General features: G+C 40.6%; 1 protein-coding gene across 8 annotated transcripts; it reads right to left on the bottom strand.

Annotated features, from left to right (window-relative positions):
- Nucleotides 1-5,987: 5,987 nt before the first annotated feature.
- Nucleotides 5,988-166,943, bottom strand: NTNG1 (netrin G1). 8 transcript variants are annotated; one of them, XM_054165168.1, is made up of 10 exons: nt 166,453-166,943; nt 159,763-160,473; nt 98,206-98,846; nt 66,208-66,380; nt 55,402-55,428; nt 45,208-45,273; nt 43,263-43,322; nt 37,905-38,072; nt 32,277-32,414; nt 5,988-6,311 (listed from the first exon to the last, which is right to left on the bottom strand). In XM_054165168.1, exons 2-10 carry the CDS (start codon nt 160,006-160,008, stop codon nt 6,085-6,087), a joined length of 1,746 nt encoding a protein of 581 aa, XP_054021143.1. In that variant the 5' UTR covers nt 160,009-160,473; nt 166,453-166,943; the 3' UTR covers nt 5,988-6,084. The 8 variants fall into 8 exon arrangements, with proteins under 8 accessions (XP_054021143.1, XP_054021140.1, XP_054021136.1 ...); XM_054165165.1 differs by lacking the exons at nt 32,277-32,414; nt 37,905-38,072 and having other exon boundaries at nt 166,453-166,940; XM_054165161.1 differs by lacking the exons at nt 43,263-43,322; nt 45,208-45,273 and having other exon boundaries at nt 166,453-166,940.
- Nucleotides 166,944-243,793: the final 76,850 nt, after the last annotated feature.

Genomic DNA, 243,793 nt, shown 5'->3' with positions numbered 1-243,793 from the left:
GCTTTTTTTTAAAATAACCTAGAATTTGAAGAATATTACACTTGAGATTTCTACCATAAACTTTGCATAACTCGTCTATGTATTAAAGACTGCACTGATTTAATAGATTATCATATATGTTGCTTTACAAATTGAAGTTTGATGCAGAGAGAATTTAATTTCCTGTCCTACTAAAACAGAGAAGAGTCCTTTTCACTGTATATTTGTTGTAATAACAGTAAGGGACAGCCCCTGTGAGCTGTGAACATAGAGTACTTGTGAAATTCAGCGTTTTCTATTTAGGATGTTAAGACATCTCAGTATAGAGAATTTTGGCTTTTGTGTCAGAATGATGTCTGTGTGTATAGATACAGACGTAATTTTTTACATTTCTGTGTAGGACCTCTCAAGTCCCTTTCACCCTTATCAACACCTCTAATATTTCTTCTCTCCAAAGAGCACTCTGTCTCAAGCCTATCTTGCAGTCTTGAGCTGTAAAGGTTGAACTGATGTAATTTTTTTTCTGAAGAGGTCTTATTCAGGTGTATAAATGTCAGAATTAACTTCACAGTAATTTATTTCTCAGGTGTCACAAAGATCAGCACAGTACACTTGGGTGAAAATTACGCTATATGAGTAACAGGAAATGCTCATCCAAAACTAGGCTTGTGTTTGTAAGCAAGCAGTAACTGCAAACCTCTTTTCCCAGAACTCACTGTTACTACTCCAATTCCTCTACAGTGGTTCACTTCTTGTGCAAAAACTGTATTTCCAGTGATGGTAGTACACTTGAACATGCATACAGCAGCTCCATTTGGCAGCAGCATGGCAGTGGCAGGTTCCTTAAGCACTGCAGTTAGAATGTGCACATCTGTAAATATCCATGCCAAAGTTCTGATAGGGCAATGATGCCTGGGTATGTGCCAAGGTGAGACATAGCTGCCCCTGCTGACAGATGCAGGACTAAGACTGTCTTGCTGTGTTTTCTGCAACTGCTGTGAAACTCTGTTCTGTGCACTTCCACAATGTGACTTTTATCCTGGTCCTTCTTAGAGATGAGTGATGAGATTGGTGAGGGGACTGGAGGGAAAGTCATATGAGGAAAGGCTGAGGGAGCTGGGGTTATTCAGTCTGGAGAGGAGGAGACTTACAGAGGACCTTATCACTCTCTACAACTACTTAAAAGGAAGTTATAGTCAGGGAGGGGTCAGGCTCTTCTCCCAGGCAGCTAGTGACAGGACTAGAAGGCGTGGTATGAAGCTGTGCCAGGGGAGGTTTAGGTTAGATATTAGGAAGCAATTCCTCACAGAAAGGCTATAATATTTCCAGAGCAATATTTCATTATGTATGTGTTTGGGTCTCCATAGGTAATGATGGCTAGAAAACCAAGGAAGGGAAACATATGCTTTGTACTGGTATTTTAGCTGTTGCATATTGTGGCAGAAATGATGTCTTGGTGAACATACTGTACTGCTGATGAACTTTCATTTTGTTAAATGAAATGCACCATATGGTGCAAAATGCTGCTGTTCTGCCTTTTTTTTTTTTTTTTTTAATACATGGGAAAGGTATTAAGTTGGTTAACATGAAATATCTGATTTATAATTCCAGATCTGCATTTTGGTGGATAAACGTTTGCATTCATAAATAATTAAACGTAGCAGTTTTTCTTAGGAATGAATTGATTATGTCTTAATATTTACATCTGTAACTTTGCATTTGCAAGGACAAGCATGAAGCCTGGGTTGCAGGTTGGCTGGAAATCTGCTCTTGCATATTCTATGAAAGATATTGCTCAAATTTCTCACAGGTGAATAAACCTCATGCATGGATGAATCTAGTTAATTCAATGGTTTAATAAACCTAGAATCCCAATGAGGCTATAACAAATCCCCCTGGCGTCTTGGAGTTATGAGAAAGATGTATAAAATGATATGCAAGCAGAAGAGCTCTTTCCAAATTTGAGGAGTCCTTTGCACATTATTTTTTGTTCTGTTCACTACATGAAATAGCTTCTTATCTGTTGTCTCAGTCATAATAAAATACTAGATCAATTATCATCTGAAGGCAATATCTGGGGTCAACTTGCATCTGACTAGATTTTATTTTTATTTTTTTACCTTTGGATAGTGTGGTTTTGATCAGTCATGGAGCACTAAAACAGATGCCTCTCTGTTAATGTCCCTTTGAGAAAGATGCCTAACTTGAAGTGGAAATTTCTGCGGCTCCCTTCTTGTGGAGCAGCACCTTGTCATAAGCTGACCCATTTTCAGATGTTACTCACAGCCATGTTAGATAAGAACCAATTTTCCAGTTAGAAACATAGGAACACCAAGCATACCAGGATTCTCAGGGCAGACCTTGCTGTCTACAACTACCTAAAAAGGAGGTTGTAGCCAGGTGGGGGTTGGTCTCGTCTCTCAGGCAACCACCAACAGAACAAGAGGACACAGTCTCAAGCTGCGCCAGGGGAGGTTTAGGCTGGATGTTAGGAAGAAGTTCTTCCCAGAAAGAGAGATTGGCCATTGGAACGTGCTGCCCAGGGAGGTGGTGGAGTCACTGGAGGTGTTTAGGAAGAGACTTGATGAGGTGCTTGGTGCCATGGTTTAGTTGATTAGATGTTGTTGGTTGATAGGTTGGACTCGATGATCTCGAAGGTCTTTTCCAACCTGGTTAATTCTATTCTATTCTATTCTATTCTAATAAAACAACTGGAACTAACACAGCTGCATAAACTTGATTGAGTGCTAGGTTTAAGGTCATTGTATTCTGAACTGTGATCTGGACAACTAAGCAATGTGAAGCCTGGTCAGTTTTAGATGCTTAACCTTCCAGGAAAGAAATATCATCCAGGAATTAATTCTGCATAGGTTTCCATTTGCTGCACTTTGACACTGAACCAAAATCATAGGTTAGTGATCATGTTGCTCCCGTTATTTTTTCAGTACCATGTACGTGTTTGCTAATTTACAAACATTCACAGGGAGAGGATACTTGCTTTAAGAAATCTAAAGTATGTTGGAAGAAGTATATCTTTTCAGGTGAATACCAAAGAAGATACTGTAACTACATGTCTTCATGGGAAGACATAACTGTATCTTTCAGAAGAGGAATCTGTTTACTGCCTCTGAAATGGAGAATAGGTTTTGCCTTAATTTTTACCAAATTAAATAACATCAGGCAAAGCAATGTTGTGTGGTGCACATCTCCTCCTCTCTCAAAGATTCACACATCATTTTAGAAATATACTTGGAGCACTGTAGCAGAAAGTTATATTCAAAAATTTAAATTGGTGAAGTTTTGTGGAGTTCAGAGAAAAAAAAACAACGAACCTGAAGAAAAGGATGATTGATAAGAAAACTTACTGCTGAATGTACTCCTGTATAAAACTGTAATTGTATTAATAGGTGAAGGAGGAGAAAATGCATGCAACAGTAGCTAAATACATGGAAAGCCATATACTCTGCTCTGGTTTAGAGGATTATAAGTATATGAAATTGGAATGCAGCTGAATTGATTGTGATCTGATATTGATTGTAGCTCAGCACTGCTGGCAGAATCTCTTCTAACCAAATATGCATAACATGCTTGCTTAGCACTTCCACAAAGCATCTAGTTTATGATGACAGTTAAAGTGCACCTTTTCTAATAATTACACAGTCTGAATGTGGTCTGTGCTAATAAGCTTTAAGAAAACTTAAATTCCACGGTTTAATGTCAAAAATCCACTTAATTGTAGGTAATCTCCAGCTCTGCATGCCTACCTGTATTAGCATTTACGTTTCTCATTGAGTCTGCAATATAATTTTCTGTTTGTTGTCGTGAACATCCTTCTAAGACATATCTGCAATCTCTTGTAGGCCATGGCTGGCAACTACCCAAAGTCTTAATTTATCTTTGCCTTATCTTACTTAGGCCACCAAACGAGAGAGTGGCAGTGTGCATAGCGAATATTTTATGTGAAAGGCCCTGGTGACAGCCTGAACAAGCACCAGCTTGTTGTTTTTGTTGTTGTCATCACCACAGGATTCTTCTAGAAATTAAGATCTCATTTGCCTACCTGTTTCTGGGTACTGGCCTGCAAAACTTGCTTCCTCAGCTGAAAGAGCTTATCCAAGAAGGCAGCGCCCTAAATTCTGTTCTGTTCCCCTTTTGGAAGAGGCAGCCAGAGTAGAATTTCTTTCTCTCAGGAATTATTCTTTTGCTGATTGTTTTCCACACTAGGCTATTATGTTGGTAAAATATTTACAGCTATTATGATGAAAATTGCCAGGAAATGAATTCAGAGTCTTGCTGACTTTTGATTCCCGCCCCCCCCCCCCCCCCCCCCCCCCCGACCTTTGAAATGCTGCTGTGGTTTTGGCTTGCCTCTCTATTCTTGCTATCCTTTTCTGTCACACTTAGTAATTGGCCTAATAAAAGGTAGAAACAAGAATTTATTACACCTTGGGCAATACTTAAAACAAACTTTATTTGCTGGAGCAGCACTTTTTATCTACTTGCTGCTGTATATTTTGACATTCCTTCTAAATATTAAACTTGACTTTATTAAAAGTTAAATCTTGGTGCTTTTTTGGATGATTGCTGCTGTTTTTGCAGTTTCTTAGGCAGACTGTAGTACCTACATAACCGTATCATTTTAATGAAGCTTTTGCAGAAACAATATAAGCTGTGGCTATATGTACTTCATGACTGCCAGAATCCATAAAAATGGTATCAATTAAAAACTATATTCTATAATACTAAATTAGTGTTGGGATCATTTTTATGATTAACTGAAAGAACAAAGACGAGAACTATTCATCTTTCCATACCTTCTCTGAGCTAGGGATTTGATGAAATCCTTCTCAAGCAGGTGATGTCCTTTATGTTTAAAATTGTCTGCAAAAATAATGACAGTAGTAAAAATAAAACCAAGCTAGATTTTTATGATGTAATTTCCAGTGCTGAAACTTTTTCTTGCATGTACTACTAGGTGGTAAAATGATAATAATTTTTTTTTGCTGCTGTTTTCTAAAAAAGGCCTTAAGAAATAGCAATACATCATGCTGAAACTGTTTATGCAGGAATTTTTATTCTTTGAAATCTTCTGGTGTTAAAGCAACAAGAAAACATTTAGAATGTCCTTTGGTGGAATCTTATTACACTCGTTATATATGTAAACTGATATTCTTTGATGCCAGCACGTTGCCCATACAGAGAAATCTCTGCACAATTAAATGAAAGGAAAAAAAAAAAAAGAAAAGAAGAAAAAAGAAAAGGACTAAATAAAAAGTAATATTTTTCCTCTTATCTGATTAGAATTAAATACATTAACAAATTGTCTGGTAACACAAATAGGCAATAATACAAAAAATCTACATTGTACATTATTTCAAGAAAAATAACTTCATTTGAATACAAAAGGATAAATACACTTTTTGTCCTATAGCCACTCTTGTACAGTAGGTGAACACAGCATCTTACCGATGCGGTGCTGCTAAGGTATACAAGGATATGACTGGCTTGAGTTTTATTGAGGGGGGCTGTTACACATGTGCATCACTAACATCAGACAAAGAAATCTTTCAACCAACAAGGGTTACAGAGCAACGTTCACTAAAGCACAGGTTGGAAAGGATTCGGGGACTGAAGCAGGCCAATATGGCAGCTTTTACAGATTTCCTTATACCCACAATGCACTGACAGCAAAGAATGCCTTTATTTGGTCGGTCCACGCTCCGGGCGGAGGTACAGTAGCGCACCATATAGGAGTAGCAAACGTTTTGTAAATTCTCTCCCCATTCTGGGAGCTGTCAAAGCTGTTTCAGTCCTGTGTGAGCTTTGCAGCTAGCACTGATTTGACAGAATAGGCAGCTGCCATCTTGTCTCGAGTCAGAGGTGAACAGTCTTGACTCAGAGCCCTGTCCGTAACTGATTAATATGGCTTAGTTCAGTTAGGCCTTCTAGTTTGTATGTAGTTATTTTTTCCTCTCTTTTCTTCTTATTTTTTTTTTTTTTAATTTTAAATTTCAGTAGCCAATGCTTGGATTTTGTTTTGTTTTATTTTCATGTGGCGCATTCATTTGAAGCAGTCTGGATGTGATGCCATCAACCATACGGAGTCTAGCATATGCAGAGTCCAATTGCTCCTAGTAGAGCAGTCAGTATTAGCAGAGGCCTCTGTGATATTGCCCCCTGGCCGGAGTTTTGACTGCAGCCTCCTGGATCCCTTTCACACTTCAACTTCTCACACAAAATGCCAGTGTAGGCTGGAGGGCACTGGCATCGCACGTTGTTGATGCACGTTCCTCCATTCTGGCAGTGCAGGAGTTCATTGTCACACACGTTTGCTGCAAGATAGCAAGGGAGAGAGGGAAAGACAAGCAGAATAAATGCAAGTTCTTCTACACGAGAAGCTCTACACTAAACCCAGAATTACAGCATTACCTCCCCCCTCTTCCTGAGATGTAAACAGGAGATGTGTGTTTTAAAACAGTTCAAGTTTGATTCTTTTGTTCTGTTTGATATTTTGCTTATTTATTTGTTTATTCTTTGCTCTAGGCTTGGAGAACCATATCATTCACTTCAGTTCACTGACTATGATAATATTAGTTAATGAATTAATAATGAGTTAACATGAATATCACTACCTGTCCTGTGCCACGTTGGTGTCTTTATAGTTACTACTGGACCAGAACTGTAGGTGAGTGTGGTGTTATCTGAAAGGTGAAATGTATCTACAACTTTTTTTGGAAAGCATGAACGGTGGTTAAAAATGTAACATGGCTTTGCTGAAGTAAAGAGGTCTGTAGGATAAAGCAGAGTTTTATAATCAAGGACTGTGTATGTGAATGATCTGGAAGAAATTACACCACCCCCACACCCCACCCCCACCCCCCCAAAAAAAGATAAGGCAAGCAGAGGCAGGAATTTCAGCATGCTATTGGATGGGGATTATATGGTATATACACATGGAAATAAAAGATAATGTTATTTCCATTACAGATCAAATATTTTTTCTTAATTAGGTTTACTACTTTGCTACAAGAGCAACTGATGTCTTAAAACTATCGTAGTTAGATACTGTAGCCTGATACAGCAACTTCAGAAGTCATACTTGACACAGGAGTTAAAATAACACAGGCAAAAGTCTTAAAGCTGTATTTGGAAAATTGGCAGTTTTGCTTTGTATTGCTTATTATAAATGGAAAAATGTCACCAGGCAAGTATGTTGAAATATGAGGAAAAAACTGCTTGAACATGTCAATCTCTGTTTTATTCTGGATGATACCACTAGTGGAATATGTGCTAGATTAGAGCTCTCTCTTCCATAGGAGAGTAAATATCTTGCACCTATTGTCCAGGCAAAATGTAGCAGTAAAAATTTCCACTCGGAGAATCAGGGAAAATAATATTTGTGTTAGTCATAGGCTTAAGACACTATGCTGTTTATGCATACCTGAGTCTGGAAATAACCCTAAATAATTTAGAATGGGGAAAATGTTAATTTTACTGTAGACATTACTAGTTATTGCTGCAAAAAAGTAGAGTTTAATGAATGTTGATTTACTTATTTTTAAAAGCAACCCAAATATTATGAGAACTAAAACTGAATCAGTCCAAGTTCTTAAGCACTACAATTCTGTACAATTTTGTGCACCAGCAGCTGTACTGGAAATCTTATCTGTCCTGCCTTGCTTTCAGAAAAATTATTTTCTCACTCTAGAGAACTCTCTGACAACTGCTTAACTGCTTTCTAATGTTCTGCATCCAAGTGGGCCAAACAATAACACAGTGTCTTAGAAACTCAGAGATGCAATTAAGAGAGAAAAGTTAATTTCTTTTTTTCTTTTTTTTTTGATTCCTTTAGTAATTAAAGTTTTTTTACTAAGAGCTATGGATTTAACATTATTGTCTGGTTTCTGCATCGTGATGTCAAAATTTGAATATTGAAGTACAAACCCCACATACTGATGACTGCCATTTGTCTGAGTTTTAACCTTCTATACATACATTACAGAAAACAGTGTTTAGACTGTGTACAAGCAACAGTAAAACACCACCAAGTAAATGTGATGAGATTAACTACTCAGAAAAATAAAACAGGCTGAAAAAAAAGGAACTATATTTAAAAATCAGTATTTTAGCTACATCTTTTATAACTGAGGCTATGTATTGTTAAAGCTGACTTTATCATTAATATTGTGTATGTTTAGTGCTATCAAGATGCAAAATAAAAATACTTTATCTGATGGTGCAGCTACTGAGTGTGCCTGTTCTAGAACACTCATTGCTGGGATGCTTCCTGCAGTTCAGGCAATGAAAATGGTGAAATACCTGTCCAATCTATACTGACCATTGTTTGCCTTGAAGTACTGAGTGGAATTCAATAGTTAAATGTTGCTTCTTAAACAGCACATGAGGCACTTCACTCTGTGGTTGGCACAGAATATATTATCCAAATTTTCCCAAGTATTCAGTAAACCAAATTTATTTTTCAATAGCTTTCCTATTTTTAAACTTATTTTGAACCTGATATTTCAAGACGCCATTAGCCCAGAATCCGACCTGTAGTTACATATTGCTGGAGGTGTGTGGCTGAAGTGGGTTTTGCTAGATGCTGGCTGTTGTGCCTTTCACACTGATGCAGGCTACTGTCAAATGCCTCTAATCACAGCATCTTAGAGGTTGGAAGGGACCTCCAGAGATCATTGAATCCAGTGGCCCGTACCAAAAGCAGAATCACCTAGGGCAGGCTACAGAGGAATGCATCCAGGTGGGTTTTGAAAGTCTCCGGAGAAGGAGAGTCCACAACTCCCCCAGGCAGCCGGCTCCAGTGCTCTGTCACCCTCACCTCAGGTTGAGGTGAAACCTTCTATGTTCAAGTTTGTATCCATTAGACCTTATTACTGTGTGCCATTGATGTCTACAGAATTCTGGATCCAACATTAGAGACGCTGATTTTTAAATCAGAACATTTGTTTCTCATTAGAAAACTAAAAAAATGTACTTAAAGAAGGGACAGATCAAAAGCTTCTCCTTCATTGTTCTGGTATGCTTTTGAAAGTTTGTCCACAGGGACACACTAGGGTAAGAACAGATAGATGTTCATGTTCTCACCACACTATTACACAGCTGAAAATTCTCAGTTTGTTAATCTTGTATTGTCTCTGCTTTCTTTTCCCCAGTTTCAGCCCTGTGCCTCTTTCTCTTGCACACACACATGTGCACACACATAGGTACAATGTAGATAGCAGTTGTGATATGGAAGAGAAATGAAATGGTCCTGAAAATGTTACGAAATCCTTCCCCGCCTGCCAGTGTTCTTGTCATTTTTTTCTCAAATACCATTTGTACCACCCGGAAAGCATGGTCAGGATTAGTCTTAAAGCTTGTATATTAAGTAATTATGTTTATTCAGTTTAAGAACTTGATTAGTAATAGCTAATGAGTGCAGCATAGCAGCAGCATGAGAAAAATACTTTCACTGGAGCACATTCACTGGAATTGAAAACAAAACTTGTGCCTTGCAAGTAATTGACATGCTGCCAAGACCAAAGCAAGGCAAGTATATTAATTGCTTTTAAGAAAATTAACAGTGTTTCTAATGTTAACACAGTATTTTTTTTCATGATAGGCTTTAGAACACCTTTTATTTCAGAAGAGGTTTTACTTAGAGAAGGCAGTAAGTGACCTGGGAGCTGCTGAACAGGGCAGGAATGGCAGGAACTTACAAACCCGTTGCTGTGCTGAAGCTCAAGGAGAACTGCTGCACCTGGTGCTGGTGGGTGCAGGTAAGGCTGCAGGAGGCCCAGTACGTGCTTGGCCCTTGGCTTTTTCATTTCTCAAAGCATCAGGAGCTGTGAGCCTGGCAGTACAGAACTTTCCTGCCTGTTGTACCCTCTCCTACCTTCTCCCACCTGCCACACCCTTAACATTTGTACAGCTTGCCTACAGTACCATCTTAATCAGGTGGGTCAGCCACAGGAGTATGAGAAAGAAACAGGGTTATTGACTTTAAAATAACTGAATGTATTCAAAAGGATAGGTGGTATTCATGTTCTTCATGAAAATCTGCTTTTTATGACATTTTCATTTGTTTGTGGGAACAAGATAAAGACCATTAATGAAATCACAGAAAGAAAACTTTTTCTCAGAGATCCTTGCTTCCTTCCTTGAATTCTGGTCTGTAATTTCAAGCAATGTTTTATACCATCTCTCTCATCATAGTTTTCTTCAGTGTGCTCTGTTTCTGATATAATTTGTTACAGCCATTTCCCTCCATCTCTGTCTTTTAAAAATAATCTCTTCACTTTTCTCCTTTTTTTGTCTCTCAGATCATAGTGTTACAGTTCCTGGACAGATAGGGGGCTTGACAGCTCTGGATATAATGCACAGCATTTTGTCTATGCTAAAGTACTGATGCAAGCTTTGACCCTAGTTCTGCTGCAGTGCATTTTTTTTGTACTGTTTGTCAGTGGTTTGTGTGAGTGGCACAACTGAAATAATGAGATTTTTTTGACCTTGGATTCCACCCATTGTTCAAAACTTTGAAAGCATGCATATCTAGTGCCTGAAGAAATTATTCTTAGCTGTTTATGTCTCTAATGCATCTGTTTCCTTGGTACTTCTTATCTAGTAATAAGACTATTACTTGAATTAATTTATGTGGAAATTTTCAGTACACATGTTAATAGAATATCCCATCTTGGCATAAGTGAGTAAAAACCCAAGCATAGTGAAAGCCATGTTTGCAGTAATGATGTTTATAGGTAGCTTCAATATATGTAGTGTGTGTCTACATACAGAGAGCTGTGAGCAGCACATTGAAATGCCATGAAAAATTTACTGAACATAAAGTAAATTGAGGCCGAGCACAGGCAATTTCTTGTCAAGTACAGAATTAATTGCTACGAATAAAGATTCTGTAACCAACATGCACTATTCTCTCAAAATGTGATAACTTCATAAATGGTAAAAAAAATTACAGAATGTAAAAGAAATTGCAACAAATGAGGAGGATGTGTGTATGCCTAATAAGAATGTAGATATCTATACATACATATAGCAAAGATGCACAAGAAAAACTCTGCTGTTGTGAGGGCTTAGTAATGGTTTTCTAAGAATTTGTCAAACAGTTATTAATGAAATTGGGGAATGCAAAACACTTAAGTCTCATTTAAATGCAAAGTTTCAAACTTGTTTCCAGTTGTTTCAGAACATAAATGGTCAGAATAAAGTATTTTCGAATTGCCTAAAAATGCAAAAATCCTAAAAATGCAATCTCTACATGTCATGTTAAAGATCTCTATGCTCAAGATTTCATCTGTAGACAGTAGTATGAGGACATAAGGGCATGGGGAAAATAAGTAGTCAGGCTTCTTCTGAAAGGTTACAACTATTGCTGCTACAATTAGTTTTGCACAGCACATGACAAAAACCTCATCTTTTTATAATTTAAGGATTGTATTCATTTGAATAACCAGTGGCCAATAACTGGGAGGTCTTGTCATTTTTCTCTCCCTCTGTCTTCCAGGTGTACTATTCTATTACTGTAAGGATTTAATGTATTATTTCGCTACCACAAATACACATCAGTGTTCTTCAGACTTCTCCAGTGGTTTTACACCACAGACATACCTGATATGAAAAACATCTGTTGCTCTTTTAAATGAGATATGTGTAACGGTTTGTGGGTGGTGGTTTTTATTTTTTAAGTGACACTAGCTCAGCATTTACTGTAGTGGGTTCAGTGAAACAATCTTAGGAAACTGTCACATCAAGACAAAGCTGATGCTTTGCCTGAAAATACAACAGTTTTTTTCTTTTCTACCAAGACATATTCTGAAGTTAAGACAAATCAGTGTAGACAAGCACAAGCGTAAAGCATATCTTAATGTGTAAAAATCAGTCACAAAATGAAAAACATTAATGCAAAGATCTCTGTTGCAAAGTTGAAACAATGTTGGTATTAATTGTATTGCCAACGACACAAGGAAATACACACTGACCAAGTGAGAGTAGCTTCTAAAGGCAGACATCTATCTTAACTTGCCTTAGAAATATCTATCCTAGGCACAATCAAAATGACACTTGACTTTTTTTATCAAAGCAGTTTTATTAAGTTTTCAGAAAGCAAGTAGCTAATGGAGGTACTGCGTTTGAAAACTTCTGGTAGAATTTATAGTTTGTTTGCCTACGTGTAATTTCTGCACAATTCACGCATCAAAGCTAAGCCAGTTTTAATCAAATTGCAGGAAAAGTCTTCAGAGTTTCTACAAGAAGACACAGCTACTATTGAGTTCTACTGAGTGCACAGCCACAGAATGGATGGTGATCTCTCTCTTGCAAACAGGTACTAATTTATCCTAGCATCCACATGGGTAAACTTGGTTGATCATGCTTCACTGCTGAAAGCACAAAATCCTCTACAGAACAAATTTTATTTTAATGATGGTATAAAGATAGCACAGGTAGAAAGTTAATCTATTTCACAAGTTGTCTGAAATTTCTCATGTTCTGTCTCTGTTCTTAATCTAAAATCTTTGGATTTAATTAATAAACAATAATGAGAAGAAATACATCAGCAGGACAAGTGGAAAACTCAATTTGGCAAACAATACTCTTACATGATAGAAAAGCCACTGTAGCTTTGGCAGAAACAAGATTGCTTGTTAAAATGGTTGAAAATTATTAATCTAGATTTAGTTAGCTAAGAATTATGATTGAGATAATACCTTTTAATATTCCTCAGTTTCAGGAAATGATTGATGAACCTTGCAGTCTTCTGACTAGGATGGTCCCAATTTCATACTTCAAAAGAGGATGATTCCCAAATTAGGGAAAAAGTTTTTCCGTTATTGCTTTGCTTCTGGAGGAGCACCACTGAATTGCTCTGACCCTTATCATATTTTGGAATAATCTCAGGAGAGCAATAAGGTAGATCCCAGCTTTACTTGCTCAAAACGGACTACATATCCCTATCACTCATATTCCACTTACAAAGCTGTAAGCTGCAGCACCATTATTTCTGTCTTCCTGGAGATAAATGAGCATTCTTACATCATCTGTCTTCTCTTTCCTTAACTAGGAAGAAAAGCAATTGAAATTACAGGGTTTTTCTAGTCTAGTGCCCACCAGCAAGGTCAAGATTTGGATGTAACCATCATCAATAAAGACTAGCTAAGCACAAAACCTCCTCAGATACAGAAGATCAAGTGGTCATCAAACAGCCCTGTGGAAGGTGGGATTTGGTTACCTAAATGCAAGTAGCTACTGCTGTTATAGGTGCCAGAAAGCATGTCAGACATTTGCAAGGAGCTGGAAGACCTATGAGACATTTAGGTTTGTAAGAGTGGTGGCAGGATGTCTGCCAGGGGAATGCCAGCCTGTTGGGGCCCTGGGTGTGCAGGCAGGCTCTGACTGCTGTGGGCAGCCTGCTGCTCTCCTGCAGGCTCTCCACTGTCCACCTTTGACATCTGCTCTGATCCAGTGCAGCTGTGCAACGTGGACATGGCTCTCTAGAAACCCCCAGGTTGTGACCAAGAGCTATGAAAAGCTTCATCTGAGGTCTCCATTCAAGCACCCTCTGCCTACAGGCCTGGAAGTGTATTTTAACTCATGCCCTTGCCTTGGTCCTTGCTGGAGTGACCTGGTGGGTTTTGGCCCTACAAAAGAACACAAATAATTTCTCTGTGTTTGCAAAGACAGAAGTTTCTCTTTCTACTGTTCTTCCCAATGAATGTTGCAAACCCCATGAAATAGTCCTCCACACTTACTACTTTATTTGGCAGCAGAACCAGAGAACATAATCACAACTGAAAATATTTTCCCTGTTTTATTTTTTTAAGGAAGAGGAGAGATAGAGAGAATGTGTTGATGGCTGCTGTTAGTGATGGTATTCCACAATGAGGACAAATACTGGATATATTGCTATTCCACAAAACACCCACATGGCCCTGGATCATGAAATTCTTTGTAGACAAAATTATTGGAGAACTAGAGTGAGAAATTTAAAATTAATTGGTAATCTTATGTTCTTTAATGACAGTATTTAGAACATTTATCCTCTCCTGAGTTTTTGCTCCCCAAATAAATGGTATAGTTGTGCATGTGTGTATGTATTCCCTGACAAGTTGAGCAGAAGTGTTCATGATGATGTTTGATGAAGGAGACTAATGTGCCACTTAAGTTTTTATTGCCCAAAGAACCATAGTTGTAGCTCAGTAATGTATGTCCTGGTTTTAGTGTTAAGAAAGAGCTGAAGTTTTAATAGTTGGTTTAGTATCACTCAGAGTAAGGTTGGTTCTTCAAATTTTGTTTGCTGTGCTGAGCAAACATAGGGTAGAAAAATTCTTTGAATTCAAAGTAATAGTTTATCATTGTAATGGCTAGTTTTTAAAAGCAGACTTAGTTGTATTTATTTTTTTTTTTCCACAGAAGATGCTATATTCATGTCAAGTCAAACTTTGAATATTGCTATTCTAAAGTTGTTTGTGATCAAAACCAATTTGAATGTTGCAAACCTTTTTTCTCGCTACTTTTGCTTAGGGCTAATTGCATGGGATGTTTGGAAAAATTAGTAACAAACTGTACTGGAAATAGACTTTATGACTGACTTCTACACACTGTTTGTAACACAATCAGTAATCTTTAATTACACTATCTTCAATATCAAAGATATTAAATGTAATTAGTATGTAATAAAAAAAGTCACACTTGAGTAAATGTGACTTATCAGATATGTTGCAGTGTCAAGAAGTAAAGGCAAAGCTACGTTTATATTTATATTACATATTCCTCTTTCATTTTTCAAAACAGAGATATTTAAGATACCAGATAATAGTCTACTATAGGAGACCAAAACAGCAATGTGCAATGTAAATGGTGCAGAATCTCAGGAGATGAACATTAAGGACATCAGTTACAATGTAAAGGTAAAGCTCAAACATTTACATAGTTCCTATGAAACATGAGGGATATATTTTTCTTTGAGGAAAAATGCTGAGAGTTAGGAGATCTTTCTGAATAGACACTGATTTATTGTTTTGAATGTGGCTGAAATGCTTCAGAGTCCTTTTGTGGAGCTAGCTCTAGAACAGAGATAAAACCACCACCCTGTAGGTCTCTCAAAGCTCTTCAGAGTAGGAGTTTTGCCTATGAGCAATAGAGAAGCTGATGCCTGGGAAAGTCAAATGATTTGCCTATACTAGGAAAAGAAGGGAATGAACACAGGTCCACTGGATTGCTGTTCTATTTACTGAACTGCACTGATTACTAGATGCACTGAATACTGTCTCCAAGGGATTTGGGGGGCACTCTTGTAAAGGCTTATAAACTACGAAGTTCAGCAAAGGAATATGCAGCCTTGTCATATGCAGTTGTATGAGAGAAATATTTTGACCGTTTGAAATACCAATGTCCTGTATGAACCTCCAGTCTCACCAGTCAGAATTTTAGCAGCTTCATATTCATGTATCAGGAACATGACAAATATTTGCAAAGGATTTTTATCCCCTCTGCTTTATCTTGGCCTTTAAAAATATCATCTGTTATTGTTTATTTTTAGTTATTACAGTAAAATTAAAAAAGTGACACTCAACAGGCAGTCTTATATCATAATTCTGTTCTGAGATATACTGGATCATAGGTTGTCCTGCAAGTAGAAGTTTATTTAGTGCAATGCTTTACTTTCCTACTCTTTTCATTGGAATAGCAATAAAATGACTCAAACTGCTGGCATGTAGCACTCAGCAAAACTGAGGGCTCATAAATTAATGTATCAAATAATTAATGTTATTAGTTGCTCTCCAACAGTTTTTAACACCAATATTTATTGCTACCTACAGACTTGCTCTAGGTATCATTGTGCATTTAGCTTTGTGGCAGAACAGCCGTTAGATGGGAGAACCAAGACAAGAGATGCTTGCTTTCAGGCGCACTAGCTTTCTGCGCTGTGCCAAGCAGGTGTAAGCACTGACAGGCTTAGCCAGTGTTTCAGAATCATAGAATTGTTAGGGCTGGAAGGGACCTCCAGGATCATCTAGTTCCAACCCCCCAGGGACACCTCACACTAGATCAGGTTGCTCAGTCACATCCAGCCTGGCCTTAAAAACCTCCAGGGATGAGGCTTCCACCACCTCTCTAGGCAACCTGATCCAGTGTCTCGCCACCCTGAATCAACCCATTTCTATTCTTTTTCCAGTCCCCCTAGTTCTATAATTACCTGACACCCTAAAACATCTCTCTCCAGCTTTCCTGTAGGCCCTCTTACTGGAAGGCCGCCATAGGTCTCAGAGCCTTCTCTTCTCCAGACTGAATAGTCCCGTCTCTCTCAGACTGTTTTCATAGAAGAGGTGCTCCAGCCCTCTAATCATCCTCATGGCGCTTCTCTGGACATGCTCCAGCAGGTCCATATCCTTCCTTTTAGCTGAAAACACTGTAAACTGACTTGTAATATCATGCCATTCGGCAAAAATGCCCAAAAGATGCTCACACCAAAACACAAAACAATTGTCTCTGTTAATCTAATGATATTACCTGGTAACAACATTTCAATGGCTCTGATTATTTGTCTTTTCACAAGTGATGTTTTGATAAGTATGCAGTTAGAGTTCGTAATTCATTATTACACACTGACCCATGTGGATGAAGAATGCATACAGACAATCTACATATTTTTCACAACATGCTAGCTACTACTACTAAAGTGACTGCAGTACTGATAAAAGTGCACCTGTCTCATTTGGTCAACTCTACAATTTTGCTGCACTGTGGAAAACCTCTGAATAACAATAGACCTGTCTTAGAAAGAGAACACTTAGCATGTGTTCATTGGGGTTAATGTCTGTGTGTGCCTATAAACTAAAGATAATTCACCTAAACATGGATGGGGATTGTTTACTATGAGAAAATGTTAAGAAAATGAAAGATATTTGGAAGTCCATAGTGAAAAGATTCTCTTCAGTAACAATGGTTTCCTTCTGTGCTTTCTAAGGTTCTTGTATTAGTTTTGACAAGTCGATTATCAGACATATTTGTGTTTATCAATCCTGATGCATGAAGGTGTTAAAATTTAATTATTAATGAAGACTGAAATAACCTAAGATCCCCAAGGAACTGATGACTGCAAAATATCATTTCACTTCAAAATACTTGCATCACTTTAAATGAAGTTGTTTTCTCCAACCTTTATTTTCAGGTTATGTCAGAGCTGCAAAATAACAAAGATAGCTCCATTAATCTAGTCAAAATAAATTACTCTACAATCACCATGTTCTATATTTCTAAAGACACATTGTACCAATACTTGTAAACTTCATGATGAGAATTACAGAATGTGACAGATTGGAAAGGATCTTGAAAGATCATAGACTCCAACCCCCCTGCCACAACAGGATCACCCAGGGCAGGTCACACAGGAATGCATCCAGGTGGGTTTCAAATGTGTCCAGAGAAGGAGAGTCCACAACCTCTCTGGGCAGCCTGCTCCAGGGCTCTGTGACCCTCACAGTGACAAAGTCCTGTCATTTGACCTCACTAAGCAGAGCCTGGCTTTGTCCTCCTGACACTGCCCTTCACAACTTTATAAACACGAATGAGGTCGCCCCACAGGCTCCTCTTCTCCAGGCTAAAAAGACCCAGCTCCCTCAGCCTTTCCTCATAGGGAGAAGAAATAATTCTTAGTCTTCCACTTGTACTTAGGACTGAAAAGCTAAAACTGTGGTAATTTAGTCATGCTCCTGAGAAGTGGTTAAAAACTTAAATACTCACCTTGGGTTTAGAGAAGGAAGGATCACCTAAGAAATGCTCAACTTTATGAAAATATGCTTCTGGAATGTTATATATTCTTTAAAAACCTAATGTCAGAGTGTATTTTAAAATATAAGGTCTGAATGTATTTGTTTGTAGAACTCTCAGAGGAAATGGAAGCACATTTCTGGTAAACAGAATTTGGCTGATGAAGCTGTATTTCCTCTTTGGCTCCAGCTCTGTTCTCTGTTTCCAGCCATTCCACCTTGCATACCCCTACACCTCCCCCCTCCCCCCCATTAGATGCCTGTCTCTTTCAGTAACCTTGGCAATGGAGATCTGATTTCTTCAATCCCAGCTCCTCCACAGCTGTGTGTATTCCTTTACCTGGACTGCTGTGGTGAGAGATAGTGTTCATTGCATGCCTGTGCAGAGCGCTAGCTGATGGGTGCACGTGACATTGAAGGACCAGAAAAGGCTACAATTCCAGCTAGGATGACTTCTTGTAGGACTGGTCTGTGTCTGGACCTTTGTGAGGAGTCAAACATTTTGGCTAAACACCAAGCCTCCTTCTGCTGCATGAAGCCAAATGGCAAGCATGGCTAGCCAGCATGTAAGGCAACCTCTGCACAGACATGCTGTCTGCAGGAGCAGACACACCAGCATGGCTCCTGCCTGGGTTTGAAACATAGGCCCAGTGAGCTGAAAGCATGACAGGAATGAAATGCAAAGGTTTTATGCTGCCTGTGTAAGACAGCATTTCTTAAGTGGTAACATGGCAGATCTGAGTGGGATGTTAAGTTTTCTGAAGACTGCAAGAATGAGACAGAATGAGTAGCTGCTAAGCTAAAAGAGAAAGATGAGTGCTAAAGGGAATGTCTGGAATTGCAACTGAGGGATTTGGGCCAAAGCCAGGATGGGTGGGAGGAGGTGAGGGAGCTGCTCAACACATCTTACTTAGCTGGCTCAATGTTTTGTATTTGCAAAACAGTCAAGGTCTTCTAATGGTGCAGAGCAGCGTGGGCTGCTGCAGCACCCTCACTATGTGGACATGTTACCACTGAATAAAAGAATATATAGAACTGGTGTACACCTCTCTAAACATCTTTTCAGATGTGTTTTAAATTGGTAATGGTTTTGCATGAACTAGCAAGGCTCTTGGGTCACTGCAGAAAAATTGTAGCAGTATATGGTTTCTTTTTCCTGATTGATGGGCAAATCTTGACTCAAATGTTCAAACCTTTGCAGAAGTTATGATGTGTACATGCAGCCTTTCAGGCCTCTCCCCAGCACTTCAAAACTTCTGCACACTGTCTGCAAAGATATATGGAATAGGATGCTTTCCCTGAGCACTGAAGCCTCACAGAGAGCTGTATGTTGCTGCATAACACCTACATAATGACCCTGAGTTAAGGACGCTGTATTTGCCCTCAGTATGATTTTGCTTGCACTAACAGCTCCAATCTCATTGTGGCATTCTCGTGTTCTTGAAACCAGTAGGAAGTAAGTCAGGTTTTTGAACCTTGTGAGAGTAAGTTGTTCTCTTTGGATGCTAGTCACTGCTTATTGCCTCACTATCAAAATGCAGCTTCACCTCTTTAAAGAAAGAGCTACATGCAGTGAAGTTCTCTTTACTCTCCTTGGAAATGAAATTCTAAACCCTTCAAAGTATGACTCCTATTTCAATGATCTTCTTGGCAAAAAGGGAAATTCATTTCCCATTTAAAGTGTGTGTAACACTCAGAGCCCGGTGATGCAGCATCTCATTAAGAGGATGCCCTGCTGAACGGAACGTGTGGACAGCTATTTCTATACTGAGGATACTGGAGGTATTTGTTCCTACAGCACCTAGGGATTGCTTAGTGTACATGGGTAACAAAGCTGGCAGCTCTTTTGATCGTAGCCCTTGGTTTTCCTGACCTGTAGCTGCTTGGTGCTATTTCTTAAGTCCAACTTAACTAACTATTCAGAGCAAAGTTCCTCTTCCAAAGTGATTATGGCTGAGCTTCCTATAACATAGCCGTTTTGAAGTGCAAGGATATATTCTCAGGCCCATTTGAAAAACCTTCAAATTTAAGCAGGAAATAGAGTAAGAACAGGGGCTAGCACATAGATATTGTAGAAACTTAGAGCTGGTTTTGGCTACTCAGAGATGCTCGGTCTACAGCCTGGCCACTGGCTCCATCAGCTGGAGCAATATTTTGGTTTTTGTAATGCTCTATTCTTTGTACATCTGAAAGATGCACAGGGTTTCCCAGATGTCTGAAAAGTGTGAAAGGGTTTGGAAAGACACTTCCACTCAATCTCTAGAAAGGGAATAAAGTGCATTAAGTTGACCTACAAACAAAAATGCAAATCAAAATGTTGTCTTTAGATTCAGCCAGTAACATCAGTGTAATTGTTAGTATGTGTTTTTCCACTTTCATCTGAACAAAAAACCAGATAGTTATTGGAAAGGGAAAAAGCTAGCATAGGAAGAAGTACTTGTTCAAGCTGTAGTTAAAAAAACATAAAATCATTTGGGGCATAATGCTTTAATCATTGTGAACCCCAGCTGCATATTGAAATCAGTCATGTTAATGCACACAGTCGCTTTAATATAATTACTTCAATTTGATCTCAACTATAAGTAATCTTCTACAGACATTAATTATCAACAAGTGAATTATAATCAAGCTCTCTTTCTTCTCCTCTGTAGAAATCTTTCAACTTCCACCGATGTCACACCTTTCTCTTCTCACACAATGATTATAGGTAAGAGTTTTATTAACAATTTAATTATGCTTCCTAGAAGCCAAGATAATTATAATGGGCTTGACTTGGCTACTTGACTGTGGTCCAGTATGATGAGAAGAACAGTGTGTAATCAACAAAACTACATCTTGAGATTGTGCAGGGATGAACAAATTTGAGAGAACAACACTGTTAATACTTCACAGAACATCGTGGTACTTGTGTATGGGCTGTCAGTCCCCTCTAAATTCTTGCTGTATCCTGTAAAGCACAGAATTATGAGGCTGGAAAAGACCTCTGAGATCATCAAGTCCAGCCAATGACCTAACACCACCACATCAGCTAAACCATGCCACCAAGTGCCACATCCAATCTTTTCTTAATGACCTCCAGTGATGGTGACTCCACCACCTCTCTAGGCAGTCCATTCCAGTGCCTAATCAGCCATTCTGTGAGGAAGTGCTTCCCAATATCTACCCTATCTACCCTAAACCTCTCCTGGTGCAGCTTCATGCCCTCTTGTCCTGTCACTAGCTGCCTAGGAGAAGAGCTACATTCACTCTTGTAAGTTGTTACTCATACGGATAGCTTGACTAACGTTTGTGCTGTAAAGGATAGTAGACATATATCTAATAGAAAGCTGGACTGACATTTATAAGATCAAGCTTTTGTTCCTGATTTTTTTCATACCCATGTTCCTTGTCAAAATATTTACTTGCATGCTTAACTTTAAAATTAATTTGAATTTGCTGGTAGATGTCTCAGGGGCAAGAGACTAGGGGAAGAGAAGAAGATGATGTAATTATTAGAAAGAAATGCAAGAAGAAGCTGAAGGGGCAGAATGCTTGCAGATTATTTGGCAAGATGGTCATATTAAAGATGCACAGTGAAATATCAAATAGAACTCCACAATTAAATAGGATTTTTATGAAAACTCCATTGTTAACAGCAAAATAAAAGAAACCTTTATAAATAAACTACATTTACAAACAGTAAGGAAAAATGTTGAAATTATGAATTGAAGGAAAAGAGAAATGAGTACAGACTCCCAGAATCTTTCTGTAAGAACATGGTAAAGCACTGAGGAGGGCCAGAAATGAATGAGCAATGGGATAAAGTCATTAAAAATTAGTAATTACTTTTTTTCTAAGCACACCAGAAACAGAAGCTTTACAGGAAGTCACTAGGGCAAACAAATGATATGTGAGGTAGACAGGAAAACAAAAATCTACAAAGTAGTAACTATGGAAGAGCTTCCAAAGGTTACCAGGCCTGTGTTGCTGTGGGCAAGTGTATCCTGAAGTGCATCAAGAAAAGTGTGTCCAGCAGGTCTAGGGAGATTCTTCTCCTCCTCTACTCTGCCCTGGTGAGACCACACCTGGAATACTGTGTCCAGATTTGGGCTCCCCAGTTCAAGAGAGACAAAGGTCTGCTGAAGAAAATACAACAGAGAGCCATGAGGATGATAGGGGACTTGAGCAGCTCCCCTGTGAAGAGAGACTGAGAGTCCTGGGGCTGTTAAGACTTGAGAAGACCGAGAAGGGATCTCATCAGTGTCTGTAAATATCTGAGGGGTGGGTATCAAGGGAATGGGGCCAATCTCTTTTTGGTGGTGCACAATAGTAAGACAACAAACAACTTGAACATTGAAGGTTTCCCCTCAACAGGAGGAGAAACTTCTTCACATTGAGGGTGACAGAGCACTGGAACAGGCTGCCCAGAAAGGTAGTAGTGTCTCCTTCTCTGGACACATTCAAAACCCACCTGGATGCTTTCCTGTGTGGGCTACCCTAGGTGATTCTGCTTTGGCAGAGGGGTGTTGGACTTGATGATCTCTGGAGGTCCCTTCCAACCTCTAATGTACTGTGATACTGTGGCACAATCATGGATTGAGTAAAAGGGAAAACAGGGTAAGAATAAATGTCAAAGACTACCACTCAGTCCTTTAAGCACTATGTCAGGACTACACATGCAGTGTTGTGCTACAAAAATGAGTGAAGAGTAATAAAGTTTGCTCATATTATCACAGTATCATGGCTGTAAAGACCTTCAGGAGAATTTCTAAGGTGCTGGGTGACAGCATAATATAACGGCAGTTGAAATTCAGTGTTCAAGAGTAGTGAGCTTTTACCATTTACCGAAGGGACCTTAAGAGTAGTTCAGGGTATTTTATTGCAAATATTGACTTAATGCTCTTTGTCAGTCGAAAAGGCTAATATGTTCCTTTTTTTTTTCCTCCCTTTTTTTCTTTTTTCCCCTTTCCCTTTCCCCAGGACAGGAAAGAAGAGAATGAAAGGGGAAACACCATGATGTCACCATGTAACTTCACAATGCAGCCAACTCTTGAAGGCCACATGAAGTCCTGCATATTTAAAAGGTACATAGCACTACCAAAAAAGGTAGAATCGAGAGCAATCATAGATATAAGCAGCTCTTCTAAAAGGAGAGAATAGATTAGTTTTCTTCATCATAAGAAAGGAAAGATAAATTGAAGGAAAATAAAGTAGGAACATATCAAATCACTCATGTTATGAGAAAGGTAAACTGGAAATGACCATTCATTTATTCTTATTACCACTTCCTCTCAAGAATTAGGAAGTGCCAAAGGAAATTGTAAGCCAGCCAGTTAAAACAAAAAAATTATCATCATCATCATTATTGTTGTTGTTGTTGTAATTTGCATAATCATGAACTTGTGCCCAGGATGTTTGGATAACAAAAGCAGGAATCTCTCAAGTGATTAGGCAAATTAGTGGAGGAAAGGTTCATTGAGACCAACTAAATAGGAAGCTACTGATGAACTCTTTGGCTCAGAAAATCCATGAGCTGCAGCCTCCTAGGATTCAAATGTCTATGCTGAATGAAATACCACTCAAGCCCACCACTGTCAAATAGAGGACACTGGGGTAAATCAATCCCTGGTCTGGTTCGGTATAGCCTTTTGAATTTTCTACTGCAAGGTCTACTGTCTATAAGCATGTAAGCATGAAGAGAAACACACGACTCACAGGAGTGAAAGGTTTTGAAGACTAGCTCTAAAAACAAGCCAAGGAAGATGGTCACAATAGAGTAGGGTGAAGTGGGAATTGAGAAATGTAAAAAGGTACTTCTGTTAAGTGTTTTGGTTAAGAGCTCAGCTCTTGAAAGGTCTTGATTATTTTCAGAAATTCATTGTTGAAGTACTCAACCTGTTGATAGGTGGTTCAACTAAAGTTCCATAAAACCTTCTGTCTGAGTTTGGATATTTTTATTCTCTCTAGAGATTACTCATAACAAATACTGTCAATGATTAAAGACCTGTAACATCTTTTGGGAAATACCTCAAATATTAGTATTTTGTCATTAAAAAAACATGAGTTCATTAGCTGCTAGACACTAGAATACTTATCTCTGTAGAAATATAAACCTGAAGTTATATATGCTGATTCAGATTTCATCATGTTCATGGGCAGGATGGAGACACACATTAACATCAGGTATGCCTCCGCACCCAGAATAACTCTGAAATCCCTTAAAGGTAGAAGTAAGTCCTTTTAAAGGTAGTTTGAATCTCAGCATACCTACTGCCACAGCACTCATTTATTAATGCAAAGTATTAAAAGGTATTTTTTAAATTCAGTAACACTGGGGAAGCTTAGCTTCTGTTATGGGAGGCAGATAGCACCTTGCAAGTTAAAAGCTAACATCTTCTAAACTAAATTTGGGGCTTCATATTGCCATCACTGTGAACAGAAAGACCTCTTGAGAGTTGTATTTGCAGATGTGTAAAGGAAGTTACAGTTACAATTGAAGTCTTAATAATCAGCAGATGCTGCTGTCAGCAATGCCATCAACTGCAACAACGCCAAGATAGGAAGTGTCAACAATCTTTCATGGCCTCAGGTCAGTCAGTTTTTATTTGCAGTTAAGTAGGATGGAGATTTCTTCCTCCTAAATGATCCTCTTAAGCCCCCTTCATAAAACCATCCCATCTGGGCGTGTCTGTGGTGCTACTGATCTCTTTATTTCTGCCCTCATAAAAAGGCAGTGAGCAGACAAATGACATGAAAGTTATAGCCAGTGAGCAGGCTTAAAAGGGAAGTGTGACAGATTTTTCAGAGCAAAAGCAGTTCTGCTCATCACTGTTCAAATGAACATTTAATAATTCATAACAACCAACTTATAAGTTTCCTCTTCAATATGTTTCCAAACGTGAATAGATTAAATGGTAATTGCTATCAAGCTTTATGTTCTATTTCATGTAGCTAATAAAAATTTATCTAGTGGAGCTTACTTTGTATCTTTTTGATCTATTCCTAACTGACTGCAATATACTATATTAAAATATTTATCATTGTGCTATCAAATATTAACCATTTAAAAAATCATCTGAGTAAAGAAAGCAAATAATGTTGCTTGTTTAACTTTTCATGCATTTCCCAGTATTTAGTTGTCCAGAACTCTCCCATGGTACAGCACCAAAAATACTGAAGACCCTAGAATTTGTATTCCTTCTTTTGAAACTGGGCTGTTTTGAAATGCACTCTGCTCAGGTCTGCCACCACTGCTCGTTTTGGTTCTGTGCAGAATCCTGGTTGTGCCATCTCTAAGGAAAAAAAGTTATGATTCTGCTTCAGTACAAGAGAAACTTAAGAGAGTTGTTTGGTTTTTGGTAGGTTAGTGAGTTTAATTGTTTTGGGGAGGGTATAGAATATTTTAGTTTTTAAAGGAAAAGGTTTTTATTGTCTCCTAATTATCCACCTGCTCTCCTACCTGAAATTATGTGGCCTGGGTCTGGTAAAACCCCAGCAATTTGCTACACTGCAACCTGAGCGGTCTAACAGACGTGCCACAGTTGCACAGCAGCCTACTCCAGTCTAAAGGCTGCCTGCTAGGGTTACATCGCTCCCCAGCTGAGTGGGTCATACTCTCCCAGGGTACTCCTGCTTGCTCAACCCATTGCTGATTCAGATCACAGCACAAAAAGCTATTTTGTTTGTTTTGTTAGCGTTGCTGAGTTAGGTTTAAAACGGTTCAATGAAATGTCAAGCAAGTCCCTGAGTGATTGCTAGAAGTGTGGAACTAAATAGCTGGGAACTGGGAGAAGAGGGATTGCAGCACTTGCAATTAGAGCAGCCATGGAATAGCAGCTTTGAAGCTTGGGGAAGATCAAGAGGAGAACAACCTCTTTGCTCCAGTCCAATCCTTCACCTTGTTGGGGAAAGATAGTTCTATTAAAAGCCAGGTATATAAATGTTGCTACAGAACCATTTATTTTCATGTAAGAGAAAATACATTTGATCACCCAGTTATCAGAGTAAATCTCCTGAAGTGAGGAGCTGCAATCTGTGAAGAGCCTAGTGGCTCTTAGTAAGATGTTAACTATGATAACTCTTCTATGCTTTATCCTGGGGTCCCTTCCAACCCCTAACATCCTGTGATCCTCTGGTTGATTTACAGCCTGTTACTTTCTTTGGCTTTCCCACACACAGGAGTTAACTAACTCACAGTCCCATCCTGTTCACAGAAGCCTTCCTTCCAGCACAGAGATACTGAGACAATGTCCTTGAGCTCTCAGCGATGTCCCTCTAGTCTCTTCCTTCTTCAGCTCCTTCCATTTCTGCAATATTCCACACACTTTGTAGGCAATTTAAAAGCAGACTGAGACTTGACCCCCAATTTAGGCATGCTACAGTAACTGCATACAGAGATCTGTATACAGGGAAAGCACCTCCTGTTTTCATTTTCTCTCTGCATTCTGTAAAGGTGACTCACTTAATTGTTTTGCTTAAATGCAGTGTTCGTGTTCTGACAAGATTATCCTGGTTAAAATATCCTCTCCCCAGCTATCAGCTTTCTTTTTCTCCTTCAAATCCAGTATCTCATTAAAACCCAGTACCATTCCATGATATTCACACTTTGGTGATCCATTTTCTAAGGATCCATTTTCATCCTTGTCTAAGTCTGGTTATTCTGTCCTTTGTTATTCATGTATTTTGGAATGCATGCGTCAATATGCATGTTCATGTCTTTTCTCAGGTTTAAATCCCCAGCATTCATGTGTGGCAGTACAAGTGGTCAGCATGCTTCCCCTCAGGTGAGTGGAACCAGCTGGGAATCAGGCCAAATAATGCTGTCATTTCATTTGCAATCTTGCCTTACTTGTTGTACATCTCCAAGCCATGTTTTGCCTTGAGTTGCAGCAACAGGATCCTGGATTAATTTAAGGAGAGAAACTGGATTTAAATTTGGAGCCATTTGAAGTGGAGCCTGTTCCTCTTGCATCCAGACCCCTAAACACACATTTTTTTCAGACTGCATAATAATCCTGGCACCAAAACACACCAGAACTGAAAATACACACAGTAGCCATTCAGAGGGGAAATCCCCCTGTATCCTGATCAGCTGAAAGCATTTAAGGTACTTGTGAAGAGATGTAAAAGATACAAAAAGATATAGATGCACTGCCTGTGGCTGCCCACACAGGCAATGGCAAGGCTGAACTGGAACACAGGGTGTCACACCTCTCAATTTCTGTTTCTCTTTTACAGAGTTGAATTTCCCATCCACAAGCTCACTGCACAGGTACCGAAGGACTCACGTAATACATCTTTATATACATGTATAAAGTATCACTAACCTTCAGGGAAGCAGACAATTACATTTGTGTGTTTCATCTGTCCAGAAAGAAGTCCATAATGTATTTTTCCTGGTAAGTTCTAGTATATTTTTTATTAGTAGTATTTCTTTTTGGTTAAGAAATGGATAGTAAAATATCTGCTCTGTAAATGCTAACTTTCCAAAGCAAATGCTGATATGAGGCTTACAATTTCAAGTTTTATTTTCTTTGACAATTCAATCTGCATGATGATTTTGATCAAATGCTTTGGATTCTAACACATGAAGAAATGCATGCCAAAAAGCTTGAATAGTCCTATAATAAGCTGAATGCACACTGTGACAGAATATGAATTATCTATCAGTCTGTAGAGTAATAGAAGTTCAGTCTGAGAGACAGATACAAGCTCTGAGCGCAGTTTGAGCATGAAGAGTGTAATCCTTTACCTACTTCAATAAAAAACATTTAAAATGAATGAAAGAAGGCAACATAAACTATTCAGAGCTTGATGTAGAACTTCTGTCTGAAGATTCATTCTCTAGTTGAGGTTTACACTGTTGAGCCAAGCTGATTTTAAAGGACAACTGGCTGTAAATAACACAGAATTTAACTTGGTTACAGGCTACTCTTGGTAACTCTTGTACTCAGTCTAGGCCTTTGCAGGTTCAATATTTTTTATTTTCTCATTGACTATATGAAGGGAGATAGTGAATAATATGAATCACTTTTTCCCCTGTGGGGTAATCACACCTAAAGAAAATCTGAACTGTGCTGGTAAAATGAGATTTGCCCAAGAGTAACTTTTTTTCTTTGCCTGACTGGATAAATATGCAGCTGGCTTTGGAATCAGTTCTCATGTGCGTGAAATTAAAAGGTGTTAATTTAAATGCTCCTGTATGTATGTAACAAAATGTAGTCACCTGAAATGCCAAGAAACAGAAAAGGCTATGAGCAGTACACTTAGAAAATCAGATGGACACTCCTGCTTCATATTTTGCCACTGTCCATTAAAAAATAAAAAATAACTTTAGCAGGAGCAGTTCTGTGTGTAAATGTTTCTACCTTTTGTTATAGGTTCCTCTTGCCACACAGCACCATGTTCAGTTTAAGACTGGCCCAAACCAGCTGTAGTTGATGGTTAAATTTCTTGCCATGCTTGGAGCTTTTTCTTCAGTATTTGTGTTATCTTTTAAATGAAGTAGTCTAATTTCTATAAAATAGAAAAAAGAAATGTAGCTATGTATTTTTCTCCTGATTCTGGAATTCTAAAAGGGTTTCAGGACCAGGCTGTCCTGTTCTGAAATAGTTTCTTTTGCTTTGATCTATGTGTGCATGCTGGTGAGAAAACCATTGCTGGGTATCTGGGAGGGAGGCAGAGAGCTAAGCCTCAGCAGCTTCGCTGGATGCACTACATCTGTGGCATGAATGGTTCGGAGGGAGGGATTAGAAGTAACACAAGGCACAGTCATATCTATTGTGCTTCTTTTTCTGAGGGCAGGGAACCTTCCTGTACCAAGCAGACCCTGCTGACCACTATGTCCGTGCAGCATAAACCCTGAATTCAGTAAGATAAGAGCTGTTATCATGGTGCTTTCTATCTGGGAGGCAAAGTCTCAAATTGCACCTGACCTCTGTATGCACAGAGCTGCCAAGTGATGATTGCTCTGCCTAGATCCTCAGAGGTATTAGATTAAATCAGTAAGAGTGAGGTACCTAAATGAATACCTCTGAGAATAATAGCTTTGTCTTTTGTCTATGTGTGGTACAAGGTAGACTCTGAACAGTAATTTATCAAATGATACATCGCGAGCCTTAGAAAACACAACAGGACTTTAGAGTTGGTTTGTTGTTTGTTTTTTTTTCCCCCCAAATGGGATTACTAATACATAGAACTAAGCCACTCCATTTACTAATACAACCATACAAGTAATTAAACTAGCTACGGTATAGATTTAACTTATTTATTCACATGTCAAGCCTCTGGTTGCCCTAGGTCAATGATTTTTAGCTCCGTAACAATGGATTTTCTTAATAAAGCTAAAAGGCCATGTATAACAAAAAGAAAAGAAACACATCCTGCTCTGTTGTATGTGTGTGTGTATCTACCTTGACATATGTACCTTTTTGATAGCACAAGCTCAGGGAAGCAAATCAAAGCCACATGCTACATGTACAGACAATCTTTCTCAGCTCTGCTAAAGGCAGCAGAATGAGTTCTTATTTTTCCTCTTTACTGAGGTCTGTTTGCTTGCCCACTCATTTGTTTAGATTTCAATGGGAAAATAACAAGCACAGCTAAAATTGCCACACTACAAAATCAAATGAATCGGAATTCTGTTCCTCCATGAAAAGACTTGAAATGAGATTTTAATCAGTGTGTGCCTAGTGAAACACAGACAATTTAATGTCTGAACCCTAAATCCAACAACCGCAGCTAGGTGTTTTTTTGCCTGAATTTGATCAGATAATTTGGTCAAACTTGGAGAACATTTCACAGTTCAACAATCAGACTGCAATTTGCCCAGAAAAATTACAAAACAGTGAGGGAAGCTTAATTAGTTTTGTCAGCAAATATAATGGCACTAGTTTGCATTTCCAGAAACTGTCTAAAGTTTTCACAGATACTCTGATTCAGCTAAAATCAGGCTAATTATATGCTGGGCTCAAAAAAATCCTAATTAAAAGACCGTGATTGAGATTATGATGCCCAAAGCTGAAAATAGAGGAAATATTGCCATTAATAAGTAGTTGGCTTGACAAGTTGGTGCATAGAATCATAGAACATTAGAGGTTGGAAGGGACCTCCAGAGATCATCAAGTTCAATCCCCCCCCTGCCAAAGCAAAATCACCTAGGCTAGTCCACACAGGAACGCATCCAGGTGGGTTTTGAAAGTCTCCAGAGAAGGAGACTCCACAACTTCCCTGGGCAGCCTGTTCCAGTGCTCCATCACCCTCACTGTGAAGAAGTTTCTCCTCCTGTTGAGGGGAAACCTTCAATATTCAAGTTTGTATCTGTTTTTCGTTGTCTTACTATTGTGCACCACCAAAAAGAGATTGGCCCCATTCCCTTGATACCCACCCCTCAGATATTTATAGACACTGATGAGATCCCTTCTCGGTCTTCTCAAGTCTTAACAGCCCCAGGACTCTCAGTCTCTCTTCATAGAGGAGCTGCTCAAGTCCCCTATCATCCTTGTGGCTCTCTGTTGTATTTTCTCCAGCAGGTCTCTGTCTCGAACTGGGGAGCCCAAAACTGGACACAGTATTCCAGGTGTGGTCTCACCAGGGCAGAGCAGAGGAGAGGAAGAATCTCCCTAGACCTGCTGGACACACTTTTCTTGACACACCCCAGGATGCCACTGGCTTTCTTGGCCACAAGGGCACATTGCTGTCCTATGCAGAACTTTCTGTCCACTAGGACTCCAAGGTCTTTCTCCTTAAAGCTGCTTTCCAGCAGGGCAGCCCCTAACCTTTCTGGTGCCTATTGTTACTCCTCCCCAGATGCAGGACGCTGCACTTGTCCATATTAAACTTCATGAGGTTTGTCTTCACCCAGCTCTCCAGCCTGTCCAGATCTCATTGGGTGGCAACACATTCTGACCTCCAGACTAGTAGGCATGGTGTTTACTTTACTCAAGTTCTACTGTAGAGAATCTCATTGATGTACTTCCCACCCCCTTGTGGCTCCTGTCACTACAGTATGTTAATGCTTTACAAATTCTAATAAAATACTGTGTTTTGGCAGTGTCCAGAATAAGGTACAGGGGTGGTGACAACCTTCTGCATAAGGAGGTGCAAGGCAGTGGTAGATCCAATGGTTTCTCATTACTTTCTTTTGGAGATCTGATTTCTCAAAATATTCATCACAGAGAATGCTGAGATGTGAAACACTACTTTGCCTGTTTTCTGCTGCAACTGTGTAATTTTGTGAACCAGAATTGAAGTGCAAAATTCAAGTTAATAACTACATGTAAAAAGTATGGTTTAAATAAGCTGCCAAACATCAGCAGGAGCTTTCTGGCAGGCATCCTGTTTTCTTAGGTAATGTTTAACTGCATTGCCTGTGCAAACTTCCTTTCTCTTCATTCTATCATTAATGCTACTTTGTTAATTATCGAAATACTTCCTGAAATTATTTCTTAATTTCCCCCCCCCAGATATTTTTGCTGAGTTATCACAAGCCCCGGTGTTCCAATTCAGGGATGCTCATCACTTGGAGAGGCAGAGGTAATCTCTGGCTTTATTAATATATTTTTAAATTCATGTTGTAATTTATTTTAGATTTATGATATATGAGTTGCATTTGTTTTGGAGCATTTGTGTGACTATATGGCTGATTTGGTACTATTTGCCCAATTGGTGTCAGTAATTATGTCCTCTCTTGTGTTTCTCAGTCTTAAAAATCAAAACCAAGCTCTCATACAAATGTGTCTTTAATATGTGTGTGTAAGAATGCCAAGAGGCCGGGAGAAAAGGCAAAACAAAATCATGAGAAGACTCTCCAGAATTTCTGGAATAAGATGATCAAAACAGTTATAAAGAAGAAATCTTAAGAATTTACTATAAAAAAAGAATTGCAACAGAAGTCTAATCCTGCATACACTGACGTGGTATTTCTACTTACTTGTTCACATAACCAGAAGAGAAGCTAAATATCAAACTAAGCACTGCCACAACATCTGCTCTAGCAATATTTTCACCAAATGTCAGCCTTTATTTTTAAGGATGTTGAGTATTTTTTTTTTACCTCTAGCATTTGTCTAGTTTTCACTAATGATAACAGGTAATAAGCCAGTTTTGCAGTTTTATTGTCCAGGGAATTAGTTTTAAAACACGAAAGCAAAGTTAAGTTACTCAATTAGTTGGAATTCAGTACAGAAAAGAAGCGAGCATGCAGAGAAACCACCTTTTGCTCTTTTAGTTGGAATTGAACATTCGGAGTTAATATGCTGATGTTTTGGTACACAGAATTCCGTACACAGCATATTTACAGATTTCAGCGGGAGCTCCTCCAGGCCTTAGCAAGAGAAAGAGAGGATACTGAAAGCCTGTTGAAATAAATGGATGGCACAAACTCAGACTGGAGTCCCCAGAAAGGTTCAGGCAGCATGGCTTTCTCTCAGCTCAGAGAGCAGTTTGCTCATTTTCTGCTCGTAAGTAGCTGCATGTAGTAGCATACGGACGCAGAGGCAGCAAAGTTGCAGGAGAGGGGCAACTCTCAGAGTTACTTACGTTGACAGCCCAAGCTGTGCCAGATATATCCCGGCAGACATTTATCACATTTAGGCCCTGATGTTCCCTCCTTACACTCACAAAATCCTCTGTCATTACAGCGATCATGGACTGAACCAAAAGGGTTACAATAACAGTCTGCAGAAACAAGACAACACATACACACTGGATTCAGGTCTACACATGGAGATAATTCATTCAATACCAATAAAGGCTGCATTTTCTAGTGCTAAGGGTAAAGGAAGACTGTCTATTAAGGGTATCTAGAGTAGTGACTGCTACAGGTGCATTTATTTGTTTGCATATGTCATTTCAGGAAGAGGCATTTTATGATGTGAAAAGGACAAGTAAACAGAAAAGAAATAAAGGCAGAAGACATCATGGCCATTGAGGCTAAGTGACTGTAACAGATTCTCTTTTGGTAAGAATATTTTTGACAATTTAATGAACATTAGAAGAACTTTGTATAATATGGATATATCACTGTGCCATTATTAAAATAGGCTTATCTACATTACTCAGTATTTTCAGAGGTGCTGAATGCCTTTACAGGGCTATATAAATGCACTTTACTTATTTCCAAGATAGTCTTCCTTTATAGTTTTGAGCAGTACAATAATTTCTGTGGCTATCTGCCACAAAATTGATGAGACTGTATTTATCAGTGACAGTAATAAACCTTTTACATATTCCACAATGAAAAGCTTGAGATGAGCAATACTGTAATGCAAAACTTATCAGAACTGGCTTTATACTGCCATTTTCATTTCTCTCACCTTCCAGTGGGCAAATGGCAAATTCAGTGAGGCTCATTCCCTGCTGTATATTTTCCACATGTGTTCACCTAATTAAAGAATGACTAGGGTAACCCATTTCCTCCCACAACACTCGCTGTATTGTTCATTCACAGCCTTTTTCTTGAACATGATTACAGTATCCATGTTCAACTTTCAGCTAGCTGAACAAAGAAGACAAGGCAGTAACTAGCGGCGCTCCTTTTTGGCACTTCTTTTTGTTGTTATTTATTTATTTTTAATGAAGGGCTGCATCTTATTTGTATGTAGACCCATGTAGACCCAGAGTAACTCCACTGTCAACTGACATCAAAACCACATTTTGGCAGCCTCTGATCTCTTCTGTTATCGAAGGCAAAAGATATAAAATGAGTTTCTGAATCTGGGCAACCTGCTGAGACTCTGGCTTTATATGTCTGTGAATCAGTGCTACTTTGATGACTACCTTTGGCAATTGTTGCCTAGCATTAGGTTAAACCTCAGCAATACTGTAAATGACAAAGTGGAGTTGAACTGGGAATTAAAAAGAAATAAAATCCAATGGAAAAAAATAACAGGGGAAAAAAATCACCAGGAAGACATTCGTCATCTGTTGTCTCAGTGTTATTAACTATAAATTACAGATGGCACTTTGAACATTTGGCATACTGGAGGAGAATAGTTACCTTTGGCAAACAGAGTTCCACAATAATAACAGAGTCAATTATCTAATAACATTCATTAATGAAGTTGAAAACTGACACACCAAAAACACTGTGCAAGCCTGAGCAGAATTACAGCACAATGAGTGCCATTTGAAAAGCTGGCAACTCTGAGCTTAATCAGATGTATGAAATATTTATGTAAACAGGCATATAACTGTGATACAGATTGCAGGAAGGAAAATTTGCTTGAAGTGTGTTTATAGAAAACCTTGAAAGACAAAAAGCTGGGGATTACATTAAAAATAGAGGACCTGATTCTGGTGCAGTAAAAATAACTTAGTTGGACAAAATGGAATTACATTGATTCAAGTGTTTGTGAAAGAAATGTATGGCCTATGATACTGCATGTTATAGATACAGAATGTTTTGTTTTCTAGAGAGCAAGAACCTGATCCTGAATCAGTGAGAGCTTTCCGGATGGCCTCTGTCATATAAGTACATACGGAGTACTGGGCCCATTCTGTGCTGCTTAAGGGCAAGTAGATAGTGGAAATGAAAATTTAATCCAGGCCCTTTAAAAAAAGTAGCAGATCATATCAGAAGACCAAACAGCCCTAGTCAACCTTTAGTAACTGAAGCTAGCCTCCATCTTTCTCAATACACAATTGGTATCAGAGATATACAACCTAGAGAGTAATCTGAACATTCGAGCTCATTGTCCAAGGCACAATCACAGCCTGTGGAACATCTACCAAGACCTGACAAATACTTATGATATGAAAAAATATCAAAATTCCAGTGTGCCACAGGGAGACAGTGATATCTCCTATGCTCTTAAAAACAACAGGGCATTAAATAACATGAACATTCCCATTTCATCCTAATAAGGAGACCATACACTAGGAAAAAAAACCATGCAGATCTGAATTGGGAAGGAATTTTTATCCTGATCTCCATCTGCTGACTGTTTGAAGGATGGGAAGATGACAGTAGTAGTCATCTGTTCAGTGAATGTGATGCTGCCAACAAAACACAATGAAAATAAGTGGAAAAGGAAGGTTGGGAAAATGGGCAGAAGATTGTGGGCTTACAGCTTATCAGTCTGGGTTGACAGTGACTAAAGGACAACTCTGAGGGCTCCCTTAACCATACATCATTAGAGTTTCTAAAGGCCTCACACCTGTTAACTGAAGCTAAAGCCTAAGTGACTGCAAGGTTGGCTTTGTTACAGCTGTGATGACAATTACCATTCCAGATTTATGTTGTAAGGCAATGTTTTATTACTCTGGGTCTACTTGGTGTTTTCCATGCTATCCACACTTGCCAGGGTGTGTATTCATTGAAAGAGAGTGACTGGGACTTGATCAAGAACTCACAGAAAGAAAAAGCTATTCAATTTGTTAAATTCTTTTCCACTGTAACCATGTCAAGTGAATTATTTTAAAACTTAAAATACCTTGATTTTTTTAGCAGCTGTAGTTGCCCATATGAGGTAATTTTGCAGTTCACTAACAAATCCACATTTTTTTGATATTTCTTTTTAGGAAAGAATTTTTTTTTCTTCTAAAGAAATCAAAGGCATAATGAAATGAGATTTAAGCCCACTGTAGAATGCCTTGTGTTTGGTTCACTGCTGTGAAAACCTTCTCAGGATTTAAATTCTTTGTAACTTGTCAGTTTTGAAAATGAAGTATTTCACATTTTCTCCATTTAGTTAGCATTGGCTAAGATTCACAGATTTGTTATCCATATACTTACCATATATATTTATGAAAACTATGTGAGTAGTTTTCATAAATCAGAGCTAAAGCCCTGTTAGTTGCTATTAAACTAGCTCATCCAGACAATTTTACTTCTCTACATCTATGGCTGAAGAGGAACGAATTAGCCTGGAAAAAATTACTTTCATATGGGAATAAGACTTGCACATGTCACTGGCAATCTACTTATTAATATGTTCATGCCAACATTTCACTCATACTTAAAACTTTAAACTCAGAGAAAATATAAATGAGCATTTCCAATAGAGCAAGATTCTTTGTGCTTGATCTAGAAGGATGGTGAATCCATCAGCTCTCTCACAGGTGAAAATTATCTGATTAAATCAGAGATTTAATGGGATTTAATGGAGCCCCAGTTCAGGAAAGCACTTTAAACACAAACTTCTCTGTTTTCTTAAAAGCCCTTAGGTACCTGCCTGATTTCACTGACTTTAAACAAGAAGTAATATGAAAGTCTTTGTAAGTTGGCCAACCAACTAGGATACCTATGTTTTGTATGCAGTACGATCACTATGATCTTGAAAGCTATCCTAGTCCAACAAGAATAGTATTTATTTAAAACAAATGACCTTAGCAGCCTGGGGGTTGGTCCTACAGTCATGTCACATGGTACAGTTCTCATGGGAGCCAAAGAGAATTCTGCTTGTGTGAGGGTAGGAAAGTCAGCAAGTGCATCTCATTGCCTTTTGGTTTTCTTTTTCTTTTAAGAGAGTCTTGACAAATGAAAGGCTTTTTTAAAAATGTTATTTCTGCAGAAGTTGGGCAACACACAGTTGTTTTACTATGACATTCTAAAAACATCATTTGCAAATTAACTTTAAATTTACTTATTTGCACTTCTGATTTATTTATTTGGCTTACCTGACTACAGCTGCTGTCTCAGCCTTTCAGTGTACATGGGACAATGACTCTCTGAATGAGCTGATGAGAAATACTGAATAATTTAGTGTCATATTCATTAGGCACATTTAGCCAGCTGAAATTATACAGCCCTGATGTCACACCGATGACATCCGTCATCTCTCTCAAACCAATATGATGGATAGTGGTGTGTTTTTTTTTGTTCCCCCCAAGAACATTTGATTGGGTTAATCTTCTCAGCACAGTCATACAAAATCATGACTTGCCTACTGAAGTTCTTATTAGCTTAGACTAATTAATGTCAAAGGAGATCATGCATTTTCTGAATGTGTTGCCAAGCAAAGTTAAAGGTCACGTGAAATGCAGTGTGTGGATGGAGCTGGGTGCTTATCATCAAATAAAATGTATATCTGTCTTGCAGACAGAAGCAAATAATAGCAACCTATATAGTTTCTGGCTTGAATCTCAGCAAAGGATTATAAGGGAGGTTAAACCATACTATATTCATCTATAGTCTATTCTGGCATAAAATTATCTTGTAACTACTTTTTCTTTTTGCTTCCTAGAAAATGGAAAGAAAGGAATACCACAATGACAATCGAGAAGAGGTTCTGTGTCTATCGAGGAACTGTGAAATTCCCTACCTCTGTTTGTTACTAGAGCAGGACTTTTGTACTTGTTAACCACTGGCCATTGTATGAAACTTCCTTTGTTGATAACATTCAGTCTTCATCTAACGTGTCCTAAACTTTCGTTATATGCTGTCTGTGGTGCCGTGAGGACAATGTGTGTTCTTCTGGTGTGATAAATATCTTGTACTTTTTACTGAAATGCTTTTCTTAGGTTCTGACATTTTCTTTAATTCTGCATTTTGGGTTATTTACAGCAAATGCTGGGTCTAAAGTACTGTTTTCACCCAGGAATCCCTTTTCTGAATTGACATCATGTCAAACTGATTTGATAAATTCTGCTTCTAACCACGTGGGCATAATTTCAGTTTCTCCTCTAAGGACAGGGGAGGTAATTTGGAGCCTGCATTTAGAGCCTGGAAGCAGAATTAGCTGTGCCTGGGAGCGGAATTAGCTGCAACATGGTTTTATGAAAATTAAGTTAATAAGCACCATTCTCCATGCCTTATTGATACAGCTGGCATTCTTTGTAGGTCTCCCGGCAAGCTTTCAAGAATCTGTACCAATAATTCTGGAAATTAAACTGGGAGCAGACATTTATGACTCAACCCTTCAGTTTTCATGCGTGCAACTCCAGCGTGGCTCCCCCCCTGTGGAAGGACAGCAGAATCAGTTTCTCAGGGGCTTCCAGGGGAAGTCTTCCCAGGACCCTTAGCCAGGGTGGTTCACCATCACATGCAGATTCAAAACACCTTGGTGCTACAGGGGCAACGGAAATGAGGTAAAATGACTACACATATATTCTTATCTATTGAAAAAGCTCATTCTGGCTATCTGGCAAGTAAGCAGCAGTGGTCCCTAGCAGCTGCCAGTAGCTGAAAAGGCAGAGAAGAAAAGGCGCAGTTATCCCGGGACTGACCTATGCACACATTTTCATCGTCCAGCTCTGCAGAAGCATTTCTGAAGTAGCCCAGCCTGCATAACTCACAGTGCTGACCTCTAGTGTTGTGCTTACAGCTCACGCAAATGACCGTATTGAGCAGCTCGATGTAACTGCACCGGTTGGAGTGCCCGAAGCATTCACAGTCTTTCAAGGAAGAACAGAAATGTATACAAAATGTATACGGCAGCAGAGTAATAGCACATTACATGCTTAGTAAAAAAATGAACCATGAGTAGAAGTATGAATGAATGGCATATAGAGGTTAATCGATGTAACATGGACAACAGCAGATGTTTATCTGCAATGGAAGTGAAGCTTGTTTCAGGCAGGTTAGCATGACCCAACAACCACGGCATGACACTGAAGGTTGGCTGTTGTTGGCAGACCTGATGAAACTGAAGCATTTGCAGTTGTAAACCTTTCAGAGGGTACTGGAGGCTCAGCTTCCACTGGTAGAAATGCACATCTCTTCGCACATTTGAGGTGAGTATAACCATCAAGACCCGGGAAAAACTTCCTCACATTAAAAATATCACAGAATCACAGAATGTTAGGGGCCAGGAGGGACCTTGAAAGATCATCTAGTCCACCCCCCCTGCCAGGGGAGGATCACTGTAGTCTTATCAAAGTCCTTATGTATGTTTCTCAAGCCTTTTTTGCAAGCTGGACTTGATGCAACACATCACGTTACAGCTCTTGTGCTCATTTCTTCTCTTCCCCAAGTCTAGAACAAGATTAGTCTCCAATGATGTGGACAAAATTGTCAAGCTTCAGCATACTTAAATCCACAATTCTAAGTAACATAAAAGCTTTATTCCAAAACAAGTAGTGAGTATTAAAAAATACTACTGAACTTGGGGTACTGTTACTGGTAGGCACCCTGGAAACCAGAATGTTTTATTTCAAGACCAAACAAATATCTAGACTGACAATTTTGGCCATCATCTCCTACAACAGCAGAGAAGAAAAGGACGAGAAGTGTTATTTAATCTCTACTTCTGCTATACTTCTGAGGTAAGCATTAACCCATTTTTATATTCTGAGATGAAGAACAATTGGGCCAGAAAAGATGATGAAAATTCTGCAATGTGTACTGAATAGGAAGCAAGCTTCCTTCAGCCACCTGAAATGCAGCTGCCGTGACAGCTGCTTTTTAAACCTCCTTCATTAAACATAGGATGCTAGTGCCTTTTAGTCTTTAATCACCAGCAATGCTTGGATTTAGGCAGAAAGAAGAAAAAATTAAAAATAAATCTATACCATTATAGAAGGTGCAGCTATGCTGTGTGTAGAAAACTTTTGTAAATCTGATCACTCAGCTCTGAGATTATGAGCCTGGAATGAATGCAGGAAAGGTTATTAGGATGATCAGCAAAGTAGAGAGCCTACTTAAAAAGTGGAGACTAGGATAATTGGCTTGTTTAGTCTGGGAAACTGAAGATACCACTGGGCTATAAATACATCGAGGAGATCTCCTCCTGCAATCCTGAGTATCTGTGCTAATGGCCAGCACTGGCACAAGAACAAATGGGTGTTAACTGGTCATTGAGAAATTTCAGCTGGAAATTAGGAGATGGTATCTAGCCATTAGGGCACTGAGGTTTTTGAACACTCTTCCAGTTTGTAGCAAAACCACTGATGCTTTAGAGATGCAGTTTATTAACAGATGAAAGAGATTACATTATGTCTCCTGCAGTAATGGAATACTCGATGCAGTGACCTGGAAGGGCTTCAAGGTCTTGAAGTTAACTTAAGCTGTTAATAGATAAAGCAGCAGCAGAGGGTGTAAAATGTTTCCACACATGACAGCAGGCAAGTGCCCTTTGCTGCTTTTCCTGTGGTATGCTGTGGATGATGCTAAAGCATCTAATGATCCCATTGATTGCCAGCACAGGGCATCAGATACAATACTTCTGCCTGCCTGTATCTTTATAAAGAAATAACAGTACATGCTTGTGACTATGTTATGCACACCTAATACATATGTATCTCTTTGGCTGTTGCCTGATGTAGTAGACTGTAAATAGACTGCATCTTTTTTTATAAAGTACAGCACTTAGCACAACATATGTTTCAATCTTGAAAGCTGCCTTTCTGCTGCCAGGAAACATTAATTCAATTTATATATACACATTTAGTTTAAAGATATGCATTCTTACTCTCTTCTGCGCTATACTGCTAAACTGATGCTTAGTGGTTCACAACAATCTGATAATTTTGATGGCTGTGAATGCTGGAGTACAGCAAAACAGTTGGTATATTAGTCTCAATATGTTACCACTTAACATAATTGAGTGGGGATGAAAAAAGGGTTAAGGATTGTTGCCTTTTTGCAGCAGGTCAGTAAGATCTGATAGCCAGCTACTCAGCAGCATTTCTCCTTTAGTATAGCCATTGTGCTCAAGTGAAGACTGTGGGGAAGCGGTAACAGATATAGAAGCGGAAACCAGCACTAAGAAATAGAAGTCACAGGGAAAACTGTTATGACTGTAGGTTTCTGGTGTTTGATTTTTAAAATAAGAAAGGCTGAAGAGTGCTAAGCAATCTGATTCTTCTGAATCTCAGACTCAGAAGCAAGTGTCTTAGTCATTGTCCAACAAAGAACTTGTCTTCTGCTACCATTACACAATTTGGTTTGGTAAGATGATACCATACTGATATGTTTGTTTTGGTGAGATGCTTCCATACTGATATGTTTATTTTGGCGAGATGGTACCATACTGATAACGTTTGTCAGACTTATGGCTAAACATAATCATTCCACAGATGAATTTGGAGGAAATAATTCCCCCTGCTATTCGAATCTGTAGCAGGCAGCAGAATACTGCATTTTTATGTTTCAAAAATGTGGCCTATTAAGAATTGCCAGTAAATTGGCACCTTTTGTGCTTAAAGTAGCAGAAAGAAATTGAAAATACTCTATGAATGAATGACTGCACTACTTCCACTCTGAATTTCTGCTATGACCTTCAATAACATTACTGCTATACATAATTAGCCATTACAAATTCACAAGAAACAAAGCTCCACATAAAGTAGTACACTCTGTAACAACTCAAGTTATGATTTGGACTGAAGAAACATGTAACAATGTGAGAGACTTAGTTTGATGTACACAAATGCTCCTAAACACATGCAGAAGTTCAGATGTGGTTCATCAATATTAAACATAAACAATGAGCCAAATTCTTATAATTGATTGCATCCCTATGGGTACTGCTCTTTTGCAACAACTGTGCTGTGTAAAAGAAAGCCTAATGTGTACTGAGATACAGGAAAGCTCTAGGAGTCTTCATCATCAGACTGGTAAATGCTGCATGGTGTAGAAAAAAAACCCTAGTTAACTCAAAAAACCAGTCTAACATCTGATCAAAGATTCATAATAGTGCAAAGGAAAAAAAGCAACAACATAAAGACAAAGCAAGTAAAAGGTAAATTTTTTTCTACTCCCCGGCTCCCTCCCCATTTTGCTGTTGGCCTTATCAGTGAGTAATTTTTACATCCCTGTGTTTATAAAAAAACTTATTTAGAAATGCAATTTCTTTCACTGCTGCTGACATGAGGTGCTACTCTAAACCAGTCAAAGTTAGCATGTAGAACTGCATTCAGCATGGTGCAGCTGGCAAATAAATGTATGGCCTTTCCAGCTTATCATGTGGTTCACCTTAACCAGCACACCAAGACCGGAAAGTAGCACAGCTTAAGATTTTAAGCACATGTCCCTGGCTAGCAGCTCAACCACTTTTCATGCACTGGCCAAGCCATGCAATCACTGACAGAGATGGAGGAAAAGTGTCAAAATCAGGCTGCAAATGGTTTACCAAGAATGAAATGACACAAGCTTACAGTGCGAGAAAACGCTGCTTTCAATTCCAAGTACCACATGTCAGGAAAGACATAAACTATAGACAATCTGAAGCTGAATAACAATAAAGAGTAAATGGTTTGGAAAATAAAACTTCAGAGGAGAGGTAATGATAACTAGATAGGTAGGTTTAATGAGAAGGAAAAGGGGAGAGGAGATATCCATGTCACATTTGCTAATTGCCTTTAGAAGAGTCAGGAACTGTCAAATCCCTTGCCAACTCACAGAAGAATTGACTGCATGAGCCTTTAAAGACTATTTCCAAGCCGGGATGCTATTGTAACAATGTTGATCCTCTTGTAGAAAGCACGATAAAATTATCCATTGAAGGAGGCTCATAAAGAGGTTGATAGTTTCTTTTGTTTCTATAAATGGAATATGCATGTACACCTTTGAGATGCCACAATACTGTGCTGTGGGAACAAGGCTCAGCTGAAGCTTCAGCTGTGACCAGTAAAACATGAAATGATGGTAAGCACACAGGGAAGGGAAGCATAATTTTTAAATTCAGGTAATGCATGAGACAGCTGTTAATTTTCAAATTAAAAGCACCAAAAGTATTTTGAGATAAATGCATCCAATGATCACTAAAACAGTACCTCTGTGTACCAGTGAAAAGGCAAACAAGGATTTCATTGTGACCTTAGAAATGACCTGTTTTGTTATCAACTGTCATCAAGTGGGTCCAACCAGATCCAAACATTTCTTAATATTCCTATTCTTTGATAATATGTATTTCCCAAATAATGGGATATCCACAATAGCTACAGAAAGACAAAACACCTTTATACACATTCCTTACAGATAAACTTATGAGGAAAACCAATGAGGGTTCAGACTATGAATGACAGAGATGCAAATGAAACAGGTTGCCTACACGCCAGAATACTGGTATTCTTCATTATGCACATGTAACTCCATTATTTTGATCAAACACTAAAACATCAGTTCAAAATAAAATGCCTACACTGAATTCTCACATTGTTACAATAAAATGAAGATGTAAGGTACACTTACAATGCATTAATAGACACAACTATGCATTACACTCTATGGTATGTACAGATGCTTCTGGAGGATATGGGCAATCGATGTTTTATGTATTGCTTGCCCTCAACTATTCTGCTTATGTATCCTCTTTTACAATTTATTTGTATCAGTGAGGAACAAGACTCTAACAAGCATTTGCTTTCTAGGTAACAATCTGAATGGTCATATTCATACATGTAACTCCTCTAAAAACAAATGCCATGTCCTTTTATATGCCAGCACTGGCTGTCTAGGAGACATTGTGGGGTTTTTTTGTATGGCTTATGTTTATGCCACTTAATGTTTCTGTTGTTGTCAATGATGATGCCTCACCAGTAAGCTGATGGTTACCACTTCACAGATATTCCAGATTCATACAGTGCAATGTTTTCCTAACACAGAGCACTATGGAATCACTGTATGAATCCAAGAATTCCTACCTCTCTTGTGGTTTGCAACTTGAACAGAAGAAACAGTTGACATAGCTAATTTGGGAGCAACTGGATAGGTAATAAAATGAACAGTAAATTAGAAAAGATATCATATAGAAACAAATAAAAAGAGTAAAATAAATGTCTTCATTTTCTAACTTCTAAATTAACTTTAACAATGGTAATTATATTTTTTTTTGGTAAAGAAAAGGTGAAAGTTAGGGAAAATTTGTATCTCTGAATCAACTACTGAATAATTTGAGCTGCAATAACCAAGATAAACAGAAGAAATGTAATTCACATCTACACACTTTGGCAGTTTTGTGTTAGAGGTTATTTGATGATTCCTTCCAATCCATGACCAATGACTACGTGGTAAGTAGAGTGGTCTGCAAAGGATTGTATTAAATTACTATGCATATTTATTTTGGCCTAATAGCATAAACAAAGAAAACACAATAAAATCATATTAGGTATAGACAGATTTCTGTTATTATTCTCTTCATACACTACCCTTGACTGAAGTATTTAATCTACAGTAAATGCTGAACACTGTAACAATGTGCTGCAAACACAAAAACTGAATAGAAATGCTTGTGAGTTTGTGTATTTTGTGTTCCTTAACAAAACATCAAAACTAAATTTACTAAAACTTTGAGGAAAAAACAGTGAATAATTTTGTACTGATATTAAGCCTTAGAGCACAAGCGGTACAATTAAGCCATGAAATCCATTAGAAACACTAAGTATCATTTCACTGGGAATGTTTTGATTTAAAATTCCTGTGGATAATGTAGGCTAATCCTTACAGAGAGCAGACATCAATCTGGGCTTTCTTTTTTCATTTAAGGAACACATGCAGAAGCTTGGAAAGTATAATATGGACTAAATGAAGTTACTGGAATTCTAAGGATCACTTCATCAGGGATGTTTGATTTAAAATGTAAGTTAATAATGCACACTAAAGTACATTGCTAATTCCTACAGAGAGCACAAATCAATTAATATTTTCTGTATTGTTTGGCGTACAGGAGCTTGCACATATAACATGGCAGATTTCGTATATATGTGGGTATGTTTTGATTTGCTCATTGTGACCATTTGATTTAACTACAGCCCTTCCAATGTAATTCCCCAAGATTCCAAGTACATTTTGTTCAGTTTGGTAGCCATTTTCTATATCACCTTTTCATTAATTTTATTCTCCATCTGTATGTTTCTAGTACAGAAAGGATGCCCTTTGAACAGTCAAAGCAAACCACAGGCCAGATTTCTGCAGGGATTTTGGGGGGGAGCAAAGCTCAGTAAATAAGGAGAGCAAAAGAACATTGCTTTTTATAATCAACAATCATTTTGAAATATGAAATGTAGATTAATGTAGTTTCAAATAACAAGGAATCTTACTTTTATCTTAAAAAAAATGTTTTGTCTCGTTGAATGCTAATCAGCATCACAATCTGTCAATAATTTTTGTGTGGCTCTCAAATTGCAGAAAACTGGGTCTATCCTGCAGAAAACTTGCTCGTGTTGTGAATGGCATTCAAGCCGAGATCTCAGCTCACTTGGGAAAACAAAGTGCAAACAAGACATTAAAAATGGGTTTGATGTAGACAATGACAATCTTTCTCACTCAAAAAACTTGAAACCTATTCAAAATTCAGCCTGTGCAGTCTAAACATGTTCAGTATTATCTGGGGCTTTCTGTATACCAGCACTTACAATCTGTGCATCTGTCTTCCCAGGCTTTTGCAGTAATGTGTAATCTGAGTGTTGGGAGGCTCCCTCCCTTTCCAGGTAAGGTTTGGTTTATGGTTATTTTCTCACAGAATGGCATCACTTAGCACCAGGAGAAAAATGAGTTCGATTATCTTTGTTACTACTTTTGTCATCATGTGGGAGTCCTTGAAAGCAATTTCAGTAACTTTAGACCAGTAGGAATTTTACAGCATCCTACCTTGGTTTGGTTTAGAAACCTCAAGGGAAGAAATATTCGGCCATATCCTATCAAACTTTGGAGGATCTGCATGCATCAGGAAAAATCAGGTTTTGTTATTTACATCTGTGACATTGTTCTAAACAGGCAAGCATACGGACAAAGACAGAGATTACAAACATCCATTACTGGACTAGTCTAGGTTGCACTCAAACAGTACATGACTTCACAGTGAACAAGAAAACAAGCAATTGATGATTCCCAAAACACCAAATGAACATAAAATACTGTGCATAACAATTTGCCTTCTGTGGTTTAAAATACAATTTGGGTGGTTTGGTTTTTTTGGGGTTTTTTTTGTTTGTTTGATGATGGACACATATCCTAGACCTACATATATATATGTATATATATATATATATATGGTTCTAACACCAGGAACGAAACAGGAATGTATTCTGTTAAATCTGCTGTGCAGAGATAAAATGACAATATCAAATATGAACCTCTTAGCAAAGACAGGTATCTTACCGCAACATCCCGCTTTAGGGCATTCTGAGTGACTTGTACTTCTGTTATCAGAAGAAATATATTCACCAGCAGAGTCTTTTGTTTTGCTCTCACACTTTTCTGTGTCGGATCTATTTCCTATCTCCTCTGCTGCTATATTTTACAGCTTTATTTTATTGGTAAAAACATCAGATGTCTGCACTTCTTAAAAACTTTGTGTAATGTGTCACACGCAGCCTTTTGTCTCTCAGCAGAAGAATTAGCTATGTCTCTAGAGCTTCATCTCTATGTGAGTAGGCTTTGGAGCTGCTGGAGTAGAGGAGAGTGATAATCCTTAGCAGAATAGTGTTGGAACTGAAAAGTATATGAAGGTGGTGGGGTTGTGGGATGGAGAAAGTAAGTTTTTCTTTGGGTCCTGATCTGGCAAAAGGTGCTCATATTCTCCTTATTTTTCTGTTACAGTATTTTTTGTGTTTTCATCTGCCTAACCTTGAACATCAGACTTGAAGCACATTCTTATCACCTTCTGTGAGTACTGCAGTAGCTGTGTCTTTTCTGAGCTGAACAGAACTTTCCTTAATGGTCATATCAGTGACATTAGGGTGAAACCTAGTTCTCCATTTCTACTTACAAGGAACTGAGATGAGTAGCAAGTAGACTGCAGTTGTCACAACTAAGTCAGCATCTAGGGACTAGGCTTACAAGTCTTTTAATGAAGGTGTGTTTCACTGTTCTGTTCATCTTGCTGGAAAACCTGCAGGAAAACTACAACAACAATACTGGGGCTTCCAACATCTGATGTGTAAGGAGGACATCCCATAGTGTCTTCTGACCCATTTGTCATGAGTGAAGAGAAACTGGCTGGGTGGGGCTGGATGTTCCTAAAGTCCTCCCACATCGAGAACAATTTGAAGTAAAGGATGATCAAGGGTACTGTGCCATTTACTGTTAGATAGTCTTCAGCAACTGAATCAGACAAGTTGTGATATAATCCCATTGTTACACCACATTCTTGTGTTTTTGTGCTTTTTACTTATCAATCAAGAAAATGGAAGAGAGAAAAATGGGGTCAGTTTTGCAGATTCTCAGTCAGTCCATGTATTGATTAAAAAATTACCTGCCTCTGCTGGTCAGATCCACCAATTCACACACATAGGAAGTGGAAACACAGTAGTCAGTGTGTGACAGAAGGTATTTAAAAGCCATTCTTCCTGAGCTGGCTTGCCAACCCTAGCCCACTGACTTTAATTTCATGCACCTGAGAGACCACTTTCCTCCTCATCCTCCTCCTAAAATACTGACTGACTGGTTACAGTAAAGAAGTTTCAAGCACACAGAGACAAATTACCTGCACAGCTAACTCACTGTCAAAATTGTGGTAGGTTTAGGAACACTTATGCTTGACCTGAAGATTTTAAAGGAAGTGGGTGTTAGAAAATACGCATACAAATCAGTAGGTGAAAAAAAGGAAAAACAATCTTTGTTGATTCCATTTTCCTAATATCCTCTGAGGCTTATTTTCTTTTAGCCAATGTGCAACATCAGGGTTGTTGCAGAAATCCTGCAACATTTTGTAGTGGAGCTTTGGGTACCCTACTTCTGTTGCTGAACACTATGTGGTATGCTTACTACAAGACTTCACATGCACAGTGGTCTTCAACTGAAATGGCCTAGGGATTACCAGAAGTAACAGTGTAAAAGCTTTGTAATGCCTTAGGACTAACCCTCTGGAATATCTGTCATTTAATACACTGTGGCCTTTATATATGAAAACTGATGATTGATATACTCTGATTCATATAATCATGAATATTTCCTGTATAATCATATTCTGATAGTGATTTCCCCAAGTAATCTCTTGTCTGGTACAAATGAAATCATTACCTGTATGACAGAAAAATCAGTGTTACCTATTTCTCAGCAATCCTACAACTGCTATAGATCTGTGCTCATTTTAGCAAGCAACTTAAAAAGAGGTTGTGATTTACTCCAGAATAATTAAAAATTCCCCAACCCTTTAAATTAATTACATTTTGCTGAGTTGTTGTTGTGATTTTTTTTTTTTAAATGGGCACCCAGAACAATAAAAAGCATATTTGCAGTTTCTGAAGATTACCAATTAAGTATTGTTGCTACTCATTATTACTAATTATTAGTGATAATTTTAAGTGCCTTAGAAGAGTCTTCTGGAGGGCATTAGTTTCCACCCTTCGCTCAAAGTTAGATGTGATTGTTCAGGGTCACACCCAGCTGAGATCAGCTGCTGCCTTCAGTGTCTCTGGGCTGCTCAGTAATGTGGTTAATGCTCCTGAAGAATTAGTACCTCTATTACGTGCTTTGGAAAAAAAAATCTGGTAAAGAAAATGTTTTTTTTTTTTTTCCTTACATCCTTATTCATTTAATGCATTATCACCAAGATTACAGGTTTTGTGATAAGGGCTTTTTTTTCTTATCTCTGAAATTTGCAGGAGTTTTTTGGTTGGTTAGTGTTTGGGGTTTGTTTGTTTGTTTGTAATGGAGGTGACTTTAAATCTAAAAAGGTATGTGAAATGTCCAAGTCAAAGAATGTTGAGAGTCTCACAAATCTATCAGAGCAGATGAGTCATCCTTTGAACAGGCACTGGGAAGATTCATTTAGCAGTTAGTTATTCTTTTACAGCAACTTGTGAAAATATTTCTAGTCCTCAGTGATTACCACTAAGGGTTTTATTTATAGAGAAGCTGACAAGATAAACCCAGACATTCCAGAACAGTTCCATGTGTGGACAATATTCTCTAATTAAAGTTGTTACTTGCCAGAACAGTTAATGAATTTTATTGGAGGTATTCTATAAGATATGGTGTGCAAATCTACTGTGATATATTCTATGACAATTCTTCTGGGCAAAAAAGGATCCAAAACATTTCTAAAAGTATGTTTCAGTGTTATTATTTAGAATTGAAGCTACTGTAGGCATCTCTAAGAGTAGAGATATGTGTGCTATATGTTTGAGCAGAAAATCAAGACAGTCATTTTCTGCATATAATTGTCTTTGGAACAATATTAACTAAAAATGCAGAGATTCCCAATATAAATTTAGAATGTCCTATTTGATGAACAATAAAGTAAAATAAAATCTTCCTTTCATGAAGTACAGAGCAAGTTATTGCATTATACTTATTAGTTGTATGATCATTTCCTTTTTTATTGTCCTGATCTGTTGTTTGTATACAAAGTACTGGAATTACCTATGATGTTAAACGAAGAAAATCTGTTTCAGGTATTCACTGGAACTCTGCACCATAGGCTACATCGTGGTGTCAGTCTGCGGGTATGTTTCACCCTGATTCCAGCCAGACAGCTGCACATGAGAGAAAGCTGCCATGTTACTGGCAGAAATTAAACTGCATTTTGTTGGTTTCTCACTCTGAGTGCTGAGCTGGCACTAAAATTAAAAGGTATTCCCAGTGAGAGTGATGCTCCTTCCTCAGAGGTGAAGAGAGCAGGGGATAGAGCATATATAGACTATGCTGCTGTCTGGGCATCTCCACTCTTTGGCAGACAGTGTATTTTCATCTCTTAAACTGTTTCTGCTGACCCAGTCCACAAACAAGGAATTTGCTGAAAATTACTACCAATAAATCAGAAAGACTTAAATAATGCTCACTCTAACGGCAGACAGGGAGCACTTGTGTTGACAACTCTTGTTACTTATTTAATTCATAATAATAATATGGAACCCTAGTGAGAGACTCTGATTAAGCTGTCTTTTAAATTTCCTACAACTTCTATTTAAAACACACATTTAAAAAGCATTGTAAAGAAAGTCAGTGTAAGCTTAATGATTCCATTAGAAGTCCAGGTTTCTAGTGACAGAAAACTGGCCTTGCCACTGCCTGTTTTAAGATATGAGTAGTTGAGAGTAAATATCTGTTCTAAAATATAGATGTCTGCCGAGCACAGTAGAGTTATGGCAGCAGTTTTAAGTGTTAATATTAGGTAAAAAATTAGGAATAGTTAAAATAATGCTCACTGAATTCAATGGCAGGTTCAGTAACTGCTGGAATAATTAGGTGTGTTAATATCAAATCATATTCCACCAATTCTTGTAAAGATCATACTGTCATTGTTACAGCATTTCTACCTCTTTAGGTCCGTTTGAAGTCATCAAAACCTACCTCACATAAAATTTGCCTTACAGCACTTTCAAAACACTGTTAAGTTGAACTTACCAACAGAGAAGAAGTGCTGAAAAGGTGGGGAGTTTTTTGTTTGCTTGTTTTTAAATCACCCTTTATCAAATGTGAAAAACCAAAATTACTCAGCCCATGTTAGGCAATCTCTTTTGGAGCAATGTAGGAAGTTTCATACCTGTTCCTTTGAAGAAAGGAGAATTCTGCATAAATGTGAAGATGTGGTTGTTTTATGGCAGCTCCTCAGCCATAACGGCTTTTATAACTGTTGGAAGAATTTAAATGCAATTAGTCCTTAATGTGTTCACTTGTTGTCTTAGAGTAAAAGAAAGTGATCTTTTTAGAGGCTTAAAAAAAAAAAAAAAAGAAAAAAAGAAAAACCATAAAAAATAAATCCAATGATCCAGCTCTGGAAACTTTCAGATAAAAAAACTCCACTGATTTTAATAAATGCGTTGGCTGAGTCTCAAACTAATGAGGTCTGATGAAGCATTCTTCAAATGTAAATATTTCCACTAAAATATCTGAAAAGTGCACAATGAATTCAAGTATATTTGGAAGGAAATATTTAGGTATTTTCTTATGACAAAAAAAGTAAATGGCTTTGTTGATAGTCTGCAGGGGTTGTTTCAGTTTACTTTGATTGATTCTGCTCTCTCCTACCACAGATGCTGAAATTGGCTGGTTGACTAGGATTGTTGTACAGTAATGCACCATGGATGAAGAACGGTAAATAAAGATCTTTTTTACAAAATCAGAATGCTGATTGGGAAATGTCATTCTTCCCTTACATTCTATGAAAGAAACTGATTGCATGCCTATGGGACAGAAAGAAACAGGAGAGGGGAAAATACCGAAGTGTTGTGTGTTCCCTCCCCCGCCCCCCCAGGAATTTCTCCCCAAGCTTTATAGAGTATTAGATTTTAAAATATCTTTGTGGATCATGTCTGCTTTCTAAATACTTCCTTGAGTAACTGCAGCTAAACTTGCATGTTGCAAGTGCAATCTACATATCGAAATGTTAATACCTTCTTTTCCATAGTGCCTTATCACTTGATTGTTAATAGTTACAACAAAGATAACTGTGAACTAAGTGATTTCCTGTACAGTACAGCAAATTTAAAAAAACAGAATTCAAAAGACTATTTGACTGATACACTGTTTTAAACTAACCTAAGATGATGAAGGCAAAATGAAATGAAGCATAAGATTCAAGACCAATGTGTCAGTGGCCATGTCTAATACCATGGTGAGAATGGCTCTTCTTATCTGTCAAAATTGGTGGATCTGGCAAAAAAATAAATAAAATAAAAAAATTGAAGCAAAGGCTCCCTGAAATCCTATCCTATAATCTGTCAGTGCTCCCTAGAGCACTGGGAGTTTCTGGTAGTTTCTTTCCCTCCACTAGAACTCACACTGTAAAGTGACAGTTTCTGCTCAGCATTGCGATCAGTGCAGGAGCTTTGCTTACTGAACTTCAAAGGCAAAATCCTAGTTGCACGAAAGAAGACTGGGTTTGTTATGAATCTTACCAGGTAAATAAACTACTCCAAATGTCTTTCATTTAGAGTGTTAAATTTCTGTCAGACCCACTGTTCAAATGAGTGTATAACACTGCACAGGCAGTATTTGATCAGTATTTTCTTTCAGTCCAGTAATGTTGGAAAATACTTCATTGTTAAAGTGAAAAATTCTGAGTGCTTGAAAGTATAAATGTACAGCAGGGAAAACTAACTTGATATCATAATCAATTACTTAAATAAGGTGATTCCCTTAGACTAGGAGCCTAATTATAATTTATCAAAAAGTCAGATTTGTCTAGAATTGAATCGAAATGAGAACATTTTGCTAGCATGTCCAAAATAATATATACATATAACCTCTGAAGATGTCATTTTAATATCCTAAGGAGCTAAATGTCTTAGTGGTCTCCCGACGCTACAGCTCTTTCTAAACTTGACCTCAAGTAGTAATGTACAACGTAATTATCCATGTTAATACCCTACTGACATATGAGGCTGTGGTGTATGTACTCTAGCCAGGCACTTAGTATTGTAATGGTTGTGATCCCACAACTGTAAATTTACTGAGAGAACTTCTCAGTTACCACAAGGAGGCAAAGTCAGGTCCAAAATACTTTTGTGTTGTCATTAAAAAAAAAAAAGGAAGAAAAATCTGCTAGCGTTGGCTTTCACAATCTCTTCAGATATATATTTACCATATTAAACATTCATAATAAATATGTAAACCAAACAAAGCTACACTTGCCCTGACACTATTTTAGTTCCAGAAAAATGCCGACTAGATCTTTCAAGGTTAAGAAAACAATAAAAGAATGCCCATTTACTCTTCTTTTTACTTTTGTGTCTTGCATTCATTATCGTTTAAAAAAAAAAAAAAGGAAAAAAAAAAGAAGTGTTCTTGATCTGAAATTGGCTACAAAAAAGAACAAAAACATAGAGAACAAAGCAGAAAATACCATCTGAGGATCGTGATTGCATCTTGCACTTTGGGTGCATGGTCTGTCTCTAAACTCTGACTCATCTGCCACCAGCAGGCTCTAAGGTGATAATCACCCACACAGAGCTATTTGCACATCATGTCTATCCTATCCTGTATCTAATTATACCCTTTATAACAAACTGCTTAGCATAATTAGTGGAGTTATGCTTTACAGAAAAAAAGATAGAAGCTACAGTTTAGAAGATTCAACTTTTTGAAGGTATACATGTACAGATTAGTAACTTCCAGGATTTGGTAACGATGAAGATTTTGATGCATTGCTCTATGTAAAATTGTACAGTCATTATTTTAGCAAGTAAAATAATGTAGCCCTCAGAATATTTACATACTGTATGGAAGCATTGCTTAAAATTATGAAATGGTTTTGGGACTCATTAATTGCTAACGCTTTCACCAGTATTTTTCCAGACATAGCTGAAAAATGCTGAAAGGGCCAACATTGGAATCAAGAATGCTGGAAATGATCAGAGAACCTGACAGACAACAGCAGGTACAAATGACCTTAATGGGAAAGCTCTGAATTTTTATTTTTGCCTTCTAGATGATCAGAAAGGATGTTCACTTAATGACCACTCCTTCTTTATATTCAGACTTTAATGATGAGCTGCTTTAATACAAGATCCTTTTAGGTAAAAAAGGAATAGAGAATGACACATATATGTGCACACAGGCAAGTGCCTTCATTGCAGTCTTAAAAGTGTAAAGTGACCATAATTTGCAATGGCATCTTCTTTGTATGCTGGCAGTTTAGTCTTCACACCCTCCCCCCCAAATCCTATCCTCCTTATATGTGAAGAAAAGCTCGAATCACACAAAATCCAGTACCCACTCCCATTAGTGTTCGCTGGCAGGCAAAATAAAATCTGAACTGTATCTCCTGAGAGTAACTTCCTGTCCCCAGATGGGGAAAATCTCTGATGATGTGAAGAGAAACATTGTATTAGCATAGACAAAAGAAGAAATCATGCAGAATCCATTAAAGCAGTGATGGCTAATTAATCTTGTTTGGTTTTATGTGTTAATTGTACTTGTGTTAAATTCTCTTAGAGACCAGGATAAATTCATGGATTCTGTCCTTGTTTGACAATAATTCTGCCATTTCTATCTTACAGGAGAGATGTTCAGAACATTGTGTAAGTAGAGCTACTTCCCTCCTGAGCTACTGAAGAAAAAACCCATGGAAAAAACAACCAAAAACCCAGAGTATCAGTATTTACTTGTGCTTATGAAGAGATGCTCATACTTCATCCTTTCCAGGTAGGCAAAGAAATGTATTGAACTCTACCACGTATTATTACAAGACATTTACAGCAGGAACAAGACATTTATTGCAGAAACTCTTGTATTCCCTATGGAATGGTAAACAGAATCTTCTCCATTTGAAACAGATAAACTGTACTGATCACCCCAGTGTAAAATACAGAGGTCAACAATGCATCCTTTCAGGTCACCATTGTTTAATAGGTATTTGAGTTTCCCTATTAAGTTTTAAAAGGCCAACATCTGCTGATGCTCAGAAATGGAAGATGTGGTGACGTAGGCTGTATGGAGTGTGAAGTGAGAACACAACCATATAGTCCATGCAACACATTACTCTAAGAAACTATAGCACAGCCAAACTCCAAAGAGCTATTTTCCCATTCATCCCATTTCTGTTCTTGAATATTCCTGAGTACAGTGGCATAAACCTCTTTTATTTACTTGATTTTTTTTTGTGTGTTATAAAATACATAAATACAAGTGTTGGAAAATAGAATATCACCATGCGATTGTGCAAATGCCCAAGAAGATACTACAGCCGAAACATGACATTTTTAAGTCTGAAGGCTTTTCTTTGTAATTGTCATTGGTGCTGTTTCACTGTTTAAAGCTGCAAAACAGATGCCATGGTGTTCATCTGGTACTGCTGCTCTCATTTGCAAGGCAGCTAGTTTTGATGGCATTTAACTTGCTGTCGAGAGCTTAACAAATCAGTGCCACTCATGAGCTTAAGTAAACTGAGCTGATTTATAAATTGACAGACCTGATGCTGCATTATAAGAAGCAAAACAGTTTTACCCAAATTATTAGAAGCTTTTCAGCTGGATATCAGAGATGGCAAGTTGCATTTCAGTACTGTGGTATTTTATCATTGTGATAGTCCCACATCATCCAAGTTGTCTAAAGACACTGCAAAGCTGAGGCTGTGGGGAGTATTCCTCCAGTCATATGCAGCAGGATTTCATTTCTACCTCCCTGCTTTATTTGTAATCAGCTAATGTACCATGACTGTGTGCACTTCTTCAGCTATAGAACTCATCTAAGACTCACAGCTGAGCTACTGTGCACTTAGTCCCTTCAAGTGCTTTAATTAGTCATCTGTTTCATTGATGTAGTATTCCTTTACATTAACCATGTTATGGTTTTGTTAAGAGTTTAAGTGTAATGTTTGGGTGCTGAAATCGCACGCAGGAAAGCAAGGTTTTGTGAAGCAGTCCAACCCTGTTTATTCTGTGGAGCAAAGCCCAGTCCAAAGGCTGCTGGAGTTAAGGCAAAGATTCCAGCAGATACACTGCATTTGCTAAGCTACTTCATCAAATCAAAACTCTTCCATTTTCTCTTCAGATGCACACATGCATGAAAATTAATGGTCCTGTACTTTCATGTTTTGAGCCAACAGGCTTGCTTGTTTCTTTGTTGGTCTGTTCCCCCCTACCCCAAAGATACTCAACAAATATTTTCTATGACACAGTGTCTTCTTAATTCAGTTTCATAGCACTCAGCTTTCATCTGCTGATCAGAATTGATCAGAAAATCTGTGGCTGAAGGCAGACGTGCTGTCAAGAGCAACATTCTCTCTGACCCCCTAATATGGTTACGTATTAACACCACAGAGGAAGGCTGCTACATAGCCCCTGCACTATAGAGCAGAGTTTCAGGGAAACATTTTCTACAACAGAAAGGGATGGTGGGAAATTAGATCCAAGGAGCTGAATGACAATGCAAAACAATACTATTTTTATTACTTACTACCAATACTGGAAATACTGGGTATACCTGCAGAGAAAGAAAAAAAAACAAAGTAGAGTTAGCTGTTTGCTGTAGTTGGCTGAGCTATTACATCTAAAATTCTGCAGACTATTTTCTCCTTATTTTCAGAACATTCTATCAATACACAGTTAAACCCAAGCAACTGCCAGTGTGCACCCAGCCCTTTATAAACGTAGAGGCTTTAGATTTTTCAGTACGAGGCTGCAGGGACCACTAAAATGTCTTGACAGATGGGTATTTCTGGGACCTACACCAGCTCTCTGAACTTCATGAGTTTGTTCAGCACAGTTTTGCATTTCAGCTAACCAGCCATTAGGTTTAATGCTCTAGATAAAAATATCACTCATGCATGTATTATGCAGAACTAGGAGAATAATTTAACCAAAGGATAGAGGCATCGCTAACTGCTTTGGCCAGCTGCTTAAATCAGTTGATGCCTTCTGTTGCATTAACTGTATATAATTTTTTTTTTCCCTCTTTCACCTGACAGTTATCTAAATTAAGAAAAAAAAAAATAATTGAGCCTAACAATCTAATGCATTAAATTGATCACACTGACTAAGCCTCTCATTGATTTATTTTCTCTTCTTCTTTTTTTTTTTTTTTTTTTTTTTCCCCCCTCCTTGCACTCATTAAAATTCCTAACCTGAATTAATGCAATGAAATCATTCCAGAGGCAGGTGAGATTTACCAGAATAGATGAGGCTGCTGAGGAGTAAAACTCCTCTGCTAGATTAGCAAAGTGAGATCTAATGTTGTAGGATATGCAGTACCAACATGCAGTTTGCTGTCAGGTCTGCCCTGAAAGGTGTGTAGCATGAAAACAGGGACGTGAAATCTTTCCTGAAATGCCAGCTTCTTTAGATTAAATAGCATTGCTATTGCTAATGGCACTATTGCTGTTCTCTTGGGTTAAAGTCTCAAACTGAAGATCAGTATTTAAATGCTGGATATTTGCATCCTTTCAGTTAAATACAGTTTGCCTTTTGTAAGTTTTATTAACTTTTGATGGCATGTGTTTTACTGCAGAAATCTGTTTGTCCATTAAACATCTGCTATACTTTTTTCAACATCTATCTTGAAGTTCTGTCTTACTCAAAGATAGCACTGACCTCATTCTGCAATTAAGCCAACTGGAGCAAAGGAATGTCATGGGGATAAATGGTATTCACTGTAAGCAAGGTTGTAGAGCCAAGTGGGGAACATTTCTAACTCCTGCCACGATGAAGACAATTCTGAAGTAACTGCATTTGCAGAATGGCAAACCATAAACAGATCTTTTGTCATTCACCACATCAGCTCTGGGGCAGAACTGCAGCTCTTTGGTTTCATACCCTGTGGAACCTGTGATCTGGCAGAGCAGCGGGCACTGCACTGGAGACAGTATCTGCTCCTAATCAAGCCCCACACTCAGGTGGTGTTACTTCTGCTGAGATTAACATGCATTTCCTAGAATTTTAAAATCATGAGGTACTAAAAGCTAAATAAAAAGACTGTCATAGCAGAACAATGCTGTCTTAGTTGTAAAAATAGAAAAAAAGGTGGTGCTTGTTGGTTTTTTTTTTTTTCCCCCCCCCCTCAGGATAACACAAGAGAACTTTATCCATTTGTCTAATATGGCAAAAATTTTAAAAATACCTTTCTATTAAAAAAAAAAAAATTCCCTGAAGTTTCAACAGCAGCTTGTTTACATTTTTGTAAGTCAGTGTAGCTGTTTTAAATTAGGAGGGTTGATTTTCCTCTATACACTGACAGAATCTGCACAAATATTAGATTAAATACAGGTACTGTGTTCTCACACTTGCACTGCAAAGTGGTATTAGTATTTCCCCTGGGTATACTCCCCCACCTCAAGCCTCCCTCTCTCCTACGTACACATACAAATATCCTTTCCTTTCTCTCCTGAACAGATTGTGGCAAAGGGAGAGGTTTTCTTGCAAGTCTGTTCTCATTTTACTGTATTTCAAAATTTTCAATGAATTCATAGTGATAAATGCTTCCTGGGCTAAGAATAATGAAAACAAGACACCTGCTAGCCTGAAGGGCTCTGTATTAACCTTGCAAAGGTGTCTTCAGGTTCTGTTTAAAAAAGTCTTCTGCTATTTCCATACAGAATTTCTGGGTTGCCTTGGTCTTCTGTAACTAGCTTGGTTTTTGTAATACCAGGTGTGCCTGTGTGTGGTGCTTGGCCTTGATAGTGCACTGCTTTATGCCCTTTCTGCTAAAGAGAGTGAGAACGGCACTTCTAAGTTTGTCTGGAAAAGAGCTGGTTCTATAAGGCTATGAAGCAGGATCTATTAACACTCTGTGAAAACTGCACATATGATGGTAAAATTATTCTTAGTATGAGTGGTTTTGTGAGATCTGGAGTTACATATTGAGGCTAGCTCTTGAATTCAGCAGAGCTGTATTTGGTTCAGGTCCTTAGGTAACAAGGCACAAGAGGAGTGATTCTGCCTATCCCCCTCTGTGAATGTGGAGGCTTATGGGCTTGACCACAATGCTCCTTCTGTGCCACTAGTGCCAGGGACACAACAGGCTGTGGGGAGCTGTGCCACCACTGCTGGCCCTTTGGATGTAAATTGGGATGTTATGTGACATGGATTGTCTCCAGTCAGCTTTCTGTTGAAAGCTGTTGAGTACTCTGCAGAAATGAAATGTGAACAGGTTGGACAGAGGTGAAGAATCAGGCCCATCACTGCCCTTGATGCACAATTCTATTCATCTAGACATAAAGAGTAAATAAAACCAAGTGATTGCATTTAGGTGCATGAAGTTGTTCAACCAAAGGAATGTTCAATCAAAATTATCATCCAGTTGAAATCTCTGGGATGGTTATTGATGGTAATAGTTTTGTAGCAAAGAAACAGCAAGTAAAGTGAAGTTTAGAGGTAGCTACTGCCCTTGAGGCTGCAAACATTGCAGAAGACTCTAATACTATTTATTACATTTTAGTTGACTTGAGTGCAGTGGTTTGGTAGATTTGCTGTTCATTGTAAGTACATCTAAATATACTTGCACTACTTGAGAGAAAAAAATAATCCAGTGTTTTCCTTTTATATTATCTTCCACATCTGCCCTGTAATTTTCTTGTTTCCCCTTTCTCCAGAAGTGTGTTGTTTTAGCTATTAGCTACCAGGGAGCTGACTACTGTGAATGAATCAAAAAGTAAATCAGATGCTGGCAAAGAAAGCAAGTTTTTGATTTCTTATGTAGTTTGCATCAGTGTAAAATCCACAACACAAATGAAGAGCATCAGGCTTTAAGTGAGAAGGGCCACACTGCTGCTTGCATTCTCAGAGCAGGTCATAACCTGCAGTCCCTCTTATCACCTCCGTCCTCAATGCTTGTGTGTGCTTCCTGCCAGCTGTACAATTAATGCAGCCATTCCTGGGCAGGGAGTACATGCAGGATGAACAAATTACTCTGTCATCTCATTCTTGGCTACCATCTTTCCCATTGGCTTCTCTGCCTTGTCTCCATCACAGGTTGAACATGCACCTGCCCTGTGACAGGCAGGCAGGGACAGACTCCTGCTGCTATTGAAATACTACATCCAGCTTGCTCACTTTCAGGGAAAAAGTGTCACCAAGAGCTCAGGTGAGGTAAATACAGTCCAGAGACTCCCCGTTGGGAAAGCATGGCAGGATATGATAGTAAATAATGCAGTGCAAGTTTGGAATCATATTAATTGCTGATCAAAGCTGTGTGAGTGCTTTTCTGACAAAAGAGACATGCTTGTAATTGCACTTTATACCACACACTTTAACTCCTAAGCAGGAACAATATACAGAGCTTTCCACAGCAAAGAGCCAGAGCAGGACCATTAATGCACATCTGATCATTTGCTAAAATATCTGTGCTGCAGCATGACAGCACTCCCTGCAGTGAGTCCTTTTTCCCGTTGCAGCTCCTCCACTGAGGCATGATTGCGGTATCAGACACTCAGCATCAATTTCAGAGACTCAGAATTCTCCAGTAATTTAACGCCCTAAGAAGCCAGAGGAACCTAGTATCTTGCAATCCCTCAAAGCGAGTGATCATTGTGATCACAGGAATAAACTTTTCCTGTATTGCCAAACCTGTGTTCAGCCAAAGGACCACACCTCTTAGGAAACTTCTGCTACTGTTAATTTTGCAGCTGCCTGCTCTGTGAAGATTGCTTGAATTTTTTTTTTTTTAATTTCCAGAAAACAAAGCATTGCTTGGATGAAGTTTGTTATCTTCCACCTCTTGCTTTCCCAAGCAGCGTCGCACAGAGGGACAGAGAAAATACTTAGTTACTTTTAAATTTAGTCTTTTTCTCATGATGTTTTAGTGGCTCCAAACCAAAATTGAAATCTCTTTGTCTAGGAAACTCCCAGTGAGATCAAAGGATTTTTTTTCCCCAAGTAATTGTAATTTAATGGTAGATACTAGAAACTTCAAAAGCCCAAGACCCAGAATACATTTAGAACTTTGAGTATCTTCAGGCGCTTTCTCTTCCCATGCTGGTGCTTAAGGACTAAAACCTTCTTTCATTGCTCCTCTTCACTGCATATGGCAAAAATGAAGTGGTTTGAAACCAGTGAGGGATGAAGCAACTCATTTCCCAGCAACAGATGCCATCATAACCAGCACAAATGATGAACTCAGCAGGGTCATGCAGGGGCAGTAGAGTGCTGAAGGATAATTTTTCATTTTTAAAAAAGAACAGCACACATGCAGTGTTTTGAAAAACTAAACTCATAACAACATGTTATTTGCAGTGCATTATTTATTAGGTATGTACCTGCAGAGTTTTGCTGGCCATTGCCCTGATTGCCTAATTGGAGGCAAGTTGGTTTATCATTTGGAGACCTCCCTGACACTTCTGTGTTCCTCAATGCTCTCGATATACTACAGTTCTCCCTCTCCCCCAGGTTTCCCAGCCTGACACAGCTTTTTTTGTGGCATCTTCTTGTGGTTTAACATCTTCTGTGAGCTTCATGAGCCAAAAATAATACGTAATATAAACCAGGGACAATAAGAAGCTTTGCTCTTTTCTAACTTGTGATTGTACTCATATCCTTTTTCTCTATGAAAGAAGATTTCAAAATCATCCAGAAGCAACCTTTTGCATCTTAAGCATGTATATCCTATTCTTTCAAATTGAGATCATGTGAGCTTGCCTCCTCTACCTCTATCATGATATAGGAAATGGAAAGCTCCTTTCAGTTGTTTGGGAGAATGGGGCCCTTAGGAAATGAGACACTGCCTGCTTTATGAATCTGCTTTGACAGGAGACCAGGAAGTGTGACCTTTCCAGTTACATGCTCTAATGCTACTTGGATTCCTGAATAGAAAACTTGCCATCATATGACTTCTTGGCCAACTTCATTTACCCCAGGCCCTCAAGCTGGCTTTGTGTCAGCAAATATTAATGGGGAAAACTCCAAACACAGACGAGTGCAATACGTGAAGAGCCATATTGTTTGCCAGAAACTGTTTCTGTGACAGCTGTGCTGCAGTGATGCCTCATGTGTCTTTTCCCATTCTGGGAGGATTAAGGCTGTGCTGCTGAGATGGAGGCTGTACTATCAGAGGGTGACCCACTGCAGGAGACAGTCAGTAAACTGATTGAGACTACCTGCCTAACTGTTGACTGAAAAGAACCGGCAATGTTCCCTGTGTTCTGGTCAATCCTCCGTTTAATGTTGAATTATGAATTAGGAAAGTCAGGTAACAGCTGGGAAGTGTGTTTTGATGAGCGTCAAGCACTTCTGGTAGAGGTTGTTGGTTGTGGAGGAGCTCACAAAAAATGAGCAGGCTTTGATGGATGGCAGCATAGCACAGTCTTAGACAGCTCTGTCTGATGGAGCAAAGAACAGCAGTGCCAAAGATGATCTAAACAACAGGAGGAAGAAAAGGGCTAGTGCTGTCAGACACATATGACTGCTTAGGAGAAAAGCTATCGTGTAATACCAAGTACAGAGAAATTCAATAAGTTCACTTTGAGTGTCAAAACATATTGCAGAACAAACTATCCATAGAATGTGGCAGCGCAAGGGAATAAATGTAATCACAAAATAGTCAATAAGATAGAGTGAAAATATAAAATAAATGCTATGCGGGAGACAAATGTGGAAATATCATTAGTGCCAGTAAACAACAGAGTACTCAGTGTCTTTCACAAGCAAAGCATGGAAAAAACCATTTTGTGCTTGCCTGAAAAACTCCTGTTGACTTAAAACGAGAAGGATACAGAAAGCAGCTTTACATCAAGGTTTAACCTTTGACAAGTATAATCTAGAATTGTTTTGTAGCTCATGAGCTGTAGCTTGAAAAGGTATTAATAAAATCTTATTAGCCATGAGAAAAAAAAAGAAAAGAAAAGGTAAATGGCAGAACAACAGAAATGCTGGATGGGCAAGATTTGGAAATAGACATTAGGCTTCATGTTGAATCTCAGCAAATTTCCCCAATTCAGAGAATCTCAAGAAAAAGAATCTTTGTATTTTGTGGACAAGAATAAAATCTGAGCGCTTCATTTCTACAGCTGTTTGTACTGTATCTCAGTTAAGCACACCTATGTAAAAAAAACTTCAAATCCATTTTAGATTTAAAATATTTGGATGGAAAAGATAAATTCTGAAAACTGGAAGAAGGAAGAGTATCAAGGGGACAATGTATTACTGGATTATACAAAGTGTCCTCAGGGAATTAATTTAATATATCAAGAGAAGTTTAGGGTCAAACTAGGTTAAGTTAATTCTATCACCATGTTACACCAACTACTTACAGAGTTCACACCTGTAATGCTAGGGCTGCATTTCTGACCACAAGATGGAGATGGTGACACAAATGCAACAGGGTAAGTGAAATCAGATAGGCTGCACAGAGAGTTTATACAATAAAGCATGAGTTCAAAATACTCCAACGCATGACATTAAATCAGAAAGTGGCAAAAAAGATCAAGTGTTTACATACCAGAAATGATTGCTGCTTGTAGCAAGTCAGGTAACCCACAAGAGAAGCTGATTTAGTTCTGAATAGTACATAGGACCCAATTCAAGAAGTAGTTATCAAAGAACCACTTCTGGCATGAAAGTCAACATACTCGTGTAGAAAGAAGAGTAAAATAAAATCTACTGCAGTAATGTTTAACTTTCAGAGAGTGAGCAGATCAAAATGAGGAAGTTAGTTAAAAGAAACATGAGAAAAGCAGATGAAAATACTCCATGCCAACAGCATGGAGGCAAGTGACAGAGGAAATGTATGAGATTCAGAATAATCACATACAGCTCATCATTAAAAAAAAAAATTACTGAAATAAGCTACCTTATAAGCAAAACAAACAGGCCTCAAAACCCACCCCAAAATGTCAGAATGAAAATGAAAGATACCCTTCAGAAGTATAAGTGATTTCAGTTCAGAAAGATGGGGCAAAAAAAGTAGAAAATCTGGTCCAGTTAAATATAGACCACAATGTTTTGAGAATCAGCTCCCTACACACACAGAAGTTAATATTTGTTGTTAAAATAACCACACTAGAAGCAAGAGACCTCCCAGATGGAGACTGGGGATATAGGAAATCAAGGTCTAAAGGTACTGCACACTAAATGAATTTTTTTCACAGATGTTCACAACAAAGAATGTTAGATTTTCACAGTTTGAGAAGGTTTCTCAATGTCTATCATCATCTGAAGGTGTTTTAAGAAGATGTAACTAATATCAAACAATAAAAATTGCCACAAGGTGATGGTCTTCCAAAACCTGTTTTAAAGCAACTCAAATATGACATTTCTGAGCTAACTGCTGTAACATATAACCTGTCACTGATGTCAGCCTTGGTGCCAGAAGAAATATTGCAACTGTAGCACAGTCTTTAAAAAAAAAAAGACTCAGTGGCTGGTGCCAGTAATAACAAAATATAATGTAGACACTTTTTTGTGCCATTGGAAAAGATCTGTGTTCTCAGGTCCAGAATATTGTGTGTGGTTTTAGCCTTACCCAACCAGAAAAGAGCATGCAAGCACAGATGCCCAGAGCTGTGGCATAGTTTTATGTATGATTAGATTAGGGTTCTTTAAGGTAGGAAATAGGTTGGAGGACTGGACATGTCAAGCCTAAATAATCATAAATGATATAACAGATGTAAATAGGGATGCATTATACTATTTTCTTCCTATCTAAGGAGGCACAGGCTTAATCATAGGAAAACAATTGAAGGAAACAAAAGGAAATAGCTTTTACTCATTGTGTTGCTGAAATGTGAAACATGCTGTAAGATGTCTCTGAGATCAAACTTTTGACAGCTGGGTCTCTCTCTCTCCATGCAGTAGCTAGCAATCACTGTGAATATGATGGAGAAAGCCAGTTTGTTGCTGCCAATCGGGAAGGCAAAGAAGAAATCCTTCATACTTCTCCCTGTTTGCCTTAAGTTCCTGGTGGAGATCATAGCTCAGGTCAGGATTTGAGGTGAGGTGTAGTATTCGTCAGCTCAAACAAGGTTTTGTTTTCACAATGCTATCATAATAATATTAGTAACAATGAAGTCCCGAAAAGATTGTCTGTTCTTTGCAAATTTTGATTTTTGCTGGAACTGTCTATCTGATGAAATTAAATAATGTTGGGAAGTTGTTTTAACAAGCTTCAGGCATCCTTTCAGTGGGCGCTAATTCCACTGTTCCGTCTGGTGTGTGCTCAACTTATTGGAAATGATGTAACTGGCATAGCAAGCTGCATTTAGAAAGATCCTCATCTTCGTGTTCAGATTGTATCTTGTCACTAATTTTGATGATTTCTGGGCTAGCAACTGCATTTTATATATATATACATATATATGTATAATAAAAAAATGATGTATGTGCATAGATAGTTTAGGAAGAAAGAGGGTGGTGAGACACTGGAACAGGTTGTCAAGGGAGGTGGTGGAAGCCCCACCAGGCCAGGTTGGATGGGGCTTTGAGCAATCTGATTTAGTGTGAGGCATCCCTGCCCATGGCAAGGGGGTTGGCACTGGATGATCCTTGAGGTCGCTTCCAACCCTAGCAATTCTATGATTCTATGATTGGGGGGTGTGTGTGTATGAAAATATATAAGATATATAAATAAACCCAACTTGATAACTCTCACCATTTCTTTGGAACACAGCTTTAAAGTATTAATTCTGTGAGCCACACTCACTTTTTATAACATGGGAAAAAAGTGAATACTCTTGCAAAATGTTTCCCCATCCTGCTTTTTGGAAGTTCTTTTTTTTTCTGCTTAGTAAAAACTTTTATCACAATTTAATGCCCCCACACTTCATGGTTTGTTACTTGGTCTATTACTCTCTCATTTAACTTGATAAGGTCCTACTTCCTATGATATTAATTTCTGAGTTTTGATTCTTCACAGCTGCTGCTTTGAAGTCTTAGATAACATTCTGAGCATTGCACATTGCTCCTGGTTTTAAACTTTTCATTCAGCTGCAGTGTGTTGCTCTGTTTCTCCCAAATAACTTTTCAGTAAATTGCTATATTCTAAGATTAATGTTTTGCTTTTAATCAGGGCAAAACTGTGCACTCTCTTCTTAAAAGATGCTTATATGTTCTGTCAGAAGGTTTGTTGATTTATCCTCATCTTCTTCTATCCTTTCTTCAAAGGAATTTAAGTCTGTTACTCAGTTCAGGAGGATTCTGAATCATTTTGTATTTCATATATGCATGAAAGGAAGAACTGATGCTCATACTTGTTTTTGTGCCCTCTCTTTCAGCATCATGTTCTTTCCCACGCAATCCTGTCCAGGACCAGAAAATGCAGCTGTAAATAACTTCTGGGTAATATGAAAATGTGCTGGAATGGCTATTTGCAGAAAACAAGCAGCTATTAAATAAAACAGTGGTTTGACCTCGCTTTCCTCCTTCAACAATTACAGCGCTGGACTGAGGTCAACAGCAGGTAATGAATTCCTTTACCAACATTTAGACTTGCTGTTATTAATTCCAAAAATTTGGTTGGAGAGGTTTTAACTTTCTTAAGTGAACAAAAAACAGACAAGGACCTCATCTCACATGTTGAGCTGAGGTTGTTTTCAGTCCCAGCGCAGTAAGGATGTATGAATGGCTGAAGCAGCACTGCAAATATTCCCACTGGTTCCCTCTATATATATGCTTTTTATGCAAAGGGTCCTAATTTTTTCATTCTTTAACCCTTTCTGTGTAGTGTCAAGGGACTTGTCTAAGGATGAAAACACGCAGTTCTTATGCATGTTATTTACAAACATGTGAGAGCACAGATGATGTGCATTTACAACTAACACTTGTCCAATTATGCACTAGGTCACAGAATCACAGAAACATTCAGGTTAGAAAAGATCCTCAAGATCACCAAGTCGAACTGAGAACCCTACTCTGCAAGGTTCACCCCTAAACCATATCCCCAAGCACCACATCCAAACAACCTTTAAACACATCCAGGGTTGGTGACTCAACCTCCTCCCTGGGCAGCACATTCCAATGCCTGACCACTCTCACTGTGAAAAAATGTTTCCTAATGTCCAGTCTAAACCTACCCAATTGCAGCTTGAGGCTGTTCCCTTTCTCTATTGCTAATTACCTGTGAGAAGAGACCAGCACCAGCCTCTCCCTAACATCCTTTCAGGTAGTTGTAGAGAGCAATGAGGTCTCCCCTCAGCCTCCTCTTTTTCAAACTACACAGCTCCAGCTCCTTCAGTTGCTCTTCATAAAGAAATGACAAATTTGGTAGTATTAATCTTCCTTTAGTCATGATATTGGGCAGAATTCTAATAATGAAATGTCATTATTAGACAGAACTACTTACAGATATTAGCAGTGCCCTTAGGTATAGGCAGATAAGAACCAGGGCTCCATGGTCTGCCCTGGTAATTCTTCTTGCATTTTCCACAGTCTGGGCCAGTTGTGTTATGCTCACATTCACAAAGTAGTCTTTTGTTTTCTTCTTTACAGCCAGTAGCATGAAGGTTGCACTTACACCTGTTTTTAAAAGGGAATAATAAAAAAAAAAAAGTGTGTTATTATTTAGAGGTGAGTTTAAGTTCAGATAAAGTCTTAGCAAAGCATGTCCTGTGGCAACCACTCTTTCTGTGTGTTGTGCCTGTATTATTGTTTCAGCGTGCTTTACAAGGCATTAGTCAAACAGCACGCTGTAATATCTTCAGCTCACAGAAGGCTAAAAGCAGCAATGCCACCAGACTCCAAGATGCTGAACCTTTTCTTGCTTTCACTAATACAGCTCCACTGAGATCAACTAAATTATTAATAATTTTCACTACAGACAGCTCTAGAATCTCACAAAAATTTAAGAGTTACTCACTACTTCCAGGAACAAAAAAAGTCCTCTTCTTATGTCCTTAGGGAATCTCGCCCAAATTAAGATCCAAATTAGGCCCCAGGAGTCTGAGAAAACAGGCTTCAATTAAATACCCTCTGCAGTGCCACACTTCAGAAGGGAAGCTCTCTATAAGCGCGTTTTGCCACTCTTGTTCAAAAGTACTCTCTTGCTCAGAAAGAAAAACTTTTTTTTGCCTGCTTTGATGTAATTGTAGTAAGTGAAGGGCGGGGGGATATTTTGGTAGACACATTTAATTTTACTTAGGGAAGAATACCTAACTGAACCTTGCAACAAAATCATTAGATAAATCAGATTGCACCTGTCCTTAGAATAATTGCATTTTCCTTAAATTTTCCTTTCCCTGAAACTAGGACATTTACAGAATGGGAAGCTAGTTTCATAAACACCTCTACAGATGTCAAAACTAACTAAAATTTATTTTTGTTTGGGGGCTGGAGACAAAATCAGTTTTTAACGACCCTGTCTGTTTGTTTTCCTAATGATTGTACATCTAGTGATTTAAAGGGTTCTCATGTGGGCATTTGTCACCTGTTCCATACAGTGACCAATAATTAGAGCAAAACAGCACATGGAATGGCCAAGTGCAAATTAACAGCTGTCAAGCTGACTTCTATTTGGAAGGATTATGACCTGAAGCAACTGGCCACATACATATATATCCCCAGGGTAAAACAAGCTTGCAGTTGTCTTAACTGACTGCTAGAAAAAATCCACAAGGATCTGTAATATAGTAGATGGTGACACATTCTCCTCAGTGCTAGAAATGTGGCAGATGAAACTGGTTATTTGAGTAATGCTCATTCTAAAGAAAAACAGGTTCAGTCTCTCTGAAATTGAAATTACTGAAATGTCTTGAATATGCTAGACAAAAGAAAGTGTGATTAATTTTTATACCATTTCCAAAATATTGATGCTTAAAGACTACATCAATTTAGAAGTACAATTTCCAATGCCTAGCCAGTGAAAAATGAAAAATGCCTGTCTGGGTGTCAGTGGATGAGATATGCCTGATGTAGAGACTGAAGATTTTGGTAAATGGCACTGCTATTAATAAAAGTAACAGGTGGTTTTACTGTCCATTGGAATATGGAAATGGAAGACTCCCAAACAGCAGAGATACACAATAATGACAGGACCAAAAATGGAGAGTTAGAAGAGAAGGAAGCAGGAGAGACTGTGTAGTCGCTAGAATAGATGAGGGAAAGGAACCAATTAGAGTTCTTTCATGGGAAGATTTCTGTTTTACTGGAGGGACTCATCAGTGTCACAGGCAGCGAACTGCTTTAGGCAGGAAGGAAAAAAGCCACCTGATTCTGAGGAAAAGCTGTAGTTCCCAGGGCTCTGAAAAGTTGCTGCAGACTGGTTGGGGAACTGAAGTGGGGGAAAATAAATGTAGGTACATCTAGTAACTGGTGTAAATGTGCACAACACTTTTAATAAGTACCTGAAAACAAAGAATACCAGAAAACCTTGTGCCAAGTCTGTTTGTACTACTTAGATGATGTTCTTGTCATACTGTCCTGAAAAGACAGACTGATCCCTCCTCAATTTTGCTTGCAAGCTTAAAAGATTCTGGCCCTCTCCATCTCCCTCTGCTTCTATCCAGTCCTATCCCGTGCCTCTTCATATGCATATACATCTGTGTATGAGCGTGGACAGCACGGAATAGCTCTGCTGCCTGTCCTGGTGCTCCTCAGCCCACAGTTGTGGCATCGTGCCACAGGGACTGGTCTGTAATCCATGTGGCAGGGCCCATGCAGTACAGCAAAAGGGAGGGTTTCTGCAGAAGGCATCTCTGGCAATTTTAGACACCAAGCTACAACAGACAAACTACATATTTTGGAGGTCTATGATTGTACCAAATATGGGCAGTTTTTGACAAACCAGCAAAACATATTTTCTTGTAGGAGTATTTAGAGACCTTCTGTCAATCATAAAAATCCTAATAACTGAGTTTTAGAACAATCAGCCCTCAAAACAAACACACAAAACAGACAATGTAGGGACATCCTAGCCACTTAGCTTCCTAAATGGAGCACTTGTTAGATGTCTCTTTCTGCCATAAACTGGTAGAGTAATCACAGCTTCATTCAATCAAAACCTCTCTGCAAATTGACTTATTTGAATGTTTTATATGTATTTTTGAAAGCCTTCAGAGCAGAATCCTCCAGAATGCTGCATCCCACCTTAAAAGAAAATTCCAAATAATACCGATTTTAAGACAATGGACAGAAAACTCTCTACTCCCATCAATAAAAAAAACCCCAATAACCAACTATACCCCTACTCAAACCAGCACCCCACAGTAAGATCCACCACAGCAATAAGGAGAGAGATGTAGCCTTCTAGGAGTATGATTTAAAGCAAATGAAATAAAGGACCAAATATGATCCCTGAAAAAGATAAAGGACTGATCTAACATCTCGCTGGGCAGAAGACAGATAGTCAAACCCTAACAGTAACAACTGAGCTAAAAAAGACCTGACAATGCTGAACAATCCTAAAACTCCTCAGAATGATTCAAAGTTAGCTGTATACAACCTGCAAGGAGAAGAAAGGAAGAAACAAATGTGATCACCGTGGTTTTCTACAAGACTAAAGATCAAAGAACAAGGTAAAAGAAATATATTTATATTAAAAGTGCCACATGTAGAGTTAATAAAAGCTGGTTTAAGTGGGCACAAAAAGAAATGTTAAAACAAACCTGAACCACAAAAGGTCAGACAACATGTGGCAAAAAATCTTACCTTTGTCTTCTTAGTGTATAGGCAATATATATACATATAAAAATTAAGCTTGTTTTATAATCATTAGTGTTATACAAGTATGAAAAAAATCTGTAGATTAATTAAATCTGAAGAGATTACACTGGAGTTCTTGTTGATGTCAGTAACTATATATAGGGAGTAAAAAGAAGCATAAGCAGAAAAAAGGCATCCAGAGGACTGAAACACAGAGATTCTGATTCTGCTCTCACTTACACCATTTTTTTCCAAGGTCACTTCACAGATCTCAGAGATTAATCACAATTTCCAGACCAAATCAAGGATGTAGCTGAATACTGACTGAGACAGTGCTAAAACTGCGAGAGAACAAAAAGCATCCGTGGAAAGCAAACTGAATGTAAGTTGGAGGGTACTGTGTCTGGGAAAACCAAGCACGTTCTGTGCTGTATGTGGAGAGACATTTTACTGAAACAGAGAAATAACATTTTGTATACTTTTGATTTTTCAGGAAAGCTGCACTAGGAATTGTGCAATCTGTCCCAAGGACGCCATCAGCATGTTATGTATTGGACAAGCTCAGAGACTTCTCCAAAGAAAATAAATGCCTCTTGTTGTTGAGGGACAGATTTCTCTGGATGAATGAAAGAGATGAAAGAGGTAAATGAGTGTAGCATGCCTAAGAGACAACTAGAGAACAATAAAAGGCTGCCTCTATTTGTGGGATAAGCAGTAAGGAAAAATGAAATATTTAAGGTTAAAGAAAGAAGACTATTTAGGTTGAGTACTATCCAGACAGACCATGAGAAGATCACTCTTGAGATATACTGGTTTGTGAGTAGTGGGAAAACAAAACAGCAGAGCCTAGACCTTAGGTATTTCAGGTGCCTGTGAATCAGCTGAGCACCACTGATCTCACGGCTGACTTGGGCTCCTACCAGATCACTGCCAGGATACGGACATCAGCTTTCTATGGAAGACCAAGACTGACCAAGTTCAGAGTCCATCTGTCTTGTCTCTTTTAAGGAGTATTACCCTTCCTTTTGTGCTCCAGAGGTAAGGAAACATTTCATTGCCTTATGTGAATATCAATGATGACAAGTTATTACTAAAAATCCTAGGTCCCATTCAGAATTTCTTTAAAGACTTGCTTTGAAAGGCTGTTCCTCGCTGCCACTGCTTTACATCTGAGACAGCAACATAACACTTAATTAGACTTACATACACAGAACGTTAAACACAAAATTTCGCATAGCTTTTCTAGATGTTTCCATTAGAAGAATGTGGTCACTTTGGTCACATGTATAAGAATGTAGAAATTCTGAACAGCTAAAAAACTGCTCCCACATCTTGTGTCCTGAGATCCAGATGACAGCATTTCATGCCTCTACATTTTCTTGAAATCCAGAGGTATTATGTACACATGCCTGAAATGCAGTCACTGGGTAGCAGTGGGTGAGTAGCAGATGCTTGTGCGCTTGCATGTGTACAGAGAAGAGATGATTGAGGGAGCTGTAATAAGCAAAGTAGGTTTGAGAATACAGGTTAAGTTACGGCAAATGTAAGATGTGTGCTGCAGCCTTTGCAACTGCATTGGCAAACAGCCTAAAGGCAAAATTCCATGTAAAGATAAAGAAAATGTTAAGGGCAAAGTGCAGTTCTGAGATACAGTTTATGCTCACCACAAATGGCATTGCTGAGGTCTAATGCTTTGCGCTTTACAAGGAAAGTCTGAAGCCAATGATTATAAATATCAACAACTCCATGAGCAATTAGGTTGCATACAGGGAGAGGCAGTCTTTGGAACAGCTTTCCACCTGATGGAATAGTTGTCTGCCGGTTAGATCTGGTGACAGTCTTTCCAGACTTATTTTTGTTGTTGATTATTGTGGAAGCAGCTCTGACAGTGCTGCTCATGGAAGTGAATGCCACCCCCTCAACACATCTGCATTTGGAAACCTCCATCCTGATGCTTCCACAGTTCATCTGATATCAATCTTTCCAGTTCAACCTGCAAGAACTCTTCCTGCTAAGCAGCCTGGTTACAGCACACACAAGAACACATTTCCTTCCAACGTGCAAATTCAATTTTGAATCGCTGGAGATTGATATTGCTGTCCAACACTATAAACTCTAATTGTGTGGGAGAACAAATTTGTTTTTCTGACCACTCATCTTTGACAGACTCATTATTTTGTCATAAAGCAATTGAAATGATATTTTTGGCAGTTACATAAGATGCAGGAAGCACTATGGCATGTTGAAGGAGCAGTGCTGTTGTAGTGGGAGCAGGAGCCCTGGGCTCGCTGTGTTTCTCACAGACTCTATTTACATACAGACAGCTGACATTAAAATACTGTAAATATCACTAAGGTAATTGCTAATAGCATGCTGATGCTCTTGCATGGAGTGCCAACCAACAGACTGGGGGTCACATGAGGGGACCATTTCTGTTGAAGAGATCATTTAAGAGAAGGAAAGACAGGAGAGGCTCTTTGATACATTTTTAACAACTAGCCATATGTTCCTTACTTCAATACATCTTTGGATCATTCTAGGTCATTGCCAAAGTTTAGAAAATCAACTTAAACCCAACTTGCACAGACAGACAGTAAAGTCTTTTACATGCCATGAATTTGCTCCCTACTTCCAGGTAAGCAAAGCCTGAACTTGCAGAGGAGTTGGCTGGTGCTTGCTCCTCATGTTACTGCCCACACAACGTGGTGTGCACACAACGTAAAACACCATCCCCACAGAGTTTTAATTACCCATTTTAAAACAGCTAGTGATGTTAGGAGCCTTAGTCAACTCCCCAGTGCTAGCATCTACTTCCAGCATCTTGTTACAGTTGTCCTAAAGGACTTGGCTGTGTTTAGCATGACATCAAATGTGTTAAGGCTGTCATCTACATTATGATTCTCCAGCTCAGTAATGACCTTGAGTCAGTTTCACCAGTGAGATGGAATTTTCTAACATAATGTAGAAAAAGATGAAAATTCCATGTTGCAAATACATTTTAAGTGATATCTCAGGCATGAAGGAGAACAAGAAGTAGGCTGAGAAAGTGAAAATATAAGAACCTTTATCATAGGAACCTTTATCATGAAATCTTAGGAATAAAATGAGCTTTGCATCCAAGTGATTAATTTCTCAGGTCTTACGTTTAAATTTTTTTAAAATAAAAATTAAACTTTGTGAGACAAATTCATCATAACTTGAGAACCTCTATGTGTAAGTGAGAAAACTCTTACACTGTTCAGTGTACAAGGTACAGATAATACTTACATAAGTTATTATGTTATTGTGGCCTTCCCGTGTCTTAAGCGGATCTACAAGAAAGCTGGGGAGGGACTTTTTAGGAGGTCAGGTAGTGATAGGCCTAGGGGGAATGGAGCAAAACTAGAAGTGGGTAGATTCAATTCAGATTGGATGTTAGGAAGAAGTTCTTCACCATGTGGGTGGTGAGACACTGGAACAGGCTGCCCAGGGAGGTGGTAGAAGCCTCATCCCTGGAAGTTTTTAAGGCCAGGCTGGATGTGGCTCTGAGCAACCTGATCTAGTGTGAGGTGTCCCTGCCCATGGCAGGGGGGGTTGGAACTGGATGATCCTTAAGGTCCTTTCCAACCCTGATAATTCTGTGATTTTACAAGTTATTTTTTTCTTTTCAATTTCTCTAACAAGGGGAACATCTTTTCATAGAGGCTCACAGTCTGAGACATATCACATGTCTGCTGAATATTATTATTCATTATATCATAGGAGTTTTTCATGTCATGTCAGAAAAACAAAGTAAGCTGGTCCTGATCCTAATTTTCAAAGCTTAATAGATGCCTGCATGGCTTTACTGTTGAAGATTTTGTGGGGATGAAAGCAAGTATAAAGGACACCGCTGTGATGAAATAAAATGATTGCTGACCAATTTCTTTCTGTGAGGCTGAAATGGACAGTGAGAACACATACAAAAGAGGTAACAAGATAATTACTGCAGTCTAGGCTGCTAGTGCTCACTGCAAGGACTACCCATCTAAAGAAGTTCTAAGCTAAAAGGGTCAAAAAAAGCTAAGGACAGTTGGCAGTCAGAAAATGACATGGGTTGCTGGCTGCAAGTAGGTCTGCTGAACAAATGTTCCAGCTCAGGTGAAGCAAGACAGTCAATTCTGGGTTTTATTTGGTATTTTTGGAGCCCTATGACTATCTCAGGTCCACCTTGCTGAATAGAATCTAAGTCCAAAAAAGGCACTGCATCTTTTTTTTTTTGGAAGTTATGAATAAGATTCCTGTGGTTTGCTGGCAAAATGTGGCCACCCTAGTGACAATAATGAAATGTGAGTCCTTTCACATTTATTTCTGGAAACATATTTGTTCACCAGTCTTCTTTCCTATCCCTTTCCCTGAATTTCTCTCATACATCATAATCTCCTACTGGAAAAACAAACAAACAAATAAACCCCAACAACAATAAAGAAACAAACCCCCAAAAGATTCCTTTGTGGGATGGGACTACATCAATAATAAAGGATAAAAAAAATGCAATAATAACAAATATAACTTTGTATAGGTAGATATATTATTCTTTCATTTGCAAAGCAAGGACTAATGTTGGATCAGGTTTTTAAGCTTCTTAAATCTGTAAGTAGCTTTGTGGCTAGAAAAGAAGTTTAACCTGCACTCAGTAATCCTGCTGCACCTTAGTACCTCAAAATCCTGAGATTTACAGAAGCCTTTTCAACTTTGTTCTTTACTGTTTAGGTTTTGCTGCTAAATTTGGGAGGAAATTGAATTAGATTCCCACAGGCAGTATGGAAAATTAGGGAAAATAGCTTCTTATTCTCCCTCAGCTGAATATAATGTATCTAGTGGGGAACAGCAAAACCCAGGCACAGAGAGCAGATTTGCTTTGCTTTCTCATTGGCCTACTTCCAAGCAGTTTGGAGAGCTTGAAATTAAAAAAGAAAACAAAGTCCAAAAGGGCAGCATAATTCCCTTTCCCACAGGAGCAAGGACTTTCCAAGCCTCACAGAAAGAACGCACGGCATGGAATTGCCCACTGTCAGCACTGAGCCAGCCCAACAACAGAGTCACACAAGCGCAAAAGGCAAATGTTAACATGTTTGCAAGATTTACTGTGTTCACACCCTAGTGAACACTCCTATGTATTATGGTTGCTTAAATGGGAACCACTGTCAAGTTCCATGCTGGTCTATACAAACAAGAACTACAGGATCACTACCGATCGATTTCTGTCTCAGCCTGTATTAGATCAGTACAGAGTCTGATGGATGCATATTGTCTTTGCTTGGAATCCATTAGGGGGATTCCTTTTAGATTGGCTTCTCCTTTCCTACTGCCCCTTTCAAGAGGGAGGGCCACAAGTGATCTTACCTTGCTAAATGAACTCTAAATGTTTCTGAAATGCAGTATTTTACTAGATTACATCGTTCCAAGCAAACAGAGGCAATGGAAAATATTTACAGTGTCAATCAGCAACACTCAGAACTCAAGCACAGAAAAGAGGAGGTGTAACCTATTAAGCCTCTTACAACAGTTCAGTATTTAGGCATTTGAAATGTTCTGATTTCTTGGCTAGACAGAAAAAAAATTATAGGCCAAAATGAAACTATTCAGACTTACTTAATTTTCTTAGGTCCAAAATTTGAAACTAGTCCAGTGATGCTTATGCCTAGTACAACAGAACAGCTACTTCTGAGATATTTCAGTTTATCACAAACAAAATATCTATCCCTGATATTAAATGCTTAGATACACCCAACCAAGTGGAATGGCTGAATGCTTTCTCTGATTTCCATTTCACACTCCCTAATAGCTAAAGCTGAAATAAATTTGTCTGAAAATATAGCTGCTGTTAGCTGCTGTACAGAGCTAACTTCTGTCTCCATCCTAAATACTCATTTTTGCTTTTTCTTCAGAGGTATTAGTTTTCATGGAAGTGTATCAATAAAAAGAGTGGCTATAAAATCTGCTGGTTTGCCAACAGCGTGTTCCTCAAATAGTTTCACCCGTGAACACAGTTTGGCAGATTCTCAGCTGATGCAAATCCATCTGGCTCCAGCAGAATCAATGAATTTGTTACTTCACACTGTTGGAAATATGGCCTATTTTGTTTCCAGCTTTCATTCATATTATCCTAGGCTCAGAGGTTGTGTGTTTAGATACTGACAGAGAACCTGTTTGTAATTTTGAAAGGCAGACCCAAGGCTTTGAACAAGCATAGTGTGAAAACTGGGAGTCAGTGGAAGATAAGGGGCCCAAGTATGATGAGCTTTTAAGGACATAACTGCCGAGAGGGTAGGATGCTGGTATTTCACACTGTTTCCATGCACCTATTTTGCTCTAATCTTTAAACACAGAAACAGGAAGCTTTTCTTACTTACATGAAGGATGCTGAACAGGGACCACGGCAGTCATGCCTCTCCCAGAGGGGAAGCAAAATCTCTTGCTAAGATGATGATCAATAATGACAGTTTCTCCCAGTGCTACCAACTGATCATTTAACAGTAGTGATTGTTTCAGTAGTTTCCCAGTCTACCACTGGAGGAATAGCAGCAGATGTAAACTCTAAGTGCATCAGGGTTACAGTTACTTCTTAATTTTTCTTTACTCCCTCTTGAAAATTTCCTTCTTTCTCACTGGGTTCCCTTTGGTCTCACCTACTAAGATGTTGTGCTTCACACAGCGATCAATGTCTTGACACATAGATGGGATAGGATGGCAGAATGGGAAAGCACATCTGTTACAGAGCTACTACACAGCTTAGATGTTGTGAGTTGTAATGCCGTATCATGTGTGTTTCAATTGATTTGTTCTAAATACCAACAAGTAGGAGTTGGTAAAAACCTGAATATCCTCAAGTCCCTGTAGCGTTATGCATCAGAGGGAGAAGGGTTACTGGGACAAGAATGCAGTGCTCTCTCCACCAGTGGGAATGATGCAATCTACTTGTCAGTATGCTGTCATTATCTGTCTGATGATGCAAAAATGTTAAGGAGCTGGAGCAAGTTCCGAGAAGAGCGATGAGACTGGGGAAGGGGCTGGAGGGAAAGTCTCATGAGAAAAGGATGAGGGAGCTGGGGTTGTTCAGCTGGGTGAAGATAAGACTTAGAGGGGACCTTATCATTCTTTTACAACTACTTAAAAGGAAGTTGTAGTCAGGTGGAGTCAGGCTTTTCTCCCAGGCAACTTGTGACAGAACAAGAGGGCATGGTATGAAGCTGTGCCAGGGGAGGTTTAGGTTGGATATTAGGAAGCAATTCCTCACTGAAAGGCTGATTAGTCTGAATGGACTGCACAGGGAGGTGATGGAGCTGCCATCACTGGAGGTCTTGAAGAAAAGATTGGATGTGGCACTTGGTGGCATGGTTTAGCTGATGTTGCGGTGTTAGGTCATTGGCTGGACTTGATGACCTCAGAGGTCTTTTCCAGCCTCAATAATAAGAATAAATAAATGTGTGAGCATGCTGACTGAGATCTGACTATTGCTTGCTGCCATCAGGATACTAAGGAAGCAAAGGTTTTTGTTATTTTAATTACTTTTTTTCTGCTGTCCAATGAGCTGCTTAGTCAGCCTTAGTCTGCCACTGGGCAGTAAGTCATTATGGGCAACTCAGTACACACCAACAGATACCCTAGGCACACCTTCTATTTTAAACACTATAATGCTACCCAGCAGAAATAAGCCACTGTGTTACTGCAGTTGTGAAAGCCTGTATCACAGCCTGCTAGATGATTACAAATGTGATGTACAGACCTCAGATGAAAGGTGCAGCAACAGATCACTGTAAATTTTTACAGCTTACAAATCTAAAAATGGAAGTTAAAGTCTTTAGGAGTCACTGTTTCTTCTCTTTTCTCCTGATAGAAATCTGAATGTTAGATTTTAAATTCCTGGCATTGCATTAATGTGCATCACCACTTTGAAGTTTATTGAGAGATCAATTTTTTTGTGGGTTTAATTTAATTAATGCCAGTCTTACATCTGCTCAGCAGCAATCCTAAGAAAGCTGCTCTAAGATGCTAGTGATTACACCAAACTTCCTGTCTTTATAGTATTTCAAAGCATCAGCTGCCAGCTGGTACCCTGAATTCTTTTTCCCAGCACAACACTGAAAAGGAACACTTTGTTGTGCGGGAGGTCTAAAATTGTGGTCATTAAATTACCATCCAAGTGGACATGCTCACAACACCATTCAAAAATGCTACTTAACTCTCTGCAATGGCAGACATTTTATTCTCACACGCAGCAATACCCCAAGTGAGCCATTAACAAATTTGTGTCTGTGATTAATATTGGACAGACCTGGCTGAAGCAGAAATATCTTTAAGCTTACAGAAAGACTCAGGGTGTAGCATCTACTGTGTCACAGTAGGGAATACAGTGTTTTCATGAGCCATTGTCAGGGGAGCAGTGTTTCTGCTGCATAAGAAACAAGGTTAATTTCATACTGATATTGGTAATTTTTTGAAGACTATATTAGAGAAAAGCAGCATAAAAATATCCATGGTGAGCACAGAATTCAACACCAGGGAACCAGTTCCATGAAGCAGTACATCTGCTGCTGTTTTCAAAAGACTTAGAAGCATTTTTGTTTAAGAGACCTCCTGTCGACTCATTTAAAAGCTCCAATGTGCCCCACTGGTGCAGGGACAGGATAGAATAGCAGGGTATGGGCTGTAACGGGTTGCCTGAGAGGGGCAGAAATTAGACCTTGAGCTGCTCTGAGCAATACTTCTGGGAGGAGCAGTTGATGTAAGCCCTAACTCGGCGCAGAGGCATGACATCACTGCCGCTGTCCTCACTGGGTGTCCCTTTGCGTCCAGCAAAGACTTGGCTCCCATTGCAGTTGCAGCAGCTGTTATGGCAGGATTCCTGCACACAGTCACAGAAGAGGTGCAGAATGGCCCACCCCACACAGAGTTACTCTTAAGACACCAGGTTTCACTTGCAAAAGGCAGATGGATTTGGCTCTGGGCAACCTGATGTAGTGTGAGGTGTTCCTGCCCATGGCAGGATGGGTGGAACTAGATGATCCTTGGGGTCCCTTCCAGCCTTAACAATTCTATGATTCTAGTGGTACTGAGGCCCAGGTGGAGAAGTGGGCTTAATGTGGGTATTCCTGAATACCTTTGATATTTCTGTATATATTTTTAAATAGCATTCACATTTAACATTCCATTCTGTGTGAGTTTTTATTTTTTATTTTACTCCCTTAGGGGTAAAATATCTTTCTGTCCTTCTGCCCTGGGAGGTTATTGGCTCAAACCAATGACAAAATCCCGAGAAACAAGACGTGAAAGCTTTTGGCACGTGATTTAGTGGTCTGTCTGCTTGGTAGGCATTTTTAAATTATAAAGAGTTGAAATATTTTTGAATTGTGAACACACACTTTAGACTAAAACTTGATTCTGAAAGCTAGCTTAATATTCCTCTTTCCAGGCTCATACTTCATGCCTCATCTGCACAGAAGCCACTGCCCACGAGTCATCACTGCAGCTACTCTGAAGTGCCCTTTTTCACTCAAGTAAACTGTGTCCTGCTCTTCCCCCTACTCCTGGTGTTTTGCTGTTTGCATGGCTATCACTGATATCACTTCTATGTGTTACCTGAGCTTAATGCCTCTGAATCCCCTCCCTGCCTCTGCAGCGCTTCCATCACTGCCAGAAGGAGGGATGCAGTGGTCAGGTTGCCGTGGGCCCAGCATCCCACCCATTGTTCTCTGCCATGTTCTGATGGTGCTTCCCTTGGAGGCTTCTCAGAAAGGTGAAGGAGAAGAAGGAATCTACTGCAGGCAGCATAATTGATATCTTTCTTAAAAGTCATGCTGCTAAACTTGAATTTTAAGGGCAATTATATGGCACAAGCGAGCTGCATTCTTTTCTGGAGTGTGTTCTGAGGTATTCACAATTAAACCATCAAAGCTGAGGGTTCAGAGCAAATGAAGCTGACTAAATATTTCAAAGGTGGTTTTGTTCCGGGCTGATTTTCAAAATGCTTAGGCCTCACAGCTCCATCTCAAATAACTGGGAATCGGTGCCTTTTTATTACCAAAACAGACGCTCCAAATACACTTTAAAATACATGGATCATTTTTGTTTATCTTTTTTTCCCCCCTTTTCTCTTTTGTTTTTTTTGAAGTGCAAAAACCTAACAGAACATTTCTCATTGGTTATCAACTTTTTAAACTTTTAAATTCCAAATAACATAAGCTCTTTGTCCCAGAATAGTTCCCTCTGGAATTATTATGGTGAGAATTATTTGCTAGAGCTATGTGAAAAGCTGATTTTTCAGTTCACCAACTGAATAGAGAAAAAAAAAAAAGGGGTGGGGAGGAAATAATAATTTGTGTCAAATTAAATGCTTATTTTTTATTCCGAGGTTTTAAATGCCTTTTGGATAAAATTATTTTGGACAATTTTTGGAACAAAAATAATTCCAAGTGAAAAAAAAAAATCATGCTTGAATGCTGAAAAATTAGTCAAAGTATTTGTTAATGTGGGTTGAATTCTGAAGACACTTTTAGCCATCCCTGACAGAATTTTCTTCTGTGAATAATTTATACTTAAAAATTACTAATCCTTTCTCTTACTGAAGAAAACTAGATGAAAAGTGAGCATTTGTGTCTGGGACCAGTTGCAAAAAGCAATTTAGTATCCTCTAGCTTAAATACTGAAAAAGCTACGGCAGCGTCTTATCTCTAGCCCCATTGGTGTAACTACACAGCACAATGAAATTATTGTGCTAGGACTAATTATAACTGGCTCAGGAAACAGAGTTCTAACTGTGTCTTTTCTTTCTAATTTGGGAAAAAGATTCTTCTTTCACCTACTGTGTTTCTGTTGCTGACTTCATGTAAAGAAAACTTGTTTTCTCTTTCAAAATACCATATGATTACTGTTTGATTATAGACACTATTTATTGTTATATTGAAGGCACTAAATTGGCTGGGTTCTGCAAACATGTTTTGTTACAGTCAGTGGAATTATACAAAAATGGGAACATTAAATTGAGATAGATGATATCATGGGCTGAATTTACTGACTTTTTACCAAAGGAAAAAAATCTTTACTTCAGTAAATGAATAGACGGTCTCTGGATATGACTCCTAATGGATGGCTTAGTCTTCAACAAGGTGGGTGGTCAGAGCTAGACAAACTATTCTCTTGTCAGATGCAGCTGGAAAGGAGTTCCTACACCTCAGATAGGGAAAAAGAGAGCAGACCTAGCTTTTGGCATTAGCCTTTGAACAGTGAGCAGGAGACACATACTGCGACCTACCAGTCGCAGTACCACCAATACTGACTGTTTTTTCCTGATGCCAAAACAGGTCTGTCTCTGGGTTTAATATTTGCCCTAGCCCCAGACTCTTGTGACATATGATGAAAGACTTTGTGTACATCTTTGCCTGTGAAATGAAGCTGATACTGCTTTGATGTTATTCCGTAAGTTTACATGACAAAGGACTGGCAGTTTCAAAGCTGAGTCTTAGGATTCTGCCCTAGTGTCAGATTACAATAAAACAGTCATCACTTTTGGCCTTAAGTGCCCTGAAACATTCATTATTCATGTTTGTTTTTAACAAATGCTGGGTAAATCAAAGAATATTCAGACAGAGGCTAGGGCTGAGCTGCACTGTCCACCGAGCGGTCAGAAACATGTTTTTTGGTGCCTACGAAAACAAACGTGCTGGGAGGTCGGATCTGATCCAGTGACTATAATATTCTGTGTACCAGAAGAACTATATAGCTTCATTTATATTTCAAATGTTTCAAATCAATACTTTCCTTCATATTGTGCAACCCCCACCAGTAAACTTTTATAACTGAAAATTTAAGGAATAGATTGCAAGTTATGAATAATGTAAGGCTGTCATAGGGGAAAGCAGATTGTGAAATACTGCTGACAAAACCATCAGTATATGTTTATACTGAAGAATAAACCTTTGCAATTCCATCTTGCATAACATATCTTTAAAAATCCTATACATTTTTTCCATTTTCCCTGAAATGTCAAGCAGGCTTCTTCAGACTCCAGTGGTAAATTCTATTCTCAAAGAATGTTTGAGTTAATCTGGAAGTAAAATGTATGTGTTTATATATATGCATACATGTTTATATATATATAAAATAAATGTAATGCAAAGCTTTATGACCAATAATAGAGTACTAATGGACACTTCTTTACTAATGCAAGAAATAACCTAGACTTGAGGGGAAAAAAAAAAAGAAGTCATTTAATATAGGGATATCTATCAGCACCCATTTTTCAAGCAGCAATGTATTACAAGGAATAGATCTATCAACAATAGACAGGATTCTGTTTGAGGCATGGACAGTCAGAGAGTGAACCACAGCTTCCTTGCATTAAAGCACTCCTCAGGGCATGAACTTAGGCAGATTGCTCTTTAAAGGAGATCGTTTTTTTGTTCACTTACTGACAGAGAATTGCTATCCACTGAATAGGGATTTGTCCTGAAGACCTGCTGAGCAGGAAGAGACAAGGTGCCCTAAGAAGATCCTAAAAAGACCTCTTGTATAACACAAAACTTTATCTTTAATGAATTTGGGCATAATTGTCAGAAACCTTCCAAATGACACAAATAAATAAAAGGATAATAGCCACTTTATTAGGAAATATTTTCAGTAGTACTTCTGGGCATGAAGGAATTAGTGTTTGTATCTAGTATGTTTTAGTGCTGTGTATTTTCTCTCACACACGGAGAGAGCTGCAAAGCAGGACATGTGAGACTGGGATTTAGGATGCTGCCCAAAGCAGTCATGACCTCCTGTCCCCAGCATTACTGCTCATCACCTTTCCTCATCTACTCTTATGCCCTCTCAGCATCTCTTCCTGTTGACCTACAGAAGCCAGGAGGGGAGCATTACACAGGACTTAGAAGTGCCCCCACATCTTCTTAAAGCTGTTCTCTCCTTTCACATTGGGCAGAAAACCTCAGGAGAGAAAAAGGGCAGAACTTTCTGGATTTTCTGCTATATATAGATTTATCATGATATACAGCAAATTGGCTGAACCAAATGACTTAGTGGACACATAATCACATCACAAAGGGAAAAAGCTTCTGGTACCTCTCCAAGCTTGTAACAGAAGTTGTGTGTAGCTTTCAGAACACGACTTTATTCCTTTTATTTTTATTTAACCTATGCAAATCACTCTTGTGTTTTGTCTCTGTTTTACCCCTTCATGATAATCTCTGGTGTTTCAGATGCTGACCTATCTCTGCAGACAAAGAACTTGATAAAATATTGGGGGGAGGAAAAACCCCTTGATCTGCAACAGGCTTGAGATGCATGCACTGCATTCTGAGAACTCTGATTGCAGCTGTGACAAAACAGCCACCCCCCGCCCCTGCTCCGTGTAATTGGCATCTGCTTCTGTGGCTGCAAGGCAGGACAAGTGCCCTGGGCTGCTGCCTGCACGTCTTTTAGGATGAAGTCTCACCAATGCCTCGTGGTAATTCTTTGCCTTTCCTGTTTGCCTAAAGTAGTTACAGCAGCTGAATTTTCACGTGTGGTTTCTTTTAAAATGTACTAAGCTTATGAGGATACAAAAAAAATACCCTTTTTATATGTTAGGAATTAGGGGGAGACGCTGTATACAGGACATTGAGACTGGACTTTATGTTCTATTAATTGTGTTTGCATTGCTGCAGTATTTGCACAACATTCCAAAAGACCTCTCTCCTTTCACAGCACAGACTCAGCCCATTTTAAATTGCAGAACCTTTTCTCTGGCAGTAAGCCCCCTTTTTTTTTGGTGGTCCTAATATGTGCAAGAGATTTTTCCAAAGTCCTGGTATAACGAAACAGTCAAAATTTACAAATCCCCATTTTCTTCTGGAAAGCCAGGAAAAACTTCTATACTGTAATAAAGGTCACAGAGCACTGGAACAGGCTCCCTGGAGAGGCTGTGGAGTCTCCTTCTCTGGAGACTTTCAAGCCCCAACTGGATGCGTTCCTGGGTGACCTGCGCTAGATTCTATGGTCCTGCTCTGGTAGGAAGGTTGGACTCTAAGATCTCCAGAGGTCCCTTCCAACCCCTAACATCCTGTGAGCCTGTAAACTACTTTTAGGTTGTTTCATTTGAAGTGCTAAATACCTCTAAAAATGTATCATGATGTTCTTTGTATGAAGTATCTTGAGAGCATAGGTATCTCCTCTCCACGAGTCACAGGCAGACTGAACACCAGCCACACAGTAATTGTTCATTTGTTAGCCAAAAACACGTGAGAAAAACAGTGAACTCCATTACAAGTAAATCACCTGCCACTGCAATCAAGACACATGACCCTTTGCTGTTCTGTCAGTATCACTCTCCTGCATCTCTCTTACTTAAAGCATGTATATTTTATGAAGCATTAAGAGACAAACAAATGTATAGACCACAAAACCCAGAGACTGCATTAGTCTCCAAAAGCATCCATTGGAATGGCAGTGGAGTTTGCAGAATCTGATTTCATTATATAGTCTCTCTGTATTTATAAAAACAAACTAAGTCTGGATGCATATTTTAAAGCATTGAGTCTAAAAAGTGGTATTTGTGTGTCAGAAATGAGGCTGTTGCTGTCATCCACCTGAAAGAACAAATCTCAGGAGTCACCACATTGAGGATTATTTCTTCAGTGACTAACTGTTCTGCCTGATGAGAAGGTAAAATGATGCAAACTGGTTTGGGGGTGTAAGGACTCCACACCGTTGAAACATTATTGTCAGATATGTACAGCAGAGGAGAAATTAGGTGTTATTTTTCTTTTCCTTTTTCTGTTCATTCAACTGTTTCCCCACTCCCCATTCAGGCAAAAATGTTTGTCTGCTTTTTGCTGTTGTAGTTGCTGGTTTTTTGTTTTTTTTTTCTCTTCTCTTTTTTTCAGCTCTAGCTTGAGGATTGGTTTAAACATAATCAGTAGCAGAATATTAGGAGTTAATAACACTCAGATTGTTTGATCTTTAGCTCATTAATAACTATAAGACACCATCCTGGAACCACAGTTTCCCATCTTTTAATTCTTCTCCTGTGTTGCAGAGGGGAAGGAGCTGCCCTTGCTGGCAGACTGCAATTCCTATGGGATGCAAGTGATTAAAAATGTAACTGGCTCCTTGCTGTTCTGCTGTCCTGCTGGAAGAATTATTTCAGGGGCATTCAAAGAAAGGGAGGCATGATTCTACAAGCACAGTATCATTAATGAAGCTTGTTAAATGATAAGCAATTTTCTGCTTTGACAAAGAATAATAGGTTTACTCTTTCATTGTAAATTGAGATGTTCCTGCTGAAGGTTTCCATTCCTCCTTTGAGCCACACGGGCAGCTACTCCCCATGCGATCAACTGAAGGAGGGATGATCACTGTAAGAGAAACGAAGACAATGAGAAATGAGCAGCTGGAGGTATGCATGGTGTGGGAGGAGGGAAGGACTAGTTCCCAAAGTGGGTCACTGACAAAACAGATGCCTTCCCATACTGCAGCTCTGTCTCCTGTCCCAAATGCCATCGCTGCATTCCTGTTCCCACCAGCTATGCTTCCCTGGTGGTGCAGAAGGTCGTGGTACCTACTGTGCTCTAACTGGGGAGCAAGAATGGTAATTTTTTGAAATGTGTTATTTTCAAGTCAGTTCTTGATTGTGCTTACATGGCAACATCAACTCCCCTAGTTCTAAGTAAGGGAAAAAGCAGCCCGCAGTTCAATAATTACAATGAGAAGATGCAGAGCCAATGAAAATGTGAGGAAAAATACAACCAGTGTAAGGCTAAAAAACCCCAAATGTATCAAATGACCATCCCTCCCCGCAAAAAACAGCAGATGTGAAGCATGTGATGGCCAGGACATTTGTGTCACAGTGAATGCCACTAGCACGCATCAAATAAAACCCAAAGGACTGAGGGAATGAATTTCACATTCCCTCTTCTGCACAAAAGGCTACCAGACATTCTTGAACTCTAGTTTACATTCAATTGGCTTGGCCTGGCTTGTCTGAAGAGGCCTAAACAAAAGCATTACAGAAGCACCACCAAATCAAAGCAGTTAAAATTTACATGTTTGCAATGACTTTGGTAAACACCATTTCAAAGTCTGAAGATCCCCAATGCATGAGAGAGTTAAATGGGAAAATGAATAAAATCAGTTTTACCAGATATAAAAGTCAGAAACAATAAACAGTTCTGCCACCATTCTGTCTCTGGTAACTTGCATTAAAATATATATAAAGTGTTCTGGGAACTGAAGCAATGCTTCAGTTCAATAAAACTAATGCAATTAAAGAGCAAGAATCCTGTTTTCCCCCTGCTTGCAATTTCAAATGAGAGCTTCCTCTATCTTGTGACCATTGCTGGAATCCAATTCAGGACCCCAGCTTATCAAATTCCCAGCTCTGGCAGCATGCCTTTAAGGTATTACAAAGTGCTGCTCATCACACTAGCAATGTCTATAAACGCCTCAGATAACTTAAGAGTGCAGACACCCCATTTTGAAGCAGGCAAGTGTTCACTGGGAATCAAAATGGAGTCACCAAATTTGTGCATCCTTCAGCCAGCACTTCTTTTCTTGTGAGCCAACAAAGGAAAACATGTTACCACAAAGTTTTGCTGTACCATTTTTTTTACAGTGGGAAAGCTTTGCAGGACAGCACACCTACACAGAGCCGCAGGTTCCTGAGACCCTGCAGAGCAAGCATCTTATTCTGTAATTCATCCCAGGGCTGAGAAAGTGCCTGGCTAATGAGCTTTCCTGCAGCCTCTTCCCCTGCAGGTGCTTCCCTGGAAGAACAATCTTACATCAGACACTTCCATGCCAGATGTGACCCCCTGAAGCCATCCCTAAGCCCTCTCCCTCAACATGGCTTAAGAAAGCCACAGCATCTGCCTTTGACAAAATCACAAACTTCTTTGCCATTCAGACATTAATTCCTTAGCTTCTTTAATGCTGAAAGACATGTTTTGGGAATTCAGTATGGGAACATATTCATCTCTTTGCTAGGTGATATTGCAGTGTATTACTGGTGGGGGAGCCAGCACATCAGCACTATGACAGTGACCCTGACCAGCAGATAACTGAATGGGCAAGGAGAGAAGGAGCAGGTGCAGCTTGAAGGCACAGCCTCAGCTTTGACAAGCAGTCACTCTTGTTCCACTACCAATTTTGCAGCATGTTACTTCATCACATGGGTATCCAGAAATGCTCATTACAAAGGTATGTGACAGTCCCTGATTATACATTTCTGTGGCAAAATAATTGATCCCTCTTTGCAGTGGTGCTCTTTAAAGATTACCGGGCATGGCAGATTATTAGACGGAAGGCACCCTCTGATGGTCCCTAGCATAAGGTGTTACCAGACAGCAATGTGCCAGCTATCTATCACTTACAAAATAATGTCATGCCTGGAAAAGGGTCTGGCAGCACGGGTTAAGGGAGGAAGAGCATGCAATTATATCTGTGGACAAGAAGATGTCCTGAGAAGTGTGGGCAGCCTGATTATTTGTTGGCTCAGAAGCACTCAACATAATCTAAGAAACAGATCAGGCTCTGAGGTACAGTGGTTCACATTGCTGTTATGGACGCTAGCCTTGAAGTCAAGTTCATGCTGAAGAACAACATTACCTTTACAATATGTGGTTTACTTCTGAAAATGAAAAGGGTAAGAACTGTATTAGTAATGTTGGCATTAGTGGAGGCAGCTGTTTTTAGATATTTGGTATTTCAGAGATGTGAGTTTAGCATCGTTATTAGAAGTACAGCTTACTATATTCCTCTGCTAACTTTCCAAGAGTGAGCAGATGGTTACCCTATTACCAGCCATTTGCATTTAACATATTGTAATGATTTATATACCACATGTCACTGAGCAAAGCAAAAACAGTTGATGGCAACTAATTAGTTGAGTGTGAAGGCACGTATCTCAACGTATATATCCTTATTGTAATCAAATTTTATCCTTTTTGTTGTTAATAGGCTTAATGTGCAGCATGACAGAAATACTGATGGCAGTTAAACGTGAGCTAACATGTCCCTCTGTCATCAGGACAGCATTGCTGTCCCTCATAAACATCTGTACCAGTACTCCCATTACATGCCTGCTTTATAAATGATGGTGCAGGGAGGACAGACTGTAACAGTCCACTGTACTTGCTTACCAATCTCTCTTAAGTGTGTTTCAAAGTACTTTATAAATCTTAATATAGCAAGATTCAGCTCATATTACAGAACAACACACATCTAGAGATGGATGAAGCAGGGGTACAGCATAGCAGAGAGGAAAGACTGCATAGCTTTCATAAAGACAGAAATGGTTTTAAGGGTGAAAATAAAAAGAATCACAAAGTCTTCTAGAGAGTTTACAAGGAAGAGGCACACAAATTCTTCCTTGACATTCTCACAAACATCAAAGTCAGAAGCTAGCATCAGGGGTTCAAAGCGCCAGGATGATTTTAGAAAACTGCCCTGCAGCACTGGGCTGTAGGCACATGTGTGTACCATACCCACTTCATTAGCCCAAGGCCTGATCAGCCTTAACCCACAGGATGAAGCTATGGATCAACAACCTCTTCCTGAAATGCTTTTTGGTTTAGGCTTATTCTAAAGGCTATTCTTTGAGGCTTATTCTTTGAGGCTCTGGCCAGCCTGATCTAGTGTGGGGTGTCTCTGCCCATGGCAGGGGGGTTGGAACTAGATGATATTTTTGGTCCCTTCCAACCCTGACTGATTCTATGATTCTAAAACACAGGTTACCGCCCAAAAATGTCAACGTAGTCATCAGTGAAGTACAGCTATTTCACTCCAGCATTTCCCAGCACAAAAGCCATACCAGTTAATTCCTTTTTATTTACTGCTACCTGCTTAGAAGTGTGGATGAAAAGTTATGTATGCAACCAGATGCTGCTAATGAACAGACTCTAAGGATCCAGGGACTCAAGCTGCAAATGTTAAAGTTGGTCTCATACAGGAGGGGTAGTGTGTCAAGAACTTCTCCAGTTCCTGCTCCTTCCCCAAGTTATTAGGACACCTCTTGTCATTCAGTATCCTTTCATATCTACCACATCCCATGAACCTAAGCAGGACACATCCCCTTCTGCACAGGGCTGCAGCTAACATTATGTTTTCCTGAATGCATCAGCAGCCAGACTTTCTCTTGGGAATGCTACCTGCAGCAGAAATCTTTGTTTCCTTTTTCCTGACCATATTGCTGCCTGATGAGTTCAAAGCATTGCCATTCCTGTCTGTAGCTCTTTTCTTGCTTTTCCATCAACAAGATTATGTTCTGTGAAAACAGAATCACAACAGGGCTGACTACTTACCCTGTTGTTCAGCCCAGTTAACCAAGAAGTTTCACCTGTGTTTTACTGAAGATTTCTGCTAATGATTAATTTGCACTACAGCCTGCCATGATCAAGTAATGACCATGATGATTCCCTTTGTGCATGGGTCACCAGTACTGCTGATGCACATTAATCCCAGAGATAACCTCAAGAACGAGGGAAAGGAAGGGTTCTTATAGACCTCACATAATGAGACTATTTGACCTTTACTAATTCAGCTTCCAGTTTTTTGAATAGGTGTCTCCATGTGACTGTATCATTGGACTTAGCAGAACTGTCCTGCTTTACTTCAGCCTTATTATATGAAGATGGAGGAGGAAGATGACTTGAGGTCTGTAGTTTTTCTCATTCATTTTAAACTGAAGCTGGGACAGTGTCCTGCTTTCCCTCCCTCCTTTCCGTCCCTCCTTTCTTTCTTTCCTTCCTTCCTTCTGGCCTCTGTGTCACTTATTTTCCTGCACTCTTCCTATATGAACACATTTTAAACTCACTGGTTTAATACAAGCAACTTCATTGAAATTACTCCCAGGATGGCATCTGAAACTAGTATCAGATCTGGTCTCTTGTTTCACCACTTAACTTTTTATAATTATATAGGGAGAGATACTATGATTCTATGTGTTCCAGGAGATCCTTAAGTATATTTCACAGTTTGAAATGAAAAGTTTAAAGGAAATAAAGTTTCTGCAGGTACTGGAATCACTACATTTTATTCAGAAAGGCTATTTGGATAGCTTTTCAGCATACAAAGCAATGCAGAAATAAAATTTCTCATTTCTTTCATCAGAAGTTTCATCTCTACTCCCTTAATGTTCAATGACAAAATGAATTATAGAATCATAGAATCACTAAGGTTGGAAAAGACCTCAGAGATCATCAAGTCCAACCTATCACCCAATACCTCATGACTAAAGAATGGCTTCAAGTGCCATGTCCAATCCCTTCTTGAACACCTCCAGGGATGGTGACCACCTCCCTGGGCAGCACATTCCAATGGCCAATCACTCTTTCTATGAAGAACTTTCACCTCACCTCGAGCCTAAGCTTCCCCTGTTGCAGCTTGAGACTGTGTCCTCTTGTTCTGGTGCTGGTTGCCTGGGAGAAGAGATCAACCTGTCTACAACTTCCCTTCAGGTAGTTGTAGAGAGCAATAAGGTCTCCCCTAAGCCCCTTCTTCTCCAGGCTAAACAACCCCAGCTCCCCTAGCCCCTCCTCACAGGGCCTGTGCTACAAAAAGACTTGGTGCCTCTTCTCAGACACTCTGATCCTGCATGATACTGAGCTTCCTTGAAAGACAGCCAGGTAAGATCAGTATGGAAATACTTGACATCTTGCAAAAAGGGCCAAGAAAAGATGGTCAAATGCTAATGAGCAAAGGTGGCGAATAAAACCTGGTGATTTAAAGCCACTAGTTTAAAACCTGCATAGCTGAATTAAAGACCTAGTCAGCCATTCAGACTTTCACTGTTGTTTCTCTCCCATCCACTACGAGACTGAGATCACTTTGAGCTGATGGTCAGGGCTTGTATCACTAGGATAGAGGGTGGGAACTAGTATCATCTGAACATAGGCGGAAGTAAAACTCACCCAAGGCACCTGTACTGAGTAAACCATTAGAGACTGCCCATGTGTGAATCAACAGAGCAAGCATTCAATTATTTCAGTTCCTGATGAGCCTAGATTTGTTTACAGACATGTGGGACCATTTTCCTTAGTGATACATAACAGTAGATATATTAAAAAAGCTAATTGGGAGTTAAAGATAAATTTATATGCTCTTAAATACCTACATTTAATTTTTTCCCCTGTTCCCTAATGAATTATTAATTTAATTGGAGAAACTGCTAGATTCCCTCCAAATATCAGTGAAAATCTCAAAGGAGAACAAAGCTACTTATGCAAAACTAGAGAGTATTCAAGTACAGTAAATAAACAGCAGAAACAAGAATGGTATTTAGTTGTCTCCTGAAAAGCTTGGAGCCTGCACATCTTCATATTGATGGTCTGGTTATGAACATTATTATAAATAATTATAAATAAATAATTATAAATGAAGCTACAACAATTCTCTATATATTACCACTTCCCTAGGGCAAAGTTCTACTTTTTGGGTAAATTACAGAGGGATGTAATTACAGCATTGTCAAGTGTATGCCAGAGTAACACACAGATTTAATCCAATTAATTCAGCTGCAGAGTGGATCTGTAGAATGAGGCAGAGGATGAAAACTTGTGTAACAGCCTTCACGGTGGGACCCTCTGCTGAAGGCTGAACTCCCTGCTCAGTGGGGGCAGATCCCCTCTTTTTAAGAGAAAGGGCACTCAGCAACCCCAAATCCACTACAGCAGCACTGAGCAATTCAGGGTCTCAGCTGGCAGGAGGGGCAGGCTGACTAAAAAGACAAAAAAGCTGTAAACCCCTAAGTAGCAAAAATGCTTTCCTTCAGAATAATTTATTCAGGTTCTAAGACGGATTTAAATTTAGAAGTGATAACATGAGAGCAAGAAACTGTTAAAACTGAGGATACTTTTCACTTGTGTTCTGTGAGTTAAGAGGTTTCTATTGCTGCTGGAACTGCAACCACAGCTGAGACAGGGTCAGAAAGCCCTGGGGCTTAAACACAGAAGCTTCAAGGCGAGAACTGTATAAAAATAAATTCCAAAGGGCTTAATAACATTGTACAGTGGCTGGATATTCTGGTGTCAGAAGGAAACTGGAGGCTCTTAGATCAAAACCTAATCACCCAAAAGCAGTAAGATCCATTGTTTTAGCCACATATTATTCTTTCAGCCACTGGAGCCATGTTTTTACACCAGCAGCCTGATCTACAGTTAAGTTGCAGGGTATAAATGTACATGTCACTGACAATGTAACAGTTAAAGCAAAAATACTTTGGCATGAATGTGGTTAAACCGTTAGCAGCCTGATCCAAAATCTGCTAGGAACCTTTTGCTTGACTTCAAAGGAATTATTATCAGCATTTCAGTGAACTTCTCCTACTGAAAAAAAGAAAAAAAAGTTTAAAGAGGGAGCTGTGCCTCACAGCTTACTGCCAGGACTGTCCTTCACATGGAATTGAAGGCAGGCAGAACTTGCAGACGGTCCAGACCACCTCTGCAGACAGCAAAGTGAGAGAAACCTTCCTGAGGTTACCATGCAGGGACACCCTCTGAATTTCTGCAAGGCCAGACGAGGGCAAAAATGTGTGCTCCTTCTCAGTTTCCTATCTCAGAAGACTTTATTTATGCATTAGTCGACCTTTCTAGTCATTAGGACCATCTTGCTTCAGCAGTTAATTAACACAAGTGCCATAATTTAATACAGTTAATGCTACTTGATGCCCTTTAATGTACCTTCCATTAGTGATATTATTGTAGTATTACCCTGTAAATTAAAACCAGATCAAGACTAAGAGAGGCTCTCTTTAATTAAGGTATTGGCACATTACATGGGCCATTATTCATTTGAAAAAATCACCCTGATTTAGTGAAGCAGACCATTGGTAAGTCAGAACTAGTTCACACAGATTATTAGGTTTCTTGAATAATGTGAGCACAATGGGGTTGCTGAAATTGCTAACAGCCGTATTTCCTTTTTTTCCCCAACATCCTAATAAATACACAATGGAAGTGGTAAATTGAATAAGCAGGTGGTAATAGAGGAGGTAAGGCATTCGTCAAGAGTATATAGGTTTTCCTCTCTAATGCCACATTCATCAGGCTTAGTTTACACCAAAACACAAAGCAAGGACAAATCAAACCCTATATTAACTGGGTAAATCCTCTATCTATAATTAATTGTAAAACATTAATCCCCCAAGCATCCTGTATGTCTAATATGGCAGCTTTAGGGTAGATGTTTTTGACTATCATTGATCCTTAAAATACAGCGTGAAACAAATTACATTTTATGCTGCCTTTAGAAATGTGTTGTTGTGAGCTTTGTTGATTTGAACTATATTTAACCTACAGGTTTGGTGTTGTTTTTTTTCAGTAAAAGAACTAGCTTTAAAATGTTTCTGCTAGGATGACACAGATCCACCACATGTCAAGCGCCTTGGTAACATTCCTTTGTATCTCATCCTCATGGAACAGTCTAGTCTAGCATTACTAAACGTATATAAATATCTAGGTCTCAAAGACCAGAATATCAAACATTGTAGAAATAAATTCAAAAATGGAATTGTATTTTGCTTTCCAGTTAATATCCTAAACCAATAGGCACTGGCTGGAACGCTCAGCTGAATCAGAAACAGCAGCACAAATTCCCTGATAACCCTTGCTCCCCCCTCCATCGTGTTCCTGTGCTCAGGGCATGTCAGACACCTGACTGTAATGCTGATTTGGAGATTCTTTGGTGAGCCCCTATAAGGTGCCTGGTAGGAGACCAAAAATACCTAAAACTGGGTGACAGTGATACAAGATAACATTTGGTGAAACTAAATAATCAGGGGCTGTGTACTGTAGCCCCACAGCTACTCAGCCGTAAGCAAGCCAGTGAAGTCTTTAACAATGAGAGCTCACTGCATATTGAAGGAAAGGCCACCAAATCCCTAAAGAGCTGTTCTTCTCATTAGCAGAAGAGTGATAAGACTTCACATTAATCTAATCTAGTGAGATACCATTACACATCAGATATTTCTTTTAAAGCATATGTTCAATTACAGCAGCATTTAGACAACAAGCTTCAGCATCAGATAAGTTCTCCGTACAGTCACGCTTCATTTCTATAGATAATTTTTCACAAGACTGAAGTGTCCCAGATGTGCTCAGAAGGTTTCTGTTTCTAATTTGCATGCAATGCACTTTTTCTAATCCTTCAGATGATTTCTTTGATAAAGTGCTGATAGTCTAATTGAAGTCAGACTAAGCTCCCAATGAGTGTTCCAAAGGGAAGCAGCTTTTTCTTAAAGCGGAAGCACGTTTGAATCCTGAGTTTTGATATAATGCCTCTGTAGAACTAACCTGTGTGGAGCACAATGAAGAAAGAATACACATGAGGGTGACGGAACAGGCTGCCCAGGGGAGTTATGGAGTCTCCTTCACTGGAGACATTCAAAATGTGTCTGGATGTGTTCTTGTGTGACCTACTCTAGGTGGTCCTGCTGTGGCAAGGGCGTTGAACTAGATGATCTTTTGAGGCCATTCCAACCCCTAACATCCTGTGTGATTCTGTGAAGTGCGTTACTTTTGTATGTACTAAGGCTAACTTTACCAAACTATTTCAACTTAACCTGTCCATGATCCACTTAGCTCTCCCAAGAGACTTCTGAAAAATAATTTTGAATGTATCTAATGAGAACAGTAATTCTTAAATACGTAAGATACAATATGAATTCTTAAACCAGCAACATCTATCTTATACTTTCACACAGTAATTTACTGATTCTGTATGTATATGTATGTGTTTGGTGTGGACACAGAAGAGTAACTAAATGCTGAATCTACGGTCCTGAGAAATGTATTTCAATGTCATACAAAAAGATACCAGCACTGCAAAAGCAGTCATGCATTCAAACTTGTACATGGCATCAATTCTTGCTTTAAATAAAGTTAGAGGAGTATTTTCCAATAGATTGCACCATGGTAATTAGATTCTATTTTGATTTTATGTATTGATTTTTGCAATATGAAAATGCTTACGAACATGAAAAGCATGTAGAAAAGGGGCAGAAAAAGGCAAACTCACTACATGAGTAATAAAAATGCAGTCACCGGTGTTTTATGTAGTCACTGTGTTGTTTTTTTCTTCACACAGTCCTATGTCTGCAGTAAATGCCCTGCCCTGCCAAGCTACATCAGCTTTTATGAATTTATTTTTTAAAAGGAAGACTTGAACTGTCTACAGAAGAAACAGAAGTGAAGGAAGTGTACATTAGAGAGGTGAGTATATTACTGACAGAGAAGGTTATATTTCTTTCTTTTGAACAAATTGGCACCCATGACATATGTAAAGGATATTGCCCTGCTGCTTGAGATCATCAGTCAGTTGCTAGTTTGAATTGGGAAGAAAATTTCCCAGTAGGAATGCCATTGCACAGTTATTATTTTGGGGAGTACAGCACCTGATATCAGCCACTGTTTTCCCTGGAGGCAGTACTTGTCTTGAACACAGCTGAGTAATCATCCTTGTTTTATTCACATCAGCCTAGCTAAAACACTGTTGGTTTTTTTCTCTCCATTTTGCTTCAGTTTCGCTGTATTCCAGAGCTTATTAAAGTACAAAGAATAGACTCTAATCTCTGCCACCTTCTTCGTTCACAGGCAGTTCATAGTCAGACCTATTGGGAAGGGTCTGTGCAAGGGCTGCTATATCAATCACAGCTTACATTAAAAGCCTGGAAAAGTCAAATGATTTAAAGAGTATCTCTCTCTTTTAGTTAACTGCCATCATGTCAGGCTCCAAGTACATAAAAGTAGAAAGTGTCCTATTGTCAGAATGAATTCCTGAGCCAATGTAAGAAACTGTTAATACTAGTAGGATTCAGTCATTTATCTACTCTGATACTAGTAGGATCCAGTAGTCCATCCTCCACCAAAACCCCATTCTGAAGTTCCATAAACCTGACTCTTTGCTCATTTGCTATCTTTCATACCACAAATAAGCTATTAAATTCAACTAGTAAATTAATCTGTGATTTACACAGTGCTGCTTTATGCCTTCGAGTAACCCTTCTGACTGGTACTTGCATGTTATCTTAAAATATTCCCAATCCCATACTTATTTCAAGACCAGGAAAGTAACTACGGAAATGCAGCAAGTCAGAAATAATTTTTACGGAAGCGTCATGCATTAGCAATCTCTTCTGGAAGAGTACTTTTGCTTCCTCTTCCATCAGTGGGTTTGAGCATGAAAATAGTGATCGTGAGCTACACATTTTTGACTCAAAAATTTCTCAAGGGTTCTGGGTCCCAGCCAGTTACACTCTGACCACCCTTACATCAGGCCTGAGTGCTTCTCCAGGCCAGGGGGATAGCTGAGTACTGAAGAAAAAATACTGCTTCTATATGAACAAACAGAGAAGGGCTGGTGGTAGATGTGGTGGTTGGAGGCTGTCTGGGGTCCAGTGACCATGAAATAATTGAGTTTTCAATATGCAGTCAAGCTAAGAGGGGCAGCAACAAAACCTCCACTCTCGACTTCTAGAGGGTGGACTTCCGATTACTTAAGGAACTATTTCAGAAGGTACCTTGGGAAACACCCCTTAAAAGGTCCAGGAGGGCTGGACCTGCTTCAAGAAAGAAGTCTTGAAGGTTCAGGAACAGACTGTCCCGATGTGCTGGAAGATGAGCTGCCGGGCTATACAGACAGCATGGGTGCATCATCTTTGGAAGGAAGGAGAGGTAACCCATGAATTGTTTAAGGATGTTGCTAGCTTATGTAGGAAAAAAAATTAGAGAGCCAAAAGCCCATTTAGAGCTTAGACTGGCCATTTCTGTGAAGGACAACCTCCACTTCTTAGTGAACATGGAGAGGAATATTGTAACAAAAGATGAGGGAAAGGCAGAGGTACTTAACACCTTCTTTACCTCAACTTTTAATAGCAGGATAGGTTGTCTTCCAGACAACTGGCCTCCTGTGCTGGCACATGGAGTCAGGGAGCAGTGGGTGCCCATCCACAGGAAGGGCCAGAAGGAGGAGCCAGGGAATTACAGACCTGTCAGCCTGACCTCAGTGCCAGGCAAGATTATGGAACAGCTCATCTTGAGTGCAGTCACACAGCACTTACAGGATGGCCAAGGGATCAGGCCCAGCCAGCATGGATTTAGGAAGGGCAGGTCCTGCCTCACCAACCTGATCTCCTTCTATGATCAGGTGACCCGCCTGGTGGATGTGGGGTGGCCTGTGGATGTAGTCTACCTGAAATTCATCAAGGCCTTTGACACTGTTCCCCACAGCAAACTCCTGGCCAAGCTGTCAGCCCATGGCTTGGACAGCAGCACTCTGCACTGCGTTAGGAACTGGCTGGAGGGCCAAGCCCAGAGAGTGGTGGTGAACAGTGCCACATCCAGCTGGCAGCCAGTCACTAGTGGTGTCCCCCAGGGATCAGTGCTGGGCCCCATCCTGTTCAATATCTTTATTGATGATCTGGATGAGGGAATTGAGTCCATCACCAGTAAATTTGCGGATGACACCAAGCTTGGGGCAGGAGTTGATCTGATAGCGGGTCGGAGAGCTCTGCAGAGGGACCTTGACAGGCTGGACAGATGGCAGAATCTAACGGCATGAGATTTAACACATCCAAGTGCCAGGTTCTACACATTGGCCACAACAACCCCATGCAGTGCTACAGGCTGGGGTCAGAGTGGCTGGAGAGCGGCCAGGCAGAATGGGACCTGGGGGTACTGGTTGATAGTAGGCCGAACATGAGACAGCAGTGTGCCCAGGTGGCCAAGAAGGCCAATGGCATCCTGGCCCGTATCAGGAATGGTTTGGCCAGCAGGAGCAGGGAAGTCATTGTGCCCCTGTACTCAGCACTGGTCAGGCCACACCTTGAGTACTGTGTCCAGTTCCATGCCCCTCAATTTAGGAAAGATGTGGAGTTGCTTGGACGTGTCTAGAGAAGGGCAACAAAGCTGGTGAGGAGTTTGGATCACAAGCCCTATGAAGAGAGGCTGAGGGAGCTGGGGTTGCTTAGCCTGGAGAAGAGAAGGCTCAGGGGAGACCTCATTGCTGTCTAGAACTGCCTGAAGGGAGGTTGTAGCCAGGTGGGGATTGGTCTCTTCTCCCAGAGAACCTGTGACAGAGTGAGAGGACACAGTCTCAAGCTGTGCCAGGGTGTTTAGGCTGGATGTTAGGAAGAAATTATTCACAGAAAGAGTGATTGGCCATTGGAATGGACTGCCCAGGGAGGTGGTGGAGCCGCTATCACTGAAGTGTTTAAGAAGAGACTGGATGAGGCACTTAGTGCCATGGTTTAGTTGATTAGATGGTGTTGCGTGCTAGGTTGCACTCAATGATCTCAAAGGGTCTTTTCCAACCTGGTTAATTCTGTATTGTATTCTGCATTCTGAACTCCATCTTCACTGCTTTGGAGACTACTGCTTAGCAGCATGTAATACCAATAATGCTTTATTCTTATTTTAAGTGTCATAGTTAAAATATCCTGGGGCAGTATTAACTATCTTGCTCATGAGACTTAGGGTTCAAGATCCCAGGCTAGTAACCTGGGACTTTGTGTTGCTGAGCCATACTTCTTGTGCTGCTTGCAGTACTTGTGCTGCTGTGCATACTTCTAGTATGACCATAAAAAGAAATTAACTGAGCCCGATTTTCCATGAACACAGCTTGGCAGAAAGCATTTTCATGTTTGGAGAAATAAATGGTTTTGAATAACCTTTGAAACCAAACACTTCATTCCTGTTTCTAAAGGCATATATTCTCTTACCTTCCATATACTCTTATGTCTGAAATGGCATAAAAGTAGCGTGCTAGGTGTTGCTCATCTACATAGATTTCTCCAGTTGCTGGCCTAAGCAGTCTTATCCTCAGATCTGTGACAGTAAAGAAATCTCTCAATTTCTTGGTTGTGTCAAGCTGGCCATAAAGAGAAGCCATATTATGAAGCCGAGGTCCAGCAAAAAAGGCAAATCTATCTTTGATTTCAAAGTGGATAATTTTACTGTTTGTCATGTACCCAGTAGAGTATTCTTCTGTGCAAATGATTTCCAGGACTGTGTGCTGTGACAAATCCCTCACTGATTTTGGATCCATATGGAAAGCATCTAAGCAGTCTGTGGCATAGTACTGGTAGGGCTGCCATGTTCTCCCATAGTCGAGTGATTTCTCCAGGATCATTTGATCTGGACGGCCAGATTCAAAAGTGATGACAATATTATCTGTTAGCTCAATGGTTTTGTTCCAGGAGAGTGTAATATTAACGTGAAGAGGCTTTGGGTAATCCTTCCAAGTCGTGGACTGCCAAAATGTGGAGGGATGTCTTCCTTCAAGATCAAACATCAGTTCTGGAGGATGGGCCAGTTCTTGGGTACTCGCATCACATTCGTTATTGCACATGTAGGGATTCCCCTGGAAAAGAGCAAAGTGGTGTTACAAGAGACATCAGATAGGCGACTGTCACACACAAAGATGTTTCTTGTCTGGCCCATGGCAACTGCTGCTTTTTCTCCAGGAATGAAACCAAGAAAGGAAAAAACAAATGCTTGCAAGGAGTACCTTTATTTTAATGAGATTTATCCTGGCCAGTTTACCTGTTAAAGTAATTGCACAAACACACACATATACAGCACCTTCTGAAACACAAATATTTGCCTGAGTATGTTTTAGAGAAACAAGAGTTTATTTACCCTGAATGACTTAGACCAATGACTGAGACACAAAAGACTGAGAACACTAAGCAAGTCTCTAATAGCTCAGTAACTCCAATTCTTCCTAGAAAGATGCAGCAGCTGAAGAGAATTTATTTTTTAAAAAGTATGTTCCTCAAGGGCTCTGTTCACAAAAGAAATGATTTTTAGGGCAAGTGTTTTGAGGTCATCAGTGCAGCCCATATATATTTGGTATGAACCAGTACACTCTCAAGATTCTTTTTACCCGGGTGTGAAATTTATCATGCTTAACTGTGCTCCCAGCTTAGCACTGGCTTGCCTTAAAACATTTACACTTACCACCAAAAGCCATTACAAAAAAAAGTGTTCTGCCAGCTCTGGGGCTTGGTTCAGAAATCTGCCATCTTATTGCAGGGTAGCAAAGCACTCGAGGAAAGACTTTTTGCAAGGCACCAGCTCCAATTTATCAGAACAAGATAATCTAGCACTTGATTAGGTGGGAGATGTCAGCAGCTTCAGCTGGAAAGCTGCCGAGGTGGCTGGAGCTCTGAACTGGGGGCTGAGTTAAAAACAGCAACAAAAAAAGCTTGCCAATAGTGCACAGCTTTTACTGCTGCTTGTCTTCCATAGCAAGGTGAAAGTGAATTATTCTCCTCCTGGCCTTTTGATGCGTTAACTTGCACACTACAATCTTGTGTTTCTTCACAAAGGCTATTTTTGCCTGCAGACTGGGGATATCTTGCAACAGTTGTGAAGATATCAGACCCTGTAGGCTGCACTGAATCATGTCTATCTAATTTCAGCTTTCAACAGTACATTAATATTTTGCTACTTGTTCATTCTGTGTTTGTTCCAAAGAGCAACTGCTGCTCTCTGTCCTCCCCTCTGTCTTTCACAGGGATTGTGTACGAATGGTCAGCACTGCCTACAGCCAGCAGTGCTTGATAGGGCACAAGTCTAGCCATTATTGTCATTAATCAGAATATTTTTCACCTATCCTTAAAGCAGAAAAAGCCCTCCAATGATAATCAACCTTTTCTTTCCTTGTAATTACAGTTCTGCTTCTCTCCATCTCAAAGCCTCAGGGATAATCAAGTCATTCAATTCCATCCAGTATAGGAAATGGGTTTTAAACACGAGTTTCCTCTTTGGCTGCTGCTCTGCTCCTTGACATACTCCCACAAAACACATGCAAAAGGACTTCTGCACTCAGTTTGACCTTCTCACTGCCAACTTCCTCTTACCTGGGCAGGGAAATACTATTTTCTTTCTCTCTTTCCCTTAAGACAGCTGAATGCTAAAACTGACAATGATTCTCTGGGAGTCCAAATCATAAAAAACCCCATAAGACAACAAACCAGGTGACTCGAAAAGCGCACGCTGTCTGTTTTGCTGACAGCTTCAAAGCATGCAGCTGTAACTGGAAATACTCTGCAAATAATGTCTATATTAAATCCCTGTTACAGCTCTGATTTTAAGCTTGTAGTTGCTATTACTATGCCTTCCTTTTAAATAGAATCATAGAATCAATAAGGTTGGAAAAGACCTCAGAGATCATCACGTCCAACCTATCACCCAACGCCTCATGGCTAACTAGACCATGGCTTCAAGTGCCACATCCAATCCTTTTTTGAACACCTCCAGGGATGGTGACTCCAATAAAACAGTGACAATCAAAAATAAGTTTCAAGCAGAATATAGACACCACCAAATTTCTTACTATTGAAGCTCCATTTAATGTATCAGCCACAAATGCTAGAATTTGCTTACTTAGGCCTTTTCTTTCCCTTAAGGAAGAAAAAGTCATATTATGAAATGTGTAAGGTTCTAAATCTTTTGATTATGTGTAAATAGTAATTTTGCAGAAAATGCTCTGAGTTGCATATATCACACCTTTCTGAGAGTCACTAGAAAAATCTGGCCACTTCTGTACCTGTCACCATGAAGCTGCCTGTGTACCTATAATATATATGCTTCTGTCATCGCTTCGGTAAAAGCAGCTTCCCTGGGTGTCAAAACCCAGCAAATAAATGCTCCTGGGTAGCCAGACAAGTGCATCAAGCACTGCTGAGGGATGCCTTTGGTTTCCTGCTCCATAAGCAGCCACTGAGTCTGCTGTGATTCTTCACGTTAAAAGATTAAAGTTGCTCTGATCCCTAGTCGCTGGATGCTGGAGGAGGTATGTTTTATGACTTCCAGTGTGTAACCCAGGTGTTGTGGGATGTATTGTTTCTTTCTGTATGTAACAGTTAATTCCTTTTGCTCCCTTTTTCTTTCACCATTCCATTTTTAGCAGAGGCTGAGGTGCCAATATAATCAAAGAACACTGTGAGACATGGCTCTAACAAAACACAAGCCAGTGTGAATGCCTTGAGATCATGAGAGATGGTAACAATAAGGTACCTAAACAAATAGCACAGTGAATGCTAAAGATCATTCCCAGTTTGCTACTGAGTATTAGTCTACATTTCTGTGGGTACAAACTTTTGAGGAAAGATGAGGCTATTTCATAGATTAGGGAAGTTTAGGGAAGTTCCCTTCTGCCTACTGACATGGCAGTCACTGACGTAACTTGGAATAATCTCTTCAAAGGCTTGGAGTCAGATTCCCTTTTTCTCTACCAACAACTTGGCTTTAAATTGCTTCTAATTAATCTTAAATGACATTGGCATGTTTTGTCCCACTGACATTACCAAAATAGAGTAAAGGGGTCTTACTCCACATGAATGTCCCTTAGTACATGTTAGTATGAAAACAGTTTAACAGCAGTTAGTTAAATATTACAATGTCTTGATCTCTGTGATAAATCCTCTTTAAGACCTCTATCTCAATAAAACTAATACAACAAAAAGAAGCTTTCCCCAGTTTGTGAAAATCAAGCCCATTTGTTGTTGGGGCTATCTAAAGGACTGGAGCATTAGCAGCTCTAAGTAATTTTGTGACCAGCAGGCAGCTGTAAATAGATTTTCATTGAAGCATTCCAAGCAGCAGCTTGTGAGCTGGACAAGGTGTAAAATATTTTTCACTTTCCAAAACTACATTTAAGACATTAGGAGATTTCTAAATAATTAAACACCAAAAAGTACTCCTAAACTCTTTACTGCCAATTAACATAGAAGGTAGCTAAGGCTCTCCCAACAACACAACCATCTAAAAGAAAGCCATTATTTTCCTGTACAGTAATTGGAGATTGATATTAAATAGCACCTTGCAGGCAAGCAAATTAAGTTATGCTTTACTTTGTTTTACACCACTCAAGGAATGAAAAAATATATTACCAAAACTACTGCCACAGTCTGAAAGTTTTGGCTTTAGAAAGAGGTACCTATTTTGCAGGCATGGCGAAGGCATGAGGTTGTCACATGGTTTGATCATGCTCAGCCCTGGCTGGAAAAGGCAGTTACCTGAAAACCTACTGACTAAGGCTGACTGGTCCCAGCAGGGATTAGCTGTATTTCAGTTTGTTTTAGCACTCATGACTCCCTCTGTACTACCCAGCTTGAACTTTGTAGTGGTATGAGACAAGTGTCTCTGCCTGGGATGGGCTGCTGGGGCTAGCCTTGTTCCCACCAGGCAGGAGCATTTCTTAGCAAGCATACCTCCACAAAGAACTTGGTCAGGGATGGGGCAGCGACCCTAGATTGAGAATTTTGGTTAAAATCAGAGTTCTAGCATCAGTATGACCTTTGAACATCAGCAGGGGAGTCAGCAGCAGCGCTGCAGGTGCCATTTCAGGGTTAAAGTTAGAGCACTGCCTTTCAGGCCCTGCTCTCACTGGGACAGCTCCTTAGTGGCATCCACACAGGCTTAGGGCTTGATTGATGATGTTGCTTCTTTCAATCTATTTCCTGTCCACACTAACACCTCATGGACTGTTTTACTGAGGAACAAAGACAGAGGGGCTTAACCCTTCTGCAGTGTGAATGCTGGAAGCTGTATCACAGATTACAGGCTCTAATAGACACCTGGCTAAATCCCTACAGGAGATTATAACTTGCATTTTCAAACTGGAGAAGATTGCTAAGGTCAAGCAGGCCACGATTTTAAGAAGGAGCAAAATAAATTTTCAAGAAGCAAGTCACAGCAACTGATTTTTGAGCCACTGCCTCATGGTAGATAGCTCAGATGCACAAGACAAAAAGTAAATACAGCCTGACTCACATTTGTAAAGAGGTTGTGTAGTAACTTAATGTGTTCAAATCACAATTTTGGAAACAATAGAGTATTTCTCTTCTTCTTCCCAAGAGTTCATTGGAAGTAGTTTGCTTGGTATGGTGCTGCACATTGTAGATGACTAATTAGACAGTAATAACTAATAGCAGCAATTGCCCTTATACTTATATTTTGCATGTAATTTCTAATCAGGAATTGTTTATCATGGCAGAGCCAGATTATGAAACCATTAACTGGGAGATACTACTCATTAGGTATTGCCCTACTAAGAGTAAACAGTGGGGTGGAGGATTGGCAAGGCACAGAATGTCGCATGATGATTGATGTTATCAAACTCACTACATCCATTAACTGGTTTGAGAACACCTTGGTCAAAGTCTGCAGAATTATTGTTGTGATGAAGACAGGGATGGCTGTAGACAAGAACGTTTTACCATCTGCAGCCTTTCATCACTGCAGTGACAGCATTTTAAGTTAAAGTGATTTAAGTTAAGAAAGAAAAAGTGCCAAAGTCTCAGTGGAAGATTTGATGCTCTTTCACAGAGCTCCCAAGTGAGAGGCATCTGGATGGCAGACTAGCACTCTGAACTCTGAGTTGCAGGCTGAACAATATACAGCCTCAAAAACCAGCAAAAAGAAAATAAAAGCATGTTTAAATCAATAACTTCTGGGGAGACTTAAAAAGATTAAACCAGGGAAGATTGGTCTGGCCAAAGGGAAAAAAAAACATAAAAAAATGCTGAGCAACTTTGTGCACTTTTAAACTTGAAAGGACATTGCAGATTATGGTCCCAATCCTGCAACAAACTTGGAGCAAGCAGAGTCTTAAAATTCAGATTTTGAAAATATATTTAAGCCTCTAAAGATCTGGCACTTTGCCTTCTGGAACACAGGCCTAATTAATCTTCATGACAACACCTCCATGAGGTATGGGATCCCATCCCAAATTTACATATAGATGCAGAATTAGGAGAGAGATGCTTTCGCATGATGAACTCTGTAATCCCTGATTATATTGTACTGTTTCTTCCAAAGCCTTTTGGTATGTCACATGAAGGCATTCTTGGCACTCAGAGTGGCTCTCAGATTATTAGATCATGCCTCTCTCCAAGACTATGAACTGAAAATGTACCATAGGAAAACATTTTAATATTTGCAGCACCAAATACATTGCTGCATTTGGCAAAGGCACTTAATTTCTAGCAGAACATTTTCTCTTTTTAGTTACTTTCTGGAAATGTTTTTCCATTTACTTGGAGACAAATGGGAGTTTTGTTTCCTCTGAAACACCTTTATCCACTTTTTGGGGGAGGAAAGGCTACTTATTTCTAGTTGATAATGTCATGCTTCTTAGGCTGTCTTTGACTAGGCAACCTTGCTGATGATATTTTGATCACTTGATCATTCTGGCATAACAGTACCTTAAGACTAATCTGCTGGCACTGACCCAAGTGTGGGTTTGTTATTTCAGAAACTCAGTATTGGTGTTTTCCTCTTGTATCAGCAGGTGTCTGGCAATATAATCACTTTACTATTTATAGCTTTTTCAATGTCATGAGGTGCATAACTCTGGGACCTCATTGTGCTGAGCTCTGGCTGAACAACGTGGTTAAACATTCCAAGGAAACGTGAGTTTCTTTATACACAGGATGCATATTTGTATTTGAGAAACTGAACTGCCCTGGGACATAGCATCCCTTTCTCTGAGCACATTGGCACTTGGCCTGGGGATGCCAGCTCATCCATAAGAGTGCTCCTTGGGCGGGGGGCAGAGGACATCAATTTACAGTGCCATGCTCACCTTGCAGCAGTTCATTTTTGCCCAAGCTGCTTTTCCAGCTTTTCTGCTGCCTTGCAAGAGCTCTGGCAAGGAAGATATGAGTGGTCTCCTCAACTGGGAATAGCTTCTTCAATAACAACAGCCTTGGGTTTCTGGATGTCTTTGCCTGTGAATTCAGAGTGGGAGCCATTGGTAGGTTAGAAAAAAAGATGTCAAAAGCACTGCATCTGAAAGGTGTCTTCAAAAGTGTTCTGTGGGAGTATGTCAAGGAAAGCCAGTGAAAGGTAATTTGGTCCTTTGTCTTGGAGAGAAGGTCACAGTTCTTGCAGTGATCACAGAGGGAACATGAGGATAAAAACTTGAGAAATCAAATCACCTTGGCAATAACAGAGGGAATCAAGAGTGCTGGAAGCATTTAGCCCTAACCCCCCCACCTCTTCCCTCTGCCTTCTTTGTTGTTGTTTCTTTTTCATTTTTTTGTGGTTGTAAATGACTGTATACAGATTTTTGGACCACGAAGGAAATCCGTGGATAGCAAAAAAGGTCTGACGTGTTGTGAGAACAGGGAGGGTTCTGGCAGGCCTTAACAACCCTGATCCGCTCTACCTGGACAGCAGCTGGGTACAACACTGACCAGCCCCACTCAGATACAGGTAAAGTCTTTCAACCTGATTTCTATGTAAATCAAGTGAAGTGAGTAGAAGAAAGTACTGATGTGCTGTTTAACTGATGAGCTACACTGAATGTTCAGCTGCTAATTTCAGAAAATGCATCTTCCTTGGACAGCTCTTTAGGTAGACCATTCATCACAGCTCTAAAAACCAGTCTGTCAGGCAGATATAAAACCTTGTGTGAGGTTAGAGCGAGCAGTGTAGAAACACGTTAAAAAGGTCTAAAGTTATTGAAAAATGAATGTGGAGTTTTGTAATGACTTCTAGGAAAACCAGACAGGCCTGGATCTTTCCATTAAAGGACAGAATTACCATGGGTTTTGTGTTTCTCTTTTATAGGGAGTTACAGTGAAAACTTTTGCATCAAGCTGTTACTGTTTATAACTTGTTATGGTAAGACTTTGGATACATAAGGATGGACTTACACTGCGGTTTAAAAATCATCCACCCTTAATACATCTAGACTAGGACTTTCATCAAGTTGCCACTTACATAGCTTAATGATAATGTTGTATGTATTATCATAGAACCACAGAATGTTAGGTTTTGGAAGGGACCTCTGGAGCTCATCTAGTGCAATTCCTCTGTCAAAGCAGGAACACCTAGGGCAGATCACAGAGGAATGCAATCAGATGGGTTTTGAAAGTCTCCAGAGAAGGGGACTCCATAACCTCTGTGGGCATCCTCTTCCAGTGCTACAGCACCCTTAAAGTAAAGAAGTTTTCCCTTATGTTGAGGTGGAACTGTCTTTGTTCCACTTTGTACCCACTGCCCCTTGTTCTGCCACAGGGCAACACTGAAAAGGGACTGGCCCCTTCTTTTTGACACAAGGTGTTTTAATGTTGTGTTTGTAAAACAAAAGTAAAATTTATTAAAGCCTTCAAAATAGGACTCCATTAACACAAATGCAAAGTATTGCTTTGACAGCCTTGAGTTAGTTTTTATTACAGCTAACTTTGCTTGTCAGCATATCTACAAAACCAGAAAGCACTGCAAGAAGTGGATGTAGTATAGGGTGAAGTTCATGGATGAGATGAGGTTCTTTACTTATTGGAAAAGATGCACAATACCTCCTATTCTTTTTTTCCTTTAGCCACTACATTTTTCAGTCTGAAAGTTTTCTAAAACGCTGCGGAGATTATTAACAAGGCTTCAAGAATTAGCTGACTGATTCCCAAAGCAATGTCATAGCTTCTTAATAGCACACAGCTGTCCTACAGTGTCCATATATTTAGAATGGAACTGAAGATGGTTGTATTTGATTAAAACTTCAAAAATATTTTTCATAAGCACTATACCAAACTATACCTAAAGAAGCAAATATTTTTTGTCTATTCCTTCTGTATTTAAGTATAGAGTAACAAGAAAGGTCCACATTAGTACAGGCAGATACCATAAAGCAAATAATATGAAGAAAAGGCTTCTTCTTTTTTTTTTTTTTTTTAAATTATATCTACTTAACATCTGCTTCTGTGCAGCAAAACAGACCAAGGGCTTCCAGCCACTAAGGCTGATTTTACACTAAATTAGAATGAGGCTACTCTTTAAAATAGCACAAACTTAACTCATCTGTGTTTGGACAGAAGCCTTAAAAAAAGTGGGAAAAAAAATAATTAAGAAATCCCATTGTGCCACTTTCCCAGTACATTAACATCAAGTACAGCTGCTGGATAAACCTCTTTCCATCAGAGCTGCATCTTTGCTGCAGACTCAAGCCCTGCCTCAAGCTCACATCAGCCTGTTTGCTCAGCACACTCCCTGTTTGCCTCTCCCTGCACTCTTGCTGCTGGGGACCTGGTGGTCTCCAAGCTGGCAGCTTCTATGGACAAATCTCCTGCAAACTTGGGAGAGCCCACCTTTGTGCCTAGAAATTATGCTGCTGTGTGGTGAGCTGGATGAGAAGGCTGATGTGTCTTGAAAGCAAGTACTAAAAAATTTACCTCAGTCTTAGAATGGAGCCTCTGAACCGATGTACTACTTGGCCAGATGAGTGCTGATACTGCCAGAAGGGATCTAACAGGTAGGGACAGAAGCAAAGCAATGTAGATAGAGTGAGTGACTTAAAGGCAAGATGAAAATGCACCCTGAGCTGTGAACAAAGAGCTACATCGTGCCTTGGATTTAATGCTCATCTGTTAAAAGGTCATTTAAGTATATCAAATAGCTACTTGTATATGCAAGTATTATTTATGCTGTAAAAGACTGGGGGCATAAATGTGTATTGGACTTGGGCACAACCTGTCCTGTCCCAACAAAATGATTTTAACTACATGTGTCAGCCCAAGGCAGCATTATGATATTATTTTTTACAAAAGGCAGCAGGATTCAGGATGAGAAATTCAATTATTTCTTTTCCTACAGAGGTAAACATAGCACCTGCAAATGCTTTGCACCGAGGGTATTCTGTTGCAATCTCTGCAATCTAAATTCAGATACAAAGAATTCTACTTTTTCTACAGCCACTGCTGTTCTTTTGTTGGTTTTGTTTTTTACTTTAAATGCATGCATATGTGTAAGCATGCTTCAGATTTTTTTCTATGCTTCATCTGAAAATTTTATTCTTTCCTAAAAGTGGGACTATGGAATGTGCTGTCCCTGGGAAGTACAGCTGAGTTTGTTAAGAGGTACGTTATATTATCTCACTGTGATTGTAGGTTTTATGCTTTACTCTGCATGCTAACAAACTGTGATGATGAGCACTGAGATACCAAAATGCCCTCTATTAACCTGTTCTGATTGACACAAAGTTTATACAAAACTTCTGTTGTGTGCTGAAAAACCCAAGTGCTATAGCAGGAAGTTAAAAGGGGAAACAACAAAACTGAACTCCAGACCTAACTGGATTTGTAAAGATACAGTCCTTGTTTATGCATTCACCCTCAGGAAACAGATCTTAACATTTATTTCCCACTTATAATTTCTGCCAACTTAAAAGATGCTATCTGCTTGCCTAAATGTGCAGCTTCAACAGTCAGTCATTCTGCATAATCTTGAGGATACTGAGTATGAATTATGGCAACACCATAGCAGAAAGGATATGAATGGTATTCATTAATGGTTGCCTGTGACAAACCAATGTCAACTTTAATAGTTTTCTTGGGGTGATTCCTGCTTCCTCTGTGGGAGACTTAAGACTGCTAGAGAGGATTCCTAAGTAGTAGCAATAGTTAAATACTTTTGTCAAACGTGATGCAGAACATAGAAAAAAGTGTCTAAAATGTAACTTTATTTCTTTCAAAAGAAAGTCATATTCTTAGAAGTGATGGTTTAGTCAGATACCTATACAGGCTACACCAAGTAATGTGTATCTTTATGAGAGCATTACCAAAATAGTAAGTTGATGTTTTACTAACCATCACATGAGATAAACACTGAGTGCAATTCAACAGTTAATTCCCCAAATCACAGATTCACAGAATCACAGATTTGTAAGGGCTAGAAGAGACCTCAAGGATTGTCTAGTTCCAACCCCTCTGCCATGGGCAGGGACACCTCACACTAGATCAGGTTGCTCAGAGCCCCATCCAGCCTGGCCTTAAAAACTTCCAAGGATGGGGCTTCTACCACCTCCCTGGGCAACCTGTTCCAGTGTCTCACCACCCTCATGGTGACGAACTTTTTCCTAACATCCAATCTGAATCTACCCCATTTCTAGTTTTGCTCCAACCCCCCCATGTCCTATAATTACCTGACACCCTAAAAATTCCCTCCCCAGCTTTCTTGTAGGCCCCCTTAAGATACTGGAAGGCCACAATAAGGTGTCCTTGGAGCCTTCTCTTCTCCAGACTAAACCCCAACTCTCTCAGTCTGTCTCCACAGGAGAGGTGCTCCAGCCCTCTGATCATCCTCGTGGCCCTTCTCTGGATACATTCCAGCACCTCCATATCCTTCTTGTAATAGGGGCTCCAGAACTGGACTGGACTTATTTTACATTAGTATCATTGAATGCAGATAGCTTTGCCAAGTTTGTCTTCTCAGCTATGATAGTCCCTTATTTCACACACTGTAACACCAGTTTCGGTAGGCTGCCCATGTAACAGGATGTAGTAATTTATATGTGCTATCAATAAGGATAGCAAAAGTGTCTTACTTAAAGCTTTAAGAAAACATTATCAATCCATGTTTATATAATATTGCATGTTTTTGTAGTGTTTTGCATATTACTTTTTAGCTTACATCTCCAAGTGACTGAAAAGCTGACCATGAAGTTGCAGCTGAGGGAGATCAGACAAAGAGCTGAAGCAATGAGTGCTCAGAGGTGGTGACTAAGCCAGGAAGAGACCCTTTCCCTTTGCCCCACAGGCCTTTTTTCTTTTCTTTTCTTTTTTTCAAAGAGAATTTTTTTTTTTTTAGGTCTTTGTATTAATTCTCTGGCTAATGCCATAGAGAAAAGAAACTGCAGAGGCAGCCAACAAATAAAAGGGACTAAAGAGACAAAAGAAATTCTTTTCTTGTGGGGGATATCTCAGCTGTGCTTCAGGGACTGTCTGCATCTGCAGGCACTGTTCACCCCACTCCATAGTGTTATTGATTCTGTGCCCGTGGACTTCATGCAAAATTGTATTTCTACAATAACTGTAATTTTATTTCTGATTCTTAATGTGAGTATTGCTTTTGACAATTTCTGACCTGCTCCTATATTACCAATGCATCTGCTGCAGTTTTTAATAAGCTTTAGAGCTGATGGATTAACACTGAATGTCAAACACCACAATTAGAATTGCTGATGTTATGCAGAAATGCTACTTTTAATATATATCTATATATACAAATCTGTCTTACTATTGCCACAGAATCTGTACTCATTTCTGTTGCATTTGATAATTCTTACAGAATTCCCAGGCTCAGAGGACCCTTGAGTGTATGTGAACCACTTAAAGGAAGAACGAAAAGGAACATAAACAAAAATGACAGTTGTAAGTGAAATCCAATTTCACCTCATTTCTCTTAAAAGGTGGGCTACATCGTTTCCCCTTCGTTTGTGTTTGTCAGGGTGATAAAATAAATATTTTTAATGGCTCACAGTGCATACCTACATATTGTGGAATTGTTATGGAAGCAAATTTAAATGTTGAAATTTATTATACAGCGAAGAGATGTCTTATTAGTATTCACAATGAATTGTGTGATGTCTCTGCACATTCAGATGATGATAGCACATAGTGCTTTGAAAGAGAACGAAGACACTCATCAAAACCACATTAGTATACTGCACCAATATAAGTAATTCAATCAAAAAACCCCATACAGTCTCTTTTGAGAAGGGTTGCAAACTTTGTGATAAACTTGTAATTTGTTCAGTTCTGTGCTAGAAATTGTCATGTAATTTCCTTTATTATATATACCCATGACAAAAAAACACCCCAATAACCAAAGTGCACAGCTCTGAAAATATACTGTCATTTCCTAAAATAATTTGTAGTAAGACTGTTATCCGAAAATTTACAGTTCAGGCATGGTATATGGTTGCACTGACTCCTAAAAACCTGTCATTTCAATACTTAGTTCGCCACAGCATTTTGAAATACAGAGAATCTCAATTGGCTAGATGTCAGGGCAGGGGAAATGAAGCAGATCCTCCTCTGTTCCAAGCACGAGCTTTAAGATCTGTATGATCCCTGCCGCTGCCACTTGGGCTCAGCTGCCTCAGGTGGGAGACCTAATGCAGCAGGAGCTGGGGATAAAATGATTCCCACCAAATATTTCATGGCATCAGTTACCATCCCAAACGACACTGAGATCCTCCCAAATCTGAATGAGAATCTTCTAAATGAAAAACAAGAGCATCTCTAAGTGCCAAAATGGCTTAAGATAACACATTCAATATATTTAGTTACTGCATCAGATGTGTAACCTGCAAGCAACTCCCTTAAACTGACCCCAATTTGTTTACTGACTTGACTGTAAAGTAATTCAAACCTGGAGATGAAGAGGCTTCTGTCACCATAGAGCTGTGGTAAGACTGCTGCAATACGAGGCCCCACTTTGAACATGTGCATACCCCCACTGTAACAGTAGTCACTGGCATGTTACTTGGGCTAGCTCAGGCAGTCCCATTAGCAAGAGCAGGGCAGCCTGGGCCACGTAGTGGTGCTCAGCATTTCGATGCTCTTTGCCTATATGGATTTTGTGCTGCCAATGCTTTATTTGCATTGTTAGCTCTCTACCGAGTTCAGGCTGTGCCAGGATGACACAATCCTATCTCACAGACATCGCAGAATGAACATATCCTAAAAGATATTTGAGCATATTAAGCATAGGTGGGGAAGCTTCATACAAGGAAAGACTGAATGTAATTTTCCTACAGTGGAAAAAGCAGACTTTCTCCAATTGCTTGCTGGGATGCCTGAAAGTAAAGTTTAAGGACAGGGATTCCTTTTATCCTAATATATTCCAACCTATTACAGAGTAAATTGGTGAGAGAAGACCTAAGTGTGCTCCTTTCCACTGTACCACCCTGGGAAGTAATAAATTACAGCCTATTATGTTCCCTATCAGTTCTACTCATCACAGGCTTGTCTTACAGAAGATGAGATAAAGAGAAACACCTTGGCTAAAGTAATGCAATTAACTGCTGCCAGTTGAAATCTGAAAAATTGCATTTCCTTATCCCAGCCTAACTGTACAACCATTCCTAGAGACAAAAGGTGGTTTAAGGAGTTACTCTTTGCACATGCCACCGCTACCAGAGCTGTGTGACCCAGAGGTCAGGGATGACCAGGGGCAGGAGTGGACCAGGGCAGCCCAGCTCCACCACCAGCTGCCTCAGGGAGCAGCAGGGTGGTGACATCACCTCCCTAACACTTGGATGTGCCTCTGATGTAAAACATTCTTGTGGCCTTGACACAATGACAGATATACCTCTGAGTATTCTTCCAGTTACTCTGTAATTTATATAATCTAGTGCCATGTGGCATTTATCTTTAAAAGGGGTTTTAGATCCCGCTAAAAGATCTCCATGAAGTGCACTTATTAGAATGAAAAATAGCCACTTATAAAATGAGTTACTATTTGTATGGGTGAGAAAATAATAGCTATCAGAGAAGCTGAGGTATTCTTTCCTCTAACACAGATTTTAGGGCTGCACTATGCTGCAAACCACATCCATATGCCTCCTTCTTTAAAGATACACAGCATTTATGTTTCTTCTAAAAAAACACTTCGCAGATACTATCGAAGTATTTTCAGGCTCTAATAAAGTGTTTTAAGAACTGGCATAGCTCTGCTTATAACAATGTCTTAAACATACAAATTACCCCATTCACATGGCCATCTGTGATATCTTAATGCAAATACAGAAAAGAAAAAAGTAACTTCAAAAGATTTATGCCCTTAGATTTCTCCATTTTCATTTCTCCTAATTTTTGATCAGACATTTACAGAAAAAGTTCTGCAGCATAAATCAATGGGAAATAGCTCTAAATTTTATCTGGTAGCTGTAGCTGAAGTCATCCAAGGGATGTAGGTAGTTTTGAATGGATTTGAGATGCTTTTTGTGAAGGTTGTGATAGAACATTTGAATACATTATTTCAGTAACAGTTTACATGGACAACTGACGATTCAAAAATCTGTCCAACCATTAAAATATTTGTAAGAAGAAGGCAAGCCTGTTAAATTATTCTTGATTTTAGTAACTCACAGTGGCATGCTAAGGTTATTTTAAATCATTTATTAATGTAATTTATTTGACAAGTAAGCTGAGAGGCACTTGTCTTTGTCGTAGAAGCTACTTTATAAAAAATAAATCTCCTCTTCACCTCTTCCTTGCAAACATTTGTGACTCCGATATCATCTATGTCTCTATACTGATCTGTATATATTTTGGAACACCGTAGTGACTAGCATTAGATTATAAAATCAATTCCTCCATCTACCATGATGCTAAATAAAGTTCCTTTCTAAAGCTCCAGTATTTCTTAGACTGCTTTTCAAGACTTAATTTTGCAAATATTATTTTGAAGAGGTAAGAGTTGGAAACTTAGGAGTTACAATAATAAATATGTACATTTCTAACCAGTATGACTGATTTAGCATTTTCTTGTAGGGTCTTACACTCCCCAAACATGAAGAAACTGTATATATGTGGGTGACTGGAAACCTGGCTGATACCAACATTTTGACTACAATGCTCAAAAATAGGAACTTCTGATTTTTTTCTTGTATCTGCAAGCACATAAGAAGAAAACCATTTAAAAATGTGAGTATGCTGAATATATGAAGAGAGGTTTAAATATTTATGATGTTATAAAATAACCTTATGTCACAGAAAATGTTTTATTAGAACTTTATGGCTTTATTTAAATTCTCTGAAGTTCCTTTCAATAAGGCAAATCCTATCCTGAGATTCAATTAATTTAATTCCTAGTCAAGAATTCTCTGAAACCAACAGATGTTCGTACTGAACAAAACCTGAATAGCAATTGAATAAAAGCTCCAGGAGGCATCCCACTACTTATGAGGTCCCAGATCAACCTGTCACTTCCCAGCAGCTTTTAGTTCCACATACATCTAGCTTCTGAAACTGGCCTGCTTTGCTGTCAGCTGCTCTCTCCCAATGTCTGCAGAGGAAGGTGACTTGCATTCATTTTTAAGAGAAGCTAAACCTCATTGCTCTGCTCCTGGAGCTTGGACATGAGGCAGGGCTGAGGACAAGGGCCCTGAGGCACCTCAGGGCAGTGGGGAGGCTGCATGACTAGGAAGCAGTGGCCACAGCCCCAAAGGCAGATAAAAAGGTAGTAAAACAAATGTATAGCTGGAGTATATCTGCAAAGTAATCGTACTTCTCCAAGTGTTTTATAGCACTGCCTGGCTTCCCAGGTATCACCCTTTGTTAATTAAAGAAATGCTTTACAACAGAAGAGCTGTCACAGATGATATAATTGCTATCACTTTGATATCTTAATTAAATTATGCTGCAGGCTATAAGTCCTTCAGGACACCTTCATTTAAGATATGTTTGTCAGTCATCATCATGAAGGGGATCGTGCTTTTTCAATACCATGTATGCCATTAAAAAGCAGATTATATGCCCAAGATGGATTCCAAACTCAGTGTTTCTCATCCTGCGGTTCAGGAGACTGCCAAGCAATTTTCAGGTTGCTTTGGGGTTCAAAAGACACAACTATGTTGAATACCAGGGGTCTATGAAAAATATAGTTTGGTTACATTAACAAGATTCCTACGATCCCTTTCTCTGGGCTGCTGAATGTATTAATTATTCCTACTTGTTTACACATTGGTATTATAGTAGCATGTCCCTGAGCAGTCCAAGCCCAGTCTGTTTGAGGGACATTGCCCAAACAGGGATGAAGACAACCTATCTTGACAGCATTTTGATGTATCTATTTGTCAACTTTATTATTTTGTGGATGGCCACCTGCTCTTGTGTCACCATCATGATGACATGCACTGGTCTTAGCATAGCTCAGACGTTCATTTAGTTACTGTGTCTTTGAGAAGGGATGCAGAACAGCCACATCTTCTGCTCCTGAGTAAATGAGGGATAGGAAAATTCAGGAAGCAGTTCAAGGAATAGGATGACAGTTAGACCTTATCTCTATTTGGTGCTGTTACTCTGGTGCTTGGGATGAACCGGACTTTCACATGTCCCTCTTGACAGCTACTAAAGGCCATGGGAATCTTTGCCTGGGTTTAAACTGAAGCAGTAGATTATGTGAATAGCAGAAACAGTCTGTAAGATTAAATTCTTCTACAGTAGAGAAAGCGTAACAGACACACCATGTTCAATAGGGGATACTGTGAGGGAAATAAGTCTCTTCATGATGAATAATTGTACAGGTTAAAAGAATGACAGCATTGCAATAAGCAGCATACCCTTCCAGTTATCTCAGATGAGGACTTCTCTCCCAACTACACTTTATTGTTTGGAATTATTTTATTATTGGACCTCACTTCATGTAAAATTAATTATTCCTTATTACATCCGCATTTAAAAAAACCCACCACCCCTCCAGTTACGAAGTATGACATTTAAAATAATTCATCAAGTGAGTTTTAATTAAATTAGGAATAGACAGAACGTTCTGCAAATAGAACTGCTGCTTTGAGAGCAGGCTGCAGCATGCTGCCTGCATGGCCTTAGCAGAACAGGCAGTAATGATGCCTGCGGAAGCTAGACTTTGGAAACAAAATTCTTCTGAACCGGTAAAATACCAAGAATAATAATTGCATGTGAGCATGACCCCATAAGAAAATATGCCATTCATCCTTATAAACAGCACCCCAGACTCCAGTCTCCTTAGTAGTTTCATGCTTTGTACTTTTAAAATACTTCTTTAAAGGGCAGCAACAGTAGAAGTTAAGTCAATGGTGAGAAGGCTGCATGAAGGATTTATTTTAGGGTTTGAATCTTTAGTAGACCAGATGAGTAAGAAGGGCTGGGTAAGGTTTACTTAATTTTTGCAATAACCCAAAGCAACTCAAATGCTTGCAAAGACAATACATCTCCCTTCTTTCAGTACAGTTGCTTTTTCAGGGTTAGAGAAGCCTCAGGTTTTTAATCCCTCTTACATGATACAATGTAGAAGAAGGTACGTACAAAGCAGATTTTGTGCTATGTCCTTCAACTACTCCAGAGCTCGAGGGGACATCATCTTTAGACTCCTGGAGGTTATCAACAGTGGCTGAATAAAACCTCTGGAAAAATATGTATCTGCCCTTCAGTGCTGAGAAGATCTAGTTGTAATCTGGATGCTATTGCTTACATTCTCACCTTTAATGAAATGTTATGGGAAATATGTCTAAGTGAAAACAACTTTTGTGACTTTGTTACAGCTACAGTAGACCAAAAAATTAGGAAATGGAATCCTCAAACACATTAGGTTTTCCTGCAAGGTCTTCACTCAAAATAAATTTTATCTGAAAAATGCATGAAGACTTCAGAAGCTGAAGATTTTGATATTCAAATACATGTAAACCAAGTTATGTTTTGGTTCACTGGCCAATCACAACTGATGCTGGTACCATTATTGAAATTCTGACTGAAAGTTTCAGACAGGGGAGCGGCACTCAGGCAATGTTTTTCACAGGAGGCATCTACTGACAATTGCTGTTGCAAACTGTCTGTCCAGAGAATAAAATGTGAATTCTCTGTTCACAGCTTTACTTTCCAAAGTAGCCCCTCTGAAGTCACTCCAACTATATCTGAGAGCTGATTGTGTGAACCACATGTGATACTGTATAAATGGGATCAGTGATGGGAGAGCCTGCTTACAGGAACCTGTCTCTAAGGCACTGTGGTCCTTACTCCTGCATTTCTACAGGTAGGCTGTGGGGTGTGTCCTTGCTCCAGACAGTAATCTGAAAAGAAAGTCAATGGGAAACACACAAAAAAAAAAAAAAAAAGAAAAAGAGAGCATAACTAAATTCTGAAACAAGTTAGTGACGACTGTTTGCAACACCGGATAAAACTGAAATAGAGGTGATAATGGCATGAAACAGGAAAGGAGGAGTGTGAAGAATTGAAGTCAATGGAAAAAATGGCAAAAAAACAATTGAAGTTTAAAAAATACTTCTTCTTGTTTTCCTTCTCCTTAATTCTCAATTACTTCAGGCCATCCCCCTGAAGATAAAGGCTATGAAGCCACAGCCATGTCTTCCTTTCCTAAATAGTAAGGTGATGCTGGGAGCCCTGAGGTTCCTCTTGCAAATTAAGGATGGTGAAGGTGTGCTCTTAATGCAGTCCTGCTTATTTGCTATGAGTATGCAGAAGGTCACACTTACAAGGCACCATGAGCACACTACCCAGAGGTAGTTTACTTATTCACTGGGAGAGGCATCTTTCCAAACAAGGTTCTGCCTAAAAAGTACCTTTCCCCACTATTATTTTTTTTTTGCCCTCTTCCTGGTTTTCTCAGGTAGTTGGCTATGGTTTCTTTCCTTCATCTAGAACTCCGTACCACAGCAAAACATACCTGTGGCAACCGCTCCTTAGAACTCTGCTTCTGACCAGTCATGCCCATAGTATTCTGGGCATGGTCCCAATTCCAGGAGTTAATGCCCCCAGAACCATCATAATCAGCAACAAAATGCACAGCATTTCACCCATTCTTAGTCCTTAGCATGGAAATACTCCAATGGGAAAATTAGGGAACAACTCAATAATGCCCATCTATGCCAGTGAGAATCTAGCCTGTGTTGGTAACATTAGCACTCAAAGTGCAGGGGAATAGGACCACACATGACTTGGAGTTCTCAGAGGTCTTCGCTCTTCATTCCTTCTTTTTTTTGTTTAATATGTACTAACATAGTCCAAATAGCATAACTACATTCATGCACTGAAAATTACACCTTCATTTTGCTGTGTATGAGGCAAAGAACAGGATGTCCAGTCTGAAGGCAGCAGCTGCAGCCTATCTACAGTGAGGAACTTTAGACACAAGAAGAAAAGCACAGGAAAATGAAAGGTCACTGTCTTAAGGTGGATAAAGAAAATGGAACGGAAAAGTGCCAGATTACAAAAGAAGTGAATTATCATTAAGTCATTTTCCCTGCTGCCTAATTTCCCCTCATTCCTCCATCTTAGTGGACATTATGCTAAATGACAAAAGAAGTGGTAAAGACCAGAACAAGAACTTGCTATGCAGAACAGCCAGGAGTGCAGTGTTGTAATGGTTCACATTTGCCTTTATCCTTCACCAAGCCCAAGGATGTCCCCTAATCTGACTTGCATTTATTCTTGAATTCCAAAAAGAAAGTGGATGTGTGTAAAAATCCCTGTGAAATCTTCCGGATACCAACTGGAACATTGTGCTTGCTTTTTCCCTCCCCCCACCAGGAAGCTCCGTATTTCCATTTCTGTCTCAAAGCTACCAGTTTCTGGGAGAAACATCAAGCAATTCATTTGGTTTGCCTGCAAAGTCTAGGTCACTCTGTTGTCATATGATAAGATTCAAGGCACTGGAACTTAACTTTCAGCAAACTGTGAGATGGATACACCAAGAATTCAGGTGGGCTCTTTTGTAATTTGCCTCATCTACACAGATCTCCCACCCGGCATTTTTCTGCATGCTTTTTAATTTCTTTTCCCTTACTGTAATTACAAGAGGTACATCCATGCCTAAGGCTATGTTCCTATCTCTTGACACAGGCACTTTAAAATAAATGTCTGCCTTCTGCATCCTTCTTTTTCTAGCTTGGTATTAATGCAGATGTATGTCGTGGCTTCTCAATGGGGCAGGTGTAGCTATCCTCACTTCTTAGTGGCCCTGCCTGCCCTTAGTGTGTTTGCAAATGTTGAAGCTTCAAAGATGTTTTCCCCACAGAAACCACAAGGTAAGTGTAACAAGTAATCAATCTTCTGAACAGCAATCAGGAAACCTCTTAACGAACATCCTACACAAACACAATAATTAATCTAAGCTATGGCCTGAATAGCAATTAATAGAGTCAGCTCCAAATGGTGTGCTTACTGTACTTGTTTCTTGGCTGTCACAGTTAGGTTGTTATATGCAATATAAACATATTGCTTTGTTTTGAAGAATACTAATTTCAGGAAGGAAAGGTGACACCAATGTTTTATGCAGATCAGGTTGTTCCTACGTGTACAGACTAAAGCAAAACACAATGTCAATGTCAAAGCAGAACACAAAGGATATATACACAGATGAAGTAAAAGAAACCCAAACCCCTAAACCTGACACAAAACATACAGCATGCCCAGTCTAACCACAAAGCCTCAGACAAGCAATTGTGGTCTGTGGTTGTGGAGAAGGAGCTGTGTTTGGGCACAGGTTCAATTTAGGCAGAGTATATGTAGCTTTCCTGCATTAATTAGGAGAATATCATCAGTAAATTTGCAGATTATACCAAGCTTGGGGCAGGTGTTCATCTGTTAGAGGGTAGGAGAGCTCTGCAGAGGGACCTTGACAGGCTGGACAGATGGGCAGAGTCCAACGGCATGAGATTTAACACATCCAAGTGCCAGGTTCTACACATTGGCCACAACAACCCCATGCAGTGCTACAGGCCGGGGTCAGAGTGGCTGGAGAGCGGCCAGGCAGAAAGGGACCTGTGGGTACTGGTTGATAGTAGGCTGAACATGAGACAGCAGTGTGCCCAGGTGGCCAAGAAGGCCAATGGCATCCTGGCCCATATCAGCAATAGTGTGCCCAGCAGGAGCAGGGAAGTCATTGTGCCCCTGTACTCAGCACTGGTCAGGCCACACCTTGAGTACTGTGTCCAGTACTCTGGGCACCTCAATTTAGGAAAGGAGTTGCTCGAACATGTCCAGAGAAGGGCAACAAAGCTGGTGAGGGGTTTGGAGCACAAGCCCTATGAGGAGAGGCTGAGGGAGCTGGGGTTGCTTAGCCTGGAGAAGAGGCTCAAAGGAGACCTTACTGCTCCCTGAAGGGAGGTTGTAGCCAGGTGGGGATTGGTCTCTTCTCTCAGGCAACCAGCACCAGAACAAGAGGACACAGTCTCAAGCTGCACCAGGGGAGGTTTAGGCTGGATGTTAGGAAAAAACTCTTCACAGAAAGAGTTATTGCCTATTGGAATGGGCTGCCCAGGGAGGTGGTGGAGTCACTGTCACTGGAGGTGTTTAGGAAGAGACTTGATGGGGTGCTTGGTGCCATGGCTTAGTTGATTAGATGGTGTTGAGAGATAGGTTGGACTTGATGATCTTGGATATCTTTTCCAACCTGGCTAATTCTATTCTATTCTATAGTATATGTCATTGTGAAAACCACAAGCTGATCATCAGCCTGTGTGAGTCAGCCTATTACCATTTTATTTATTTAGTCCAGATTAAGATGGGTAACAGTTTTTTCTTGAAACAATAAATTTTCGTCTCTGAATTAGTAACTTTACAAAATGAGTGAATTTTGAAAGTTTCATGCACTTTACATTCAAGTTGGGCAATAAAAGGAGGCAGGAAGGTTTCACTGACCAGTGGGCAGGCTGCAGACAGCTGTGCACAGTAATGTTTATATGGTGGAACTGCAGAATGTTTTACAAGTAGGAGCAAAAGTGTTTTGCTTAAGGATTAAAATAATGCTCCTGTCTTCCAGACACACTTCTAACAATCTTTTCTTTTACAGGGATTTTCTTTTTATGAATTCTAACTCTTACAATTAATACCAGAAATGCCTGAAGAAATGTGACCAAAAACAACCCTCTTCCTTGGACAAATAGATGTGTACCAGATATATTTAAGGATGTGATTTACTTCACACTGTTTGTTTACTTAGCTCTGCTGTCATTTCAAAATGATGGGGAAAGGAAAAAAAGGGAATTCCTTGCCTTCTCCCTGGTGATAACTCAAACTAGTTAAACTGGGCAGATGGTCCCTAGGAACTCTCAAGGAATGCTCAGCATTACATTTTTCTCAAATGACACTGGTGGACCATTAGGTCTATCACTTAAATTGTGCACATTATGCACATTACACCAGGTAGATGAATCGGCAGGGCTGCCCAAAGGATGGAAATCTGACAGGTAACCGTTGAACAGTTACGTGTCAAAAAATAAATCAATAGTTAATAATAACCTTGCTGGCACACAAAGAAAGAGGATGAGGAGTGACAGCAAAAGAAGGGAAAAAAGAACATTGAATAGGCTGGAGGGAGGAGTGGAATGCAAGAGCAGGAACATGCTAACAGTGGCTCATGAAATACCATAGCGCAACTAATAAAACTTAACATATATTTTATTGAAGAGTTTTCCTTTGCATTTTTCTGCTCTCCTCTGCGTCTCCTCATATAGCTCTTTTCACTTCCTCTACCATGCTTCAACACACAGCTCTGTTTTCCTTCTCCATATAGTGTGAAAAACCACCACACAACTCCCTAATTTCTCAGCCATTGAAAGAGCACCTGTTGCCATTTCCACAGTGGCCTACACTTCCTTTCCCTTTGCCAAAGGAGGAATCGGCAGCTCCCAAATTAAAATTTTGTTTTTTCGTCTTCTGTTCCACAGAAAATGTAACTTTTGGAAAGCAAGCCTCTTTATTCCCTCTGTCCTCCCCATCTCAGAACACTTCTGTTTCCTTTGGAGTTCTTTGTGGCCACTCTTATCAGTTAGTACCAGCAAGATCTCCTCCTGACTGCTGGGGACACAGTTCACATCCACATCTTGATGCCCAGGGGAGCCCAGCAGCCACACTGTCCTTAGACAGCCTCTGGGATCTTCTCCTCTGTGCTCAGAGGCATAAGGCAGGCAGATGGGCTCTCAGATGGTGACGAGGACAGCAAGGCACAAGATGTGCAGAAGTGTCCCTTGTAGAGAGTGAACAAGAACAGCCTGTGAAAGCGGGGGTCAGGCAGTCTCCAGTCGTGTTTTTAAGAGGACAGAAACTGTAGCTTGTCAATGAATTTGAGGTTTCAAAATGTGGGCTCTGATCTGGACATCAAACTGGAAACTGTGAATTTTTTATAGTTTTCTTGAAACAAAATTTCCATTAATAATTTTGTACCTAGTATAGAAGTTGTTCAAAATGTTGGAACAAAACACTTTAGGAATTTAAAGATATTTTTTTGGAGGGCACATTGTCCTGAAGGGACAAAAGCCTCCAAAATGCCCTGAACCAGACAGTGGAGCAGAAGCCAGGAGGTCTGGGTTTTCAGGAGATTGCCCACATTACCCAGGCTTGTCCAAACATGCCCTGGGGTCCAAGTGGGCCAGGTGTTTGAGCCTTTGGCCATGTTTGGAGAATACTGATTCTATAGATTAAAATATCAGGTTTCCATCTCTTAATCTTTGTTGTCACCGGTCATCATTAAATACTAACCCAAAGACTGAGTGCCTTGCCGTGTCCAAGATGTGAGAGAAGCCACAAGCCTTAACCCTGCAAGCCCGAGAAGCCAAGCCTTGCTTGCCTTCCAACTTGGAATCCGAGCTGTACTTCAGTTTTCCCAGAAAGACTGCAAGGTGTCTCGCTGACAAGTGTTGTAAAGCCCAGGAGCAGACAGATGTGTCTTGCTGGGCCAAGAGATGAACCCTGGAGAAGCCAAGACCCTGGGACAGTTTTGTTTTATTGGAAGAAGCAATGAGCACCACTGCAAAGATTGCAGCTGGAAGAACCTCTCCAAAACAGGCAAAGCTACAAAGCTGACAAGCCCTGCAAGCCTCGGCAGCAACCACTTTTCTACAAAGCTTTCAGCTATCAAGCCTTTGGGGATAAACCCTTTATGTGCTACAGCAACAAGCTGCAGAAGCCAACAGAAAGTGAAACTCTGTTCCTGCAGCTTTCGTGTGTTCAATACCATTTTGGTTTTGTTTAAATCCCCACCTGTGCAGCGTGGTACCAAGATCTGTGGTTTATAAACCTTGTGACTGAATGTACTGGACTAAAGTGATTTGCAGTGAGTAATTGTGGCAGTTTAGGCTGGGTCCCTCCTGTTCCTGCCACATACCTTATGCCTCTGGTGTCCTGAGGGTCCAACCCAGGAAACAGCATATTTAATACCCATAAATCCTGCACCCTATAAATCCATCTGCAAAGTCATTCTCTTCCTCTTTCTTCCCTCTTTGCTCCCGTGGGAGATGCTTCCTATCTGGTAATGGTGGGGGAGTATCTCAAGGCCTCTTAGGCCTGGCTAGGAGAAGGTGTGTGTGTGGGCAGTCTCAGACCTACCTGTCCTGAGACTAGCCTAGCTGGGGGCGGGGGGGGGGGAAAGAAAGAGCCCTGGGGATTTTGGGTATACCCTCAGGCAGGGAAAAGGGAAGTGATGGGAGGCCTTTGGGTGTGCTAGAGGGGATTCTGTATGCTTTGGGATTCTTCTGTCACTATGCTTGTAGCTTCTGTAAAACACCTGCTGTCTTTTCAACTTTCCGTTACTTTTGCAATCCATTTGTGTGAGTGTCATTCTTTTGCCCCTGTCAGGGGCATGAGAGGATCTGCATGGCATCACACCAGGACAGTAATTTATGAAATTTGATTTTTATAAGCATCTGTTAAAAGGTCTGTTGCCCTAGAGAATTCTAGAGTTCCCTCCCTTGTGGGCAAAGCCAGCATGTTGCCCATGTTCTTCTTTTTTCTTTGCAGTTTAAATTACTGTTTGTTGTTTCTGGGGTTTTTTTGCTAGTATTGTTTAAATTGTTAACATGTTCCTGCTGCTGAGGTATCTGTTCCACAACTGAGTATTTCAAACCAGTAAATAGGTTTTATTAATATTTGCTGCAGGATGTTTTTATTAATAATGTTATTAATATTTTTACCAATCATTCCACCTATTCAATATTAATAATAACCATACATACATAACATGCATTGATAAAAGAAATAGGATACAGAGAAAGGAGGAATGAAGCAAGGAATGGCACCGCTGGACACACTACAACTTTGACTTGTGAGATTGTCATAGTTGTGGCAAAATCAACCTGACACTTTATTTCAGTAGAGAACATGTGCTATTATGAAAAAAAACAACACACCGCTCAAAGAGATCCACAGGGTATCTCTGACCGCTTCAGTTGCCATGGTATAAATGAGTAGATGAAGTATGTTAAGGCTGTTCCTGCTGAAATGTAAAACTCAAGTGCTGAGAAGCTAGCCAAGATGTATGAAAGCATACCAGCTGGGCTGGGACAGGAAAGAAGGAAGGTCAGGAACTCTGAAAAGAACGAGGATCAATACAGAAGTCTTGAGAGAAATGAATGCGAGTCCTACAGAGAAATAGAAAACTACCTTAGGTGAACAGTCAGAAACAGTTGCCTGTTCTAAAAATAACAGTGTTTGCTCTTTTGCTCATTTCTTTTTTCTTTTTTTCCTTCTAATTCCCTTTCCTTCTCTGAGTTTCCTTGATTGATAACAGAAAAAAAAAAAAAGTTGTTTTCTTTCTTTTTGCCTGTATGGGCTATTGCAAAACTGCTGAAATCTGGCAAGAGCAAAAAAGCTGGGAAAATAAAATAGTTAAAATGTTAAAGAATATTCAGCAGCCAGGAAGCTGACTCAAAACTTCAGGTAACGAGTTCATGCAGATGTCAACTTAAAGTTCAGATGGATCAACATTTCAAGTGAATTTTCTGCAGCTTTTTAGGAGAACGATAAGAAAGAAGGCAATAAAAATGGCAAAAAACTTTCAAGCGTGCTTTGGGCATGATCTGCCCAAAGCCTAGATTTTGTCTTTCTATGACTTTCTCAAATAGAAATTGTTTAGCAAGGGAAATCAGTGATAAACTCCACTAACTAATAATCTTCCCCTCTGAAGAATGGCTTGCTTTCTTTCTACTTAGGCATCAAGGAAGAGCTCTAGCACCACTCCTGGGCTGGGTGCAAGATGCAGAAAGCAGGAGAGGAAGCACAAAGACCACCCCACCTCATGCTCTGCTCTCCCACGTCTCTCTTCTTCCTGAAGCTCAAGATTGGTCTAAATGCTTTGACAACCCTTACCATGGTAGGCCCTGTATCACTGGGACTGTTAGCAGCTTCCAAAAAATACTCATGTTCCTAGAGAAAATGAGAGGAAATCTGAACTAATTCTGCTGAAGCCACTGATGTTAGTCTGTATTTAACTCGTGCAAATCAAGAACAGAGCATGGACCTGGACAGCTAGAAAATAGTAATCACTGTACAAAAGGAAGCATCATGTAAAATGAAGATCTCTAAAGCCTCCTCATTCAAATCTCTAGCTCTAAGGAATCTTTGTATTTTCATCTTAGTTCCAGCTATGATGTGCAATGAGATATAATGCATGCTAAAGACCTCAGCTATCAATTAGTAATAGGCAGGAATGAAAGATGAATATCTAATGTATGACTGATACAGTCTCCAGTGAGAATGGTTGGGTATTTTAAGTGTGTGCCTGCATTTCTGGGGAAGACACAGTGAGCTGCTTGATGCCCACAGCAGTTGGCACTGAACAGTTGGCAGCTTCTTCATCTCCCTCTCAGGAGAGTGTCTGCTTTACACCAGGGTTTGGTTTCATGTTTAAATCTTGTACAGAACCTGCCATGGAGAATGACACTGATGGTTGGGGAAGAAACATTCAGCAAAGGCACCCATGTCAAACGTGATAAGAAAGAAATTTTGCCTGTGTGGTTAAAGTGACTGTTCAGAAATAGGTCAAACCCAGTGTGGTTTGGTCACCTGTGATTTGGTGAAGTCTGGTGGGGCTATATGCCCACTTGCACAAGCACAAATTCCTGCTCCACAGCTCCCCATAGCCTATCTCCATCCCTGGATGTCCCCCTGGCAGAGACACAGCAAGCAGGGCGGCTCTCCATATACCCTGTTCTTATCAAGTATCTTTGTTCAGAGACAGCTATATCTAAGGCTTAATGCTCTGAAGATGTGAATGCAAGTGTGTATCATAGACCTGCTGAGAATCTAAACCTTGAGGTACGTTAATATCTGAAGAGCTCACATCATGTTTAGACACCTGGCATGAAGACCAACAAAACTTTTCTATTAGAGAAGTTATTTTGATAAACAATTCTTTACAAAAAGCTAAAAGTCAGCAAAGACAGCATTCCTTAGATGTGTAACACCAGCTAATACATGCAGTACAAATATATCTATTATTTATTAGCCACCTAAAGCTCTATCGTTACCAGCAGCAAACCAGACTGAATCTTATCAGCAAAACTGCTTTGACACCAAACTGCTTTTCTGCCAGATAAAGTTTTCCTGGATTCTGCCAGGCTCTGCAGTAACTGGAGAAACACGCAGGATGGTGTATAAGCTCTCCACAAACAAGCACACAGAGGCAGCCTGTGCTAACCATTGGAGCTGCTGGCACACTCTTTACCCTTCTCACCAACAGCTGTGAAAATATTCTTTTTTTCAAATCTGAAAAAAAAAAAAGGACCACAGTTTTATTTTTTTTCTCAAAAAGTTCCAGAAACAGTAATATGGCCTTTGGGGAGTGCTATAGAAAATGGGAGAGATAATGAGGCCTTTGAAACAATGGAGCAATGGGGAAACCGAACAGAATTTGTCAGTGAAAGATTCTTTTATGTAATCCATCACCCAGTTAAAACGTGTGCTTGCTGTCTTCAGGTCTAAACTGGCGATCGCTCTGTGGTGGGAGAGCAGCAGCAGTGCCTACTTGCAGTCTTTAACGGGGACACACAACTTGGGATATTTTGAGCTCGGCAATTTACATAAGCAAAGAGCCTAATCCTCTGCATGCAGGCCTCTGGAAGTGATGGAGAAAGCAGGGAAGGAAATGAAGGAATTGCCTGACTCTCACATGCCCCTATGGCTCCTGCACAGAAAAGAAACAAACGGAAGATAAAGCAGTGTGTGCCACCAGCCAGGTGGCTAGCACAGTGCCACTGGCTTGCTGGGGCACTGCCAGCCAGCTCCCCTGCTTGGTGATCAAATGAAAGACCCCGATAGTATTGGGGTTTTCTTAAATCTGTGCTTTTTCTTCTCTGACAGCCTAACACACCTTTTGAGAATTGTTTTGGAAACTGTACCTCACACACTTGAGGATTTTTAAGCACAGTTTGTGGAATTTGGTGGCAGTTAATGGAAACACCAAAGGTAACTAGATCTGGGTTAATGTGGATTGCCTTGGATTGCAGTTTTGCACCAAAATACAATTGCACCAAAACCTTAAGAGTTAAGCTTGTAAAAAACCTACATATTACAGGTACAGAGCATCAACAGCAAAAGTAAAAGTCTGAGCCTCAGTAACAGGGATGTGGCAAACTCACATCTTGGTGGAGCATCAACTACAAAACCCTTGCTCCACTTTTCCCTCCTGAGCAACCCAAGCTCAGATACCACTGAGGGGCTGTCTTCAGCCAGCAAAGCAGCTGCAACCCTGTCACCAGGTTTGACATCCCTGTTATCCCTGGGGCATAAAAGGGCTATTCCTATCAATGTTTTGGTGCTGAGATTATTTGTGAAGGAAATTCTAGGAGAAAGCAGGTGCATTATGTATCACACTATTTAGTTAAAGCTCTTTGTCCTACACCTGATGTGACTTATCCTCTTAAATCTACAGATGAACACATCTGAGAGCACCCTACTTAATGTTCTGCATTACATGAAAAGAAATCCCCAGTCCCCCAGGAACTTTGTGTGTCACATCAGTGTAGTCCAGATCACTGTTTTTCTCTTGAATAGATGTAATTTCCATGCAGCTAATCAAGGTTACTCTTATTCACAAATTCTGGTTTTCTGATGGGAAGTCTCAGTTGAGAGTGAAGCATTATTGTGTCAGACACTGTATAATCCATTTAGCACTGTGGAGATAGAGCCATAAAGAACCATGAGAAACCCACTAGAGGCACTTGTAATGGAGTGATAGGGAAATACCGTGCAGTTTGCTAAAAGCAGTTTGCAATCTAGCAAGAACCAGGAAAAAAAAAATAATTTCTGGACACCAACTGATGATGCAGGTCAATATTAAGACTGAAATTAGAAGTCTTGGGAGCTCTTAACTTTAATGAAAAGCAAGGTATTGCCTGAACCTGCCAGCCCCTGAATTGCTAACTTCTCTCTGTAAGGATTACAGTCTGCCTGGTGAGGTTTCTGTTCTGCATTTTTTTGGGGTCACAGCCCACTTGTAAGAAATAAAATGTATTAAGTACAAAACTGATATTCATTATAAAATGCACAAAGCCAGAAAGTACGTTTCTCTATTTGAAATGTATATATTTAATTTCCCTCCTTGGTTTCTCAAAGCAACTGCAGTGTGATATTACTGCAATATCTGGTGGATGTGTTAGACTAAACGGAAAGCGCGCAAAGAGGAATCAGTAAAAAATACGGCAAACGGTATATGATTTTGCAAAAGATCTATTAAGGTTTTAAATACTTCCACACCACACCTATTAAATATAGCTGGTTGACCATGTGTATGAAACACAATGTAGAGCATTTGATGATTTTAATTAAAACGGGGAGCACAGTAAATTAAATAAAGAATTAATACTATTTTCCAATCTCAAGATGAAATGATGCATCTGCTCAAAATTACTAGTGCTCACACTGACAGGAAGTTTTCTGTACAGTCTATAGCTGTCATCTTCCAGAAAAGTCAGAGTCCTCTGGGAATCAGAAATACTTCATGCTTTTCAAATCCTTATGAATCCACTATGAAAAGGCATCGTAGCACAGCAGTATGCTTAGAAAAACATCTCACAACTAGTATGCCTTTTAAATGCTGACAAAATGTATATTTCACAGTAATAAAAACCAAATTCAGTGCACTTTTTCTTTGGTCCTTATGGTGACACTATTAAACAAGTAAGTATAGCACCTCTCAGATTTATCTGTGCTTGGTTATTTGCATGAATTTTAGCCAATCACTGCTAAAGACAGAACCGCCAAATTACTACCAATTAAGTACCAAGTAAAAAATTAGGGGATTTTTTTTCCTCTCTATTTTTTTCCCTCCCCCTCATCATCTATCCATTGGAGAGTACTTTGGATGTGGTTCATTTCACTGCTGCCAGCACAGGTCTGCCCGTACATTAGTCAGACTGCTACTCTTGCACAGGGTGTCAGAAACAAAAAATGTGAAATGAACACGGAAAAAAAAAAGCTTTACTGTAAGAGTAAATCGCTGGGAGGATTATGTAGGCACCATAGCTAAAACCATTTTTGCCTTTTAAAAAAAAGATAATGTTTCAATTTGATAGTGTCACTTCAAAACAAACAAAGCAAGCTAACATTTCCTTGTAGAAAGCAGTAATTTCTTAAGAGACTAGTCTTTTTATTCAGATGTTGCTTTTTCAGAGCTGGAATAATTCATAGCAGAGAGATAATGTGTTGAAAGGTGTATGTTTGTTAGCAGTAAATAGTGGTAAATACAAACCTCCCTCTCTCTGCTCTGCCATTTATATAGCAGAGCTGCCTGGGCTGCAGCTCCTCTGTCCAAGAATACATTAGCAATTCATCAAGAGAGCAAATGTCATTTTACATGGGAAGCACAGGGAATTATTTTGCATTTGATTTCCAGCTCTGATAGCATTATTATTGATTTAAATATTCTCCAGCATAACATGCTCTACACACAAAAGATCACTGTATTTTGGAACTGCCAATCACAGTAATCCTGAATTGCCCAAGTACTGATGGCTTTAACAAAATTGAATATACACCCCACCAAGGTCAGACTTCTAGCCTGTTAACTAATGAACTTCATCAGAAGCTCCCAGACTAAAACATAATTTCTGAAATTTCTAAGAATGCAATCCTAAAATAGCTTTATTTGTATACTGAAAAAAGCCAGGTATCCTTTACTGTGAAAATCTGGTTTAGATAAAAGTAGTGAAAATGAGGAAGGAAATGGTTCCCTGTATGGCCTGTCTCAAGTAAGGAACAGCCCAGGTAGGTCAGCACAGAGTCATCGTGCACAATCACAGCTCAGCCTCCCTGAGGGAGAGAGATCAGACCACCACAGGAACACAAATTGCTCCTGCCTCCATTAAAAACTGCCATTTTATGGAGAAAACCAAGCAGGTAGAGAAGAACTGTGATCATTTTGTCATAAAGTGCATTCTTTAAAACGCAAGTTTGTGCTCGGCTGCAGCTCTGGGTGTACAGCTGGAAGTCACCCAGGTGCTGGGACTCCTGGACCATAAGAAAGTTGTACCTCTGATGTCTCTGACAGAAACCATGCATCTCAGACCTCACACAACATGACTTGTGGTAGAAGGTGCCTGTGGTACATGGCCATAGCATCTCTGGGGACTGGCTGCTGTGGGTTGGGCAGTCGAATGTACAGGAGTTACTACCAATATGAATGGTCCATAAGAAAGAGCAATTTGCAAGTGCACAGAATGGGCTTCTCAAATTGCCTCAGAAAGCTTACAGTGTTGCAGAAAACGAGGACTCATGGATAGCCTTTGGTCCTCTTGAAGAATAAACAACATAAGTCATTGCCTGGACATGAAAGAGACTTGGCATAAGACTAGGCCACAAAACAGTTTTGACAGTGGTTAGCAAGATGTCCAGAAGAAAGATGGGTATTTTTTTCTGCATCTAGTGAAACACTATATTCTGCTGTGAGAGGGACAGGCAGGGCCAGAGCTTGCAGCAATTTAAGACTGGATTTAAATCAACACAGCTGCTGAAGGAACTGGGAAAGGAAACAAAAAGATCTCACAGCTCCATGTGGACATAGGTGAGAAGGCCAGTTGGGACATTCCCAAAACAGCAAGATAAAACAAGTGAGGGTGACAACTTGGTATGAGAAAGCACGTTTACTTTTCCATGGTTAGTCTCTAACTATCTATTGAAGATAGAGAAGAAGTGATGCTGAAGGAATCTGATCCCTCTCTCTGTAAATACCAAAGCAACAAGCACACAGAATTAAACAGAGAAGAAACTTTGTTTAGATAAATGCACCCATCCAAAACCAACAGACATGACTGCTGGAGTCAGACACGATGACACTTCCAGCTCACAAAGGGATTTGACATCTACTCCCCAGTGATTCTGGATGGAGGGATGTAAGTCACAGCCCTTCCCTGGAGGTCAGAATTGGCAGACTTACTTGCTTCAATGCAAAATTCATCATCTTAACTGCCCATCCTGGTGGCTGCAGTTCAAGTTAAATCAGGAGACCGCAGGCTGAAGTGGAGGGGGAGTTTCCTCTGTGGACTCTGCTGAGGGGAAATGGGCAATAACCACAGCAAGGATGAAGAGGAGGAGATGGCATCAAAGCAAGTGCTGTCTTGAACCAGTAGGAAGGACCAGGAGAGAGCACAATAGCAACAAATACTCTTAAGATTACCACCTCTCATCCAGATGCTTCACAGATCAACTTTCTGTGTGTCTAGGTTCCATTCCTGGAAGTGATGGAGTCTATCTTGCTTTTATCAGCAGTGGAGGAGGACTGTCATGTGAAGAGAAAAGAAGACAGGACACATACCAAACTGCAGACTATTGCTGTTTTCCAGCCCCTACTGACACAGCTTTGCCACATCTACCCATAGACAGGTTGCAATTATTTTCTGTTTTCTTTTATTATCGCTCAGCAAATTACAGTGGAAAAGTTTTGTTAATCAGAACGATCTTGTTTCTGCCACACTGGTAATTACACACAGAACTGCCTACATGCTATATAAAAATTCAGTGATCCCATACCTAGAAAAACACATGTATGTGGGCTAGGGAAAGAGTGGGTTGAGGACAGGTACAAATAGCATAGTTTAGTTAGCTTGTCTGAATGTTAAGCCTCAGTGTGTTATTCTAAGATACCTATTTATTTATGGGTTTGGATTCTTAACACATAAAATATGGACTTTTTTAAAAAGAAAATGTAAGTATTCTTTACTGAGAAAACATCAAAATCCCACTTCAGCTATCCACAGATGACAGTGGATTTGCTCTGCTTGATTTAGTTTTTGAAGTTTTATCCACCTACATCTTTCTCAGGTGCTATTATTCTGCTTCTAGGTTCAAAATGTAAAGGGAGTATTATCCTTCTGAAAAGAGACACTTTTATAATCCTGTGTAATCTCAACACTAGACTTATAAAATCTTAAATTTAAAAAAGCAATACACAAATACACATTCCATCATATAAAACCACAATACTGATGGAATGCTCTATTTAAGTGTGGCTATTAAAGCATGACATTTTTTTCAACTCAACTATTTAGGTTGACTTCTTTTGATAGCCATGGGTGGAGCTTCTCCTTGCTGTGGACCCAGCTTTCAGGAATAAGGTGATAATTGGGGTAGATGATTCTTTAGTTGTAGACTCTTCACAAATGTAGCCAACTCAGGTTAGTGATGCTGGCTGCCTATTCACCTGATGGTGATTGCTTAAGTGAGCATTTCAAGGCTAGTCTGTGAGTATTACTAAAGTTCTAGAAGGCTGTGATGGTTTCTGGTCACTTCCAAGCAAGGAAAGCTTCAAATTACTCTTCCAGAATTTTATGAGCGTTAATCTGTGGATAGCATTTTATGGGTAAGCAGTATGTTTATTTCTAACCTTGTGGCTACCTGTAGAAATTGTTGTATGCCGACTTTTCATCTGTGTGTTGGTGTGTATGTTCTTGCTGAAGTGTTCTTAGCAAGCAGTGATGTAGGAGGCAAGTTGGTAGGAAAGGAACTGCTTGTTTGATGTGTTGTTGCTGGAGCTGATACTAAAGCTATGGGTCTATTCTGTGTGCTCTTGGTGGAAGTGCTTTGATTCAGTTATGCAGTACTGTTGGTTCTCAAGCTCCTAAAGCTGAAGGATCCTGAGGTTGTGTGCTGTGCCCCCTTAGTTCACCAGGGAAAGCTGCAGTGCAAGATGAAGGGCAAGGCTGACAGGTAGTCAACGGCAGCAGTAGTGTGCCTGAAGTGCTCAAATACTCTCAATCAGAATTTATCTTAGTAATCTAAAGTTAGTATGTAATCTAAAATTAGTATGTACCATAGAACACCCCCCCCACACACCCCCAAATTCTAACAATATGCATTTAAATTGCTTCCTAACAACACACTCAAAAATAAGTTCAAATAATATATTCCATATTGGTCAGAACTTACCCTGCTGCATAAAGGAAGACTAAGAGACTACACTTGACATCAGATGCTGTAGAAGCAGCTGGCTGCCACACCAACTTTTTTCCAAGATGTTAGAGGTACACAACTTTTCTAGTGAGTGATGTAAAATATCACTTATTAGAACTTTCTCAGAAAAGCCTCTTTCTATATAAATTTGAAAATGTCCAATTTGTATTTCACTTAAGCAGCAATACTTAGAAATTTAAGCTTTCAGGACTTTGATGCTTCCTAAACCATTTCAGATGTATTTTCTGTGGTAAACCAAAACCCTTTCAACTTAATTAAAAAACAACAACAAACAAATATAGAGACAATGCAACGTATATGGAGCAGAAACTTTTAATAGAGAGGGAAAAATACCACATTAAATGCGAAAAATAGGATGGAAACACTGGAAATACTGAGATGCAACTCCAGAAATAATTTTTGTACCCTCTCTTAAAATATATTTCTGCTTGTGTGACTTGCCATAGGACATAGCAGAAATAGGTAAGGCTCAAAATCAGGTGATGGAAGTGATTAGATGTCTGGGCTGACTACAGTAGGAAAAATGAGAGCTTGGTGTTGTTGAGGGACAAATACAGCAGCACAGTGTGGCTTGCACAATAGGAGTAAATGAAGTGCTCTATTTGTTCTTTTGCATGATGAAGTGAGACAAATCAGGGAAACAAAGGTAATGTACTGAAAATGTGCTACTGATGGAACTGTGTGATATGCTTAACTGAAAGCCTGAGCGTTGAGAGAAGGGTGAAATACACATGAAACAGAGATGGGAGGGAGCATCATTTAGGTCAAGGGAGATTCTGAATTTCTGTTGCCTATTGCAGAAGGCGGAATTAAGTACTGGAAGAGCAGAAAATGAGTATTTAAAACTTGAAAAGAGAGAAAAGTAATGACTCTGTTTCAAAAACTGTTTTCAACTCTCAAAAGGTCAAATTCAGCCCTAGAACAGCATGTACAAAGCACACACGAGCTGAATTTGGTTCTAGAAGTGTATGACTTTATCTTTCATCTCCAAGGTTTTAATGGGGGGGAGTCTGTTTTTTCTTTTTATTTTTAATGATTTTTAAAGCTTGGACTGAGTTGTTATTCTCAGCATAGTCCCATATGCTTTTATGTGACTACCGCATTTTATTTGTGCGTTTTAGTCAAATGCATTAGTCATGTATCACAGATGAACTTGTAAGGGATAACTTTGAAAGTAGGAGAATATTACAATATTATGAAAGGAAATCCAATTAAAATGACAAAAAGTTAATAAAGACATGGCATTAAGTAAAAAGCAAGAAAAACACATGCTCAGGGAGGGCACCGACTCTAAATGGAAGCAGGCAGTGAATATTGTCCTGAATTATTTTTTGCTCTGAGTATGTCCATTGCTATGGGCATTTGCAACTGAATTCAGTTTGTCTGTTCTACTTTGTCAAATACAGAGCAATCTGTTTTACACTCACTCCCTTTATTTCAACATTAAAAAAATTTAAATGCCCATTAGCAGCAATTGGAAAATACAAACCAACTTAAATAAAATAAGAAATTACTTCTCCTAACTAGGTATGGCAGACTTGATCATCCATTTGCATCAGTGCTACAGGACGGCCAGAGACGTGTAAAACACTAAAATGCAAAAAAGGCACAACTGCTACACAGTGCAGGCTCTAGTCTGTTCTCTTGGATGTGGGATGGACAATTACTTTCATGTGGCAGTGATGCTACAGGAGATGCAGAGCAGCTGTGGTTATGAATAACACTGAGCAGAGCTGTGGGGAGCACAGACTTTTCCACAAGCCCTGTGTAAGGGGCAACGGCATTGCTGCTTTGTCTCAGGAGCACAGCAGGCTCACTGCCACCTCCTCGCAAGTTGATGTAACCAGTTTGGTACCAAAAGATGTGTGCTGGCCTGTTTGAGCCCAGAAAGCCCCATGGATGCTACAAACACCTGTTCCTCCCCTAGCCCCAAGGTTGTGTATGCAGCAAATACATGGAGGTTGTGCCTCCGGTACTAGAAGCCCAGAGAGAAAATTGGAGAGACACATTTACATCCACTGGCAAAGCAGAGAAGCAGAAATGTGCAAGATTCTGGCTCCTAACTTGCACTGAAAAGTCAGAAAATGGCATCATTACAGCCTTATGTACAACATTGCCTGAGGAAGTGACCGCAGCCATTTGCACATCCCCAGGAAAATGAGAGATTATTTCAACATGGCCAAAAGACAAACTTCTGGAAAAAACCAAACTAAACCAAGACACAAACCAACAAACCCATAACATAAAACCCACCAACATGCATGAATCTCATTAAATGCTGCACTCGCTGAGGAGAACTGAGCTTTATGTGCAGAAGCCGTACCAGGCCTCAAATAAACATAATTTCTTTAACCCATGTACAGTTAAACTGGAAATTGTTATCCCCTATTTAGCCTAAATTTGGGGCAGCTCTTGGCGTGGGAAGGCTGCCTTTGGAAGCCTGCTGACCGTGTGTCGCCGCCTCTGTGGCGCGGTGATGCGATTTTGATTAGCGCGCGGCAGTGCGAGGGGGATGCTGATTGTAAAGAGCAGTCCCATCACCTGACCACAGCTCCGTGATGAAATCCCTGGCACAGATTAAAGAGGGGAAGGGCAATAACTCATGAGAAAAAGCAGGACTGTCTGCTTAATTACTTGAAAAATGTTTCAGCCACTACCTTTTTATGACACCTGGCGGGTATAAACATGTCCACAGTTTTAATTAATTTTACCTCCTCTTTCATTGCACCTGTATAGCCTGGAGAAATGGAATTCTAATGAAATTACAGTCAAGCATTTCCACCGGAGTTTGAAGCACGCTTTGGCAAGAATGAAAAAATGAAGCGTTTCCATGGGTTTAATTAGGGAGAGAATAGCGTACTTGGGGAAAAATACTTCCCTACAATTCTAATTATCCCAAATCAAGCCACAACCTAACTCCTTTCTCTTAATCCATATGACATTGCTTTTTGGTGTCCATTTTCATTTAAAAAGGTAATGTTGCAGACTTTTTCTGTGGGGCAAAGTGGAGTTAGGGTAAAAATCCCTCTCTTGGCATTTTCAAGGCAGCAACAGCATGAGCTTGCACCTTTGACCTTGCAGTCTCACAACTCTCATTTAAAACTGATGAGTGAGACCCTCAAATTGATCCTGCTGAAAACAACGCTTTTTATAAACATACCACTAATTGTCCAACATCCTAAAGTGCCAGCTCTGCAGGAAAAAAAAAAAAAGAAGGAAGCAGAGGTCTTTATCACTACTACTTTTTTTTTTTTTTTTGGGAAGGGGAAGAGAAAGAGGTTTGCCTGTATTTGGTATGCTAGGTAGGAGTTGCTCTCTTGTCAAATACAGCCTGAGTTTGTGCTGAAGCTTAAGAAGGTGGTACTTTGTATGTTCCCTCTTCCACATCACTCTAAAGAATAGTCATGCTTACACTGGTCTAAAGCAGATAAAATGAAGACAAAACCCTAAACAAAATGTTAGATCAAAATCTAATATTCTCTAATGCTTGCAAGTCAGCCACTGCATGTAACCCTTTGCACCTGAAATCTTTTAACCCTTTCTTAGATTAGCCTGTGAAATTGTGCATCTTGTACAGGAAGCAAGACCTTTAGGGGGGTGAGATTCTTGTGGATGAAATTAGGAGAAATGAAGGAAGCAGGATAAACACTAGGGGAAACGGGATCCAAAACGCGTACTTACAGTGCACAGCAATGTAGCACACAGGATCAGCACCTGGGCACCAGCCAGTATTGTCAGTGCTCCACAACACTGCTGATGAATACAGCGCAGACCTCTGGCTTGGCTAATGCTGACCAGAATACTTCCCATTAGCCCCAGCCAGGAGAACTCAAACCTTGTAAACTGGTGAGGAATGGTCTGAAGCTAGCTACTAAATTTCACTTTTCTCCCTGTCATTAAATCTCTCGTTCTGTGGACAGACACTGTATAGTAAATACAGCTCCAGTTTCTTGTAAACTCATTGACTGTTAATGTTTAGCAAGTTTATAGAGGGATTTAGATTGGTCTTATTTTATTCAATTAAGCACATTACGCTTGTTTTAATTTTTTGCTTCAAAGGCTTAGCATCTGGATGTTAAAGAATTAACAACTTGCTGGAAACATCATCCCAAGTATATAATACTTGCTTCAGCAATATTGTATGCTGTCCACACAGGGGAAAAGAAAGTATATGACAGTAGTTTGATGCAAAGCACCACAGCAAGAATGTGCAAGGTTTTCATCACTGTTTTTGGAGTCCTGTTGGACTCCATGTTTTTCCCTATCCAGGTATCAATTAGCATCACTGGAAAGATCTCAAAACATTCTCATGCATATGAAATTCTTTATTGTTAACATCATGAATGGTTTGAGACTATGATGGAAAGCAAGGAACCTGTACCAGTGCAGCCTGAGACTGCCAAATGACTTGGAGATAGGCATGTTTTTGAGCAGCACATTCTTAGGAAAACAAGTATCTGAATCCTTCCTACGTTTAAATGCCCTGAATAAAACCATGGTGAACCTGCAATGCTGAGGCAAGGGAAATCACAATATGTTTCTTGTTAGAAAAACAGTGAAACAACAGATCCAAATGATGTCTATTCCTTTGAGTATGTCACTCCTCCCAGTGCACGTCATCGCTGACCAGCCATTTTTTATCACAATAAAAGGCTGCTCCCTAGTGAGGTAGAAGACAACACAGAACTTGGCCCTTGGTGTTAGACTTGAGGTACCGGGGGAGGAGAAAGGGTTGCTGTAAGGCAGTTGATTAACAATAGAAGAGAGGCAGTAAGTTACAAATAGAAAACTAAGTCAAAAGTAGGGCTACAAGCAATAAAGGAACGCTAGAATTGCAGGAAGCATTTTGCAGAGACACTTAAAGTGAGCAGGATCTGCTGTACCTCCTGCCTGCCAGGTGGATTAATTTGGAAAGTCACACTTAGGCTAAATGTCTTTACACTGTATTTAGTTGCATAGAGCAGAGATCTGAGCTAGCTGTTAATCTGTTGTTTATATGTTCCTGTGACAGTTACAAACCTGATAACTCGGGTAGCAGCAGCCTAGCTTTGGCAGCCCAGTGCTCATCATGGGCTAATTGACCTTGCTGAGAGTGCACAAGCTCTGCCAGATGATTTAGGGCTTCCATGCTGCACCACTATCATATCTCTAGGATACGGTCTTATCCATCTTCCCACTTAAAACTCTCATTCAAGCTCTCGCCACACCATGTCTTGATTACAGCAGCAACCTTTCCTCTGGCCTTGACAAATGCAATCTTGCCCTGTCGATAACCATCCTGAATGCTGCTGCAAAGATCATTTTTCTAGCTTGTTGCTTTGGCCACCATGTGCTCCTGTTGCACTCCAGCACCAGCTCCCCCTTCTCCAACTCATCAACCATCAGCTGTTTGCTCTTGATTTCAAAACCCTTCACAGGCTGTTCTTGCCCCACTTATCATCTCACTTCAGAAGCCAATTCTTCCCTTGTATCACTGCCTGGTGATAGGAGCCTCCACTCCTTACTTGTTTCATGTTTATTCACTTACTACTACACAGGCACCCTCAAACTTTCTCCTGCGCTGCTTTTCACACTTGGGAGGAGCTCTCTACAAACATCATTAAAACGAGATCGTAAATCTCTTTTATCTGATCTCCTCTTTTTTGCAGTGATGACTAGAGAAAATGTCATACTAAACATTAATTGTGTGCTGTATTATGATTACTGCCAAGTCATGTTGCCTAGCATTGACCTCAGTTTGTCTTCTTTGGGTTCCACAACTTGCCCATACGTGTTGTCTCCTTAAAATGAGAGCCTGTGTCTGGGGTAAAGGATCATGCAGATGTTTGAGCAGCACCTAGCTAGGACAAGAAGGGCTCCTAAATAATATGGTTGTATATGTAATTTTTACAGCAGCACTATAGAAGCTGTTCAGTCAAGAGCTGACCAATTTAACCCCCATCTTCACTAAGCTTATGGAAATGAGGTCCCATTAAGCGCTGATGCAGAGTGTAACATTACCATCCACTTGACTTTCCCTGCAGACTCCCACGACTCTTTAGATGTGGCTACTGCCGGTGGTTGTGCTATTTTGATGTTCAGAGAACTCTGATTCCCTTGTGACAAAAAGATGAGAGGCATGGAAAGATTTTTAGACAAAGAATCTGAAAAGGGTGGACTGCTTAGCTGAAGGAGACGTGAAAGAAATAAGAAACACAGAGTCCCGCAGGAAGTATATTAAGTTGTTATAACAGCACCATCAACTAGTTTTTAAAAAAACTTATTGGAATGCTTTAGTTGTAACAGTAATCCTTTGAATTTAGCTGGCATGGCAAACATAAGAGCTCTTCCTTGAAAGCTACAACAGTGACTGACTTTAAAGAATTTTGTATGAAAGAAGGAACTTTCATGCTCTGAGATACAGTGTAGCCTCTAAAGCTCTAAAACCACACTTAATTCCTTTGAAAGTACCTTAAATGAACACTGAGGCAGTAAAAGAAACATCAGTAAGGTTTCCTGTAATTTTCATACAGATGTTTTCCTCTGAGAGAAGCCTTAGCAGCAATGTTCATTAGGACCTTGCACCCTCAGACATTTAGAAGCATTACAGTGCTGTGGGAAGTCACCAGCTCATCCCTGGAACAAGCTGAGAGAAGGTGGTGCTTGCTCCTGTCCACTGCATATTCCTGAAACACAGGGACTATTACAGGCACTTCAAAGGAACTGAAAGATCACAGTGTAAATCACATTGAGTCAGAAGTCTTCCAGTTTCAAAAAGTGTCCCTCTCATGCATTTGATCAACTACACAAATATTAAGTGCAATGAAAGTCATCAGAAACCACATATCTGCATTTCTCAGAAGCAGTCTTCCATCTTAACTCTCTGCTGCAGCTCATGGTAAGAAACTAGTGTGATCAGCCACCATTGTACATCTTGATTTCTGGCCCTTGTAACTTAGGTTAGTTCATACAGCTATAGGATTTCTGTCAGGCATCCCAGTTACACATGAGTCATTGCTCCAAAGACGGAACCAACTGTATGCACTTGCAGTTCTTCACATTTATCACAGCAAAACACCTACAAATGCTTTGGTCTGCTCTGAAGGGCAAGGAGCAGCACTGATTTACATGCTGCCAACTAAAAAGGAACATCAAAAGGAAGTATTTGAAACTTAAGATAATGCTGTTCTCAGCTGGCAAGACTTGTGGTTTGGATCTTTCTCAGATACATAGCCAACACTGAGCTAGCCGGCTGCATGAATCCCCCCACTTGTTTTATTTTTTTCTTCTCTGTTAAATCTGTGATTCGAATACAGATTTCAGTACTCAGGAATATGTGGATTTGAAAACTTTGAGAGACTTCCTGTCCATTAGCCATTGGCTGCTTTACAAAAAGAAAGCATAAAGATAGCCTTTTCCTCCTCCAACAGATGTAATCTCATGGCAGGGTTGTTCATGCTGTTTGAAAGAAAGCAGAATCCTTTTCTCTTGGAGTTGCTGAAATAGTGGTATCCCTCAGCAGAAACTGAGCATAAATTTGGAACTTAATTTGATTCAGCTTTTGGAATGTCACAAGTGAGGAATGAACATCTGAAGATCAGCTTTCTGTAATTAGTGAGGCATGTTAGAAGGGCTGGATCCCGTAAGGTCATCTGTGCAGCAAACAACTGTCTTCATAGTGTCAAAAGTACCCTAAGACCTGCACTTAGCATGACCTTCCAGGATGACAGTTTTATTTCAGTTGACATTCCTGAAACTTACATGAAACAGCTTCAAATTTTTAATTTAAGTTGCAGAAATTGTTACTTGGAGTTTATTCCCATATTTTAGCTTCCAGTTTATGCTCCTCACAAAGAAGAGGAAGACAAGTAGTCCTAAAAACCATTTAATCCTGATTAGGACTTGAAACAACTCTAGGCATAATTCATAGCATCCTAAAGGCTGCTCCAGTTTGTGTTTGTTTCACAAGTCCCAGCATACTGGCTGCACTGGCTGTCTGGAAGGGGTTTTCTCAGGTTCATTCCACATCCTCCAGCTGCTGGCATGGTCCATCTCCTGAATGTGCTTCTGAAATAGGGGAAGGATCAAAGAGCAGATGGCACCGAGCTGGCTTTGCCAATCCTCTGCCACTGGAGGAAATATTCTGTGCCAGTAAAAGATCTCTGCTCTGTCCTCAAGCCCGCTTTTTAACTATTTTGCACAGCCAAGGCAGCGTGGTGCATCTAAACCAGGTTTTAGGCAGATGCTTCCACAGTGACTTCAATGGACTTGCTCCAAACTCTCCCAGGTGAGGCTGAGGGTGCAGAGAAGCTCATGGCAGACAAATGAGTCACAGCAGTGCAGTAAATTCGTCAGGGATACTGCGGCAAGCCCCAAAAGAGGCAGAGGTCTAATATCTATTGAAGAGTGATGACAAAAATAAATGTTGAACAGCTGCTCTCCTCACTTTGCACTAGACAAGGACATTTTTAAGGGTAAATATTCTTTAGAATAATGCATTGTGCAGAAGCCTTTGGGTTAGTCACCACTTCTGTAACATGCTTCAGAAAAGCTAACCCCAGTTTTACTAAAGGGCTGTCCACAACCCTTTTTCTGAAGAAAATCATTAGGAAACCCACTCTCGATTTCAAAATATGAACAAAGTACTTTAACAAACTCCACAGTGGAGCGGGAGCAAGCTGCTGGGTGAGTGGTGACAAGGTGTTTCATAATCGAGGATCTGCAAACCCTTGCTGACAGCAAGATCAGCACAGCGGGACCAGCGTTCAAGGAAAGATATTTTAAGTCTGGCAGAAATGTTACAGCTCTTCTACAACCCGAATCATCACAGAATTGGTTACAGCAATTTTTATTTCTGAAGGGCAGCATCTGGCCTATTTGGCACACTTAATTTCAAATGTGTATTTTTCAAAGCAAAAATCATAACAAAAGTATATAACTCAAACTGGCAGAACACTATACTTTGGATGACATTTTGCAGTCAATAACAATTTAACATAGCATAAACTCCACTTCTGCTGTGCTTCAGCCTGATGCAATCCAGAAAACCATCACACAGTTTAGAAATGCTAAAAGACTGTTTAAAAGCAGCTGTACTATCAGGCTCTGCTGCTCTTACAGGAGCAGTAGTTTCTGTGATGTTATTAGTGCCTGGTTTCGGTGTTTGATATTCACTGTAAATGGCTCAGAACATGAAATCATAAGGCAATGTGAAGAGTAGCATCTTGGTTACAGCACTGCAAAATTTATGCCATAGTTTTTGTCTGTTTCCAAAATAAGAAACTAAAACTGTGGAAACGTTGTAGCAGACTTGTACCAGATACACTGCAGTTAGTGGGAGTTTAACTTGTGTCCCCATTCGTATGGAAAAATCCATCCTGGGGCTCAGCTTGACCCTGCTTTGTGCAGGACTGAGTCCTGCTTCATTACTCCTTGCTGCCCCCTCTGGTTTGCAGTTGGTGTCACTTGCACTTTCTTGTCCTCTCACGAACGGTTCAGGCATACTCTGGGCACATCTCAGAATGCTAAGCTGTGCCTGAGATGCGCAGCCCAGTACCAGCTGCTTTTGTTTGTCCTCTAGTACCATGATATTCCTCCACTTGGTACATTCTGGAAAAATCTGGGTAGCCCCCACACTGTGTCTGGGAATGGCCAGACCCTGGGATATGTATGCACACTGTGGACTGGAGAAAAGCCAGATGGGCTAATTCCTCATTTTCATCATTGTACTTAAGCTTCTTCCTAACAATATTTTGACCTGGGTAGAGGAGAGGAGCCATATGGTATCTTGTGCCCCTGACAACAACTGCTATTAGTGCAATCAGTGCACTACCAAGGTGATTTGTTTACATTCAGCTGTGTCACTAACTCATGGCAAACTCAATTATAATTAAGTCAGGTATTAGGCAGGGTCTCAGTATAAGCTGGTTTCATTCTCCTATTCCATTTGCCTGGTATTTTCTGCCACAAAGCCCCTTACAGATGAAGCATCTTGACCAACTGCTGCTCAGGGCCATTGCCTTTCCCACCTTCTAATTCAAGCTCAATGTGCAAGTCTAGCATGGCTCCCCCAAGAAATTAGACAACTACAGTTTCAGCCACAGAACCAGGCCAGAATTACAAGAGAAAAAAAGAAATAAGGCACACTCATCAGCCTTAGCACTTTGTCTTGCCAAAGTCAGCCTTCAGAGGGCTATGTTTTGATTACTTCTTACATTTGTGTTGCAATCGTATTGTGAGCTGTTTAAAATGGGGACAATGCCTTCCCTGATTTTTGTACGGTACATCCAACCCAGTGAAGCACCAAGCTTAACTGAGGGCTTTGAGAGTCAGAATAAGCCACCACTTGTTTTAGCAGTTTGCTGTCCTAGGAGGGAAATGATGCGTCAGGGTATGGCGCTGGGTTTCAGCAGTGTTTTCTAAGGCATCCATCATGTATATTTTCTCAAAAAGCATATGAAATAATGACACTGGTTTATTTCTTCTAGAACTCCCCGTTTCCCCAGACAGTTTCTTGTATTTAGTAACAGGATGAAAGAGCCCAGTACTGCCAACACCCCCATGCCCCCAGTGTACTGTGGACAAAACAGTGATATCCCCTTCTGTTTACAATGTAAGTTTCTGAATTGAATATTAACGCTAAGCATAAAGTAAACTGGTTCATAAACCTCAGAAAAGAACAAAACAGTGCTGAAAGTTACCCAGGGCTATTCTATTTCTCAACTTTGCTGTGTTAACATGTTACTTAACAAAAGGTATAGTTCTTAAAAGCTTACTGCTTAAGAACACCGAATGGTAAAAAAACCAACCCAAAACATTAGATGTCAGATCACGAAATCCTTGCAATTTTTACTTTTGAACCACAACCTTAGAACAACAGGGGGAAAGGTTATAATAATCTAATTGCAATTGATGACCAAGTATAGAATTATAGCTTTGATAAAAGCCCCACTTTCAAAATGGTAAGGGTAAAAAAATTAGCAGCCTTTTACTGTGCAGTAAATAGATACAGTTTGTTATTTAGCAGAACAAAAGAATGTAATTTCTGGAGGTATTTAAGATATGTGTAGGACAAAATACAGGGCAGCAGACAATGAAGACTTAATCCCAGATGAACACTATTAATACCATAAAAATTCACTATTTCTGCAAATTCTCTGCATCCTCTGCCTGGAAATGGAGACAACCAAAATGAGATGCAAATCAGTGCCTTTATCTAATGAATAATGCAAATGAGTGCTCCTCTTATGGCGTGGTAGTCTGCAGGAATCCTCTCTGCTTCACCTCGCATTTCTTGTGGATTTAAGCACCATGTGTCAGAAGAAATTAGAGAATGGAATTGCCAAGAAACGACAAAGCCTTGGAGCCCCCAAGTCAGTACAGACAGCAAGGTACATTAAGATGCATGGTACGGGGGAGGAGAGAGCAGACATCTCATTAAAACGAAAATGTTGCTGTTTTTCCTTCACCTAGTTAATGGAGTTGTGTGACATAGTAATCTGCAATTATTTGTGTGGCTACTGGTTAGAAACATCCTCTAGCATGACACTGAGGTGGGATCTCAAAAACTTTACAATTTATTTTTTTAATGCTGGTGCTATTTTATCTCTCTGATACTGGTTAACTGCATCAGCATTTCTCCTTGTAGCATCACACAGCATACTGCATCTTATCCATTAGTCACAAGCCTTGCCATGCTCTTCCCTTAGCATCTAACATTACCCTTCCAAAATACTCTCAAACAATCCTGAAGGCATGCAAGCCCTGAAAATTAATTTATTTTTCTTCTTTAATTTTATTTTCCCCATAGTTGTTTTGCCTGAATGCAGTTGTGATTCAGAATCCAAGACAGATTTCATTTGTTCCATTAAAACCTCTTGGCACATGGACTAGCTGCACTGCCAGAGCTGTCCAGACCCTCCTCTTTGTTATTGCATCGGGTCCTGAACACAGGGATTTCTGAAATTAACACTACTCTGACAGGTGCTCTCTTAAAATATAGGGCAGGTAGACCAAACCTACTAAACCTATTTGTTCCCCTCTCAAATTCTGAAGTTATCAGGTACAGAGCAGTGAAGGAGCAGCCCAACTGTGAAAGGGATCTCCCAAGGATTTAGGATGCTGGGAGGAACCCTTCATTAAGAGGCACAGGGGATATGCAGGGACTACAGGTCTGAGTATGCAGTCTGGTCAGGGTCTTGTTCAGGCAAGCATGCTTTGAGGTGGGGGACATGGCCTCTCACTTGAAAAGGGAAGGTGAAGGACCCCCAAGTTCCAAATTGTAAAGCTGAAAACTTAATGCAATCACTAATCCTTGGGGTGCAAAGCATATCCAACACAACCTTAGGGCAGTGCTCTTTTTGTTTGCTGGGTTATCTTGTGAACCAGCAGGTGACAAATCAGTGTTTTGATTCAGTAAGTCATCAAACATAAATCTCGTGTCTAATCTCTTCTTTTATTTAGTACAGTCTTACTACATGTCCTTTCAGGAAACATGGAAAAATACCCCAGCCCCTTTTTCTCACAAGCTGACAAAGACATCATTGCTATTTATAGTTGTGCTTTGGTTCATCAGTTGGAGGCACACTGCAGAAGATGCTAAAGCACTTAGCGGCACTGCTACTAAATTAAGAGCTTCCAGTTTCTTTTTAATAGTTGACAGCAAAGCCATTTCTCTATTGGGCAGCTTGCTGCAACCCCCTGAATAGTAGGGTTAAAAAGGGGCGGGGGTGGGGGGAGTATTATTTTGGATGGATTTTCTCTCAGCTCAGTCCTAGTGAATCGAGGAGGAATTGCCTGAGATGCATGTCTATAAGGAATTTGATGTCAACTCCATAAAAATGCAACTTGCAATCAATATAGCATTTTCAGTCCCTTAAATTAGAGGGACGTGGATAGTTTCTCTGGTCCTGCTCTTGTTAGCAGCTACCGTGCCAGGAATATAGGGAGTTTAGGTTTCTGATAGCAAGGGCAATGAGAACTATAGGAAAAAACGTACTGTTAAAGCAAACTAAGCAGTTGATTTGAAGGAGGGAGACAATTAAAGCATAGCATTTCTGAAAGAGTAACAAAAATGTCACTGCAAATGACGGATTGGTACAAGTCCTTGGCTCCTTCCTAGCACTGCAATAGAATACAGTATTAAATCAGTTCCAAGAGATTATTAGTGGTATATGTTATTTTCACAAACTCAAGGAATTGAGTATCACTTCATAAATCAACTGCAGGTTAAAATTAGAGATTTTCTTCCTTTTTTTTTTTTTTTTTGTTACAGCTTCAGTTCTGTGACCTTTACACATACAATTAACAAAAGGAAAATTATATTAAAAAACCAAGAGTTGGAACCTGACTCAAACTGAGAAAAGCTTAAAATATTCCACTGAAGTAAAAAACAATATTGCAAATAGCTCTCTTCTATGGCTGCAGATCTACTCAATGTCTGTGAAGTTCACTGCAGAGTTAGATGTTGAGCCACAGATACTGCAGAAAGGAACTTCCATTTCCCGTTAACTTAAGGCTCTTTAAATCACTTGTAAAATGTGCCCACGTTTTGTGGTGTTTCTTTGCTGATTGCTTTTCTGTATAAAGCACTAAAACTCAGGTCAGAAAACTATGAATGATTAAAACTACCAATAACTGAACCCAACTACCTGGCATGTGGAGATCAATAAAGTGCAAGGTTTAAGTAGGCAGATGTATTGTCAGATACAGTACCAATGCAGACTCTATTATGTTGCCTCTTCATCTGTTTACGAGCCAGATAATGTCTTCTAACATCATCTTCGTAAAGCTACCATTGAAATCTTACAAATATTTCTGAAACAGAGAAAAGCTGATTTCTCCTGCAAACAAATTATCCAAGAATCCCCCAGGAGTAGCACAGAAATATAAAGAATCTCTTGTCTTCTTCTTGTGACATTCAGCATTGCCACAAGCTTCCCCCATGGGTTGCTTAGGGGCTGCAACACCTCCTGGGGCACTGGACGTTGGTAGAATCACAGAGCAGGGGCTACCACCAAGACCAGCATTACCTGGTAGATTGCCGTTAGTAGCGGAAGTCTATCACCCTGCTCTTCAGCAGCCGCCCACTGAAGTTCATGTGTATTTCCCAGGAAAAAGCTGTGGATCTGATCCCTGATTAAGAAGGATATTTTTGAATTCCAAAGGTGTTTCCAATTTATGATTTATTACTGTAAAAAATAAACATGTCCTGCTTTTCCTGTAAGGCTTTATAGAGCTCATAATTATAAACAAACCCAATTACCAAACCAGAGCAAAGGCAGTGAGAGGAAAGGCCTGCTCAGCATCGCCCTTACATCTACTTTCAAAGGACTTGGACTTTGGCTAGGATAACAGCAACTGTTATCTGTGACTAGTTTAGGTGACAGGAGTTTAAAGAAGTTCATGTAAGGTGGTGTCATAAAAAACCCCCGAAGTGTTAAAATTGTTGTTTGTAGGTGCCATTCATCTTTAATTATCTTGTGCAAAGCATAACTTTTTTTCTTGATCAGCTCCTGTAAATCTTTTGGTGTATCAGAGGGAACTGGCCTGGCAGGAGGAGGATGCTGACAGTTGCATTAGCATAGGACCTTGAGGATGGGAACTGGGGAAAAAGAAAAGTCCTGAGGCTAAAGTTAAATTTGTTAGGGCCTTGCTGCTGTCTGATTTTTTGTTTCTGCACAGTTTTATTATTCCAAACCCATCAGTTAACAGCACGAGCCTCTTGACAAGATACAATCACCAGAATGACATTTACTCCAAATTCTTAGTCAGATTATTATTGATTGGGAGAGTCAAACACTGCCTGTTAAAAGGCTGTGCCTGCTTTCTCTGCACTCCTGCAGTATATTTACTGTCTTGGGAGACCATGCCTAGGAAAAGCAGCACAATGAGGAGGTCCTTATAAACCAATCCACACTGCAGCACACACTTCTCCCACTCTACTGCTAAACTCCCTAACCTCAGCTTCAAACCTAACTTCACCTTAACTTCACAAGGATTTAAACCAAAACCCAAACAAACAAAACCCACCCCCCATCTGTATCGAAGGTACACAACCAAGGTCTGCATGGGTCTGCACCATTTTAAAAGATACTTTTGTGTGGCACACCCCTCCCCCCCAAAAAAATAAATTAGCAGAAGTGTAAGTTAGAACAAACCTATCAGCTCTGGTGGATTCTCAAGCCATAAAGCCCTTAGGGTGTGACAAGAGAGGGATCCAGCCTCAAGGAAGGCAGGCTCTGTGCTCTTGGAGCAACTATTTCTCTGTTCAGTCTTTCATTGTGCCACTATTTTCAAAAGCCTCCATTCCAATGAGGTTGGAGAGAGAGCCTTGCCCTCAGGAGGGGGTGCAAGGGCAACACAAGTGGTAGACGAGCCACCTTCTCCGTGGTGGAGGTACCATCCCGTAGAGTGCATAAACAGCACTTTACACCAGTTGAGGACTTGTAGAAGAAGCAGTGTGTATGGCCTCAAAGAAAAAAAAAAAAGAAAAAGGCACTCCCAGGGAATTGCAGCCATCAATCATTTGTCCATTGCTCAGCATTTAACAATAGCATACTCTCTACTCCAGCTTAAAATGTCACAAAATGTTGTGCTGAAAATCCCATTAACAGTACCAGGAACTGTTGAACTCCTGTTCAGAAGCTTGCTTTTAAACTGGTAAAACTTGAAGCTCATAAATGATGCTGCTTAGCTAATGCTGAGTGCTGCAGCCGATGATGGAGCAGTTATGGAGAACTACAGAGAGATTATTCAATAATAGTCTTCTGTTCTTTTTCAATTATGTACAAATAAGCCATGAGATGCATAAAGCTGAACTTCAGTGAAATTGCTTCTGATAAGGAAAAAAAAAATACTATTAATTTTGCTGTTACCTAAGATGACTTAAAAGTTTTCAGTTAAGAGCTTCAAACATTGCAGAGCATGACTACTAAGGTGACAATGTTTGGGCACAAGCCACTGCTGCCTGCAGAAGTCCTTCTGCGGACTTACACAGGGTGCATTAGTGTCAAAGCAATGTCCTAAGTCTTGTTTATGGAAAGCTAAACACTGACATTTAGGTATCAAATACACCTCATGATTCTCCTCTGCCTGCTTTTTTGTTCTTGAAACGTAACTTTTTCTAAAAATTAAAGCTAGTGCTTCAGATGACAAAAGCCTTTTACGTTCTTAACCTCTTATTTTCCACAGCTTCTCATATTTGTTTCAGGAAAAAGGGGACTCCAGGTACAAACTGCTGGCAAAAACTTACCTCAACATTTTAGAGAAATGCATTAAAACTGCTACTTAATGTTTCTAGAAGTCTGATCAAACTCTTGTAAAGTGAAACACCTTGCTAGGATATTTCTGCAGGCTATTCCTCCAGTATTTATACTGCTTGGCAGATCCATATGGTCAGGGAAACCAAGAAGCATGTCAGAATCTGGAGGGCTGTGATAAAAATAGATAGGGAAAATAGCACATGCAGAAAGAGTTGTTTTAAAAGCCAGAAAATTCTGTACTTTTTTCCCCCATAGTTATGCACATTGTATTTTTTTTAAAGATGAGGGCTTTTGTGTAGTTGTTTGCTAATTTTTTTTTTCTTTTTAGCCTTTTTTCTTCTTAGTTATTTGTAAATGTCACCCCAAAGCAGCTCCCTTTCTAGTTTCTGATGGAGGAAAGCACCTTACGAGTAGGTATAGATGGTAAAAATCAAAGGGATGAGTTAAAATGATGGCTCCTGACAGTTTTATAGATAACAATCTAAAATACACCAGGATGCTGGAAAGACACAGCATGTACATGTAAGAGAGAGCTGCTCTCATCATAACACTGTCCTCTTTTAAAAAGGTCCTTCAACTTCTAGGCTATAAAAATTCTCTCTGGGCTGAAACCTGGCATAAAATATCTCTAGCATAATTTCTTGCCTGTAATATGTATAATTAAAATTCATTTGTGCCCTTTCCTTCCCTCTCCTTTTCTATTCCTAAATTCCATACAATCTTCCTAAAGAGCTAGATGAAATAGAACCACTTAACAGAAAACATGATACCGCAATCATCAGAGCTACATGAAATCACTTCTGTGTGTTGCCAAGCCAGCTCAATGCCAAGCATTTTCATGTCCCTAGCTATATTTGTACTTGTAGATCAAGATGGTGTCACTGCAAGTGACCTGTGAAAACAAACTTCCATACCTAAAATGTGTTTTAACAGCCACTGTTTCTACAAGTAAATCAAGTGCAGAACTACTCCCTCCTTTTCACCTAGTGGGATTAGCATCCTAGTGTATGCAGGGACATATATCTCATCAATCACAGGATGCTAGGGGTTGGAAGGGACTTCTGGATATCATTGAGTCCGACCCCCCTGCCAGAGCAGGACCATAGAATCTAGTGCAGGTTGCAAAGGAATGTGTCCAGATGGGTCTTGAAAGTTTCCAGAGAAGGAGACTGCACAACCTTTCTGGGCAGCCTGTTCCAGTGCTCCATGACCCTTACAGTAAAGTTTTTCCTCATGTTGAGGTGGAACTTTCTGTGCTGTAGTTTACATCCATTGCTCCTTGCCTATCACAGGGCACAAGTGAGCAGAAGCTGTCCTTTCCTTCCTGACACTCAGCCCTCAGATATTTATAGACATTTATTAGATCCCCTCTCCAGACTAAACAGCCTCAGGTTTCTCGTGCTCTCCTAAGGCAGTGCTCTAGTCCCTTCATCATCCTTGTAGCCTTCCATTGGACCCTCTCAAGTAAATCCCTGTCCCTCTTGAACTGGGGAGCCCATAATTGGATGCAATATTCTAGGTGGGCCTCATTAGGGCAGAGTAGAGGGGGAGGAGAACCTCCCTTGATCTGCAGGGATCAATGACCTTAGTAGTATCTGTGATTATTTTTGACTTTTCAGAACCTGCTAGTATATACAGATCTTAAAACACAGGCAAGAAATATTGAACTTTATCTGGGTTTAGCTACTCTTAAATAGGACTGTTGTCTTTTTATGCATCAGAAATAGCAGCTTAGGCAAAACAGTATCAGTATTGACCACAAAAATAAAATAAATAGAAAAAGGCAGCAGTGGAACTTGTGCTGAAGTTGAGTGGCTCCTACAAATTCAGCCCTTTCTAAACTCTGGATGAAACAAATGGCAGGTTTTCATCCTTGTGTAAGGAGATAGGTGATTTCCATATTTTGTCAATAAGAACTGCTACTACTTGTCTGGGTTTTTCCACCTGTAGTCCACAGGACGGAGCAGAATTGATGAGAGAGCCTGATTACCATCTCGGTCCGTCCACTTATTTTCTATTGACTCCTCTGGCAGAATGTGATGGGCTTCAGTGTTTGCATGGCTGTAGAGATGACTAGCTGCTTTACAAATAACATACGTGTCTCAATACTAACATCACTACTTGGCAGTCAACTTACTGACTTCTGCCTTCTGAAAGGACTCCAAAAAAGCCTGCTAACCAGCACAGTCATCCTGGCATATAAAGGGTTTGAAGAACTCTCAGTCAAGTTCCCCTGGCTTCATTTCCACTGTGACTCTTACAAATAGAAATTTTAATATATGGAAGTGCCCCAAGAACCTATGTGTTGTTTCCATTGACTCTTAGCTGTTACAAAGTACAAGCCTTGCAAGAAAGAAAACATGAAACTGGTGTTCCAAGACATACACATACTAAATGAAGAAGGAAAAAGATGTTTGTTTGGATAATTTGGACAAACCTTAGCAGCACGAGCATAGCTCTGCTCGGTTCTGCTAAGCAAATCCGAAATTCACACTCTTGAGATTTGTCTGTCACAGCAGGAGGAAACATAATATCACATTCCCTGCACACTGTCCTCAAAATGAGACAGCAGCCTGGAAAATCTGATGCTGCATAGCTCACTTGGGATCATGGGGTATCATGTCTGTGACCCACACGTGGAAAAGCAGTACAGCTCCTCCAGGCTGACTGTGTGACACCAGCAGGTTAGAAAGCAAAGACTGCCCTGCTGAAAAGTGGGCTTAAGCCCCAGGGGTCAAAAAAATCTCAGTTCAGGGTTTCTAGCACAGAAGGAATGGTGTTACTGGCTGCCCCAGGCCAACAGCCTGAGAAGCTGGGGGGATGATGTGCAGTTCTACTGCATTATCCCTCTGTACCCCAGCAAACCCTGTTAGGAGAGTATGAGCCACAGGCTCAAGATCACCTCTCGCACCAAAGAGGTATGCATTACAATATGTTGCTAGTAAGATTTTACTCATAAGGTAGGAATGTTTTATTGCAGAAGGCAACACTGAAGGTGCTGCTGAGGGGACATTTCTGGTCCATCTGCATGGGCAGCAAGCTATTCAGATTCCTCTGTCGATGTCAGAGAATCTGTTTTATAGTGGGAGTTACTTCTTTATAAAATTGCTGTTCCGATGCTCAAACAAGATTGAGCATCCAAGTTCCTACACAGTATTTCAGTAGCTCCCCAAGATATTCAACTCAAGTCAGTGGGGGAAGGTGCCTTGGGGGAACCTGGGTGCTGAGGGCAGCAGAGGAGACATCAGCTCAGGTATTTGCAAGAACCTCATCTGCAGAGCCAAATTACCCCAATGAGAGGACACAATTGCAGTGAGGGGACGGGACAGCACGGCAGCAGTGGGCAGCATGGAGGGTGCTGCAAGCCCCTGTGTCTCCCCAGAGCCAACCTTCCAGGATTTATCCAATTGAAATTTTCTATGGAGAGGAGAAAAGTGGTTAAGAGACAAATTCTCCCATCTGAGACTAAAATGTGACTAGATTATTTTGGCCTTGCCATGGCCATCAATAACCTGCCAGTAAAAGGAATGGCTTTGCAGCTGTGTTGCATTCAAACACGCTCACTGTGTGGTTCTTACCATGGCACAGATGCCCTAAAATAATTTCTGTTACTGCTGAAATCTTCCATGACATGTTATGATCCCTTACTTTCTAAGACCAAGCATTATTACAATAATCATTAACTGATCATTTTGTTAGCTACAACTGTCCAATGTTTCCAGCTAACTTCAGGGGAAAAAACCAAAAATAGGACAGCAAGTACCAAGTGGAATAAAGGCAGTGTTAAAAGGAGTAGTTAAGGAGTGTCCAAAAAGTGCATCTATACAATATGCATCTTTTTAATGGATGCTCTTTTACACACAGTATGTGCCTTAAAACTCTGCAACTGAAAATAAGCACAAGCCTTTGACTTTGTTTCAGAACCCTGTTTTACTCCCGAATATTTTTACCAGCTGAAGTACTTTGTGGGTGTACTTTTGCTTTGTTTAAGTTTTGAAAAAATTCCAATACTCAAAGAGTAACTGAGGAGGAAACAACAAAAAGGCAACTGGCTAGAGTTTTGTTAATGATTTACTGGGGAATCTTGATGTGTGATAATGAATAAAATGTAAATCTGTTTTACTGGCAATTCACAGTTTTGATTTATGAGAAATTATTAATTTCTAGATTGCTTCCAGTTGGAAAATCTTTTTTCTTTAATCCTGCTGTCATTAACTGCATCCCTTTTTTTTGTTTTTTTTTTCTCTTTTATGAAATTGAGCACTCCTTTCCCAAGGGGTCTGAGGAACAAAGTACCTTTGAAGTGTCTGTGGGCAGGCTGCTACCACAGGCACAGGTAAGCTGTTGCCTCTGTGCTGACCAGCAGGAGGGAGCCAGGGGAAGCCAGCAGAGCAAAGGGCATGGTGAGTGCTTCTCTCTTTCTGCTCATCCTGCTAGCTGCTCAGGTCTGAGGCTGCAACATAAAGACCCAAGTGGTGCTTTGATGGGAACAGCCATGTCAATGGGGTGGCAGGGGTGCCTTGTCCTACAGAGGGGAGAAGGGGCAGGGAGGGCTGTAGCTCACCATATAGGTCTTGTGGTACTAGAAATGAAATTAAATATTCAGTAACCTAAGGAAACACCAAAACAAAAACTCTGCTCCCTGAAGTGTAAAGTTCTTCCCAACAATGATAAACCAACACTTGGGTTGATTAAATGTGGTCAAACCAGTTCAAAAGAGATGAATGCAGGTATTGTAAATAAAGTCTGCAGTAACTTCAAGCTATGCATACTTTTAAAATATACAACTATGAAAATTTACATTAAACAAGGCAGTAACAACAGCCTCACCTTCAACTTCTTACTCTATCCCATTGCTACCTAGTAGGCCTGCACACATAGAACTGAAAGAGTGAAATGAAAGAGTCCCTTATTTGGTCCCTAAAAGAAAAAAGGTTTTTTTTCCTCTTATCAGTGCCTCTGTTTGACAATGTTTTAAAATGTCATACCCAAGAATGTACAGATGCATGCCAAAATATTTCCCAAATATACCTTTTTATCTTATGTTTTGATTTATACCTTACCCAGAAGACTATCTGTTAATCTAATTATTTCAGCAAACATAATAATGGTGTCACTAACTACACTATGGAGTATTTCCCCTGTTTTAAAGAACACGAGCCTACTTGTAATTAAAGGAATGCTATATTAATGATGCTGAAAGTCTCAGAGGAAAAAATTTAATGTCCACCTCATAATATTATGCCAGAATTACATGCACAGAAGACTTTTTAGTAATCTTTGTTTCTTAATTTAGTTTTGATTGGCTATGAAATAGAGTGTGGCACTCAAGAGCTCAAATTTCCACTACCATCAGCATTTCTGCTCTATGAATTGTACAAATGCACAGGACTCCCATCTGTAGGCTTCCTTTCAAGCTTCTGTTTAACCTATGAGGTAAATTAGCTGCAGGCAACGTTAATTGCTGACAATTCCATCATTTTTACCCATTGTGATGTGGGATGGTGTTATGACAACTAGGTCTAAACATAAACAGAAAATTGTATTATGTTGCTATTTCAGCTGCAAACACAGATTGGTAATGTAAATTTGTCTCCAGTTTGCAAATTGCAGCCATAACATGAGGAGTCTCCTAGTTAAATTCACGATGAGTTTACACATTGATCGTGGCTGAGGTTTGAATGCAAACCCCATGCTGAAGGCTAGATTTCAGCCAAGGGGCTAGCCTGGCCAGGAGAAGGTGCAAGGCTGAGGCACTGGGACCCCAGTGCCATGAGCAGCAACATGGGAGCTCCCAGTGCTTATACTGGGGGCAAATGTTTTAAAAAGAAGGAAGTTACAAGCAACCTATACCCTATTCTTGTAGGCAAAAGATTTGTTTCTTTTCACAGCTGGACAAAAGGTTGTGAAATTGCAACAAGAGCTTCCAAAGAAGGAAGTAGTAGATTTCACCGTTAGTTACTCCCAGGGATTTAAAGTGGATTTGTTTTGTAAACTGAAATGCTGCAGGCCACAAAAACTAGCACTCCCAGGTACTTTGTTTCCAGTATCTCTGCACACACTATCACAGTATCACCAAGGTTGGAAGAGACCTCAAAGATCATCCAGTCCAACCTGTCACCACTGACCTCATGACTAGACCAAGGCACCAAGTGCCATGACCAATCCCCTCTTGAACACCTCCAGGGCCGGTGACTCCACCACCTCCCCGGGCAGCCCATTCCAATGGCGAATGACTCTCTGTAAAGAACTTTCTCCTCACCTCAAGCCTAAACTTCCCCTGGTGCAGCTTGAGACTGTGTCCTCTTGTTCTGGTGCTGGTTGCTAGAGAGAAGAGACCGACCCCTTCCTGGCTACAACCCCCTTTCAGGTAGTTGTAAAGAGTTGCAAAGTGAGTCCTGCAGTTCTGAAAACGTAGAGTAGCTTCTTTCCCTTTTCTCTTACCCTTCACTCTCCTCCCAGGCCAACTAACTGTAAGCATGTGGTGCCAGGCACATTCTTACTAATGCCTAATGGCCAAAGTTCACGAATGACAGATCCACAGGAATGGTGACGCCTGGCCAAAATGCTGCAGCCATCCAGTCCACCTCTGTGACTGACAAAGGACAGCCCAAATTTCCCCAAAGGAATGCCACAGAAAGCAGATGTGCGTTGTCTGCCAGCACACGAGCCTCACTCTAAGCAGCTAGCAATTGCTTTAAAATGTACAGGGAATCTAGAAGTGGGCAGCCAACCTCCTCTGCAGGTAGCTGGCTATCCCACAGGTAGAAGTATTACCTATCATGTTCTTCTTACAGACACAAGCAACTCCAGTACCAGAACCATGAGCACTCACTGCTCTAAGACATTTGTTTATGTGTTTCCCTTATGCATCTCTCCTCTTGTGCAGAATCTTTTCCCAAGCCCTAAAAAACTCTGAGCAACTTCAAAAATTATGCCATTTTAAAGAAACAATAATTTGGAGGGCTATTTATGTGGCTTGTGCTTTTTGAGCTTCTCAGTTTCATTTTCAAACTTTTTTTGCTGCAAGCGGGACTAAGAAAATAAAGATGACGCTTTAAATGAAAGCTGGGAATCTCACATAACTGCAGAACTCCAGGGGGCTGAGATTTGAGAATAATCTCATGAGCTGTCAATACTGAATGCCACCCGAAATTATAATGTTATTCTTAGAACAGATTGCATAAAAGTAATTGTGTGATAGTTTTCCTTCTGCACATTCCCTGTAATATCTACAGATATTGCCTACAAGGGATGACCCACAAGTGGTCAGCTGCTGTGTGCTGAGTTTAGCTACCAACTAGGAGTTTTCATTTTGCAACAGATCTGCATATCTGAAACTTCATTATTTGATCTGTTAATTAAACTAGCTCACAGAGTAAAAATTCATAATGGATTCATAAGAACATGTAATTCCATGCAGAAGCTGCAGAAAGAAGTCAGAGGCAAACTTGACCATTAACTGCCCGGTCTCCTCTGTACTGTTTGTGTGCATTGCAATGCACAATTACATTGTGTGCCATTGTTGACTGTTATCTTCCCTCTCACAGACTGCCTTACATTTTACCTTCATCTCACAGCAGGACTTGGGTGTACCTCTCAAGCCTGGTTGTGTTGCACAGATACAATGTATACTACACAGATTCAATACCTAGTACCTTAGTGTGAATACTCTGTGGTGAACAGAAAATTACTAAGAACTGACATGGAAATAAACCAGGAGACTCCTTCAAACTCCTCCTCTTCCTACAGAAGCAGTCTTGATTATTTGGTACCTTTCTTTATTGTTAGGATATCTAAAACAACCCTGATCTCTTCCAAAGCAGTGTTACCCAGATTTCTGTAACAAAACAGTGGTATAGAGATTCAGCACACAAATATCCAGAACTCATAAGAATAAACCCAAGCATTTTTGTATCTGTTTGGTGCACCACCATGCTGAAAAGAAACCTTTTGGCTGTCATCTCAAATTTGGGATTTTTTTGCTGCAAGAACATGCCTAACAAGAATGCACACTATTCCACTGCCCACCTTCTCCAAGTACGTCAATGATACCTTCTTAACCCATTTTCTAAAACCAAAAATGAACATAAAAATATAGAAAACGAGGCCCTACAAATATATAAAACCTCATTTTGAAGGAAATGTGTAATTTTCACATGTAGCTATAGTACATGAGGCATTTTTAGGAATAAGAGTGCTCTGGTGCTGTATAGCACTGTCAGGAACACCAACTATTTCTTTTATTTTCCTAATGTTTCAAGTAAATCAAGCCACTATCAATGCATATCTGAATATAGTCGGTATGTACAATGTACATCTATGCTGAAAGCAAATGCAACAGTTTATCATGTAGGAGTCAATCACTCTACACTCACATGACAGACACCATCATAGCACACATTCTCTCTCCCTAGTTCTTCGTATCAGTCTCTTTCTTGTATCAGGATTCTGGTGGCTTTCTGCCTATCAAGGGCTTAAGCTCCAAGTGAGCTACAGCTGTAACTTCAGGTCATTCCCAAGCAAACTTTCACTCCCCCATGACAAATATTTTCAGGGGCAGCTCTGGCACCATTTTTAGTACTTACCTTTAATCAAAATATCGTATTTTAGTAGTAGTTGTTGTTGTTGTTGTTTGGGTTGGGGTTTTTGTTTTGTTTGGTTTTGTTTAAAAATGTTATTGTAGCTAGAGGGTGGACTTGATAACCAAGGTCTTCAGAAACTAAAAAAATTACTTAGGAGCTGCTGCAATGCTTATTTGCACTAAAAGGAAGAAAAAAGTTTTGCTGGGCAGTTTCTTTTGTATTAAAAGAACAAGTTTTCTTATTGACTACGTGATGAGTTATTAATGTCACTGAAGGCTAGATTTCAGGGAGAAAGTACATTTCAAAGTAAAGAAAAATACTTATTACATGTGGCACATTGTTTTTACTTGTTTTTGAACAGTGGTTTCTTAAACCTGCTCAGAGGCTCAGACTGTCAAAGCCATGTCAGCCATGATGGATTAGTGGGCAGAACACAAGTGGTGCAGTCACAGGTTCACAGTGAGTGTAATTTATTCATGTCCCTCCACAATTTATCACGTGGCTATCACCATAATGTACGTGGGGAAGCAGCTGCATGTGTGCACATAATGCCCTAAATGGATGTGTGGTTGGACCTGAGCTGCTCACACAAAGTAGTGGTTGAAAATGATACCATAAGGCATTCCTGTGGGGATCACACAGCAATGACAATTCATACACAGGCAAGTAAGTATTTTGTAGACTTTTCTCACTTACCGTAATCTCACTTACCAGAAGTCAGTTGGTGTTTCAAATTTAAATTCTATAGGTAATGTGATATATGTTGCCAATGCTTTATCAATAGATCCAACTACATACATTTTGCATATCAAACTCTCACTTTCTAGTCAAGGAATACTGTATTTTTCTACTCAATATTTAGCATAAATACTCAGTGGCAAACAAATTAATTCTCTGTTTGTAAGGAGAAGCAAGTTACCTACATGTTGAAAATTTCCTTTACCTTGAATGACCTCTTAGGTAAGATCTATCAAAGACTTGGGAGCAGCACAGCTGTAAAACCTTGATACATACACAGCATCTGCCTGGTGTCTCATACCTATGCAATTATTTACCAAGCCAAACATTTCCAAAACCAGACTCTGATTTTAGAAGCATCAAAATTAAGGCGCTTGAATTAGGTCTCTTTCAGCTGGCTTGAATGTCTAGTTTCAGATAAAGAAGGAAGCTGTCAGTTGCTGGTAGAGCTGGCCCTCAGTGCAGGTTGCTTCTTGCTGCACTGTTCATACCTGCAGTTATGGACCTGCTGCTATGCACCTGCTGCTCATTGTAGCAAGGTTCCAGCAAGGCTGCCTGTGGCTGTGTGGGCTTGCTGGAAAAACTCCACCAGTCCAGCTCCCACCAACACTTAAGTTTCTGCAGTGTGAGTTTCTAACAATGGGCTTGTGTTTGAAAATAATGCTGAATTATACCATGCTATGACACCTTCAGGAGATCTTACTGGAACCAGTTCATCATAATCCAGGCAAGTCCCCCCAGTCATGGGTTAGCACACCACGAGTTTTAAGCTGCTTTCTTTTAAGTCATTAAAAGTTGCCTGAGAGAGACACTCAATTCAAACAATTTAGGTCCCTGTAAGCAGGACAACTCATTGTCCAGAGCGACATACTGCTTGGCATTTTGTTTAGCAAAACATTTCACCTTCAGAGTACAATGCAGATTTTCTTGGATGTCTACATATGTACTTGAGGGCTTCCATTTTGAAGCCATCTACCACATATACCCACCAATCAGGGAAAATGAAAAGCTTGCCTTACCATTGCACAGAAAGTCTCAGGAGGATCTCCACATGTGATGTCTGGAGGATCCAGAGTCACTTTCACATATTTGATCATGTCTCTGGCTTCTGGCTGGCAGGCCATGTAATCCCATACTTTTCCTTCTTCTGTATAAATCTGAGTCTTACACACATCATAATGTCCCCATACAGAAGGGTAGTGCTGCATCACAGAGGACACGGTAACCCAGAGGGTGTGAAGTGACAGGAAACTTGACAAATACATTTCTAAATCCTTTTTACGTCACCTCTGTAAGGATGCTCAGTACTGGCGTACCTGCAGTCTACAGATTGCCCATATACACGTATGTATTTTATAAAACAGCTTCCAACTCAAATGTGAAGCATTAGGGATAGGATGTTCATTTCACTAGTTTGTTTCTTTTGTTGAAGACTTTGGTAGAATCATCCAGACCCTGATGACAGTCGCTCAGAGCAACACAGCACTTGTCCTTTGTCTTATAACTTATCTGTCAGGGCTTCTTGTAAAAGATGTCCAATAGCAGATAATAATTTGTGAAGTTGCAGGTCTTCAGCTACACTGTCGATAACCCTGAGTGATCCTCTGTGTTCAGGGCTTGCAGGGGATGCCCAGATGCTCTGATAAGTCAGTATCCGAAGCAAAAGGATGAGTGTCTACAGGCTGGTGTCTGCTTCCCATCAATCATTCTTTTCTTCTGGCAGCAGCACCCTTTTAGAAACAATAAGAGTTAGACTTATTGTCCAAGAATCAATACATTACAAAATGTGATATGTTGACGTTTTGGAGGTTTGATGCAATATAAAGCAAATTGGTATAATATGGATAACCTTTACCGTGGGTGCTGTGCTAGAATGAACAACCTACCAAAATCATTCACAGGGAAAATATTTTGACATGAAGGATTTAACTCTTCTCTAACAAAGACAGATTCCTGTCATTTCTGGTGAGTTAAAGGTATTTGCTTCCAAAACTCTATTTTCACCCTGCTGAAACAGGAGAGCAAGTCACTAAACTCAACTGTTTGCCCAGACTGTGCAGGCAGGCAGGTAGAGGGGCAGGCAGCCCAGCATTGTGGAGCAGCCACAGGAAGGCTCTCTTATTAACATGACAGAGATGGGTATCAGGTCTGCCAGGTGCTGATAGTCTCTTGGCAAGAGCACCTCAGTGAGCTCCAAAAGAATCACACATTCCTTGGATTTAAAAAAAAAAAAATAAAAAAATTAAGAATAACCAAGATTTTGCAAGCACACTTCCATTTCCTTGAAATTTCTCATTAGCACTGATAGAGCTTTGCACTTTTTTTTTTCCTCTCTTTTCCTTTGAACTGTGATTCACTGATCACACTGCTGATAAACTCCTCATAAAGACAGGGTTTATTTGTAGCTTACTCTAAGGATGCTTTCCCCCTTTGTTATGCCAGTCTTATTTTCCTAGGTTTGGAGGTGGGTGTACCTGCATTTATTTTATAGCAGATATATCCTCTTTCTTCTGAAAGCATCTAGAAATTCCCTTGGTTTGTGTCACCTCAATCATATTATTACAGGTATAAAATCCCAGAGTATTATTTCAATGACTTAAAATATGCATTTGTTAAGAAATAGAGGTAAATTATTTATGAGGAAAACTGCAGACTGAGTAAGCATCCTAAACACAGACAAGGAAAACCAGGAACTCCAACTCAGTTCTCAGCCTGTGCCTGACACTAGCCTCTGCTTGGCATTAGCCCATGCTAGCCAAGGACAGGGAGCCTGGGCACTGGGCTTTCTGCAGGAAAGGATTTCAGCCAGCTGCTGTAGCATCTCCGTACTCTTTTTGTCTGGACGCTAAAAACTGTGCAAACCCATCACACGTTAAGAAACAACTGTAATTCACTATGTCCTGCAGCCCACTTTGCTTGCTCCAAGGTTTAAATGATGCCCGGTGCCAAGAACCCTCCTATACCCCAAAGAAGAAGGGGAAGTGGTATGTGAGCTGGTAAGCTCCCTCAGCACGTCACTTTTGCAATATGCATTTGCAAAACTTATCTTCCCAGCTATTCACAAACAGCTTCCCTATATTTAAATAATGCTTCATCTTAAACTGAGCTAAACTACAGACACTATGAAATGCCAACAGATGGTTGAATTGTGTTTCCATAGCAAAGTAATTTACAATAATTGCCGTATGGACGTAAATGCAATTTTCCATTATATCCATTTTATCAAGTGTTACCATACAACTCTCATATATTTTATCAGACTATGCAGAGATATCTGAATTTTCATGCCGTAACAGTTCTCAATTATTTCAAATATATTTAAGCTTTGTCTCTGAATTTGACACAAAAGCAGAAATATCTAAGACCAAATTAAAACGAAATCTTCTTAAAGAGCGCATTGTATATAGTTCCACTGTTTGTTTTTGTAGTGACCTTATGTTATTCTTTGCTTTCTATGGGAACATCTACTTACTATAATTCAGAGAATGTTCCCCATGTCATTCCAAAGACACCTTATAGTCTTTCCCGCTAGTCCTTTCCAATGTATTTTACTCTTTTGCAGGGGGAAAAAAATAACCCCCCCAAAACATCATAGCTCAGGAACAGCCATTACACAAAAGGGAAACAACTACTCTGCTAAAAAAGGAGCCTAGGTATTTTAGATTTGTGACAAGTCTAAGCATACTCTGTATTGGAGGCTTGGTTGCAGCTGGAATAAATAGTAGGTGAATGCCATATTTCTGTGTAGGAAGAAGTTGTTACAGAATTTAATTATCCTAAAAATACAAGCCTGTATATTCAAACAAAACCAGATTTATTTTCTTCAGCATTTTCCTTGATAGCTCTTCAGTTATTCGTAACCTTTTATAGCTACCGAGACTCAAATCCACTAATACGCAGGACTGGACAGGACTGAAATAATGCGAAGCAAGCCACTACCTTAACACCCTGTGCTAAAATACTTCCCATATAACGAATTCTCATTAAAGCAAGCCAGTCATAATGATGGTCGTTACACAGAATTATAGACTATATTATCGATTGAATTTAGTGCACTGACAAGGAAAAAGTGCAGAGGAGAGCAAGACATCTGAGCATTAGGCAGCTGCAGCAGTGTACGACAGACATTCCTGACAAGAGGCAGCCAATTATAGCTTAAATTTCTGGCATATAACCAGTTCTGATTAATAGTTTTCCATTACATTACAGACATATTATTAATGTATTAAAAATGTCAAGCTTTGGCAAGAACTAATACAGCATGGCTCAGTTAGTCCTCAGTATCTTCTTTTAATGAGCTTCCATTGATACAGGGAAAGATATTGACCAAAGCACATTAAGGATCGTGCGCTGAGTGCTGCTGGGGTTTTCCTGACAGAGCCGTACAATTTGTCTTGTTTATATTTATTCCTGCAGAGTCACTCATGATATGTGTTCTGCATATTGCTAAGGACCCATCTATTTTAATTATTCTGTAAAAAACTGTTTAGAATAACTCTTCTGAAGTTTACACCTGTACTAGTTGTTAAGCCTCTAGCTGGGGCAGCACAAAGAGGAGTTTTTTGTCCCCAGTAATGTCTGTGCGTTTGACCTTACAAAAAAGCCATCAAGTGAATCAGGAACAACTAATGTCCAGTGCCCGGATCTCCTGCACCCTGTCATGCTAGCTGCACACCCTGGGTGTTGAGGGTCCATAGGGGTGGCAAAGAGGGAGCAACATCTTTACTAGGGGTCAAGGGAACAGCAAACTGCTGGAGTGACATTAGCTAATGTATGCAAAGTCTCTGGAGAAGCCTGCTCCTGGAGATCTCCTTTGTGGAGCAATAGCAGTATGAACTGCAGGACGCGTTTGGCCCCAAACTTTCATGTGCAAAAGGGAAAATGAGAGGAGGCAGTGGTGAGAAGGCCGCTTCTGCTGTCCCTGCCCCTCCCCACAGCACCGAAGTGCTGGATGTTCGGGTCATAGTAAGTATGTTATAGCTGTTTTGAGTGGAACAGATTGGAGCTGACCCCCCAGACTCAATTCAGCTGTCAAGGCAGCTCTGCACACACACATTCCTTTCCAGGTGGGAAAGTCACACCTTGCGCAGCATTTTAATTCTGCAGCCTGAACAGATACCTTTTTCTTCACAACAGCTAAAATGTATCCTGGCAGAATCCATACCTGCAAAAGAACTTCAGATCTTATCCGGGGCTGTTAGCAAACATTCCTTCTTTGCCTCCTTCCACCATTGTGAAAATCCACCCCCTTCCATGCAGACCTCCCTCAACACGACCTGTGTCGGCTGGAAAAGCTGCCTGCGCAGACCAGACCTTAGGGGTGGATTCCCGGCCTCTCTCTTTGGCAAACAGCAGGCACACAAAGGAGGTAAGAAAACAAGTGATTGCCTCTCACACAGACTGTGTGTTTGATAGAGTACACCACTACCACACACCAGTAAAAGCAAGAGCCAAAACCAGCTGTTACAATGCACGGCAGCCTTCAGAGAACTGGTTAAAATCATGATGGGAGGCAAGGAGTGCTGGCTTTTGCCGCCCAGCATCGGCATCTGCAGAACAGGATTTTTTTTCTCCAAAGGAAACATGCTTTAAGTTTGTATCCCTAACAGCTTTGCCAGATGAATGTATCTGACCAAGCCCAGGTAAAAAGATCCTTTGTGGTCTACTACAGCTATTAATTATTTAAAGACAGTTTTGAATGTATGAAATACTGTGTATTACAAACCGGAACTAACCCTCGTACCTGCCACTTCCAACATTTAATAAACAACAATCTTGCTACGCTTAGACAACTTGAGGGAGAATCTGGTACATATAAAGCTCCGATAGTTTGAAACAAAACACCCAACCCAACCTCTTTTATAAATACAAAATTATTCATCTCTGCAAACAAGAAGGGGCCCTGCACTTAGCAATTTAACTTCCCCTCATACTTGGATGAAATGCAGTATATTCCCAACAATGGCTGCGGTGCCTTCAGACTCATATGTTGCTCCAGTAAAGTTCAGGTTCCGTTTTAATCCATCTTATTTAACTGTTCATCAGAAAAAGATTTCCTCACCTCAAGAGAAATATAAAATACCTATTGGCTCAAGAAAATAAAATACACTCTTGTGCTACCAAAAAAATGGGATTCAGCACAGTATTTGCAGTATCTCTGGTTTTCCCACATTGTTCTTTGCTGAGTGACACCTCACACTACTGCTGCCATTACTTGCTGGGTATCATCAGCTGTCAGCATATGGAGTAAAAGCACTTCAGCTTTTTTAATTTTAGAGGCTTTATGTAGCAGCATTCAGTTTTTCCTCTAGCACTTTTATAATTTTGACTTATTTTCTTAAATATCTCTGTACCTAGCATGAATCTGGTCTGCAAGTTTTTCCTTTCAGAATTTCAGTTAGCATTTGGGGCGATTGAGGGGTTTTTCTGGCCATTATTCTTCACCCTCACTAAGGTCACACATACCCCTCAACCAGTGTGTCTGGGGTACAGGGCTACCATGCTTTCCAGTTGTGGTGTGAGCTGATGACACCTCAAAACCAAAAGAAAATTAAACCCCAGTGGCCCCTCCATTTGTCCCATGCTACTGCCAGGTTTCACATACATAGCTAGAAAGTTGGTGCCACTTCTTATCAGTGTCACAGGGCCGAGGGTTGATGGCTAAGTCCATGACTCCATGAGACTATTGTCACTAACTGCTGTAAATTCTCTGCTAAAACAGCCTTTAAAAGTAAAGAAAAAAAAAAAAAAGCCAGAAATCAGCTTTTATTTTTTTTCCCAAAAAAACCCTAAACCAAACCCCACACACACCAAAAAAATAAGCCGAGTAAAGTTCTGCTGTGGTTTTTTGTCTTCCCCTCGACTGGCTGACCAGGCCACAGCTTCTCATCCTCAACCGCATTGTCCTTAGGCGAGATAGTGATTTATTCCCTCTTTAAAAGCATCTCCACCGTTTGTTTCACTCACTGTCTCCGCTAACATCTCCGCAGAAGGAAGGCCGCCTCCTAGCACAGCAGATCCGGAATATCCAAAAGTTGATTGCAGAACAATAAAAGTACCTTCAGCATTGGCCAAAACCACACACACCCCGATTTTGAGGCAACAAAAACATGGGCTTTAGCGGGTTTAGTTGGTCTGCGCTGCTCCCTGCCATGTGGGGCTTCTTTAGGGGTTCGGTGTGCGGTTGGCAAAGCCTCCTGCAATTTCCGATGCGAGGGAGGGAACTGTTTCCAGGTTGAGGACCAGCGACCTACCCGCTACTCCTCGGCTAGCGGGTCTAATTCCTCACCACCGCCCCTCTGTCAAATGGGACTTTTGAATCTCCACACCCGCCACCCCCACGCGGGAAAATCCGCGCTGAGGGGCGGGAGCCAGGGAGAGAGCCGAGCCCCTCCCTCGGGGCTCTCCCTCAGGGCTCTCCCACCGCCTGCGCCGCGCGGCCGCGCCTCTTCAAAGCCCGACCCGGTCCGGTCCGAGCTTCGCGGAGAAGGTGGCTGCAGCTCCGCGCAGGAGGCGGCAGCGCCGCGCAGGTACCGCCCCGCTCCCGCTCCGCGCGGGCGGCAGGGGGCGCGCGGCCCGCAGCGATCCGCCCGCGGCGCGCCTCCGCCGGGAAGCACAGTGAGGGGACGCGGTGCGCTCACCCGACTCCTCCGCGCCACGCAGTCCCTGCGTCCCATCCCGTCCCGGGGTGACAAGCGGGTGGTACTCACCGTGTGGGCTCGCCCTCGCCTCACCGCGGGGCGGCGCGGAGCTGCTGCGGCGCCGGGACGCGTTGGGTCTCCCTCGGCGGCAGCATGAGGACCCGCGGGGCGGCTTGGGGGCGCTTCCTCCGGGGAAAGTTGCCGGCGGGGCGTGGGAGCTCGGCGGGGCGCGGGCTAGGGCCGCCCCTCGCTCTAGGCACTTGTCGGCGTCGAAGTTTGGCGGTGTGTGGGCGGCGAGCGGTGCGCGGCGGTGGCGGTGTGGGCGAGCGGCTGGTCGGGCAGGCTGCCGCTCTCCTCAGTCGCTCGGCGGGGCGGCGGGCGGTGCTCGCAGATCATCCCCGCGGGCGCTGCGCAGGTGCTGCCCGCCGGAGATCCCCGCCCGCCACCGCCGCTCAGGGCGGGGGCGTCCCCGCGCGGGGCGCCAGCGGCCGCGGCATAAGGCTCGAGACGAGTAGCGGCCGGAGCGCGCCCCGAGCTGGGGCTGTGGCGCGGAGGTCTCCGGCGGCGCGGCCAAACTTCGGGCGCGGCTGCACCTCCTCACTTCGGAGCGACCTCCCCGCGACTGCCGGCGAGCGGGGCGGCGGCAGCTACCCCACCTCCGGGCCCGCGCAACGCGCGGCCCTAGCGCCGCCGCCGCGCCCGCCCCCCCGCCGCTGCGCTCCCCGCCCCGCCGCCCCTGCCGAGCGGTCCTCCGGCGCCGCCTGCCCCGCAGGGCGGAGGGCTGGGGAGGAGGATTCCCGCTGCTCTCCCGTCCGTAACCCCGGCAGGAGCGGGAGCCGCCCAGCCAGGCAATGCCAGGTCCGGCGGGGCTGTGGCTGCTCCCTTCCCGCTGAAGCAGTCCTAGTTTTGGTTTTTAATTCCGGCTCCAGCCCGGTAACGCACACACGGAGGTCATCGTAGGTGTTTCTGCTGTCCGAACCCGGACAGGCGGACCCAAGCGCCCGGCACAGCGGCGCTTAAACGCGAGGACCGGGCAGCGTCCCGCACGCCTTGCCGGAGGGTCTCTCCGCAAGGCAGGACGTGCCTGGAAAGCTCCGGTCCGTCCTCTGCCCACAGCACCAAAGTGCCACCAGAACAGAGAGAAACCGTTATTTGTACAGTTGCGGAGGTGCTGTGGCCGCTGTCCTACCAGTCCTGGGCTTCATAAAGAGACGAAAACTCTGGCTCCGCGTTCTACTCTGCATGCCCGGTTCCCCTCTCTTGCTCCACTTCTTTTTAAATGAGAAACATACACAGCTTTCCCCTCCAGCCTTCTCCAGGCTATAAAACAGTATCTAAACCGAATAATACTTAGTGACTCTCGAGTAGGAATTGTGCTTACTCCTGGCAACTACCTGGTTACTGAATATGACCTGGCACCTGGCAGCGGCCACTGGCTGTGTCGTGAATGCTCAAGAGCTGTGTTTATCGTTGGCATGTTCTTCATGGTAAGAGGTGCTAAATGCGTCGATGCAGGCAGCAGTGCTATTGTATCCCGTTGACGAGATGTGGCGTTTTGCAATGCCAGGGTGTGTAACCAGGTGAAAGGAGACAGTGGATTTCTAGTAGAGATTTGTCTTCCACTTGGGCTTTGGAATTTGGTGAGTTGTGCAAGTAACTGGCAGGAGCCTTCTGAGAAGGATGCTTTACTTCTTCCCCATAGGGACACATGAACAGCAAAGTGAAAAAGGATGCCTTCTAGTTCCTTCTAGCTTTTGTTTCTCTGTGTGGTCAGTGGTGTTCTTTTCCATTCCATTCCTTCTCTGGCATCCCTGTGGCTGTGTTAGCACAGGTACCACATACCTGGAAAAGCCATTTGTGTGGGAAAGCTGGGAATGATCAAGGGGTGGGAAAATACAGCTTTGGCTTTTTTCTGCTCCTAGAATAGTTCTTCCTCTGCATCCTCCCGGTGCAGGGAAATTGACCCTGTGCTGGTACAAAAGGACAGAAGATTAAAATGAGTAATTTTCTTTTACCATTTGAACTGAAAGCATATCAGGCATTGAGGCTTCATAGGGTCTTTTGTAAAGGAGAGGGGCAGAGTTTCACTTACGTGGGAAGAAATTAGTGGTTCCCCTAAATACAAGGCAGATGGATAGCTGTACAGCAAAGCACAGGGCATGGTATGTGCTGGCTGAGCCAAGTCCATACAGTGGCATGTATGGGCTGACTGGCCCTGCTGCCTGTGACTGCTTTTGGGGACCTCTGCCTCAGAGGTGCCCCAGATGTGATGGCTTGGGCTGGCCGTGGGCAGGACTGGGTCTTCTGTTTGTGGATGCTGCAAGGTGAATGGTGTGGGAGTGCTTGAGAAAGACTCTCTTGCTTTTGATTTGAGCTGGGAGAGGAAGCCTCCTTTCTATGCTCTTCATGTTATGGTAATGCCATAAAGTGGTGTACCTGTGGTAGAGAGCAGAGCTGAGCATGTACTGTACACATCTGCTCTGCACCTGCTCAGGTGATGTACCCTAAACCTCATTTGTGGGGCTGTGTTGTAAGTTTTCAGTCCTCTGTGCCAAGTTTTTGGCCTGCTTCCTGAGACCACTTGGCTAGTGAGACTGGCTGGCCACAAAGATTAAAGGCAGGACCAAGTCATTTGATATGTCAAACATCATTAAGTTCCTTGGCTAATGATATTCGCTTCCTCTGCATCAAAGCTGGAGCAGCTGGTTTGAGTGCAGTGTCACCAAGTCTGAGATTAAATGTGCTGTACTGGTAAAAATGGTGGCCAAAAATCAAATCTAGTCTGAGAGCATGGCCAAGCTTCATAGCTAGAATTTAAGCTCATCAGAAAAAAAGGAATCTGCTTTATTTTTTAGTTATTTTTGTCACAGGCTGTTGCAGGGGTGCAAAAGCAGGTGGAATTCGGCAGCTAGAGGAGACTTGCCGGTGTTATGTTTGCCTTGTTAGGGCCATAAGGTGGAGTAAAATGGGGAAAGTACGATGCCTTTATAATCAGCCTGAAAATATTATGTGAATGCCTATACTGAGTTTCTGACAGCCCCCTTAGCAGTGAGTAACAATGGTTCACATTTAAATAGACTGGGGATCTTGCTGCCACAGCACCTTGAGACTAGACTTCAGCAGGACTCCTAATGTGGATTTGATATTTAGACAGAAAATAAGATTAACTGATGTTTGAATGGAATATTTAAAAATGTACAGATTGCTGTAGGTCCTGCCACCTGTCTTACTGGCTTGGAAATTGACTAAAATTAAGATTTAGCCATTCGTTAAATGCTGAAGGGTGGAAAGTCACAAAGTTGGGAATGTGTTATCTTGACAGTGCTTCCATCAGTATTTCTTATGTCTTCTTAGTAATAACTGATGTAGGCCCCCTAACGGAATCAGGGAAAGGGATTAATTTTTGATTACTGACCTGAGTATGGGATCACCTATGGCTGTTAGGATACTCCTTGCTACAAGGCATGGTTTCTACTGGAAGCATAAATTGCTGGTACAGAAGTGGTATTGCTGTTTGCAGAGTTTTCTGTGAAACACCAGCCAAACTGTGAGTTCTTAACCAAGTCTTAAACCTAATCAAGCTCTGCATGATTTCAAGCTGTGCTTTGGATATTTAGTGCATCCCCTCATGTACCATTATGAATCTTTTATTACCTGCTCTAGTTCGAGTTGACCTCTAATGATACAGCAGAATTATTTTATTAATGCATTTCCCCGCAACAGAGGACCACTGCTCTGGGCAGCATCAGAGTCCCTGGCTTTGCCTGAAGTAGTGGATGTCCCTGGAAATGTGTCTGGAGACAAAGGGAGCTTCCCTGCCTGAAACCCTGCATTTTAGTGTGTCAGAATCCAAGGCCTGAAGTGAAATATCCAGCTGTGATGTGATGCAGTGACTGATGAGGGCAGGGCCGCTGCCTTGGCAGGGCAGTAGGGAGCAGGCAGCAGGTGCAGCTGTTCAGGGCTGACTGGTGGCAGGGAAGGTCCTGATGTGTGGAGAGCTGCTCAGTGCCACCTTGAATATTTGTGCTGTGGTGTCACTGTCTGCTCCCCATACTGCTCTGCTCCTCTGGCATGCTGTGTACATGTTTCTGACCTCTTTTGCTGCTAGCTGAAGGAGGTTTTGCAGAGCAGCAGGCAAAAGGTGTGGGAGACTAATTTGCCCCTGCCTCTGGCTGCTGAGCTGAGACAGAAGTAGAAAAACGCAAGAAACAGTGAACTCTCCCATAGGCAGGCCTCATCTGTCCACTCTGTTGCTGCTTTGCCCACAGTAGTTTAACCTCCTGTAAAGTTGGTTGGTAAGGATTTGAATGTTGGTCTGGGCTTGCACCTTTGGTGCCTCCAGCAGTGTCATTTTCAGCAAAACGATTCAAAAGATGTATTGAGATAAATGACACAATCAAAAGGTTTCTGAGTTAGTGTAGACAGAGGGACAAATTCTGACACTGCTTGGCAAAGCACCAAAACCACAGACATCTTCAAGCAGCTTTTTGCCACTACTTGAGCTTCAACACAGCTCAAGGGCAGGGCACAGAGAGGCTACTGAAAAAAATATCCCTTCTTACTCTGAAACCTCGCAGTACAGTTCGTAAGAGGTTTTCTCTGAGCAGGATGGATGGCAGAACAGAAAAATGCTGGCAGCTACAAGTGCCTTGTCTAGACCAGGGCTTCCATCATAGCACTCTGCCCATCTAGCAGCGCTGGGAAGTTTTAATGGAAATGCTGGTAGAAGCACAGTGCTCGCGAAAGCTCCCTGCCCCCCAGTAAGGTAATCTAAGTGGACAACTGGGAGTATGATGTTGCACTGACACACACTACATAGAGATGCACGAGTCTGACATTCTACTCCTGCTTCTATTTCTATATGGCCTGATAATGACTTTTTCTCCTTAGAGGGTAAGGAGATCTTTCCCAATCATGTTACAGGGCTGATAGCTTCTCTGAACAGGACATCTTGGTCTGAAATCTTGAAACTGGGTATGCATGAAATCTGGGAGAGAGACTACCTCATCAGTAGGGTGTTTCATTTAACTGGGATTGCTTCCCACTGGCAGGGCATGGGACCCCATTACTCATGCCTGGAAAAGAACAAATTGTTTTGGGTGTCTTGGGAGAAGCCTTTTTTATAAATTTCCATGCAGCTCCCTAGAGAACCTGGGTAAAGGGGTTCCAGAAGGTAGGTGCCCTCAGTGAGAAGGCAAAGTCAATTATTTGATACACTAACAGTTATTCTTAAGTATTGGACTTGTTGATTCAGAGATGCACATAAATTGCAGCCTAGATTTCCGCTCACAAGATGAAAAAATGTTTTGTTCTAATAATAAATACTGACTCTCTGCTGTTTTGATTTGCAAAACGCACATGACACAATGTGTAAATCTCTGACAATATTTTTTTAGAGTTTAGCAGCTTGTTTTTCTGCAAACATAAACATTTATTTTTGGTGTTAATAATTAATAATATGCCACATGCCCATAATAAATGCAAAATCTAATCTTGTATAGACATAAATGTATCTGCCAGAGTGGTCTTTCTGTGCTGGAAATGACTTTCACAAAGTGGTAGTGTGCATTCTATTTTCAATCATTGGTGATTTGTTTTGTCAACTGATATGTCATTACACTAAATGTTTTCTTTTTAAATAACAGATACTTCACACATTTCTTTCTTCTTTTTTTTTTTTTTTCCTTTCTTCCCCAAAAGCAAAATAGTTGAAAATTATTTTAAAAATGGAAGTGGCTGGTACCAAAATACTGCAACTGTATCTAAAGCAAAATAGAGACAGGAATGTGGAAAATCCCAACAATGGAGGTAAGGGAGCTTGAAATAGGAAAGCATCAGTCCTGATCTCTGCAGTGGAAAGAAGAAATCTTGGGGTCAAAGTCACTTCTGCAGCTGAACAGGGAATGATGCTACACTGTGCAGAACAAGATACCACAGTGGTGCTGGGTAGCTGATCCAGGTACACCCTTCTCTCTCCTATTGATTGTTCCTTTCAGAGACCAGTATTTTTAAGTTTTGTTATTTCCTGGAAACCAGCAGTAGCTGGGAAACCTCCTGACAAAGCCTTTGGGTTGTATTGCTCTTAAAAGCTGTCCTACCTGGTGGCCAGCAGTGTGGCTGCTGTCACGGTGTGGCTGCTCTTCCTTACTATTTTGGCACAGCCAGCAGCAGCCACTGAGCTGAAAGAAGTATCTGCTCATGAGCTCTGCTTAACAAACTAGATCACGTTTTAACACTGATTTCTGGTACAGGATGGAATGAGGCATGTCTCCTCATTGGTGAAGCCACATGTAACTGTAGTTCACTAAAATGCACTATAAAAAGCCATCTTTCCAGAGAAAGTTTAACTATTCAGTTTGTTGATTTTGTTTAACAGTGTAAATGAAATATGGGTCCTCAGAAATTTACCATACCTTCCAGAAAAGGTAAGCTTTAATATTCCAGTGTAAAACAAAAGGAGGTGAAACAGATTTATTTGAAGCATTTTCACAGCATCATTATGCATTCTGTAGAAGTTAAAAAAAAAAATATCAAAACAAACCAAACCATAAAAGCTCAATAGTTGTTCATGGGCCAACAATTGTTAATCAAATGAAAACAAAGTGCCCTAACAAGGATAGGTTCAGAGTACCTGAACTGGGCTGATTCAGCCATTTTTACAGTGACAAACTCTCTGAGTGGTTTTGTGCAAGGTGCTTTGGAGGAAAGCTTTCTGCTGGAAGCCCATAGGCATGTAGAGCTGCACAAAGGCTCGTGTCCCTGTAACTGAGCCAAGTCCTGGAGGAGCCTGCTCACCTGCATGGGTGACCATAGGGTAGATCTGTCAATAAAATTGATTAAAAATGTGCACAGCAGAGGATTGTGTGTGTTTGCATTTAAAAATCAAGTGTTCTGTAGAAGTGACCAGCACCAATGCAAGTTTCATCCATTTTTCAAACATAATAGTAAGCCTGATGCATTATAAAATGGAATGGATTGTTTGTCCCAAAATATGGAACATGGTTTTGAAATGGAGGGTCCATCTTTTAATTCTGTATTTTGGAAGTCTTTCATGTTCTTGTGCTATTTAACAGATAGACTTCTCAGGTCTTGGACTCAAGGACTGCTGCTTATGTTTTTGTACAATGCTTAAGGCTGCTCTCATCTGAGTAATGCATCTAAGGTTGCATTTGCTACGTGTACTACATACAGTAATTAGCAGTAGTTCATCATCTATCATCAGGTGTCGTGTCTTTTAGCTGTTAATACTATGCTAAACATCTTTTATTTTCAAAAATAGCTTTTTAAAAACATGTAGCTCTCATAGTTAGGTAGCTGAAGAAAAGAGCTACTCTAAATGCAGTTCCCAGATGGAGCTTAATGTTTGGGTACAGTGACAATTACATTTGCTGTGTTAAAGAACCAGCTATATTCCATTCCCTCAGCAGGGCAAAAGGCATGTATTGAGAATTACCAGTTATTTACTCAATCCCACGTATTCCCACACAAATATGGACGTTACTTAGTACCAATTTTAATCAGCCCAATATTTTCATGCTGAATAGCAACCCTCCAGGGATGATTTTCATTGTTCTGTTGTTGATGAATTTCTTTCATTGCGGAAATGATCATAATTTAACATTCAGGAGCGAATTACAGTAGTGGCTCTGACATGGAAATAAAAAACCCCTGTAAGAACAATGGGCAGAGATAGTATTTGAAATTATCTTATCCCTTGCAGGGAAAAGAAGAAATAAGTATATAAAAGCATTTACTACTGGAAAACCTTTTTAGGTGTTCATTTGATAGCAGCGTGGAAATCCTCGAGAGACAAGTAGAGAAAACTCTGTTGTCTTATGGCTGAACCACACTTTTATCAGGTAACCATTAGTTTTGATTTGTGGTATACCATTATGAACCAGTGAAGGGCAGCACTAACCAACTGTTTTAGGTAACTAGAAAGATCACTAATTATGTTTTTGAGTTTATAGTGATGTAAACATTAATTGTTTGCCTGGATTTGCTATGAAATTGGTTGCATTGCTGCAAAACAGTTACTTTGAGAGCATTCTGTAATAATCAGGTCAGAATTCTGCAGCTACAAATTAACAGCTTGCTTGCAATGGACTTTAGAAGAGGACATTTCATTTATTGAAAAGCTGAATCTCTTGCTAAGAGTATTCTTGGTTCAGTTACTTTATTAGTTTATAGGATAGGATCTACACATCAAACCAGATTTTATCAAATGGAATTGTGGTTTGTATCATAAGTATGTTAACAGTAAAACAGATTTCTGAGGTTCTAAACACAGGAGGCATGTTTTATCTACACAAATTGGTAGATGAGATTAGTTCATTTATTTCTGAAGTTTCCTTTTTTTGTTTGTTTGTTTGTTTTTTATTTATAGAAAATAATGATTTGTATGTCTGATAAACTCATAGTCGATATTACAGGATAGTGGAAATAGCTTTCATTGGCAATTTTATTTTTTCCCTCATGTCTGAAAATTTAGTTGTAAACTTGTACAAACTCTTTCAAAGCACTGTATTATTTACTATTGTGTTTGGGAGGGACTAAATTAAAAGGTGATTTACTATTTAACCGCATTTTAAATGTCCTACACCTGTGTGCACATTGAAAAAAAAATTACTTTTGGTTGTTTTTTTTTCCTCTTTCCATAGGAAAGTTTGTGCAAACAATATTTCATCTAGTTACTTGTATAAAGAAAGCTCTACATTGTTCTGAAATTGAAGTATGCCACGGCTGTGAAAAACAGATGAATCAGTCCTGTTAGATGATTAACTGAGTAATCTGTAAATAAAGATCTCTGTGATTCTATAGCAGAGAAAGGTCTCTCCATAGCTACCAACAATATTAATTTGCAGCATTGTTCCTTTTTTACAAAGAAAATAATTATTCTAATACTAGGGGTATTTTAGTACTAAATGGACGGTATCTGACTCAGCTCACAGATGCAAGTGTGCACTCATTTGGTCTGACTGTCTCCTTCACATCCAGGTCTCTCACTGTGGCCTCTGGTTGCCCAGTCAGTTTGCGGTGGGGTTGTGCAGACCCAGTGCAGACCCCAGGGCTGAAGAGAGATGCAGAGCTGTGTCTGGGATCTCCAGGAGCAGTTCTGATTGGAGTGACTCCTACTGTCTGTTTGGGCTATACACTGCTGATTGACTTTCTAGTCCTAGGATGAAGATTAGTGTAAGGGCCAGTCATGGGCAAAGCCCTTGCCTATTAATCCAGGAGCCTCTGCTTTAGCCTGAGAAGTTTTGGAGTGCAATGTATGTGCAAGTGATCACTGCATATGCCTCTGTGAGCAAAAAGCAAGCTGTAAGAAAAGCTGGAGATAGTTGCTGGTGTTAACAGAAGTCCTTGCTTTATCTGGAACTATTTTTGTGGCTCTGAGTATCAGAAGTGTTGACGTGAATTCAGATCGTGCCACTTCCTGTGTACTTGCAACATGTTGCATGATGTGAATACATCAGGTTTTATTTTCAAGATGTCTTTCTGGGATAAAACTGGCCTTCCTGCCAAAAAAAGGTCCAAATGCTGGAGAACAGAGTAGAAGTGGCACCCATGGCACATCAGAGACAGAAAGTAGATACTTGGTCTAGGTGAGTTATCTTGGGCTCCCAGTGCAAGGTGATGAGACAAGCAAGGATTTGTCTTGCATGTGAGAGATGTGAATTACTCAGGATTAATTACAGAGAGGACACAGCTGGGAACCCTAAGGCTTATGAGTAGGCTCCAGGTACACAGTCCCCTGGGCACTGTCTCTGCAGCCCCAGGGTGGCTCTGCTGAAGCACTTTTGGGAGAGGTGCTGGTTTTATTTCCTCAGACTATTTTTGAAGAGATGTGCAATTCCTTCAGCCTTGCAGTGGTGGAGGGAGGTTGTCAGGGCCAAGATGGCTCTAGTTTGTTTTTTTTCTTTCTCTAGCAGACCTGTGTGCTAACTAAACATAAATATCAGGACTTTTATATCCCTATAGTCACCAATTTTTATTTATATTTTAAATTTCACCTACATTGCAAGACATTTATTACTATATTTAATGTGCAAGAATGTTCAATTAGTTCATGAAAAAATCCCCTTTTCCTTTTAAGGCATTGAAATAATATTTTATGGGATGCATCTGGACACTGGTTACAAATTAAAATGGTGACATTTGCTGCAATAATGGTTTTTATGTTGGAGAATCAGACCAACAGATTAGATTATAGAAAAGATGAATGAATTGACAAGTAAATGATTAAAAGCTTAAGATGGCACTGAAGCTTATATGTTTACTCTGTTATGTAAAGCATTTATTGATTTGAAGTTTGATCAGTAGTACTTACAAATTTATTCTCACATACATATATCATTATGATTGTATTCTCTTGTGTTAGAAGTCTGCAAGGTTACCTGAGTAGGCCACTGGCACTTCAGCCTGAACATCAATTACCTGAGCTACTGCAGTTTCTCAGACACCTTGAGGAGCTCTGTGTTCCATGCATTGGTAGGGCTTCCATCTCAAAAAACCAAACCAAAAAAAAAAAAAGGAAAGCTGCTGGGGCTGTCCCTGGATAGGGTTGATACTGTACACGCAGAGGGAAAGAGAGTGATGTGGGGCTCTTGGCAGTGCCACCTTCCTTCTTTTCAGCAAGAACGGTGGAACAAGGGCCAAGGAGCAAAGACTGCATATTTAGCGACGAAGATGATTGGAATCAATACGGCTGACCAATATGATCGGGTATTGATCCTTTATTGTTCCAGTATTGCAGGCCTGTGGTGCAGGCCTATGGTGAGAGCATAGCACAGTAAAGTAGAGCGTGGAAGAAGAAGAGATAGGACAGGCAGAAGTGCGTAGCAACTTCTATAACTCGGAGTGCCTTGTTGGCATGGACTCATTGCTCCCCTGTGAGTGACCACACATTGCACTATTATAGATTATTGGTCCAACTACTGATGACATGCAGGTGCATGTCCTGTTGTTCCAAGATAACTTGCTATGTTTATAGCTACCAGTGTCTTGTTTTAGTTAGTGCTGCAAGACAGCCCTGTTTTGGTACACTGATAGCTGGCTCTGCACTTATGCTGAGCATGGCCTACCACCATGTCAGGCTCTAGGCCTGCACTGCCAGATTGCTCACACTGCTCGTCGCTGGCATTGCCACATGCATGTGTTCAGCCATTGGCACAAATAAGAGCTGGAGGGAAGGGAAGGCAGTAAAGGTCAGGCCCATCTAAAACACAGACCTGTGTTGTGTGTGAGCTCAGACTGCAGGGCACTGCATCTCTGGAGATTTATTTTGCTTGTATTCAGAGGTCTGAGTTTCTCCAGGTCTTTTGACAGTAAGGTTTATGTAGCTAGATGTTTCTTTTCTTAGGCCCTTGTTCCTCATTCTTTTGGCATGTCCTCTGAAAAAGCATAGTTGTGACCTTGATGCTGCTGGGAAGGGATGCATGTGTGCCCTCCCCTCCTCTGGATGTGGACTTTTTGAGGGGTTGAAGGACTCATTTCAGGACCTGAGAGGATGGGTACTCACTGTACCATGCTCCAAAAAGGCATGTACAAAGAGCAAAAGATGTGAACCTGGAAGTTTCTCTTATAAAATGGAGCCTGAAACAGGCTGCTTAAAATAGACAAGTAATTCCAGAAAAGCAAAACTGGATCAAGCTGTTAAGAGTTTTGTTAAGAGTGGGAAGCTGGGCAATGGGCACAGTCTACTCCTAGAAGTGAAACTACAAAGGATCTCCAAAGACAAATAGTTTAACAGAATTATTTTTTTCCAAATTTATGCACAAATACAGAAGAGCATTAACTTCTGATTTCAGAAACTTTTCCTTTTAAACACCAAGGGAATACATCTAGCAGTCACCTGTAGTTGGTGCTGAAGTTTTAACTGCTTTCAACAGGTATGAGAACTCAGATTTGGCACTTTTGAAGATGCCTTCAGGTCATCTGCCCTCTTTGGCTCTTTCATTTTGTCAGCTTTGCTTGCAGATCTGGGTCTAAGTTCACAGGGACTGATAACTAGGAGAGCCTGTTTTGACATTAACATCTGCCACACTGGGAAATCTGGCCACTGGCTTCCAGTCCTGCCCAGTATTTCACCCAGATGAGAATCAACATCTATTGGAGCTGTAACTTTAAGTATTGGCCATGTGTATCCTTCTGACCAGTTTTCAATGGCTCTCTATATTGTTTCCTAAGCAGAAAAAAAATGGAAATTAATATTATCTGGGGAACATGCAGTTGGATAATGAAACATTAGAGCACAAAGGACATAGCCAACATATGTAAGAACATAAAGGAAAATACTCATTCTTATTTTTCATATTCTTCACCTGATGGCTGAAATCACAGGCTACATCCAGAATGAGAAATATTATATGCTTTGCTAATACATATATTGCAGCATTTAAAAAATTATTATTTGTAGTGCCATAAATATGAGCAAAACGTTCTGTGATTCTGTGAAAACTAGAAGTGGGTAGATTCAGACTGGATGTTAGGAAGAAATTCTTCACTGTGAAGGTGGTGAGACACTGGAACAGATTGCCCATGGAGGTGGTAGAAACCTAATCCCTGAAGGTTTTTAAGGCTAGGCTGGATGTTGCTCCGAGCAGCCTGATCTACTGTGAGGTATCCCTTCCCATGGCAGGGGGAATTGGAACTGGATGATCCTTGAGGTCCCTTCCAACCCTGACAATTCTATGATGCTTTAATTCTGTATTATTTTACATTTGTAGATTTTTAGTGAAACGGATCTAAATTATATTTTTCCAGGAATCATAGACATACTGCTCTGTTTGGAAACTGAAGTGACCCTATTGGAGCAACCCATAACAGACACCACCAGCAGGGAGAGGGGCCTAAATACTCCTGTGAGAGTCAAGACAGTACAGCTTATAACTGCATATGCTGAACATTGTAGGTAACTCTATGTAGGGGAGTAATCACCTACTAGTTCTTAAAGGTTCTTTTGTCTTTGTAATTGTAGTCTCTTGTAAATAAATATGCAGGGTATCTTATCAAACAGAAAACACAAAGTCTTTTAGGATAGGGAATTGCAGTATTTAGAGTTGTGTCATGCCCTAAGTTGTTGTGTGCACTTGTTTACTTCTGAGAAACTTGGTCCAGTTGCCCCAAAATAGCTACATGCTCTGTTCAGATCATTATAAAACAAATTCTATTAAAATTGGAATCAGAACTAGTTTGTAGTTGTGTTTTTTTAGAGGCCTTATTTTGCTCAGTACAGCAGTCTGAGGGTTCAGAAGCATTTCTCAACATGAGCGACCTGAAATGTATTTTAAAAGACAGCCATTAGAAACATTATTTTCTAATACATTTCAGAGTTTATTGATGCTGAGTAGTGAAAGAAAAGTATGAAGAAATACTTCTAGAAAGTAAATCATAGGAAGTGTGATAATGAATAATAAACACTGTCCAGCTGGAACTGCAGAGAGGAGGCACATGTGTTACTGCAGTAGTGGTTTCATGGGCTAATTGTGGTGTTAAGGTCCTCTTCCCTCCCCCAAATGCAGAAAGGAGCATCTACTGGCATGAACAATTGCTGTTATGTCATCTTCTATACACAGGCTGCTAAAAGAATTATAGGAAGTGAATCAAGGTGTGTCAAAAATGACATTTAACATGGAAAATCTGTTCATAGTGTTCTAGGATACCTTGTAAGTGGTCATCTCAATGCAGCTGTGGTCATCTTATCACCATCAGATGCATCTGCTTGCTTATTTCTGCATCCTTTTATTCATGACACATGGAAACCAGAAGGTCCCTTTCAGGTGTATGCATGTTCTCCTGGCAATTCAGTAACTTCATCTGTTTTCTCCTGCAGACAGGCTTCTTCACTCCCATCTGCCATGGAGGTCTCTAAAGTGCTGTGGGAATTGCTTAAGTGGTGTTGGTGGATCAAAGGAGAGAGGTATTTACTCTGGAACTGATTAAGAACTATTTTTCCCTTCTGAATCAATTAGTTACTAGACATTTAGTGGTTTATGTAGCTAGATGGCTCCTCTGCAGCTTCCTGAGAATGTGAGAATCCTTGGATGATGTTGTTGCACCATGGTGACATAGTCATTCTCTGCCTTATTGATTGTTAGCAACATGGAATTAATCCAGCAGCTTGGGGATTTCAGGAGAAGTTCTAGTTTTATCCTGGCAGATACTGAGAATAATTAGGGTACTGATAGGATGAAGTTCTCGTTAATGCCATCTTTTCCCCACCCTGCATGGTCTATTAACTATACCTCAGTCATCTGTCTATATCTGCACCTCTCAGTCCTCTTCCCAATTACCAGAACCAGCTACTCTCCATATGTATTTTAGAAATTAGTATCTGATTATTAAATCATGACTGAATGTTAACACCCATTATTTTTATAAACCCACTGCAGACTCCTATGCATTATAAATAAATTGTATTAACTTCAGTTCATATGAAATATTTATAAATATTATGGAAAGGGCTCACTTTCTGTGCATAGTTATTAGATATTTTAGATTATAGAAGGTTGCAAATGGTCAATTATGTAAAATTATGAAAATGCAGACTTAAAACTAGGCTTACAATCCTTTGGTGAGTGAGACACAGAAAACCAGGATTCCAGCTGGGTTCAAGAAGAGTGACATGCTTTATGTTTCTTAATTATCTTTATTTCCCAGTAGTATTGCTGTTGCCAGAGCTCAATTTACTATGTGCCAATGAGAGAGTAATAAGTTGCAGAGACACTCCTATATCAGATGAGAGCGCTTCACTCTCCTGTGTTGTCAGAACAGAAACCCATAGAGGACAGATGATTTTAACTGTACTGTGTTTGACTTGGAGTAATTTTGTATTTGGGGCAAAATTCAATCATGAAGTAAACGGTTCTTACAAAAACCTCTGCTGGAGATGGGCAATGAGGCTGTTGATGTCAGTGAATGTTAAACAGCTTGTAGGAATTACGAATCTAAGTATTTTTGTAAATCTAGGTCATAACTCCTAACTGAGTCTTTGAAAATATCCCCTAGTGCTGTAATAAAAGCAGAAGGCAGAGCAGGAGTACTGAGGCTGCTGTTTTGCAGTACTCTAGTTTATAGATTAGGGCAGGATGTTGCTGAGTGACAGGAAGAAGTTTCTTAAAATATTCATCCAGGTTCCACTGAATCCAATGGAAAGCATCGTTACTTCTCTGTGAGATCCTGGGGAGACCAGTGACAAATATCTCAGAAGCCAGGTAGTCCAAGCTGCCTGTTAGTTTGACCACCAGGGATTAAAAGCTTTTGAGAAGTTTTACCTTTGTTTGTCTGAGGAAGCTCTTCCAAGAGGACTTGGCATGGTCTTTTACATAAACATGATAAACCTGTTTACCCAACCTGCTCTCATCCACAGCTTTTTTTTAACTAAATCTAGGTTATGTCCCTAGTTAGAAAATTTAATTAATAAATAAGTTAAATGTTTGTACAGCACCTTGGAGCTGTAAAGTGTTGTCTAAATCCTGAGTACTAAAAAGTCTCTCAATTGTGATGCAGCATGTTTATACAAATATGTTTGATGTCCTCAGAACATTTGGACTGAGTGGAGCATATTTCCTGTTGAGAATAGATTTTGCTGGTTGGAAGCCATGACTTAGGAAATGCAGACTGCTGTCACAGCATCCAGTCCAGGAAAATAACAATGTAAAGAAACATAATTTGCAGCATTGAAACCACATTTTCTAAATGTTTGGAAGGAGGAGTAAGAGATTTCAAAGAACAGCCTCTTCCTTTTTAATCTGAATCATGTGGTTTTGCTGATTATAGGGGTACCTGCAAATTTTATGATAGTGATATTGCATTTGACTCTAGTTAATGGTCTGACTGTTTTCATTATGTATTTTTATGAGTTTATCAGTTGGATATTCTAAAAATGGAAACATAATGAAAATCATAATAGAATTAGAAAGCTCCTTTCCTTTTTTTTTTTTTTCCCCCTACTAGAAGAACAATTTTCTCCATAGCTGCCTGCTCCTACCAATACTGTTTCTCTTGTCATAACTTAGCAGAGGAGGGTGCCAGCTTTGGGAGCACCAGGAGCTGTTGTAAAGTCCAGGGCTTGCTCTAAAGCAGTCTTCTGATGCTGTAGTTACAGGAGAGCTGTAAGAAGATGCATGCTAAGACTAAAAGAAAATACAGTCTTCAGTCAGAGTCCTATTTTCACACTTCAGACAATGGCTTCTCCCCATACATACTAGGCTGTGCTTTATTGCCATAAGCTTTCCTTGACGTAAAATATCTTTAGCATTCTGATTCTGGAGGGTTGAAGCTGTCAGGCGGTGGCTGGGCAAACAGCATCTACTTTTTTTTTTTCTTTTTTCTTTTTCTTTTTTTTTTTTTTCCAAGGGAAATATTTCACAGTATTACAATGCTTTTCAACCCCAACAAAGGATAGTTTCTGAACGACAATGTCACTGCTAATGCCAGTAAAGCGATCACATCTTGCTGTGATAGCAAAGAAGAATTGTGCCTAAGGACACCAGAGAATGCATGTACATTTTGGGTAAAGAGCTGTTAGACTTCTAACAGCCATGTCAGAATTCATATGCTTATAATTGAAAACTGACACTGGATAATTAAGCTGTGCCAACAGATAGCCTCAAAGATACGCTGCCAAGGATACAGCATGCTATTCATGGCAGCAAAAAAGCTTTAAGATAGAAAACTCTGAATTGCTCACCATTAGGCTGGCTCTGCTATTGCTGAAATCAAAAGTAGAACTCCTGTCAGCCTCCACAGGAACCACCCTGCACTACTGACACATACATCAGGTAATTTCATCTTTAATTGCATGACCAAATATCTTCATTGTGAACCTGACTCAGTCTTGCTCATCAGTAACGTATTAAAAATACAGATGGGCAAAGACCAGCTGTTCTTGCAATGACTCTCAAGCCTTCAGCATTGTGTTTTGTGGTGTGTATTTGTTTGTTTTTTCCCCCACATTAAATTAATGTTGAGATAGAGAAAAGCCCATAGTGGTCTGATGAGAATGAATTGCTTACGTGGTGATTAGGAAGTCACCTGAGTGGTGGTTAAGAGAATAATTCCATGAACTTGAGCACTAGCCTGCTTATTCTTTGTTTTCCTTCCATTCCTTGACAGCCACTGTGCTCCAGCAGAAGTAATAAATTGCAGTGGGTAGGGCTGCAGAAGGATGCTGGGTCACCAGCCTGTGCCCTCCCTCCTGTGGGCTTCCTAGGTTTCCCACTCCATCACACCTCCCCTGCACCAGGCTGGGTCACCACCCATTCTGTACAACTATTTTCACTGGCAGAAACTAAAAAACTGCTTTTGCAGCTTCATGATCTTCTGTCGTGCTACTTTCAGAGACCGTGATTAACTCCGTCTTTTACCCTAAAAAAGCGTTTCTGAGTGGTGCTCAGGTCCCTGGGAGCTTCCCTCTTCTAGGAACTTCATAAGCCGAAGGCAAGTTTTCTTCTGCTGTTCTTGCTTTTAGCTCCATTTTCTCTGGTATTTTCTATCGTATGGAAATTGGATAACAGACAGAAGAACTACAGATGGAATTCAGCTGAGTAATCCTCAAACTCATTATTCCAGCATTCCACCTATATTTTGCATATCTGAAAGCTGGTAATGATTTTTCTGTTGATAATTTGTTATTGGCACAGCCTTTTCTTGTCTCACCTTTTCCTCTATCTTATCAATTCAGACCAAGCCCATAGAACACTTGTCTGCCTAACACTGTACTGAGACCTGCTGGTTTCTCTGTCTATGATCTCACACCTGCAGTGCTGGTCTGCATCATTGGGCTTTGATGACTATCTCATGGGCTTTGTATTAAATACATGAGGTGATGTCACAGCCAAGTTGAGCTGTCTTTGGTACATGCTTTTTTGCTTCTGTGGCAGGGCAATCATGGGAACAGGCTGCTCTCCTTTATCCTGCTCCTGCCAGTTTGGACATCCAGTACTCTGTCACAGCTTCTATTTAGCTGAAGACAAACAGAACTTCTGTTTACAGATCACAGAATGATAGGGGTTGGAAGGCACCTCTCGAGATCATCTCATTCAATTCCCCTACCAGAGAGTGTTCATCTAGAGCAGGTTTCACCAGATGGTGTCTAGGCAGGTTTAGAATGGGTTTTGATGGAGACTGCACAGCCTGCTGACACATACTCATTCCATACCTACTTTATTTCCTCAATCTGTTACTTTAAATCTAGTTTGGCAGATGAATGGTTTTTTTTTTTGATGTGTCATTTGGGTGTAGAAGCTTCTCTTCCCGTGAGTGTCTTTCAGTTGAGGTAGCCCATCAATGCAGGCTCCTTGGTCCTATGTGACCTCAAAGGACTTCTCCACAGGAACTTCAAATAACTGTTTAAGCAGATTAGTAAAGAGCATTTACTATAGATATTAAAATCTCAAATGCTTAAGAGATCTTCACACCACATAAGCTATTATGCAGCATCTACTATGCTTGTCTTTTTTTTTCTGAGATAGCCATATAAGTCTTATAATTCTATTTCTCACTGTGACCAATTTCCAGTGTTGGTCGAATGTTTTCTTGTGATTCCTGAAGCTTCCTGGCCGTCACCTGGGGTAGCAACTGAAACTGTATTTTTGGTGTATGCAATTGTCTTCTTGAGAATGATCAAGAATCCTAATACAGAGTTGGGAGTTTGCTGTGTTTTGTTGCCAAGCATTGAGTTTCTTCACCCACCGGGCTGTGCAACAGGGCCAAGTTGCAAGTGGTATCTGAAGTATCACTTTTGTTTGGTGAGGAATTGATGGATGATCACAGTGTGGATCCTTTCTTTGTTTCTTCAGCACATATTAAGACTTTGTCATACTTTACTGGGTGAAACCCTATACTCATTTACATGAATGTAATAGCACTATTGTCCATAGGATTATATTGTTAAAAATGAGCAGAATTTAACGTACTCTATTTTGTGTAGTTAATTTAAATCCCATGATTTCTATGATACCCTTTGTGTTCTTTGTAGCACATGCATATTCTAGATAAACGTACAGCTTATATTGAGACCATACTAATGGGCATGAGGGTTTCCACAGCAATTGCTTTAACTGAAATCTACAGTAAATAGAAGAATAAAACCCAAGGTAACTAAATGAATATCAGTAGCTTTGTGACTCCCTATAGCACAACAGGGAATGCTCCAGGAAAGCAGTCGATTTCTATACAGGCTTTATGTTTCAGTGTTGGTTTTCCGGTGGATATAGTGAACTGAAAACGCGCAGAATAGTTGCTTTTATATAAGCAGCTCTCTTGTCCAAGTGCTTGATCAAGAAATAGCCAGTGAGACATGTAAGACCTACAGCTTTATTAGTCCATCTGAGATGAGGACCCTACATGTTTGCTGTGATGCTGTGCACTGAGTTCCCCTGCCAACACCAGCCAGAGTGGTGTGTCCACAGCTCAAGGTGGTCCAGGTCCCCGTGGGATGTGGAGGATGCCAAAAGGTGCATCTCAGCCTCTTCCAGAGGGGAATACTACCTCTCTTCTTGCTCCTTTTGAGTTTTCCCATCTGCTGAGTCTTTAAAACCTTGCTCTGCCTGGTTTCAGTTCTCTCTCTCCAGCTATATTATTTTGTTACTATGAAACACATATATAGTAATAGAATATTCCCCAGCAAAGTGTGCAAAGACATTTGTATTTTCCAGCATTTCTAATGTGACTTCATTAGGAATTACAGTGCAAAGGTGCATAAAATATATCAATGAATTAGCAATTAAAATATTCTTAATTAATAGAATTAACAATATCCCTTTCACTGACCAGTGGAAGAAAGGAATCAAACACGGGTGAGTGAAGTTGTTTCATTTGGATGAGAAGTAGGAATTACACTTTCTTAAAAGAGAGTACTTCCCAGTTCCCCATCTCACTCTTAAGTGTGGAATGAAGGGCCAAAAGGAGCTTGAGACCTTTTTCTGTGAGACCATTCAGTTTCTTCCTGTTTACTATGAAGCTCAATAACTCACTGAATTAATAATTAAAAACTTGTTCTTAATTTTCATTTTGGATTAATCTGCCTTCAGCTTTCAGCCCTTGTTCCTTGCTACACTTTTCCCTGATAGATTAAAGATGCTTTTAGCATCTGGTATTTTCTCCCCACAAGGTGCTTATCTGTTGTAATCAACTCACTACTCAATCTTCTTCCTGATAAGATAAACAGATTGAGCTGTTCTGGTCTCTCACTGTAAGGTATTTCCTTCAGCCTAAAATAATGTATGTGAGCCTCTTCGGCACATTCTTCAATTTTTTGTTAACATCCTCTGCCTTACACAGCTCCTCATATCTAAAAGGAGCAATCTGCCACCAAAATTGCCTTCTCCCCCACCCCCCAAGGAACAATCATCATAAGATGACCCTATGTGAGCCTCAAAATGACAAGAACTGGATTTCTTTTGACAGCATTCATTTATTAGGCAGCAAGGCCAACTGAATGTGTCTGAATCTTCCTGCTTCACTTTCACATGAACCAGATTGCAGTAAAATCCCATGATTCTTTGGTGGGGGGAAAGTGAACAGTGATGCATGTCCCCAGGAGAGATCACCTAGTTGTGTTAAGCAGCTGATGTGCTGGACTGGAAGCCGTGTGCATAGGAATTGTTCCCAATACTGGGACAACTCTAGGCATCAGGCTGTAGCAGCCCTCTTATGCCAAACCTGGGAGCATGTGAATGTGAATTGGTGATTTTAGACATATCCGATATTGAGCAGCAGCAAACATATGGATGTGTAACACTCTGGAGGGAAGAACAAGGCGGATAAGTACTGCTGGCAGTTCAGCCTTTGGGAGAGGAAGGTTTATCCTGATGTGTAGGAGAGGGCTACGAGCAGAAATAAAACACTTTCCCACCTGCAAATGTCACACAGGCTCCTTGTTTACTACTTTTGGGATACTCGGTAGTATTGTTAGTGGTGATATGATCCAAGAACCAAATGGTATCGGCCATTGTAAGCTTAGAAACATGATTTGCCCAAATTTGCCAAACTATCTTACATTAAAATACAGAGTAAGCTGTACATAATTAAAAAGGCAATTTTAGGGCTAGTAACAAGAGAAGACTAAAAAATACATTCATTAAAGTTCTTACCTGATCTATGTGCCTTGTGGAATCAAACTGCCTTCTAGAAGTCAATTACAGGTGAGCTCTTCCTGGTGGTGTCTTACAGAACCTGACTTGCCAACTGTGTACCGCAAACCTCCACATGGATGCAGGGAAAGTGCTCACAGAGACTTCATTGTGTGGCCAAGGACTAAGTAACTAAAAATTCCTGTCCACTTTTACAGGAGTGCCATATATGGTGAAACACATGGCATTCATGCCTTCAGCTGCTCAAAGACTGAGGAGATGAGGTGTTGGGATTTCAGCAGTCTATGACCGAACAGTCATGGTTCAATAGTTTTTGCATGCTGTTTGAAAAAAAAAGCTATTTAAGAAATCGCTAATACCTCATTTAAAATCTTCATCCTTTTGATGTGATGACAGGGGCTCAAGCTTGGAGGCGGTGTCACAAACAGAAAGATAGGAATGTTCAGCATCTAGAAGTATTCATTAATGACTCATAAACAAGTATGCCTGACTACTAATTGGAGATTTCTTTGCAGAAGGATTATATTTATGGGCTCTATGCAATCTAACTTATTTTCATTTTGCTACTTGTGAGGCTATCTTTTTGGCAAGAAGAACTCATTAATCAAAATCCTGCCTTTTGTAAATGACAGGGTATTGAGAGGGTGGAGAGAGAGGAGGGCAGGTAGAACATGCATCTGAAATGCCAGAGAGATGCTGTGCTGATACAGCTCATATCGCCAGTAAAAGGGATGTTAGAAAAGAAAGCCTCTCTTCTAGTGCTCCTTATGGTAGTGCATCATTGATGAAACCCAGTTCTACTTTTGGGTGTGAAATCTGGATACACTTTTATGATCCTTTGGTATCTGTTAATTATTTTTAAAGCAATGCAGCTAATATCTAGTCTGCTTAGCATCAAAGTATTCAAATTAACATTTTATGTTCTTGGCTGATGCAATTTTCTCATTGTGTCAGGGTTCTTGTTGGAGTCAAGGTTTGTCAGGGAGCTGTGGGGGTTTGGGCGGGAGCCTGCTCCTTCTGGCTACAGTGTACCATCTTTCTGACTGTGTGGTGATTGCTCTCCAGCTACTGGAGGCAGGGCAGCCTGCAGAGAAAGCTGCGCAAAACAGCAGTGGAGTGTGTGAGGCACCTAGAAATAGAGAACTGCTTCATATGTGGTATTTAAGATCTTTATGTTTACTCTTATTGCAGGCTAAGAGATAGGGGTTTACAGGTTTTTACTGGCAGAACCACCTTTTATCCTGTTCTAGCAAGACCAGAGTGATCCAATTTTTGAGATGATAAATACATCATTGACCCTTGTCTGCTAGCACGCTTTACAAATTAATTAACACTTTCCTATGTTGTCTTAGTTACTGTACCATACAACTATGTAGAGAGAGCTACAGCCATTATACTGTAAATCACTGACTCACAGACAGAAAGCAATTGCTCTTAATGAGATAGCTCACCTACCAATCACACTAGAGATATTATTAAAAGCAGTATGGCATGCACAACTTTGGTGGAGACTGAAGTTGTGACTGTAATAAATGGAGGAAAAATGGACAAGATGATTTGCCACACACTTGAGCAGACTGTCTGCGATGCCAGAACTTCACAAAGAACATTAGAGAAATTAACTCAGATGTCCTTCTGATTAAACAGCTTTTCAAAGTCTAGCATAAGCTCTTTACTCTTTGGAAGGAAGTACTTCCAAGGAGGATCGAGAATTGTTTTTAATGGAGGTAATCTTCTAATAAATTACTTCTGACCAAGGGGAGACTTGGAGGGGCAAAGTAATCCCAGAGTAAAGTTGATTTAACTTCTCCATTATCCTTAGGAAGGCTTTGAGATTGGAGATTTGAAGAGCTGTATGTGACATTTTTAAAAGGTTTCAGCAGAGGCTTAAACTCCTACAACATTAAATATGTTTTCTGAAGTGATGTGGTGCTCATACCAGGGGAATGACCTGAGCAATATTTTTGTGTGCAGATGACATTGGGTTTTCGACAAGTTTACAAGATTCAAAAGTACTTTTTTTTCTTTTCTTCTTCTGAATGCAGTCTTATTAGCTTCCAAGTTAGCAACAAGCTAGTGTTTTAGGTTTTTCTTTGGAGTTTGGCAACGTGCATATGCAGAAGTTGTGCTTTTGGTTTAGTTCCTGATGGACATGATTGTACAGCAAAGCTGTGCCTACTGCAACCTCTCCTGCATGCTCCAGCTCTGATGTGAAGCACATCAGCAGGGCATATTGGCAAGGCTCACAGAGTAACTAGCTGCCTTCACTGACCTGTGCATAAAGAGAGTATGACTTTGCAGGTCTTCAGAAATGGCACCTTTTTCATTCGGGTACAAGAAGGAAACCTGAAGTTGTCGTTTTTCAATGGGTTGTACTGATTTGCATTACAAGGCTGGAAAGAAAACATGCATTTCATCTGCTTTGACAGTTGGCCTTCTGAATTACACATATCAGCCATACTAGCCCAGTGGCCTTTGGCAGAAGAAGAGCAGGGGTTGGTAGTGTTGTTCTTGCTGATCAGGGACAATGCCTGACACCAGATTTCTGCATTCTCTTTGGCGCTTCAGTGGCATTTATAAACATGACAGCTGCAAATTAGCTCAGCTATTTACAGGCTGGATTGCACATGGCTCTCTGACAGGGAAGGTGCAATAGATTTTTATTTATTTTTTTTCTTCCCTTTGCCTAATGTTTGATATCCACTAGGAGAGCTGTGGCAGCCAAGTGTAATAGCGGTCAGAAGCCTCAATAAGACTGCTGATCTATTTGCCTTGCTAATTTCTGTAGACAGTTATGTTTGCATCTGCGGTTGGTCTCGGCAGGAGGATCTTCCTTTTACGGCTCTATGTGGTTGTGTTATGGGATAATGAAGACAAAGGAGGCTGCACACCTGAATTCCTGCCCTCACAGAGGACTGTGCCTCACCCTTGTTAGCTGTTGTTCAGGTGCTAATGGTGCTTCTGCCTTTCACATGGCCTGTTTGATTGGTGTTACCTGCTGGATGAGGCTCTGTAATGAACAGTAAGGCTCAGGGAGAAGTTCACATCACCCCTGCACCACCACTTAGTCTTCCTTAGTATGAACAGGGTAAAAAAGCTCACAACCACTGGGCTTTTTTTTCAGAAATGTGTTTCTATATTGTACTTAGCTTGGAAGTTTAATTTCCCCGCCCCCCCTGAATTTCTCTGCTGTGGTAAACAAAAGCGAGCTTTTCCTTAGACTGTACTGGCATGTCTGTATACAAGGGTGTGCAGAAAGTGCTCAGTGGATGGGAGGAGAGGAGAGAGGAGTTCAGCTGGAAAGGCAGAGGAGGGCAGAGAACAGCTGCAGCCTCAAATCCACCCAGGATGGAGGAGAGAGGAGACTCCTGAAGCCCTGCTTTGCCTTGCAGCAGGCTGTGCGCTGATGGCTTTGAAACCGGACATTCATCCAGGCTGGGCCACTCTGTGAGTGTCTGGCAGGTTCTTGCTCTCTTTGCCTTCCCTTGGTGAGAATTCGTGCAGCCACCAAGGTGTTAAACAAGGAAGACAAATTTCTCTGGACAAAGATCCCACTGCTGCCTCTGTATCAGCTACAAAAATCTCCATGTCTGTATTGATGCTGGTGAGGTTCCTGTGTGCATCACAAACAGTATCTAAAGGTCTTAAAACAGAGAGAAGCTTCCCCTACTCAGCTCCTGAGTAAGACTGGGCTTCCTGTGTCAGACCTCCCCTCAGCAGCACCTCTGCAATACCTTGTTGTATAGGCTTAATCACAAAGCCCTCTTATGTTCTATACCATGGATTTGGGGCACAGAGGATTGGTGTGGAAAACTATTTTCTGTCTCGCAAGAATTATTTCTGTGATAAATGCATGTTTACACATGCACACCCCTTCAGACTGTTAGGCTGAGCTCTTTTAATCTCTTCTATACAATTCCGCACAGTCACCACCAAAATCAGTTATCATGGAAAATCCTTCCCCTTCTGCCCCCTCACATTGCTAAAATCCAATTTTAGCCTGGGAAAAAAATGATTTAAAGGATTCATATGGGCAGTGTGAATTTTGTGACAGACTAACCCAGAGCTCCATCCTGGAAGCAGTCCTGCCTGTCAGCTGAGCCACTGCAGTATTTGTAATTTTTATGTATTAGAGATCTGGCACCTTTCTCTGGCATCTTATGCCATACAAAATTAGCTTAGCATATGGGTGGCGTAAATTGGAGGACACAGGTTTGAGTAATGAACTAACAGTGACTATGCTAATTGGCTTTATGGGCACCGAGTTCCGTGTCTGCAGACTAGAATCACCGTAGCTATTTTACAATAAATAAATGACAAAAATTAGGGTCCCTGATTTGGGGATATTTGTCTTTTTTCTGGTTTTGGCAGTGGCAAATATTTCCAGCCTCCTACATCTTATGACTCAAATTTGTGTGCAGCCCAGTTCTCTGTATATTGTAATGAATTACTCTTACAAGCAGGTGAGCCAACATCTTTTTCCTTTGAGTTTTTAACATAGCTGTAGTTGATAATAAAGATCAACACATCTGAAGGTGTTCATCAAGTTCTAACATCAAAACAGTAAGGAAAGCAGGAATAGCTGTGCTCGTAAGAGCTGTAAATATCTTGTAAGACTATCACTTTTCAAAAAATAAAGCATGCTATAAAAAGTAAAGCCCAGAAATATATTTTTACAATAAGATTTATTTTATGAATTTCTACTGACTACAGCAGTTTCCAAGCTTGTCAGGCTAAATTTTTTAATTTTTTTTTTTTAGCTCAAGTGTTTTAATGACTCTCATTCTTCCTCTGTCTGAGCCTAATCCTGTAGCCCATGGTTGTTGCTGGCTTTTGTGCTCAAGTGACCTGCTGCAGTGGCCAACGCTGAGTCAGCAGCAGAACCCATTCCTTTGACTAGCCCTGTTCCTAAATCCCAGCTGGCAGAAGCACCCATTCCCGCAGGGCTGAGCATCTTCTTTGTCCTTTCAAAGGTTGTGGGGCCTGTCAGCTGCAGAAGGCAGATCCAGTATGGAGTGGGAAGCTGGGATGTGCTTGGGAAGTCATTTGCTGACTTCTAGGTCCCAGTTCTCATTGCAGTTCTTGCCAAACACTAGTGCTGGTATTTAGTGCTTTTACACTTTGTTTCCTCAACACAGGCTGAAATTGTGTGAAGTCAGTGCAAGCAACTTCTGTTATCCTCTCAATGTACAAAAAAAAAGGGCAGAGGGAAAAGAGAGAAGATGACTTTGCTGTGCAAAAGTTGTTCCCTGTGAGCATTTTTTGTGGATGCCCTACAAACACACCACAGGTTAAATTGTGCCATTGGTCTTTTGGGGAATGTAAAAAGTGAGCTTTCAGATGTGGTCTTTTGGCTGTGGCTTTTCAAATTACAGAGCTACTCAGAACATGAGAAGTGACATCTAAGTGCTGTCTGTGGAAGGCTTCTTAGGCTGCCTTCCTTCCTTGGTCTGGCTTTGAACACCAAGTACCTCCAATTTAGATACTGTTACTGTAGTTTTAACTGTGAATAAGTAAAGGAATTTCACGCTTACATCTGTTGCGGATGTGAGGTAGCTGCTGTAGTTCTAATGTAAATATCTTCTCCAGTTGGTCATAAATCAGAATTCATAAGGAGAGATCATTACTGACGGTAGGTGAACTAGGGAAATTCTCCTTTCTTGTCATTCGCCTCCTTGATAACATGATGAAAACCTTAAGAAACATCCTAAGCAATCTGTTTACCAATACAAGCCTTTATAATGGAGATGTGTAGCTATATGTATATGTAAGAGCTTAACAGTATTGTTAATGTAGTGCTGATGTTCTAAGAACTGAAATGGGCAAGGTTTTTAAAAGGATAATGCCTGTTACTAGACAAGCAATTTTAGTTGGAAAACACTGCAAATGTTGATCTCAGTTCTCTGTAAGCCTTGCAGCAGTACTGTCTCTTCAATGCAATGCTCACTTTCTCTTTGCCTGGTGTTATTTATGCTGCCACATGGGTTCCCTCTAATCATGAACAATTAAAAGCACATTTTTGTATCTTTGGATTGCACCTCTGTGTAATCATCTGTGTGGCCAAATTCCTGACAGTGGTCCCTCTAGCCAGAAGAATGCTCACAGTATATGTTGCTTTGAGATTTCCTATTTATGGCTGCCCACAATTCTCCTCAGTTATTTTTCAGGCGTACTGCTCTTCCCTTAAAATTGGATTGCAGAGTACTCCTCATCTCACAACTCATGCAATAGAATCAGTACAGCAGTAAATGGTGCTGAAACTGTCCTAGCCACTGTTTTATATCACCAGCTGATCTGCTTTTTGTTAGAGGAGCCTGTTTGTTACTGTCCACGTACCTCCGTTGGTGAGCAATGACTTTGTCTGCTGACAGTGCAAGTAACCTAATTTTGAGTAATTTTGAGAAGAGTCATGGCTACAATCTCCTGCTGCCTTTGATATCTGCAAGATTTTATGAGGTAAAGGAGTTAGGATTGTTCCACCTCCTATATGCTAACTTCTGTCTTGATAACAATTCGAGCATTATGAGAAGAATCAGATAGGTGATAATGAAAAGTTTAGATAAACATGAGCACAGACTTTAAAAGGAAAAAAATCCTACAGTCTGCACTTGGGTTTTGTTTTTTGCTCTCACATAGTTTTCATGAATTTTTATGTACAGCATACACAACAATAATCTCTTTGTGATACTTTGAGAGATGACCACAAAAGCAGATGCTCCTTCTGCAACCTGAGCATCAAACACTTTCACCCTTTCTAGTATATAATTTTTAATTCTTTCCAAACAAAGCAGAACAATTCAGGCAGTGCAAAGCTTGGCAGGTAGCATGATGATGAAGATTGAACAACTTAATTGTGTTCTAGATAGAAAATGCCAAAAGGAATCAATGATACAAAAGCCAATAAGAGGCATAGCGTGGGCACACACTCTCTTGCTTTCCATCAGAAAGTAGGGTGGTTTGTAATTTAGTATTCCTACAGCAGATATATTTTCTTTTTCTTCCATAGAGGTGCTCATAAACCTTTATAAATATCTAAATTGTTTCAGTTTTCCTTTATTCTTATTATTTTTTTAGTGAAACACCTCTTTTTTTTTTTTTTTTTTTTTTAAATAATAGTATTTGTCCAATTATTAGGCTTAGGTCCAATGCCTCGTTCCATTGAATAGCAGCCCATATATCCTAACAGAGGATCACAAGTATAATGCACTAACTGTATTTTGCAGGTCACAGAAAAAAACTTGTTGGAAATAATTTTCCAGTTCTGTTTTTACCTGCTTTGTTTTGCATAGAGAAATTATGCACAGGCGTTGTAAGTGTGTTTATATCTAGCAATGTCATGTGGACAGTAAGGCTTACTGTCTTGTAAAATAAATAGAAGTATACCCTGTAGGTTACCTGCTTGATGCAATCCACTGAATGTCAAGAGTGGTAAATCTACAAGTAAGGAAACAATAACAAAGACAAAAGCTCTTGGACAAGAGAGATACAACTTTCTGTCTGAAAAGTAACCTCTCTACATCTCCTTTTAGATTATAGTGGATTTACCAATCCCAGATCTGAGCTGACAACCACCCCCATGCAAGTACTGTTAGAAATAATTGAGTACACTGTAATAGCACTTCAGTCTTGCACATTGTTGCTTTAATTGTATACAAAACAGAATTAATAGGTATCATACCACTACTTCTAGATTTTAATTTTAGCTGATTTGTGAGTAAGGAAAAAAAAAAAATAAAAAAAGAAGAGCATGACAATATCCTTTTCATCCCATGTCAGGAATCATTTTGCCTTCATCTGGGCCACCGAAATATCACAAAACAGTTTGGCAGAGAAAGAAAAAATAATTTTGCATCTGAGTCTACATCCAGAAGTAATTTAGTTTATCCAAATTGAAATTTCTCCCAGATACTGTTATGTTTAATGCTCCCACACTTGCAGAAAATGCCGTGGGCTCTTGAGCAATCAGCTGTCCCTGGGACCTTGGCTTTATGTTCCCCCTGAAGCTGGGCTGCCTGACAGCACAGCGGTCTCCCTTCCCCCACAGGTACTGTGATTGCTCCTGAAAGATTGTGTTGGATGTCTGACTTTTCTTCTCACAGGAGTGTCTCCGCAAGAGATGAAACATCTTGACATGGCTTTTTGTTGTGGTGTTACCATTCTCAGACATGCCAGCTAGAGTCCTTGCCTGGGAGCAGGGTATGGGTTGTGGGCAGAAGGGCAGGGCAGCTACTCTTCCAGCACAGATACCCAAAGAGGCTCCTGCCCACTGCCTGCCCCTTCGGCAGAGTCTGCTTTTAGAAACACTTCACCACTCTCTGGGTAGGTAATGTGCCTACAAATCAGCCCTTGGGGTGGCCCTGTTTGACTGGCACCACATTCCTTCTTCTTACGCCTTTCTGAGGCTTAATGAGAAGGTTGGAGTGATGCAGGGTGCCCTCTGCCCACTCCTTTGCTCCTCCCTGGAGTTCTAGCTATGTTCCTGAAAAAACAGAAATGCTGTGGCAGATCCTGTTCCTGGAAGAAGCTGCCTTTCCTGGTGGCTCAGTGGCAGAGTTCTCAGGAGCTGTTTACGTGAGCTCCCCTCTGCCTTGTGAATCAGTGAACCGCAGCAAGCTTCCAGTGTGGTTTGCCAGCCCTTGCTTTGCTGGCAGCGCTTGCCGGACCTCTGTCGGATGTGCCTTGGACGTGACAGGGTATGTAGCCAGGCTGGGCAAGTGTCTTCTTGCAGACATTGTATGGCAGTGCTGACTCTTCTGCTTCGTTTCCCTAATTAGATGCAAAATGGAAACCTGTGCCTTTAAACACTGAGTATAAAAACCAGCATTAGTCTGGAACTGGAATAAACCATGCACGTAATTCTCATGAAAAGAGGCAGTCTGCTCAGGTAAAACACAGTAAAAAGCAAAAAACCCAAAACCAAACCAACCAAACAAAAAACCCCCAACCAAACAACAGCAACAAAGTCAGAAAAACACGAGCACTTCCTGTGCTCATTTGTGGCAGCAATTTACAGTTCCCTCCCTGCTCCTACCCCATGTCTGAAACCGAATCATCCTTTCATGGGAGAATAGTTATAATTTGGCACCATCTCTGGTTCAAATTAGAATGAAAGTTGGTATTTTCAACAGTTCCACAAGAGAAAAAAACTTTCAAAACCTTTTAGATCAGAAATTACAAAAGAGGAGCTGCTGACTTCTCCTTAATTCAGAACCAATGTCATGTATTAACATATTCTTATTTAGAGTCAACAAGGAAAAAAAAAAGGTGTTTCCATTTTTTATTGAAAGTAAGAGCTGTTTTGAAATGTTACTTTGAAACAGTTCTTCAGCAGTTGTCCTGGCTGGAAGATAAAGACCTTTAACCAAATTGAGTTATTTCTACAGAGAAATGATCTATTGACTGCTGTGTTTTCTGAAGGAAGAGTCTTTGAGCAAAAGAGATGTGAAATTGGAACACGAGCTGAAGTTACATTGTTAAACCATGTTACAATACATTTGAAAGTGCTAGTGTAGGAAACCACCAATGGAAAATCATGACTAGTGGAGTGAATTCTGGTGTAGGTAGAGATTTGGTGTGGTGCAAGGGCAAGACACAGTGGTGTTTGCCCAAGTGACCATGGTCCCAGCCAGTGAATAGCTTCTCTTTTTCTGCTGGTGGCATCATCCTGGAGCCCCCTGTGAAACAGGCAACAGCTCCAGCTCAAACCTCTCTTGCAGATGCTGCTGGAGGGGCAGATTTAGGTGGCTTTGCTCTCAGATGCAACCCCACTGCCCACTGTGCTGGACCCAGATTTGAGCTTGCCATGGGCAAAAATCAATACAATGTAGGAAAACCTGAAATTCTTTTATTGCCAAAATATGTTGGTCGATACATTTGATATGCTTCCTACTAATTTACTAACAAATCATAGTGGGGAAAACCTCTTCCAAAGCTACAAAGTGTTTTGCTGACTAATGTCGCTATTCTTTGACTTAGTAGAAGCATCACTGACTTGCTTATGACAAAAACTCTGATTTGTGTTTCAGCAAGTGATAGAGCTCCCTTGGGCAAAAACCACACTCCAGGAGAGTGAAGGGCCAGGAAGATGGCAGCTCCTCTGGGTAATCATGCAAGAAGCTAAATTCAAACTGGTTGTAATTTAGCATGAAAAGATAGTATTGTTCTAACAGTTTATAAAATGGGGAGAGGAGGCGGCCAAGAGAACAACTAGGGGAAAGACACGAGCAGCTTTTTTTAATGTGTACCCATAAATTATTCCACTCAGTATACACTTATGCCATGACTGTGATGTCATCAAGTTTTGATAACATAATCCAAAGTCTTGAGCACTGCTGCCAGAGTGGTGTCTCTCACCACAGTCCCAAGCAGGAATTAGAAATCTGTGCAGGAATGAGCACATATTCCTCCTGGTGTCTTCTCAACCTTTTTTTTTTTTTTTAAGGGAGTCTGGTTTAAATGCAGACTTAGCATTTCCATATATGCATAAACCCATGAATTTATGTCGTTGCCTGTGTTGTTCCAGTAAAGCTGTTGATATAAGGAACACACTTAACTGGAATCACTTTCCTGATGTGGTGGTTATTAGAATAGGTATAGGCCCACACAGGCTGAAAGAGGAAATGTTTCTTCAAAATATAGTGACTGATTCCCCATTTTAATGCTTCCTACTATATATACACACTTGGTTTTATTACAGCATAAAGTACTTTTCCCCAGTACAATAAATAGCAATACAGCATATGCATGTGTATTTATCATATTTGTGGCTGATACAGTTCTGGTGGAAATTAGGAATAGAAATAGGACTATGAATACTAGGTCAATGTGACAAGTAAATTTAGAACAAGACAGCAAGCTGCTATCTGGGACCAAACTTTGTATAAGGATTTTCTTTATAAGGATATATGGATAAATCTGGAACAACTCCACAGAAATTTTAATGTGAAAAATGAATATAACATTGTGGGAAATAAAGCCCTGACTCTGAGCCCTCTCTGGTTTTTGTGAGAATTTTGGAAACTGCAATTTAGGCCTGATTATCATCAGAGTGTTTCTTCAGATATTACTATTTACAACTCAAGTCCAAGCCCAGGAATAAAACCAGTGTGGCCTGATTTTATGTAAATTCATTAATTATATCTGTAGTTATATAAAAAAATAAATTTGAAACAGTCTCAATTTTGAGGAAAACAACCATTATTCAAATCCCACTTTAATATAGTCCTTGCCAATTTGCCTTCCATGACAGATGTTATTTCTCTTGACAGTGTATCGTGGCCAAGCCATTTATTTCTATCCAGAAAATGGAATAAATAAGGCAAAAAGGAGGAAGGAAGATGCATGCTTTTGTCAGTGAAAAGTCTTACTTTTCCCCCAAGATGATAGTGGTTGCACAGAAAATTGTGCATCTAGCCATGTGTGCATGTGGACACGCACGCGCTTTGGCCTTGCTCTTTGCACATGTGTTAGCTTAGGAATCATTTGTAGACATTTTGGCTCTTCTAGTGTGTGTGTGTGGGGGGGTTGTTTTGTTTTGTTTTGTTTTGTTTTTTTGTTGTTGTGGGTTGTTGGTTTTTTTTCCTCCTGAAAAGTCTGTTTTCTCTCTGTCTGTGCTGCTCTGCTCCAGGGGAATCCTCTTGGCCAGCAGGTTACCCCTTGGCAACTTCATATCTCGGTTTTGGCTCTTCTAGATGCTGTCTAACATCTTTGCTAGGCCGAAGGGTGCACCCTGCTCCATGGGCCAGAGTGCGTTGATAACTGAAGTTTGATTTATGGAAGCTATCCGACCCTTCCATTCAACATCAGAATATTGTTAATAAGAATGTGCCATGAAACCAGTGGTGTAGCCTGCTGAAAGCACCATTGTTTAGAAGAGATGGGAAATTATAACTACATAATGATTTACTAATTTATACTTTTGCTTCAGAGAGTCTAAGCAAGTAATTACACTGCTTCATTTGTGACAGCAGCAAGGATTTTAACACGGTATAGTATTTTGTGGAAGTAAGCAGAATTGCTACATAATGCTGTGTTTTATTAGTGTATAGAGTTATCACCGACAACCACAGAGAGAAACACTTAGTTTTAGTGGGAAATAGTTGCATAAACCAGAAGTGATAAAGCCTAAAGGAATGTTCCTGAGGGAGTCCTATTGTCACGCCAGCATGCCCAAATTTCCTTTTGCTATGGAAAGAACAACCAATTCAGATGTGTTTCACTCTTAAATCAGGACACTGACAAACTGTCCTCAGAAAACTTGCCTCCTCTGAGCCAATACTATATCTTTCAATCTTCTCCAGTGGTTTTTTCACAGGTTTAACAGCCACACACATACATGAAGCATGCAGAGGCTGAAACCATCTTGGCCACTGTTCCACAAGAAGACCAAGGATTTCAGCAGAAATGCCAAGGAGTTGAGCATTGGGAGAGAGACACGATGAGAGGTAAAGCATTTTGCAGCAGTAAAGATAAAAGTAAATTTCTGATCTCAGATTTACAGAGATGTGACTTTCATCATGAAGATTTTTTCATCTGTGCTGATCCACCAGGATACTTCTGCCTGGGCTCTGCACAGTGGAGCATTGGGGCTGAGCACTGCCTCTGGGGTCTGAGAACAGTGGGTTGCAAGAGTGACTAGGAACCTTTCTGGACAAAGTGATCTAAGTGAAAATAAGTCATTATTCTTACTAGTAATACTTATTGTATTTCCTTTGTCGCAATTACTTTCACAAGATGACTGAAGAGACAGGCTGCTGTGAATAAGCTTGATGCTTGGACTGCTATATAATAAAACTGAAGATAATTTTCCATAAAACTGTCAGAAAAAACTTTTTCTAAATTTTGTTTCACTGATGGCATAGAAAACTACCAGCTGTTAAGCCTGCCACCAGCTTTACACTGCTGCGTTACATGAGCAGGAGGCAAAGGTTTCATGCACTTTGAAACCTTTAATTTCTCTGACTAAGAAGTCAGTTTAGCATTATTTGTAGTTTTACACATTGTATAGCTTGTCACAGCCTTAACTGCATTTGAATGTGGTTTCTCTGTGTGTGTGTTAAATAACAACCTTTTAAAATAAGTGAAGTTTCTCATGTTTTACATGGTGACAAATTGCGATTGTCAAAGGAAAGATCTTTAAAATATTCAATGATGTGCATAGTAGGTGTGGAGAAAACGTATATCAATGTCTCACCTCTTCTAAAGGGTTCAGGCGGTACTTAGGCTATATGCAAGGTGTCAGCAAAGATACTGCAGGACATCACATAGTGGGCATCATGGTGCATTTCCTCTTTCTGCATTTCCTCAAAGCTGCAGTAATGATGTGGGTTCAGTGTGTCTTGGGTACTGTGTGAGAAGATAGTCTTTGCTTGAAACATTTTGTCATCAAAGCCAATCTTACTCTGATTTTTATTTTTTTTCCTGGAATATTAGAAATAAGAACAAATTCTGCTGCCAATGATGTAAACATTTCTCTTGATTTCACTGGATAAGCAGGAGCATATAAAGGAAGCTACATTTTTACCAAGTTTTGGGGGCATTTAACCCTACATTGTACTATTCTATCCTACAGCTATGCATACAAGGAACCACCAAGAGCTGCAGTATTTTTACAATGTTATAATTTTGGAACAGCTGAACAGAATTTTTCTCACTGTATGCCAAGGCAAACAGATTTGACTTTATCTGGCATGTGGAAAATTTTGTTAAAAATTTCTTTGTGGGAAAAAAAAAAAAAACCAACAAAAAAAAAACACTGGCCATGACTAACATCATGGAGAGAGGTGTGGGCCTGCATTGGATGAAAAAAAACCCAACAAACCAAAACAACCCGAACTTCCTCACAGTTAAGCTCAAAGATGATTCTAAGCACTGTACCATATCTCTAGTGCATATTGCCTTATCTTGATAATGTCAGCCTGAAAGTGTTCCAGGCAAATCTGTTCAGAAAAAGAGCACAACATGTGCAGATCTCTCCGATCTAAACAAGTTCGGATGCTTCATACAGGTATGCAGTTCATAAGGCATGGAACATATGCTGGGTGAGGAAAACAAAAGGAATCGTGATCATGTAGCAATCAACTATCTGAATAAGCAAGGATGCTGTGGACAAGTCTTTCATCACTTACATGAGCACAAAGAGTGCAAATTAAAAGGCTTTATTAATGTATTCTGGCCATGTTTACCTCTAATGCCATTGTATGTACTTAACAGAAGTACTATTGGGTAGGACACAAGAAACTCTGTAGCTTATGCAGACAGCAACCAAAATTCTTAACAAGTTTTAATAGACTTTAACAAAGTATCTAGATAAAAAAAAAAACAACCAACATCCCTAACTCCCCAAATTCAACCTTACTGTAACAGTACATTTTGCCAACTGTTAACATGGGAGTGGGCCAGGATTCATCATTTAAAGTTATACCTAATTAAGGCTGGTTTGCAGCAGATGTCAAGCTTCAGGTTTTTTTCATTGTCTCATGTGCACATGACTTTTATCTTGTATTAAACCTGTCCTCTAAATCCCATATTTGACCTCTGTTTTGATGCAGCCCAAGCAGAACTCCCCATAAAGTAATAGCTGAGGATAGCCTGATGTTCAGATGTGCAAAAGTGAGAGCAGACTGCAGCATACTGGGGACCAGAGCTGAGCCCCGGGGCTGCCATGGGGTATGTAATACATGATACGGGTCACAGCCAGTCGCTTGCTTTGGCTGCACTAATTTAGCTCCGTGGCCTCCTGGGTTCTTAGGACAGCATAAGACTTGTGATGATTGTTTTTCCTCATTTTTGTTAATTTATGGGCCAGTCAATTCTCCTGTTTACTCCTATGGCTTTTATGCCTCTCGTGTTCCTGATAGGAGTGTGCAGAGAGGCTGTTTGGGACAACCCCATGTTTTAGCCAGACGAAGTGAAGGGAGCCAGCCGTAGCCTGCACAGCAGTGCTGAGCTAGTAATATGTCCCAGGCCTCCCACTACAGGTAATTTTACTCTGCAGTCAAGAGAATTTGTTGCAATTTGCCCACCCTTTAGTTATTTCCCTCTGCTGCCCCAGCATCCTGCACTGGAGCAGCTCCAGGGGGTTTGTGCTTGCCAGGGGCCATTCTGTTGACAGCACAGTCACGCTGTCACATGCCTCCCTACCAAAGCCACGTTCATACAATGTGCAAAGGGAGCTATTCATGTGGGGATCTCAGGAATTTTATAGAGCAGCCCCATTTTACAGACTCAGGCAGAACAAAACCCAGCCACAACAAAAATGACGAGGAATGTGGAAATGGAAACTGGAGAGACAGCAGGATGCAGCGATAGCTCCAAAACTTTGGATAGCTTTGTTTTCTCTCTCCTCATCTGCTGTCTAACCTACAGTGCTTCCAAAAAAGCCCAGCACACAGCTTAGCTTGTGGAATTAAGAGGAGCAAGTTTTGAAGCAAATATGGGCTTAGACATCTAGGGATAATGCATCCACCTGGATACATTCCTGTGCGGACTACCCTAGGTGATCCTGCTTTTGGCAGGGAGGTTGGACTTGATGCATGTCCAGAGAAGGGCCATGAGGATGATTAGAGGGCTGGAGCACCTCTCCTATGAAGACAGGCTGAGACAGTTGGGACTGTTCAGTCTGGAGAAGAGAAGCCTCTGAGGAGAAGTTATTGTAGCCTTCCAGTATCTTAAGGGGGCCTACACGAAAGCTAGTGAGGGAATTTTTAGGGTGTCAGGTAATGATAGGACTAGGGGGAATGGAACAAAAATAAAAATGGGCAGATTCAGATTGTATGTTAGGAAGAAGTTCTTCACCATGAGGGTCCCAAGACACTGGAACAGGTTACCCAGGGAGGTGGTGGAAGCACTATCTCTGGAGGTTTTTAAGGCTAGGCTGGATGTGGGTCTGAGCAACCTGATGTAGTGTGAGGTGTCCCTGCCCATGGCAGTGGGGTTGGAACTAGATGATCCTTGAGGTCCTTTCCAACCCTAACTATTCTATGATTCTATCTCGGGAGGTCCCTTCCAACTTCCAACATTCTGCAATTCTGTGATTCTGTGTAAGGCATAGGATGACAAAGTGGAATGAAATGGAGAGACAAGCAACATGGGATGCTCAACAGGGCAGGCTTGATATATACTGAAAACAAAAAAAGGTAATAAAAGGCATGCATGTGTCTGTGTGCACATACCTGAGCTTATTCAAAATAAAATTCCGAACATTTTGCCAGTGTGACCTTAGATTTCAAAGCTCCAGGGAAGACCATACTGTCCTTTGCCAGACCTTTTTTTGTTGTTGTTTTTGGCTTCTGTTTTGACCTGTGAAAGAGAGGTAAAACAAAAATGTAGTGGGAGCAAGATGATGCTTCTACAGCCTGACCACTCAGGCTAAGACTAGTATTGATGAACTCTTTTGTTGTGGTTTGGTTATGTTTTGTTTTGTTGAGTTTTTGTTTGTTTGCTTGTTTTTACTGCTGCTTTTCAATATCCTAGGGACAGAGATTAAAGTATTTCAAATTGGCAGGTGACATGAAGAAAATAAACTTTGGAGGTGTACAATCTACATGGATATTTAAAAAGCTTAATTTCTGACCTCTGAAGTCATTCTGATTCTGATGTTAAAAATGTGCTATGGCCATGAAGAAGTATTGTTATTTTTAAATTTTATTTATTTTTCCAGCTTTTGTTGGCTTATAACATGCACAAGTATAGTAAAAGCTTGTTTGGCATGCACTCAGCCTCTTTAAGATAAATATAAAATACAATGTATTGCACAGTATCACAGTACATTAGTGGTTGGAAGGGACCTCCACAGATCATCAAGACCAACCCCCCTGCCAAAGCAGGATCACCTATGGCAGTCCCCACAGGAATGCATCCAGGCAGGTTTTGAACGCATCCGGAGAGGAAGACTCCACAACCTTTCTAGGCAGCCTGCTCCAGCGCTCCATCACCCTCACTGTAAAGAAGTTTCTCCTCATTTTGAAGTGAAATCTATGTTCAAGCTTGAACCTGTTGTTCCTTGTCTTATTATTGCACACCACTGAAATGAACTTGGCCCCCTCCACTTGACACCCACTCCTCAGATATTTATACACATTGATGAGATCCCCTCTCAGTCTTCTCAAGACTAAACAGCCCCAGGGATCTCAGTCTCTCTTCACAGGGGAGATGCTCAAGTTCCTTAATCATCCTTTTGGCTTTTCATTTGTCTCTCTCCAGCAGATTCCTGTCTCTCTTGAACTGGGGAGCCCCAAACTGGACACTATTCCATGTGTGGTCTCACCAGAGCATAGTAGAAGGGGAGAAGAACCTCCCTTCTTTACAGAACTTGCTTGGTTTTAGGACCTCTCCCTTCCCTCCTTCCTCAATTTATATTACTGCATAGGGAAATTTTAAAAAATGAAATCTTTATAATGGTGAGATGACTTGCTTGACATTTCCCCCCCCAAAAAATAGTTCTTGGTTTCAGGCTCTTTTTCTAGCGTCATAAACCCTTGAAAATCATAGTTTATAGGGAAAAGAGTGACACAACCTTAGCTGTGATATATCATGAGCTGCCATTCTATAAAAAAAAAAAAAAAAGTTAACTCCTTCTGAGATCCTGAGAATATATTGTGATGTTCATGCACCATCTGTTATATTCAAAAAAACGTGATGGTATAGTCTAAGTGTCAGTTTGGATTCATTTACCAGCTCTGTAAGCTACAAACACGGACACACATCTATGCAGCTAACCCATCTAGGCTTTATTTGTCAGTACAGTCTATTTCCTTTGGAAGGTAAAGGACAGATGATTATGTTTAGGGTAGTTAACTTTGGAATGAGAAGGCTTTTCCAGGGTTCTATGTTTCCCTTGGGCTATCATACTGATATTGGTGAGTCAAACTCTCAGTAATCCCGATCTTAGCTTAAAAATCAAGACTTTTCAAATTGAAAAACTTGGAAAACTTTTTAATGAGTCCCTCATTAGGCTTTGAGGCTTTAGGATATGTCTCAAATATCCAAGTAAAGCAAAAAAATATCCCAACCCTTAAAAACAAAGCTATGATTTTCACCATTTAGTAGACATCCAGGGTCTGGGGCTTTGAACAAGGTCTAGCAGTTCCTTATTTTGACAAACAAAGGGTTTCAGAGGTTAAATAGTCAAGATCTCTGTGCTCTCCAACATCACCAGTGTGCATCAGATAGTAGCTAGAACTGTGGTCTTGGACAGTAGGTCGATCACTTTCGCAACACACATGGTGAGTAGAACAGATAGCTAAAAGAAGCAAGAAGAATCTCCCTCCTCCAGCTCTACAGACAAGGAATCAGTGAAGCACAGGAATTTCAGTGAAACTTAATACCACGTTGGCTGGCAGACAAGCAGTTTCAATTCTCTTTAATTAGTTCAGAGTTAAGTGACAAAGTATTTAATCAGCAAGCTAACAAGTGCAGCAGCTGATTGCTATGTTCATGCATGTGTTTGTGTGGGGGTGTGACAAAAAAAAGTAAATAAAATTACTTTCCTACTTTGCTTTAAATGAAATGGGAGCCCTGATTTTATTACAGCTGAAATCAGTTTAGAGGCATGATAGACCAATAAAAATTGATTCTATCCTGTTTTATTCCTTTAACAAAGTATTTCATTTAAGAAGACAATGCTGTAAATTAACTGTTTGGCTTCTCAAGGTCTGAATTTATGCTTTATTTCCACAGGACCTCTGAAGGGAATGACCCAGCAGGCTTATCTCGATGGTGTGCTGTTGTATTTAAAGCACATCTATTTCTATCTGCTGCTGATCAGACTGAAGACTGAGCCCCCTTTCTTAGAAAGGTCTAGAAATCATGATCCAAGTATGTAAGCTTATTAACTTTCAGTATTGCAATTCATTACATCAAGGTCTTAAGATAAATACTGTGAAAACCCTTTAGCGGCTGCAAGCCACTTACTGGCTTACTAATGCAGATTATCATCAATACATCACCTACCACTACGCTTTCTGCTTGGGTTCCTGTTGAGGAAGGTCCAGTTCATTATTTCTGTGTTAGATCCAAAGCATAGAGCTAGCAGTTCCCTGTGAGAGTGTCACATTAATGCACTGAACTGAGAACACAGCAACTGAGAGAGGATGGAGTATATGGTTCTTTATTGGCACTGAGCTCATGGATCTCATGAGCTGGAGGTGGCCTGTGGACCTGTTCTCTTTCAGAGTTATTAGTTCCAAGCCCAATTATTGTTGTACCTGGAGCACCAGGCACAGAGGGGACCCTGTGTGTTAGGCATACTCAAGGCAGAAAAGGAAACCTTGTCCTGAGTAATTTCTGAAACTAAATCAGAGAGGAAGCAATGAAGTTAAGTGGAGGAGCTCAGAGAAATGCTGAGGCTGTATCAGCATAGGCAGCAGCCTAGGGACAATTGTGTTACAGTTTGAACGGAGAACTTTAGCCTAGTCCTGACTAAGATACAAAAGAAAAGTAATGATAAGGTCTATGTAATTCATTGGCTTGCTAAGGGGGATATAGAGTAGGAGCATAAACAATTCTTTCTCTCATTTCTTATTCTGTTGCTTCTGCTTGCAACTTCTCTCTCTCTTCTGTAGCCTTGCCTGGGGTATCTCTGTTTTGACTACTATGTGAGGTAACAGGAAGGAGGGAGGGAGTTGGGGGGAAGAGTGAATGGGTTCCCTGCATCTGTCCAGGGGGTCTGAGGAATTTCTGTGTTGTTTATAAATTGTAAATATATATATATATGTAGTACATATATTGTGTCTTTTGTACATATCCATTGCATTTTGTATTTCTAGATTTAGTTTGCTTGTAAATAGAGCTTCATTTGCTCCCATCCCAAACCGAGCTAGTCTGGCAATTTATTTTGTGGGGGTAGTTTCTCCAAATTAGTTGGGGGCTAATTTCAACCCACCATGAATAGGAACTCAGCTGGACTTTGAAATAAATTACAGAAACATGGTGGGATGATTCACACAATTGGAGTATTGCGCTGAGTGGTTACAAGCTCTTTAGGAGAGACAGGTGAGGGACAAGAGGAGGAGGGGTGGCCCTGTATATTAGGGGATCTCTTGATGCCACAGAACTTGAGGTAGAGGATGAAGGGATTGAGTGCCTGTGGGTTAAAAGCAGAGGGAGGGCTAACAAAACCGACATCCTGGTTGGAGGCTGTTATAGACCATCCAACCAGGATGAAGATGCTGATGAAATATTCTATAAGCAACTGGAGGCTGTCTCAAGATCATCAGACCTTGTCCTTATGGGTGATCTTAACCTGCCAGACATCTGCTGAGAACTTAACTCAGCAGAGAGGAGGCAGTCCAGAAGGTTCTTAGAATGTATGGTGGACAGCTTCTTGATGCAGCTGTTAAGTGAGCCTACCAGGGGTCAGGCCCTGCTTGACCTGCTGTTCTTAAATAGAGAAGGGCTCTGGGAGATGTGATGGTAGGAGGCTGTCTACGGTGCAGCAACCATGAGATAGTGGAGTTTTCAACATGTGGGCAAATAAGGAAGAGCAATAACAGAACCCTCAGTTTGGACTTTCAGAGGGCAGACTTCAGCTCATTTAAGCAACTAATTTGGAGAATACCCTGGCTAGCAGCCCTTTAAGAACAAAGGGGTCCAGAACAGTTTGACCTACTTCAAACAGAAGGTCTTGAAGGCACAGGAAGAGGCTGTGCCCACATGCCGGAAGAGGAGCCAGCAAGGAAGGTGACCAGCCTGGATGGGCAAGCAGCTCTTGAAGGAATTAAGGTGAAAAAAGAGGATGTATTGCCTTTGGAAAAGGGGGGGAGGCAACGTGAGATACGTTTAAGGATGTTGTTAGATCATGTAGGAGAAAAATTAGAGAGGCAAAAGCCCAGTTAGAACTCAAGCTGGTCACTGCTGTGAAAGACAATAAAAAGCATTTTTATAAATATATTAATGCTAAAGAGAGGGGCAAGAAGAACCTCCACTCTTTATTGGACCTGGAGGGGAACATTGTAACTAAGGATGAGGAAAAGGCTGAGGTACTAAATACCTTCTTTGCCTCCATTATCAACAGTAAGGCAGGAGGACTTCAGGATAACTGCCCTCCTGAACTGGTAGATGGGGTCAGGGAGCAGTATAATCCCCCTGAAATCCATGAGGAAGTAGTCAGGGACTTGCTGAGCCACTTGGATACTCACAAGTCCATGGGACCAGATGGGATCCATCCTAGGGTGCTGAGGGAGCTGGCAGATGAGCTGGCCAAGCCACTCTATCATTTACCACCAGTCCTGGCTCACTGGAGAGGTCCCAGATAACTGGAAACTGTCCAATGTGATGCCCGTCCACAGGAAGGACCAGATGGAGGAACCTGCAAACTACAGGCCAGTCAGCCTGACCTCAGTGCCAGGAAAGATTATGGAGCAGATATCTTGGGGGCAATCACTGTGTACCTGCAGGATGGTCAAGGGAGCAGGCCCAGCCAACATGGATTTAGGAAGGGCAGGTCCTGCCTGACCAACCTGATCTCCTTCTATGATCAGGTGACTGCCTGGTGGATGTGAGGAAGGCTGTGGATGTAGCCTATCTGAATTTCAGCAAGGCCTTTGACACTGTCCCCCACAGCAAACTCCTGGCCAAGCTGTCAGCTCGTGGCTTGGGCAGCAGCACTCTGCGCTGGGCCAGGAACTGGCTGGAGGGCCGAGCCCAGAGAGTGGTGGTGAATGGTGCCACATCCAGCTGGCAGCCAGTCATTAGTGGTGTGCCAGTCACTAGTGGTGTGCCCCAGGGATCAGTGCTGGGCCAAATCCTATTCAATTTGACGATCTGGATGAGGGGATTGAGTCCACCATTAATAAATTTGCAGATGACACCAAGTTGGGAGCAGGTATTGATCTGTTAGAGAGTAGAAGGGCTCTCCAGAATGACCTTGACAGGCTGGACAGATGGGCAGAGTGCAACATGATGGCATTTAACAAGCTCAAGTGCTGGGTGATGTGCTTTGGTCACAACAACCCCATGCAGTGCTACAAGCTGGGGTCAGAGTGGCTGGAGAGCAGCCAGGCAGAAAGGGACCTGGGGGTGCTGGTTGACAGCTGGCTGAACATGAGCCAGCAGTGTGCCCAGGTGTCCAAGAAGGCCAATGGCATCTTGGCCTGCATCAGAAATAGTGTGGCCAGCAGGAGCAGGGAAGTCATTCTGCCCCTGTACTCAGCACTGGTTAGGCCATACCTTGAGTCCTGTGTCCAGTTCTGGGCCCCTCAATTTAAAAAGTACATTGAGACTCTTGAACATGTCCAGAGAAGGTCAATGAGGCTGGTGAGAGGCCTTGAGCACAGGCCCTATTAGGAGAGTCTGAGGGAGCTGGGATTGTTTAGCCTGGAGAAGAGGAGGTTCAGGGGAGGCCTTATTGCTCTCGACAACTACCTGAAGGGAGGTTGTAGCCAGGTGGGGGTTGGTCTCTTCTCCCAGGCAACCAGCACCAGAGCAAGAGGACACAGTCTCAAACTGCACCAGGGGAAGTTTAGGCTTGAGGTGAGGAGAAAGTTCTTCACAGAGAGAGTTGTTAGCCGTTGGAATGTGCTGCCCAGGTAGGTGGTGGAGTCACTGTCCCTGGAGGTGTTCAAGAGGGGACTGAACGTGGCACTTGGTGCCATGGTTTAGCTAGTCATGAGGTGTTGGGTGATAGGTTGGACTTGATGTCTGAGGTATTTTCCAAGCTTATTGATTCTGTGATTCTGTGAAATGACCCTGCTGCTTTAGTAGTAGCTAACTGCTTTACCTAATCAAGAAGTTCCTTTATAAGATTGTGCAGAAGAAGAGACTTCTCAATTAATTGCTGAAAAATATGACAAAAATGCTAAGTGACCTTTCCTAGACGAGTAGCAAAAATCCTAAAAATTCATTGAGATTTTTGTTATTGGTTTCAAAAAGACCACAATTTTTGCCATCATCAATAATTTATAGTAGGGGCCATCCCAGAAACACAGTTTTGAGATCAGCAGTGGGTCTAAAGTAACTCAGATGTGAGTAGCTGTTGTTGGGAGGGGAACAGTGCAGTGCATACCACCCCACAGCAATAACAGTATCACGGTATCACAGTACATTAGAGGTTGGAAGGGACCTCCTGCCAAAGCAGGATCACTTGGGGTAGTCCACACAGGAATGCATGCAGGTGGGTTTTGAAAGTCTCCAGGGAAGGAGACTCCACAATGTCCCTGGGCAGCCTGTTCCAGTGCTCTGTCACCCTCACTGTAAAGACGTTTCCCCTCATGTTGAGGTGAAATCTTCTATGTTCAAGTTTGAACATATTGTTTCTTTCAGATATTTATAGACATTGATGAGATTCCCCTCTCAGTATTCTCTTCTCCAGACTAAACAGCCCCAGGGATCTCAGTTTCTTTTCATAGGAAAGATGCTCAAGTCCCCTAATCATCCTCGTGGCTCTCCATTGGATTCTCTCCTGTCTCTCTTGAACTGGGGAGCCCAAAACTGGACACAGTATTCTAAGTGTGGTCTGCAGGAAGGGGTGCACATCCCCACAGCTCTTCCTAACTGCATAAGTCCATACCTGAGGCAGTAGAAGTCATCAACAATATATGATGTTGTCTCTGCTTGTAAGCAACAGCCACACTCCTGAAAATTTTCGTTTTTAGTTTACAGCGGAGTGCTGGGAGAGGTTAGCTTGAGAAGGGAGACATGGAAAACAGACCCTTGAATCTGAAGCTGACAGGTTTTATTTAGAAAGGCAGCAATGCACTGGCTGCATTCAGATCTGCAGCATTCCTCAACTAGAACAGAGATCTAGAATATGGGGTATATTAAAGACAAGAGGTTTTGGATTCAGATTTTGGGTATTTTCATACGATTCCTGTAATGCTGATCATTTTTAGATGAATACTGATTTTGTTTTTCAAGAAAGACTATAGATCAAGTTTCATCCATTGCTTTTTATTTAACAGCTCACTGCAAAAAAATTGTTTTAACTCTGGCTGCCTAGTTAAGCAAGCTTACATTTTTTTTCTATGCAAGTAAAGTACCATCAGAGCTGATCATAAAACCCTGCCTGAAGAGATTACAGGAATGTATTACAACATTTTTTATGGTTTTAATTTAATTTCAGAAATAATATCCAGCAAGCAGAATGCCCATCAAAGCTACACAAACAATATTCTTACATTCACAATTCCCTTGGATTTCTCAGTGATCTTAGGAGGATGGATTGATACTGGAAGTTCAGGCTAGTGCCCCTCCTTTGAGATAACAAAGTAAATGGCCTGTTCATGGGAGCTAATGTCAGATTATGCCATCTCAGTCATGCTAAAATGTATGTATAAGAAATATGTGATTGAAAACTATCTGCTATGAACATCAGTTAAAGAGAATATCACTTTGGAGAACACTTAAACACAATGTTTGTGTTCACACACTTCCCTGAGAGGGGCTGCAGAATACATGCAAGTTCTTCCTTGAACTACACTTTAAGAAAATGCATGTAGGACTGTTTGTAAATCTTCCTAGAACTGGAAAAATTGGGAAATCTAAAAAAATCTGCCAGATACAATTGTTGTAGTCTAATGGGCCAGAGCCAAGATGTTGCTAGATCTGTGTAATGAATAGTAGCAGCTAAGGAGTAAGACCATGAAAGTGAGCAACTGCTTTAACTTGTTTTGAATCAATATTCTGTGGAAGGTACAGATAAAGCACTCTGTTTACAGAATACTTTTGTAGAGATAAAAATAGACATAAATGGTGCACTTAAAAAAAATTCTCTCAGTTATTAAAGTGTTGGTTCCCATGCAAGTCTCCTCTTGTGCACAGAAATATTACTAAATAAACTTCTTAACCTGGTGCATAAATACACATGCAAAATCTGCTTTCACAAAGAACATGCCAACTCTGATGCAGTGCTTCTTCATGATCCTGGAGCCAGGTGACCAGCTACTTCTGCCTTCCTCTGCCTTTGCTACAGGTAGAGTTCTCCCATGATACCCATCCATTGTGCAGAGAACTGGGACAGATACTGGCAAATAAGTCCATCCTGGGAAAGCAGCTGAGCAGGTATGTATGCTCATTTAAATTAGTCCCAGTGGTTAAACATCATTAACATGAGATGACTTTTGTAAAGAGGCAAGCAGAGGAGCCTTAAACCAAACTCAGAGGTGGTTATATCAAATAAAAATAAATGGAAGTTAGAACTTTATTATGGAAGTGGCATAAACTTAGGTTTCCTGTTAGACTGTAAGATCTTTCTTTGACTCATACAGATTTATCAATATATCCCACAATTTTTACTGCTCTCCTACAGGTCTTCGCTTTATTGGTTCACTGAGTGCAAGGGTGAAAAGAATAGAAAATAAGAATATGGCAAAAATGAACTACTAGGATTTTCCCCAAAGTAGAGGCTTAATGTATGTAAGTCCTCTGACATGGAAATAATCCCAGGTGGTACAAGATCTTTAGCCTATGAGATGGCAAAAGAAGACCTGATATCTGGCAGATGATTGGCTCACATGATCCTTAACAATTTCCAGCCAGGGATGATTTTGCTGTGGCCAATGAGGCCATTTCCTAAGTGATATCAGGGAACCCTCAATTGTTGCCAAATGAGAGATTTTATGGGCTTTAGAAAATAAAGTATTTAAGATAGTAGTGGGGTTCTGTAGTTCCTGGGAATGTAAAGTGTTTTAACTTCTGTATGCAGCTATAAAGCTTGAAGAGCTGGAGGAGTTACAGAAAGCTAATTGTTTACTGACTGGTAAGTGAAATGATCTTGTAATTTTAAGCCAAACCTCTTATGTGTGTGTTTAAGCAAACTCCTGCAGCTATTGCTACTTTTGGTTTCTTAAAAGAAAGCTCTCTGGAATTGCAATTTAGGACTGAGGCTGGAATGCAGGAAAAAAGATGTAATGATCACTGTGTCAAGGAAGTTTCCAATTTCATTTGCCTACTAGCTGTTGTTTCTGTTTCTATCCAAAGATTACCCAATGGCTGACTTTCTGTGGAGGAGGTTACTGTACAGTCTGAAAGGTCTTATTGAAATGAGCATCTAGGCATGTGAAGATTTATTTCCTGGTAGGAGAGCAGAACTTATGGAGAAACCTTGGCTAAGGAGATGGCCTTGCTACCATATAACTACTATATCTGTTTTCTGTAGGCTGAATGGTATCTGGCTGGACTGGGCATGCAGATATATGGCCTTTTGGTGCTTTCATGACATTGCTTACTGTGCCAGTCCTGGAGCGTGTTTGCACTGAAGACTGAGTACAGTGACATAATGAACATAGATGCAAATAGAAGAGAGAGGTGCAAGTGCAAATTATAGTTTCAGAGTGATCCTTCACTAGATTTTTAAGGCTCCTCATGTATTGCATTGGAATACCACTGATATATAGGAAATAATTTTACTCATAAGTACTTAGTTAAAATGACATGTTTAATGTGACATGTTAATCTGTGTATGTAGATGAAAGCTAGTAAACAGAAAAAGGGCAAGGACAAATAAAGAGGAGAAAAGAGAATCTCCAAGAAGCTGAGGAGCTCTCCAGAGAACAAATAGCATCATCTACTTTGTGGCTAAACTGATTAGCTGTCTTATAATCACATCTCAGCTGATGAACTTTTTGATCTTCCTCTGTAAGAGTCCTCTATAGCTGTTCTATTTCATTCTTTAAGAAGATTAAGTGAGTAATCCTGAAGCTCCACAAAACCATCTGTTGTTTGGGCCCTTGTGTAATATGGCTTTGGAGGCAATCCTTTGACAATTCGGTAGTAAGATTCTGCATAGGCTTGCAGAATCTTGTGTAGCTGCTGGTTTCCAGTCTGCATGTCCTGCATGGCAGTGTGCTAGAGTTCTACCAGCACAAGTAGATGACCCTTGGGTAAACTGGGCCAAATCACCCTATATTGTCTTCTGCTTTCCCTGCCAAGGGACAGTGTCTGCAGAAGCACTGCTTCTGTTGCTGTAATAGCATTTGCAGGGAGACTGTCCCTTCACCATCTGGCTGTTCCAGTGTTTAAAATGCACCAGGTACTGGTGAATACATCTGCTTCATCTGGAAGGGGCAATTGCAGCATGCCTACAATAGAAATTCCTATTAAAAAAAAAAAAAAAAGGCATTGGGAAGGGGAAGAGAAAGAGGTAAAAGCAGGAAAGCCAATCAGCTGCAGGTGGAGCTTTAAACAACAGTCATGCCAGAACTGGGTCAAAGTCCTTGTTCTACATAATCTGCTGGGACGTAATGGCAGCTGGTGGGGCTGGGATGTATTCCTGTAAACCACACTGTCTGACCATCCTACTCAAATGTCACTCAGTACAAGTGAAATTCCTAAATTTAAACCCACAACCTTCACTCCAGAGGAATGTAAGAAAATTCTCCCTCCCCTCCCCCCTGCCAACAGTTCAGAGTCCTGCAATGGGAGAAAATAGTTGTTAAGATGTGAGTTAAATGCTCCAGATTTCCTGCTTTCCTGCTCTGCTAGCCTTAAGGTCCCAATCCAATGGAGTATGTTAAGCCTGTGCTTAATTTTAAGCATCTTAATGATCTGATGGTAGTAGCCAGTAGTGTGGCTGTTTGTCTGCTGTGATTTAAAGACTTCCTTAAATGTATTGCTGACTTTGGCCTTCTCTACCGCAGGTTAATACATTATGATTAAAAATGAATAAGCTCAGTTATATCATCATCCACAAAACTAGCTCTGTCAATCCATTAATATAAAGTTCTTCTCATCCCATCTTGGATGTTTACTCTTCCCCACCTCTCCCATAGTGAATCATAGTTGAGGGGAATAACTTTCAAATTATATATCATATTAAAAAATGTAGAGGTATTTCAGTCAAAGATCTTATCCTAAGAATGTCTTACATTTACTGACTTTTCCTGTGAAAATACAGGCCAGACACTGATGGTCTTAGTGTAGTGTCTTGCTCATATATCTGCATTTCTGTCCTATAACCCAAAATCAGTGTGTTTCAGGCAGAAGATTTTCTAGCACTTGGGAAATATCTCCCGAGAGTAATAGTTGTACACTGCTGATGCTCTCCCTTTGAGCTGTGGTGACAGGTAGAGCTGCATCTATTTGCTGCGGTCTGATTGCAAACACTAGATTTTGTGAGCTATGGGTGCTGAAAAAATCACACAGCTGCTTGTCAGTGCTTTTCTCACTGTGGAAGTCTGATTGCTCACAAAAAAATAAAGAAATTTTTTAAAAATTGCAAACGTATGGCCATTGTGTTTGATTTGTCTGTTCCTTCACATTCCTTGGCAAGGAATGGAAAGGTCACCAGACTTGAGCATAAAGTCACTCCTGGTCACCCTTCAGTTTGATCTCTAGTAATTGTCATTAATGTTGTGTGCAGCTTCATTGAATGGTTTGTAAGGCAAAATGGATCAGTATGGTTAGCACTTATCCTGCTAGAAATGGCTTGGTAGGAAAAGAATCATCTGAGAAATGTTTTTGACAGGGAGTCTTAAGTGGCAGACTGAGGGTCTGAAACAAAAGGTTATTGTGAGAACCTAAACGGTAGATGAAGAATGAACTCATTGGCATTCCTGACACTGGCATAGATAGGGTTAGTAACAGGAGTGTTCTTTCACACTGCTCTTATGGCTGAGGAAACTCAGGGTTATCAAATGCAGGGATAAGTTTTGACTGGCAGTTATTCATCAAGGCATTGATTATTTCCTGCTGTTCAGCTTGTGGATAGGTTGTGAGTAAAGGAGAAGGGTCTAATTAAAATTTATTTGTGGTGTGGTTCCCTTAGAAAGGCAGGAAACCATCAACGGGGATAGCAGAAGAGTTTAAAGATTGTTTTCCATGATTTCAAAGTGCCTGTTTAGCATGATCAATTTAGAAACCTAATTCAGGTGTGTTTTTCTTCAGTGTAGTTACCCAGGTGTAGCTGCCCTGTGAAGTTTCAAGGCAGGCAGGTGCGGTGACTTTCTTTTTGGCTTTTGCCTAATGGCTTCGTGCTTTCTGATGACCGCTTGCCAGGGGAGAGCAGTGATAAACCTGATCTCCTCTCAAGACAAAAAGTAAGTAAACCAGGGAATATAGTCTGTTTTTTGTTGAGGAAGTGAATTTGAATTGTTGATGCTCCTTTTGTTCCCCAGAAAGTCACTCATAAACTGAAGACTGGAAGGGAGCTTAGCTGTTGTAGCTGTCTGAAGGGTACAGGCTGTGATATAGGAAGACAGCTATTTCTCTTGTAGCAGTTGTGTGGGCAGCATCATTTGTGAAATCATAATAAACATTGAGAACTCTCCCACTCCTGCAAGCCATGATGCTATATAGCTCAGTCTTGTGGCTGCTCCTGTTGTGTGCTGGACTGCTAGTAAATTTGTATCCAATATTCCCTGTAAGCCCAGTCTTCTCTATAGCGTGGATGTCTCTTCCTGTGTTATTCAGTAGCTGTTTCCCAGCCTTCCTGTCTCCCAAAGTGGTGTACTAAGTAGGCTGCCATGAAGGTAGTAAAATCTCAAATATTTTGTATAAAGAGGGCTTTTAAAGCATAAATTAATGCTGAGCAAGCCCAACTTTTAATCCGTTGTTAGTCTGCATTGCTTATCTTGTAATCTGTTAAATCAGTACATAAAACCTCTCCCTAGTAAGATCTCCAAATTGTATCTTGAAGAATTGCACAACAGTTGAGTGGCCTTGTATTCCAAAGTACTGAGATAGCTACAATACCCTCACAAGAGAGAGAGAGATGTGGAATACACATAAAGAGCACTAAAGAAAATTTTTCTTTCCCCCTGTGGTTCCTATTCTTCAGCTGGCAGTGGCCATATTTTTCATTGCAGTGAAATATAAGGATGCAGACCTGTGAGAGCAAAAGTGATTGTAACTATATTTAATACAGGTGTTTGCATATTCCAGATGATAGAATGATCAAATGAGACTTATTTTAGATCAGTATAAAAGGGTTTTTCAATATTGAGATCATGAATTTTGGATTTTACATAAAATACCCAGAAGTGGAGTAATTTTTCTTCATGTCTAGATATTTCTAGAAGTTGGCTGCAGCTTCATTGAAGTGTTTATTGAAAATGAGAGTGAGATAAGAGCTGTATGGCTTGAGACAGAGAGAGACAAAAGTCTAGAAGTCACCTCTTACAGAAACAAAGCCTGGACAGATGAAGAAAATAAGCTACTGGTTACTTTAAAGTGTTTTAAAGTATTTGGCTGTGGAGAAGCTGTAGTTTTTGTGGGATTATTTCTGAATTTGTGTTGTAATACTTGCTTGAGGATGAAAGATGGTCACGAACTGCAGTCCCTCTGCTTGTACAGAGCCTCTGGTACAAAGCAGCTGTTAGAGCTGTGTATGTACCTGCCATTAAGTCTTATTTACCTAAAGAAGCTGTAGAAATCCTCCTTTAGAAGGTAGATGAGACAGAGCAGAACAAGTCATAGAAAGATCTGGAATTATCAGAGTATCCAGAAGTCCTTTCTTTTAATTTACTATTTTCTTAATGGAAGATGGACTTCAGGTCGCAAATGTGGCAAACAAATCATTTCACTACATATAGGAACAATGTGAATAACTCTGGTGTGATTTATTATGTGCCACTGAAAGCAATTTTGGTTTAATCAGAAATCATAGTAAATATGTAATTAAAAAGTTCTCAATGTATGGGTTAAAAATGTCAACCACAATTGGTTTGTAACAGCTTCATTTGTCTACTTCTGTACTTGGAGTGCTATGGCAGGGCACAATCACATGTACAGCTCACTGATTTATAGAACTGAGAGCAGATACTAATGAGAAAAAGCTTTCAAAATAAAGACTTCAAATATATCTTTTATGTAGATATGCCCATAAGGGTTAAAAGGGGAAGGGAAAAAAAACAGACTGAGTTTCTAGGCCTGAACTTGGAAGTGCCCAAGCCTATATTGTTATGGACAGAAGAATTATAGAAGTAAATTTGGAGGAACACTATCTTGCTAAGTTTCACTTCAAAACTGCTATTAATTTTAAAACCTGATGTCAAACTTGCCTTTTCTTCACCACTAATGAGGAGTTTGGTCTTGAACTGGTATTTGGTTTATTTTGTGCTTTAGGTGAACCAACACTTGCATGCACTATAGAAGGAAGAGCATGCATTACTTGATACAATATAGGCAGCAAGTAATTGCAAGTATTTTTGTGGCAGTGAAGGCAATGCCTGTTTCTGACTGGTACAATGTTGATATTGAAAGAATGAGGCTAACTTGCATCTGCTGCAGAGGTAAAACAGCTCATCAGCTGAGTTGTGGTATCAGTTCTTGCTCCTGTCTAGTAGCTGGGTGGAATAGTGGTGTAGTAACATGGGCATTGACAAGATGGTATCCACCTCTGTGCACAGGTGGGAAACAGCTGTGGAGGGTATACTGCTGCCTGCTTGTCTCAAGTTATGTAGACCTTCTGTCATGTCTGTCTGCAGCTGGGTATGAACCATACCAGATGGCTGTGGTGCCATCAGCAGCTGAGTCTCTATTGAAAAATCCTGCTTAAGCTTGTGAGCTGGAAAGGTTTTGCTAATGACAAAAGGAAAAGTTAAAAAGCACAAACATTTATAAATAATACCTAGTTGATGACTTCTGTATCAAGCAGAATAGTACAGGAAGATCAGATGATCCAATGACCATCCTTCCTACCTCAAAAATACAGTGCCAAAAGAGAACTTACTGTATCTTTGGATATCTGAATGAGATGATGGTTCACTGGCTGATGGGCAGTCATTCAGCATGATACAGTGAACAGCAGTGAGCGCTGGCCTCCAGCCTGGCTCAGCTTCCTGGGCTGGGCAAAAGACTTGGCTGTTTCTATCCTCAGCTGTGATCTCTCCATGTGAGGGGGATCTGTTGTGCTCCCAAGTAAACCTCTAAATTTTTCAAACTGCAGGAGCTACTTCAGCCATGGGGACTACTTTGTATGGCATAAAGCCAGATGTGATTCCTTTGTATAACGTACAATGGTTGGGCTTTTACAAGGAGTATTTGTACAAATAGTGATGTTAATATACCTGCTAGTTCGCATACATGATGAATTGCAAGTTATGCTAATTATAAAGCAATTTATCTTTCTTGCTTAGAAATCCTCATTCCAAAGCAATAGTGAGTCCTAGAGCAAGACTTCTTTCTTCTCAGCTAATTAATAAAAACTGTAGTATTTCCAGAATGTGTGTTCTTGGCTTTGCTTTTGTCAGATTAATAATTTAGCAAATATAGCTGAATGTGCTTAATGCAATATTCTCCTCTTTCACTTGAAAATGTTGTTCTGGTATGTAAAAGAAAAATAACTTGTATTTGTGGTTTTGTGAAATGAATCGCATCCCCCCCACTTCAGAATGATCTAATGCTGCAGCAAAGTGGGATGAGGAGGAAGCTTGAGCAGCCAGGTTATTCAGGCAATGCTGTCAGGTTTGAATGGCCAATGCAAATTAATTGCTTTTCATAGCTTACATCTTTGTAAGTACTTTGCATATCAGCATAAACTTTAACTGAAGAAAACTTGGCAAGAGTGTTGTGGAAAAACAAACAATAGGTGGGTCTGGATGGGCTTAAAATGGAAGTAATGGTGAGACTTGAGGGCAGCTGGGGAAGCAGAGCTTGCAATTTGCTTTTGCTGTCCTCGCATAAACACAGCAGAACTACAATGTTTTATAGTCTGTGATCCGCTCCTTTGCTGCTGTGTACAGAGCATGGGGTTGGGGTGGTTCCAGATATCAGTGCACTAACAGGTAGAGGCATCTGTGGCTCTTACTGGATTCTCCTGGCCTGCTGCCCTTGCCACCTTTCCAAACCACATTGCTTCGCTGTGTGCTGATACCATATGAGTGGCACAATAAGCAAATTCCATAGCTGCTCGAGTCACTGCCACAGAGGCTATGAAGGGTTGATAAGTGCCATTGTGACTGTCAGCAGGTGACTTTCCCTTCCTTGCCTGATGGCCTCTAGAGCAGATCATGGCACTAAAGATGAGGAAGGAAGGATTTGGCTGTCCACCCACCAGCAGCTTGACTGAATTGCACATTACATAAAATGAGTTTACTGCTTTCTACTGGAAATAGAAATGGACAGTAAGCAAGAGAATAACATGGTGGCTACTTTTAGCATTAGCAAAGGTTTGTAGTAGAAGATACTTTCTCTCCTTCCCTAGAGAGTGTCCAGCACATGATCTGCTGCTGTGGGCTGTATCATCAGCAGCCAAAAGTTCTCCCTTGGGGAAAGAGTTAATTATTTTGGAACCTAGACCAGGAATTACACTGTCTGGTATGTAAATTATGAGTTATGTAGTTCAAAAGTTCAGTCCAAAAAAATGAAACCCCTTACCCTTTCACAACTAGAATACAGAACACAAAATTCAGGTAAAAATAATTTACGATAGTAATTATGGTATAACCAACTTGTCAGCAGCTGATTGTTTAAATTCCTTCTTTCCCACTCCAGGCTTCTCAAACCTGTAGGGAAATTGCTGTAAGAAATCCCTCTTCTGCCTGCTATGTTCATCGAAAGTATGATACTGTATGTTAACACTTAACTGTGTAATGAAAAAAGGATCTCATTTGCAATGATCTGGACTTTCAAGAGGTCATCCAGTGTTCTGATAACTAAGCTTAATCTTTACTGGCAACATCTAGCATTAATTATTACCACTCACACCTTTCACCATTAAAATCTGAACATAATTATGAGTCATCTAATGGCTCAACAGCTTTAATTTTTTTTTCACTGCATGCATTTGATTTTGTTTAACCATGAGAGAACTGGACTTCTACTTATTGTTGGCAAAGGTGATTCAGAATAAATCCTGGCAGTTTGAGTTAGGGCTGAGCTTTTGCATTTAATGGAAACACAGCATGAAAGCCCTTTCTGTGCTCCCTGTGTGGGAAGGGAGGATCTGAAGGTAGAAGAGTTGATACCATCACCAGTGGAAGTGACAGCATAGCAGGGTGGGACAGGCACATATTGCTTAGCTCTTTTTGTTTCAAGATCCCTTCACCAGCAGGGAAATATCAGTATGTCCTTAAGCAGATCCTCACAGCACATCCTTAAGCACAGGTCTGGCTTGGTTGCCTTAACACAGATAAACTAAAAGCAGCTCCTATGGGCAATATTCTAATAAGGGTGCAAGATCTCTGGTGTAGTTGGCTTTACACCAGAAGCTTCTGCAAACAATAGATGATCAGACATCTCTTCCCCCACCCATCTGTTGATATCTGTTGAGAAACAAAATGCTGGCTACTGAAGGAGGCTAGTGAAGGATGGTGCAAGGCCCCAGGGCAATTCCTTGTAGAAGAACAGTTATTGCAGCAGAGCTTGGAGGTGATAGGGAGATACTCAGCAGCAGGGAGAGGGTGGAAGTTGTAGATGAGTAGTCCTTGATATGGTTGTGACTAGTAAACAGCAACTGCTACCGTTGCTCGCTTGTTTGCCTTGTTTTTTCACTTTGTCACCATGGATAGTACTTGCATATATGTTGTCTCCTTCAGGTGGGCTACTAACAGGCCAGAGAAGTGAGAAATTCTGGACTTCTGAATGCAGAGCTGGCTGTGACCTCAGGTGATGAAGCTCAGACTCTGCCTCCCTGTAGCCACTCCCTTCTGTTCTCAGTGCCAAGAGGAAGATTTCTTCTCATTAGTTCTCTGGCACTTTTCAGTCTTTAAGATAGTTTTGTAAAACATGAATGTTATAAGGCAGTTGTATCCATGTGTTTTGGAGCTTAGGCTCTTAAGCAAGGATACTACTTGGTAAGGGGAGACGTTCTTTTTAGTCCTTGCCCCTGCAATAGCATAAGATAGTGTGCAGGAAATGGTCTGATAGTTAAAGCAGATGGTTTCTCAGTAAAAGCCTTCTGTGGCTTGTGTTCTATGTATTTTTTTTTTTTTTGTGAGACAAACCAGCTTTTCTGATATGACAGCTTCATTGCTGTGCCTTGTGGAAACATGCCATTTATACTAATTTTACCTTGTAAGAACATAAGTATGAGAGCACACTGGCAAAGCAAAAAAAAAGAAGTCAACATTGCTATGGTTTGAGAGATTCTGGGGTTTTTTATTTATTTTTGAGCATAAATGGTTGCCAATAGAGGGGGATGTAATTTTTAAAAGTGATGCAGAGAGTAATAACAACATTAAAATAAAGATAGACATGTTCCTGCTTCTGATTTTTACATATGCACACTATAAGCCAATGCAGTTGCTAAAAGAGTACTCCCCAAAAGGCCTGTTCTACATCTCTGTGGTTTATAAATGACAATAAGGGGGGGAGGGGTGGGTGGGAAATAAAGACAAACTTATTCCAGAAGACTGCACCGACAGGGTTTAGACACTGAAAACAGGCTGTGTGGAAATGAGTGGAGAACTCATTGTTTTCTACAACTACCTGAAAGGCCATTGTAGAGAGGCTGGTGTTGGTCTCTTCTCACAGTGATAGAACAAGAGGGAATGGCCTCAAGCTAAGACTGGGTAGGTTTAGACTGGACATTAGGGAAAAAATTTTCACAGCTAAGAGTGGTCAGGCATTGGAATGTGCTGCCCAGGGAGGTGGTTGAGTCACTAACAGTGGATGTGTTTGGGGTGGATGTGGTGCTTGAGGATATGGTTTAGGGGTGAACCTTGTAGAGTAGGGTTCTTAGTTGGAGTTGGTGATCCTGAGGGTCTTTTCCAACCTGAATATTTCTGTGATTCTGAGTGCAGAACCCTACTGCTAGTGAAGGCCAGAGACTGCTGCTACCAGAGGGCTGTGGAGATGGGAGCTGGAAGAGTGAGCTGCTCTTACTAGGGGTGGGGAGGGCAAGGAGAGGGTGACACATCTGACCTTGGCCTGTGCAGGCCAAGAGAAAGATGGATGCTTCTGCTTTTCCTTTCAGGGCAGTATAAGGCAGGAACATACCAATACACACTGTCTTCTCCTATAACTACTGTGTTGCAGCTTGGCGATGAAAATATTGATAAACTGCTTTCTTTGTAGGCTACACTGACTTTCACTGAATATATATGAATATATCAGACTAGAGCCTGAGTGGACATTGAGGTCTGTCTTCCTACAAAGCCAAACAGTGCCTATTTTAGTGGGAGGGGCTTGCAATGTTACTTGATTAGATTAATGTTTTGTCATTAAGGGGATTCTTCTGGAGAGGTTTGAAGTCCCTGAGGGGCAAGGTACAGGAACTAAATCTCATATTTATAATCATCCTTGATCATTTAGAAACTTTCTGGAAATGGATTTGTTAATTATCTGCCTTCACCATGTTAATTTTTTTGAGGTAGAATGTCTGTGCATCCATCATTTGCATTTAAACTATGTGACTGAACTCATTCATTGTAATTGCATATGTTTGCATGGTGTCTTGTTTTGGTTAGGAGTTTCAGGAGAAATCTAATCTGCTCTGTTGAGGATATATAGAATCCAATGATAATGCAGTTAATGGGGTCAACTCTTTTAAGACTGCATATTTGAAATCAGTTCAAGAATTTCAATGATGACAAACAAAACCTCAAAATGATGTAGTACTTTTCTCTACAATGTCAGTTAACCCTCCACATGGGAAACATTCAGTATAACCACACCTAGAAGCTGAGCATAGGCTTTATGCAGAGAACTGACTGAGAAGGAGCTGAACTGCAAGCTACGGTTTCAGGCAGTTTAATGTTTTTCTCAATGCCACAACACTGGCAATAAAGACAACTAACTTGCTCCAATGCCTGGAGAAATTTCCATTGCAGATGCATAGTAGGAAAGGACAATTTTTGAAAGGCTGCAGGTGATCTCCAAGCAAACCATGGTCCTGTAGCCATACCTACTTATAAAAGAAGCCATGAGGCCTAATTGTTAGAGGTCAATATAAGAGCTCTGAACAGCCACATTCTAACATTTTTTTTAGGTGTATTTTATGACCCTCTGTGTGGAGTTGCTTGTCTCTCAGAGCTTTTTATATATAATTGGATAATATCTGGAAGGCAAAAGACAACCTGCATATAGCAATGGTTAGTTAAGTATTGAGTATTACGACTGACAAGGAAAGCAAAACATTCTGATCTTGATTTTTATAGGATTGTACTAATAGTGGTATTGTCAATTACCCTAAGTAACTTCTGGAATAATGAATCTGTTGCAATTGCTCTTCAGTCTGATTTGTTCCACATTCTGTCAGCCCACTATCTCATAAGTTACCTTTCCAAATTGTTAGTTACATTTTAATTTTTTTTTAAATCTTTGTCAAATGATATTTTATTTCCAAGGGCCTCCAAGAACTTTGGAGCCAGAAGGGCTCCTTGGAAGGAATGTGGTTCTCCTGAGACTGAGAACTTCAGGGTGAGAGCTTGCTACCACTTGTCTGTCTCTAGGACTCAATGAAAATAGAAGAACCTGTCTTGCTGCAGGTTGCCTGAGTGTTCATCAGAACATTAGGAGTGATATTAACATATCCTTCTTCTGGGGTGGATGGGAAAGAAGCACCTTATCTCCTGCTTTGGGGTAGGGATCACTGTTCTTCTGTGCAGTAGGCAGACCCAATACTTGGGGCTGGCAGCACAATGTCATCTGGTCTCAATCTCACCTGGAAGTACCTCAGCCTGGAGCAAGCCCTGACCCTTCTGTGAAGGATCTGTTCTCTCCCTTGTGCCCAGGGGTTGTCTTGGGACTGTAGTCAAGAGAAGGACACATCCTCACCTCTGCCTGCTCTCTAGAAGGCTTTTTTTTTAGGCAAAATGGAACTTTTGCATGTTGTTGACATGCCAATAAGCGACATAATGCCCACCACAAAGGGACCAATCCTTTTTCTTGGGTTGGTTTTGATGGTTTGGTGGGTGGGGGTTTTGGGTTTTTTTCTTTTTTTGGAAGGAAAGAACCCTGATGTATAGTGAATGCTGAGGGGCAAATATTTCCTCAAACTCTTTTGAATTAAAACCTTGTGAAGGCATTCATCATCACTCTTGATGACTCTAAATAAAGAGGTAGGAATAAGAGAACAGGTCCTCATGCAAATGTGGACAGTGTATTCAAGACCATTAATGCGGAGGACCAAAAATGGGTATTTGAAATAAGTCTCTATAGCACCTGCATGAAATCACATACCTCTGGGGAGCTGCTTATGCCTTTGTCCGCATTTTGGTTTTGTTTACCACTTAAAATAAGCCTTCCCCAAAATTCTGAAAGCAATAATTGCTCTCAATGAACACTGCAGTCCAGTTTCTCAAAACAATTCCTTCAGTTATGTGGCCCTGCAGTAGAGCTCTAAATGACAAAGTGATGACATCATCATATTTTTTCTTATGGAATAGAATAGAATAAACCAGGTTGGAAGAGACCTTCAAGATCATCGTGTCCAACCCATCAACCAATCCAACCCACCTAAACAACTAAACCGTGGCACCAAGCACCCCATCAAGTCTCCTCCTGAACACCTCCAATGATGGTGACTCCACCACCTCCCTGGGCAGCCCATTCCAATGGGCAATCACTCTCTCTGTATAGAACTTCTTCCTAACATCCAGCCTAAACCTCTCCTGGCACAACCTGAGACTGTGTCCTCTTGTTCTGGTGCTGGCTGCCATATGGTGAAATGATGAAGCAATTAACAAAGGCCTATTTGACTTAACTGCAGACCAAAGAGAATAAACAGCTGGCTTCTCAAAGGGGGAAAAAAAGCTCTTTTTCAAAGACATAGATCTTCAATAATAACAGGGGAAATACAGAAAATTACTGTCAAAGTAAATTGCATTTTGCATGAATGCCACCTTTTTTCAAGCTTGCCCTGGCATGGTAATCCTTCTTTATTTAGTGGTGTTGGCCTTTTCTCTTTAGAGACCTTCAGTGAAGTTGTCTTTTATATTTTATGTGTCATTAAAGTGACTTAAATGATCAGGGATGTAGTAAGCCTGACATTTATTTTTAATTATTGGCATAAATAAAGAGGCATCTCCTTTCCACACCTGCTGCAATTATACAAAATGTATTTTCTTCATTTATAAAACAAATAATGTGCTCTGGGTAGACAGCCAGAGAGGTGAGAGGCAGTTCTTTTTGATAATCTCTCAATGTTTATTAGATCTGAATTCATGGACCAGTGATGATGTTTTGATGCTACTCAATTCATAATTTCTGTGCAGTTTCTGGGAAGGGAAGCTGCATAGAAGTGAAAATAGAATTGTGGAAGAAATGTTTTGTCACAGCCTCATACCTACAGTGATAAGAGAGTTTTGCAAAAAACCAGATATTGATTACCAAAATGTTAAGCTAGGACAGGAAAGGTCCCATCAGCCATTTAAACACCATCTAGAAAAGCACTTCAGTTAAAATTTTGGGTCACTTTAAAGAAGAAAACTTTCCTCTGATTTAAAGCTGAGCTATGTTTTGCTGATCGTTGCTTTCCATTTTTCATCCCATTTGTATCTGTAAGTCAGATACTATTTATAAAATATATACGTAATTACATTTAAAAAATACAATAATTGTAATTAATCTAATCTGAAACTCCATTTGTCAAAGTACTCTGCTTTAGTAACTTACACTTCTGTACCTCACAGGCTGTCTTATTTCTTTTTCATGCCAAAAACTCGGTCTCAAACCAGTAATGTTATTTTAACACTCTCTTGGCAAGATGAGCTACAGCACAAGAGTGGAATCAGCTGGTTACAACTCAATAGTTCCTTTTAAAACTGTAATGCAGTAGGTTAGAAAGTCTTGTCTGACAAGATTCTGAGAAGTTTTTTGTCCTCCTGTCTGCTTGGTGGAAGACAGAAACTATCTAGTTTCATGTAAAGAGGCTGCTTCCCAAGATCTTCCTCCTGCTCAACAATTAAGTGACTTCAATGAATTGTGTCATATTGTGATGCAAGTGATGGCAATGACTCTCTCTTGCATGTTCTATATCTGGGGGTTTCTTGTGATCCCCTTAAGAATTTAGGTCCCTTATGTGGCTTGTAGCATCTGCTGGGGCTTCTCTATCTTTCAGCATGTCACAGCTCTTCAGACTTGCAAAGGTTTTCATGATACTGGATGTCTAATCTGATGTATTTGGCTCTGGTGACATACCTAGATTGCTTCTAGTGCTCAGCAGAACGCAAGGCTAAATACCTATTGATAAAGTAAGATATGATGGTAATTTAGTGTAAATCCATAAAATTGTTGTTTAAAAGTTTAAGTAATTAGTTAAAAGCTTTTTGATTAATGGTAGCTAACAGCTTGTATGTATGAACATCATAATGCTGAGTGGCTGAATTCCAGGTGAAGTGATTGATTGTGTTCTGGGGGTGCACAGATGCTCCTGGGTGCATATTAATTATTGTTAGTCCTGAGATTTCAGTAATAGGCTTATTTTAAGTGATATCTCTTCCAGTGTAATGCCTTTGCATTTCAGTCTGATTCTGGACATCCAAGACCGCCCTGTTTTCCATCACTCCCTTTGTGGTTATTCCCTTGTTCTCTTTCATGTAACTCATACTTTAAGGACAATAACAGTGTGAAGAATGAAAAGAAAATGCATGTTGGTGTCCTGAGGAAAATATCATTTTAAACAAAATGAAACCAGAAAAAAAAAAAAAGAAGTAGCCAAACAAACCCCCTAAAACCCTAATTGAAACCCCAATGAACAAACCAAAAAAGCCCAAACCCACCCCTGCCAACTCTTTTATTTTAAAGCAAGTTAAAGATCTATTTTTGACTTTGTTGTGGCAAGGCAATTTGGCTTTCAGTCTAATGCTCAATGGTCGTGTAGGTGAAACTATTTGGATGGTTGTCTTTTGTTTGTGGCGATTTGAGATAGGAGTCTGGACTATATGGTGAAAAAAACCCGACCTGGTCTCTGAACAGTTCACACAATTTGTTCCCTGGGATGTAGACCTCTGTATCACTTGAACTTTTGTTCTTTTGTAATAGAAATGTTTCCTTGAAATTTTATTTGAAGGCAAGAAGCCTAACTGTATGAGCTTAGTTAGCAAGTGTGTTGCAGCTTCTCTGGCTGTTTCACGAGCCTTGATAGACATTCTGGCTTCTCTGGCTCATATCAAGAGATCTATGTGGACACTAAGCTTCTAGGACATGGCTAGAGCCAGAGTTTGAGACTTTGCTGTGTGGTGTTAGGTATCACCTTGACCCACTGCAGGTTTTAACATTTAGTGTAAAATGGATCAAACTATGAAGGGAGCAATTTATTACCAAGCCAGCATGGGACAGAAGGAATGCAAATGTAGCAAGTTTAGTTATGGTCCCAACCATGACTTAGGCAATAGCTCTTTGGCTGCAACCCACCTATAAAGAGCAATGTTACATGTTGTCTTGAAAAACAAACCAAATGCTCTAGGCTGACAGCAGTTGGAGTGCTTAGTTGCTCAGTGATGCAACCAAAAAAGCAGCAGCCAGGCACGTCATCTGCTATTCCCTATGCCTGTGAACTTCGCTCAGGATTTGCCACAGCTGTTTTAAAAAATGTCCTCTTGACCTATCAGAATTTGGCCCCAATGCTCAGACTGTCTGGAATTGTGTAAGGAGGATGCCTGTCTTTCACAGCTCAGACTGAAACTGTCCACTTGTTTCATGCAGGGCACAAAGCAGGTGTCAGATAGTAACTGCTTTCATTCACCAACCCTCTCCCTCTGCAATTTGCGCATTACTGTCATTTCTACCTCTCATGTGCAACGTATCAGCTTCTAGATGTTCAGAGCAGTTTCTGCATGCAGATCTGAAGGAGGTTTGCTATCAGAAATCAATATTTTAAATGATGTTTCCCCCAGAAGATTATTATCATTGTAAAATCAAAATATTTTGCAATTCTTGAAAGCTCAAAGAATATTCTGTGTATGAGCTGACAAGGAGCCATAATCAAATTGTCAAGCAATTGCTCCTACTGTGGCAAAGTGAGAATGTTAGATTACATGTGTCAGCATGTGAAGATAGACTGCATAGTGAACAGCACACTGAAGGCTTGATAGGAGATGGGAAGTTTATTGCTGTACGCTGTAACCTATTGTAGACAGTTCTGCTTCCTCAGCAGTCCTCAGTTTGCATTAAAAACCTTTATGATCAATATAATGCCTCAGTTTTGTCATTCAGTAAAGACATTTTAAATTTTCCACCGACTTTATTTGGTCAATTAAATGGAAGACTAATTGCTATTCCAAAGGGTTAAGTAATAGAAGATGTGGAATGCTAATATACAGTCACTAGTTGTTTACTGACTCTAATACTATTATCACTGCTCTAATCTCTTCAAACAGGCACCAAAATGCATGCTTCTGTGATTATTTGAGTAAGAAAAATGGCTCATTTATTCAACATATGCATTGGCTGCTAGTCTGGGTTTTTAGATGATTAAAGATTTATGTTCAAATTATTTTTCTCCAGTTTTCCTGTCCTTTTGCCTATTCTTCTGTAACCTCTTCAGTCTTGAGGTTCTTTATGGCTGATTTGTACTGCAGATTTTCATTGAAAATGTCTCACCAAAGTGGTGAGACCTGAGCTTGGGGGCTGTAACCCAAAACCTGCTGAGAACTCGAACTCTCATTTAAGTCAAGTCAGAATTAATACCTCATCACCTCAGATGATCAGGCTTGTGACGTGTGTTCTCAAGCAACCCATTCATTCCTATAGCTCTTTCTCTTGGAGAGGTAAGATCAGAAAAGAGATCTGCAGGAATGACATTTAAAATGTTTTTAACTCTGATGACCAGAATTGTCACTGAAGCTTGTTCTTTGATTGCAGCACTGAAGAAGCATTGAATGTCAGTTAAATTCAATAATTTCAGAAAAGTACAGTATTTACCCACCTAACTAGCACATCTTTCTTTGACCCTGAAATAGCTTGCAGTTCCTTAACAAATTTTAGAAGGGGAAAAAAAAATTAGTAATACATGTCAGGAAGAGGAAAATAAATAGTACATAGTCAGATTTAGGTCACAAATGGTGCATTGAGCTGGTGCTGTATATTGATAAAAATGACTGACAAAGGGGTTGCAGTATATAGGATCATTTTGGGTGGAATGAAAATGTTTGGAAGGATAGTCTTTTAGAGCATATGGGGGAAAATACAATGGAGAAGCACAAGTAAATGAGGACTGGAAGCATCATGCATGCTTAATGTGATAGCAAGAAAAGAAAAAAACAAAACAGACAAATTGTGACTATTTAGAATTATTTAGAAATAAGTTCATAATATGTCAGGAGTAGGGGCCCAGAGCATCCTTCCAGCAAGACTAGCAAGTGGAAGATTGAGCCATGTGGCTGCAGGTGAAAGAAAAGTGGGGCTGAATTTGAAGGCAAGGTTTTTCACAGAATCACAGTACATTAGAGGTTGGAAGGGACCTACACAGATCACTGGCTCCACACCCCCTGCCAGAGCAGGATCACTTAGGGTAGTCCACACAGGAATGCATGCAGGTGGGTTTTGAAAGTCTCCAGAGAAGGAGACTCCACAACCTCCCTGGGCAGCCTGTTTCTGTGCTCCATCACCCTCACTGTAAAGAAGTTTCTCCTCACGTTGAGGTGAAATCTTCTGTGTTCAAGCTTGAACCTGTTGTTCTTAGTCTTATTAGTGTGCACCACTGAAAAGAGCTTGGCCCTCTCCACTTGGCGTGCATTCCTCAGATATTTGTAGACATTGATGAAATCCCCTCTCAGACTTCTCTTCTCCAGACTAAACAGCCCCAGGACTCTCAGTCTCTCTTCATAGGGAAGATGCTCAAGTCCCCTAATCATCCTTGTGACTCTCTGTTGGATTCTCTCCAGCAGCTCTCTGTATTTCTCGAACTGGGGAGGCCAAAACTGGACACAGTGTTCCAGGTGTGGTCTCATGAGGGCAGAGTAGAGAGGTGGAAGAACTTCCCTAGACCTGCTGGACACACTTTTCTTGATGCACCTCAGGATACCTTTGGCTCTCTTGGCCACAAGGGCATATTGATGTCCCATGCAGAACTTGCTGTCCACCAGCATTCCAAGGTCTTTCTCTGTGGAGCTGCTTTCCAGCAGGGCAGCTCCTAACCTGTTCTGGGCATGTTGTTATTCCTCCCCACATGCAGGACCCTGCACTTGTCATTACTAAACTTCATGAGGTTTGCTGCACCCAGTTCTCCAGCCTGTGCAGATCTTGTTGGATGGCAGCACAGCCTGACGGTGGTTTCACCCATACCCCCAGTTTTGTATCACCAGTGAACTTGCTGAGGGCACTCTCAATCCCCTCACCCAGGTCGTTGATAAGGATATTGAACAAAATCTTGAAGGCTTATGAAATGTTAGAGACACTGAGGAACAGAAAGGATGAAGCTGTGAGTAGTCAAAGACATGAGTGCCATGCTAGGAAAAAGAAATAATTGGTGCCGCTACTAGTTCTTGTAGCTGAGCACTTCAGTGTCTCCTCTCTCCATGAAAACACTCTTTTTCTACATTCAACAGCAAGGTATGTCTCCTCAATATGAGTGATTTAAGAACATTGTTAAAAGCTACAGTTTCAATGTGTAGTAAAATGCCATCCATGCACAGTATTCTAGAATAATGAAGTTTGAAGTACAAAATGAAAACAAGGAAAACCTTGTGGTCTGGATACTTGCTGTTGGTTCAAATCCAGCACAGACTACTGCTAATGCTCTGAAACCTTTGTTTACTAGCAATCTGCAGGTCTTTTCATTAGTCAATTAGTATTCATTGTCAATCACTGTCTTGTCCTGAAGGCTTATCAACTCCATTCCACTAAGCAAATGCATCCTTTCAGATTGTGACCGTTTTAGGCTGTGCCTTTAAGAAAGGGGCAGTTGCTGGAACACTCTGGCTGAATGTTTTGAAAAACATTCAGATATTCTAAACGAATTTCATTGGTAGTTAGGTAAAATGCAACTTTAAGTTTTAGTTCCGTTTGAGTCTCTGTCTCAGTTCTGCCTGTCTGCTTCTGAGCAACAGCTGCGGGACCTGTTAACCTTGAATAACAGATAAGAAAATAATCACATATGCTTTGAACTAACTGAATTTCATCCTTAATAATTACCTTTTCTCTCTCTCTAACCCTTTTTGGGAAAAAAGGGAGGTAGGGGGAGAGAGGGGGTACAGGGGGGGACCCTCCTCTGGCTGGGGAGGGAGTTTTGTTCTGTATTACTTTCTTTGCTGTATATTTCTGTATATATTGTAAATACTGTATATTGTGTATATATTCACTGCATCTCATCCTGCTTGTAAATATAGCTTATTTCATCTCTGCTTCTCTGACTGAGTTAGCCGTGATTTCTTTCTTTGTGTGTGGGGGGAGAACTGAACTTTCTCTCACCACCACACAGATGGAGAAATTTGTTGACCATCTTATAGTCGAGAAATAAGCAGCTGATCATTTTGTGTGTCACCTGTACCGAAGCAATAAATCCTCACAGGCTACCTCCTTTGTGCTGCTACAACAGGAGCTGCAAATGAGTAAGAATTGAGTAATAGAATCATAGAATTGCTAGGGTTGAAAGGGACCTCAAGAATCATCCAGTTCCAACCAGTCTGACATAGGCAGGGACCCCTCACACTACATCAGGTTGCCCAGAGCCACATCCAGCCTGGCCTTAAAAACCTCCAGGGATGAGGCTTCCACCACCTCCCTGGGCAACCTGTTCCTGGTCTCTTCTCCCAGGCAACCAGTACCAGAACAAGAGGACACAGTCTCAGGCTGTGTCAGGGGAGGTTTAGGCTGGAGGTTAGGAGGAAGTTTTACACAGAGAGAGTGATTGCCCACTGGAATGAGCTGCCTGAAGAGGTGGCGGGGTTGCCGTCGCTGGGGGTGTTCAGGGCGAGGCTTGACAGGATGCTTGGTTGTATGGTTTAGTTGATTAGGTGGTGTCGGATGATAGGTTGGACATGATGATCTCGAAGGTCTCTTCCAACCTGGTTAATTCTATTCTATTATATTCAGTGTCTCACCACCCTCATGATGAAGAACTTTTTCCTAATATCCAATCTGAATCTACTCACTTCTAGTTTTGCTCCATAACCGTTGCTTTAACTCTTGGGTTTAAACTGCTTACTTGTGGTTTATTTTTTTGTGCAGCTCTCCAAACTGCTTAGCTAAAAAGGCATTTAAAATGTGTGTTGTATTGCTGGGAAGGATAGCCTGCCAAGGACTATTATGATGATAAAATAAATGACAATGACTGTACTTTGCCAACAGAGTATTGAAACATAACCTTTTTCTTCAGCAATTTCCACAGTAGCTATCTGAATGGAAGATGGGGATGGCGTGGGGGTAAAATACCTTAGATTCAGGATTCTCCCTTGGCTGGCTCTCCCTTTTCCTTAGATGACCTTAGGAACACATCTTATACAGGATCCCTCCTTCATCTTCCTGCTTCTGTTTCTTTGGTAATGCACAGAATTTTAGCATTAGAAGAATGTCTTTGTAGTATCATTCAAGGAGTCATCTTTGTTGTCATACATCTTAATAATTTATCATGCTCTTAATAGAATTCTAAAAGATCAGTAGATAAGAGTAAGCAGCATCAGGGAAACAGCCCTTTGATGCTGACGTTAACTTTGCAGCAATGGAATTGGTCTTCTGTCATTACAACTTAAGACACATAACTGCAAGATCATCATTTTGGGGAAGTTACTAGGGCCAAACATTTTACAAAATAACAGTGTATTAATTAAACTGTTCAAAACAGAAACTACACCTCGTTACTAGCACAGAAGGGAGGGAAAGCCTATAGACTGAAGACCTTAAAAATATTCATAAATGAGAATAATGCGGTGCAATTTCTTTTCTAAAATTAGAAAGAGATAGGTTGGGTTTGGTGGGTTTTGTGGGTTGGTTTGTTTGTGTGGTGTGTCCCCCCACCTCCCCATCGGGGTGGTTGTTGTTCTGGGGTTTTGTTTTCTTGTTGTTGTGTAGCTTGTTTTTCATTTTAATATAAGCAAGCCATTAGGTATGGCAGCTAAAAATAGAAGTGAAGCTAATAATAAAATACGAATTTGAGAGTGGTGAAGCCCTGGAATGGGTTGTCCAGGGAAGTAGTTGAGGCCCCATCCCTGGAGGTGTTTAAGACCAGGCTGGATGAGGCTCTGGCCAGCCTGATCTAGTGTGGGGTGTCCCTGCCCATGGCAGGGGGGTTGGAACTAGATGATCCTTGTGGTGCCTTCCAACCCTGACTGATACTATGATAATATGAATATTAAAATTAATATTAAAAAAAACCCTGATGGCTTGAGAATCATACTTATTTTTGCATATATCCTGAGGTTAGTAGGGACTAGAAAACATGGAAATTTGTCATAAATGGGATAAATCTGGATAGGAAATTTTTAGTGAGTTAAGATTAGGGATTTGGGAATCTCAAAGACTTGTAGTCATAGATGCTTTTTTCCCTCCACTCTTTTTGTTTCTGCATGGGTAGTCTGGATGCTGAGGTGTGTCTGAATTGTAGGGAGGTTTGATGTCTTTGTAGCTGTGGTGGTTTTGGGTGGTTTTTTTGTTGTTGTTGGTTGTGTCCATACCTGCCTCTTCCATCTTTTCTCCCTCTCCCCCCTCCTGACTGTAGGCATATGCTTTTTTTCATGCTCTTGTCTGCTGTAGTCTTTACAAAGAACTGTGGCAGGGTACTGGATGGAAGAAGACCATCCCAGCATCAGCTTTTGGAGAAGCAAATGCTTGCAGTTGCATGTGATCCTGGCTGCCTTTGGCTATGGTGTATTTTTGCCCTTTTTTTAGTGGTAAAAGAATGTGGTGGTTCTTAATTGCCTCTGGCACACTCCTTACCAGAAATGACAGCAGAACTGAGTGACCTGTGAAAATAATGATCACAAAAGTTGTGACTTATAACAGGTTTGTGCTCAAGTGCAATGAGAACAGCAAAAATGTCTGCTGGATCTTAATTGGTGTCTGCTCCTCCCATACTGGTACACTCTTCTTAGTTACTACAGAATTCTTGCTGCTGGCTAAAAATCCATTTAGGAAAGGGTGGACAATTGTAACTGAGGAGGTATTATGGAATAGTTCAAGGAATTTAGGGAAATGATTCTCAGGATCAAACCTTTGAGAAGTTTTGGAGCAAAACGGCAGGGGGATAGTGTAAAAGAAGGTTGATTTATTTAGTCATATTGGAGAAAATTAGAGGTTAGATTCTATTCTAAGGTATCAGTGGTAGAAGCCAGGAATCAGTTTATAAAAATGAATGGTGTTCCAGAAGTAGGGCTAGATTGGAAGGGGTTGTTAATTTCATGCTTGCCTGTGACAAACATGGGGGCAGCTTACCAGAGGCAGAGGGAAGGAGTTCTAGCGAGGGCTCTCCACTCATTGCCCTGAGGCAAGACAAGGACGAAGCACTGTGCACCCGAAGGGAATCAAGGGGGATTCACCTAAGAGGGTGGCACAGCCAGCCCAGCTGAAGTGCCTCTATGCAAATACACACAGCTTGGGCAACAAACAGGATGAATTAAGGACCACCATGCTGCTGGAATGCTATGACACAGTGGCTATTACTGAAACTTGGTGGGATGATTTCCACAACTAGAATGTAGGAATAGATGGGTACAAGCTCTTTAGGAAGGACAGGCAGGGTAGGAGGGAAGGAGGTGTTGCTCTCTGTGTCAGGGACAAGCTGGAATCAGTGGAGGTCCACCTGGGCAAGGATGATGAGCTGTTTGAAACCATATAGGTGAAGATTAAGGGGAAGAAATGGGAAGGTGATGTTACTGTAGGGGTTTGCTACACGCCACCTGACCAGCAGAACCATGCAGATGAGACACTCCAAAGGCAAATAGAAGTGGCTTCATGTTCACAGGCCCTGGTCCTTGTGGGGGATTTCAACCACACTGACATCTGCTGAAGGGACAACACAGGTAGGTACCAGCGTTGCAGGATGTTCCTGGAATGCATAGATGACAACTTCCTCCTCCAAATGGTAGAGGAACCAATGAGAAAAGGTGCTATGCTGGACCTTGTTCTCACCAATGGTCACCAATGTGAGGCTCAGGGATAACCCTGGCTGCAGTGACCATGAAGCAATAGAGCTGAAGATCCTCAGGGCAACTAGGAGGACACATCCCAAGCTTTCAACCCTGTATTTTAAGCATGCAGACTTTGATTACTTCAGGGATCTGCTGGCCAAAGTATCGTGGGACAAAGGCCATCCAGAGGCACCTCTCCTATGAGGACTGACTGAGTGAGTTGGGGTTATTCAGTCTGGAGAAGAGAAGGTTCCAAGGAGACCTAATGGTGGCCTTCCAGTATCTGAAGGGGCCTACAAGAAAGCTGGTGAGGTAGTTTTTAGGGTGTCAGGTAGTGATAGGACTAGGGGGAATGGAGCAATACTAGAAATGGGTAGATTCAGATTGGATATTAGGAAGAAGTCTTCACCATGAGGGTGGTGAGACACTGGAACAGGTTGCCCAGGGAGGTGATGGAAGCCCCATCCCTGGAGGGTTTTAAGGCCAGGTTGGATGTGGCTCTAGGCAACCAGATGTAGTGTGAGGTGTCCCTGCCCATGCCAGGCTGGTTAGAACTGGATGATTCTTGAGGTCCCTTTCAACCCTAATAATTCTATGATTCTAAGTATAAGTAACAAATTCTAACCTTGTAGCTGTGGTGACTTGACTTCTGCTTATGTAGTTATGTTTACTCTTAAAACAATACATATTCAACTATTTGTTTCATTTATGTGAACCAGCTGTGCTTCTACCTGAAGGTGTAGATAGCTGGGCACAGCCAACTGTGTCTGATCAGTTTTTACTAGCATCCCCCCAACTACTTGCACCAGCTTACTGCCCAAAGGCCGGAGAAGGCTGGCCCATAAATCTGCTTCTCTGGGCCATTGTAATCCAAGTCCCTGTTCCAAGAGCACTGATTGCCTGCTAACGTTTCTGGTATGAGGAGAGCAGTAAAGACAGCTATTATAGAGGAAATGGAATCAAGCACAGCTAAGAAAAAAGCTAATTAAAAATGAAGGGGATGAGGAGCCTGGAAGATGTAATGGTCCTGAAAAACATTTTGGTCCTAGAACAAAGGGTATCTTCTGAAACCTTCTGAAAGGTTTTCTTAAAAGCTTTGTCAATGTAAGCTCCTTCTGTTCTGTAGAGATCGCCTTCTGTTTTGAGTATCTGTCACAAAACTGCTGGTCACTGTGTAATTGTTGCCATCTCATCCTGTCCATCTGGATGTTTTCTCTTTGTCAAAGTGATTTTGTTTGTTTCAGTAACAGAGCTGTCCTATGAATCTCCTCTGCTGCATTCTCTAAAACCTCTTCCCCTGTGCTGAACCAGAGTTGAAGCTATCCATTATGAACTAAACACAATGCAGCTTCATAAACAGCATTTTCAAAGGGCACTTTGTGATTTCAAGTGCCCACTTTACTAACATGTGGCTATTCTCAAGAGTAATAAAAGTTGCATTGGATTCTTGGTGAACAATTCAAAAGCAAGGGTCTGGACTTGGTTGCACTTGGAGGAATGTAGAGGAGCACCACCACAGAAATCAGTAGTTGTTACAGTTTTGTGTTGGGGAACAGAGATCAAAATGGTTTTCTCTGTATCAAAGATGGAGCTCTCCCAGGCCTGATACATGATTAGATTTATCAAGTACTTACTTCTGCTGTTTGGTGGTAAGGTATTTAATAACTTTACAGAGAGGAAAGTCAGATTTAGTAATTCTTTAATATCTTAACTTCTTCTTTTTTTTGGCCAATTTCTAGTTATTTTTTTTTGTTTGTTTGTCCTTTTTCTACAACATTATTATTTGCAGCCTCTCGTTTTATTTGGGGAAAAAAGATTTTTTTAAAAGTGGTAATATCTTACAGCATTTTAATAGTAACAGTTATGGTAATTTAAAAATTTTGTCATGACAGTGGGTGTATTAAGGTAATTTCAAAATGTTATGACAAGATGAAAGTACTGGAATCTCTTCTGGTGATCATGGGTGATTTAGCAGCAGTGGAAATTTGGCTTTTCATTACTGTTAGTGTAACAAGCCTGCTTTTACACCCCCCCTCACTACCTCACAAAAAAATCACTGCAGGCTGGTTGACAGAAGATTGGGACACTTAAAACAGTGTAACTCGTGGTTTTGGGACACTGCTGGCTGAGGCCCCACTGCTGAGATCAGAGCCTGACCTGCAACTTGCCTCAACTGCCTAGCAATGTGCTGTTATCATATTGAAGAAAGCTGAGGGCAAATAGATTAAGGATATTTTATCTAAAGTTATGCAGGAGTCTGTGCCAGAGTTTGAAATGTGCCTGTTGTCCTTTGAGAGCCTGGGCTGTGCTGTGGATGCTGCTGAGGTAGATTTCTGGCACACATTCTGGGTGAGACACTGTCCCCCACCATTTTGTGCCCTATTCTTCCTGTCTTCCTGGGGCCTGGTCATCCTCTCTCTCTGCCAGCTCATTGTGGTTCTCTTGAGCTGGAAAAAAAAAGAAAGAGAAGTAGCTTTTCTACCTTCAGTATTTTAGTGACTTTTATGAGCACAGCAGGTATAGAAGAATCCTGAAGCTGGCTGAAAGGGAGAGGTTATCATGAGATTGCCCTGGGATGTTGAGGAACAAACCTTCAACCAAGCGATTTGCTGAGGGAGGATGAAGCATCCCCTTATCCCAGACAAGGAAACAAGGAGACCTCATTGCCACAGAAGCTGCTGAACCATAAAGGCTGATCAGTTCAAATGTACTTTTGGCCCAGGTGACTTTCCTCATAAATAGTCTATAAAGCCACCTCTGCTTTGACCCTGCTTTCCAGAAGGGTGTGATGGGGGTGACCATGTGCCAAAGAGAGCAGAAAGGGGCCAAGAAATCCAGGTAAGGGCTTTGACAATGTCCCCAGAAAGTGATCTGCCTCCTTAATGAGGCAAAGGCTCCTTGCTTGTGAATGCCTGCCTCTGGGTTGATGCCAGGGTCTCTGTGCCTGATAGGATTTAATCCAGTAAACAGGCGTAAGCTCCCAACTCATTGCTGTCCCTCAGATGATAAAGGTGCTGGCTTTGCCTATCCCATGTAGGAGGCTGAAAGCAGAAGCCCTTGAATGAGTCTTGCCCTAGTATTTTCTGCTGGTGAGGGAGCAGATGTGTAAGCCAGGGGAGTACATGTCCACAAAAGACTTTCACTCCTACAGAGGGAGTAGCAAGGAAGGAGAAACAGGAGCAGCCTGTCAAAGCTTAAAGCATCTAACAGGCGAGTGGGAGTGAATACTGTTTAATTGGAGTTTTACCACTCTTATGGGAGAGATGAGCGGAGGAGTGAGGAAAGTATACCATGACATACCCTGGAACATGGCAAAGCAATGCACTCTTTTAGTTACTGCAATATTGCAAAGGAGCACCAACTGCCGCACTCTTTTGAAGTCAAATACTGTATGACACAGCAACCCTGCTATAAGTAACTTGGTCTGGGGGCTGTCTTTGTAAACCAGACAGTACAGACCCCTTCTTTTGTGCTCTGGCAAGCTGGCTTTCCTGCAAATCCAACAACATTTCCATAAAAATTTGAGACAGGTGCCTGTTTCAAATGTTTTGCAAGTACTACCTGGCTCACCTTGTCCTCTCTAAATCTGTACACTACATGTGTGCCCAGGGCACTCTGCATCTTCTTCCACAGTGGATCCACTCATTGAATGTGGTAGTTTTAGGCTCTTGGGGCTAATTTTAACCCATCACATTGGGCTTATCTGAGGACCCTGTGGATTTACAGCTAATAACTGACTGAAGCATTCTCTGAGAATCAGAGAGATTTCTCGGACTTGTTTCAGATCCCTAGGTTTATGCACTGTTATTCAAAGAAGGTGAAAGAAAATATTAGCATACACGTTTGTTCTCATTATTCAGTGACAACAATTAATTATTGCCTTTTCCATAGGCTCTGGTGTAAAGAAGAGATGATCATAGGCCTTGTTTCATCTAATCTTTGCTCTGAATGACTTTTTAGGTGTGGCCATACTATACAGAATAACACAGTGTACAATTCCCTGTACTGTTTGAAGTGTAGAGAGCCACCTGCATTGGGCAGGGCATCATCACATGGAAATGGTACTTCATGTCCAAACCAATATATGTTCCCCTTAATATTGTGCAGCTGATAGCTTCCAGTTTTGGTATAATTGTTGCCTGAGTTCCCTGTTGTGTGGTGTGGATTTGTGCTTTGGGGCTTCCATGAATGGCTTCAGTTAGGGATTTTGTGAAGATCCAGCAAAGGTATTTGAGCTGGTGTAGGAGAGTGCTTATGAGTTTAGGGAATAAAACATCCATGTTGCATCAGTACTTGCAGTATGTGATTGCTGGTGGAGTCTGGTACCTAAGAGAGCGTACTCTGCAAGTTTGCTGAAGATGTGAGACTGGCAGAAGTGCCTGGCACGCCAGAAGGCTGTGCTGCAATTCAGCAGCAAGACCTGGACAAGCTGAAGAGTTGGGCAGAGGTGAACCTCATGAAGTTCAAAAAGGGCAAGTGTAGAGTTCTGCACTTGGGGAAGAATAACTTCAGGCATCAGGTCAGGGGTTGACAAGCTGGAAAGCAACTTTGTGGAGAAGGACCTGGGAGTGCTGGCAAGCAAGTCCACCATGAGCCAACAATGTGCCCTCACATCCAAGAAGGCAAACTGTGTTCTGGGGTGTATTAAGAAGATTGTGGCCACTAGGCTGAGGGTGATTCTCCTCTCTCTGTACTCTCCCTTGGTGAAACCACACCTGGCATATTGTGCTCAGTTCAACAGGGACACAGAACAACTGCGGAGAGTCAAACAGAGGGTCAGTAAAATGATTAGGGGACTAGTGCATCTGTCTTATGAGGAGAGACTGAGAGAGATGGGGCTCTTTAATTTGGAAAAGAGATGATTGAAAGGGGATCTTAAAAATACATATACATGGCTAAAGGGTGGAGGTCGTGAGGTTGGAACTAGGGTCTTTTCAGTGGTGCTCAGTGATAGGACAAGGGGCAACAGGTACAGACTAGAACACAGGGGGATTCACTTAAAGAAAAACTTATGCCTTGGGTACTTTGAGGGTTGTGGAGTCATCTTCTCAGGAGACTTCAAAACCCACCTGCACTCATTTCTGTACAACCTGATCTATGTGTACCTATGGGGATTGGACTAGATGATCTCCAGAGGTCACTTCCAACCCCTAACATTCTGTGATTCTGATTCTGTAACTATTAACTGTTTCTTTCACAGCCCATGTACTATATATGAGGACTTTGGATACCATTTCAGAGCACCTCTTAGGCACTGATCTGACAAACTGTCAGCTCTTAGTAGATTCTTATACTTAGCAGCTAGAAATAAGACACTTGGTAAGACACTTATTGTTCTATTGGCTAATCAGAAATGTCACTGTCTTCCAGTATATTTTTACTTTTAAGGATAAAACATCTTGTGTAGTTGACATCATCATGTCTTTTATTATGTGGAAACTTTTGAGTGAATGTGCTCCTCTGAAGCTGAAGGATAAAAGCACATGAATTATATTACCTTGAAATATAGATATACCAATCCCTCTCCAAGTTTTGGTGTAGGCCTTGAAACTTTTCAGGGAGCATGTGCAAATCCCTGAATGAGTCTATTCTTTCCCCCACACTGTATGGAGAATTTTCCTTAGTATCAGTACAGATGTGTTTGTGTCTCAGAATACTGCAGACCTGTCAACATAGTCATCTTTAAACTGAGGTCGGTCAAGTCTGTCTCCCTGCAAGTGGAGGTGCATAAGGGCTCCTTGTGCTGCGAGTCAAGTGGAAGCCATACCTTTGTGCTACCTGTGACCACATCTGTTGTATTAGCTCAGACCTGATGCTACAATGACTGCAGCCCTGCCACTGCACACACCACCCATCCCGCCCCATCCCCGACCCCCTTTCTATTTTAGAATGCAGGCAGAGTGTGTTCATCATAAGAGTGTGGAAAATATTTGTACAGACCCACTGCTATGTAAGTGCCACAGATTGGAAATTACCTGGTAAGCACAAGAAAATGGGCTCAGCTGAGATTGTGTTGCTTTGGTTCCCTTTTCTGTGCTTGAACAGTGGTAAAATTCTGGACAAGAGGATATGTCTTCTGGATTCCATTTAATACTTCATGGGCCTTTTCATAATGAGGACCTTAAAACTCTTTCAAGGAAGAATCTCTCTTGGTGACTGAACTGTGACTGTACCACCCTGTGCATTAGATGCCCTAGCCTTAGTCTTGCCACAGCTCTTGTCCATTGCTGCAGCCTACCTCTTCCCTGCAGCTCTTTGACTTCTCCCTGAGCCACTGCAGACAGTGTTTGCCCCTTGCTCATGTGCTACCTTTCTTCTATCTGTGCACCTGCAAACAGGTCTCATGGGAAGTGATGGCTGTTGGCAAGAGACTTGTCTCTCACTGCCAACCCCGTGTTCCCTGATATCTGGCTGTAGCTCTTAGCTGAAAGCAGGAGAACCAATGGTACGTGTCTGAATATTATAAACTAGCAGCACCTGCCCCTGACTGACCTGTGCGCCAGTCAGTGCAAGCAGCAGTAGCCTGTTAGGAGTTTGATCAGATCCTGATGAAAACAAGATAGTTACTGTGGGGGAGGTGTTGGGGGTAGGCAACCTGCTGCACTAGCAAGGATGCCCAGGATTGTATGCTCATCTCCTTCCCTGGCCACTTTGTCCTTTTGTTGTACTTTTTTATCACCAAAGTAACTTTAACCATTAGAGTCAATATATGCCATTAGCTATGGGCCCTACTAATAAATCTTTGTGCTTGTGAGCCTGTCTCAACGTTCTTTGCACTACAATTAGCATGTTGGGGCCCAATATCAGCTGGAGTCTTTGGTTGTGGTAGTAATTCAGTAATACAATATCGAAGAGCTCATTTGTAAAGGCTGTCAGCTGTTACTGTAGTGCTATATAACCTCTTCTAGAAAGAGGTGAGACCTGAGAATTTTACAAATAGACTGAAGAGGAAAAACTACATCTTGTATTCAATCATAGTTGGGATGCTTGGGCAATACATGCTTCAAAGCAATAAACTTTCAGCATCCATGTAACTCTGCACAGCAGGTCACCCAGTTGGTCTGCCCGGATTTAGATGAGAAAGGAGATTGTTGTCAGTAATCCAAAGATTGCTCTGTGGACCAGATTTTTAAAAGAAAAGTTGTCGTCCAAAATATGAGCCAGACCTTCTTCAAAAGCTCATCCTCAGTTTAGGCACCAAAACAAAGCAATCATATCCCACCAAAGAGCTCAGTAGCAGGGAAATGCGTGGATGTGTGCGGGGTCCTGGTCTCTGTGGCACTGCCAGCGTGATGACAGGGAGCTGCTTCTGTGGATCTAGCAATCATGAAAGTGTCTGAATATGACCTTGGCACATTGGAAAATCTGTCTGTAACTCAGGGTCCTGAGCCCTTGAAAATAACCCCCTGTGCTCTTATGAAAGCCTGGTCTTGCATTTGTTCAATCAGGAAGTGCTGGGAGTGGGCTCTTGCTACGCAGATTTGCATTCCTTGG

The sequence above is a fragment of the Dryobates pubescens genome, chromosome 11, assembly GCF_014839835.1.
Source record: "Dryobates pubescens isolate bDryPub1 chromosome 11, bDryPub1.pri, whole genome shotgun sequence".
Taxonomy (NCBI): Eukaryota; Metazoa; Chordata; class Aves; order Piciformes; family Picidae; genus Dryobates; species Dryobates pubescens.
The sequence above is the reverse complement of the archived record's forward strand: the minus strand, read 5'-3'. Positions and strand labels throughout refer to the sequence as shown.

Bases quoted from the DNA above. Each gene is read 5' to 3' on its own strand.
- NTNG1 (XM_054165168.1), bottom strand. From the start codon at position 160,008: ATGTATTTGTCAAGTTTCCTGTCACTTCACACCCTCTGGGTTACCGTG. The intron at 98,847-159,762 runs GTAAGGCAAGCT...GCTCTTTTCCAG, and splicing joins CTGAGACTTTCTGTGCAATG to GGGAATCCCTACATGTGCAA. The intron at 32,415-37,904 runs GTCAGTCCCGGG...TTGTTTCTGCAG, and splicing joins CGATGAAAATGTGTGCATAG to ACTGTTATTGTAACCCTTTT.